Here is a 228,437-nt window from a genome sequence, read left to right as displayed (position 1 = left end):
TGTGTAGCACACATTATAGTATAGAAAAGACAAAAACACTGACTAAAAGTAAGCAAGACAGACTCAAAAAGTATTTTTCCTTAAGGAAATTGCCACAAGTAACCAAGCCTACATAGGACACGCTTAAATTAAAGGGTATTTGAATATGTGAGAGCGGGGTTAAATACGCGACCATCAAAGACCGAAAAAGAGAGCCGCGTCGGTGGGAATCGAACCCACGATCTTGAGAATGCGCGTCAATGCACTTAACCGCTGAGCTTCGACGACAACTTTTGGCCCGGGTATTATGGTTTTACGTATTTAACCTGTTAAAAGGTATTAGTTAGAGTACTGAGAGTGTTAAACATGAAACTCCTAACTGGAGTTCGCAAGGAATGGTACGGCTCATAAAATCAAGTGATGCAATCCAAGACCTAGTTAAACCACAGTAGTACCTTGGCACAGTAGGTAATAATTTATTTGGTGGAGAATTATATAACGTAAGCAATTTTATGAAAGCAGGTTTTTGGTAAGTCTATCCCTAAAAAGCAGTAAAAAGCTATAAAAAGTTTGATCCTAGCGGTGGATAAAAAGGGCTAAAGTAAGAGAGGAGTCTACATCGTTTTTTAATGCCGACAAAAACAACATCTTTAGCCTTAAAAATATAAAATTATATTCGTGTCAAAATAGTGGGCGCCTAATTTAAGTCTAATACACCCACTATCCCTTACAAAATAATTTTTACTTTAACTTTCAATTTATTATATTCAACATAAAAACCATTGTTCCCTATGAAGGGGAGGGGTGGCGAACACGAGCCGGAGTGTGTTAGACACATCATCTATGAATTTCCCACCACGCAAAAAAGTGGGCTTTACATAAAGGGGGTAAAAAAGCATTCTAAAGTGTCAATTCCCAAAAGCAGGGGATTGCTTGTTGTTCAGCAAATTTACTGACAAGCCAATTATTTGAACCAAAAAATAAATGATGACTTAAACGAGTCAAGTGTACTCCTACCACTACTTTCACATAAGTGGAAATTAGCAAGCGCAGTTTATATTAAACGAGCTGAAAAAGAGGAATAACCGGCATAAATTGTAAATGCAAATTATTATTGAGCTCTTATATATATTGTATATAACTTCCTGATATGACCAGAGTAATTGACCAATACTTAAATAGATACCTGACCTGACCCCTAGAATTACCAGGAAATTAAGTAGTGTATATTTTGAAAAACTTGCCGTAACACATCATCTAAGCCTGCGCAGTATACAAGTACTTTGCTTCCAATGTTAAATTACAGCTCCTTAAGGCATTGTTCTTGTCTGTAATCATAGCGCCTCAGTAACATTGGATTATAAGGCCGGAACAGTTTCTCAGAATAGCTTGAGATCACAAGAGAGCGCAGCATTAGAAATTGCAGTTTACTAACGCCTTATGCGCTAAAAAGCAGTAATCTCCCTTCGTAAAAAGTTTGCTTACTCCTTTTTCACTACTTTGAACCCTGTTGACCGTATTTTAGATGTTTTAATAATCGGCTCCCTCTGCGTCCCATAGCTAACAGGAAAAAAAAGTGGGTATTTTTATAGCTACCGAAAAAGCTTTGATTAGTAAAATAATACTTTACAAACGTCTCGGGCTCTCTTGTAATTGCTTTTTTCTAGTTTATATTAAGTAGGAGAAAAGAATCATAGAACCACAATAACGGTTCGTTGATAGCTCTTGTTTATCGGGTGTACCACAAAGTATATAGTGTCAAAAGTTAGAATGCAGTAGTTCCCTTTGTGGTAAATATTCTAGAGAATATAAATGATAGACTTTCACGCTAACGCTCTAAAGCTAATGCTTAAAATACGTATTAAGTTCATCGTGGTTATAGTATTAAGTCCTTAACCAAGATAAAATTGTAATAATTATAATTTTTTTAAATGATATTAAAATTTGAGCCATTAGTAGCTGTGATAATAAAGTCGTTAAGAATACTCTTAGAAGATAATAGCGAAAAATTTTAATTGGGATGAAAAAATGATGGAAGGTAAAAGTTAAAGATAACATGAACGACCGTAAAACCAGGTAACAACGAACGTAGAACCAGAATCGTAGGAAAGGAAACTGAAACGAGGAAAATAAGGTCGTGGAAATAGAGTTAAGAAGACCTCTAAAAGGAAAGGAGTTTGGACCGCAGAACAACAAATGATAACAAAAAAACGTGAGGTTAACGCGTTATTATGAAATATTTAGGGCTTTCCTAATCGGATATGAGCATGTTGTCGAATAGGCTTGACTGGCCATTGCGCTGGGAGATCTCCTTTGGCCTTAGTTCTTGTATTTGTGGCAGCTTTTCCTAGTGGTAGTTTTTATCGGTAGCCACTCACACTAGCCCACATGGCAATTCCGGGCCTGGTATTTCCCTCTTTTTATTTCATTTCTCAAGAACAGTAATAATAACACCTGCGAGAGTGTACACTGATGAGCACTTCCGCTATAATCTTTCTTGAGGAGGGGTGAATAAAGTTTTAATGGTTTAATATCTCTAAAGTTTGGGCTGTAGTATACCTAGTGTCCCCAAAAAAATAGAAAATAATTCATTGCGTGCTCATTATAACCATATAGTGTTAATATATAATCATAGGTATTGCAGCGCGACATCGGGATCTAAACTTAAAGTTTTTAAGTTTTCTTCACTTTAAAAAAGTGGAAGCTCAACTTAAGGGCACACGCAATCATTTATGAAGGAATAGAGTTCTAACAATAAAGATCAATATTTAATCAATCAATTTGGTAAGAGAAATTTTTGCACTACCACAAACAGTCCTGTTATGTGTATCACTCAATCGTAGGTTGTTATTATAAGTAATAGCGAATAGGATTAATCATTGAATCAGATATAGCTTGCTATCATTTGCTTCTAAGATTATAGGCAAATTGCAGTTGTAAGTTTTAATCAAGATGTGTGGATAAACGACTCCTTGTCGTGGCAGCACGAAAAGCTGCTAGTATGCACTTAACCGTCTGGTGGGGCGAGGAAGGAGATGCATGTGTTTTGTAATAGCCAAGGTCTGGTTAGCAAGTCGCTAGGAATCCTCGGGCACAGTAGTTTGGCCACCTCTCCTAATAGTGGTTTTTAGAGGTTTTTTTACCACCCCAGACAGAACGATTAGAGTACGAAGCAAATGTCACTGCTATCCTTCAGACTCTCGAAACGTAATGCTGCTCACCTGAGATAGTAACACTACTCAACACCCGTGCTTTAACAATTTGAAGATTAAAGGAATACTACGACTTCGTTGCTAGTGTTAAATTTATGCTTCTAGAGCAATAAAAAGTAAATATTTATTATAATTATAAGATATAAAGAAGATATGTATAAAGGTCAAGACAGAATAGTTTACTTAGCCAATCAACTAGTAGATAAGGGTCCCCCTGAATAGCAAGGATTAATTACAGTTTTAAATTTAAACTGTCTTTCTTACTTCAATTTAGGATCAGACATTATCAGAAAATGGAATCTACTTCCAAGAAATACTTCCAATATTTAATATGCATTCGACCCCATGTGCCAGTATTATGTTCCATTTCTATATGGTAATCGTTATGCTGTGTCAGGTAAATCAGTTGTAATTGGGTTTATATTCTTACAACTTGTCCAAGGTAGTTATATAATTTTCTTGTGTGCAAAGGAGGATCTTATAAAATTAAATGTTGAACAAACCGGTGCAGTAACTGAAAGTAAAGATTGTATACAGGGATACAATACATTTTGAAAGGCACTTGACATGTTAAAAAAACATCAAACTTGACGAAGAATAGTTTAAGTTCAAATTTTCTGGTATATTGCCCATATTTTTTCTCTGATAGCCCCTTCATTCCCCTTGGGGAAGTAGACTAGTAATTCTTGTACAATCACACATATGCTGTCCATTTTTCCCTCTATTTACACCTTTATAGAGGTCACAAATGTAATTATTTGTATTTCATTTTATTAGTTTATAAAAGTTTTTTAATTTTTAGTTAATACTATAATAGTAAATGGCATCAATTTAATTTTTTTGTAAAAATTTTTCTTTAATTAGTCTTTTTGATTAATTTAATTGATCCTTTTTCCTGTGATGTTTTCCTGTATAAACCTTGCGGTTTCTTCATTGCCTTTCGTTTCGAATGCCTGCATGAAAGTTACTACTAGTTTCTTGTATTTAGTTAGAGTGTAATTAATCTTAGAAGGGTTTTTATTTGAAGTGACCTATTTCTTTTTAAATATTGAACTGATTTTATGATTGCAAAAGTTGATATCAATATATTTTTTTTCAGGGCTTTTTCGATGGTATCCATTTAATAAGGGTTTATTTCTTGTTCGTATGTTTTGTATGAGCTTTAGGTTTATCATTGTAAGAGTATATACCTGAGAGAGAAGCCTTCTGGCCAATATTTTCGAGATCCTCTTTAGCTTTGATAATAAATATACTTGGTTGTCTGTGTTCCTTTGGGATGAGTAGAGTATTATCTATGGTTTTTTACACTATTATTACCATCATTACTACTATTAATTTTATTATTACTATTATCATTACTATCACTGTTATATAAAAAAAAAATATATCATCAGCATTATTATTACTATTGTAATTTTCATTATAACTGTTGTTATAATTACCATTGGTTAAGTTGATGTTGCTAGAATCAAAATATAAATTGTCTGAACATTAATGTCTTCTGAAATGTTTTATCGCAAAAATACTTGTACAAGAGGTGGGGTATCTTCCCTAGCTGTAATGTTTGCTTGATGTAGCATCGTACAATCAATAGTAACACCAGAAGTTTTTCCTTAAATAAATTCTTTAAAATACTTTAAGAAAGATTGAAGGGGGTATTTAGCACTCTTATAGGAAAGGAACGTCTTCGAAACATATTTTCTTCAGATCTTACGTTTTCCCCGATGTTAAATTATGTATAGTGTATTCATCCTTAGTAGAATTTATCGGTTTGGAATGCAGAATAGGAGCCCGATATAGATATTTTTATTAAATCCAGGATCAAAAAACAGGACGTTACAACTTAGAGGTTTAGTAACATGGCCCGCTGGATCTTAATTAAAAATTTTATTAGGTGACTTTCTTTCATTCTTTCTTGGAACATTGTTTGATATGTAACCGCGTCACTTAAAGCTTCTCTCCGGAAAAGTTTTGGTAGTTTGAACTGTTTTAGTATGCTACGACTCATGTTACACAATGCCTGAATGCTTCTTAAACTCAGCATGTATTGCTGTGTATCTTTAGATTCTGCTGACTATGTAACACCTGCTTTTTGTAGTCCTTGGACAAATATTTATTGATGGATTCACAACCCTTTTCGGTTCTTATTTCCTCATTAACAGAAACTGTGCTAATTCCATTTATTCTTACATTTTTGATGTATTAGTTTTGTCTTTTAACCCAATGAAAAATTAGATTTAATATTTTCATGTATAGACTTTGTATAGATAATATGGCCTCCTTGTCCGTTGCGGTTATAACATATTTGGTCACTCGTATGACGGTTATTTGCAAAGGTAAGGTGTCAATATAGGTTAATTGTACTGTAATACGTTAGGTATTGATTTCGCTTATTTTTTTAGCTTTCTTTTTCTTTATAACTGTTGGCTTTTGAAAATAATATACAAGGAAAAATTCTTTTAAGTAAGAATAGCTACTATGCCCAAATTTAAATTGCTTTCTAATTATAATGAACCTAGGCTTCATGGCATCAAACTGAACATGTGCAGCTATAATTATAAGAAATAAGCCATTCATTTTTCTACCTTGGGCAACAACCTTTTCTTTCTAGTTAATAAAAACTCTATTATTTTTAAAACAGATATCACATTCCTTCACTTAATTTATCTACAGAGATCAAAGTATAGCTAAATAGAAAACCAGCTTGGTAAGCCTTAGTGCATCCATTTATTGTATTGATAACGTATTTATCGTATCGCATATCAGTCAACAACTCATTATGTTTGATAAAATGAGGTAGGCTCCAATGACAACAACCATCGTTATCCCTGGGTTCGAAGCTTTTGGAGAGTTATAATCTAAGTTACGCCAAAGTTTCTTATTAAAAAACGCCCCTTCAATATGTCCAATACTTTTGCAAAAATATCTCATGTTTTCTTTATGTATACACAATGAGATCTTGCATGCTGGCTCTACAGCCTTTGAAGGATGGCTCTCGACATTTTAAAAATTAGAAAGTCTGATTTCCCATGTAAGTTCGTTGACTACAGGAGGTGTTTAAGTATAGAACATTCGAGTTGTTTTCGACTTTATGCCTGTTTTCCGCTTGTATTGTCTCCTGTGCATAATGATAATCCAAGTATTTTACCCTAATGGTATAAAAACGTATATAGATTCTTCTCCAACGCTGTGCATAAGGGCTATAACTTTATGCGAATTCGTAATTTCACTAATATTAGACAACAGTCATTTAATTGTGCATTGCCCTTCTAATTAACTTGAATGTGGTCCAAACGGTTGGCCAGATGTTGTATGAACTAGTCATCCCTCTTGCATTACATTTCATGAATCTTGTTCATGGAAGTTACGAGTCTTCCAAAGGCATTTTTAACGTTTTAATTCATGTCTTCTGGAAGCAGTTACTCGTAACTTTTCATTTCTTGATTGTATCTCAGGGTGCAGGCTGTACATTATAAGTTGAGTTCCTACAACCGCTTTTTTAAGTTTTTCAAATGAAATAAGTTCAGGTTCTCCAATTTTTAAGTTAGGGAAGAATACGTCTTGGATCCCTTGAGTAGTTTGCGCTAACTTTATGTCTTTTGGCCTCTGTCTTAATGGTGAAGCGTCCCGTAGAATATGTCCACTCATGTTGCAGGTGGGAAGAATTGAGTTGGTATTTAATAATCAGAAAAAATACCAATATCTTCTATATACTGTAGCGAGTAGTAAAAGCTTAAGTTAGCGGTAAAAAATAAAAAATAAAAAAGTGAAGAACGTTATTAGGGAAACATTATCTATAATTAAAAAGAGAGGATGCACATATAATATAAAATTGAAGGAAAATATTAAAAAAGGTCCTTATGAACTTAGCTGAAGATCCTTATCCTTGTGACAACCAAGTGCTGATAACATAATAGAATGAACAAAGAACTAAAGAATAGGGGTTAATTTTATTTTAGTTTTGTATCGCTTTTATCCAAAAATTTATATGAATTTTTAGATGAGATTAAAAATGTTCGTGTTTAGCACCCTCTTTGATCGCAGCAAACTTGGAAATAGGCCTTCGGAACCCTCTTTTAATCATAGAAACTTCTCGGACTAGGCTTCCGAGCGAGTTTAGAGGTTCAAGAGTATATTTCTTTCTTAGGGCCTTGAAATTGTCAGCCTGCGGGATTCAAACTCGTGATTAGACTTAAGTTAGTAATTAACTACGGAAAACTATTCATGAGTATAAAAGCGATAGGTTAAACAACCTTTGCTCTAGTACTTTAAGGCTTCCTTGTTAATCTTTATCTGAAGTTACATTTTAAACTGTGCCTAAGTTAGGGAGTTATCATTCTAGGGAGCCTTTAAAAACTAAAAAGAATACTTCCTTCTCATAGATAATACAATTATAGCACAACCTTAGCATAATTCTAGCACAGTTTTATCTAACTCCTTCTATGCAGTACCGCTATTAAACTAACTCTACTAACGTATTGGTGCTTTATACCTAATTCCACTTGACTACTGCGTGTTAAATTACAACATAGTACTCGAAAAAGCTATAATTCAAAGCTAGAGAATTCCGAGTAGAAGCAAGCTTGAGAGCTGAAGAATTAAAATGCGAATAAGCTTAAGGGAGTATCTGTATTATTCTATATAGGTATATTAGAGCTTTAAGGGAAATCTTAAGTTCTGTCTTACAGTTTCTTGTAGGCGTCACTGGCTATAAAGGAGTAGCACTTTGGCTCTATCTACTTTTACGGAAGGTACCATAATCATTGTCTCCTTATGGCTAACTTTAATGTACCACACCTAGCAGTCTTATCTTTTCTCTAGGTAATACTTTATTCGTAGCGTGTTCGGAAGGTATCCTAATCACGATCTGCCCTCCATAAAGTTGTCATACTGTAATTTATTCTCATAGAATCTTCCGCCAACCCAGAAACTGAGTTGAGTTGACGAGTTAATGACCTCGTAAGGACCATCTCTTCGTCGACTAAGTTCCTCTCTTATGATTATTTATAATCTCTTTCTAAGTTCTTTACAGACAGTCAAGATTATTAACAAATTATAATTAAGATTTACTTCATAGTTTTTTGGATTGTTAGAAAAATCCTTACTAGTTTTACTTATCCGAGTTTCTGAATGGGTAGTTGATCAGTCTAACATGATAAAAAAGGAATGAGAAAGTTCTACCAAAGTGGACCGAAAAAAAAAGTGTAAGTAAACATAACTAAATCCATTTTGGGCGACCGCATTTAAGCCATAGCGTAGCGTGGGTTACAGCATCTCTATGACTCGAAAGATGTGGTACAAAGTAGCCCTACTAGCATTGTATCTAGATGCTAATAAACTGGTTGTAAACTGGTGGTTGTTTGTATATTTTAAGATTAATTCTGTATTATTTGCTATTCAAAGTAGTGCCCTATTCAAATGGCAAAGTTAAGCTTGATGTAGCTAAAAAAAATACTGCTTAAATCTCATTTAGCAGGATATATCGTTATAAAGTGATACTGGCACAATAGATTTACTTGTATCTACTATAATTTGACATCGCTACCTGTTAACGAACTTATTAAATAATAAAATATAATAAAATAAAAATACATTATAATACATAAAAAAAAAATTAAAAATTAAAAATTAAAAATTAATTTAATATAATATAATATAATAATCTAATAAAATAATTGAATAAAATATAATATATCATAAAACCAAATAATCTACCTATTTTAGTGCTGTTACCTAGAATAATTAAGCACTTTGAAAATAATAATTTATAATGAGCTTGGTAGTTTCCTTTTTTTTAACACGTTCTCTGCGTTTAACTTTGTATCTTTGTGTTACTTTTGCGCGGGACGTGTTAGGCATCCTTCACGGTGCTTTCATCACAGTGATGAAGGCATTCATTTTGGCTATCATTAAAAGGTTCAAGTTTGGCATTTTCCAGTTCTGCTGGATTGTGTCATCTTTCGAGTCATAGAGATGGCGTGGCTCATGCTTCGCATTGACGTTGATCCAGCGCTAACTGAGGAATAGCGAAAAGCACAATATTAGAGAATAAGGATTTCATACTAAAAGGGGAAGGCGGGGCTCCTAGTGCCACCATGTCAAATAGTTTTTATGGTCTCTTTTTAGCGCTTATTAGTTTGCCAATGAGAGAGACACCTCTGTTAAAGTATTCATAGAGTAAAACTTGGAATCTTAACAAGAGAGGATTAGTTTGACTGTAAAGAGTAACACCGACAATAAGAAGGTACATAATAAATTAATAAATAAAACAGAAAATTTTCATTAGTTACTATGTTAATGAACTTTTTCGATATTTACTAGTAAAGAACACATAATAAGGGTTATGAATCACTCGTAATGAGAGATGACAATCTTCCGCCTGGAAGCTTCTTTTCGCGCATCTTCTACTGGGCTCTGACCGCAGCAAGTTAGAGCGGTTTAAGTAATCTTTTCTGATCTAACCAGAGATTGTGCAAGTTACTCTCATAGTGGGGCGTACACGACAGTTAGCCATTTCTCGCAGCTTTCGTCCAGCAGTGTACACTCTTTATATTAGTAAGGATTCATGTTCCGTCCCCAAGGGCATATGGGTAAAAGCGGCCAAAAAAGATCGACTTTATATAAGAAATAGCGCTCTGCTCGCTTGATATTTTTCTAGGCTTCCGCATAGCCAATATAAAATTAGCTAAAATGAGCCAAACTAGTCTAACTACTGAACATGATACTACTTAATTTTAAAATTATATTCTTTATAGTACGATGTTTGAGTTGTTCTCTTAATACTAATTAAGCATCAATGCTTATTAGCTAATTTAGCTCAAAGCCAAAGAAAGTCCAATCCTATAGGGTTACTAAACATTACCAGGTTATTTCGTCAACTTTGCTATTTGCTAGGAATGCCATCTTATTCTGACAACTTGCCAATGTTCCGATGAAGGCTCCATAGCTTCTTCATTTACAACGTCTGTAGATTATTGGGAGTCATCCGGAGAAGGATTGATATCTTAAAGCAAACTATTGTATCTGGTCCTGTCACCTTCTACTATTCCTAAGAATTTGGTAAAAGCAAATTTGCTTTCGATCCTGTTTAATTAATATATATTTGGGCTTATTCTTAGTCCTTGAACTAGTCAAAAAACTTGTAATATTTTGAGTTCTTTGTCAGCGATAGTTGTAGACAGTCCCTGGCAGTAGTTACATTTTTCCAATGCCCCCCTTAATTACCCACCTCAGTATTAACCGCCCCTCTGGAAGATTGGCTATTCCGCCCAAACACGATAATGTGCTTTCCCGCAAACTGTGCTTCCCAGTATTTTTTGATCTCCTTGCAGTAGCCTCCGCCTAAATACTTGTAAGAGAATGTTTATTAAGGTAAATATTTTCATAATTAGAACGGTAGCCAATAATGAAATATATGCAAGCTAAAATGGTAATTAATGCGATTGGAAAGTTTATAAGCGTGGTGATGTAGTGTGTTGATTTAAGTTTGACAAAAAATTTAGGCAATTCACAACGCCTCTACGAATGACAGTTTATAAGCAATTGCCTCCACAATGTTTAATGAAGTTTTTTGGGCCTAGTATTTCTTCTCTGACCTTCAGTCCTTTTAAATATCCTCTTACTCCACTTGGGAAAATGCACTGCTGAGTGATGGAACCTGTCTCGAGGAAAGGTTAAAGTAAGCTATTTTTTAGAAATAGACGAACCGTAGTGTGAGAGAGCTAAAAAAAGATTTATTCATCATCTCTTTTTCTTTTCCTATGTTTAGTTTACCCGTAATATTGAGGTGAAGTGGAATTATGGTGGTTTAGTTAGACTTAATGGTTTCCACAATTGTTTAAAACAGCTCTTCGTCCAATTTTTTTACTCCGACCAAAACTTTTGTAAGTGGTGGTGTGGACATGTAAAATTAGTAACTTTCCCGGCAGGATTTCTTTCTTTTGCATTTCCACATTACTAGGAAAGAGTGTTCCTCGATAGCTATTTAATTAGAAAGTAAAGTATAAATTATCAAGCATAAAATTAAGTAAACAAAAAGCGTTTCACTTATTTTGTACTCTAAAGTTTTGTCTCTTACCTGTTTGTTCGTGTACAGGACTTAAAGTTCTGTTAATGGAAAATTTAAAGTAAACAAGAAATTAAGTAATTAATAATAAAATAAGCATTTAAAAGTTTGCTGGGGCTAAGCTATACGGGTTGAGTTTAACTGAGAACGAGTTAGAAACAAAACTGGAACTGGTAGATGAGAAATTTAGCATTAATTAGAATTTTAAGAAAAGAATACTATATGTGGATTCTTTAAATGGTACAAGTGCATATAAAGCTTTGTACTACTCACTTAAAGCAAGAAGCAATAGCATGTTTATTGTTTGACTAAGTTTATTTTATGTTATAAAGGGAATTTCTAAAATAAAAAAACTAAGGGAATGTGAGGACAAACTTAGAAGTGGACCAGGTATATATAAAAAAATCTGTAGGGGCCATGTAATAAATTTTCATTGCCCGTAGGCTAAGGTTTTCAAAAGCCTTATTTTTACTAAGCAATTGTTAACTATTTCACCAAAACATCACCATCATCATTAGTAAATATTGGTGTGGGGTTTGTCATGCTAGAATAAGGGTTAGACTACAAGCATCTGTAATACTACTTCACGCATCGGGTTAAGTGCGGAAGTTATGTTGTGCCAAGAAATATGGAATCCCCTCCATAGATTGGCGAGAACAGTACCACAAACTAGTGTGGTTAAATTTTTTTGTCGATTTGCTAATTTAATATATAAACCCATTAATAACGAGCGAAATCCAAGCAGTGGCTACAACATTCTCTAAACGTTAGCAAAATTCTCACTTACAGGAGCGCCCACTATTCCACCGCAGATGGATAACCTTTGGTGCCGTTGGCTATTATCTTCGAAAGAAGCCCCAAAACGATAAAACAGATGGTAACTGCAAGTGATTATTAGGCCCAGCATATTTTTACCCATTGGACTTTTGCAGTAGAATTCCATTAGCGAGAATTGCACGAGCGACGGGCTTCTAAACTTGTTGTAGTATAAAGAGGAAAATGAAGCGCTGTTAATTGAAGGCGCATCTAAAGATGGGATCGACTTGTGCTCTTCAACTACGTATAGCTCACCTTCTTGATAACATGAACGAATGCGACGACCGCATTACATAATATCTTTTTTCGCAAAACTAAAGGGCGTAGAGAATACGGAGGAGCGTTTTTGTTTGGATGGCAGTCTCTTGCAGCGTACAAACTCCTGACAACCCTCCAACCCTTTGGACGCGTCGTTGCTACGCCACTTATAGTTAATTCTGTAGCCATTACAATTGTAACACGCTGCTGTTATAACATTATTTTTATGTTCGTTTTATAAGACAGTACCCACAGTAACATTTGTTATAAAAGGTAAATCGTAGTTGTTAAAAACATATTTTTAATGGCTTAAAATAACATTGTTACCCTTAGATAGTTATATTGCAAAATTTATCCCAACAATCTTATTAAATTTAGTTTTATAACCATCCACTGATGGGTTAATGCAACCATTTCACCCAACAAAATAATTTACCACGGTGAGAGTTAATCTTACATGCGAGCGCTCTTTAAGGAAGAAACCTCGACAGTTTTCTTTCTCATCATAATTATTAAAGTTTTATTCAGGGAGTTAATTATGCGATTAAGTAGGTAGCGGAGGGATGCTTTGAAAACTACTGTGGAGAAGAAGGGATGGACTTACTAGTAATGTTAAGTAGTCCTTATATGAGAAGGTGATTACAGCTATCACTAATTACAAAGATAATAAAGTTTATTTGATAAGTTATCAATTATTTTACAATAAAATTAATAAACTTATTTAGAATAAACTCGATTAACTTCACTGGTTAATAGCCAATTAGAAAGTAGTTTATTTTTTTTTAAAATGTTGCCCACAACTAAAATAACAATTTTCCTGTTTATTAAAAAAATTATGCAAGGTGCTAATTTTTAGCGAACGTAAATTATGATAATAATTTCACAGTAATTGCAACTACTGGCGAGTCAAGTCTAATGAGGCTACTAGAAGCGAATACATTAAGGTCACGTAGAAGACAGCCTTTTTTTTATATCTGTCTCTAAGTCTTTAGCCGTTGTGTGCTGATTGGGTCCTTCCAGTGAATAATATATCACAGAAAAGTTTAATAAATATTTATATAAAAATCTTAATGTTAAATAATTTAAATTATACTTTAGTAAGCCACTTGATAGGTAGTGTTAACACTAAAGTTTAGCTATTAACTTGATCCGGGTAATGACCCACATACAGAGAGTAAAAAAGGTTAGAAACATAAAGTCAATCAAACCGAGATCAAGGATAGTCGTCGCGGCCTACCGCGGTTAAGAGCATAGTATTAAGAAATACACAAACACTAACCTCTACACATATAACATGTACATACACATAAACAGACTACACAAAAAAAATTATCTGAAGATGAAGCAATTAAAAACATTTCAACTAATTTTTTAAAGGAAAACAATATAAAACAATTTTGCAGGTGCAGTGAGGGTATTTAGTATCAAGGTCGTAAATGGCCGATATACCAGATAATGTCAAGTGCACTTCCCAAACTAAGTAAGATCATCTTGTAAATGTCTTTAAACCCCTCTCATAGGTCAAGGAGATGCAATTGAAAGCGGGCGATTAGCCGACGGTGGAGTAACTATTCTGGTCTCACGAAATCTACCGCACCGCCCGATCTACTCTAGCACAATAACACAGTATACACAACACCTAAGATACAATTTAAAACACACGATACAAAAAAACGGTATACGGAAAACACAAATAGAACAACAAAAAAAAATAAACATAGATTACAAAAACATGTTGTATTAAGTATTAAAGTACACAACCATAAAACGTATATAAACATAAAAATACAAACACAACACAACACAAAACCGAAAAACAGAAAACATTAACCCTTTAAATTTTCACAGGAAAGTGATCTGTGATTAATCCAATAAGAAACCTGAGAAAATTTAGAGGGTTAGTATTTGTGTTTCTGTTTTGTGTGTATCTTTGTGTGTATGTATATGTGTATTATGGTTGTGTACTTTATACTTAATATATTATACGGTATTTTATTTGTAATCTATGTTTATTTTTGTTTTTCTATATTTTTTTTGTGTTTTGAATTGGGTCTTAGGTGTTGTATGTACTGTGTTATTGTGTTACACTCCCAAACCTAAAGGGCGTGGAGGCAGTGGGGATTCTTCTCAACTTGGTTGACATGAGACATACTGACGTGATATCCGTCTATAAACCCCCTGACATGGTGCTGCTTACAAGTGATTCGGCTAAGCTGCTACCACGCGGCTTGGAGCAGTCGAGTTAAAAATTCGGAAATACGCGGACTTATACTGCATTCGCTTGCTGGCACCTTAACGTCCTGAAGTACATGGCAAAAACGGACGATTCACATGTCCTCAACCTACCCATTTTAAAGGCTTACATTCACTCGATATCAATCGCAGAGCTGCATGAGCTCTCATCGGGCCGCCTGCCCGTCTTATTGGAGTTAAGCGAAGGCATGGCTCTGACTTACTCTCTGTTAGAGGAGGAAGTTGATAGTTTTAGTGCGCACTGACAGTTACCCATGCTACCGCGAAGTCGCATACCGCCCTGGCCATCTACCGGGTTATTTGATGAGCTTATTCATAAATGTCGCCAGTTAATATATGCCTGGCTCCTGCTACACAAAACCCCGGCGACAAACTGATTATAGACCGTTCTTCACGGACACATTAGAAAAGAGCTGGCCACTTTTCAAAATAATCTCCGGGAAGCGAAACTGCAGGTCCTGTTTGTAGTGGTCGCGGGAGTACGGCCATCTTTTTGACGCTTCGTCAAACGTATTAAAAATCGTTGCCACGCGCCACCTCCACCACTTAATAATGGCGTGATAGTGGTGAAAAGCGACGTAGACAAGGCGAGACTCGTTGCCGACCATCTAGTGCCTCACGGTATATCTCTAACTTCAGCAACCTTTGAAGACGAAGGCTAAACCCGCAAGTTCCCCAGATTATTGTAGATGGGCTTATTAAACCGAGATCGCCTGATTAATCATTGATATAGTTACTACACTTTCACGAAGGAAAGTATTCGGCCTCACAGTATTACTAACGAAACGCTAAAAGACTGCCGCCGGTGGCGATTAATCATCTCTCCTGTCTTGCAACTTCTTCAATGTCGCTTGACTTTTTCCCAACGCGATGGAAAATGGTCACTGTCGTGATGTTACCTAAAACTCCGAGGGCTTTAGTGGAATTCAGCAGATATTGCCCCATTAGCCTTCTTTCAGCGGCGGGCAAAACTGTGGAGGCAGTTCCCCTACAGAGACTGAAAGAGTTTGTAGAAACACAAAGCGCTCTCTGAATTTTAGCCACTCGACACTACAACTTTTGCGCTGTGTTGAGTGGGCAACTCGGAACTTCGACTTTAAGTAATCCACGAAGCTCGTATTTCTCGGTGTTGAAAAACCCTTTGACCGCGTATGGCACGAGGGTTTCCTGCGCAAACTACGCACATTAGGTACTCCGTTGGCCCTCTACAGCAATTTTGCGTCGTTTTTACGGGGACACACCTTTCATATGAGAGAGGTGGCCGCGCTGCCACCGTATCGTCTGCTCATCGCTAGTGTTTCGCAAGGCTCTCCGCTCTCGCTCTACTCTTCGCGATATATATGCGAGAGATTCCACTTCCCGCGAACCCTTAAACCCGTGTTGCATTTTATACTGTTGACACTGCAGTTTAAACGTCCCCAATGAGTCACTCATTGTTACGCAATACCTACAGAGTTATTTAGGAACATTTGCTAACTGGTGTCGGTAGTGGAGAGTAAATACTAATAGATCGAAGTGCACAGCAATCCTCATCTATAAAAGATGCATCAAGCTACCCCCGCCTCCAACCCTGAAAATGTTAAGATCTGATGGGGCTGTCAGGTCAAATGCTTGGGCGTCATCATCGGTAAGCGACTAACTTGGAAGTAATACGTAGAGTTCGTTACGGCTAAGGCCAAAGCAGCAATTCACGCACTCTACCCGCTGCTGTGTGCTAAAAGCGCTATTTCCCTGCGCTATAAACTGCGCCTTTAAAAAGTATGCGATGCGCCCTGTTATGGCCTACTCATCTGTTGCTTAGGCATACGTAAATCGCCGATGATTGCACCCCTCTAGACGCAGCAAAACAAGCTCCTGCGAGTAATGACCGGCGCACTTACTTCTTGCGAAACGATACGTTACATGATGACCAGGTTTGAAACGACTTGAAGACTTTTTTCCGAAATGCGACTTCAGTTTCTTATGATATTTTGTAGGCATCCAAACCACCGTTGGATTCAAGACGAACACTGGAAAGGCTCACTCTTTCGAGGCCCCGCGTTGGCCTTAAGAGCACATTACAGTTTTTGTTATACCTTTTACACAAATGTAGGAAGTTTTGTGAGATGACCCGCCAAAATTATTTGTAAGGTTAAGCGGTCTATGCCCGATATTACGACATCTGCACAATTCATTTGTAAATAAAAAGGAAAGAGGAAAAGCTTTCTTGGTTCGGTCCCCAGAGTGGGCGTGGACGGCTGTTCCACCTTTAATAAAGCATTTTTTGTTTTAAACCTTTTATTTTTCAGTTTAATTTATAGCACGTGTGTGAGTAAACAGGTTAATTTAACTACTATCGTTTTTACAAATATGGCAAGTACTGGCTTTTACTTCTTACATGGAACAGCCAATAAAAATACATTTAAACCGGTATTTTGTAAAGGTTTTTTATATGGCTTTAATGCCATGGCAAAAGTAATTCCTGTTTTCTTCGTTCTCGATTTTGAAGCGCGAACTCAATGTCGTGGTTCGATTCCACCAACACGACCCTCTTTTCTGGTTTTAACGGTCGTGTAAAGAACCTTGCCCTCTCAAGCTTTACTAAAGAAAAATTAAAAAGGGTTTGCTCCTCCACGTGACTTTTATATAATCTCATCTTTTAGTCTTCCTTAAATCGCCAGTAGTTACGTAAGGGACAGAATTTGCAAAATCAAACTATAAAGTGAAACAGGCAAAAATGATTTTTATAATTTGGGACAGATATTCTCAATGCAACAGCAAAAAAGTCGGATATGTGCGCAATTTCTCTTCCAGGACCCTTTTTTCTTCTCGTTTTCGGTCACGTGACTGGCGCTTAAAAAGATAGCATGGGGGTGTGCTTTCTACTCTCCTGCTTGGCACAGGTTTTTGCTGTCAGTGGAGAGGGTGTTTTTCTCTTGTTTTTGATTTACTTGTCTTTTACCATTATTATTCGTAATCTATAACTTTTTTTTTCTTTGAAAAAATTAGTTATTTGTCTTCTTGCCACCTATACACTCTCATAAAATTAAAGCCACTCTTTTTTATATACTATTCAGCTAAAAAGCCTCAATCTATTTTAAGTTTTCAGAATTCTCGAAATAATTTTTGTAAGGTATTTTTTATAATTTTTGGTGGATTATAATAATTAACTATTATGAGTTGGAAATTAAGATAATTTTTTTTTGCTTTCAACTTTGTATTTTTTTCTAATTTTACAAATATTAGCTACGGATAAAGCATTATATTAGTTTTGAGCTCAAGCTATTCTAATTAGCATGTGCTTATACCCTAAAGTTTATACACAGTCTAATATTAATATAAATGATATAAATGGGCACATACACTCTGATGAAGGGACTTTTATACCCAACGGCACTACTTCGGATCGTAAAGATTTTTTTGCTCATCATTATAATTCTAAAGATTTTATGCTGAAATTTATTTCGGAAAAACACGTAAAAAAGGATGTAAATGCTTTTTTTGTTGTTGATATAAGTGAGATTTATAATAAGGTTTTTTTGTGGTTTGAAAAGCTGCCACGTGTTAAGCCATACTATGCCGTGAAGTGCAATTCTGACTCTTTCATATTAAAAACAATGATAAGCCTCGGTTGTGGTTTTGATTGTGCTTCGAAAAATGAAATTAAGAAGGTATTAGAGCTGGGAGTCAAACCGGAGAATATTATATATGCCAACCCCTGCAAACAAGACTCCTATATTCGATATGCCCGGGAGGTAAATGTGAAGATTATAACTTTTGATAATGCCCATGAACTTATAAAAATTAGTCGATTATTTCCTGATGCTGACTTGGTTATTAGAATACTTACAAACGACGAGCATTCCCTATGCCAGCTTGGCTCTAAGTTTGGAACTCCCCCGTCTGCCTTGTCTCCACTTTTTAAACTTGCAAAGCAGCTGAAATTAAGAATTATAGGTGTAAGTTTTCACGTAGGAAGCGGTTGCTTTAGTGCAAAAGCATTTGGCGACGCAATCTCACGAGCAAGGCTAGTCTTTGACCTAGCCGAAAAACTTAGTATGCCTTTACGCGTTCTGGATCTTGGGGGCGGTTTTCCTGGAATAGACGAAGTTATTACTTTCTCTCAAGTTGCCTTAGTTATAAACCGGGCTTTAAACAAGTACTTTCCCTTTGTTAAGTTCAAAGATTTATCTGTAATCGCCGAGCCCGGTCGATTCTTCGTTACCACTTCACACTCTCTGGCTGTTAACGTGATTGCTAAGAGAACTTGCTTGTATCCAGTACAACGTAAGACTTGTTTAAACCACCCTCATCACTTGTTTAATAAGGATATACTTCTTTTTTAGGCAGGGTAAGCGATTCTTTGGAAGTAGATTCCTTAGAACTTGATAACGAAGACAGCCACGTTCAAACTTTAGAGAAGACTAAGTTGGCGCCCCCCTCATGTATGTACTACGTAAATGGTTGTCTTTCTAAAATCAAAAGTATGTTATGTGCTAACTGTGCATATACAGATGGGGTATATGGTTCGTTCAATTGCATAATATTCGATCACGCCTCTGTCAAGGCCGTGCCGCTTTGCAACCAATATGGTTCTGAGTTTCCAGAACACTCTGAGCTTCGGTCATGCAGCATCTGGGGGCCCACTTGCGATGCGATGGACTGCATATTGAAAGATGCGCTGTTGCCAGAAATGGAAGTTGGAGATTGGATCCTTTTCCCTAACATGGGGGCCTACACCACCGCCGCGGCTTCCACTTTTAACGGCATGGAGGCTCCCGACGTAGTATACGTCGATTCCCGCTTTGCTGTTGAATACGCTTGATCCTTAACTCTACTTATACACGTAATCATGACTCCACACTGGAGTATAACTTACGTAAAAAAGTTTAAATTTTAAATTGTAGACCGAGGAAAGCTAAAGGACCTTTTATTACGCATAAGGGTGTTAAAGAGCGGTTAGCCGAAAACATCATTTTCATTGGATCGAAGGCACAGTATCTGAAGGATCCCAGCTCCTTTAGTTGCTGTCCGAAGACAAATTTCCACTTTTCTCCACATTCCTGGCTCGATTAAGCATATCTTTATAAAAAAGGCTAATAATATTGTATGACGGCTCACGACTTTATACAAAATTATAAGTTATGCACACACTCCTACGTCCGCCGTCGCCGTTACTCTTGACAATTAAAATAATAGCGGGCTTAGTATATCGTATCCAAATGCTTTAGATAGAAAATCACTAAAGTATATTGTAAACTTGCCATTTCCACCTCCGAGTTGACTTCGAGATGCTCGGTTAAAACTACTAGAGCTTCAAGCTGATCTTTAACTAACTTAAATTGGACAGGAAAATTTATTTGTATCCTTATCTTGATTATATATAACGTACCAATTATAAATAAGACAAAGAAAAGTCAAAAAATTGTAACTGTGTAAAAAGAATTATCAGCTTAATATGGACACACCTGAGCACGTTCAATGGGCATCGACTCTTTTAAGAGTTTAATGACTTCCAAAGCCTATAAATCAAATACCGGTGACCAAGAAATCTAAAGATTTTAAAGATTAAAAAAGCCTGTAATTTAGCAGGCCTCTGCGGTTTCACAGAGAAGTGCGCTTGTTTCATGGCATTTTCTATAACTGTCACAGGGTAAGGCTTTTTTGAACCAGGATCCACAGTTTGGTTAGAAACCAACTTAAGACAATAACAATAAGGTTATGAATTAAAGTGCTAGATCTAATAATACACTAGCTATTTCCTTAAAAGACGATTCTAATGCAGCTTGGCGCTCCTTTTCAGAGACTTGCAAAACTCCCTTCCTTAAAATCTGTAGCGGCGAAATGTTAGCACTGAAAAAAGGCATAAATAAGAAATAACCTTTATAAATATAAAAAACAAGTGTCAAAAATCACCTCTTCTATTATCCTCTGTTCTTCGAAGGTCTTAAAACATTTTTCCAGATCAACCTTTTTTGCCACTTCTCCTTTTTTAAATGAGTGAATTCTTGCTTGAAATAATGTAGAAAAGATAAAATATTTAAACCTTTACTAACGTTTGTAAATATTGTACGCGTTTGTAGTACCTCGTCCAAGTCTGTTTCACTTTTGTAAATGATAGTAGAGGTAATTACATTAAAGTAACCGGCATATATAGAATTCCAAAATATTGACTAAAAAGTAAAGTTAATAACACTTTATTTCTCCAAGATATAACTTTGTTTTTGTAACAAGCCAATTCAAAACGTTTGCCACCCTTCTTCAGCCTCACTACCGCAACGTTGGTCAATCTTACCTGGTTAACGGGCGTAAAGACTGCAGCTGACATAATATAAAATTTAACTAAGTCGATAATTTATCTTCAACCAGATGAGTTGATTGTCATTTTAGCTCATTGGATAGAGCGTTCACGCGCTATACCAATGTGTTCTATTTTTTTTTCTAGCACTGGGATACTAGGCTGGCCTTTTTAAGACCTTAAGCCGCTGAACCTAAATCCCCCTCTTCTGCAGGGGTTGGGTCACGAGTGCCCACCAGTGTACGCTCTTTAGAGAGCTATAATGACTGCCCCGAAGGACAAAAAAAGCGGAAAATATCGAGCCCGGACTTCCGCGATTCGGTCTAGTGTGTTGGAAAACCGCGCTAAAAATCACCACTGAGAGAGGCGGCCTTAGGCACAAGATTCGAGACCGCCTGGACATACTCGCCAGCACCACTGCCAGCCAGGTCTCCTCGGTTATGAGCTCCTCATTAAGAAGGGAGGAACCCTGTTAATGTGTTCTATTTTTTCTATTATTGTTATTTATGGGACTGAATTATAGGAAACTAAAGGGTAGCACCAAAATAGCAAACACTTTTTTTCCCTTTTTTTCTTTAACTCGAAAGTTTTAGTGATGCTAGTTTTCTCCGGAAAAGGTTTTCACTATGATTAAACTATTGGTGTTTTAAGTCCTTCAATTTATTGATATTACACACACTTAGTTTCATAATAATTATAGTGCATTGTAATCTATACTTATTTTACTTAACTTTTATTTTTTTAACTTCAGACTTGTAAAATTAAAAATTTACATTTTCTTGACTATCGGTTTTGCTAACAGTTACGTTTCTAAGTTTAGCAAGTTTGTTATTGGGTTTTGGTATGATACAGTTCTTATTTTTGTTAGAAATGATCCGCTCATAAAGCCAATTATACTTGTCTTTTTTTCAACGTTATTGCTCTTAGTGAGATAAAGCCTATTCTCCGACGTAACAATAAAGGTACCTCAGTAAATTACATTTAAATCACCCTAAATTTTTATATATTTACTTTAGGCTTAGTTAAAACGGTTCATGCAGCACTATTTCTTTTTTTATGTTTTTATTTGCTAAATAGGTAGCTTAAGAGCCATCAAATAAACTAATACAGAATTTTTAGACTTTAACTGAATCTAGATTGTATATTTTTTGTACTTCATCTATATTATTTGACATTTCTGGATACATTTCTTGATACCTCAGCCTAGCCTATTATAGAGCATTCTTAACAACCCCTCTTCTCATAATTTAAGTTTTGACTTATTTTTAAAGGGAATAGCTTAATTTATTTAGAAAATTAGACTTTTAAGACTGTCATTAAATTAAATAATATGTAACAGTATTGACTTTTATTACAGCTGGTCCGATGTTTTATAAATACATATATTATCATCAATTATTGATTGATGTATTCATGCTTTCTAATTGAGTATGCCCGTATTGGCTAACCTACCATAGCTATTTCACGCTTAAAAAATATTTAAGTATTTGTTTAACGACCCCGCAGTCGCCTTTCCATTAGGTAACAAGATCTTCTCCCCTCGTTTAATACCCTTGCCAATTTTGAGTGTCTAATTCTTTTTACTTATTAATTAATTACTTTGTTGACATACACATATTACTAGAGCTAATATTATTTTTTCTATCTTTAAGTATTACTTCGAGTTTCAGGCGATGATAACTAGGTTATTAGCTGAAATAAATATCTAAAGCCTACATTAGGCTAGGCCAGTAAAATTAATGCAATATATAAGCAGAATTCAGGTATTAACTAAGGCCCTTAAAGAAAAAGGTATAACACCGAGCTATAAAAACCTTATCAATAATAGACTTTTAGCTCTTATCAACACCGATCGAGGTAATAATAGTATAAGTAGAAAAATCAAATACAAAAAAGCAAATTTTTAATATTTTGTAAAAACTGTCCTTTTAATAAAAAGAAAGGAAGGACTGCATGGCTTCCTCTTTGTTAGACTGCTACCAAGTGTAGTAAACCAGCAAGCCTAGAGAGAATTGCTTTTTTGACCAGATCATATTCTACGAGTACAATATAATTTCGGCGTTACACGCTCTCTCCTTGCTTGCGTACTTGGTTTGCATATTTGTGATTTACATTTCTTAATATCTGAGGTGGCCCTATCCAATTTAGGACTTTTGGGTTTGCACTTAAAAAATAAAATACTTTATACCTTGCTAAAGTTTCTGGTTCCGGTGTCATTTTTTTAACGTCTTAAGTTTTGTTGTCCTTCTGTAGAGCTTTAGTTCCAAATTTAGTTCTAACATTTAGTTCTTTCATATAATTTCATTGTTTCTTTTTTGATTTAGTTGATCTATAGTCAGACTTTAAACTATTTGTAAATTTTTACGGTATCTAACCGTGACACATAGCTGATACATGAAGTTTTGGTCTACAAACCTCGGCCCTGCAACGCATTTCTCTCACGAGCTATAGGTCGACTTCATTAGTAAATATTCTGCTTATAACATTCACCTCCACCGCCCGAGTTGGATGGAATACTTTAGATAGAGTAACACAAACCGGGTAATGGGAATTGAACCTACGACTTTGAGTTTGTGCGCCATTGCTCTAAACTGCTCAGCTTCGACGACAACCCTCAATCCCACTATGATGGGATTAAAGTGTTAAACCTATTTTATCATGCTTCTGCCTCTCTTTCTTCTTAAAGGCGGAAATCCTATGGAACTTTAAGAAAAAATACTTAGTTATCGCCGACAATGGTCGTTGCGAGAATATGGCGCATGATTTTAGCATAGACTAAGACACTTAGTACTTTAACCCCTTCTTTGGCAAAGAATGTGCTTCTTGCCAATAAGTGCGCTTAAACTTGCTGTGATGTGTTAAAGTACGCTATTTCCGCTTGGACATGTAACTTGTCGTCTACTGTTGTGGTACATACTGTGATGCTGTCGCTACATGTGCGCTTATACTTTAGGCGTAACAGCATTCTTCACGATTACCTGTGTATCCTATAAGTTGAAAAAAAATATCTTTAAAGGCAGCAGTTTCTGCGCATGAATAAATAGAGAACGCCTTAAAAATGCCATGGAGAACAAGAAGTTACGCTCTCTTAGCTCTTTATCGCGAACAATTTTTTTTTGGAATCCTTTTATTTTATTAGACATATGAGCTTTCAGAGTCAAAAGACAGCTGTGAGCGGGAGTGAATTTTAACGTTTTTTATCTGTCGGGCCTAATTTGTTATTCTAGTCCTTGTCTTGCTTAAACTATGTTCTTGTTTTTAACAATAAGTAGTATATAAATTCTTTAGACACTAAAAATAACGATTGCCATCCCTTTGCGCTGACTGACATGACTTATGCTTCGAAATTATGTTGGAGTTGATAAATAAAGAAATTATTTTTGTAAAGAAATTCTACAGAACCACTTTTTACTATTAGCCCAAAAAGAACTCCTCTCTGACCCAAATTAAGCAAGATAGCTCATTCTTTCACTAATTAAATCACTTAAAGAAGAAACTCTAACAACCCCTTCCTCTTGTACGAACTCTGTCGTCATTAACAATAACATTTTTAAGCCAAAAATTACACGCGATGGTAGAGCAATGCCTATAAAGCAAATAAGTATAAGTATTTGGCTATATTCCTAAAATGTACATCGAGTTTATCAACTAACATTAATGCTTTTGTCACTTTAGTTTTACGAGCTCTCTGTTGAATTAAAAGTCAAATCAACTTTCCGCATCTATGCCAAACTTATACTCAAACTAGGTTTTATAAGTTTCATTCCGAGGTTGCCCCGTTAGATACACCTTTTTCGAGTTAGCGTGAAGATGGCAAAGAATTTGCCGTTACTATCAGTCTTTTACTTAATATAGTCCTTCTTTGTGCCTCGTGTACATGTAGTGATCCTGGGCAATCTACTTCTTTTTATCTATCTTTTGTAAAAGTAAAAATTCGGATGTGTTTTGCTTTGTTACGTTGTGCTAACTCTAGAATTTACCATATGCATGTGTATCTATATTTCTTTATTTACTTAATTTGAGCATTATATCTTTGTTAATAAATATGACTTTCTGTTTGGAAATTTGCAATATTATTCGATAGTCCAATTTGCCAAGTGTTGCAAGGTAACGTTTAAAATCAGGAACTATCGTCAGCCATTTTAAAAAGGAACCGGCCTGCCAAGTCCGTAAACCACGTGTTAATTACAGGACTATAGGTACTGGTAGGTAAATATTTATTTACGTAGTATAGTCATATACTTAATAATATTTATAAACCTGGATAGAGGGATACAATAATTAGAATAATATTAAAAATTTCCTGTAGCTTTATCTTTAATTTATCAGAGGTGTTAGCCTACTTCAGGGGTTACATAATTACGTGCTTTGCAACTAGTTAGTAAACACTATGTATATAAGCTAGCTAAGGGCCCAGTTAAAAAAAGAAAAATTAATCAAGTGGTTGTGCGTTGGCCTTTCTTCTTGCGTTTAATATTTATTATACTTTGGTCACTAAGTTAAATAGTGGAAGTGCACGAAGAATATATGACGAAATATACACAAACGACCTACAGATACACCAAACAAAACTAAACCAATTAAAACATCAAAACTAGTATCTTCAAAATAAACGCGATTTTAAACTTTTTGGCAGGGACTATGTAAACCAAATATTTATTTTATGGGAAAAAAAATATGACAATTATCGACTCTGACACCTCTTTTAAACAAAACCGAATTAAACATGTTATTCAAATACATTTAGTCTAAATGAATAACATAAATGGTAATATTCCTTCAACCTCGTGTAAAGGTCTATAAACGGCTTGATTGCCGTAATAAAACTCCTTCCGTTCTCTTTTTTCCTTTTTTGTCCGTGTTACTAGAAGTTGTGAAGTTAACTCTGATTAACCACGAGACTCCGCACGTCTTCGCACGTGTTGTTTCCTGTCCCAGATTGTATATTACTTCTTTTACTTTCCTAAAAATATAATACCCTTCCTTTATAAGACACTAGATACACTAGATTAGAATGCTCTTCCTTTTTTTCTCCGTCCCAAATAAATTAGTTATATCCTTAATACCTATGTTTAGAGGTAATTTAAATTACATAACCCTCATGAACTTGAATGTAAACTATAATTGAGTTTATAAATACCAAAGTCGTAGAAATTTTACATAACTTCAGAATAGAATAAAAGCGTTTGTGTACAGCATAGTTAAAGCATTAGTTGTTAAAGCGAAAAAGTTGTGCGGTTTACAATAAATATAACCAGGGGGGGGGGGGGGGGGGTAAACTACCTAACTATTTTTAAAATGCTTTGATGGATAATTGAGTAGTAAATTAGGCATCCCCACTATCGCTCCCCTTAAACTTCAAAAATAATAAAAAAAAAGATATATTATGTACTATACAAGGAAACAGCCTGTTTGGGAAACGAAGTTTTAAAGTAATTAAAAAGTCCTTAATTGGTGCAGTATAAATAATGGGGCTCTCAATTTGGGGTGTTTTCCAGATTATGGGAAACCGCCATGGTAGCGCTGCTTCTTAAATGTACTCCTCAGATTCCATGCAATTTGTCATCCGTTAGTCTGTTGTCATACTAGGGCAAAATTTATGAAAAAGTTATTTTGCTGAGACTTAGAATTTGTACTTCAAAAAAAATGTGCTAACTCCTTGGCAGTATGTGTTTAGGGACATACGACACTGCAAATACTACGTATAGTTGGTGAAGTTACTAAAAGCTTCAACCTAAAAAAGCATCGGGCCACGTATTTCTTGACCTTGAGAAGACCCTGGCTATAATAAAGCTTATTGAAAGTTTTCCAATTTATTATCAAATAAAACGAGTATCTATGTAGCGCGCATAAAATGAATAGAGTACTTCAACGCTCCTTGCTGTCTCCTTTATGTTTTTTAATTTAAATGAAAGGCCTTTTAGCCATCAAAGACAAGCGCTGCACTTTTTGCAAATGATATGACCTTGTTGTCCATTTTTAAATCTCCGTTACTTTGCGCACGCCTTAATACTTAAGTCAATTAGGTCAATGAGTGGTATGATAGTAGAAACTTATTTTCATCTCTAAAAGAAATAAAACCACCTGTCAATTTTGTTGACACATGGTTCTGATCTTTCTTGGTATTCTGAGGCAAAATATCTTGGAGTGAATATAACAAAAGTTTTATATGCAACTTATCGACCGAAGATGCGAGATGTCACCGTAGCTCAGTGGTTAGAGCATTATCGCGCCTTCTCAGAGTCGCGGGTTCGAATCCCTACGGTGCCAACTTCCGTTTTCTTGGTTGTACAAACGTCCCTACAAAAAATTCCTGGTGGAATGTACAACAAAGTGGTACAACAAAATGATATGGGCGGCAACATTAAGATTACATGCTATACAAGGAGAAAAGGCTAACCGCGGGAGTAACATCTATAAATTGTGGATAAGGGTAGCGAGTCAAAGTGAAAAGCTCCAAAGATTTTTCCTACAATAAAATTACGTTCTCCGATTACTATTTAATGATACTCTCCAAAGATAAATATTTATAATAGGAAAATTTTGTATAAACTACTCTATTAATCAAAGTTTTCATTATTAACAGTTGGATAAAAATCCACCTTACTTGTAACAAACTTGGAACAAAAATTTTTTTTTATTAATGTTAAAAAAAAATACGCAAATAATAAGGGGGACCACACTGGTAGGCAATTTTATAAAATACAATTTTAATGGCGTGTTCGGGCTCTGCTTTCATCAAATACTCGTACCTATTCTAGTGCTAACCCTTATCAGACTTAAATAACTATATTTAACCTGTGCGTAAATCGGCATACCTTCAATTCAGTGTGTCGTTAAACTAAACCTAGAAAGCTCTTAAACTATATAGCTTTTAAAAAAATATGGATAAACACAAAGTTTCTTTAAGCTAAATTAAAAATTTCCATATTATAGCAGTGGAGGCCGTAGAATGCAATTTCGCACTACCCAACCTCTATTTTCTTTTCGAATATTTGTGCACATTTGCCTAACAGTATTGCTTAAAGAATCAGAAAGCTTAATCATAAAGTTTGAGTATAGGTAAACCAAACCATTTAGCATATTTTGCAAAATAAAAACCTAAAAGAAAGCCAACTTTATTAAAGTAACATTTTAATTGCTTATCTCAAGACCTTTTTTCATTTTAACTATATAACAAAAATAAGGTAATAGTCTATTTACTATTTAATGGTTTTTAAAATTTCAAGGATTACTTGCCGAACAATATTACTCAAAAATATATATTACTTGCACTGAGGGGAAGAACGTACATAATAGTAAAGATAAATATATATAACTTTAGTTTTCAAAGCAATTAATATATATCATTGTATTATTATTATAGTTTACTTAGTGCCAACTTTAGTCAGTAGTATAATAATACCAGCAAGGAGTCGATAGCTAAGTTTTAAAGTATACAAATATTCAATTTTATTTCATAAATAATCATAAAATATTGACCAATATAAAAAAAAAAATTAAACTTAAACAACAATTAACAATGTATTCCATATAAAAGTGTGAAAGATAAAAAACATTAAAGATAAGTAGCAAGAAAGTATCGTCGTCTTCCTAGCGCTATTTCTTATAATTCATACCCGCACTTACAAATGGGTTTGCAGTCTCGTGCTTAGCAAAAAGGGACTATTTATTTTAAAGCTGTGGCGAGCGGCACATCCTTTTTTTTGCAGACTATCTCAAGAAGTATGGGGTATGCTTTGGTAAGTTAAATACATCTTCAGTTCGTTTTTTCTAAGTTATGTTTTACTTTTAGCGCCCTCCTATCATTCTTTTGAAAGAGGGAACAGACACTTCACAAGGAAAAGCGCAGCTTATATCAAACATAAATGCTTGTGAAGCACTTGTAGACACCATTAGAACCACTTTAGGCCCTAGGGGGATGGATAAGCTCATTGTGGATGGAAAAGGTTTTTTATATATGACTAAATATTTTTTCCTTTTTATTCTTGTAACGCTATGACTAGGTAAGGTAACTATCTCAAATGACGGGGCTACCATCATGAAGTTACTAGATGTTGTCCATCCGGCGGGTCATGTCCTCGTTGACATCGCAAAATCTCAGGATGCTGGTTTTTTTATTATTAAAGTTTAAATTTTAATTTTTTTTAACATGAAAAGTTTATAATATGTACTATTTACTTCTTTTTCTTGCTTCCGTGAAATTTTTTAACAGAAATTGGAGATGGGACCACCAGTGTTGTACTGCTAGCAGGAGCTTTTTTGAAAGAATGTAAACCATTTATCGAGGAAGCTGTACATCCTCAAGTCATTGTGCGCTCTTTTCGGCTTGCCACTCAGTTGGTTAGTCTTGTTACTTTTTTTTAGTGTGTGCTTGTTATTACAATTCCAGTATGATGTGTCCGTAATGGGAATCTCTCCTAAATAATTTTTTTAATTGATAAATTTGAGGAGAAATTGTTAATAAGTTCTGAGGTTTAAGGAGCTTAAGATAGCCGATTTTTTGCTGAGTACAATGATTAACTTTTTTTACGATTATAGGCTTTAAATCGGATCGACGAAGTTGCTGTAAAACACTCTTTCAAGGATCCCACGTAATTTTTTATATATATATTTTTTGGATACCCATATTTTTTTCAGAGAAAAAAGAGCGCTTCTTGAGAAGGTGGCCTTTACGTCCATGTCCTCCAAACTTATTAGTACGCACAAAGAATTCTTTTCAAAGCTTGTCGTGAATGCCGTCTCTGTTCTGAATGCTGATCTTCCCCTGGATATGATCGGCATCAAGAAAGTTCCCGGTGGTTCTTTCGAGGTTCGCCTCTATTTTTTACTTGAATAAAATTATATTTTGTTTTTTCTGTTGTAGAGTTCTTTTCTGGTTCGAGGGGTCGCCTTCAAAAAAGCTTTTTCCTATGCAGGTTTTTCTACTTACTCGCCTGCTTTGTATAAGTTGTAAGTGCGAGGCCCTAGACTTCCCCTAACCCGCGCTCTCCTCTAGGATTCGAAATGGCTCCCAAAAAGTATGACAATCCGTTGGTTTGCTTGTTGAACATCGAGCTTGAATTAAAAGCCGAGCGCGATAATGCCGAAATTCGTGTAGACAATGTGGAGGTTGGGGTTCTTTCCTTGTTCTGTGCGTCTGTAGTCTCACCTTCTTTCAAAGGAATATCAAAGAATTGTCGATGCCGAGTGGACCATTCTTTACCAGAAGCTTCAAAGAATTGTTGAATCCGGTTTTCTATACTTGCTTTTCTTTATCCATTAGGTGCTACTGTTACTCTTTATTTTTATAATTAGGTGCCAAAGTTGTTCTTTCAAAGTTACCTATCGGAGACGTAGCTACTCAGTTCTTTGCCGATCGCGACGTTTTCTGCGCCGGTCGAATCCCCGACGACGATATGAGGCGAACGGCGAAGGCTTGCAGCGGTATTACTGACTGCAAAGGATTATTGGTGCCTCGTCACAGGTGCTGTTGCAGGCTCTGTCCAGACATCTGTGGGTAATCTCGGTCCTAGTCTCGGCCGTTGTGGATTGTTTGAAGAAATTCAGGTCCTATTACTTCTTTCCCTTTTACACTGCATAACTTTGAGATCCGCTTCTTCCGGGGTTAAAGATTGGTGGTGAGCGGTTCAATATATTTAGTGACTGCCCCCAGACGCAAACATGCACGCTCATTCTGAGAGGCGGGGCAGACCAATTTATTGCGGAGACAGAGCGGTCCCTGCACGACGCCATCATGGTAGTGAGGAGAACCCTAAAGAACGAGGCGGTGGTGGCTGGCGGCGGCGCAATCGAGGTGACCCGCCTCTCCACTCCTCTCATTGGGCTTCTCTTAAACTGACTAACTGATATTCCGGTGCAGATGGAGCTGAGCCGGTACCTTCGAGAGTATTCGAGAACAGTTGCAGGAAAATCGCAGATGTTGATTGCAGCATATGCGAAGGCCCTTGAAGCCATTCCGCGACAACTTTGCGAGAACGCCGGCTTTGATAGCACTAATATCCTTAACTTACTGAGGAACAAGCATCACAACGGTATATTATTTTGTTTAACGTGGCTTTACTTTGCACACTTCCCACCAGGCGGCCTTTGGTACGGCATCGATATTACTACTGAGGGAATCGCTGACAACTATCAACGTTTCGTTTGGGAGCCCGCCGTTATGAAGATAAACGTTTTAAAAGCTGCTGCTGAAGCGGCCTGCGTGGTCTTGACGGTGGACGAAACGGTCAAAAATCCGAAGTGCCAAGACGACGTCTCGCAGCAGGCAGCACGAAAGGGCCGTGCGGGCGGAGTGCCACGGTAGTAGCGAAAGTACAGTTTATTAACTGTTTATATTAAAACTTACTCATGATTCCATACTAAATAATTAAAAATAAGATGCTTTGCTTTATTATATCCCAAATTTTCATGCAATATTGAAAAACTTTTTAGCATTGGCGGTGGTGTGCGCCATGACTTCTTTAACCGGAAGATCTTTGTGTTAAAGTTAAGACAACCGATAAGTAAGCGGACAACAGGTATACTTAGGCTTTCTGCGAGGGCGCTCACCACTTTCAACAGTGCGGCAGGGACGTTAGGATATTGCTTTTCAGCACCTATGCCTTCCAGATAACGTAAATCACTTCGGCAGCCAGCAAAGCCTTAAAAGGAATCAACGAGAATATTCAAGTAAGAGCGGTGGGCTTCTTACCCATATAGGGAGCGTCGGTTTCGATCATCAGTTTATCGAGAGGAACAAGCCCCTTTTTCAAGGCTCGGCGTAGCTCTTCGCCTGTTTAATAATCGATTATCTTAGTTGGGCTAGATATTTTTAAAAGTAGTACGCTTACTTAACACAAATACAAAGCTACTGCCACGGAAAGATAGTTTTACTTTGTCTACGTTTAGAATTATATGGCGTAAAGAATAAGCGGTGCAGGTCAAGCAACATCTCAACTCCCTGCTTGATATTAGGTCCGACAGGTTTTTAACTAAGCAAGATGTGCAGGGCGCCCACCCACGAAGTTTTTCATAACCAACAACTGAATTAAAGGGCTTTGGACAACGTTTCACCCCCTTTCCTTTATTTCCTTTATTGTCTTTTTAACTGAAAAGTTCTGAAATAACTTTATAGCCGTGCAGTAGTCTTTCCACTGGTAATTTTTTAAAAAGGGCGATGAATACCAATAACTTCTTCGCATAATTAAACATGGATACCACTATGAACCGAAAACCATAAGAGCAACAGTAAATCAGTTTTCTTACTAACCTGCACCGACTTTTCACAAGGGAAGTAAAATCGAAGTTAGTGTCACTGAGCACTTTGCTATGACCCCAAAGCACAAAGTTTTTAGTAGTGTGTGTTTATAAAAAAGCGTGTTAGCAATAGTTCTCAAATCATGCTTGTTAACTACTAAGAGATAGCAGTAAAATATACCTACAAGTAGAAGTACCGTTCTAAACTAGTTTAGAAATCAAGAAAAAATATGAATAGACAAAAATTGATAAAAATAGTCTTTTTACTATAAAGCTTAGGTCGAATAAGGATGGGTGAGTTCTTACGAAGAAGCTATAAAATTATTAATTTATATAACTAGACAAGCAAAATCAACAGCCTACCTGAAAGTCTTAAAGATTTTGATAATAATAATATACCCGCTTTAGTTCTTTTAATGAAACCAGAAATACTGACATAAAATCCGTATGATATATACTGCTTCAATTCTTCGCTCGTCCCCGTAAAACAGTGAATTAAAGTAGGAGGGAGGCAAAGTGTCTCGTCATTAAAAGCCCTTCTTAACTTTTTCAAGCAAGAAAAAAGCGTTTTTGCGCAATCGGTGAAAGCAAGGCGTTCGTGGATGAAGAGGGGCAACTTGTGTTTTATCGCTATAAAAAAGTATTACCTATTTTCATGCTGCAAAATTCTATAAAACCTTGGGTTATATGGAGTTCAAAAAGAGGGAGTTGAAACTTTTTATCGGGAAACCCCGAAGAATAATCTAAGCCTGTTAAGGATGACGTAAAATTCCTTGTGCTTAATTATTAATGAAGCTATTGCAATGTAAAAACCTGTTTCTCCGATCCCTTTGACCGGTTCAGTAAGAATTATGTTATTTAATTGTAATTCGGTCTCTCGCATTAGGGTCACAAATGGTTTATTATAACAGCTGGGAATAGTTAAATTTCAAATGAAAAAAATATGTTAGTTGCAGTGAAATAATGACTTGTAGGCTATATACTTAAGATCGGTGGATAATAATTTAGGATCCGCATTAAACGGGTGAATGCCAACAGTAGGAAAGACTGTGCCAACGTACCGTTTTGAAAGCTTTATGGATCGACGACTAGAACAGATATCATAACCTAACTTTTTAGATAAAAGTTTAAATAAAAAATAACACCCTGGTATCAACTGAATAAAATTAAAAAAAGCTTAAAAAGTAATAGACCAGGTACTATAAAATGTAAAACGCCTAATAACTTGGCTTCTCTAACATGTTCTTCTAAACTTTCGAAAAGATCTCCATGCAACAAATTCGCATCTACGTCAATCATTAAGGATCTCACAAACCTCAGTGCGCAACAGCCACGAATTTAACTGTAAAAACCACTACCATACAGCATCTACAGCGTGACTTCAGGAACTTTTTCTACTGCTACGCTGTTAGGGTTCCCCTGTTTGCCACCAACTTATCTGCTTATAAGTTTTGCAGATGCTCGCTATTTTCGAGTGGCGATTTCTTAATTTTAATTGTAGTAAACAGTAATTTACTTTATTATGTATATCTCTGACCTACAGTGTGTCCTTACTATGTATAGTTACAGGTTTCTTAAGAACAGCTCGTCTTGAGTAAACCTACGCCCTGAATAAGGTCCGCTTTCTGAAGTGGCAGCTAACAAAATAAATTTATAATATCCTAACGTGCGCTTTATCACATGGTAGTTAAGAGGGTTTAGTAATTTTTTACTCAGCAAAGCAGTTTTTAAGTATTTAATGGTATACTGGCACATATGCAATAGCCAACGCAATGATTTCGATCTGATATATACGACAGCGTCGCAGTATACATAGCTAAGAAAACCTTGTGGGGAAGAGAGGGAACATCACATGTATGTAAGAAAAATAATAGAGGTGGTAAGGAAGAGCCAAAGGCACTTCAACTTCAAGAATCTTAAGGGCGGACAAACCTTTTTATACCATACAACTAATGGCCTATCGTTAAGAAACTTAATACAACTTAGAGTATAAGAGGTTCTGGCATTTTGCATTTAATCAATATGTCCTTTTTTGCCTTTTAATATCTAAGAAAATTATAACTGTTAATACCTTGTACTTAAAAGCTTCTGTTTGATGTGGAGCGTCCTAAATAGTGTGGAGAAACTAGATTTACAGAACTGCCAATTTTGGAAGTTGGAGAATTACGGCTTTAGAACTACTTGGTTAGTAGACTTTAGCATAGCTGCTGGAATGGTTTATTTTTGGTACAGAAAGAACTGATTTTTTCCATCTTGTAGAAAAGTTACCCTAATAGACAATAGAATTTTTTAATTTTAAGAGGCCCCATAAATGCCACCGGAAAAAATTGTTAGCACCAGATTCGATACATTATCAGGTTCCTTACTTTTTCAAATATTAAATATAATGACAGGGTAAACCTACTTTTTATTCGTAGTCACTCGAGAAGCAGGGGGTAGCTCATCTTTTCGAAATTAAGATAACATTTGGTTACGAACGTACTATTCCTTTGTAGTACTAAAAAAATAGTGGGGTATGCAGTTAGGAGATGAAGTTTCTGTAAAAATATTTATTTTTTTTTGATAGGAATAAGAAATTTCTCTCAAGGATAACATAAGTCATTTTTGCGTGATTTTCAATATTTTTATCATTTCCCATTTCAAATTATTGGACGAGTTGAAAGCTCGTAGCTACATTTCTAAATATTGTGTTGTAAAAAGCAATTTAATTCACGTTTCGCATAACCTGTTTTGTTAAAGGCTAACTTATCACATTGGAGTCCGTTTTTATCTTTTCTTTTCAGTTGTCTACGTTTAGTAATTAGTTCCTTAAGGTGAGAGGTAGTAAATACACTTGAAGTTGTTATCATTATATGAGTTTTGAAGAGTTTAACAAGCTACTTAGCGTGGTTTCCATAGAAAAAGGCATCGACATTAACTTAAAATTTTAAAAGGATTTGAAATCGATGAAAAATAATTAACTATGCTGTTTTGAAAAAATTATTATTGGAAATCCCTAAGCTTGTAAGTCATTAACTAGTAATCATGTCGGGATATTTAAACCTTTAAGCCTTTAAAAATTAATTTAAAAAAAATGTATATGTACAGTGGAGACTTACAGACTTGAACTAAAATAAAAAAAGCACTGAAAAAAAATTAATACGACTGCCGTTTATTGAACCTTTATTATACACTAACAACTAAGCAATGACATAATCTAAATAATAATCATAAAAATTTCCTAAAAATGGCTCTCTGCGTTATAACTTATGGACTGGGATCTTTTCCTCAACAAACCAGACCATGTTTATACTTTTACAAATAATAATACCCTTCCTGTGCATGTATATTTGGTTATATTTTAATAAATTAATAAAAAATAAAATGTGGATAAGCAGAGAACAAATATAAATTAAATTTAATTATAAATAAAATGTTAAATTAAAATAAAAAAAAAGAAGAAATAACGCAGAGTTATTTTTATTAATTTTTTTTTCTAAAGTTAACATTCTACATGAGTGATCACAAAACCCTCAGCTGTTTAAAATCTATCTTCCCTCCGAATTAATAGGTGGGTGGTTTATAAATTACCAAAAAAAACAAAAGAAAGTCACGGATATATCTTTATTATTTAGTATATTATCTGGGACCGTAGTTTAGCGCTTCAACCAGCAATTTCCGATTAATGTGCGCGGCTTATTAAAAGGGTGTCTTGTACGTTCCAGTGGACAGTCTCTATGTAGCTAACTATTGCTAAAGAACCAAGGAGCATTTATAATTATTCGCAAGCAACCATTTTAGAATAATGTACTTTTCAAGTTTTTCCACTGAGAATAAACCCAGGATATTAAAGCATAGTTAGTTAGTAAGTGCATATAACTGGTGAGGTCTAAGTTGTGAGATTATGAATATAAGCTAGCCAGGGATGCTGTTCAAGAGATCTCTTTTTACTATCGCGTTGCGAGGTGACCTGCGTTGAGGAGCCTCTCTGGGCTAGTGAAATTAATCAATCATGATATATAGTTTTTGTACTTAATAAGCTTCATCATACCTCGGTCACTTAGGTTAGATGAGGTCCTCGTATACAAGCCATTTAAAGGAGAAGTTTGTTAGGTAATGAAAGCCTGCTTGAGCAGCAGAGAAGGTAATACAAACTTGTCTTAGCGTCATTTGCTTATTTTGTGCCATAGCCCACATAAACTTTCAAATTTAATTATCTACTTATAACAGACAGGTACTTGGTAGGAATCTTCCACGGTATAATTGGCCAAATAAAGTTAGTTTCCAAATGCGGAGTTTCTTTGTAGCCTTTAGAAAAGGCGCTGCTTTTGATGGGTTTATATATTTTTTTAATTGTTGAAATTAAGCTTCAAGGATGGGTAAATTATTTTGATTCCGCCGGGTGGCTAAAGGTTCGACATAGAATTGCAATAAAAAATGACGAGGTCGTCGGCATATTAAGCAATAGAAACTGTGCTTACTTTGGGTATATCGAATTTACCTTATAAGAAGTAAAGGGACAATTACGAAATTTGTGGGACTCCGGCAGTTTGTCTTAATGGAATGAGTTTGGCTATAAAACTTCCGATGGAGGGGAAACGGGTACAAAAGATTTCTTAACGAAATAAGAATATTTAATTGGATCAATTTGTACAACTACCCATACCTTATCAAAAGCCTTTTCAACATTAAGAAATACGGCTACTGTTTAATTTTTATCATAAAAGGCTTCAGTTACGTGCACATGAAACTTTAAAAGCTTTTGATTAGTAAAGTGTTTCTGTCGGAAGCTGAATTGATTATCGTTAATTATTTCTATTTCAAAAACGATTTTCTGTGATCTCTGTGGATTCTGCCACTTTCCGCAGGCACGACTAAAGACTGATAGGGCAATATTCATCAACTAATTGGCATTTTTTGCTATACTTTGGGAAACAACTTCTACAAGTTTTTAGCGGTCCGGAAAAGAAGAATTGTACCAAAGAGAGTTATTGATGTTGGTAATTTTCCCAAGTCACTTTGTTGTAAGCGTATAAAGTAGAGGTGGTGCTGAAATGGGGTTCCTTAGCCTTTTTTAAATAAAGCGACACCCTCGTGAACCATTCCTACTTGCTCCAAGTCAAGCTTATAAAAGTTAACTGTCATAATTTTTCTTTGCAGCAAAAAGAGGCTTTCCATCCGTTTTTAAAAACAGGATGGCGGACTTATAATTTGTTGGCGAACTTCAGTTGTATCTCCTTTATTAGAGGGAATAAACAGAGGTATTTAATGAGCTTATTGAAGGATCCCATAGATCATTATAAAAATCTGAGAATCTTTTTTAATGTATTGCTGCATTTGTTAAAACTACTCTACCTGGGGGAGGAGGGGGGGTATAAATTAAGCATGTATTTTTTCTCGACAATTTTCTTCTTTTCAGGAGATATTTTATGCTATTTGAAATAGTTATATGGAAAGCGAGAAACGCTTCTCTGTTGTAAAATTTGACAGTGAGGTAACTATTACTTCCTCAAGATGTAAAATAGTAGAATTTATTTGTCTCTGAAATTGGGATATCTACATGTCGGTAAATTATCATTTTTAAAGAAATTCCAGTTGGTAAATTTCTTAGGCAAACGATATGAATATTTAAAAACCGTTTTTATACGAGCAAAATAGGTTGTGGTCGATAGAAAGTTCGTGCAGAACGGAGAGTCAAACATGAAAAGTGTTTTTTTGAGTATCGCTATGCTAAGGGCATCTCTTGTAAATTAAAGTCGGTAAGTGTTAGGTTCTTTGACCTCAAAACGTTGGTTTTATTATGTGCGGTTCAGTCATCAAGCGATTTGGATCATATCGTTTACTATTTTAATGTGACTGCGTACAGCTAAGGTTCACCTTCAGTATATCCAGATCTATCTGATGTAGAGTGATATCTGGAGGTTATAAGCTGCGACAATTTTAATTCGGCCATTATTCTGCAGGTGTAGCCGTATACCATTAGCTTCAGGAGGTCTTTGTTTTAAAATTCGATTAATAAATGGGGGAAGTGTCTGCTAAAGGGTATTGGTACGACCTTCCATCTGCCATTTTTACGACCGCTCCTGAACTATATTGAATATAAAATATGTGTTACCATCCTTGAGACAAGTTTTTGAGATTAATAGTATATCAAACTTTATTCGTGTTATTAACTCGCATAGTCCATCTTTCTATTCTTAAACTCCGTTGATATCCTAAGATAATAATCTAAGATTTTTTAATGACTTTTTCAATCATTGGTGGCAGTTATGGGTAGTGAAAAGATCAATACTGGCTTTAACGACTTGAGTGCTAATAGCTTCTGATAGTGAAGACAAAACTTGACTAACAACATAGTTTTGTAAATTATCGTTAGAAGTATGCTTTATATTAAATTTGTCGGAGAGTACATGCGCGTATAAGCACCCTGGTGAGGTTGGTTCTTCCACTACCTAGTCATTTTACTATGTTGTATCAATAGTTGTCTAAGTATGGAAATAGATACTAAACGACACAGGCTCGGTCTCTGAAACAATCTCTGGTAAGTTTGAGTACCTATTCTAACGGATTAGGCACAGTTATGTTAGAGAAGCACGGCTGGGAACAGTTGCTCTTAAAACTGACAAAAACTCTTAGCAGGCCCAAGTCTTGCAGCAGGTTCTATCTTAACTACTAAAATTTACGTTGAGTAGCAAAGACAAAAGCCGCTTTAGCAAGAGCTTGTAATCAGTGAGGTTTACTATACTATAGTCTTCCAACAAAACATAAAAAAGTGGTAAATTTAGTTACTAGTGAAAGTTAAGTTGAGCGCGTATGGCGCAATTTTTTTATGGGACAAGAAAATTGTTTATTCTGGATGTTAATAGTTCATTTTGGTTAGATAGGCAAGTTATAAACATTTTTTTTATTGTTTTATTTTTAAGTATTGAATGGGATATAAAAATTTTGATCAACTTATCTTTTTATTGAGATTTGGCAAAAGTGAGGTTATAATACACACTTTGCACACCTCAACTTTTGATTATTCTTCATTTTTGCCCTAAAGCTTATGAAAATTTTGTGTATATTATTTGAGTCTTTGCGTTTTTAGGTATATTCTTCTCATGTTTCATTAGGAATTCGGCAAAGATGTTATTTATATTTGCACAATTATACCGGCATCACCAACTATAATGCTATGCTTTAATATTTGTTTGTTGTTTTCAGCAAATATTTTTCTTTTAGAAATGGACAAAAAGCAACATTTTAATTTGGAAAACTCGAAAGATGTAGAGTATCTCCTAAACTATATAACTGACGATATGGTAGAAAATTCAGAAACTGAGGGCGATGAAGATGCTGGAGATCCTTTGCCTGTTCCTGAAAACACGTCACGGCGTTTTCAAGAAATTCTCTAGCTAATATTGGGGAAGATAACATCTTATCTGATGCATCGTCCCGGTCATCGCCCTCAAATTATTTCAATTATATAGATCCCGCAACGAATAATGTACTAAATGAAGAACTTGAACAGAAAGCAAAAAGGCAATCAGAGAAGAGGCGACGATCCTAATGGAAGTTCCAAAGAAGAATCTGACTCTCAAAAAAACCCCGATAGGGGCCAGGTTCGGAAAAGACACCACCGTCCACCACAAACTTTTACAAACAAAATTTAATTAACTGTTTGGCTTTTCGGGACAATCGATGCCTATATAGTAAGCAAAAAAACGCAGTTTTCAATTTATCGATACCAGAACTTAGTGCATTTATTGGGATAGTGGCTATCATGGGTCTCCTTGTTCTACCAAGTATGGGAAGGTATTGGAACAACAATCGTAACTTCCAAGTTGATCGAATCAAATGGTAATGCCTTTGAAACGATTCCTGAAAATTCTTCAAGTAAATCTCAAAAACCAATAAACTAGGCCAAAAAGGGACCTCCAATTAATAATAAATGCAACAAAATAAAGCCTTCTATAGAGTTACTAAGTAAAAGATTCAAATTATTATTTCGTCCTTCAAGATACTTAGCGGTTGACGAGTCTCTAGTCAAGTGCAAAGATCGCAGTTCCCTCAAGCAGTATGTGGGTTATTGCTTGCGCGGTGGCAGGTTATTGCTTGGGAAGGTCTATCTATGAAGGAGCTGAATCGAAAGACAACCAAGGCATACCACTAGGAGAAGGGCTGTGGAAAAAAATTGTCTCCATTTTTAGAAGTGCTTGGTTATTGCCGGTTTCTGGTAATTTTTTCACATTAATACCCAAGACTGGTAGACTACTATGCAAATAAAATTTTGTATGTGTCACTATTCGCCAAACAAGATAATGTTAAGGTTTTCCCAAAACTGTTCTGAAATCAGATTCGAAACTACGATTGTCAGAAAGCGATGGTGTCTAAAAAGACGAAGAGGTATTTTCATATAGATAGATGGAGGCAAAAAATCTTTGCGCGTTTGCAACAATAGTGTGCAATCCTCTAGAAAAGACGCAGGTTTTGAGAACTCAGAAGGTGGAGGAAGAATTATGATTCCATGCCCCGTGGCTTTAGCTGAATCAATAAGTATATGGGCGAAGTTGACCACTTCTATCTGTCCCACTCTGTTTACAATATATCATGGAAAAGTCGTCGCTGGTGGCTGAAAATTTTTTATTATTGTTTAGATGCGGCAATAGTAAACAGTTTATCTTGTACCAAAATTGTGTTGGTAAAGAGCAACCAAACATCTAAGCATCTACGCCATTTACAGTTCCGATCTTTTTTGGCAGATGAATTGACTAGGAACTACTGCTCAAGAACAAAGAGGTGATCTATTATACAGTTTGGAAGAGGCAAGAAAAGGAACAACCCTGATGGGACACCCGGTTTTATCTAATTCTACAAGATTGCGCAAGGTTGGTGATCATTTGCTTATAGGGGTCACGTCGAGAAGGTGCGCTTATTGCATTACTGCAAAAAATCAAAAAAGAAGTACAATTGTTTGTATTAAGGTAAAGAGGCTCAATGTTTAGAAGGTTTTGTGCTCTTCCACAAAAATTAGACGCCTTAATTGAGCTAGTATTACAGAAAATTAGTAATGTTTCTTTGGAAGACAGAAATGAGGCTGATAATTTTTGAAAACAATACATTATTTTACGTTAGTCATTAGTAAGAAATAGAGCTTTTTTTTTTCTTTTTATTTTGAACGAGAATATAAACCTATATTTTTGGAAAAATAAATGTTCTTATTTTTTGCAGTTGTATGTTTTATTTATAGAATACAAATTAAGACTTTTGTGATATTATGCACAACAGTAAGTGTGGTAGGTATTCTTAGCAGTAAACATTAAAAATACTATCATCTAAACGGTCACGGGTGAACATAGTAAATATCCTTTTCAAAAATATAGAATAAAATTTTGAAAACAAGTATTAAACTTTGAAGTATAGTCTCAGTATAGGAAGCGGTTTGTAGGAAAAAACAAATCTATTTTGAAGGGATGGTGGGCTTATATATAGTACTAGTAACTAACACTCTTCTAAGAACCCACCCAAACGGCACACAAAACCATCCTACTATGTGATTTCCTAGTCCTGTTACATTTCTATAGTTAGCTAAACTTTTATGGTAATTTACTGATTCTACAGATCTCAGAAATAGTCATAGTGTTATCTATCATTACTCATTACTACACCATTCCTGATGTTTTCTTTCGATCATACTTAATTGCACTGAACATAAGCTTAGAGTAATAACTGCATATTACAATCCAAGATTTCACCAAGGGGTTCACATGTCTTCCTCGGCATATTAGATTTAAAACTGCTCCGGAAGGCAATGCTAGTATTCAGTGCTATGCTTTATTTAGTTGAGTTTAATGTTAATTATCCTCTTGTTAACATTTTTATAGCAACTAAGCCAACCTTTGAATAAAATCAATAAAATCATGTCTAATAAGTGAACGCAAATGCATGTAGCACAAGGTACGTTAATAACCATAATGTTTCATCCGAAGATACAAGGAAGATAACGCCTCTTGCAGTACTTAGTCTACAGACGACTTTTTGTCAAGTTTAGTTGTTTTTAACCGTGCGTCCCCAACATAAATTTAAGTTATCTAGTTATTGCAACTCTTGAGCTTTCCGTAGCACATGTTCACCCTGAGCTTAATAGGATCCAAAGGAAGTTACCATAATCACGTTTCACAGGTTCACAGTTAATTAGCTATTTTGTCAAAATCGTGTTAAAGTTGTACTGGTTTAAGTTTACAGTAACAGCAAAGTTGACCCGTTGGAAAGTTAAGGGTGAAATGACCAAATGGGAGTGAGTCGACATTGAGCATGTGTTCCGCCTACGGATAACAACCCATTCAGCTCCATAGACCGATACCATCTGGAGCCCACCGAGACTAAGCGGCCTGCTGGCGAAAATTTTATATATAGGACCAATCTTTTTTGGCCACTTTACGATGACAGCCTAGGTACAAAAGCAATCCTCGCACCGTCAAGGAGTGTACAACATGGTACGAAATTCTCAAGGTATGAAGAACAGTCCAATGCCAAGAATAATCGGCATAGTCTCACTAAGAACCCGACCTACACAGCTAAGGTATAATGTACCTAATTTTAAGTTATGCCCGTTGAAATAGCCTAGATCGCTGTGAGCAAGGTACGATGTTGACTGCGACCCAAGCGTCCGCCAAGGAAAAGGGCAAAGCGCACGAGAGAGAGCGCGCGGCGAGATTAAGTTACTTAGCTCATATATCTTATACGAGGTTTTCATGTTATTAACTATGCAAAAATTGCACACAAAGGTGTAAAAGAGTATTAATACCCCTAAATGTTAATTATTTTATGTCACTTTTTTTGTTAAATGAATCAAGATTATACTAAGTTTTTGTGAATGACTCGTGACTATAGTACCTTTCTTCAAAGCCAAATGTATTATTACTTTGAGTACCAGGGTACCAGTTTTTTTATAATACGATTTAATTTATTGATTGATGTTTGTTACAGAAGAAAGGTCATTTTGGTGATTTCGGTTAAAAAAGCTTCTACATGTTAATTTATATTAGTTTTAATTCAATTTGCTTGTATGACCCAGAGTTTTACCCGTTAAAGGGTGAAACACATTGATATTCATTTTAGAAAATGCATTTCAAAGTTTTTAACTATAATGATTTATCCATTAAACAATATTATAATAGATCACTTATAGAGGTTGTTATTTTAAAAATTTTAGGAATCCATTAGAGGTAATATATTTGTCTCCACAGTGCAAGTTAGATTATCCATGCAAATAGCCTGTAATAGACGGTAATGGCTATAATTGTCTATGCAAATATCTGGTAAATAATTTCCTGCCAAAATGTTTAATTGCCGTTAATCTACAAGAGATAGACCGCGTGAAAGTTATTTGCACGCAATTAAAGATATAAAGTAAGGAATAATGTCTTTCTTTTTCTTTAGTGTTAATTACTTGGTGGTCGGTGTTGTGCTCCCAAGGAGGCTGTAAAGTAATCAAAGAAAAAAGCTATTTTGCAATCCTTCAAGCTGTTGATAAACTTCATACTACATATCATTGTTATTTTCAATACATATAGTTAAACAATAGGTTTATATTACATACGATATTGTCTTTTGTATAATAGTCCTCAAACATTTGAAACTGTAAGAACATGTTAAAATTTTAGTTTTTATCAGAAATTTTTTTTTTGTGAGCTGTTGTTTTTATTTGTGTACATGTTTTGTGTTTTGTGTATATTTCTTAATAAATTACCAGTCCTTCTAAACAGCAATATGCTATTTTTGAATGGAATTCAGTGGGCATTTGTGGTCAAATTCCACATGAAGTGGCGTATTAAGTGATTTACGGGAGCGGTGGCACTATTTTTATGATTAATTTTCGATTAGCTTAATTTTAACTTTCTAAAACAACCAACAATGATAGCCGGTTCTTCGAAAGCTAAACTTGCCTAAAGAACCTATAACTAACAAGAAAATATAAAAAATGAACACAGCTTCAGCTATTTTAATAGTACATGAAAAAAGACTTATAGGACTTTGTAGTTTAGGTTTTGAAAGACACTTTAATTTAGGACAACTGCCGCCGTTTTCAATCGTTCAGGAAGAAGCCTAGGACTAATTAATAAGTTAAATTAAGGCCTTTACTGTTGTCTCAGGCATGTATTTAAACACCGCCATTGGTGAAGCCGTCATGAACTGATGCTTTTTTAGTTTGCAGAAGGTTTATAATTGAACTTACTTCTTTCGTAGCATTATATCCGCAAATTTTATTTCGAGGACTGTGACTGTTAATAGCACTATTTCCAATCGCATAAACTACTTCTTTTTTGGTTAAGCAGTGACTAAACAAATTTCGCACGAAAACATCATCCTTAACTCTGAAGTCATAGGCATAACCAGTTTCTATCTTAAGGAACGAAGGAATGAGGTTTCTTACAATTCTTATGGACTTGACAATTCGCCAGTGGAATGAAAAAATTTCTCAAATTTTTAAGCTCGGCAAGTTTTTCAAGTTTCATTGCCCTAATTAATGAAGCATTTTTTGGCTTTCTAGTCAGGTTTATTAAAAATTCGTTTATCTTTGGGATCTCTGGAAGTTACTTATTACGTTTTTTCCGTTTTTCAAAGTTGATGTATTTAATTTCCTAAGGTAAGCGTGCCTTACGCAGAGAAGTCGTTTGTAACGGAAGCCATTTTATGCTTGATTAATTGCAGTGCTCATAAAGGGCCTCCATATTATTAAGGGCAACTCAAGGGGACAAAATAAAAGGGTTGTTTTCAATTATTTCCGTTATCACTTTCGTTGAATGTGTTTCACCACATACCTTCCTATATATTTCAAAGGGCTAGACTCATGACACCAATTTCGTTGAGCACGAGGAAGTAATTCGAAAAGAGATCTACGAGCGTAATTAAGTTTGAGTCAATTCCCATGTTCTTTGTAATGGGTTAAGTACATTTGAGGCCCCTTTCGAGATATATGTGTGGGTTCTAATGGTCTGGAAACAAGGAGAACTCTTTTTTCAGCGTAGTTTTAAAGTTCAAGTTAATCAGGATTCCCCACTTTACTCTCCCATAATAGATCTTTGCAGTTCGAATCACCGCAAAGAATTACAGTTTTAGGACGGAGTTTTATAGTTAAAAAAGGCAGTCCTGGGACTTATATGCGGAATCAATAATTACGTCTCCTTGGGAGTAATTGCTGTTAACAGTCACTGCTTTTATATATTGTAAATTAACAAGAGATACAAATGAGTGAGGTATCTGCCTTTTAATAATAATGGCTGCTCCTCCTTTGCTCGAGTAGGCCCTACCAAGCCGGTAATGTACGTAATTGGGGAAATTTATTAGACGTCAGATTTAAAATGGGTCTCACTATTTAAGGCAGTATCAACTTCTGACTATTAGGAAAGTGGAAAACACTTCTCTTTTGCAGAAAAAGGTGTCTGTGTTTCAAAGTAATCGCGAGGAAGGTATTATAACGGCTTAAGAAGCTCGTTTAACATCCTTGCCATTGCTGAAATTGTCGATAGGATGTAATTTAAATTATGTCAACCTCCATAGTTAGCGGGGAGAGAGGATTAGCTCATTTCGGAAAGACATTGGTGTCCTCGTGTAGCTGGCAGTTTCATGGTTGATTCCACATTCTCACCTAAAGGCGGAGGTACAGAAGGTAGAATTATGGCCAAAGTTGACAGCGGTGACATGGGCCATTACGTTCGAATTCTTGAGCTCTTCCACCGAAGTTAAAAGATGACAAACTAAAGTTAATTTGTATACTGAGATCTCAGATTATGGCAACTGTACAAACACTAAAGGAAGAGCTCTTTTTTCTTGCCAATAACTTCTTTTTCAATCGTGGTAAAACTTGTAATTACTTTTCAATAATAATTTTGTGGATATTCAAAAATAACAGAAAACGACGCCCCCCTCCCTCCCTACTCTAATACCATTACGAATATTTTAAAATGAACGAAATAGGGAAAATATAGCCGGCCATAGTTGCTTTTCACATATAATTACCGGTGGAATATTTTCTTTATCTCCAGAAAGGTTCCCGCTGTTGGTAGGTTGTGCTTTCCGTTCTGTGGGGCGTTTTTGATTGGAAAACTGATTGTTTTACGGTTTTGAGAAGTTAAATCATTCAATAAAGCGGATTTACGTTTATATTAGTGCTTTCGTCTTGTAAAGGTAGAACAGAGAAAGAAATATATCAGCAGATAATGGGTAAAGCTTCAGGTTTGCAAGAGATTGAGATAGCCTTTCGCTTGAACAAATTCTAGCTCGTTAATTCTATTTAAACTTTTTCTAAGTCTTTTAAAGCTTTTCAAATGAAGCCAGTATCTTAGCGATGTAGGCTGGAAGACCTTTATCAGAGGAACAAGAGACAATGTTAAGCGAATATATAAAGGAAACAAAGTAATAAAAATAAATATAAGTTAGATGAGCAAATGAAATAAATGTACATATAAAGAGGTATTAGTTTAGGCTTAGTATATACTACAGAATAGGGGTAAAGCCCCAACAAACACACCATAAGAAAAAAGAACCTACCTGATTTTCGTGTCTTTGTGTGTTACAACCCTACTTATTGAGATCGTTCTGGAATCCTAATTAAAGGTCACCTAATTTCTATATTTAAAAATGGTTTCTTTTGTTTGGTAACTCAGTGGTTTTTGACCCTCGTGAACCAACTCAGCTGTCACGGACTAACCTTTGGAAATATATCTTTAGATTACTCGCTTACCGCTTAGACCCAACTCTATCAACTTTACGACCATATATAGAAAGGAATCGTCAATATGAAGCGGCTCGGGGTTTTGAACGCTTTAACCATGAACAAAGCAACTTGCCTCGTGTCCCACTACATAAATAGAAGACTTCTTATCGAAAATTGAAGAACTCAAAGCTACTAGTGCTCATCTTCAAGTTATCCTCACAATCTCTTTTAATGCTATTGTTAACAATTTAAGCAAAGTTTATAGCAGTCTTTGTCAAGAAATCACCAACTAAAACTATTCTATTCATTTTTTATTTGAACTGAGACAAAGAGAAAACAGATGCAAAAACCGAAGAAACTTAAAAAAAAAACGTCTAGTACAGCCATCAAAACCAAGTAATGTTGAGGTGATGCCTCCTGTTTTCATCGACAAGGCGAAGTAGTCTATGCTTGTGGAATTGATTACCGCTCGCGGTGTGGTGCTCTTCTAAACTATTAACCTTTCGCAAAATTGTAGCGCTGCTGCGAGAGAACTCGGGGCAAACAACAGCTACCTTCTTGGACAAGCCTCTTAATGCCTTCCTCAGAGATCTCTAGGTTCGGCCTTTGGACCAAAGATTCTCATCCCTTTCCCATAGCGCGTCTCACAATGTCCCCGTTGTTAAAGATACGTTAAGCATAGCCCAGAATGAGACCTTTAGCGACTTCGCATGGCATCCAGTGTGCCACCTGCCTGTAAGCATAAAACTACGATTGTATAGGGCAGTCTACCGCTGCCAGAGCTTCGGTCAAAGCGCACAGAACCGCACCATCACTTCACACTACGTCAGCGATGGCCATCGGACCTTGCATGCATTGTTTTAAAATCCCGTCAGTCACTCGCTATATGCGTTAAGACCATACAGCTGATACAACGACCAAAAAAAAGGCAGTAACAACAACATTTGTAACTCCAACAAAACTAAGGGGGTTTCTAAGTTTGGTTACAGGTTTTTTCCTTAAAACTGTACCCCCGATACCCATTCTAGAGATCAAAAAAGTTTGTTAGGTAGAACCCACTACGCAGCTCGCATTGTCAACGAAGCGCTTAATAAGATAGGCGAGCTTCCGGCCTTAAGGATTCTGTAAGGTTAATAAAGCGCGCTAAAGTTATAAAGCATATAGAATTGAAAAAATAAGAAACATAAAAACAGACTAGTAACTATAATATTTAATATTACTAAATAATAATGAAAGAAACAGGAAAAGGCTAAAAAAGTAAGAACCAAGCTAAGAAGACAAGAAGATCAAAACCATAATTAAAATTATTAATGGAGTGGCTTAGAATGCGCTTCACTACAAAGAATATAACAAGAACTGAGGAGCTTCCCACCGAGCACAAACCTTTTAATTAAGAGAATAATGATAATTAGGTGCTTGAGGTAATAATATGTGCTCAAAATGTAATGGTGACTGCCGCGCTGTTAAGAAAAACGCACCCTAAAGCGGGCGATCGACTGATCCTTTGCCACCACATCACGTCTTGCCTTCTCCGTATAGCTATTCCGGTGTTAAATGTGTGATTTGATAAGTTTTACGATTAAAAATTTGTAATATATAGTGTAACGCTTTATCAGAGTTGCGTGAACCCTTTGAAACTCTAAGAAGGCCGATCCTTTAACGATAACAAACTACAACATTATCTGCATGCACATGCACAAAGCCAATAAATTGGGATTAATTTACTAAAGAATTCTATAATCTATAGGTAAGCTATATATACAGCTTGGATTTATATACATTGTTTTTGTCGTTCACAGTTTTCTTGAGAAGAGAATGCTCATTTATCAATTTGGTATTGGTTTAATATGGTCGATAATTAAATTCATATGATAAAGATTCGTCTCAGTTACATTTAAAAATAATTCTACATATATTATTATTATCTATATAAGTTTTAATTTACTTTTATGGATAAGATAGCAAAAATTTATTTCTGCTATCAATATTTATTCATGGAAGTAGTTAAATACGCTATATTGGGCTTTTTGCTGCCAGCGATAATTTTAAAAGAACTTACAAAGCTGTAGTGTTCATTGATTAATATAGTCAATTATTGGTTGTTTAAGTCTCACGTTCTTAGAAGGAGAGCAATTGTTGTTAGTATTTATGCTATATACCTGTTAAATCATAGAACACAGGTTTAGCTTTGACTTTATATGTCAACCCAAGACTTATATTCATTCTTCTTATAATCTAGGGATTTTTGAGCGTCTCTTAAAATCATGCAGTCATTGTGCATTTTCCAATAATTAGCGATTTTCCAGTTTTTTATTGGATAATGATCAATAAGTAGTTGCTTTTTGTTCAGTAGATAATCTCTTTTTTTAACTAAATAAATACCCCGAGAATTATATACATAAAATGGTATTTCTAATTGTTTGTAAAAATACTGTAGCAATAGCTGGAAGGTGTGATAACAATACATAGGACTACTTTGTAAAGAACAGAAGAGTTTACAAGAATGAAAACAAAATGACGAACGAGGGAGATGAATAACTTGCAGAGAGAAACTGAGAGAAGACATGTTTTCTTTTAAACCGGTAAGTCTGGCTATATTTATATTTTAAAGTCTTCTTTCTTTTTAGTTTTTTATTACATTAGTTAAAAGATCATATCCATTTCATTGGCGTTGTTCAACGCAGCGTTTTTTACTGATTTGGGTATTGCTTAGAGGCGTAGATTTATTATTGTGATTTAATTAAAGGTTAGTGGTTTAATTTTGTTAATTATATTTATTTGTTTGTTATTTCTTTTGTTAGTACCCACTATCTGTTAGCATTGTTTTATTGATATATTTATTTTTTTTTGATGTAGATAAATTTTATCTTTGTTCCTTTAACTTGCGTATTTTTGCTTGTGGTTGGTAAAATTGTGAATGCTTTTACTTTTTTTTCATCTTTTGCTTTAATGATGAATAGGAAAAATATTTTGCAAATTTCGAATTTAGTAAGTTTTTCTTCATTACTTGCCCCGTCAGACTTTAAAAAGCTCCTTCAAATAGTTTATTGTTAGGTGAATAGGGTTTAGAGTTTGGTAGCCTTATAAATTTTTAATTGTAGTATCTGCTATATCATAAACTCTCCTTATATATATTCTATATTTAAGTAAGCTGTGCAAATGGGAGCATAAAAGTTTTTTTTTTTGGCCTCTTGATATAAAGCTGACTAGGGTAAGAACGTTGTCACCCTTGAAAATGTCGTTCTACTTTATCTTTGCCGGAGACAGGATTTTAGGTAGATCGGTAACCGCGTGATGTAAGGGCCTAAATTCTTTAAAGTTGTAATACTTAGACATTTCTTAAGCGGAGTGATTAAGTATTTCTAGCATATTCTTGTATGAACTTCTTCTTCTTTTGTAGTAGATTTTGCTTTAATACCATTAAAATGGCAAGTTATCTACGATTAAAACTAATTATTATTGACACTTTAATCGTTTTAAGCTGTGTGATATGAGTATTGCCTAATATACTCCCCATGTGGGCTACTCTTAAATATTTAACACAAATTTTACGAGCTTTTTATTTGAAATATATCTCTATTTTCCAATTTTTTATTATTAAGAAAATGAGCCGAATTTGCCATATCACGTTAGTCAAGTTTACTACTCATTAACCATAAGAATTAAAATTTAGCGCGTTTTAAATTGTAAAATCTGCTATTTAGTTTTGCATTCTTGTTTTACCAAAACTTAGAGCAAAAATAGATTATAATACATGAGTAAGATGCTGAAAAAGTTAGGAGAATGACATTTTTCTTAGTAGTAAGTAACGTTGAAAGTATATAGGAAATTAAGTAATTTTCTGAATTTTTCGAAAAGTAAAAATAAAAATTATTAAGACAGTGGTATTAGGTAAAAGATTATGAACATAAAAACTGAAAGAAGAAAATAAGTGAGAAAGAACGAAAAATTAAGAGCAAATCTGTGCTTTTAACGTATCGCAAAAATAAAAAGGACAGGAGAAACAGGAAAAAAAACAAAAACTAGTTGCGTTTAACTAACTACCCCGTCAACTTAAGGTAAATATTTTTTTGACTGATTAAATTATGAACGGAAATTTTAGAGAAAATTAACCCGGGTTCTAAGAGTGCTTTGCTCTCTTTCGCAATTGATCGTCGTTTTGCCGATTATAGATCTAAAGTCTTTAGTAGAGCATTGTAGGTAATTACGTACTTAAGATTTCTTGTCGTGGGCAAAGAGGGTGTAGCGCGGGTGCCGGTTCGCAGGAGTTTTAATGGCGTGTACATAGAGCACTCGTTGCGGTGGCAGAGGAGGGTTAACGAACAGAATGGCTCGAGAACAAAGAAAAGAATGAGCGTGTTATCTACAGTCCGCGCAATCTACATAAAAGAGGCCTTGGTGTTAGACGTGACCAAAGTCTTTCTCGATGTCTAAAAAGACAGCCTTTATAACTTTTGTAGTAAAAGTCACGGTGTTAATCAAGAAGACGTGAGAGCTGCTCTGCCGGGAGGGGGGGACGCACTACCACCTAAATCCAAACTGGAGTTCCGGCAATTAATCGCGCGCTCCTCCTAACGCTTTCCAGTCCACCGAGCGTAGCAGTCTCGACAACTTTTCCTCTCCTAAGAGTAAGTTGATATAGTCGAATTTAACCGTAACTTCAAAGAGGATGAACCCAGTTGGATGCGATTAATCCGTTTTATGGATTAATAAGTTTGACACTTCCCCCTCCTTATGACGGGTTAAGTTGCTTAGGACTTTTTAGATCACTAAACTAGGGTAGCTTGGGGTCGTGCCCTTTTTCTTTCTCTGAGATCCTCTTGGACTTGGCTTTTAGGCAAACACAGAGGCTCACAAGTTTATCTCTTTTCTAAGGCCCTTCAAATCTTAGAAACTCCAATCTATCGAAATTAGCCGAAATTAATCACAACTTCAAGAAAAGGTATTCTCAGTTAAGTGCGATTTATCCGTTATAAGGGTAATCAATTCCGTTATAAAACCTTGGAGTTAGTTCTTTTAGAAAACCTCATGATCGTTGCATTATAAACAAAATCTGGATAATTTTTTTTTCAAGGTAGTTTATAAAAAAGTCGTATACAGTTAACACATATTCATTAAGAACAATACTTAATAAAGACTTATAGTGCTGTGATCTAGCATGCGCCCCTATCATTTTTTCATTAATATTATAAAATTGCGACCAATGCATTGTAGTTTTATGAATTGCGTTATTAGCGTTTAAACAGGTATAGAAGGCTTCCAATTTTAGGGTTAGGGAGCAGTTTTGCTACCTTCTCTATCTAAAGCGCCTATCGCATGCTTTCTTTTAAAGTTACTATTGCTTCTACATCCAATTCCTAACTTCTGTTCTTATACACTCTTTCCTTAAGTTTTATTTCCGCTGCTCTGTGATCTTAGTTCAGTTAACTATTTTTGCTCAAGGCTAATTCGTTTACATTTTGTTTTATTCATATATATTTAAACTCTCATAAGTTCATCGTTGGACGCTTAGTATCGTCTGAAAACCTTAGGATCTCCAGGATCGTAGCATATGGTGCTTCCACTGGACAAGAGTAATTGAATACCGAATAAAAATTTTGGTATAAAGTTTAGATGTCTGATATAATTTTACCCAACCCGTGGGCGTACTCTCAGCTGTATAGGTTTGCTCTTTGAGTTGCTAGTAAAGGCGAACCTGCCTTTTATAACAATGCAGCTATACAAATTGTACAGTTTTGTAATCGAGATTTTATAATTAGTTTTACCCTACTTTACTTTTTTTCTATAAACCAAGAAATTTTATTTTTAAATCACCATAACTTACGTAAACAGCTTACCCTGAGTAACAGGTTGAATACGTAAAATCATCATACCGGGATCGAGAGTTGTTCTCTATCTTATCATAATTTGGATAGCTATGGCAACCTGCGCCTTTCCTCAGTGGCGTAGCTCAATGGTTAAGGGCATTGACGCGCATCAAGGTCGTGGATACGCTTCCCGCCGACGCCATTCTCTTTTTCGGTCTTTAATGGTCACGTATTTAACCTCGCCCTTATGAATAATACCGAACATTAGTGAGGTTTAAGTGCATGTGAAACTCAGTGTGCAGGATAGTCATCGGTTAATGTTAAGTTACAAGTCCAAAACTTCAAAAACTAAATATAGCCCAATTAAAAAATGTATTACAGTTGTATATGTATTAAAAATATAATAATGTGATTTAATTTAGTATTTGATCAAAACATGAGAGCACAGTTATAGTGTATTTGATAGCTTTAAGCACGCTAGTGCGACTTAGTAAACCAGGCTGCTCTGGCCACCTTAATACGATTTTGCGATGCCCCTCGGGCTAGCAACACCAAGCGGCTTTTGAGAAACAGTCATTTTCTGAGCTTGTCCTACGATGAACTGTTATGTGCGAGCTTTTAAACTATTGAACCTTCGAAAGTATGTAAGAAACACCTGCCTTTTTACAAAAAAATAGCTATTTCTTTTCTTACTCGAGTATATCTAATTATTAGAATAAGATTTCTATTTGAGAGTTTTCTACTAGTTATAATTTTCGCCATTGCTTAAGTTAGTAAATATACCAGCTATTCAGTCAACTTTACTTAAATTATAGTATTCTAGGCTCTAACGTTGATACTTATAATATTTTGAAAATTTTTGATAGACGTATCACTACATTTCAGCGTTCTTTTATCCGTTCCTATTCTTTATGTGGAGAAACTACAACAACTTTGTTTTCAAGGCAGTATAACGAAAAACGCAACTTAACCTTTGAATCTCAAACTTTTGTTAAAGAGGATCAAGTAAAGTTTATTATCTATGACCTTTTTATATTTTATTTTTAACTTTCAGGTCACTGTTTTAAGCGCTGGTTAAAGGAAACTTTTAAAAAGGGTGAAATACCTCGCCTACTTGAGGAATTTGATAAGTTACCTGTAAAATACCAGGAGGGTCTATTGGATTTATGCTGTCGTAAAGGAGACAGGTTAGGAGGCTATAACCTTTTTTAGAATATTTTTTTTTTATTTTTTTTTATCATATAGGCTGACAATAGCTCATAATTATGTTGTATGTATATTTAGTAATAAATAATTTTTTTTTGTGCATTTTGTTGACTTGTACCTAAACGTTAGCGCACACCTCAAGGTGGTTTTCTCAGTAACAGTAAAATTTTTGAGTAAAAGCAGTTAAAACGAGTATAATTTTTTTTACTGCCCTTTTTATATAAAAGTGCTTCTATATCTTTTTTATCCGTTTCTGTTTATTTTTTTTTTTATACTTTAGGGAAAATGCACTCTACGTCTTTCGGCGCCTTTTAGAAAGCCAGGGCAACGAAGAGCGGTTTTTTTCTCGTTATGCCTCTTTTCTGGCTTCATATGAAACACACGTTCCCATACCTTCCTGATATATTTTGTTACTTGTCCTGATTTAATGGCACCTCTGTTTCCTTATAGGAAAATCTTTACAAATTCTTCACTTCTATTCCTCCGGAGGTTAAGCTTCGCCCACGTTTTCTAATTGGCATCCTTGAGCGTGTGTCTCTTATTTTTTGTTCCCACTCTTCGTTATATATTTTACGTGGACATAGAATATGCATCCCGGAATTGGGCCGAGGAGGGATTCCAGTTTTATCGCGCTTTAATAACACCGAACATGCTTACTGCGGATCTTCTGGCATCTTTGTTCAACTTTTTTAGTACATTCGGTTTTGGGTTATAATTAAACTTTTGAAGCGCCATAACTTTTACGCACAAACTTTTCAATAGAAGGCTCTCTGGTTGATGAATATGCTGATAAAATACTAAGGATTACTATGAGTGACGCTCACTACAACGAGCTTTTTACCCGCGTCGTCGCTACCGCCTTGTCCAAGTTTTTTTCTAGCGGGTAACCATTTTACTTTATTACTAAGAAGGTGTTTTTTAATATTTGCACCACGTCCAGAGCCCACTTTGGTCATAGTTGGTCTGTAGAGCATTCAGTTCCTGACTTAGGTAAACAGTAATCCTTTTCTATGCATCGATCTACCTTCAACGAAAGTTCGAGGAGTAATACAGCTAAGACAGTTTGGATCAAAGCGAGTTTATTGACTTGTGGCGCTTTAATTCATATCTACTAATTGTAAGCAGGTAAGTGCACGCGTTGCGGAATTTTATTGAAACCAAACCATTTCAAAGACGCAGACCGCGAAATACTTTACTCTTACGTTAGGAATGTTCTCCTCAAGTGCATAGGTAAAAGCTTCTGACCTTCCTTCCGTACACAGCCCAATCTGGCCTCTGCGTATCCATAGGATCCTCAGCTCTAACATTATTTGATGATTTTCTGAATGGAATCAGTCCGGACACTGTGGTAGACGGCCCGAACGTTGGCTACCTTTTTGGTAGGCAGTTAAGCAGGGCCACCCAGCATTCCTACTTTTCCAAGGCCGGGGTCTTCCAACTATTTGACTTGGCTGTTTTTAATATTAAAAATATGCATGTGCTTCAGTTAAACTGGGTTGTGAAGCATTTGCAGTGGACAGGCCGCCGGCCGGTAGTACTCCTCCGTTCCCACTTAGCTAAGTCCTACTGCAAGACAAGCGATCCACTACCGAACGTTTACGTGGTTCCGAATTCGGTCCACGACGATCTCTTCTGGTACACAAGTGATCGCAGTCAACCCCCCTCCCTTCCCTCCTCTCTGTAGGCTCTACGCCAGTTTGAAGCGGCCTTGCGATGTAGTTACGCATGATCTGATGAGGGATGTCCGCATGAAGCTGCCAGTCACCTATAGAAGTCTCTTTTTGAAGTGGCAACGAGCTCACACGGTATTTTCCGACTCGTACCTCAATCCGCTTCTTGGTAATACTCTTACTTAGATCTGTGTCCAATTGAAAGGAACCTCCTTTACGTTTAAGCATCCTCCCAATTATGAACTCTCGCCCCAGCACCACGAGGAGATGGGTTGCTACCACTTTCCCGTGGCGCCCTTCGAACTCGGTATATAGTATACCGCAGTAGGATTTAGCAACACCATTCGTTTAAGTTTCTGCCTCAATAGGCGTAGAATACAGCACGCCGGTTCCGAGGGTCTGGCTCTGTGTGGTGCCCAAGTAGCAACGCGTACACTCATTATGCGCTCTTTACCCCTCAAACCGATTAAAAAATGTAACGAATACAATAAAAACTTGACGCTCTTCGTTAATCGACGGAATTGTCACACCCCCAAATGCGCGACCTTATCTTAAGCAACGAATGCACATTTAAACCCGTAAACTTTATTAATTTATATACTTTTAGGGAAAAGATGGTTTTGTTAGCAAAGTAATTTAGTATTAAACGCATTGCGTTTAAATAAGAAATCCGCTCCAATAGCAAGTAAAATGTGGTCGCCTTCAATACCCGTAGCCGCCTGTGTGATGCTCCTGAGAAGATAAACTCGGAAGCTACTGCGCATGGCACTGGGCCCCTTGGTGACGGCCCCGTTGCTCGCTCTCGTCGTCATCTACGAGTTATTGCTACAGTTATACACTACCGACCAGCCAGGCACGTACACAATACATGCCTTCATAAGAGTTGCTCCTCTGGGATTGTCGGTAATCAGAGAGATGAACACGCTGGGCGGCATCCATAACGGTTTTGTTCACGTCGGATTCTCGAGGGCCGAGGGTGGACTCAATGGCAGCGACACTGCGTGGGTGACAGGTCGGCATTTCTTCGAGGGCAGTTGAGGAGCTAAAAAGGGGAACCTGGCGAGGGGTAAATACTCGGGAAACTTGACCTTAAAGAGGATGACGATCTGGCCTCTGTTGCTCCTATATCGGGGATGCGGCATGCCCTCATCCGGGATGCACTTGTAAGAACCGGGGGCAATGACCTCGCCTTCAAAGCAGTGGTCAACGACGAGTGCCCGCTAGGTACCGAGTAACGTACGCACCCGGATTCGTTCCGAAGCAAAGTTTCCGACCGTCCAGGTGGACAAGTAATTTGGAAAACCCACAGAGAGACTCTAAGAGAAGAAGTTCCACCTCCATAAGCAAGTCCAGGTCTTGTCGTTGAAAGACGGGGTGCTGGAGGAGTAATGAGGGGGTTAAGCGGGCTGAGGAGAAAAACAAGCTCGGAGGGCTGCCTTTCTTTGGCGCAGCACAATCACGATGTCGCCGGGTTCGCAATCGGGCTGCTGGTCGCCGTCCCCCTCAAAAACTATTTTTTCTTTGTCCCGCATGCCCGGAGTCACCACAACCTCAAATACCTTCCGCTCTTGGGTGATCTTCATGCCTAGAGGGAGGCGCAATGAGGGACACACGCACGCATCTCTCCATAACGTAACTTACCGTTACAAACTTTACACCTATCCTTGGGAGAAACAGACTCTCCAGAGCCCTCACATTTAGTACAGGCGGTCGTGACTTGCTGTAAGAACGGACCCATCTGGCGATGCATAGTAACCTACGCAAGTGTAAACACTTCAGGCTCAATCCGCAGACAACTCAGCGCGTAAACATCAAAAAAACCTGACCACGTCCGTTACACTGCGAACATTCCCGCACGTTTTTACCCCCTTTTGAAAATTATTTAAACGGCGTACAAAGAAATCATTGATTGATACCTTTCCCATCACAAGAAGAACATATAACATTTTTCTTTATAGCTAGTTTCTTAGTGCAGCCGGTATAAAATTGTTCTAAAGTTAGTTCCAACTGATGCACAGCATCAGCACATCGCTGGGGGCCTCTTGCGTCTATAGTATATATTAATCGAGTATTACAAACATTGAAGATCTTTAAATAATTGAAACCGTCAAATACTCCTCCAAAAAAATGACTAAATATGTCTGTGGCGCTAAAACCCGCACGATCTGCACCTCCTTCCTTTATACCTGTGAGACAACCTAGTTATAAAAATAGACAATAATAAAAACGTAAGCATTATAACCCTGTTCCCCAAATTTATCATAAAGCGCTCGTTTCTTGTCATCTTCAAGAACAGAAAATTGATATGAAATTTCCTTAAACTTAGCTGCAGCCTCGGCATTGCCTTAATCGCAGAAAACAGTTGAAGCATGGTTAAAGCGCTATAATCACTAGTACTAAACCTGGATTCTTATCAGGATGATACTTAAGAGCCAACTTTTTATATGCCCTTTTAATTTCGTCCTTAGAAGCGTTAGGCGAAACACCAAAAGTTTCGTAAAATTTTGTTTCTCTAACCATAAGGATAAATTATACAACTTAAATAATGTAAGGTTAAGGCCTAGCGCAAAACTGTTAAATGGAAGAGCAAGCAATTATATGCTTTAAAAGTCTGCAACACAAGAAAACGCTGGAGAGACAAAATGAGTATACACGGGAGAGGGCAATTGCTTATGGTGGAAACATTTATATGCGATCACGCATGCATATTAAATTCGGGAACTTTCGAAATTATTACCTTAAAACAATTTGTGTCAGTTAAAAAGTTAATTTGCACGAGCGACCTGAAAAGGCGGTATGTCACGTGGAGCGAAATTTTATGGTTTACAGCAGAGAATTAAGTATGGAATCATTCGAACAAAGTATGACTTTTAAAGTAAGACGTGCTTTCCTTCGATTTATAAAGTAATCCAGGTTTCGAAGAATCCTAATGAGGTTCTTATTAGACAGGGTTTAAATAGTCAGTAAGAATTTATTACTTAGGAGGGGCCCCGGAAGTTCTAGACCTCAGGGTTAGAAGACAATTTAATTAATATATAAGTATTTCCCAAGTTCGTATTTCTTTTAAGGTCTGATCGAGCGAGTTATAATATTAAAGGGTAGTTTTTCGTTTAATTCTTGTAAGAAAGAGCGAAGACTAGAGACTTCAATACATTTTCATTCTGCCTCGCTTTAAAATTTTTTAGTGTACTTCGTGGTGACTCAGTGCTAGTTAACACGCTGCTGTTAGTATATTTTTTCTAACGTTGCTTGTCTCTCGCCCTGTCTTTTGTAGGCTGGTTAATATTTTTTAGTACTTTTCGAATATGTTTAGTAAATTTTTTACTTATATTTTTGTCACTAACAGTTAATTTTTTGTGTTAAACGAGCTTGCTAGACTTTTTGTTTTTTGTGGCTTTTCCAACATATACAGTAATATTTTAAAATGTCTATTAATTTTGTTTTGGCCAAAGACCTGTTTAATCTTTATTCTTTTAGAGCTACAGTTCCCTTATAACATATATTTTTGTTTATACAAAGTATGTTGTACTACAAAAAGAGTAGAATAGATTCTTGGGGACAAAGAAATTTGCGTTACAATTCACACCTCCCTTTAGTTATACACTGTTTAACCTAACACTTTAATCACAATGTTTTTTGAATTTAATGAAAACTACCAATACAGTCGTTTATAACGTTCATATAGTAAACCATCGTTTTTCTTGTTAACCGAACCTCTTATTTTTTTGGGAAGAGGATCTTACTTAAGCTAGCAAAAAATGTTATAACTAACGAGCTGAACGACTTTACATTGCGTTCGACTTGTCCGTTCACTGCCAGTATAGTGCGATCGGTTTCAAACGATTGAACGCAAGCTTGAGTGATAGATAGTAACTAAGCTACTAGCTTGGAAAAGCACGCAGCAGATCGCAGAGATTATATGTATTGCTTTAAGGGTGGTTCGCGCTATTAAGTATGTAGAAATTTTACTAATGTTTTGAATTTTTTAATAAGCATTTTGACGACTGAAAAGGTTTCAAGTTTTTTATAAAAAATGGAATAGTAATATTAAAATATAAATCAAAAAAACCTTTAGTAATAGATAGACGCTGCAGTAATCGATTAATAACCTCTATTTAAAGTAAGTTAGAGTATCTCCATAAGCCTTATATAAGTTGACTTAATTTTGGACTTAGAAAAAATTTAGCTGTTGTAGTAATTTTTTAGAATAAAAAAATTGATAAACCGTAGAAAAGGCTGATTGCCTTTAGTTTAGAGGGATTAAGTATGAAGAATCGCAGACTGTGGTAGAAGTCTATCTTCTCAAAGTTAAAAATTATAACTTTTGAATATATGGCTTACCGTATGTTACGTGGTTTTAACGCCACTATAAAAGTCTAACGTCACAGCCCAAATTTTCTTAAAAAAAAAAAAATTGCCTAAAATGGTCGTAAGTGAAAAAAGATATTAACTGTGTGAATTTCATAAAGATCGATCGCCTTTGTAAAACAACACTCAAGTGACGTTGATATTTTAATACGCTACTTCTAGTAAAATCCGAATTATTTTAAATAAGTACGAGCTGAAAAGAGTTAAAGCTTCTATTTCTTCACTAGTAGTTAATCGTTGTCATTAAGTTTAAAGTTTGTGCTTCAATAGAAATAGTGAATTTTTTGTTTTACTGTACAACTTGGGTGTATATAAGGCTTAAGAAATTTTATAAGTTTCATCCCATACTACAAAAGAAATAACAGTCAGCATTTAATTACCACCTGCTAAAGTAAAACGAGGTTCAATAAAGTCTAAAGAGGACCGTTATTAGCTAAACATCATTCTATTGGGTGCAGCCTTACTCCAACTCCATTTTGGTAGCGCATTCGCTTAAAAAAGGAAAAATCGTTTCTGTTAGAGGGGAACGGGTGCTGTTTCTAGGAATGTTTTTTTCCCTGCTCCTTGCATATGTTGTAAGTGGGCTTGCAGTTATGATAGATTTTGAGCAAAGACATACAAAAGTACTTGTAATTAAAATTTAGTTTGCAAATGATGGTCCATATTTTAATAGATATCTGAAACAGAGTTAATGCAAGTAATTTCCAAACTTGTGAACCTTGGCGTTTTTGTTTCAGATTATTTGCAGCAAATTTTAATGACTAGAGTTGTGGGTTCCGAAAATCATGAAAGAGTGAAGAACGTAATGTTTGCTTCAATTCCCAATTTGCTATTAGGGTTAACGTTTTAACTTAAAAAAAAATAAAGTTTAATATAAACTCCATATCGTAATAAACTCTTTAAATTTATATATATAATATAAATGCTGTATAGTTTATAGTTGACAAATTGGAAGAGCTAAAGTGGACTGTAGAAGTGGACGCTTTTACTGCACTTACGCCTTTGGGTCGAAGAAACTTTAGTAACGTGATAGCCTCAGAAAACATATACAGGTCAGACTGCCGTCCTTTTACAGTTTTTGCGTTATTATATGATTTCTCTTCTATTGGGCCAGCCCTCGAAAACTCGTGTTGGCTGCTCATTATGACACTATTAGTGTGAAAGGAGGTTTTTTACTACATACAGAGCTTTTAACTGGCGCACCACCGCTCTTCATAGGAGAATATATTGGAGCCACGGATGCTGCCGTTTCCGTGGCAATGCTGTTGTACGTGGCTTCAGTTATAAACAAAATTTCAAGAGGTCCAAAGGAGTCAGTTAGCTGTGCAAAAACCTAATTGCTTCAATTATAAACTTATTTAAAAAAAGTGAATTGTCTCTGCAGCTTATATTTTTTGATGGTGAAGAGGCATTTTTGAGCTGGTCCAGTACCGATAGTCTTTACGGCTCAAGGCATCTGGCTGGAGAACTGGAAAAAAAACGCGTTCCTTGCAGAAATAGCAAGTGACTTTAAATATACTATTTTTATCTTAAAGCAAGCATTTACTTTCCTTGAAAGGGCTTGTACCCATCTGAAACCGACTCAGCTTCAGGCAATAGAACTTTTTGTCCTCCTGGACTTGCTCGGCGCCGCTGATCCTCAGTTCTTCTGTACCGACCGTACTTCCTTGCGTTCTTTTATTGAGTTCTCTAGAATCGGTATCTAACTTTCTTTTTTTCGCTGTTTCTTTAGCAAACCTTTCATAAAAAAAATTGCAGAATCCGTCCTAAAGACTAACGGGCTACTGGATAAGCATACAACATCTTATTTTCAGTAAGTACTACTGCGAAAGTAGAATTCCTTACAGCTTATTTTTATCCCCTATAGAAATCCCCACATCACCTATTATGACAATAAAATTCAGGATGATCATATACCTTTTAAAGTGAGAAATGTTTCGGTGGTTCACTTAATTCCCGTTCCTTTTCCTCAAGTTTGGCACACACTTGTAACTATTCTACTTGTAAAAGATAGTATCCTAATAACAACTAATTATCTAGTCTGACAATTTTGAAGCACTAGACCTCCCGACCATCTCCAATCTTCTTAAAATTCTGATTGGCTATGTGGCAGAGTACACTCATTGTTATAATGTACCAAAGGGACAAGTTAACCACCAGACAACATCTCCTCTTCTCAGTTAATATTTTTTTTAAGGTAGAGAAGCTTGAATTGTAGTTTTTCGAGAGGTTGAACTAAGCCAGCATTATAGTTGTATCGACTTCCCTAATTTTTTCCGCCATGCGAGTCTTTTTCCAATAAAGTTTCTTCTCAATATACACCGCTTATTGAAAGTCTAGACTCTTCTATAGCAGCATTGAGTGAACAGATATTACAAGAGTATGTGTCTTCGCTTCATCACCAGCGTCGTTGTTTTGGGTTTTTTTTGCTTTCAAGTAAACTGTTTCAGGTTTCTGCATTTTTTGTTATCGGGTATCGCTGGTATTTTTAAAGATCTATTCAATTAGTAACTTACAGAGTAGAGAGCTAGTGTTATAAAATAGATATCTTAGTAGAGTACATGAAAATTTATCAACGCAATAAATAAAAAGGTCGCAACATGTTTTTAGTTGTCCCGTCATAAATGAGATTTGTCGCTGTAGTCCAACCATCGAAGCAGGGCTGGTTTAAATTCTATGAATATAATGCTACAGGAAAAGAAAATTTTCAGAAGCTATACGGTTTGAAATATTCCTAGAATGAATGAAGGCGAGACTAAATACGCAACCTTCAAAAACCGGAAAAGAGTCGCGTCGGTGGGAAGCGAGCCCGCGATACTCTTAACCGATGAGCTACGACGACTAGACTTTAAAATATACATTTCTGTTCGGTTATAGTGTACCAACGCTTTATTCTTTTGCCGCCAAAGTACTCTCATAATTTGGTCTGCAAAACTGCACTCTTTATGTTGGTAGTATTAGCGGTGGCGATATTTTCATTTGCCTTGGGTCGATTTTGGCCAAATTGTCGATCGTTTCTGATAACTCTAAAGAAGCCAAAATTTTCGTCTATTATCAATGAAGATATGAAGATGGTTTTTTTTTTTGCCGTATCTTTCTCTGCCTATATGTTGTATATTTATATATATGTTAATTTATAGATATACATTTTTTTCTTATGTAAAAAATTTCGTTGTTAGTTTGAATGTGAACCCTTTTTTAGCGCGCAACATAGTGATGGCTTATTTAGTATCTTTTTTAGTACAGTTTATGAGTTTTAAGATCAAATTTTTTGTTTTGTAGCGCTTGTGATACTTTCACTTTGCTACCATAGGCTCTAGTAGTACGTACTGATCTGAACATGAAGAGCGGAAAAATTGCTGCACAGTGTTGTCATGCCGCTGTCGGGGTTTATTGTAAACTCCAAAAATCCAATCCCAAAGTATTTTATTCTTGCATTTGTCACTCTTTTAATAATTTGGATTTCAGCTTTTAAATTTTTGGAAGTTGAATGCTCAACCCAAAATTGTCTTGAAAATTCCAGACGAAAGATCTTTGTATTACATATTACTATTTAAACTACCTAAATTAACGACTCTTTCATGAAGTTTTATGGTATTTATTGTTCTTTTAACTTAGAGTAGATATAATGCATAAAGCCAAAAGCTTAGGTCTTTGCACCGTTCTTATTACGGATGCTGGCAGGACTCAAGTGCCCAGCGGTTCTAAAACGGTGCTAGCCGTCGGTCCGGGTCCCTCCCAAATTATTAATGAGTGCACGGGACATCTAAAACTTCTTTAGCCCCCTCGTAATATTCTTTTACTAAATTTAAGCTTTTTTATTTAATTCCTCAGTATTATTTGTTACCCTCTTTAGGTTGAATCAAAAAAAAAATTTAACGTGTTGATCTTTTTAATAGTTTTCTCACTTTTAAAGTTTCTTTTTAAATTCATTGGTCGGTTATAACCTGCTCCCAATATACTAGTAATAACACTATCTGGTTTCTGTTCCTGGCCAGAAGTTAGCTACACCTAGCGAAGTAAATTTACTAACATCAGCTCCCTTTTATTACCTAATGTCAATCAAACGTTATTATTTATTAGTTTTATATGGTAAGCAAGGTTAATCAGCACTCATGGCCAGGAAAAGCCTTAGCGTTATCAGTCGTCACTCATTAGTATAACAGTTCTCTCGTCTACTTGCACGGAACGACAGCTGGTCATACTAACTTAGCAAGTTTCGCCTTGCTTAACTAGAGGCTCCACAAGCTCTCCTTAAGCTGCGTGCATGAATGAATAGCTTCGGTAGGCAATGCTAGTATACAGAGCGCAAGCTAATTCATACTAAAGCTCAGGAATAATGAGCCTATTCGCTAATAGTTACAAAGCTACAAGAGCCACCCACTAGAGCAACAAGTTTCTAGCTAACGGACACAAAGGCAGAAGCGCAAGGTATGCTGTTAACCTTAATCTGCGCCATAAAAGGTGGTGAAGATAGCACCTACCAAAAGGCTCAGCTCACCTGCAGGTTTTACCATTTTTAATATCAAGTCTTTCGACTCGAACCGGAGTCTATGAAACCATCCCTAGTAAATGCTCACTCTGTAACAGAGATCGACTGAGGAAAATACCATAATTACGCTTCACTTTGTCAAAAATGAGTTCAATCATTAAACTGGACACTAGCCATAACTTTTGCAAGTCAGAGAACACTCTCTGAAGGACTACAGTTGACGACCCCGAAGAGTGGACGGTGACAAGACCCCGGTCCAGATATTAGTGGTAAACATCAATTTCCAAAAGAGAGGCGACCACTTGGCAGCCATAGATCGAAACCAGCAGGAAACCGCATAGTCGCGATCTTTTTCGTGCTCTTTACGATGCCAGCTTAGGGGCATATAGCAATCCTTGCTCTGACAAAGGATGTACTTGACCCTGCGAAAGCATCGATAATTACTAACGGGCCAAGCGCTAAAATAATCGGCATAGCACTCCCATTGCGAGTCCAACCTGCACAGTTGCCTAAACAGATCTTTAAAGCAAGATAACAAGTTTATATATCTCCCACCAGCTCTCAGCCCGTATATCAGAATCTTGATACAATGTCAATAATGTTGCTTAGGGTTACTCGTGGAAGGAGACCTCTTAGCTTTGTGAGATAGGGTATAGTAGCCCTAAAACTACCGTTAGCATTGTGTTATATGTTATAACTAGCTTCTCATTTCAGGCTTGAACAAACTTTAAACACTAAGAAAGTTACCTAGTTAAATTTTTAGTACTTTTCTATAATGCTTTGTTTAAGTTTTATACGGAGTAACACTCTTCTGTAGTTTTTTAGAGTTGTTTTTGAAGGCTAATTTACTTCCATGCTTTTGTTTAACGTGGTGGGGGCAGAATGCCGTTATAACAGGAGACTTCGGTTTAACACGTACCAATGTTAGACAATTTTCTAAATAATCTTCCCTACCTCAACACCTTAAAAAATAGCCCAGTCGTTACTCTTCCCATAGATGAGCTCAAAAAAGCGCTAGGGAAGGGACCACTAGGAGAGGACTTAGCATCAGAACCAGTGTAAAGTCAGTCATTCTTTAACAAGTGCTATAAACTCTAACTCCATTACAATATTATTCCCTAGATCGATCCTTAATTTAGCTTGAAGAAAAACCAGCATAAACTGCTCTAGAGGATGGTAAAGCTATCTTTAGCAGGATTTTTTTATAAGCTTGAAAGGTTTTAAGCTTCCAAGTGTTTTATTGCTTTAATATTAGTAAACTCAGTAAGATCTTAAATAGGATAAACTCGTGGTAACATAGCAATAATTCCTCATTAGTACTTATTTAACGCCTGAGTTGAGAAACAACGCCTCTTGTTTTAGTTTTATATTACTAGTACCCTGATAGGATTGAGAGGGTTTTGTTTTATCAATCGATTAATAAAATAAAGTTAAAGCAAGGGAGACTCTTATTTAGTACCTAAGTGATTTCTCTCTTCATAAGTGGCTAACCAAGAAGTCCCCTAAGGAACTGCCGCGCTTCACTTTTACCCTGTAGTGCAAAGATTATTGCGCCTTTAGCTCCGTTGAATAGTTGTGGTTGACCAAAGCTTATTGAAGCAGGAAACCCTATAACACGTGGGCTCATTATTTAACTACAGAGAAGAATTTGACCTTAACACAAAAGATGACAATATAGAAGCGATCTCCGTTAGCTGGCCTTGCTTAATTTAGAAAGTTCATACATAGTAATAGATAAATAGAACAATTCAAGTTATACCGGTAATGATTGCCGGCTTCAGAAGTAAATCCTTAACACTCAAAGTATAAGTAACTAACCATTGTAGGCTAAGGACTAACCAAAATAAACCCTTTCAAACATTCAAACCATGGTGGAGAACACTAAGGAACCGAAGTCGGAGTCGCACAGAGTAAATTTAGCACCATAGTACTCAGATACTTGAGTTAAGAAGAACAAAACTCCTAGAAGTAGAGTTAAGTCTATTTCCTGCTAATAAAAAATTGTAATTCAAGTTAAAGTAACAGCTTCGCTTAGAAGGACCAGAGTATTGAATAAGGGCATTTAAGGGAATATACCAGAGATTCCAGAAGGACAAATTCCACCAATTTGAACCGAATGATTTAAAGAAATGTAAAAGTAAAATCAGATGAAAGACACAAAGAAAAAGGTTGTAGAGATCATATAGGTAATGAAAGTAGTACTTAATACTTTTTTAGTGTGAAAAGAAACGTAACCTAGTTGCACGCTTTCACTATAAAGGCCCTTACCCCACAGTTGTAGGAGTAAAGAGAACCCTAGAAAGCCAAGCAGAGTAGTAAAATCACCGACAAAATGATGGTTTCACGAAATAAAACCGCGAATATCAAAGGCAGATCATGAGATTGTAAAAGGTCGAAGAGATGATTTTACCAACTGAAAGTTAGTTCTATTCATTTAAAACCTATAAAAGGACTCAAACTTCTCTTTATTGCTTCGTAGAAGGCAACATAACTAACACTTACTGGAGCTAGATAATTTTTTTTTTTCACAACAAACAGTTGAAAAAATAAATGATCGTAAAAAGAGAACTTGAGTACTTTATAGGTTTTTTATGAATAGAAATAACTCTTAGTTGGTAAAACCATCTCTTTGACCTTTTACAATCTCTTGATCTGCTTTGATATTCGCGACATACACCGACTAATAACACTATTTACTACTATGTTTCTTGCCAGAAAGTAGCTAATTCCCTAGCATAATAAACAATACTACACCAATGCCGAATCTATACATGTAAGATGTATCCCAACACAAATGACCCAGGAACGAGGAATAGTGCTATCATTCATCACCACTAGTATAACATTTCTTTCGTTTGCTATTATATTCATTACTCGCAATGAACAACAGCTTCTTATGCTAACTTGGCCAATCTTGCCAACTTTCACTAACGGCTCCAAAGGCTCCCTATTTAGATATAAATATAGCTAACATCAGGAGGTAATGAGAGTGTTTTGCGAAGAAATCTTTTACTGGATAAATTTATAGGTTAGTTAGTCCGATCGCTAAACTTGTTTTAAAGCAACAAAAGTCAGCCAATAGAGCAACAGATATCTAGCTAATGAACATGAAGGCACCAGGCATGCTGATAGCCATAACCTGCACCATAAGGCATAGGTACTGCAGTAACTACCACAGAACTGATGCAACCGTCGCCTTTTTACCATTTTTAAGAGCATGTCTTTCGTCACGGCTCAAAAGGAACCTAGAACTCTCCGCAGTACAACGCAGACGAGAATTGTAAGAAATAACTCCTTCAAATCGTAGAGGGTGTCATGATCCAAGTCAGTTGCATCCCGTCCGCAGTGTGCCAACCTTTCGCCAACATTAGATCGAAATCATTGTGAAGTTTCCAGGAATAAGGCGCCGGAAGACGCTTATTGTGATATAGGCTCGATCTTTTTCGTGCGCTGCGCTTTACGATAGTTACCTGGACGCAAAAAGCAACCTTTACTTTACTATAGAGAGCACATTATTTGGACGAAAGCGTCGGTAATTGCTAATGGTCAAATGCCAAACATATTTCTTACCCTCCCCCCAACTAGCAAAACTGCACAGCTGTAGTCTAAAAGCTTAACTTTAAATCATGACCTTTAAATAGCCTAGACGCTGGGTTCAAAGTCAGTAATAGTTCCTTATGACTTCTGCACAAAGTTAAATATATAAATGTATAAAGGTATTAAGGAATTATGGTAATATGTTATAATTAGCACGCAGGGACTTGAGTGAAAAACGAAAAATAATTAAGTTCCATTCTCTTATAACGGGTTTTTGAAACCTTTAATTAACAAAAATGACTCTTAAAAGGATTAAGATAATGTTATTTCCAAGAAATTTAGCAAATAACTAAGGTGTTGGCTAGGGTTGAACTAGCCTCTTCGCTAAGATTTTTATGTTAAACTAAAACACCTAGAAAAAGAAGAGCAAGAAGAGTGAGGCAAGAAGAGTTCTCGTGCTCAGGGTGGAAACAAAACATGCATCCTTACTTTGAGCCTCAGTGTATCAGCTTGTTTACAAAGATAGAAAGTTTCTCTTCTTGACCTTAGCTACAAAGCTTCTAGAATTTAAACTAGTCAACAATACTATTCTATTAGCACTAAAACGCATGTTCAAACGAAGGATAATTCTGATAACGCTAAGGCTGAATGCTAATTATACAAATTAATTTACAACTAGCAGGTATGTACCTGGAATCGACGCAAATAGTAAAATTAAATGCCACTAAATACTAAAAATGTTAGCGCTAATCGCCTTACGAGGTTTAGCAATTTTTCCACTCAGATCAATTTGTCATTAGTTGAATAGATCTACCCTGTCACTTATAATTATAATTAATAATAATAATAATAATAATAAATGACTCAAGCAGGCAGTATAGCTAGTCTGCTCACAATAATAGCAGGGACGGTATTAATCATGCTGTAAACTTAGAGTTTTGTAATTTTTAAGAGCAGCTCTCTCGAACAGGTCGTAAATTACCACTTAGAGCTCTCCGCGGTTTCCATAATCCCTCCGGGTTTTTTATAAAAGCACGATAACATAGTCACACTACTTATTTTGTAAGCAATCCTTTGAAAGACAGGACTAAATACTACTGAAGCTTACTCTACTTGCTTTCAGCTAAAGCCATAGGAGGACAAGTAAAGAAGAGGGTTATAAACTAGCACAGTAATGCTTACAACTTAGCTAAATTAGGGAATTTTTCCATTGCAAGGCACTAGCGCCAACAGGCAAGGTTAGTTAGCGAGGACTACTCGAAGTCGAGCTACTGAAGTTGACTTTATAAATTTGTACTAGTATGATTGTTAACTAATATAGCTATTTGATTGTATCAAGTCTTTAAATGACAATTAACGCTTACATCACTATGTTATTAACGCATGATACTAGTTCCGCTGCGACCCTGGGCCATGATTGCTTTAATTGAAGACGTTCAAGCCCAAATGGCGCAGGTCTTAGCGAAGACCGCGGTTAAATTCGATAGACCGCTACATTACTTCCTAGTTGAAGAGATTGTTACTATTGCCTACCTGTTAGGGTAGAAGCTGTTTGGATTGTTTCACTTTGGAAAGAGATTTACTTAGTAGAATCACACTAACAAAGATAGTTAAGGTGTTTCGCGACCCAAAAAGACCTGTTAGAGACGTAGCATAAGTGCCATTATCGCTCCAGTGGAGTGTGAAACTCAAAACCATCGTCCAAGTCTCTAGTCTACTATGATCGTTAGGTTAATATAATAAAAAGGGCTAAGCTCAAAGTGACTAGTTAAGTTCATAATTAGCCCCAGTTGAATGCTGATCAGACACTAACCACTACAGGGGATTTGACCTTTCCAGGATAACCGAAGCCACCTTGCTGTGTTAAAGTGTGGAAACGCATAGAAGTGTGTTAGTTAAAAAAAGCTAAGTCTGACAGTTTCTTCCTTGCTAATCCCTTGTGACTTTCGTAAATTGTCAATTCATCTCCATTGCAGTTCAGTTGATGGCCTTCATTTGAGTATTTCTGGCCTTTAAGTTAGTACTGGTTGGTTTCCTTTCCTACGTTTATGTAAGAAAATAAACAGGCAGATCTCAAGGTTATTTTGAAGGCAGTTAGCTCGTTACTTACACAATAATACTGACTAGATTTGTTGTTTCTCCAGAGCTGATGGAGGGCTTTAGTAAAACAAAACTAATACACTACCACTTTTGAAATGATAGCTAACTAGTTTATTCTACTAAAGTAGAAGGGAAAAAAAGGAGAAGAGTTATGTTTCTCCTTTTAGATTATTTTTCAACTACCCGTTAGTTGTTGAAAAATGATCCAGCTCGAGTAGGAAACATAATCAGGTTATATCTACTACGAAGCAGGTTATCCTATTATTTGGGAGAAATTTTATAAAGCTCAGGGCTGCTTTATTGGTGAAATTACTTTTTATATTGCAATATGTACTACATCTACTCTAATTTTTTTTAACCACGAACTGTATAGCTAAGATACTTTATTATAATTAGCTGTTATCAAAACTTTTTAATTAAAGTTAAGATTTTTGGACCAACTTCCTTGGATTCAATGTTTATTACACGTGGATTTTACAGATTTCAAACTCTTAAAAACTTAACTTTAGTTTTACAGTATAAAATAAGTTAATTACTTACTAGCCTCCTAAAGAAATAATCATGACGCACCATAACACATAACACAAGTTTTTAGCGACGCGTAAGCCAATCCGATTTTATAATATAGACCTGAGTTATAGGCTTGCTTTTTTCCCAAACCACATTCTGACTATATCTCATCTGTAGTTGAAATTACTTTTAAGTTAGCTTAAAGAGAAGTATACCTTACGAAGCTGTCTATCGTTCAAAGTTAAAAAATATTAACTTTATAAACTTAATTTAAGTTAACTCTCCTTCCACACTCTCGCCCACGTCACAGCGCTCCTTCTGTGTAGCTCTTTTTATTACACACGTCGGTTGCGCATTACACAATTTAAATTGAAAAGGTTCGTTCTTGTATATTGATTTTAACCTATAGCTGAAGTCTTACTACAATCAAGTATACCCTCTTCGCCGTCCTAATAACTCTGTACTTGTTTATACACCCTACACAAACTTTCTGTCTGTTAATCAACTATAAACTTTGAGTAAAAATATAAAAAGGTTTTGACACCAAAAAGACCAAGACCCTATAAAGTAAAAAAAGAAGTTTGGGAAAAACTATATAAAATGCAAGTGTTGCACTAGTTGAAACTATTGGAATTTCGAAGAATACATTTTTAAATTACTCTCTTCTGTAATAGTAACAGTAATATTAGATGTTATTTAATGGTAATAATAACAATAATACATATAACAATTATGTTAATAACAGTAGTACTAGACAACATTGGTAATGGTGCTAATATTAAATGCATTAGCATTACAGAAAAGTAGTACTAGTAATATTAATAGTAATATTGTTGTAAGCATTGTTAGTTCATCGTAGCTATAATGACAAGCTAAAAATTTCATACATTACTATTAAAAACAAAAATAAATGGCAATCAATATCCACTCTTTCCTTGAAAATCACAGGTAGTTCAGTTAGTATTAGCCCTTAAAATAGGGAAGTGGGGAAGGGGGTTTCAGTTTCATTCGTTAGACCTCTCCTAGTAGGAAATACTGTCTCCTGTACTTGCAAAGAATCTTTTGTAGTCGGCACTAACATAATCTTTCCTCCATATAAACAGTTCTTCTCCGTTACTTTATGATTTTTAAATAAAATAGAAGAACTTGTAAGTGTTTTTGGTGAGAATTCTATAAATATGCTTACTTGGCATTAAACTTGGTTCGTAAGGAAGAGTCTTCACCCTCTAATTTAGCCAATTTCTTAACAACGCACCGCAATTCATTTGCTCATACGCGCATATACTATTTTTTAAAACTAAACACAATTATCGAGAGTTTACAGGTCTATAATCATCCAGTTCATACCTACACGCTCTTAGACAGATTTCGAGCAAGAATACATAGATTTCGTGTAGGAGAACTTAAAGAAAATTAAAAGTATTAAGTCTTAAAAAATATCCATGACATTATAAAACGTACACCTAAACTAGCTCCCATGAAACTAAAAAAAAAATACAGAGCAGGAAACGCACCGGAAATAAAACAAGGCACCTTTTATGAGTAATATAGGGAAAATGTTTCCTTTATAAATCAATCAGCTCTCCAATCAAATTGTAGAACATCTTAAAATGCGAAAGGACTAATGAGGCCTTCGTTGAAGTCCACATCACAATCGCGCACATGAAAATATCTGTAGACAATTGAAAATACGATAGAAAATCACTCTGGCAACAAATACAGGGAGGTGGAATCCAATAGCTCAACTTTAAACAAGATTGACATTTTTAAGGATAACAAAATTTAAAATAACTTGATAAGAAAACAATTAAGAATTGTTAAAGCGACACCAATGGTCTAGAAAAAGTCAATTTTTTTTTATTTAACATAAAAATTTAGAACTAAAATAATAAGAACAAGAATGCCCACCTTTTGTTAGACTGGCTTTTCATTGGGAGTTATCAAATTATAAGCTTGAATACTCAAACTAATACACAACTTGACCGTAACTAAAGATAAATAATATGGCTACTCGAACTTCTGCTAAAAGAAGTCTCTAAAAAAAACATTAATAAAAACTTAGTCGCAGGGAACATACTCTTTATATATGATCCCATAGGAGGGAAGTCGATATAACTAAGGTGAGCTACTGAAAAGTATCCTACTGGTATAGAATTTTAACGAAATAGCTTCATAAGAGTATCAAATCAAAATACAAGAACTTGACATAACCAAATAAGAACTAACCATATAAACGCGGAAGGCCGTTTCAGAAAGAAATCCCTTGCTACACTTATGGGCAAGCTAAAAGAACTATAAAACCCCACCAAAAATAGGAACAAAAAGCATTAAATCGTGCCTATTCAGGTGGTCCATTATACAGACAGATGGCTTTTCATCTGCCAAATTCATTGACTACTTAAAAAGAATGTTTTAATAGATCGAACTGATGAGGAGTACAAGCATGATACAAACCCTTTTAACACCAACAAACAAAAACGATTTAGACTAAATACGCGCCAAACCCTTTGTTACACGCTTAATAGGAAAACTATGCGCGACGGCTTCCCTGACTTCAGGCAGGAGAATTAGGGTCCTATCTGCTACCACTTCAACAATAAAAATTAACACCTAACGCTAATGACTACAGATTTAAAGCATTCACGAGCGCCAAATTTGCAAGCACAGAAATTTATAATGCTACTGCCGCAAACTGGGGCAACCTAAAAAAAAATGTGTAAAAGCAAAAGAGGAGAGAACAACTAAAGCAGCACCTATGAAAGTATATAATATAACAGTTGGCTTAAGAAACTAAAGGTAACCTTAAAACTATTGAGAGAATCCACCAATCCGCTTCAGGAATCCAAGCAGGTCAACATCAGCATTCGAACTGACTAAAAACCATTAGACCCCTCTCCACGATGGTTGGTACAGCCGTCTACCGACGCATTAACGAAAATAATTCTATCAAGGCGGCGAAAGGAAAAAATTTGCACAAAAAATTTTGGGAAATAAACCATCTTAAGTATTGAAACTCTACGACTAATCATAAACATAACCTTAGCTTTGGGAGAAAATTAAATGAAAGCGGGTACACAACTACTTTTAACAATCGAACAGTAACAATCACACATTTAACGGAGATTATAATAAAGGATGACTAAAATGGTCTTTATTTAATCAAAGATAGATGTATCCCTCATTTATGACAAAATATGAAATGCATGGAATATTAGCATAATGCTCTGAGCACAATTGACAATGCAAATTACAGACAACTCAAAACATATTACCTAACATCCGAATTTTCTAAATATAGAATGCAAAATAATTGTTTTACTAACTAAAACAGAAGTAAGCAAGCTCAATGAGATTATAAACAAAAAATTCTGGATGGACTACTAATACATAGACACACCGCAATGGCACACGGTATCCATATTAAGAACAAATATGTAACATCATAACAGCTGCGAAAGCTAAGAAGAAACTATAATTATAATTATCAGAGCAAAAAGAGCGAGTAGAGCATCAAATAACCAAATTAGTCATTACGCATAATAGGTTTATTCTGAAAAGATGTCTTAACCACAAACAGATACCAGGGTTTACCGAAGAGACTAAGACAACAACGGCGCAGAGGCCGTTAACTTTAATTTACATCGGTCTTTTTAACAATTCGCGTTCTTACAGTACCGTTCGAAATTGTCTCCATATTTTAATTTTTTTTCGTAAAAATTTTATGCTTTAATTATTAATCAGTTATACTAATCCCTTATATATATATAAGTTTAGATTGTAATCTATTTAATTTAGTTAGTATTAGAGGAATTGCTTTCTTAAGTCTTTATCGCTTTTTAAGTATTGATTGAAACGTGTTTCGCACGTGACCCCCCTTCGGGCAAAATTGTTTGTCTTTATACGAAATTTTTATGATCACTCCATAGGGTGGTTTTTTTTGTCTTTGAGCGGCTATAAAGGATAGCTTATTTAGAGGACCTTGATTTAACAATGCGTAAACTTTCAATCGATAAAGAAAAAGATGTAAAATATCTTTTAGGTCAGGCCAGCCTTATACTGAGATCGCTCGTGAATGAGGTGTCAGTAAGGCCACAATATTCTAGATCAAAGCTCAATATGATCCAAATCGTCATTGCAATGAATATGGGCGTCCAAAGATCTTGAAAAACCTGTATGTAGCTCGACTTGTGCGACAAGTGATTTTGGTGCAATCGACACTGCATGGAAAGCTTATCAAATCATTAAAACAACATTAGATAGATAGTTCCATGACAGATCGTATAGAGAGCACTGCATTCTGCTGGTCTGCATGCGAAAAAAATTTAATTAAACCCACTTTGACAAACCGTCACAAGCGACTAAGATTTGTGTTTGCGAAGTAGGAAAATTGGGCCATTTCTGACTGGGAAAAAAGTAATTTTCCAGACGAGACCAAGATCAATCGATATGGTTCAGATGGTATTAGTTGGTGTTGGTTGCGATACGGTGATAATCGAATACTTGACCACCAGGTAGTGCAAACGTATAAACATAGGGGAGGATCGACTAATGATTTGATCCCGTATAAATTCTGAGCTCGGATATTTGGGAAAAGTGACAGGGTGCATCACCGCAAGCACGTATTTACACATTATTAAGAATGACCTACCCAGAACATGCGTTTGGTATGGTCTTGGCCTTTTGGTGAAATGGTTTTTCAGCGGGGTGATGCCCCATGTCACACTGCACTATCGGTGCGATCATGGCTCCAAGTTCAGTCGTTCCAAGTGCTAGACTGGCAGCCACAATCTCTTAATCTCATTCCCATTGAGCAAGCATGGGAATCTTGAAGAGAAAATTGGGATCATACGAACCAGGTTCTGCTTATCATCTAAGGTTACACATGCTCTGCTTGAGTACCTGTAAGAAGAGATAACTTCTACGGGCGATACTAATATTCATCGCGTAACATTTAATAACTAAAGTCGTCAGAGAATGAACCAGGTTTAGTCAGCGATTTAATAGGTTAGTTTGCGAACGCCACGAGTTTTGCATCCAAAGATACAGGGAAGATTTCACTTGCCCATAGACATTAGCCAGCCTCGGAGTTTTTACCAAGTTTTTGAAGATCTTTCAACCCGCGCTGAAGCACTTGCAGCCTTCCGAAATACAGCGCAACTCTTACAACAGAGCCGAACTCAGGAAGGTTACCATAATCACAGGGAAAAGGTTTGGTAAATAATTACAATGATCAATATGTAGCTGCAGGTAACACCTGTTTCGACGTAGAGGGTGAATGGCCCGAGAAAGTTGTTATTGCATTCACGCTGCATTCCCCCTCCGAAAGGCAATTTTTCTACTACCGTAGACCGTAGCCCGCGGGTAGCGGACAGGAATAACGCTAAGGCTGGATGCGAATTTTATATGTAGGCTTGTCTGTTACAAGCACTTGTACGACGCTGAGCCTAGGGACAGAAAGGAATCCTCGCACCCAGGAAGAATATACAGAATTATCGCGATAGCTCATCTAGTGGTTTCAAGCCACCTGTCCAAGGCAGGAAAATGAACCTAGCCCTGCCATTAACAGGCCAAACTACACAGCTGCCCAAACGGAATCTTTAAATGATGGCAGCCGCCTACATCGCTGTGGTCGCAGCGATAAAAAGGCTATTTGCGAGTCCTCGCAAAAAGGGTAAGATAGAGATGTTAAAGTAACTTGCAAAGAGAGCCACCAGCAACGGGAGCCAAAAAAAATGTATCTCCCATGTTACTGTTCAATCAAGGTGCTAAATTATTGTAGATTAATAGCACTGTTTGAACAAAAGTTCAATAAAGTTAAATGAGTGCTACAACCTATAGAGAGGTAAAAGACTGCAACAAGGTGAATGGGCGAAGCGCCAAGGTGTTGGTCAGGTTTGAACTGGTTTTATCCGAGCGTGATAGTTTAGCAGTTAAACTACAACACAGAATAAACGGAACAATTTCATTCAGGCGGTAGCCATCTAATTGAGTTAGACTTTATAATAGCCAAGATAATTTAGCCAAGTTAGCATACATGTACGATTGAGCATAGATCTCTGAATGCGACTACAGAAAATACATATATTTTGAGAGGGTTTAGCTAGTACGAAAGCATTTATCCAGTGGAAGAGGAGTTAGCCTTTAGTGGGTTATTTTAAAAGTGTTTCCATATTAGATTATCTTTATTAGGGCTTCGTTTATCTTTTTAAAGTTAATGACTGTACCAACTTTAATTATTGCAATAGATCAGTTAGAGTTAGCTGCAAATATATATATACAAATATAAAGCTAAGTCACCTTAATGAACTTGAATAAAGTTTGAGATAACTGTCAAGATCTATAGATCACTCGTTAATGCTAGGAAAGAAGCTCCAGATTACTACAAAAGACTGAGGAAGTTGCTAAAAAGAGTAGCAGAGTCTAGATGTTAACTATGATTAATATGATGAAAAAGTTCTAATTTAGTAGAAATAACTAACTAACAGTCTAGAAATTCTAGATAATTAATTGTTCTACTAAAGTAGAACGAAAAAACAATAAATTAAAATAATTCCTTTAATCGCTAGGATAAGGTTAAGGCAGGCAAGGAACCTGGGACGACTGTAGTTAAGTCCCCCTGTAGGGTCTAACAGCATAACTAGGATTTAATTTAATTTATTGCTTTTTCGTTCTACTTTAGTAGAACATTTAATTTGCTAGCATTTCAAGATTGTTAGTTAGTTATTTTGTTCTACTAAAGTAGAACTTTTTCATCATTTTAATCATAGTTAACATCACTCATGCCTTTAAACATAACAATAAAACACAAATAGAACTGACTATTTACTTGTGAAAGCTCCGCTTTGAAAAATGGGACAAAAATTAATCCTCGCGCCCAGGAAGAGTGTATTAAACAGTGATTCTGGCAAAAGGGAGCTATAATAATTATTAAAACCTCGTTTATTAAATTAATTTTTCTACGTGCAAAATTGTTTCTATAATCTTTCAACCTTACAAGCTCATATCTTTTCGAATATTAAACCAATTGAAGATCAAGTATTAACAAAATGTAGCTAGAACATAGAAGTTTAATGTGTATAAATTTTAAAGTAATCCATTTGAAACAATTTTGCACGATAACGTGTTTCTCCACTTCATATACTGTACAATACATGTTTACGAAACGAAGTAATTAATCCTGAGTAACATGACAAGAAGCAATTTTAAATAAGCAGGGTTGAACAATGACAAATACTGGCTTTCCCAGAACTAGGAAAATCTTACCACCAATAAAATATTTGGAATTAAAGAGACATATCCTCTATAAACCTTTTAAATGCAAGTATTAGTCGACAATCCAGAAAATAAAACCAAATTCATGAACTGCTACTCTCCTTTACAATGCGGTAGACAAATACAGAATCCATAACATTAAGACAAAATATTATTAAGTCAAAAAACACAGTATGCTTTGAACGTTTATATCTTTTATAACACTGTAAGGCGAAGAAGTAAAACTAACATTAAAAACACTAAACAACATGCGTAATTTAAACAAATCAGCATACACCTACCATTTATGATCTTACCAGGAACCCAGCAACGCAGCCTACAAACTCTGACGAAGGAGAACGCTGCAATGACGAAAATAACAAGGAGAGCATGGAAAACCAAAACGAGCAATGGAAATTGTAACTCTGAATAAAATGCAAGATGGTAACCGGCACCGTGATTATAACTAGTGCTATTCAATCAGTTGAATTATGTTTATATTATGTTATTTGATTTATATTATGTTAGATTTTAATTCAACTATATATTTAATTTTAAATTTCATTTATTCTTATTATAGATTATTCGATAAGATCGTTACCTGATTGTCAGTTTGATTTGATTAGTAGTAACGAATGTAAACACAGTACAAAATAAGTTATTTTCTTCCAAGGCTCGTAAGGATAACCTTGATTCAAATAGAGATCTGTTAGAGGTAGTTAGTAAGATAAAAGTTAATAAGATAAAAAGTTACAAATAATAAGATAGAAAGTTAAATAATTTACTACCTCTAACAGATCTCTAGACCAATGGTCAATGCTAAAGCACGAGATTACTCCAAGTCAGTAGCATAGATTTTAATTATGGAAATACTTCGTTAGAACAAACTAATTTGGTACCACGCTATAAATGATAGTTAGCTTGTTCTACCAAAGTAGAACGAAAAAAAAGATTGTAAAATTTTTTTCTCATATATATCATTACAAAATATTAGACACACTCACAAAGAGAACTAAAAAAAAAAAGAAAAAAAAGAATTAATCGCCTACTACACACAACACCAACACCCTAGGCCCAGCAGATCCGAATTTAAAAACAAGCAAATCGAACTTTGGCTATCGAATATACAAATTAAATTAGAGATTTAGAACCAAGGAAAGGAGCCTAAAACTAACTTAATATGACATAGAACCTCTCTCTTCACCAACCTATAACGAATCTATAAAATAGCTGACACGGAACACCAAAAAGCGGCTATCTATGAACCGAACTTGACAAATAAACACGATGGATTTACAATCATCAGACTGCCTGAATTAACAGAAGGCATTAATATATTGTCAACTACATGAAAATCATCCATAAAGCATGACAAGGATATAAAGAAAGACAACGCAAGGGATACAGAAGCATTTTCCTCTCCGCGACAAACGCTAATAACCATGGCCCACCAATTGAAGAGCTTGGATTTTACCAAAATTTATATAAAAAAGTATATTAAATCAAGGGTGCTTTTATTGACCAGTTTCGGTTTGTATTTATACCTTTACAAAAGGTCGAAGTGTTCTTCAGTATGTATTTAATAAATTTAAATTGAACCAGACAAAATTTTAGTGTTTAGTTTGTATCCAATTAATAAAGTAGGTTAAATTAAATTTTTTTTTGTGCTAAAATATTAATTGCTCTTTTTATGTATTTTTATTGGTTATTTCTCAGGTTTCTGATTGGATTAACCACTGATCATTTTTCCTGTGAAAATTAAGAGGGTTAGTGTTTTGTGTTGGCGCTTGTTTCTTTTTTTGTGTTTATGCATGTTTTATGGTTATGTACTTTAGACTTAAAGTCTTATACAATATATTTTTGTTATCTATGTTTACTTTTGTCCTTTCTATTTTTGTTTATTGTTTTCTTGTTTTTGTGTTTCCCGTATATTGTGTTTTAAATTTTGTCAGGTGTTCTGTATACCGTGTTATTGGGTTAGATATACACACAGCTGATATAAAAAGGGACTTAAATTGGAATTATAATTGCGTTGAAGGGGTATTAGGAATTGGTATGACATTAAAAAAAACGTTGAAAATAAAGTAAAGACGCTCATCCAAATATTTATTAAACTAAAACTTGCATTAACAAACGACACAAACAAAGAGTATGTCTGTTAATTACCTCCTTCAGAACATATCATTTCCAACCAGCAACTGTAAGATAACTACAGAACACTGAAGTTTCACATTTATAATCAACTCTTCGCGTACTCATCTCTCTACTTATTACAAAAAACTAACTAATTTACAAAAAGTGGGATAACCACTACAGTCCCTTGGGACTAAGATGCTGTTCGGAGTCCTCTAAGACTGATAAGGGAATTATGATTACAGTTAGTAACATCGTAGTTCATGAAAATGCCGACAGATGCAAAATACGCAAGTCAGCGTGCGAAATTGGAATACATAGCATTGGGCAAATTTAAGACTTAAAGCACTAGTAAAATTTACAAAGGAATTATATCTTCATCGGAAACATCCATATACGCTGATGAAAAACCAGTGCGGGCGGTGCTCACAAGAGACTGAGACACTTGCATATGAGTTATTGCTAAGCTTAAGAAAAATTAACAAAACTTTAGCTATAAGGTTTTATCCACCCAGTCATGAAATGCTTTCGCATTTGAAGCTTTAACACCATCTTATTCAACCCTTAACAACCCACAGCAAGAAGGTATGGCCAAATTAAATATTAACTCGACACCAAAAAAAATCAGGAATTGTTAAATTTACGTAACGGCAAGCGACATCATCGGCCTAGAAAAAGTAAATTTTCATTTAAACCTAAAATTCTTAGTACCCAGCATGGTCCTTACGGTTAATTAAAAAAAGGGATAGAGAACATCACAGATATTATCTAGATAAGTCTAGTAAGAAGGGTTACATATGCTGTTGGCAAGAGATTGTCGCCAAGGGCTAATAATAACCCGGAGTACAAACTTATATTTTAGATCAAATTATATGTATCTCCAAGGCTGCGACAGCTAGTGGTTTTAGTCCATTAATGATTGGCGCAAACTAATCCATAAACTTTATCTTTTTCTTTTACCTATTTTACCCTGTAAGGACTATGCGTCTGTGTGCTGGGAATGACAAAGCAAAAACTATTACAAAAACAATGAAGCTCATTGGCTGGCAGAATCCGAGAGATAAGTATATAGAGAGGAATAATCAATAAGCAATTTTTTTTAACCACTTGTTTTACAATTCTTTTTTAAAGATGACAAGTCACCTACATGACTAAAGTATTATGTAAAAATACTAAAAAAGTAAAGGATGGTTAAATTGTATGCATAATATGCAACAAAAAATATGGCTATATCTTATTCTATTACTTTAATGAACCATGCACAATTTGCAAAAAAACTGGTCACGTCGAGGGCGCCTATCTAAAGAAAACACAATCTCGTTTTTTGCCGAAAAAAATGATATAATCGTTCACAGTAGGGTGGAATGTTTTTTTAACCTCTACTAATTTTAAATAACCATTGGAAAAACACAATGAATTGCATGACCTACCTTTTTACGTGCATAACCCGACGTCAAAATAATATTCAAATATGCCTTTTAAAACTGTTTTTATTTAGGTAAGATTAAATCCATATTTTCTGAAAGGCTGCTTTTTGTTATAATTTGTATTATAATAAAACAAAAAATTTTACTCTAGTAATGTCCCCAGTTTCTTTCTAAATTTTTGGCCACTTCTTATTTTTTTCTACTCGAAGGTTAATGACTGGTAGAATAAAATTATGCATTTTCCGTATATTACTTCGAAATGGGCCACTAGAACAATTAAACCCATTAACAGCTCTAGAGAGTTTCTTATTCTAGAATTACGTGGCTAATAATTGCAATTCGCTACTAAAGTTTTAGGACTTCTTGGCTCAAGAAGCGGACGCTAAATTTATCAAAAATCACATCTCCTACAGGACTCGTTAAGATGTCCACTGAAAGATGTTACAGCAAAAGTATTATACCTTTTTCTTTACACAAAAACTGGATAACTAATTAATCGGGTTATTTAAACTAACGAAAAAGATAATCTCTTTGCCTGACAATTTGCTGAAATTCCACGATGTGTTTAATGTTAGTTTATTGGATATATTTAACTGCCCACCGCATAAAAAACAGTGGCATCGCAGATGTTACACTACTTTTTTTAGCGAGTTCTAGACACTCACCTAAACTAACGTTTGCTATTTTTAGGTGAATGACCTATTTAGATGGCGAGGGAACATTTTTTCATAAAGAAGAGAATTTAAAATAGGGCACTAGAATTTATTACAAGGAACCGATATATCAGAGTAATACACTTATCAAGCTGCTTCACGATTATGGCACGCCGGAATAACCAGAAAAAATAGCCAAGCACTCCCCTTTTGTTCCGCTCTGTCTTTTATTATTGACGACTATGTTTTGTTCTTTATTATTTTTAATTAATAATACTTCTTTCTAGTTTTGCGACACTACCCACCTTCATAGAAGCAAGGTTACTTTTTTGGTTACAGTATATCAGGTTTCATATTAAAAAAAGTAATATAGCTAAATAAATAAAAAGTGAATGAATAATGAGAAATAATAAGTAAAATAAACACATAAGCTTAAAGTAACAAAAAAAAAACAAAATGAAGAAATAAAACGCAAAGACGCATTTTTAAAGAAAAGAAAGTAAAGAGATCTAGAATTTCCAGTTGATTTTTATTTAATAAAGTTTAATATACACATACATATATAGTAAAAGTTTCTGTAAGCTAGAATTGCAACTCTAATAATTTATAGCTTACTTTTAACCGGATGTAATTTTAAATATTGACTATATAAAATTATGGAATAGTATTGGTCGGTAAGTTAGATTCTCTTCCTAAAGAAATTTTTATGATTATAGAGCTATAATTCTCATTGATTCTGACTTATATAAGTGATTTATAGACCGAAAATGTGTGTTGTCACCGTAGCTTAGCGGGTAGAGCATTTCCGCGAAATTGCCTGATCGCGAATTCGATTCTTATATTATTTTTAGTCGTAATATTTTTTCATTTCAGTATTCAAATAAAAATTTACACAACGTAGTTTCTGTGCTTACAGTAATTTGTTACGTTGTAAGTAAAAATTCTTTAATTTTAGTCTAAACATACTTTAAAAATTCAACTGCAGTTACCAAAAATTCTCTCATATTCTGCTTCGATAATCCCAAACATTCATTAATAAGCGGCAAAAAGGTAAAATAAATCAGTTAGTTATATGCATACGTTCTCACTTAAGTTTTATTACATTAGTAAACTTTTGACCAACAATAAAGCTGGCTACTACTTTCTTCAGCTTCATTATAGGGCTTCACGCCTTAGCAAATGATTAGTTACCCCTTAAGGTTGTGTTTCGTTTTTAGTTTTGCGATACGCTAAGCCATCGTCGTTATTAACACAGGGGCTCCTATATCAACTGTTACTAGGTTCAGTTTATAAAAGCAGTAACATGTCAAGAAGATGCGAGTCCTAATACAGTGAATGCAATTATTTACTGGCTTATTAACTATATAATGACTGTTACATCCTATCATATTGATTAATCCCTCCTTGGTGGTGGTAAACTAATTGACGTTGCTTTCAAGCCTTTCCTAACCAAGCAACATGCGCATAAACAGGGTCAATATTTCCATAGAGAACTAGAACTATATTTTATTGCCAAATTCATTTACTTCTAAAATTTTTTTCTCTTTACTTATAGTCTCTTTGTTCAGTAACTATATCTTAATATTATAAAAAATTTCGAACTATGTAACCAGCAATGTGAGTTCTTTAGACTTTTTTAAAGTAGTGGACTATCCATATCTTTAGTAGAACCACGTATGGTAACGACAACAATTTTTATAACCTATACATTAATTTTCTTATCTTCTCTTATCAATTTTGGACATTCTTTAGCATTAGCTATATTGACTAAATTACAACGTCGAACAAACCTTGGGCATTTTTAGAACTTGATAAAATGAATATTAATACAATAAATGAGGAGTAAATCGAACCCGATGTTATCTTTTACCATTGCACACTGCTATGTCTATAACATCAGCTCTCATCAGGATATCAACAGTTACAAAACTGAAGAGGTTTGCTTTACTTTAGATGAACTGAGTTTTAAATTTTAAAGTACATCTATTATTTTTATCATCTAAATGAAACGCAACGCTTTTAATAGTTTTTTTGAGTTACTTAGGATATTTAAATAATGAATTATTGAACCTATTCCCACTTAAATTTTTTTCTATATTTTTCTAAGAACAGTTTTCACAAGAAAAAAAGTTTTTAATTTCCTTTTTTTGATTTCAAAGTGCGTCCCAAAAAGCACAAATTGTAGATCACACAAAATATATATCTTTGAAAACTAAAATATTATGACTACAAAATATTATAATTTCTGAAAATATTTGAGGAACAATATAAACTATAACAAAATTAATATAAAAATATTTTAAGCTTTTGGGACCGTAAAAATTTATGTCTGAGAAGCAAGAGTTTTTACTATATTTTCCCTAAATATTTTAATTAAAAAGATCTAAACTTTAGCTTATGCCAGTACAATACAAAACCTTTTAAAACTGGCTTTAAACGTTTTTTGGTTAAAAAAAAAAGTTATCTATTTCATTAGTGGAACAGGAGAAAAAAGATATCAAGTATAATAAAAGTTTTAGTTGTAATTTTCCTCCTCGATACACTGCTATAACTTGTATAGGAAATAATATATACTTGAATAAAAAATAGAGATTTAAGTTGTATAGGGGCCTAAATAAGTATCACTTTTTTATAACTACTAAGTAGAATAAAAAAATTAAGAAGCTATGTAAAAAGTTAAGTATCCTAAATATTTACCAGCTACAAGGTTCGTAAAAGTAATTGCCAATTACTATGTAGCTAAATTTGTTATAAAAAATAACGAAATATAAAGTTTAAAAAGACCAAAAAAAAAAATTTCTTGCTTAAAAACTAACTAAATTTCGTGCAGAGAAAAATATTGTAACTATTCAGTACCAAGAGCTGAATAATAACCGTAATTATCCTTTGAATTTTTAATTAGGCTTAACGCTATTGGTATTAATAGTAATGTAAAAATCAATTTGGAAGGTAAACTATAATGAAGCAGGAAAAACAATTTAGTTGGCTGCGCAGTGCTAAGGAGATAAATGAATTTTAAACGTACGGTTTAGTCTGCACGTTAGAAGTTATTAGGTGCATACGAATTGGTGAGGACTGAAAACTAAAATGTATATATAAACTAGCCATTGAAGAGAGACTAAGCCTCACTCCCGCATATTTCATACGTCTTTAATAAAACGCAGAAAAGGTTAACTGCATTTCAAAAACAAGCTTCTGTTATACAAATTGGTAATACGACCGGTAATGGTCTATGCCTCTATCGCCAGAGCAATTCTTCAAGGAAACATTCATCGACTACTATTACTACAAAACTGCGCTGTAAAAATGGTAGTGGAACGCTCCTTGGTTAGTGCGCAACAATTAACTTCATAGAGAGTAACTTCGAGCCTACTAAAGAATATCTTTTTAAATTTCAGACACCACAACGTACTAATTAGGCAGGCTCATCAAGTACCACAGGCCGAATAATTCCTAGCTCTATAAGAGGGGAAATATGGTTAAAATTGTATATTTTCTGTTAAATTAACACAATTTTTTTTAATAAAATAAAGGTATTGAAACTTAAATATTCAATTACATGGAATATTGTTACCATTTGTTATTACGTCTTTTCTGATATATATTATATAGCTGTAATGATAAAACGCATTCGTTCCAGTTGAAGGCGTTAATTTGTTAAGGAAGTCTAACACCGCGCCCCTAATTAGTAGAGGGAAAGTAGATTAAGCAGCAATGGATTTAAAATTACGCTAGTAGTAAGCAAGTGCTATAAATAAAAAAAAGTTTTGTAATAATTTTCTTTTGTGACGTGGTTGTGCGGAGGCCTGCAACTTGCTTAGTAGCTTTGCTAGGCTAGGGAAATTAATAAAATGTAATATATATTTACTGTACTAAATTTTTTTATTATATTTTGTCTACGTAATTAGATAGTGTGTGTGTACAAACCTTGCACCTAAAAGAAGGCCTATAAATACTATTGAAATCATTATTAACTTAAAAAAAAGATAATCGACTATGCTTGGTATCACAAGGAATTAACACAAGAAAGAAATGAACAACTTTTAGTTATCTTGTCCTTATGTTTAAAATTTGTAAATTTGATGGTGGGGCTCGCGTTAAAAGGTTTTTGAAATTAACCTTAACCTCACAAATCCAATATGTATATATTTTTTGTTATATATTAAACTGCGAACGCGAAATAAAGAACACCTGTTACGACTGAACGCGGACGAAATTATATGACGATGGAGATATAACCATAGACAGTGACAAATAGTAACAAAGTTAGAATAGATAAAATTTTAAAACTAAGGAAACTAAGTTTTAAATAAGTACTCCAGTGAGATTATTGAAGTTGGTGAAAAAGATTAACCCTAGTAAAGGGCTGTAGACAAAAGCTGAACTCAGAATAGACTAGAATACTATTATAAGCTAAAAGAAGTTAATTTATAAAAGGTAAGAAGAAAGTAATAGTAAAGTGTATAAGAGAATGATTATATTTTCTCAACGAAAATTGGCTTCAGTTACCTATATAGATGGAAATAATTACCGTTTAAAATATAGTAGTTATCGGATTGGTAGGAAAGAATGGAGTTAAGAGCGTTTCAGGAATGTTGTGTAATTTTTAAAAGCCTAGCGTTCGTCTGTAATAGCAAACGTAAATATTGAATTCCTCCTTTTTGGTGTATACTGTACCAACATAGGACTCTATCGCTATTTACCAGCATAAATTAGTTAGTAATAAAGATTTAACATATTATAAAGGTTACTAATTAAATATTAATTTTTTTTTTATAATAAAATAATAAAAACCAATTGGTTTTCAAACATAAACCTATAGAAAGCAGAAGAGAGAATTATTGCACTTACTTAACTAAACTTTTTATTTTTATTGAAAAACTTAAATTAAATGGCGTCATTAAACCAAGAACAGGGTAGCTTCCCTCTCAACTCCTTTCTGAGTAAGTTGTCTCGTCTATACAATTAGCTCGCAGAGCCTTTTCGTATTACCTCAATTACTCGGAATCGCTATTTACTCTAAGGATAAAACTGAACAGGGTCTTTTCGTTCTTTGTTAATTTTTATGTATTTTTACATAAATTACTATTTTTATAAGCCAAGTGTTGAGACAGTGGTATCCGCAAATGCAAATGACTCGTGTAACTTTCGGAGAGTGGGACTTAGGCATAACGGAAAAATTTAAAGATCACATGGAGGACGCAGAATTTCGCTTTTCTCCTCTAATCTTGTCACCCGTTGTGTGCGGAACTGTGCCTACTGGGGTGGTTTAGTAAATAATATATACATTTTTTCTCAATGTCAAAACATTTTTATCGTACTTTTATTAGTCACTTATCTTTTGTCTACACTATGACCTGACATAAAACCGAAAAGAACATGGTGAATAGCAAATGCTCCGTTTGAGCTGCGGCTTAGGAGTATAAGCTGTTGCTCGGCTTAGTCGTTTAATATAATCATTATATTATAAAAAACAAGGGCCCCTGTAGCCTTCACCTTTCCATTACTTTTATTTCTCATTTTAATTCATTTTGTTTAGTCATTAAATCTAGCCGTAATACAATTTAATTAATCACAAAAGCAAAAAAGGATATATGGTCAAACACTACTAATTAAAGCTTCATGGACTTATTATAAAAACACGCATACCTCAATCTCCCGCTACTGTTCTCCTTTTAAACTAAGAAATAAAATCAAAATTGGTTCTAATCTTTTTACACAATTTTTGTGGTATTTTGTTATGTTCTTAGTGATAGCACTGTACAGCAAGTGACCTATATAATTATACTATATATTGCTTAACACAATGAAAAATATATATTGTTTATTAAACTGGTATATTACTATATACACAAAAGATGCAGTCCGCACACAATGGATAACTCGTTCCCAGAAGGAAAGGGAAGAAGACAAAAATAAACCGCATATTCTATGTGACCTTTAAACCATTCACGCTAACCCATAACTCTCACCCCCTGTACTCGGATATTTCCAAAATATATCATGCTTGTTTCGTTATCATTTTTCAAGGTTGTAATAGTAAGCTGGAGGTATCTTTGGTTACATAAAGTTTTTATTAAGTTGGTGTGCTACTTGAACAAACTCAAAAATTAGCTTAAAGAAAACGTATACATGGTTAATATAACGTTATAAGGCAACTGAAGTTCGGCATATCTTATTCTCATAATTAGCTTTTCCATTATTTCGAAAAATGGACGGCCGCTTAAAAAGAGCAGAATTCATTTATTAAGACATAGAAACCCTGCTGTCTTATTACGTGATTCACTTTAACATTTATTTCAGTAAAATATCATTGTAGCATATAAATTAAATTAACAGAGGTAGCTGGCCTCGAACTGGAGTAATTAGCTCCTACATCTTTTAGTTTCCCAGCAGCCTCAAAGTGGACGACCTCTATAAAAAGGATTAGGTATCATATATTATTTGAGTTGGACACTTACATAGAGAGGGTAAAGACAATGTGCTATTATATTAATATATAACAAGCCATTATACTACTGGATTAATGAATATATTAACCGAAGTTAATATATGGGTAATCGTCAAGAAGAATTTTTTTTTAAAAAATAGTGATATTTGCTCGTATATATGTATATGCGGCAATACAAAGTTTAGTTAATAAAGTTTAACTTTCTCCTTAAACAAGTCTTTTTTATAGGTTATTTTTCTACTTAGGTAATGGTGTTGCTTATATTAGAAATGTTTAATCAGGAAAATTAATTTAGTCTAGGAACACAACAATGGTTGTTTAAATTAAAATAATTATTACTTTAATAACACCACATGCTTATGACGGCTAGGGGGTTGGAGCTCAAGAATTTGAGTGCAAGAAAGGGTAAATTTTACTATAAAAGAAGAGTTTATATATATATATATATATATATATATATATAGTTAGCTATTTATTGCAACTTTAGAACTCTCCTAAGTACACGTTCAGCTCACAACACAGAGCTTCAACAGGTACCATATTCACTACGTAAAGGTTTGTAAATAATTAAAGTAACCGTATATACATATAATTGTTTAGTTTGGGTTCCTTTCTTTTAGCCCACTTAGAAACAAAAGGGTTTTTGTACGCAAAAACCGATTTTACATTTCAAATGAAACGAAATTTTGCCACTATGTTAAAAGTCGGATTCGTTTCTATACATTGTAAGTGAAATGAACAATTTAAAAATGTGTAAAGTTTACCCGCCTCCTTAAAAATAATGACATTAGTTCAAGCGATAGTACTACATAAAACTTTAGAAGGTGAAGGCTGGTTAAATACAAAGCCAAGGAAGACTATATAAAGTGCTGTTCCTTGGGTGATGTTAAAAGTACAAATAGGTTATCATTAGTTTCTAAAGTTTGCCCTTGTATATTCACAAGGAGTAATTTTATAAATGTTTAGGTACGCCAATAGGATATATATTGTTTTAACACTACAGCAAGAGTTGTTAGTATCCTAGAGGGATTTATGTTATAAGGTAGCCTCAATACTGTTTTTTAGGTTATATTGCATATAATAAATCCTTAAATTACTTTAATAATATGCGTCATATTATTATTTATTCGATAGCGAAATGAAATGTGAGAAAAAAAATCCCCAAAGCTGTGTAAAGTTTAAGAATTATCCCAAACCCTGCTGAATAGTATTATCAATGTTTCAGCTGAGTAGTATTTATTAATATTTAGTTATCCCTTAAAAGCTATGCTTGTAGTTTAATATAATTAAATTATATAACCGCTTATTTAACTTTCTGTAATCAAGTTAATTTCTAGCAGTTTATAACTAAGATTGTTCTTCTACATACTTCGTATTATATAAAATGCGTTAAAAAAAATAATAAAAGAAGTACTTTTCCAGAATAAAGTACTTTAAAATTCTAAATGGTTATCTATTTTTTATATATCTACTTCAATAAAAAAAATATTATTTAAATCAACAGCCTTAATAATATAATTGCAAGAATAGTAAATAACAAGTTAAAACAAATAGTTAAAATGTTTAACTGTTAAAAAGATTTTACGTTAGGTGTGGCTAAAAATTATTATATCACCGAGCCCCTTTAAGCAACATATTATTTCACGATTATCTCACCAAGTAGGGAATGATATGTATGTAGAAATAATAATTATATTAAATAGTTTCTTGGTTGGTTTTTCTGCAATACAAAATATTTATAAGTATGTATTTTTAAGCTAATTAGTGGGTTTCTTAAATTTTTTCTGAAAATTTCCATCCTCTACTGTTTAATTTTTGCTGATGGCTATAAAAATTGCATTCCCCTTAGGAATACCAGTCGGGTGTGCTTTTTTGTCGATAGCAACCGCCTTTTTTGTCCCTCTGCTCTTTTCTTTCGTCTTGTTCGCTCTTTTTCGGCCTATATATGACTCTGGCGATGAGCTATCAAGATGACGATAGTGTCTGGTCGAAAGACATTGAAGACGCTTTTGAAGTATATATAAATATCATCATTAAACGATTTCCACCTGTGCTTCTAACTTACCTTTAAGAGCTGCTATATATAATTAGTAATCATAAGGGCGTGACGCCTTTTTATTAATACAGTTTATTATATAAACTAGGAAGCTTTAAGGATATATCCGCCTTGTGGAAGAAGAAAAATTATTTTATCGGAGGAGGGGAAAATGTATGGTGAGAAAATTCGGCCGAGCTTTTCCGTCATGTTTCTTGTTATTTGATTAAAAATTTTAATAATTTAATTTTATTTTTTTAATTAGTTATGGTGTCACATATCTTAGTTTTTGCGTATTTACTTTTTTTTGACTACTTTTTTAATGCAAAGGACGAAACGAGTTAATTGCTCGATACATTAAACTAAGAACTGGAAAACACAGAACTAGAAAGCAGGTTTTTCAATTTTGATTTTTTGTGTTAGCCGCTCTACTAAGTGCTTCATTTAACGTCGTATGCGTCCGTCAGTTTTAATCTTTGCTTTAACAATATCAGGTGTCTAGCCACATACAAGTTTTAGCCCGCAAAAAGCAGAGGGAGTTGTCCTCAAAACTAAAAAGTTGTGATGAAGGTTTTTTAATTCTAAAATAGTTAACTATGCGCTCTGTAATACGGAAGCAGAAACCAGGAAGAATGCTCTGGAAAGCCTAGCAAGCATGTCATCTGCTCAAATAGTCAGCGCCACCATGAACTTTTCGACGCCCACTCACCAGAATGCACAGCATCTAAATCTCGACGCCCGCACGGGTGCGGCGTATACCTTTCCACTGTCGAAGCCAAAGCCTTCCCAACGCTTTGAGGAAAGGTTTTCTGTGTCTACTGGCCTGCAGGCAATCTGGTCTGACATATTCATCCAGGACGCCGACTCCTGCTTTTCCGGGGGACTACATAGAGCCGAACAGCGGCTATCAGTACCCGCTTAAAGGCGGCGGTCTTCGCCAGTTTTACATGACCAACCTGCTTGCCTTTAAAGAAAGCTACTGGGACGGCAATAGGGTGCCGCTTTCCATTTTTCTTGCACATGACGGGTTGTGACTGCGCGCTTTTTCAGAACATTTTCCCGATAGTTCATATTTCCGGATTCCAGTCCTTCGAGCAGCCGGAATCGGAGCGCATTGACATTTGGCAGATCCTTGATAAATTTCCTGGGCTTGGTAAGGCGCTCTCCACGTGTCCCCTTTGGGCTCGTACTTATACGGTATCGTATAAATAGTCGAGTTGTTCAATTACGGGCCACGAGAGTCCTTCTTTCTAGTGAAGGTGTGGGCCGACCTTCCACTCGCTGATGCTCCAGACAACTACTTCATAAGTTACCAATTTGAGGTCTCCTCTGCCTGCTCCTCCTTTTTTAATAAAAAAAGTCCTATTGTGCTGGAAGGGCCCAGAACTCGTAGAACTGAGGTGCGTTAACAAAGTATATTCATTTGGTAAAGATATCGCAGAAACAATAACGGTAACTCGTTTACTATAACTCACTTTTCAACTAATTCATTGCCTGTCCGTAGCATCCGGAGCGACCGTACTATAACAATCTTGCGCATACCTATATCTACAACTTCCCCACACAGCCACTGTGCACTTACTTGGTGAACTTTATTAATAAACTGAAGACGCTACCAAACCTGGAGATGATGAACTCTGTCCTTGAAAATCTTTCCCTGCTGCAGGTGTCCCACTTCCACTTGTGTCTTTCTCTATCGTGTTCTATATATTATGCACAGTTGGTGACGGAAGTTAATACCAATAAGATCATGTTTTGCTGCGCCTACATCTTCGAAGTCCACCACCGTAATGTGGGCTCTCAGTACCACGTGTACGCACTGACTGACGGGAGGATGCAGTAGCCACTCGAGAGTGCAAGTGGAATAACAAAATAACTGTACAACCAACGAATCTCCCTTAAATAGTCGTGTTGGCCACATGTTTCGATCCCTCAGGCGGACGACCCAAAGCGTTTCATATCTATAATGTATAAACTGTTACCCCGCACGCTCCACCTTGCCTAACAAGAATTATGTATATCAATAAAGCTACTGGTATCCTAATTCTCTTAGGACCTCTTCCGGCTAGCATAGAACTTTACGTAGTGTATAGCCTGCGATAATCTTTGCTAATTTCAGCATTTATAAATATTCTTGAAGTGCTACTTATCAACCTCGCTAACATTTGGTGAAGTTTTGCCTCATCCATTTAACGACTTATTGCTGTATGTTAGAATTAATTATTTTTATGCCTTTATATATTCTTTTGGGCAACTGTAATTATCACTAAAAAAATTGGCTCACTATTATAACTGTAATGAACGGCTGAGGTTCATGTAACTTCAAATTTAAATAGAAATCCAATTTTAAGTGTAAGAAAACAGCAAAAGAAAGTCATCTTTCTCCTTTACAGTTTGTGCTTAAACACTACGTTAGACCCTTAACCCCTTTTCAAGTTAATAATTAGTATATATTGCTTCTCTCGGTAATGACACATACCAGATTTCCCTTTCCACCTTTATCATACTTTTTTTTTTGTATAAGGCGTGATTATGTTATTATGCCACCAATAAAACATCCTTTCTTTGAGCTCTCTCGCCAGGGATATTTCGAAGTTATCAATGCTATTAACAAAGCTATTTATAGTTACTTATATTTATTTAAGCATTTTAGTTAATTAAATAACCCAAGGTGGAATTAGAAACTGAGTATTACTTAAATCCTAATCTTAATCTCAACCCTAAGCTAAGGGGGTGAAGGCGGGGGGGGGGGTGCTCTTGGAAAGTTTTTCTCGTATTTCGTTAATCAGACCTATCAGCTCGCTAAGGTAAAGTAAACCTGCTATTTTAAAAGTCTATAGTTACTTTAAAATATATGGTAAACATAACTACTAGACTTCGGATTTTATTAAAAATTCACGCTGTTTTTAGAAACCAGAAGTGGTTTCGATACCCTAGCCTAATTATGACCACCTAAAATTGTTCTTCCTTTACAAACTTTTACAAAAAACATAAATTCTTTTTTTTTTAGGTGTTTGATATAGGGAGTACGCGAAGCATCATGGTATATAAGCTACTGTACATACTTAGAAAGTTCTCAAAACTTTGGTTGCTTTCAAAGAGCTTAGAAAGAGAAGACACGACAGGAAGATCTACTTTTAATTCACAAACATAATTTAAAAATAACTACTAAATTTGAAAGAAAAATCCCTTTAATAATCTATATACATACATATTCGTGTAATAAGAAACCTACAGTAAAGTTGCCCTTACTTCCTGTCTGCCTTTCGTTGTTTTGGCTAAAGTTACTATATACTCTTGCTACCTTACTTTATTAAAATTATATTTCAGAACTAAGAAAATAACTGTTACATATATATATAGTCTTACTCAAGGGGATTAAGGGACAAGCACTAAAACACCATGGTATTTCAGAAACATTTAAAGGAAAACGCTCTTTTATATAAAGCAACTACATTAAACAGAGATAAAAACAATGCTTAATTATGGTTTGTTGCATAAAAAATTGTAAAAACGTTCAATTCGGCAAACTTATGTAAAATTATATAATAATACTCACCATGTTATTCATTACTACAAACTCCTCGGTTGCTTAAGAAGATGAGGCGTATTACAAAGCTAAGGCCATTAGAGCAGCTGACACCGTTATATAGTGACTTTTATGAAATTGGCGCTCGTCATAACGACAAAATTCTTTGAAGCAAAACTCGCTAACACAACGTGTACTCCTATGCTTAATTATACTGTAATACTTTTATTTTAGTTATCTAAATAATGGAACGTAATTAACATGCTTCCTCTGATGTTGAAAGTCGAACCAAATTTGAGGCTAACATGTCGTAACTCCGTTAGTTGTTGTTAGGAAAAATTAAGTCATTGGCCATTTAGCAAAATCAGAAAGGAGGAAACTGACCTTTTATCCTGGAGATTTTTATGTAATTCCATTTTTAAAAAATATATTCGCCTAATAGTCTATAACTTTTTGGATGTTTTGGACTTCAAGCCCTGTGCCGTTGAGCCGCACTACTGAACCCCAGAGGGTTAGTAAACGCAGTAACATGAAGTAGATTTCTCCATAAGTTCGAGGAAATTGTCTGGTGCCTTCTTCCTGCTAAGAAACCTTTTCACTTAGCCACAAAATTTAACTTTAACTTTTTATGCCATTCGGCTACCTCGAAAAAGAAGAAATAAGACGTGAATGTACTAAAGCAGAAGCCTTAATAAAGGAATTTCCCAAAATTGATATTTTTTATTAAGATTATTGTTTTAGGTAAGTCTGCCATTTGGAGTGAAAAAAACACTGAAGAAAAACACAATCTAAGTGCTCTTCCCTGTACGACCCGAAACATAAACGTCAAACGTTGCCATATGCCTTCTTTTTTAAAATCGAGTAGGATACAATCTGCGACTATTTTACAATTTACTTCTCTAGTTACGTATAGAACGTTTTTGTTTAAAACCGTACTCTTCTGCTTGGTAGTGGATTGCAATAAATGACTTGTACTCTTCTTAATGGCCCCGTGAACCTTGATTTTGTATACTATACGGCTTACCCCTTCTTAAATGTGCTGGAAGATAAAGGCTCTATTTTCTTTGTTGGGTATTTTGCAAATATTTTTCTCAATCTTGTGAAATAAGTTTTCGACCTGAACCAGGAAAACAGGGACTCCACGCTATTAGGGACGGCGTTATTAGTGAACGAAGGGATCAAGGCAGGGGTCTCATGCCGTCAAACTAACGAAAGGTGGGAAAAAAAAAGATTGGCGTAAATCCGTACCAGTGGAGGCTTAAAAAAATTAGTGAGAAGGTGCCAATCAAAAGGGCTTATTAGTTTGGCGTGCAGACTGACTCAAGAAGCAGAAAAATAACTTATGTAATTTAAGAAATACGTCACTCTAGTCCAGTGTTTAAGAATCACTCAATAACATACTTTTATTTATTATCACGAAAAACCTATTTGTACTTAGAAAGATGATATATAAAGGCAGTTCCGTATAAGCAAGAAATAAAATTTAAATAATCAACTTTAAATCCCTCCTTGAATGGAATAGCCCTTAATAGGAAAAGTAAAAAAAATAATAAATTTATTTTTTCAATGATAATATTTTCCGCGCCAAGATTGAGTTAACTTGATAAGATTCTCTAAAAGAAAAAGTTCACGTAGCACGTCGAATTACATTCTACCATAGTGTGAATAATAATAAAAAGCGCGAAGTATTGCTAAAGATACCAAGACTATGGGCTTATCACTGGGATGCCTTGGCAAACACGATATTCACGTGGGGAACGGTGGGAGTGTACTGCCTGTGAAGGCCGGCGAGGGGCTCGAGCAAAGCAGAAACTTAGCGCGATAAGAAAAAGACCTGTAGGAGACACCGGCCAGTTCAAGCAGACGCCTGGCAGCGACGTACGGTGGATGCTTCGGTGATGTGTCCTTATTGTAGACGACTTCCACTAAGCCCGCTTGGATGATCAACTTGCAGCACTCTTTCTCGTTAGAGAATTAACAACCGCTATTTAAGCTACTTTAAATTAACAGACCGTTGCAAGGAAAGTCCCCCACGTACATGCGACAGCCTTTCACACTAGCGCTGTTCTTGTTGAGTATGGCGTTCAGTTCTGCGTGACACACGTAGGGATATCTATAGAAAGTATAAGGGTTGTAGTACTAATTAACAGTATGTGTGGACGAGAGCTTTTTCAGATAGGATACTGCACCAACTAACTCAGTCAAACGGGCAACTATGTTTCTACTCAAAACGAAATTTATTATGGCACTTCCCTTGGCCTCACTAATATGGCTGAAATAGTTCAGAAGCAGCCGCGTAGGCCAACCCAATAACAATGTTGCAAAACAACTATTATAACCTTCAAGGATAGGATTCAGGTTACTTTTACTCAGAGTGTTTGGTTATTTTCTAACTTTTATATATACACAACTTTACTTTGTTTCTAAAAAAGGACCTTCTTGGCTCCAGGGGAGTACATCGTCGCTGCACCTGTTATTCACAATTTCGCGTTTATAAAAAAAATAAGAAAAACTAAGGGTGCCATATTTTTTTTTCATACCTGTTAAGTATTAAACATTATATTTCTAACTTATAACTTATATATATTTGATAAATTCAGCAATATCTAATCCTATAGTTTCTGGGGCCCAGTAGTAAAATTACAGAATTATTAAACATATTACTATACAATACGGTATCAATAAATTAGCTTAAAAAAGTTGTGAATAATAAGTTTTGTTACCCATTCGGCATTCCGTTATAGCCAATACCCACAATTTTATTTTCAGGATTCACAATACAGGCGCCCACTTTAAATTATAAATTTAGCTCAAGTAAACTTTACTGGAAAAAAAATTAGCTAAAATGAGTTAAGTATTGTACGAGATTTGGCTCGGCGTATAAAAACTAAGCTTTAGCTATATTTTGAAAAACTGTGGCAACAACAAAGCTTATCCTAAAACCTTGGGTATGTGGATCCTTCGATCGCATTGAGGAGAGAAATGCGACACTTATAAAATAATCATCCCAAGAAAGGTAGTCTTCAATTTCAGTAAGCAACGAAATAACATAAATAAAAATTATAAGAAGACTTCATTGTTGCTGTATAACCTTTACGCTTGCAGGCACTGGTCATTTGTTTAAGGGGACTAGTACATAACAGTTTAGGTAGGCACAAGAGCAAATAAACACTACAGCCACTCTTGCTACAATTCCCAAGGTCGTTATGATTATGGACGTATTTAACTTGTTGACAGGCCGGCAACTCTTTAAGCAAAATTGTCTAGTTTTTTATATTGGCGACAAAAAGCTTTATAGTTTCTTGGCCTCTAATTTTTAACTTACTTTGAGACAGCATTTAAATCTTTAAGTATTGCCTTTTTCACCCAAGAGAATTACTCTAGTAAGTGGATGTCTTGTGGTTAATTAATTTACGAATTATCTACCGAAAGGGTCTACGCCCTTAATAACGGTTACGAAAGCTTGGGTGATGTCCGTCCGGTCTGTTTCAAGTGATGCAGAATTCTCTGCTTTAGTGGGCTCGGCAGGCAACAAACTTGTGAGACTCAACTTCATTAGTTTTTTAAAATGTTTTTCTATTTTTCGGATCTGATATCCTAAAATATTTATTCAATTAATTAATAACGCTTTTGTACGACTTTACTGACTTTCTTAAATATCCGCACAGAGCACACATAATACTATATATATCACTAATAGTATAGCTGCGTAGACTTAAACTTTTTTTTTATGCATTATTTAACTTCTGAGATATCTACGCGATAATACCTTTTTTATTATTAATTTTTACAATGTTTATAAAAAATTTTTAACCTTCTTTTTATAGGTTGTTGTAGATTTTTATGCCACTTGGTAAGTTTTATATTATATATATTTTCTAAAAGATAATAATAGTTTTTTTACTTTTCAAATTTAAATGGAGGTGTGGGCCATGCAGATCTTTTTCTCCTGTTTTTTTGGAGCTTTCATCTAAATTTTATAGCTCTTGCTTATTTTTAAAAGTTGATATCGACATGTGCAAGGTTCTTACCATTATCTGAGTCTTTAATATATAAGATAAGTAAGTATATAGAACGTGTATCAATAACTTCATTTTATTTTAAATTAGTTAATGAATGAGTAATTTTTTAAGTACTTATTTATTTGACATATTTTTCCTAGGAAACTACTCGTTGTTACAGTGTTAGCAGCGTACCAACATTTATTTTTATAAAAAATGGAAAGAAGGTTGATTTTTTTTCGGGTTAGTTTTGTAAGCCGTTTTAGCATTTAACTATTAAATAAAACTGGAATTTTATATATAACTTTATTATTATTTAGGAGCCGACAAAAATCGCTTAATTAAAAGTATAACCACATTTCAGGACGACGTTGTTGATGTTGTGCCAGGCTATGTTTGTTTTGTTATTCTGCTCTCTTCTAGGATATTTTGCTATTAACAAGACATGTCCAATACAGTTTGTAATTTTTTTTTTTGTTAAGGGCGACTTGTTAGACTTTATTGATAAAAAGAACATGGAGTGTTTGAATCAACGGGAAGGACATCCCGTTTCCGGTTGATTCTAAAAGTTATATGACTATTCTAGTTGATTTCATGAGCTCTTTTAAGAACTCTGCTAGACTTTTTTAAGTTTTTATTCAATATAAATTGTGTTTTAAATTTATATTATAACAAATTTTTATATAAGAAAGTTGTTTCAATCACAAAAGGAACTTTTAATATACTTGTTTAATATCTATTGCTCTTTTACATTTAGCTTTATTAAAAGATGACGGGTCTTATTTGGAAAGCGACGCCGACGAGCAGGTTAATATATGTTCAAAGTCTTCTTTATTATTATTATACCACGAAATGGGTTTTAAGAGATTTTTTGTTAAAATTAATATTTTTAGCAAATTATTTATTTGTATATTGAAAGTTGTTTGATTCAGTGGTTGCTTGCTCCATGTTTTATTTTACGTAATTTTTCAACTTAAAAGCTGCTGTTACTTAGCTGGCCAACGTAGACTAGTATTTGTTAACTGTTCTTCGCTATGTCACGTGTATAAATTTCATGTTGTATTCTTGTTATTAATGGAAAAGTTCACCGTTTTTTTTCCAGCTGATCCTCTCCATTCCTTTCGTGCAGCCCGTCAAACTCCACTCTATCGATGTGCGTGCGCCGGCCAACGGTGGGTCTTTATTGTTGCTCTCCTTGACTTACTTTCCTTGCGCTCTCTGAACCACGTGGATGTCCAGGCCAAGCGCCGTCATTGGTCAGAGTGTTTGTCAATCCGCCTTTTGTTCCCGACTTTGACGAGTGCGAGGTTCCCTTTCTACTCTTCCGGCGTTGCATGCTAGTGTTCATAGCTGCTGCTAAGACGGCGCAAGCCACGCAGGAGTTGTCCTTGAAGGTTTCCGATTCGTCCGTCTCTCTTGTGCAGCTCCAGTTTGTCAAATATCAGAACGTTAACAAGATTGTCGTAAGTTTTTAATGTTTCTCTTTACTTCTTCGTGTCTCTTTTATTTCCGTTTTATTAATTTTTATTTTTAGTTACTATTTCCTTGTTTTAACATCTTTTTTTCTTTACTTTCTACCATTTCCACGTGAACAATTTAGTTTTTTATTCAAAGCAACGAAGGAGACTGCGAGACAACTGTCATTCGTTATCTTCGTCTGATTGGCTCTCCCGTTTCTGCCACAAACATGAAAGCCTTCAGAAGAGTATATAATTCTAATTCTCTTATTTATTTCTGGTGTAGATTATTATTTTAGATTATTTTTTTAGTTCAAAGGTAACTACTTTTGTATTTATTAAGTTTTTTAAAGCTCTATATGAATTGCTTACTTGCTTGTACCTTTTTTATTATGAGTGCTTTTTATATTAGTTTTGGGTTGCTTCAACTCAGTTTGTATTTTTTAAAATTATAATAACGCTTTATTTTTTAACAAACTTTTCTTGTAGATCTCTGGAGAACCTGGTGAAGCTCACGAGTAATCAAAAACTATAATTTTTTAATAAAGCACTGTTAAGTACTGTTCAAGATGTTATATATTAACTTTATTGTGTATAATGAAGTTTTTTTTCTGTTTCACTGCTACCGAGAGAAATTAAGATAAAAAAATTAAGATAAAAACACTCGATGTTAATCTATTTTGCAGAGCTGAAATATGTAAATTTAAATTTATTAACATTTGGGTCCCGCTCAAAAAGAAATTTTCCTTTTTCCAAAACTCTAAGTCCTTAATTTACAAATAGTCTAAACGGTGCCACACACTTTTTAACGCAATCCTTATTTCGAAACCGTGGGTAGACATATTTTGTACTCATAGAAGTTCTGACTCCAGTCAAAGTATTTGTAAATCGGAGTAGCGTGAACTCAAGCGTCCTATTAATAGCCGTTCAAAAAGCTATTTATATATATTGTCTGTATATTATAAACGAATCAAGGAAGCTACGTAGCTCAAGATCGATTCGTGTTCAGTACCTTCAAGCTATTTTCTTCGCACTCAGATTAAAAGAGATTTAATAAAATTCGCATAAATTATTTTATTTGTTTTCCAAAAGGTGTTAATTAAAATAGTTCTTATATTAAACGAAGTATTTATAAAACTTTTATGAGCTTTAGTTGAAAGCGATTATTTGCTTCATTGTGATAAAATATGTATTAATAGGTTTTTCTTTTCTTACAAAAAAAAAAAATTAATTTTCGAAATAAGGGTGCCCATCTAGTTATTTATTTTGAAGTAACCTCTTTCTATATATTGTAAGAAATACTTATTAAGTGCAAATTATTATATGTTAATTTATATAATCAATTAGTTTACTTTTTGCTATTTGTTGATGTAGAATTAACAGTAAACACTAACAAAAAAGAAATAGTCGTTAACTGCCTTCGAGGAAATAGTTTTTAAAAAAGTCTAACCTTAATTTTTGTGTATTATTGTGTGGTTTAAATATTTTTTTACTTTGTCTTTTTTGCCTTTGTATAAGGAAACTCATTTCTTCTTTCATTTCTTCCAAAAGAAAGTTTTCCCACTAATTTTCAATATATTACTCATCACTATTATCGGCATCAACACTGTTGGCAACCGGAAAAATCGTACCCTATCACTATATCCTTGAAAGTCAACCTGCTTTTTCTCTATCTCTAACCGTCACCGCAAGAATCATCAACAAATTTAGAATTGTATATAAAAATGTTTGGTAGCAAATATTTAATTAATATGAGACCCTTTCTTAAATTAACAAAAGTGGCGCTAAAGAGCGGGTGCAATTAAGATTTTTTTTATGGACTATCTACAGATCCCCTATACCTCCGCCGCAGTCAACTTTAAAAATTATATTCAAGGTATGGCTGGGCGGAAAAGAATTATAGATAAATTTCTTCCCTGGCGTCCTCAATCTAGGATTAAACATACAAAATAATACGCCTGGCGCTTATATGTACTATCAGGCTAATCTTCAAGTCAAAAGGCCTGATATGTACTTTTACCTTTTTCTTTCTGTTTTAATAAGTTTTAAATTGATGAACCACGAATTTTAAGAAGAAAAAAAAAATTAGCTCAAAATCAAGATTTTCCAATTTTTTTAAATATTTAATCTTTAGAAATTTAACTAAGCTTTTTTTTACTTATTTTGACTTAAACACTCACAGGGCCTTTTGGTTATATAAGATCTAGCCCTCAGACTAAAACTATCACATAAATAATATCTCTGGCCCTTTAGACCAAAACATCAAACTACAACAAAAAAAGCGCAAAGCCCTGCCCAGCATTAAGAGAGAATTAAAAACGCTAGAGTAAAATAATGGACAGACCACAATATTTATTTTGGCACTAGCATTAAACGACCGGTCTTTAAAAGAACTTATCCCGCTTTATATGCAGCCCCCACTTCAAGAGGGGTCAGGGCACAAGTGCACACGGTGTGCCCTTTTGAAGTTGTAATGGCTGTTCCAGGGAACCAGAGAAAAGCGGAAAATATTGGGCCGGGCTTTCGCCATTTAACTTCATGTATGATAAACTGCTAAAAACCACCACCAGAAGAGAAGACCGCAGTTACGAGACACCAATCTACCTGAAGACCGGTTAGAAATTGGCCAGTTAACCCAAACCATAGGAAGGAGCGCTTACCACACATGTTTTATACTAGCTCTAGAATTTAAAAATTTTAACAAATTGTAAAGTTTACGGGAATTTTGGTTCATTTTATCTTTAAAAATATGGTTTAAAGCAAAAAGAACGGTATTAACCTCTTGATCATCATATATTACATTCATTACAACAAGAAAATAACTACAAAACTAAATTAAAAACTAATTCAGTTAACAGAAAAAGGATTTTCATCGGTTGGGATACCGATATTGATTGGTTCTTCGAATCCGTTTTTATTTAGTATTATCTTACAGCCTTGATAACTTTAAGAACTAATAAATTATATACAGGTTGAGAGTAATGTTCTCAATAATATAACAAAGAAAATCAAACAGAGTTAGTAGAAAGTAAAAAGAGCTGTATAATTTATTTGATTGCTCTTGAACCACATGAGTAGCACAACGCTTCCCACCTTACAAACTGAGCACCACAACGGAAAAAAAAAAAAATAAAGAGCACAAAGCTCAGAAATTCCTTAAATCATTAATTAGGTTCGTGCCCTCGGACGGCTACTCTCAACTACGTATAACAGTTTGCAAAAAAAGAATTACTAAAAAAGGTTTTTTTTATAACTAATCTAATGGAAAGGGGAACTTAGTTGGTGATGAAAACTAATTTTGATTGGTTATTCGAATCCAATTTTTTATTATAAATACCACAAAGCTGTTACCACAAAAGCAGAAGCCCCTCAAGGCTGAATCTTATCACTGCTTTTATTAGCAATTTATACGGTAAACGCCCCCAGCTCAACTACCATATCACTACCCCATGTGCGGACGACACAGCTATATCCTGCGGCTTTAAATCGACGGCTCTCCTGACTCTTAAACACTTACAACTTTATTTGTACACTCTGGAAACCCAGTTTAATCATGGAAGATAAGCTTCTAGGGGCGAAAGCAATGATAATTTCAAGAGTAGAAAGTTAATATTTAAAAACTCCAAACTCTATATATATTTAAAACTGCTATTCCGTGGAGCTCTCGTGTTAAGTACTTAGGAGTCATTATAGATCATAAATTAACGTGGTACGCTCATGTAGTATGTCAGGAAATTGAACGCTGATAAGAATGCCCTATACCCATTCATATGTAGGCGCCGCAATAACACCTAAACAAGGTGCTTCTATATAAATCCATTATTCGCCCAATTATGGTGTATGCTTCCGTTTGTTGGTCTACTCTGAGCGTTCAAATAAATAGACTGCAGATTTATCAAAACAAACTCCTCAAAATAATTACTTATGCTCCATGGTTCATACGTAATGCTCAGTTACATTGTGGCCGCCAAATGAAAACAATCAAAACTTTGTTCTTACAATTTGCAACTAAATGTTATAAAGAATAGAGTGGACAAACCAATATTTCATTAGCCACTGCAGTTAGTTATAACCCAGACCAGTATAAAAGGTTCGAAAGACCTAAACACATATTACGATCGCTTCCTTTGAGCATTGGTTTACCTCCCTAACTATTTGTCGTTTACTCATTTGTAATATAGGTTAATTTACACTTTACTATTATTATTATTATTTAATGATAAATTATCCCTATATAATAGGGGCAGAATACATATAAACTGCTATTCCTAATATGCTTGATAGACTTAAGTATTATTTTAATTCAATTAATACATATAAGAATAAAAGCGTACCGTAGTATATTATATATTATCACTTAAATTATTTTATTATTATAATTATAGTTATTATTTACCGATCTTATTTCTTAACGTATTTTATTCTAATAATTTTTGATAATAAAATCTATTTTTTTTGTTTGGTTGTTTCTGTGTACTTCTTTCTTCTTATAATTTGCCCATGGGCTGGTAAGCAACATTGAAGGGGGAGTATATCCTTCTTTACTTCTCTTAGAGTTTAAGAGGGGGATAAGGATTAAGCAACAAAGATGTGCTATGCATATAGACTGGAGTATTTCAATAAATAATAAATAAATAAAAGCAGCAGACAAGCCTTATTATATTATTTGTTATCATACCATTTTTTGGCATATTTTTTATATACAAATTTTGTTTATATACTTTTGTTTTACTTTTTTATAACTCCTAATACATTACATGATATGTTTTAATTAATAATAGGAAGTTAATCTCATAAACTTTTTATAAGTATAGATTAAAGACATAAGTAAGCTTAAGCTGGGCACAAGCGGGATAAAAACTTATGCCAAGACCTTTAAATAGAAAGAGAAACCAGAAACCGAGAGCAATAGAAGTGAAAAAAAGAAAATTAAAGTACATAAAGCCAAAGACGATTAACACCTAAAGAAGGTAACAGAACCAGACTCTTAACTTAGTAGTATGCCTTAAAAATTATTTAAGTGCTGAAAAGCAAGTACGATCAAGGACAGTTTAGAAAATGCATGGTCGCCACAACTAATAATACGTTTAAAGAAACTAAGGCGAGGGGGGCTAGATCATTTGCAGTATGCAAGCAACCTACAAAGCTATGAGATGGGTACGTACAGCTATTATATAAAAGCTACTTTGATAAATTTTATTATTAACCACATAAGCGGAGCTGGTAACTTACGAAAAAGGACATATAAAGTAAACTGAAAGATAGAGCTTCGTTTAATTTTTTATTAAAGTCTACGGGCTCACTTTATCTGAGGGTTAATATGTAAGTGCTCTTTTTCTTAACCATGCTGTATTTTAATATATAAATTCAACAGGCTTATTTGTAAAACTGTAAAGGGCACTATATTATCTTATTCATAGACTTTATAAGAACCCAAAACAAACTGTACAGAAAAAAGTAACGAAGCCAGCGCTTAGCTATATTTTAAAAGTACGTGGATTGCACATTTATGCATGTGTCATTGTTGTCTCTTTCATTTAACTTTTTTAATAATCTGTATGTGTGCTGTTTATTATCAAGTAATTTAAAAAAAATTTACTTCCTAAAAATTTAACAAGTTTTCTAGAAATACAATGTTAGGAGCCTAAGGGAGTAAACAAGGCAACAACCCACTTGAACATCCTAGGAAACCATTTATTTGTCAATGAAATAAAAATCTAAAAAATTTGTGCTTAAAAAAATTAGTATTGCAAAGATTTTTTATTATATATCATATAATTACAAAGATCTTAATGAACGCTTTGAGGAAAAGGATACTTTAGAGATACTTTAATCTGAATAAGAGATAAAAGAAGGCACACCCCTTTAAATGATTGAAGTACGCCAACTATAAGCAACAGATAAGCACATAAACCAAACTTATATTCGTTAGGGAGTTGGCGACATAGGTAGACAGTTGTTGTTACAAAGAGTAATAGCCCGGAAAGGAAAGAAAGCAACGATATAACAATTAAAAGTATAAACCTAAAAACTTTTATGTTTCGTTGGTTAAAAATAATGACTGTGTTAGCGGAAAATTTTGAAAACCAATATATCATTATTTCCACAAAAAAAGGTAAATTAAAAGGGTCAGTGTTTTCTAAATATTGCAGAAGTAGTAATCCTATACAGGACACTAAAGTGATAGCGTGTGAAATGATTGAAAGTGCTATTATTAAATAAGTAAAAGGATTAGTTATGCTTATGAAGACTTTATACAATTTTTCCTTGACATTTGCCACGTGTATTTTTGAGGGAGGTACAGTAATTTCTATGATATTAGGATAAAGAACAGAGCTCAAAAATTTTTTTCGTGGATTGTGTCTTGCTTTTGCAAATATAGTTAAATCTCCAGTAAGATTGCTATCGTTATTAATTTGAAAACTATACTGCTTATCTAAAATTTCTTTTTGTATATACGAAGGAATACCGGCGTATTTACCTAGTGCTTCAGGGATCCATTTTTTGAATAAAGGCTCATAATGGTACTTGACCACATAAGTGATGTTATATTCATATAAACCAAAATCTATTCCTGTTACCGGATTTACGATCCAGTACGGCCATGTAAAACTGATTTGCAGCAACCACAGAGATAGTAGGGCCAGTAATATGGAGGTCGTGATCCAGAAGTCCTAATCATTGTGGTGTGAATGAAAATATTAAGGTTACAACAAATACTTAACCTTCAAATAGAAATAATCAATGTTAATGGGTGAAGTCGTAAATAATATGGCACTGTCATCTTTTTTAAGACAAAATGAACAACATTCGCCCTTGAACTGGTGACAATTACAAGTTCCTTTTGACACACATATATCAGCAACATCTTCATAATTCGGAAGATCAACTATTTTGCTCATTGAAATTTAATAATTTTAGCCAATGAAACTTTTTTTTAAATTTTAGTTCGTTATTGCTAACTAGTTATTAGAGTGCATATCATGGTTAAGGTTAAGGTCTAGTTAGAAATAAGTAAATACTTAACTAATTAATATGTTCAATTAAAAAGGAAAAACGTTTCAGAGGTAATTGGTTGCGGGTTTTAATAAATTACATAAATGTAGTGCATATAAAACTTTTAAGCTAAATTTATATATATTTTTTATCTTAGTTTGATGGTGTAAAACCTTATGAGATAAGTAAACCTTAAACTTTTTTATACTTTCTATTCGCTTAATATATAAATTTAAAGCGAAAGATAGTGTAACGAGATTTATTAATTTTTGTACGTACTCTTTTGCTACTCTCAAGCATGAGGGCTCATAGTTTATGCATTTTTGATATCTGTAATAACAAAAAAAAATTCTCTTAAAACTTTTTCTGCTCGGTATTTAACGATACCATAAATAAATAAATTAAAAAAAATTAGACAACAAGACCGTATAAATTATAGACTTTTTTAATCAAGAAATGTTGTAATACTGCTTTTTCTTAATAACCCTTTGCCCATTTCATACTTTGAAGGTGCTTAAGTTACCTCACGTTACTTATGACCATATAATATCTTTCAAGAGAGTGTAAATTAAGTAGTGATGGGCGAGTTTTTATTTAATGGTGTAGGATAATTTTTAAGTAGATGAATATTTTTTTTATTAATGGTAGGGCTATATCTGAAAGCATGTAAGAGCACATTTTGGTTTTGTTGAGTAAATGCAGACTTTAAAACCTTTTTTAAATATACATTAATAATTAAAAGCTCTATAAATATCACAGTTTTTAATTATAGCGTGTTTCACTTAACGCCTTTAGTAAGGCAAGCCAAAGTTCAACATACCCAAGAAAAATGATAGCCAACAGGTATATAATCTAATTGTATTCACAAACTACATGCCAAAAACGCAGGTGTAAGAAAGTTAGGAGCCCACATTTATTAATAACTAGTTACTTTTTTAAGTGTTTCTTGCAGCCCTATAGCCTATTATCTTTTTTTTTTATCGGTTTCTTTTGGTTTTTAGGATGTAGTTATAATTGATGTTAAGCCTTGCAGACTAAAATAAACAACTACAAGCCGAAGAGTCACTAGGAGAATACCCCTAATCTTTGAAAAGTAATTTTATTACTCATATATATATAACCAGTCAGTGTCATTAATCATAAAGCTTATTGCTTTTCGTCTTTAAAATTGCATCTTAGAAAGTTGCAAGCAATTTGAGTCCTTATGATTAATTCCCTAGGAACACAATTTAAAGTAAAAAAAAATTAATTTTTAGTTTAAGGTAATATTGGATATAACCTATTTTCTTTTATTAGTTAAACTTAGGGTGCAAATAACATTTTAATATAATTTATTATCGTTCATGTTAATATTTAACTGCGTGCAGTATTTGACATTCTTCGGGAAAGGTCTGCCATTATATTTTTCTTTCCAAGTTATGAAGGTAACATTTATTGTTTAGAATTTAAATAGTTTACAGCACCGATTTGAAATAATAATAATTAAGGATAACTATTTATTGTTTATTAGATAGTTTTTGAATTATTTGCATTAATTTTGCATTAATATGTATGGTCTCTATATATGTTTAATCAAATATTTGTGACTCTTCCCATTTGTTTTTTGATTCCTCTCTATCTTTCTATTTCGGTGTTCACCATGTCTTTTTTGTTGTAGTTTTACGTTGGTCTAGAGGCCCAAAAAAAGGTAATAATTTTAGTCTAGAAATCTAGAACAAAGACTAAACGTCTAGAGGGCGTTTTAGTCGAGGTGGATTAATTACTTAGTAGCCTTAAGGACAACTAAGTAAGTAAACACTAAGTTAACTAGCTCCTATATATTTTAAGCAAATTAAGAAAACTTTAAAGTTCTTTGCTTTACCAATTACGAGTTGTTTTAAATTAGTAATAGTTAATAATACTTTTTAATAAAATTTAGTAGTAACTTAGCTAACAATATAGTAACAATTTATTTAAGTAATAGATAATAATAATATCTTTTTGCAGTAAGATTGATGCAATAGATAATGATTACTTAATTTTTTATGGTCGTTTAATAATAAAATAGTAAGATGGGTCTCACAGTAAATGAAAAGCTTAAAATTTGTGACCAGTTATTAAACCGGAAGATTGAAAGTAAGTAGTTTCTTTAATAGATGGGAAGCTTCTGACGGCTTCCACAAAAGTTCTTTCCTGATGCGAAGAAGACAGCAATCTCTCGAAACGCCATGATTTCGAGAATTAAACTAACCCCTTCTATTATCAGAAATATGAAGCCACACTATTAGTCAATAAATTTATATTAACTTGGGATGAATTAGAAAAATAAGCCGGATATTGAAATACCGGCAATCAGTTGACTTACGTTGGAAAATTACTGGTAGTAAAGTTAAAAGTTGGCAAAGCTGTTACTTATGACAAACCATTCTTCGTGTTGTTAGTTAACCCTTAGGACCACCAATTAAGTTCATTTTATTTGGTTTGGTTTTAAGCTTTGATCAATTACTGGCCCTGCAGACGAAAATAAACAACCACAAGACAGAGAAGCGCAAAATAGGAGAAAAATTCCTGAATCTTTCATTTATTTAATTATTTTTTACTGAAATACTCCAGTCTATATGCATAGCACATCTTTGTTGCTTAATCCTTATCCCCCTCTTAAACTCTAAGAGAAGTAAAGAAGGATATACTCCCCCTTCAATGTTGCTTACCAGCCCATGGGCAAATTATAAGAAGAAAGAAGTACACAGAAACAACCAAACAAAAAAAATAGATTTTATTATCAAAAATTATTAGAATAAAATACGTTAAGGAAATAAGATCGGTAAATAATAACTATAATTATAATAATAAAATAATTTAAGTGATAATATATAATATACTACGGTACGCTTTTATTCTTATATGTATTAATTGAATTAAAATAATACTTAAGTCTATCAAGCATATTAGGAATAGCAGTTTATATGTATTCTGCCCCTATTATATAAGGATAATATATCATTAAATAATAATAATAATAGTAAAGTGTAAATTAACTTATATTACAAATGAGTAAACGACAAATAGTTAGGGAGGTAAACCAAGGCCCAAAGGAAGCGAACTTAAGATGTGTAAATTTTTATTAAGTATATATATATGGTGGTAGCCAGTTCAAATATAGCCAGTAATACCCATCGTAGCAAGTTACTAGAGTTTTAAGCCTTTAAAATTGGTTACCGAGGGAAATCTTCAAAACAGTACAATTTCAATAAGAGAATAAATGGTTGGCTAAAAGGATAGAGGCTCTTTCCAATATCGTTTTAATCACAGACGTGAAATTTGACAAATTTGTTATTGCTTTTACGAATGATGACATATGAAGTTTATTTAAAAGCAGTTTGCTGATGCAAAAGAAAATTTTTGGAAAGATAACTTTTAGTTCTGTCAATGAAATAGCGTAGGCCTGGCAAGTCAGTAACTTCGAGGTTGACGGTTCCCTTAAAGCTTCGAAGCATGTGATAAAGGCTAACTAAACATCCAAAGAAATATTATAAAAGGTATAGTTCTAATAATAATGTTTTGAGAAAAATCATCTTCTCTGGTAATTTTTTATGCTCGAATATAAGCTTGTGCAAGATGCGAAAAAATCTGGTTCCTTGAAGGTCGAATGTTGCGCAAAGCAAAATCTAATTAAAAGTATATAACGTACTTATACCAGATAAATCCGCATTTCATACCACTTTCCACCTTCGTCAACAAGATAAATATTTCTTCTACAAATTCTTATTTACATAACAGGAATATATTAGATTCTGGCTACAGCTGCCATATATTTAACGATGCAAATCTGATTAAAAATTGCAGGCCTATTGTCGAGCCTGTACAAAGCATTCCGAAAAAAAAACCGTTCAGACCACTAGAAAAGATGTATCCAATAACTGGAGACTTTACTTATCCCCTAATCGACTCTAATTTAATAAGCGTCGGTAAATATGTAACAAGCATTACTTTTGAATTATAATACTGCAAAATGGATCAGTGACTATGAAAAAAGTTTACTGATTATTTACTTATTGTCGAGCATCAGAAGAGAACCCAAAGACGTTACGACGGGATTTATTACATTAGATCGAAACTGGAAGGGCATAAAATATTGGATCACATTGGACCCATTAGAGTTATGAAAGCTTTAAAAGAAATGATATCAAAATATAAAGATATAAGATAATCTATATTGTATTATTTGTAACAAAGTCAATAAAAAGAAAGAAAAGGTCGAAAGTCCGGTCAGTAATAATTATTCCTCTCTTAGTATATGTAAAGAACTGGATATTGATTAACACGGGTCTTAACAGTTATCATTGAACGAAGCTAAATGGGCTGTTAATATTAAATTTAAACGGCCGAGGTATGTATTGGTAGTATTCAAGAGCTATAACGCTGGTTTTTCAGTTGTTGTGGCAATTTTCTAGATATTATACTGGATAATAGGTATGACGTAAGGAAAATTCGCTCGGAACTCGGACGATAGTACGGGGTTTACCTCCAGCGCATGGCTTTCAATGTGAAAAATCAGAGGTTTAACTCCTACCTTCTCAGCGCCGAACACATCTTCACACAACATTATTGAGGAGCGATAAAATGGTTTATTAAGATCCATGACCAAAGGCCATACTTCTAGTTACGAATCTTACCTATAGTAACTTTTGGGCTGAATCCAGGATTACGCTGCTCTTGTTTTAAATCAACACCAAATTCCTGGGAAAAGTTTTACCATGTTGATCCCGACTTTAGAAAAATTAGAAAATTTTGGTACGCAAGTAATCTTTAATGATGTTAAGTGTGGGAATCTTTTAACCCTTTAACAGCCAAAACTCTGGGGCTTAAAATAGATTTGTTTTACTTTTACTGGTAACTAAATTTATCACTTTTTTATGTTTTGTTAGTTACTGCCTAATCCCTTAAACATGGTACTTAAACCTACTAGAGATTTTTTCAGAGACCGAGTCTGTTGTTTAGGGTAAAGTCCCATAGACCTACTTTTGCAAATTGAACCTAGGCGACAAGTGGTAAACCTAGTAGCCAGTAATCTATAAGGTGTTAAAAATGGCAGCAAAGAAATTCAATGGGATCATACTTAAATTCCTGCAGAAAATGTTACCGAATCAGTAGTACCGCCACCAATAAACTAATCCAAAGTAGAATTTTTAGGGAAATCCTCTCTGCGACTTATACCAAAGAATCACATTTTAACTCACTTATTAATGATAAGTAGTGAGTTCCTATAACAAAGGTCTAAAACAAGCAGCCCCTCTGAAAGTAGTAATGAGGAAGAAGAACAGAACCTGAAGATAAAGAGGATATAGAGTACCTCACCTTAACCAATAAAGCTCGATTTTGACACTAATAACCCGAGCTTGCCATTTGCACCTGGTCAGCGAGTTAAAGTAGAATTTAAAACAATGAAAAATTGTTATGGTACAGTGTTAGAAGTTTGAAGAAATAGATATAAGGCAACTTTAGTGATGAGGGAGCAATTTATAATTAGATTTTTTTATTGAATTCAAACCTCTAACTTTAACGAAAAGTATGTACCAAATAGCGCCCAAGGAGCCTTATTAGATGGGAAAAAAAGTGCCATTCGTCTATGTTCGAAGAAGAATGGAAATAGGGCAGCTGCTAATCAACAGAAACTTATTTTAAAGGCATCAAATGACATTACAAAATTAAAGAAGACAAGACTTATAGATCAGGACTCCGTTTGAAAGGTTTTTTCTCAGGTTCACCGCATTACTCATTATGACCCTAAGGGCCCAGTAATTTTATGTAAAAACGATTCGTTTACCCTAGTACTTGCTCATCAGTATGCTTTTGGACAACCACAAGTTGATTTTAATATTGCTTAAATTTACTCCAACTTGGATGTAAATATGCTGGTAAAGTTACTTATTAGGTTTGAGCTTATTTTTATAGGCGAAACTTACAATAAGTGTCTATCCCATCACAAAGCTTTATATGTAATAAAACAAGTTGGATACTAATTGCATGAGTTAATTAAATTTGAACTGAAGGGCATAGGTTTTAACCAATGGCATCATGCGTCTTTTACAGCAATGAAAGTGGATTCCTTTGCTTATATATGTGGATGATCCAAGTGTTTTACTAACAATGCTGTAAAGACACGAATATATTTTTTAAATTAATAGGCTTTAATCTAAAGGAAGTGTCAAATGAAAACTTTGGTATCTTAATAATTAATACTTTGGTCCCTAAATCTTTAATTTGGAACCAATAGTTATAATTAAATCTTACAAGAGTGTGGAATAGCTACAGCAAAGTCTTCGATAAGTCCTTTGAGAAATGAATCCCTTAAAAATTTGGGCTACACTACACGTAATTGCCCTTATAAAGAATTATTAAAAGTCTTGCACAATCTCACAAGCTTCCCTAGGCCAGATATTGCTATCTCGGAATTAAGCTGGCACAAACCTTGAAGCTTATGGAAACCCACACTAGCAGCTAAACAAGTTTCCGGATGCCTGGACACATGGATTTAAATCTTGAGTTACGAAAGAATTATAAACTCTAACAATTGTCCAAAACTAGATTTTCTGACTTATGTGTAGCAAATGAATGTCGCATAAATTAATGAGAGTTCATATACAAAAAACATATATATAAGCCAGCCAATGACGCAGCTTAAGAGATGAGGGAGAGCGCACTCGCGAAGAGCACTTCAACCCTTCCGATCTGAAAAGTCAAATCTCCAGGAACTTGGTAAGTACTGTGATGGGCGACCAGGAGGCTAGAAAATCAGAATAGTCATGATATTCCTCATGGGAGATATTATGGTCACTAACGTGCGCTTGAAAGTAAGTGATAATAGTAAATACCTGTTAATAAAAAATACTTACAATCTTCGCTAGCTCTCTGTATGGGATATTGTCGAACACTATGCGAGAAGAGTTTAAGAGTATATATATATATGAGACGACTTGACATAAGCTTAAAGCTATTGTGTATGCTAACACCCTGTTGAGAGCTTTCCAAGCGCGCGTCAATGTAGCACAACTGTTTTGAATAAGGTCACGAGCACTCTTGAAACAGAAAAAAGTGCCTTTTTTCTTTTCAAATTCTTATGTTTTTGGACTTACTCCATTGGGAACAATAACTAAACGCAAAGTTGTAAGAAAACCTACATGAGGTTTACTCTTCCTTTAATTTTAATTTTTCGAGTTATAAGCTCTTCTTTCGGTGTGTAAAAATTACTTAATAAGATTTTTGATAATAAAAAAGCGATACTGGCCATACTTTGTAGCCATAATCTAAATTTTATTTATTAGCTCGAACTATAGTTTGTCTGTACTACCAGAGAAATTGACTATTTACAAAAATGCTGCTCAGTTATCGTATGAAAGTCACTTTGAAAATAATTCACTTTTTTAGATTCATTACAGCCTTTCTTAACTTATCTTGTTTAGTTATATAAGAGGACGTAGGATTATTATGTTAACTAATATTACTTCAACGTTAGTGTTAAAACGTATTACGCAGTTTGCTATCGAAGTTATTCATATGTTTTTAACTGCACCTGTAAGAATGCCAACCCATAGTACTAAATTTTCCTAGTAAATTAATATTTTAAGTTGCTAAATAAATACACTTAACAGCCAACATAAAACAAGTAGAAAATTTATTCTAACACCAAACAACTGTAGCAATTATTTCCTCTCTACTCATGTGTTTTCGTTAGTGCCAAGAAGAACTCTTTGGAACAAAGAAGGAGTGATCCTCTCCTCTTGGGGCTGAACACTTGTTCTCTCCGAAACATAAAAAAGTTCATCGCTGCGTTGTTGTATTGTTAAGGCATAAGCCGTTGTGGAGAGCAAACTTTTTTCAACGGAACTGTCAATGATCTGATAAACATTAATTAATAGTATTGATAAATATAATATCTGAAGGTTACCCAATTTGCGTTAATAACAATAGGAATTTCCTTCATAGAAAGAAGATAGCGCATGTCACTGAAGTTGAGGCCGCCCACCGCCACGTGTGTGACGTGGTCATTAAGGCGAGGGAGACATACGCCTGAGTAGCCGTAGCAATTACAATAATCAGAAGACTTTTTGAGAAAACAACCTCCACCGGCCCGCAAAGTTTTACGAAAGAGCATGAGCAGCTCTTTTTCTTTAAAACCGCTGAAATAAACAAAACAGCCGTAAAAGTGCGTCAACTTATCACGAAGTATTGAAGAAAGCAGTTTTTCATGCAACAATGGAAATTCTGCAATGCAACAAAATAATAATAATATAGACAGAGTCTTAAGAAATTACCAAATCGACACTCTTGCAGGCCCTCGTTGGTAAGATTTTCACAAGTTGGTTGGACGACATAATCCGCTTCATCCAATAAACTGAAGGCAAAAATATTTATAATTAATAACATAAATTAATAGATGTATACAAACTTAGAGGCCGCAGCGGAATCGAAGATCCACTGGGGCAGAACAACTCTGATGTTGTTTTTGAGGGCAAAAGCAAACTTCAAACCAGTGGTCCCCGTGGTTACCAGGTGTGTGCACTCGCTACTGCACGGGACTTGCGCGCAGCGGTAAGGAAATAAACAACGCTCACTACATGGAAATGAGGCAATTACCCAATTCTCCAGAATAGTTCGTGATCACTTCTTCTAAACGTTTCCGTTGCATCTCTAACAGTTTTGAAAGTAACAATAAAGTAAAGCCCTGAAATTAAAAAAGCCAACGAGAGAGTCCCGACGTGCAAACTTTGGCTCCTGAAAATAAAGGCAAAGAATACGAGTTATAGAGCTCCTCACTCCCTCCAAAGGCGAGAAGCCATGACTCGTTATAAACGGGAATTTTATACTTTCTTGCCATCTGAAGTTTAGTAATTACTATTGCAAATTACTGCAAACAATTTTTTTTATTTTCTAATTGAAAATAAAAAGTAGTGCTTGCAAACTTTTGCTTTCTGAGAAAAGTTCGTGTTGCTGACGAGATGAGTGCAGCTTTTCATCAACACCCGCGAAAATTTTCCGCCCTTTCGCACAACGATATCATGAAGGCGCTCCTAATTAAAAAAAAAAAGTTTTAAATATTAATAAAGATAATCGATAATAAATTAAAAATCTCTCTATATTAATTAGACAAAAAAAATCTTGCGGGGTAAAACTGTGCCCAAAAGGCTGTAATGCATAGGGGAGAGCAACGTAATTGCGGAAACCCCGGTATTGTGCAGTTTTTTAGGCAATAACGTTTAAAAAAAATTAAAAATTTAAATAAAAACAATTAAAAATGTTTTAATTGTTAAAAATTGTAAACAAATATTAAAATTATATAAAAGTAAAATTAAAATTTTCTTAGATTTCTGAGATTTTGATCTACAATATACTGAAAAGTGCTAACAATAGTTCCCATTAACTTGTTAACAGCGTATGAACAAAGTTTATAAACCTTTTTTCGATAATCAAATCCAGAGCAACACACAAGAAATCCATGAAAATCCACACTAAATAGAAATTCTATTTTCTTAAAAACAAAAAATAAATTATAACCCAAAATAAGTATTTTTCCTTTATAAAATTTATAAACTTATTAGCAAAAATTAAACACTTGAGAATTAATCTGTAAAACTTTTATCGTCAATAAAAATTAATCATTTACTGATAAACTTTTTAACTGATTCGTTGAAAGGTATGTTTTTTCTAAAAAACTCTAAAATGAACTTTGGCCCCGTAATTGGAATTTTAAGTCGACGCAAGATATTGTACAGTGGATCTAAAAAAAAATAACTTAAAACTAAATTATAAATTTACAAAAATTTAAGATCTACTAGTATATACCCGTTAAACTTTTAAGTATGTAAACATGAAGAGCTGTGTTTTTAGTTTTTTCAATCGATTTTATAACCTTCTCCCGTGTGACAAAGTTAATTGAGAAACCTTTGCTTTTTAAAAGCTTCAAAGAAGCATAAATTAGCTAAGTTTTGTGTTTTCTATTTAATTATAATAATAATTGTATTATACTCTAAGGGCTTGCTTAAAAGTACTTTCGGAAGCATCCTCTTTGACATAAACAAAAGAGCAATACATCATGTCTTTATTGACATTGTTGAGAACATAATAGTTTATATTAAAGCAAGCTTTCTTGACAAGAGAAAAATTTATTCGAAGGGTTATTAGCTTCAAGACGGACTGCTAACGCCTCTACCTTAAGTTATAAATATTCGATTGCGTTCTGACTCCATTCATTTGTATATTTGCAAGTGGCTTTTTCTTGGTGCTCGCTCGTGTCAACAAACTTTAAGGTACTTCGAGCAACAAAGAGCGCAAAACGTAATGGTCCCCGTAGTTTGCAGTACTACGCATTAACTTTATGTAGCAAGTCAAAAACTTTAGCTACTTGAGCTTTCCTACAGGTCAGGTTGTGTAACAAAATAGAGTGATTAAATTAGATATATATGAAATTATAGAAGTATAAAAAGAACAAAAAGAAAATCAATAAAACAAAAATGTAGACTGAATGTAGACTAATAATTTTTATTTATTTACTATTATCTGTAAACCATTAACCCTTTAAAAGATAATCTATCGTGTTATAAGAGTTAATTGCTGCTAAAAAGATTTCTAAGTTATAGCAATGGTAAACACATTAGCAACGTAAATTTCAAGTGCCCTTTTTTGCATCACGAGTGGGAAAATGCAACTGACCGTTTAGAATCCCCTGACCTTCCATTTAGTCGACCTAACAAACTTATAAAAATGAGAAAAATTTAGGAAATATACCAACCTAAGATCTCTAATTAAGTAAGATTCCTAAATGTATTCCATATTATAGAAGAATAGCGCCTAATCAAGCAGGTTTCTTTAGTTGATCATTTTAGAACATATTTCTATTTGTCCATTGTCGACTTCTCCTTTGGTGCTATCCTTTTGGAGACCGTAAATTACCTAAATGGAAGCAGTGTATAAGTATTATGCTATTAATATATAGCAGAAACCTATCTACTTTTCAAACTTCTCTCTAACTATACCGAATGTCTTATCTCTGATATTAATTGACTTTCGTATCACTCATTAAGCAAGCTTTTTAGTTTAGTTAATCTTCTCGAGGTCGACACTGCTAATTTAAACCAAGAAGAACTCTCCAATGAAGTTTTAAGGTTCTCCCCTTGGGAAGCATCTACACAGCAAAGTGTTCACTTTTATAAAATAGTCAAGAAAAATGTAAAAGTTAGTAAATAATTTCGTAATAGGTTTCACTACCATAAGACACTCCTTTGGGGGAAAAATATTATAATTAGGTTCATTTTTCACAGTTAATCTAGGTTCATCTAGTTATCGGAAGTTTAAATTGCTACGATGCTCTTATCATTATAACATTAATCTCTAAATAAAGGCTCTAGAAAATTACCTAAAAAATGTATGTATTAAGCATTCAAATTTTTTAATTAAAGTTTATAATTCTTTTTAAATACCCCTTTATTAGTTTTTAAAGGTTTTTAACGTTACTTTGGGTTATAAAAGAGCTCACTTTCCTACAAACTAGAGTGTTACCATTTGTTTAAATGTTAGGGAGAAAATATAAATTTTATGCTTGTTCTACAGCTGAGGTAAAAAAATTTTTAATAAGAAAATAGAAATAATTCTAAAATTTTCAATAAAAAAACCTACAAATTCTACACAAAATATTCATACATTGTTTACCTTTATTTAAGTATGATTACTTAATCTATGCAGAAGCGGAAGGTTTAAATATAATTATCTCCATAGTTAAAGGTAAAGATTTATCCTACAAACTGAACTTTCATAATATATCGTCTAAGTTCATATGGGTTTTTTACTTCTAATAGTGTCTCATTGTCAAGTTAGCGGTATCAATGAAAATCCCTTAAATAGCAGTACCCGACTTATGCTTCGCTTTAAATCAAAATCGGGTGGGGCACGAAGAACTTTAACCATATAAGGATCTGGCTAGCTGAATACCAAAAGACTGCCCTTGGCTCGGCGTGGAGGATGTACTCCGCATTTTTTTCGCTGTTGCAAAAACTATTGTCCCGGGGGGGGACTTTAAAAGCTTTTGAAATCGTTTTATTGCCCCTTACTTTGACGATTGGTTTCATAGGTTATAAGTTAGAAGGCCTCATTTCTCAGGAAAAGGACTTGGACTCTAGGAAATCTGTGATTGAAACAAGAGAAGAGAAAGAGTATCATAAACTTACTTCAAAGTAGAACATATCTTATTAAAGGTATCACTTGTTTTAGTGTATATTTTGTATTGATTTGCTATATTGTTAATTAAATATCAAATATTAACGCATTTAGGGTTGTAAAAGTTTGAGCCCCTCTTCAGTCGCTAAAACATCCCAATCCAAATTTTATAATTTTTTTAACTAGCTGTCTTTATGTACGCCCCACTTTGAACACTATTATGAGTAATTATTAATATTATTTTCTAGTAGTTATTTTGTATTCGTCGACAAATAAAGTTTGCTGTCATATAATTCATTGAATTATTCCAGACATAATATACAACATTGCAAGCTAATTTTGACTTTTAACTTATAAGAGGGAGGTAATAAAGTCAAATTATTTTATAAAAATTATTAAGAGTAAAGATTAGGCCTCCTCGCCATCTCCTTGTGGCGACAAGAACCGCGAGGTGTGTAATCCTATTTTAAGTCGTCCCAAAACGCTTTAAAAATATTATAGTTTATATTTGGTCTCTATAAGAAAAAAAAAGACTAAAGCGCGCTAATATAAAGTTAAACTAAAAACGCTAAAGAAAAGTTTAAATTTCTTTAAGTTGTTTAACCTGTTTAAATTTCTTTAACAAGGGTGCCACCTACTTAACACGAAATACAAAACTTTAAATACATGACACAAGTCTCCAGTTTATAGGGGTATGAGGTATACGTATTATAGCAAATTATTATATTTTTCTAAACTTTAAACTATTTAAACTTAAAACGTAGGATAATGAGTTTCCTTAATATTAAGACACGATATGTATAAACTAAATAGTTGATAACGAAACAAAAGATAAATCAAAAAAAGAGGTTTTACCAAAAGATTTCAAACAAAGAATCGAGTTTAGCACAACTAAGATGGAACGAGACGAGGGTTAAACAGAACTAAATACTAGAACTTTAAAAAATCAGAAAATACTTCGCTATGAGAAAAAAGTAAGGTTCTGAGGCGACCACTTTTCTATTTAGCGACTAAGGTATAATAAATTACTTAGTTCAATGCCGTCCACGTTATATAATAAATTTCACTAGCTCAGCAAACTCTTTATTATTAATTTATGCAGATGCCCGGTAAGTATGAACTCAGATCGCTTAGTTTTGCCAATAACTTAGATTATTCGGCGCAGTTTGTTATTTTCCAAACTACAATTCCTCATTTTATACGTACATACGTACGTGCGTACAATTATATAATTATATGTGCGTAAATTATATTTGCGTTGTTAGCGTGCGTCTATCCAGGGTTTATATATAAGTTCTTGACCTCTGGTGTTTTGAATAGCTACTAATACGTTTAAAAGAAACAGTAGTTTCATTTTGCAACGTGTCATTATACGAAAAAAGGTGCGCCTGACAATAGTCACAAGAGGGCAATGGTCGATGGTTTTCCGTATGTCCAACCAGCAGATGCGTAAGCCACTATAGGGTCACGTACACCGTAGAGACGCAGTTTATTGCCCAGGAAAATTGTGCTTTTTCCTTTTTTTTTTTTTTTGCAAACAGCAGTGGGTAGAGCGCGTGGGCTTTACTGCTTTTAAGGAACAACTCTTGAGGCTTCTCACAATGAATTATGTGTTTTAATATTTTACCCACAATTGACGTGCGTAAACTGATAGTACAGTGCGCTGTGACCAAAGCGCCGGAAGCGATGACACTAACCTATACAGTCACTCCTCTGCATCGGTTTTACTCTTCTTCGGAAGTGAGGTAATAATTTAAGTGCGCAGGCTGCAGGCCCTTTTATTCTTAGGCAAATGTACAAGAACCAGTGGCAGTGGTTGCTTAGTACGGTTCCCGTCAATAGGGCGGGTAGAAGTAATGCTACTATTATGCAATATTTTTTAGGCAGTTGAAGGCAACAGGCTGATACGGTCGCCGAGGGAAACCTCGTTGCGCAACTGTGGCTAACTTTTTAGACTGTTAGATTATCTTTTTATGTCTATGCACGCGAATTTTTTAAACCCCTTACCTTCGGCTTCATTGTTGCCTTCTATATTGTATGTTATCAATTTATATATATATTACTTACATAATACAGTCGATTTGCTTAGCGTATTGATATTGCTTGCTCTTTATTCCCCCTTCAACTGGAAGGGGAGGTTAAAAAGGAGTAACACCCTCTAGTAAACAAGGACAAGTATAAATAAAATTATTTTACGATATATATGAATAAATTAAATTAATAAAATAAAATTATGATAATATAAAACATAAATATACTGACCCCCTACGTTATATTTTTAAATATCTATAAATATAGTATTATGATAGTTGTATGTTTAGATAATAATAAAACATGTAATCTATCATTGTTTTATGGATTATTTATAATTATTAAAAAAGTAAAGTATTATATTAAATATCAGTTTACAACAGAAAATCGAGGTAATAAGTAAATCCTCATGGGAAGCGTCTTTGAACGTGTTTGAGTTTTTATAAATATTCCAATCTGTATTATAACCAATAGCAGCAGTTTATTAACTACTGGTGTATTTACAGTATACTATTATAGTCTTTACTAGCTATTTTTAAAACTCAATTACTGCTCACGGTGTAACTTGACACCACGTACGAACTTTATAGGACCCAACCCGATAGTTAATTAAAACTGCACCTACGGGGCTTATCTTTCAGCTCTAACTTTACAAACCAAAATGATCGCGAACTTATAGGGGCAAACGCACCTGTAACCTAATCTTATACCTCTTAAGCATCCTTTGTAAGAAGGCTGAGTGAGTCGGTGAGTTTACGCTTTTTACGTACTGTGCAGTTAGAGTGGATATTGGACTCGTTATAGAAAAAAAGGCACGTGCGCATCTAAAATTAAATACTATTTTGTAAATGTAATTAAGCCCTCTCAAGGATCAGGAACGGCCTTTTGGTTTGGTCCACATGGTGGTCATGTGAACACTTGTTCCACTTTTGATAAAGCATCTTGTGTTATATCTTTTTATGATCATAAGGTTTAATTGATACCAGGAGTGAGGGCAAACAAACAGTACTTAAAAAATTCAACATTTTTAATGCCTCTCCTAGCCGAAGGCGCCTTCTTCGTTTCAATAAAGATTCTCCAAGAGTTTTTTTCCCAAGTCGCTATATTATAAAGTTAACAACTACTTGCATAATTTATAGCACTCCATATAATTTTAGAAGTTTCCTCTGTAACAGAAGAGTAGGTGAAGTTATATGGAAATTGTCTTCTTGTCGTAGTTTACCATATTGAAACTATCACATAACAAACAGACAAAAGGTTTATAACAGACCACAGAATATATTTAATGTTTTTGAAATTCTTTTCGCCTTATTTAGTTAACCTGTTACAAAAAATAATGTAAAATATCTTTTCTTCTAAAATATTTAGATCCTTTGACGCAACCGTTGGACTACAGTCTTATAAGTAAAATATTGTGTGATTACAATGTTTCGAAGTTTTATTCAAAGGTCTTATTAAAAAGCTAAACAAAGTCTTACTTAGGGATACGGTTTAAATCCACAAAAGTTTTAAAGGGCATCGTGGTCTAATTATTTTAATTGGAAATTAAAAAATTGTAGTCGAAAAACTTAATTACATTTAGTAATAACCTAGCGCCTAGTGCCAATGAAAAAAATTATAGACAATTGTTAAGATTGCTATTCGTAAAAGAATGAGAGTGTGTCCATAGCTTAGCAAACTAATAATAATAATAAAAAATGATAATACCTGTGCTGTTTAACTAATTAAGCATTTTCAACTAAAATCCCCTTTACCATCTTGGCCTAACTGAAAATTTATAAGAGACTAAAAAAAAGTAAGTTCAGAACAAAATAACTTTTTTTAACTCTGTTCTGCTCGGTAACCTGGATAGCCGAGGAAGTTCCATAATATAAAAACTTAAGTTGGCAACAAATTTGGAATTCTTGGAAAGAAGAATTTACAAGTACTGCACTTTAATGAAATAAACAGAACTAAATTTTTTTTCGGTATCCAAAAGTTGGGCCCTGAACTGCTCATTTATAAGCTCCTGCAGAATATAAATGGGGAATAAGCGTAAAGACTAATTTGGGGAATTTTTTTAAGCTGATAAACTTTTGGTTAGAAGGCAGGCATACAGCGTGCTCGCCAGTCTTTGGCGCTCATATTAGGTACTCACATGCTCATATCTGCAGGTGGTAGTTTTAGTGGTTTGTTCTCCTCTAGTTCAAATGGTTAAAGTTCCGCAAGCCAATATTTTGACTATTTTTCAGCCCCGTGGAACGTTCATGCTTGATTGAGAGCTATAATTTGAATCTAAGTTAAGACAAAAAATAACTTGATATCAATATTTCATTAGCTTTAATTACTAATACACTGTTTTTTAATAGGAAAAATACAATCTAAGCTAACTTTATTAAAGTCAAAACAAACACAATTTTAAAACTTTTTTTTATTGGGTTACGAAAGAGTTTTTAAGGCAACGACTTGTTTAAGTTTGTACCTAAAGCTGAGAATGTAACTTTTAGCAAAAAAAAAATCACTAAGATCTTTTTAAAGAAATGCAAGGTATGGTATTTAATAAAAACTACCTTAAAAAATTAACGCTTCCAAAATAAATTTTTAGGTCATTATATAACTAACCATGCATTAACTTTAGGTTTGTATGTAACCGTAGTAGATAAAATTTTAAAAGGTTACGTAATACTTATTAAGGAATGGTTCTATAAAATTAAAAATAATCGTAGACATCATACCAAAGGAAAAACAATAATAGATACAAAGTAATAATTTTTGCCTATTACTATGTAGGTTGATATTATTTTGTTGTTTAAAATTGAGCAAACTTACTAGAAGCTATATAAATTAGTTTTTCTTTTAAGCTATTTAAGGCCTTTTTATAATACATTTGAGGGTCTCGAATATAAAAATGAACGAAATATGATGGCTATGACTAAAAATTTACGTTGGGTATTTCTAAGTTTATTATTAGTGTACGGCAAGATTCAATCCAGGATTTGTTACCGATTAAGTTGGTTTGATTAAACTGTGGAATTTAAATAGTTTTATAACCTTCGTTAACTTTTGAGGCTCCACGCTTAACAGATTTCTTCAAGCTATTTATACCGATACTGGGTTGTTTAGGTCTTCCTATTTTAAGAACGAGATTTAAGGTAGGAAAAAAGAAAGCGAGGCAACATTTTATTCTTATATTACGTGTTTATGGATATACTTATCTGAAAAGGAGAAGATATTATATGCAAAATTAAGTTTTGTTAGTAACGCTTAAAAATTAATTAGTTAAAACCTTATCGTAGCATTTTAGAAAATAAAGTGACACTTTTAATAATGGTGATAGTGTTATTAACGCGAAATCCTTATACTCTATAAGCTAAATTTATAGAAGTATATTTGACTTATCATTGCCATCGTTTCTAAATTAGAGTCGCGTAAGTCTCTTTTACTCTAGCTACATTAATTAGTAAAATCACCCACTCTTTTAGAGTTTACTTACTTAATTTCTTTTTTACTAGTAGTATTCTCTTTACACATTTATAAAATTAATCTCATTTGAGTATTGTTGCTGCAAACGCATAGATTCACTTTCATCCGATAAACTGCGTTATTAAAAAAGATCTGTAGCATATCTTGAACACATGCCGATCTAGCAGAGCATTTGAGGGTATATTTTAGCAGAGTGCACCCAAGAAACTGTTATAACAAGTGAAATTATATATGTTATATAGTAGCATATAGTACTCGTTCTTCCGACGTTCCATTAACCACAAAAAGTTGTGAAGCACCCCACTGCATCTTTGTACAATATTGGTACGTAAAACGCTAATACCACTTAATAATGCATAGAGAAAAAATTACAATTATGAACGGATTTGATAATCTATAAGAGCGTTTAATGAAAAAAACGGAGATGCAAAATTGATCTCACAAAGAAGTCCGTGCAACAATAGAACAAGTGTAATTAAAGCTCAAAGATGTTAAATAACTAGGATGCCATATAACGTATTTTGGTTTTAATAATTCTTTTATAACTTATCTTTTAAAAAAGGATCCGGGCCAATTATACTGTGCATCACACCCCTTCCCCTTTCGATTATTGAGTCTCTCAACATTGACATCTTTTTAGCTGTCACTTTGTGGATCACCATTAAAAAATTTACTTTTAAAAACTGATACTGCTGGTTTGAAAGGGGGATTGCTTACATTTTCGTAATACCCGAAAACTTCAAATTTATAGCTGGAAAGATGGTTGAGATAGTAGCTAGTAGAAAATTTGGTGTTAATAACTTCAACAGTTATTAATAGATAATAATATTTGGTATTAGACGAGATATACCGGTAACATTAATTACTATATATATTTAGTGTAAGTATTTAAGTAATATTAGTGAAAATAACAAGAAATTATATTAAACTTATAATAAAGTTTGGGCAACTTAAATAACAAACAGGATCTGTCTAGCGATATATTATAAGACGTTGTGGTCACCAACTCTGCTCACTCTCCAAATGGTAATTTATTTTTATATATAAGCTTTGAAAAAACAATTTTTAACATTAACAATTTAAATTTTAATACCAAGAACGTAATAAAAAGCAGAATAAGTATCATTTTACGGGGATAAAATAAAGCATATCCAAAATAGGTCGGATAAATAAATGTTACCGGAGTAGTAATAGAGAGCTTATGGCTGATGCAGTAAAAAAAAAGGTTTAAAGAGGTAATATGTAAGCTATTAATAAATTTATATTACTAATGTGGTATTATCTTTAAAAAACTATTTATACAATGCTATATGTATATATATATAAAATAATTCTTAGATGCTTGGGTGGAGTTTTGCACTTCCATGAGCTCCTCAGACTTGCATTTTGCATTTTAAATTTACTGTATAATAAGAGAGATTAAACTTGGTGAATCGCAAAGTTTTGCCTCACAGGGAAGATGCGTTGATGGATAAGAAGCACTAAAGGAGAGTTTCGTACTAAATTTTGAGCGTGAACTCAAAAAATGAGTTGTAAAAAAGGAAATAGTGTGACTAAAAAAATCAAATGCTTGCGGTGCAGTCTGACAAGAAGGCAGCTAATTTAATTGCTCCCAACTTAATCGAGGTTGAAATAGCAAGGAGTGATGCTAAATTATAATTATAGTTAATAGAAGCTGGAAATTTAAGAAAATATGTGACCTTCCCCCTCCCCGCGAAAGGCCTAGACCGGCAAGTTTAAATTATTTTTTAGTACAGTGGATATTTCCAAGGGTTTAGTATATTTAAATAACACGCACCAGTAAGTAATAACCAGAAACCAGAAGAATACAATGGACGGCTATGCCTTTGACTATGTTAACGTTCCATTCCAGTATTAAAAAGGTATGAACTACATAATTTTTAAACTTGAGATACATACATCAATATTGATGATTGCCTTAGGTTTAGCGGCCCTAAGGAGTTCATTTGAATAGCTTATGCAAACTTATTAGAAGGAAAGAAATTTAAAAAGCAATTTATTAAGAATTTTTTTTTACAAATGTGCTTGTGTTTCGAACAAATATAGATATGATTTACTTATAAAAACAAACTTTAATACTTAAGAATATGTGATATGTTTTTTTAAAAGTAGAGAATCGTTTAGATTTTATTATATTTGCGGGTTTAGACGACAACAGCATAGTGTACTAATTAATGGTATTCATACGGCTTACCAATAAGCTTCTGTGAATGGATACCGACCTAAAAAACTAGCCTCGATTTACTTCGCAACGAACATGAAACTGTGATGGTCAAGGTTTAGTTAACAACTAGCAATTTGCGTTGCATTTATACTAAATTTCTGATAAACACAAAGTTCAAGCAGACTTTATCTTTTGAGTGCAAGAGTAATATGTTCGATTTCAGTAAACATGGTTGCTAATTCAAAACAAACATTAAGAAATAAAATCTCGAGAAACCTTTTTTTTTAATAAAGAAATTGGAATCACCGAAGAAAACCAAGTTGAAACGGGTGCTAGAAAATAATCGTGTATATTGCTGAGTGGATAAGGTAACTAATGTAGCTACCTAGGAGGAATAAACAACCTGTCGAAGCTCATGTTAGTTGTTAGGACCATCATTCCAGTTGGGTACTTTTTAGACGTTTAATGGTAATAAAGATAAACTCCTGAAGTACTTATTAAGGCAATGATTCCTACAGAGATGGATAAATACTGGCGGAATGTATGGGTAGAAGTCGAACGAAGTGTTAACGCGAAGTCTGACTGCTTTTTACGACATACTAATTTAACAAACAATAGATAGAGTGTCTCTAGACACTCAGTGAATCTATTAAAGTTAAGAATTTGTAAATGCTTAAACAATAAAATATTTAGCTGCACTTAATTACTGCCAACCGCCACCAGTCTATTAAAATTCATAGGACAATGCAAACAGTTTAAAAGACCTTACTAAAGTCATCCTGTGACAAAAATTTATAGTGATATCATTTATCAAAGGACTATATTTGAAGCACAACTGGATGTTTTGGGAGAGACCTCATATATGTGTTTATAAAATTAAGCTGCGGAACGAATGTAATTGCTAACAGCCTAGGCGTAGAGAAGGTGAAAAATTTTAAGAGAATAAATACAAGGGTCTTAGAGGGTATTAGCATTACTTAAGGAACTAGGTTGTTTTAAAAAAAAGGTCGCAAAATTAAGGGGGACTGCAAGCTTAGTAAAAACTTTATTGTACGAGCTCTTTTTATTATATTTGCAGGAAAGCGACAAACGCGTCGTGGAAATTATATTCAGCGAACATACGCGCAAACTAGATCCGTCTAAAACTTATGCTGATAAATTGTTTAGTAAACAAAAAAAAAATTTAACGCGCAGGAAGAAGACTATTTATATTCGTTAAAACGATATAAAAACTACGGCAAGGTCGATGTGTAGCTTTAAAGAACAAATAAATTTTTTAAAAAAGGGTTCCTTTTTTGGTTCTACCAACAATAACAACCTGAATTGGAATCTTAAAATAATTTTTAGACAAGGAAGTTAATAATGGATGGTTCTTTATATACTATACCCACAAGATGTTAAACCATCATTAACCAAGTAAATGTTTTTTTTCGTTTAAAGAAATAATACTAAACTGTTTTACTTTTTTTAATTTTAGGTCATTTTATTAATATATTATTAGTGTTTTGAATCAAATAACTGCGTACACACTATGATGCAAGAATTTATTCTTTTTTGTGTTTTGTAAACTGCTCTATTGGCCTACTATTAATTTAAGTATGATTTACTCAAACAAAGATTAATTTGGATAGTGTAAGGTAAATAGTCATTTTCGTAGGATTTAACACTAATAAAGGTATATATACAGTGGCTTTATTAGCTTATATATACACCGGGTAGTCTTTCAAAATAATTATTTAAAGCTTCTTAAAATAGTTTATATTGAAGTGTACTTTTTATGCATTGTATAATTTAAAAGTTTAGTATTTGTACTTATAATTTATATATTTACTCTAAAATTTAAATAATTTAATTATAATTTTAACGTTTGTTTTCAAAGCTAAAAAAACACGGAAGACCTATCGTTGCATGTTAATTTTCATAATTATTAAAAAAAAAAATAATAGTTTAAGATTTTAAGTCAACCTTCGCATTATTATAATAACCAGTGACTTGACACAAGTATAACTGCTCCGCCTTTTAGGCCCGACCCTAACCAATGCTTTCACTCCCACTTTTAGTAAAAGTTATGAAAATGTAAATTTAGTTTTCACAGCACAGTCTTACCCATTATAGCTACGTAAAAAATATTTATAAAAACCACAAATATTTTTTCAAATTCCGCGGTTTTTTGTTAATTATAGTAACTTTTTCATTTTTAAAAAGCCCAGTTCAATGCACTGCTCCGTCTTTTTTGATATTAAGAGACCATTACATATAGCATCTGCAGTTATCAATTAATTACATTAAAAAGTCTTTATAGAGAATATATACATATTAACTTTTAAACATGGACAGTAATATATGAAGGAAGAAAAAAAAAAACCTCTATAAATGGAAATTCCCTGATTGTCATAACAATCATTAAATCCCACTTATTTGTCTGCTAAATGTGTCATTATTTATGTGCAACCTGCAGTTTTACCCTCTGGTTCCCAATGTGATATGCTTTGCCAAGTTAAACCGTAACCTGTTTCTCTTTATTTTTAACTTCGAGTTAAAAAAAGAAAAAGATACAGTAATAAGTTGTAACAGAACAAGAAGGCGCACATATTAAGAAACTTATAAAATTTAAGTTTTCCGTTAATCAATGAACGAGATCTTGGAATTTTTTTGATGTTAACAGTTTAATGCATAAATTATATTTAATACAAAATAAGATCTTAAAGCGTTATTCAGACAAGGGCTTTTTATGTTTAAAAGCTAAAGGAAGAGAGAAAAGTCATCTTAGTCGATTGCTACTGTGATGCGAAGGTTGATTCTGTTAACAAGGGCTCTTATAAAAGCAACTCGAAAAATTACTTTAGCCTGACCTTGTACGAAACATACTTCTAGGTTAAAAATTATTTGAGACACGATCATTATTGAAGGGGCATATTACTGTTGTAACAGCTCTCTTTAATGGAGATTTAAATTGTAACAAAATTTTTTCGTTATTCTACTAGACTAGGCTCTCCCTTATTAATACACTCGCCCCCGTGATCTCACACGATCTAATTATTTTTGCCATATTAATTGCTCTGAGATTCAATTAATAATTATATAAAAAGGTGTAGATTTTTGTTTAAAACTAATAATTTTTTTTAAAGCTACTGCTTAGCTACATTTATTCATTTTATTAAAAATCGGTTTTGCTTAAGAATTATAAACTGACCATATTACATAATATTTTTTTTAAAAAAAGTAGGGGTGCATGTTATTCTTAAATTTATTACATTATACACCCATGATTTTAAAATTAATGTAATTTACTATAGTCATGACAGATAATACTATTCTTTCCCCTTCGAATCCATCGATTCATAGCAAGTTTAATTTTATTTTAGTATATTATCTTATTTTTCTATATTTTAGGGCACATCAATCGGACTACAAGAATGTGTAATTTTCACATGTTTCGAAAAGAAGGTATATATATATTGGTAAATAACTTGGAATGCTTATAACGTATTAAGTTGACGCTTGGCCCCTAGATTGTGGGCTATGGTATTTCTTTTATATGCATATATTTATTTCGTATATAAAAGTTGTTGCAGTTAAAGTCTTCCATTGAACTTTTTGTGACCAGTTTTTAACTTAATTGTTAGATCTTTAAATACTTTCTAATCTCCCCCTCTTATTGTATTGTAGAAATGATTTACAGTTACTAACTGTAAAACAGCAAAAGCATAACTGCGTATGTTAAATATAACCCATAAATTATTCCTCTCAATGTTAGATATTAATAACAAATAAAATTTTAAAAAAAAGGAATGTCTACTCTTTTTTATTACTTCGCATACCTTAAGTTCCTCAAAGCAATTTCTTATTGTGCTTTACCCATAGTAATTACCCTCTTATCCATTTGAGCTCTGAGTATACACCACACAACTCATCAAGTTTTAAACAACCAAAGCAGCAATCTTATAGGCTAAAGGCAGAATTACTTTTGCTTTACTCGTTTACTTCTTTGTTAGAGATGCAGCAGGAATCCTGAGTTGTCTATTATTATACTCAGTATTATTATATAAACATAGTGCTATATCATTTTTTTTTTATAATTTAGTTCATTTATATATTGTTAAATCGTAAAACCATTAAATTGATTATAAATAACACTGAGGAACTCATTAATTACCCTTCTTCCTCGTTAGTTATATCTCTTTGGTTCTATGTAACTTCTTTCCTTTTTTTTTCATGGCCTCTACTGTTATTTTACCTTCTTATTACTTTTTTAGTCTTTTTTCCAGTAAGATTATTATAATTTTAGTGGTAGTTTTGTTTTTTGTATTTCGTTCATTTTGTATCTGAATCAAAACCAGTTAAAAATCACATTTCGTAAAATACAGTTATGAAGGTATAAGTACATTTTAATAAGAATTAATGTTACATAAGAAACTGTAGTTTTCTTTATAATTTAGGGACTTATTGATACCTAAATTTTCTTTTTTTTAGCTATTTTATTAATTCCGCAAATTTCATTAAATTAATTTATGTTTAAACGTTATTAAGTATGTCTAGAATAAGAGTAGATGAAAAATGTTCACAGGAATTGAACGTAAAAAACTCAACTTTAACTAGACATTTTGTTAAGGTGTGTTAGCATATAATTACAGTTATCTTTTAAATAAAACTGTTATAATTCAAGTTTTTAAATTCAACCAATGTACTAGAAAAACGTCAAGTACAACACACGCATTTGTAAACCCAACCTTTAAGTGGTAATATATTAATAATAAATATTATAATAATTTTAAATTTGTAGTTTAATGATATTTACGTTAAATAGGTTAGCAATTATAATGCAGAGGAAGTAAAAACGTACTACCTTTATAATGCGAATCGGATAGAGAAAATGTTCGTACAAGTACGTGGCAGAGTTAAAGAGAGGTTTCACTCTTGTACTGTAAGAATCACGAGCATTGTTAAGACTTGTTAGTCTACTTCTGGAAATTTTAATAATTAACTCTTATTCGATGTTAATTACATGGTTAAAGTTTTCTTCTTCATTTGTAAGCCTTATCATATAATTTTAAAAGGAATAGACACTAGCAAACAGACCAAATTCAGAGACTAAAACTCCAAAACGAGTTAAATGATAAATGAATGTTGTTAAATTTTTTACGACCAATTTTAATATTTTTATTATTAAATAGTTTTATATCCAAAACATTTTTTTATTAACATAGTGAGAAGTCGAACCAAAATTGTAAAATACTCATATTATGCATGAAAGTTTAAATTAGTCAGTCTCTTTAATAATACGGGAAGGATAGGTTTTTAACTTCATACACATTCATTTAACCCAAGTTCTACTTCTTGTTCGTTATTAAACCTGACTTATAAATAATTCTAATTATTATGAACTATTAAACATTAAAAAAACACTAATTTTACGTTGGTCTAAAAAGTTAATTAGCTCATGTAATTCAGCTAACCCGTTTAATCTTCACAATAATTATTAAAGAAACTTCTAACCCAATTATTATATTTTCTTAAGGAAAACAAACATTAAACGCGCCATTCACTTAAATTTCCTCTTAAAAGTAGAAGTAAAAAATCTAAAGTTACTACATAAGTTCATATAATAATTTTTATATAAGTACAACAAATAAAAGCTATATAAACTTCGTATAAAACGGGAGTTATGTACTTTAATATCTGAGAATAGTACTTCCTCAAACCCCTTAAAATAACCTTAAACAAACAGGGAGGAAACAAGTCTACATCAATTTAATTCTTTTTTTAAAGTTCCTCTCGCATTATTATAATGTTAACATAAAAAAAATAGGAAAAATAAAAATAGAAGGTAATTAAAACTTTTACTTATAAGGATAACATGATTATATTATTTTGACATCGATATACGTTGGCAATATTATTTTATTTTAGTAAACTATTTCATAACGCAATAAGTTAAACATCATTGTCACAATAATTTAATAACGCTTACATTAATCCAATAAATTTAAAATTTGTCGTGTTGCGTATAATAAATGCATTAAGGTAAATATAAATGTAAATCTTTTGTCTTTTTAGGCGACTGTAAAGAATTATTGTACGTTTAATAAAATTATATATGGATATCTCATACAGCTTGCACATGTTTGGTCGAAGTTTTCACTATAATAAAGCTGACACGGCCACCCTCTCAGTATTTCCTCTGGTAAATAACCACTAAATGCACTAAACTTGGATGGTCTCAAATATTAACTTGTGCGTGTGACAAGCCAAACTTTTTAAGTATTAAAAACTTTAAGGGACATTAATACTGGATTACTACGAATTATACGCTTTATAAAAACAGTTACATGTGATATTTATTTAGTATTGCAAATAGAAAAATTATCAATTTTTTTAAATGTGTGTTCCGGTTTAGTTAAAAGTTATAAATTAGGTAGTAGTTTGCTTTATGACGACGAAATACATGTAATTTTAAGATAATAATAATTGTGACTAAGACCCTACTGATAATAACAACTTTTAGTAATTAAGTTTAAGTAAGAATATATACAAGGAAAAGATAGAGTTGACCCTTGTATAATTAAAAAGTGCAGTTCTTCTACAAAGAAAAAAAAATAAATACTTACCTATTTTCTTGCGAAAATGAATGCGAGCATTTTTAAACACGAAATCTATGATTACTTCATATTATTAATACTTAATGATGTATAGAATTAATACGTGCTTAGGGAACAATGAAAACAGAACAATACTCCTATTACCCTTATTATTAAACTAGTATTAAAAAGTATAATGTTAAAAAAAATGGAATGAGTTCAGGCGGCTATGAATTACGAACTTATCGCACCAATGAGGAATTGCAAGCGTATAGAAGATGTTGCACTTAAAAATTTTATAATTTATTTAATAAGACTACCTTAATAGATATGAAACATGCATTTCTAAAGTGTATCAGATTCGGTTCCGCTGTCTACTCAAATTTATATTTTTTTTATGAAAAATTGTTACTAGCAACGATAATCAAAATTACATTTATATGGCCCTCTTGTTTTCTTAGATAAATAAAGCTCCTAAACTAAGGTTTAAGTAATAATTCATTGGACTAAATTTAATAGGCAAAACAGTTGTTACTAGTATATTTGATTTTTTATATTTTAATACTTTTATCTAATATATATAACTAATTAATTTAAAAGAGCACAGTATATGCCTAAACAAAATAAAAAAATCATAAAATTTATGCAATAATTGGTTACTTATCATGTTTAGAATTCATAAAATTAAAGTTCTAGCTTGCACTACAGACTTACTGCAAACCTTAGAAATTAAGTTTTTATGATTATGATTAATTAATTGAAATATATTAATAATGTAACCCTAAATCCTCTTGAAGCTAACTTCATAATTCTTTTTTAAAAAATTCGAGGCGCTAACTTGTCAACATTTTAAAAAGTATCGTAACCGGACCAAAGGAATTTAAAAAAATGGTGGGAAACATTTTAAGCTCGAACTCTCGATGTCTTGCCCACAGCAGTAATAAACCGCAAAACCAGGGCTGCCACGAAAACGAGACCGAAGCCTTTAAGAAATCGGCCAGGCGTTACTAGCTTGACTTTCCCGGATAAACAATTTGATAATTAGCTAAATACGTATATAAATAACAGCACTGGTTTTTAGATAACATATAATTCATTTATTAATGGTATTAGTAAGTAAGGTCGCTAGCTCACTCCTTGCTTGAGAAACTCTTAAAGTAAACTAAATGTTTAAATTAACGAATTTAAAAAGGCAAACGTTACACCTTTAACTTTATTATATATTTTTGTTATAAAGAATAATAGCGGAGTAAAAATTATTCTTTTCTAGACCTTATCTAGGCTAATACAATTTTATTATTGCATATTTTCATGAGAGGTAATTCCTTTACTGTAGGCGTTCAAATCTTTTAAAAGTTGCTTAATTCGAAATTAGTTTTTTTAAAACCTCTTAACAACAGTTAATGACTGTATATGTTTACGTTTTATTAAAAAAAATCATGTTTTAAACAAATCTGATCATGCTTGCCAACTGACTTAGAATTAAGAAAGTTCTCTAGTAATTTGATATATTTAATTATCTAAATCTCCTAAGCAGCGAACTCATGGATACCTACAACGTATAATAAATAATCTTAAAGCAATTTTTATGGAATAGAAATTACATAAACTAAATGAAATATACTGCAGTTTTAAATTATTGCCAACTATTAAGAGAAAATACAAACCAAAAAAATATTATAATTTTCTAGCTTCTTTTCCCTTTTCAACTAAGGCTTAATTATTATACTTAAATTCGAAGTTAAACTTTCTATCGTTGTGGTGAAAAAGCTCTACTAGACATACTTTAATCCTTAATAAATAAGGTGATTTAAGGTAACTGATTTTATAGTACTAAAACTTGTCATTTATAACAATAAAATATACATATAAACTACAAATGCAAGCTAGGCCTTTTCAACTTTTAAACAGTAAGTATGTTAATTTCATTTAGTTGCTATTTATACTTAACTTTACCCAGTTTAAAAATAACTATAAGTGCGTGAGACTATGACTATAATATTTCGAGTTCATTATTTAGATGCAACTTTGACAATTTTTCATTTTAAAATTACAAAATGTTATTCTCTTTTTTTGTTATTAAAATCTGGTTAACTTGAGTATGCTCGTGGTTACGAAGGTTTAAAAGGTTATGAACGCGAAAAGTTAAAGCTATGGCTTCTGCTTAAAATATTTCATCAGCAAACATTTTAAAAATAATTGAAATGGTTTCATAATTTTTTTTTTAAGTATATTAAAAAAAGGATGATCCATGAACCAGTTGGTTGTCTGGAAGTTAGTATTTTTTTAATAAAAGGAGCAACCTTAAAAAGATTAATTTGATTTGCCTTCATTTTATAAATGGTTACAACTTGTGGACTCATATATTTGACGACTAACTGGTAGAGAGTGAGGGACAAGCTTTGGGAAATTTACTATATCAATATTGATAGAGAGGAGGCTTTCATAGATCCATAATAGAAATATTCAAGTATCTAAATAAAACTTTTCTTAAAAAATCTGGGGGACAAAAAGAATAGTGTACACTAAATTTACTGAAATTTTTGAAACTAAAAATAGTCTAATAAAAATCATAATAGCCACAATATAAAAGGGCGAAGAACTTAACATGTAATTATAAGATATTTCAACGCTTTGTTTTTAGCTTGGACCTTTAATGCATGGAAAACAAAAAAAAGTAGTTTAGCACATACAAAGATAAATTACATGTATCTGCATCTTTATATAACTGCTTTCTGATTATTTGTCCTCTCAATAAATTTTTTTATAACGAAAAGAACGCTAAACCAGCTATTGGATTCGACCCAATTTTATATAAATGATGCCTTCCTGCTGCCATGAATTATTTGAACGTTTGCCAGCGTAGGGTTTGAACAGGTTCCTTTTTGAGCTCAACTTTGCCTCTGTGGTTTCGCTCATGGATGAATCGGTGGTTTTCCTTATTAACTTTTTTTGCTCACTTTATGATTTTAGTATTTTCTAGTGAAATATATAATGTCTTAGAATTTTTAAATTTCCGCCTCTTAATAATAAATTCTAGGCGCCTGAAAAGGAGCAATTTCAGCTTCAAAATAGTATTTATTATAACTCATTAAGAAGGAAACATATAAACAATGCAAGTGCACTTGTGACTTGTAATGGCTTACAGAGTTATAACAATTGTAAGTATCTAAATCCTTGGAACTTGTTCTAATTTAAAATAGTTAAATTTCCCAGTGAATGGCACTCTGAGCAAAACTACCAATTTTTCTAAGAACTTTCATTCTACTTCGATTCCGAGAAGAGTTCAAATGGTGATTACCTTTAATTATGAACTGAAACTGTGGTCATAGTGGGATTGCTATTTGTATGTTTAATATATTTTTAAAGGGGCAAAGAACCATAACAGAGATGCTTAGTTATCCTCTCGACAAGAAGACGAGATGTCCTAATAAATTTTCCTCGGAAATAGTTTCTGGCACTGCACCGGTACTCTCGCCAATTAATGCTACAAGTGATTGCGGAAATTTTAACGGCTATTCAAAAAAAGCCGATATATTGCTTAACGGTAAATTACTTAAAAAAAAAAAATTAAATATTGGAGGGATCTCCTTAGCTTAAATAATTTAATTTGTTCGAGGTTCTCGTGTGAAGAGCAATCTTAAAAATAACACAAGGGCGGTTTCAGAGGGCTCCTACTCCAAACACAAGGGCAATATATATTTTAAAAAAGCCTCCGCAGAGCCGGTTCTTTCTGCAATTCAAAAAACTTTTGCTTTCAATACCCAAATATCTCAAGATTATAACCTATACGCTTTATTCGACATCGTTCTTTCCCGGTTAAAGGGGTAACTCACTTCTATTATCTACTATAACTTTTATTTCATCCAGATTTGCTTAAAATTAATTTTATTTTTAGTTTATAAATTTGATACTATTCTGATTGTTTATATTTATAATCCAATTAATTTTATTTTTAGTTTATAAATTTAATACTGTTCTGATTGTTTATATTTATAATTCAAGGCAAATTTTTTTCCTCTTTGTTCATACTAATTTTTTTTTAGCCTGTAATGCATTTTATAACACATGTTTGAGTGCAGCTATAAGCCGTGGCCTGCTCTCATCTGTCCCGAGGAATCTACGCAGTTATACAAAAGACTCAAGAAAGCCTCGTCGCACAGCCAAAAGCAGTTTTTTTTTTACCATGTGTGCTACTTCGGGCCCCGCCGTGGGACTGGTTCTGCCGAGAAGCGCTTCTTTAGATTTTTTATAACTTTTGTATTGTGTGAAGGTTGGGTCCGTCTTGATCGTCTCTCTCTGTTTAACAAGGATAGCGAGGTTTTTGAAGAAGTATACCACGCTGCAGGTAAGGAGGATTCTTAAGAATTATTTCTAAAAGTAACAAAATTGAGTAACAGACTTAGTTTGGTTGTGATTAACGGTAACTGTTATGCTAAATAATAAAATTTATAGCGAATGCTTACTAACCTTATAAAAAAATAACTATATAATACTGAATTTCGCACGAGCAGGCGGTAAGCAGTACGTTGATGCGGTCCATGAAGCCCACTTTGCTATGAACTTGGCTGCCCACGAAAGGTTTGCAGCGGCTCCTGTAGCGAAATGGTTGGATTAGATTAGCTCAATATTACACGGCAGATACTCCTTTTTACTGGACGCTCTGTATTATTCGCCTAAAGACCTCCAGACGAGCTATCGAGCTGAAGATATTTCTGCCTCGCCGACTGTTTCTGTTGAGAAAATGGAGAATGCAGATCTTGTAGAAGAAAACGAAGACCACCTTGAAAAGGAAAAAAAAAAATTGGTGGTAGTAATATACAGCATTTCACAATTCTATTCTCTTAACGTTAAAAGAAGGTCAGCAATCTAAAGCACCAGCAGCAAAGTCGGAGCTGCGCCCTCTGCTCTCGACCCGGTTCGTATTTCTTCTCTATCATGCTCTACTTCTCTATTTACCGTCCAACCACGTGGCTCTCCAGGTGCTTGTCTTCCCTGTGGCGGTGCCTCCACCACAAACTTTATTTGTCCCAATTGCCTTGGTGGCGCACTTTTATGTTTTATTTGCAAGCAACTGGACGACCGCCCTTTATATCGGTGCGCTGTCAAAAAGTGCATCCGGAGCTATCACATGCAAGTACTGCTCTTATTACGGCTGCGCGCCCCACAAAATAACGACTGCCTTTCTATAGTGTTTACAGCAACACGTGTCTTTCGAGTACGACTCGAAGACGGGTGCTCTCGCTTGCCCGTTGCACAAGTGTTCTAACTGTAGCGGTCCTATCAAAACCGGTTGGTCTTTTCATTAAAAACCCTACTTATTCTCCTCGTGAAATAGTTTGTGATAGGGTTGCTTGCTTGTCTGGAATGCACCAACTCTTATCATCGAGAATGTTTGCCTGCAGCATGCGAGCTGTATGCTTCAGTGATTCGCTGTCCGGCCCATTTGGGTTACTTTACTTCCAATGAATATGTGGTCGTCATGATATTATTTTCACAAAAAAAAGAAAGCAAGAAGCAGCTGAACATTATTTTCTGCATGTTGTGCTTTGAAGGAGGCAACCTCGTACTCTGCGACAGCTGTCCAGCCGCCATATGCGATCACTGCTCTCTAAAGACAGGCGTCCCCGTCGAGAAGGATCATTGGATCTGCCACGTATCTTTTTAACATTCGCTGTTATTATTATTTTAAACTTATTCCGGCGCAGGATTGCGTCTCTGGAAAATTTGTTAAAGGTTGATTTCTTTTTTGTATAGATTTCGCTGCATTAACCTTACCGTTCCAGCGGGAGACGTTGTTTGGGCGCGACTCGGTTCGCATCGGTGGTGGCCCGCCAGGGTACTCGCCCAGGAGGAGGTCCGAATGCCTCTTTTGGCTCCTGCATGTGTTTACGATATATCTGTAGTGTCTCCGTCGCCTTAACCCAGCAAGGAGAAGAGCCTTTGACCTCGGTAGTCTCCCTTTAGTATTTTTCATTATCGCTGTGTTATGTAGTGTTATTATATATATAAAGGAGTCTACTTTTTCGGCTCGAGAGACTACGCATGGATCCCTAATAACCGAGTCTTTCCATACTGCGGCGTGGTATTTTTTTTTTTGGTGCCAACCTCATGACCACCACCAACTCTGATCTGCTGCTTTCAGGTGGAGGAGGCAAAGGCAAACACGAAGGCTTCGAAAGCCCTATTCAAGTAGGAAAAAAGAATATTTGTATATATAAAACACTCGCTCACATGGTGGCATGCTAGTCGGGCTGTGGTGGAGGCCAACGCGTTCTACAAGGAAGAGTCCCTCCAGCGAGCTTTACAGTGGGTTGTCACACGCTTCTTTCAGCCCAACGCGTTTCTTAGCCATTCTCTTCTCCTGGCAGGAACTTGTCGAGGGCAGCCGGCCGCCGCCGTACCGCAAAATCCGAAAGAACGTCTACTCCAGGAACCTTAAGAAAATGATCCCTTTCCTCTACGGCCGCTGTGATTGGTGCCCTCCGCTTCTCGTATCCTTAATGACTCTCTGCACAATTCATGGCGTATTTCTTTTCTTGCCAGGCAGCGTGTTGGCCCTCGATGAACACAAGAAGTGCCTTGAGGATTGCGTGAACAGGATCATGTGTGTGGAATGTAGCCCTAAGCAATGCGATCCTCTCATTTGCCAGAACCAGGCACGTATTTCACGCCTTTTGAGAAGCCTCATGGTTACCTGCAGCGCATGTAGCGACTACGTAAGCGGCAGTATGGGGACGTCTATACTTTTTTGACCACCAATGGAAAACGCTGGGGTCTAAAATGCCGGAACGCATTAGCTCCTGGTTTTCTCTATTGGTTGTTTTAAATGGCTGGGCTTTGAGCTTATTAATAGTTTGGCTGTAGGTGATCTTGTGATAGAATATGTTGGGAAGCTTATTCATCTGGACGACGCGAGGGTGCTTATGCAGAAGATGGTGGAAGAAAACAAACAGAATTTCTACTTTCTGACTTTAGAGCAGGTAAGCAACAATTATTCTTGTTTATATTCTTATTATTCTTAATTTTATTAGGACATTGTGATTGATGCGCTTGAGATGGGGAACGAAGCGCGATTTATCAACCACAGTTGCGATCCGAACTGCCAGACGCAGAAGTGGATGGTGGGCGGCCGGCCACGCGTGGGCATCTTTGCCATCAAGCACATTTCTCCCGATACGGGTCGGCCCCTTTACTTTTTCTAAGGGCTTTCTATTAAGTGCTTTCCTATAAAGAAATCACGTTTGACTACAAGTTCGACACGCACTTCTTTCAGAACACTCCAGACGCACAAGCCACTGTGTGTCTCTGCGGCACTGCCAGTTGCAGAGGTCTATTTGCTTTATAGTCTTCACAGTTTGAACCAACTTTCCCACTTTTTCAGGCGTCCTCGGCGGGACGAAGAGCAGGGATCCCCCCAAAAGAAGTATTGTTGCTCCGCCCGCCAGAAAGAAGGCGAAGCGCAAGACTTCCGCTGTGAAGAACAAAAAAAACTACTCTGAGGACTTTTGTTTCATTTGCGATTTGGGTCCTTCACTTTTGGTGATTTTCTTATTTTCTAAGTCACATACTGCTCATATCAGGCGGGAGCGTTATCATGTGCGACTTTCCTCATTGTCCAAAAGTGTACCATCTGAAGTGCATAGAAAAGTAAAATGCTCCATTAGAGAATCTACTGCTGCTTAAAAAAAATTAAATTCAGGAGCAAGGCCCCTTACGGCACGTGGCACTGTCCGTGGCACTTCTGTGTGGTCTGCGGCAAATACGCGGTGAGTCGCAGTTGTGCAAAATGTGAGAGCCTCTTTATGCTAACGGTTCGGCGCTGGTCAGACCAACTTGTGCTCCACGTGCCCCCAATCGTCCTGCGAAGCCCATTCTTCCGATCCGGCTATACGCTTCATAAAAGGTTTTTCTACCGCCATCTTCGCGGCTCGTAGCTTTTTTTTTCCGGTTTTTTTACCTAACAGAGAAAAACTCGGCATACGATTTGCTGCAGAAAAGGCTGAAGGGCGTCCAAATCGGCCAATGCAGGGGTTGTGCTTCTGGTGAGGACGAGGAGATTTTCTCGCCAGACATTGACAGCGAGGATAAAACTTCAGTCGTTACCCTCCGAGTTCTTCCTTAAACTCACTACTTTTTCAGAAAACGGCAGTTTAGAATTTTTTATAGTTCGTGTTAATGCTTTTTTCAATGGCAATAGTAGAGATCTTGCTAGACACTTAATTGTATGTACCTAAAAATAATATAACTCGATTGTTAGAATAAAAAGGGGTTTTACATACCAAATGTCTTTGTTAAAGGTTTAATTTTGTATTTAATTTTGCCAGAGTAGTGAACATGTTAGTTGGTAAACGTGGTTGCAAACACTTAAATTATTACAGAAAGTAAAGTTGGAGAGTATGCTCTGCAAAGCTGCAAAAAAGGTAATCTAGTAGTATTGTGACTTGCAATTTTATGGTCGAAGGAGAATTTGAGAACGTTGTTTTATTTCAATTTAATAAGAAAAATTACCGGAAAAATAAACAAAATTAATGAGTTGGCTAATTCATATTTACTTCACTTTACTCCAGAGTGTGCTTCATCCCCAGGAAAATATCCCATGACACTATTGGCTTACAACACATAATTTGCTAAGGCTTCTCACTGCTTAAAAAGAGTTGAAAGAAATTCTTCTTAACCCATGGTTTAATAAAGATTATAAAGTGTAATAAGTATAAATTTTACAAAAAATATTGTAGGGATATAGTTTAACATAGTTTCTAAACTTTAATAAATTCTTATTTCGTTCGCCATAAGCATTTTTATTATTACTTATACCTTTGCTTGTTTATAAATATAAGTAATCGACTCGAAAGTACACGTAGAAGTTGTTCTTTTTAAAAATTTTTAACTGAATTTTTAAGTAACGACTACGTACAGCCCCCTTTTTAAGTCGGCCACTAAGTTATTAGCTACTACCGTTGACCTAACTACGAAACTAGATTTTGCAAACATTAAGATTTTCGAACTAGAAAGTACTGCCAAAAAAAGGGCTGCCCTTGGGATCTAGGACAGCCAAATACATATAAATTTTCTGCTTTCATGTCTGTGGATGAGATAAAAGTTCCTTTTAGCAATTATAGAAAAGGTATCCCTGCTAATAATTATTAACAACGATCCCATTACCAATAATAGCAACAGTAGTATTCACACATTGTAATACTAAAACCGCTACTAGCAATACACTAGTTGCATATCCGTAAATATAGATATCTCCCTCTGAGGTTATACTTAGCAAAAATATCCAAAAAACTTAATTCTCTTAATAACATGGAAACATCAACAACTTTACATAAGAAACGCCCGAAATGACATAAGATTCTACTTAATTTCTAACGATTTTTAAAAGTCACAAAGATTCGAAATAACTTATTAACTATTAAAAGAGCGAGCACTTAAGGTAGTCCTAAGAATTTATCTCCGAAAATCAATGCAAGGGGATCCAGGATGTTCAACAACAACATGGGTTCCACCCTTGAAAACTCGCTCGAATGAAAAGCTTTAGAGGCAAAAAAAAAAAGCTCTTTTTGTTTTTGTGCATCTACCAAGTTCAAAAGTAAAATATAATTTACATCTGTTTTTCACCATGGATTAATCCCAGTGTAGCGGAGACTTAGGTACAAAGATTTTAAAACCTTTTACGTTTTCCTTTAGTAAACCCGCTTCGTTCTATACTCGAAAGAGCTTTCACAAGCTACTGGACGACTACAAAAGAATTTATTTCCAAGTTCTTGCTACTACTTTTACTTTGTTTTTCCAATATGCAACCTTTTCGAACACCCTCCTCTTAACTACTGGCTTAGGACCAAGTTGCCGACCATATGGTATCTGAGCTTGTTAAGAAGTGGATTTTTTCGGCAAACATGGACTCACTAGTTTGAGTTAGCTAGTAATCCTATTAAAAGTTAAAGTTTAGGTTGTTGGAGTCTTATAACATGGTGAACTTAAATATGATAAAAATTAGTATATTGACCATAATTTTAAGACTCTTTTGTTGTGTGAACTACTTTTAAGTTCCAAGGTGAAATAACCTAAAAAGGTACAACACCCTAGTGAGAAACTAGTGACACTTAACTAGAAGGTAATCTTTGTTTTACTACAACATTAATAAGTTACTTGGTTACAAAACTGACTTTTATATTCAAATTTAGGCCACATTAGTAGAAGAAACCAGCTTAGGCTTAACTTTTATCAAATTCCTTTTCATTATTAGGGACATTTGGGCAAGACACTGTTCCCAATGATTAGCTCTTTACGTCAATACTCGGTCGTCTACAGCACGAGGAATCGGTCAACGCCACCTCGCTGCCAGTTTTTGGGTCTTAATTTAAATTAATGCACCTCAGCCTACAGCTAAGTCAAGTGTGCTAAAAATCATAAAGTCATACAAAAAACATTTGAAATATGCTTACTAACATGGTAGTCATACTACAAACGTTAGAGGACGTAATTACTACTTTAAAAACCCATATGAAGTTTGCAATTTATGCCTACTGCTATCGTCACAGAACCAGTAGCACCCCATAACTATATCCACTTCCCTAGCAAAGGAAGGAACTAATGCATGTGCAAGGTGAATAAATATTCTTCATTATAAGCAATTTGCTCAATGAACATCTCAAATAATTATGATTGCCCTGCAAATCACAACGGAGTACAGCAGTGTGCAATTCTGGCCTGCGATGCAAAGGAGAGGGGGTTACATGAGCTACTTTTATGAAAAAAATCGCATGGTATTTGTAAACAGAAGAACACGCCTAAAGTTTAAAGTTTATCTTTTTAACCTGCCTAACTACACAGTGCATCTGAAAGACAGTTGACTCTAGGAAAGGTGTAGTAGGAGTGAGCAACGCTTAGTCCACTCAGAGATTTAAAGTAATTAGTTAACTTTCGTCGAGGCAATTGCATGAAAATTTTCTTGAAAACCCTTAGTAAGTAACGAAATGGAATTCGTTATTATCTGTCAAAACTCCGTAACCCTATGTGACTACTCGAACTGCAGAAAATTGTTTCTTAAGAGTGAAAAGTTTTATATTTAAAAACTTTAGTAGTAGAATTTTTGAAGTTTTGTAAATTCTGCTGCTTTCTTCTAACTTTATCTGAATTGACTATGGAAACTCTTACTCTTCTTATTAACGCCACCCATTATTTTTTACAATTTCCGTCTCGAGGGGAAAAGTAGTCACTTGTTATTTATTTCACCAATATCAAAAAACCCTTCCTCGGGACATGAGGGCTATCGACAGATAAATTTCTATCCTGTACTAAACAAAAGTAGCAAAGGCAGTCATTATCAGTACAGAAATTTGTAAAGCAGAACCATATCATTCCTAAAAACCAAATTGGGTTTTACAAAAAACCACTCCTCTACCCTATGACTCTTGAGGTCCTTGAGCACAAAAATCAAAATGTGCGTTGTTTTAAAATATTACATATAATGTGGAATTGAGCGCATGAGGGCACACCACTAATTGGTGTTAATAAAGGATTGGCATACACAGACACTCTTTTTTTATTTTAGGTGTGTGGGTCGTACTCCTTAGGCAGCTTGAAAATTATCAAAAAAATTATTACAGTTTCGTTAGTAATTACTATATACCTATATTATACTTTTTATTTATAATATATAATTCTCGGATACATTAGACCTGTAAAATCGACAATATTGAAAATGCTATTAGTATAGTTTAACACGCGAGTCTCATGACTAAACTGACCGACTTGAGAATACTAAATATCATCTATTCCTTCGATACTTTAGTGTCTCGGTGCGCTGAAACATAACAGTGGAATACCCATAAACAACTAACTCTCTGGGAGCAACCTTTTGTGATATGTCGTCATATAGGCTAAAACAGCGAAACAAGAGTTAATTTTATCTCACAAGTTTCAGAGTAAAATGGTTTACGCGTCTGTAGCGTGGTCTTATTGCCCTCTGTCCATTATTCGGTCACTTAGGATCATCAAAAACTATAGTGAGAACTATTTTAGAAGTGCCATGGCCTGTTTTAAAATTTATCCTAAATCACGCCTTGAACATTGAAAGCATACAGTGAAAATTATCAAAAAAAAATTTCGCTCACCCGAATCCGTTATCAATTCAAGAGGTTACTTATTAAATTCAAGTTTATACAAGAATCGCTATAGATCTCGTCATCAACTTGTTTGTGTCTGATGCTCCAGTAAGCACTGTACTTAACTATTTAATTACCTTGTCATCTTTTGTAACATAGAAAAAACTCGAATTAGGAAGTATTTAAGGCTTTATAGAGAGAGGTCTGGCCGTAGATTAGAGCATAAATAAGAAATATTGTGATGCGCTCGGCTAGAAGCTAAGAATACGATTGGTCAGATAGTAAAATGTATAAGTGGTGCCCACTGCTTACAATTTTGCATATGCTCGTGTTTTTATTTAATTTAAAAGGTGACTCGAAAGAAGTATTATCGAAATGGCGGGAGGTTACAAACGTAAAAAGGTTTATAAAAGGAATAAAGTAAATAAATGCCACAACCGGTTAAGTAGTAAACTTAAAGATTTAGACCAAATTTACGAAGAGGTTAACAACCCGAAAATGTTTGATTCTTTAGTACAACAACCTGTTGATCCAGATCTACCAGGATTTGGACAATTTTACTGCGTGCCTTGCGCGTAGGTTTCATTTATTTAAAAAAATAAAGTATTAACAGAAACTTCAATTTTTTTGGGGCAGCCGATACTTTGTTGCAGAAAATGTGCTTTCTTCTCATGCCAAAAGTAAAGTACATAAGAGAAGGCATGTCTTCTATGCTATATCAGTATTTATTAATACTTTATTTGCTTAATAGTTTTTATTTGCATTTTAAAAATATTCCCTACCTGCAGAATTAAGCAACTGAAGGACAAACCATATACACAACAAGAAGCCGAGTTTGCCGCTGGGATGACTTTAGAAAATAACTCAAGGGAACACTGATTAAGAAACTTGACCTAGTTTTGTGTTTTTAGTAGAAATCATACACTACAGTCCTAAATGTGCATAAAATAAACAGGCATCAACTATTGATCCACTAGAAAATTGTCTATTTAAAGTATGTGAACCACTTCAGTTATTTATAGCAAAGGCCATAAACGTAACTGACGGTTGACGCAATATAGTTTTTAAAAGGGAGTTACTATGCAGGCACCATTTTCAACTGTGCCCGAAGTCGTCCATATCACGATGGGGTAGGGGGGATCTTTAGAACTTTGCTTGGGCTGAAGCGCTGGAAGCAATAACACTAAATTCGCCTCCATGTTTCTACGTTTAGCAACTTAAGCTTGAAAATCCAAGAGTAATAGGAGAGATCTACCCCAGGCTATGTTGGTAGTATCGGTTTGGGAGACTTCTCTTTGGCTTGCAATTAAAAAAAGTACACCTTTTGGTGATAAGCGTAAAGAGTGCATTATATAAGACTATATTGCTTTTTCAATTAGTCTACATTGTTATATTAAAACTAATAATCAATAGTAAGTAGTTAGAACTGCCAACATTTATTTCATTTTAAGAAAAATTAATAATAAAAAAAGAGGACCAGTCCAATTTTACATAATTTTCAGCCAAAAGTTAGTTTTTTTTTAAAAAATCATAAGGAGGGCAATTATTTCTTTGAAAACTACGAAAGAGCCTGCTGCTTGGGAGCCTTCCGGGTTGCATCCTTTAAAAAGCAATTTATTATTATACTCAAAACTTTAAGTTGTAAAAGAGTTTGACGGCAAACCTGCAATAAATCGGTATCCACTTTATCAGGAGGAACTTGGACGTATCTTATAACAGAACCTCGTATAAAGCAATTTTTTACGGAGAACTGTTATAAAGATTAAGTAGTAAATAAAAAAGCTTATAAATTAAAAACCATGTGCGGGTGCTTACTACTTTCTAAAACTTGAATATCCATAAGCTTAATGTTTAAAAACTGATCCACAGAATGTAGTTTACCTTGCACATAGTATTTTTAGCTTTTAAAATTAGGTTCTAAGTAAACAAGGAGGCAGATCCAACCTTTAATTTTTAACTCATTTTTTAACTCGACCACTACCACAGCCCCGACAAGGGTTTTAAAAAAAGAAAAAAATAAAGAGGCCTGTTTATAATATAGTTAAAAATAATATTTATGGTAAAAAAAAAAATTAAAGACCATTGTGGGTAGCTAGTAAAAGTCTCCGCTAATACACGTGCAGATTTTTTTAATAATATACAAAATTTTTTTTAAATTTTTTAAATTGTTAACGTTTCCTTTATTGTTCGCTGGTTTTGAGGGGACTGAAAGAAATAACTGCAAAATAAAACACGCATCTGCCCCATAAATATTACATAATTTTTTTAACGTGTGTTACAATATAAAGGAATGTAATGTAGTACTTTTTAAATTAATAAAGAAATGTTACCTGATTAGTTTTTAAAATTGTAACTATTTTTTAAATTTTATAAAAGTTGTCTCAGCACAAAACCGTTGAAATTTATTTTTATAAAACAAGTTTGCGGATAAAACTAATTTCAGGGTAATATAGAAAGACTCGCCATTTTGAAGTTTTAGATCTTATTATCTGGATTTCGTATTCGGTAACTCAGTTGTAATCCTTTAGATATTAAATAAAGTGTAAGATGTACAACCATTAAGAGCTTAATCCAAAATAGTAAAGATTAGTCATCCCCCTGGCAGCTCCCGGTTCTCGATATATACACCATGTTTTTAACGATTTTTTAATGGCAGCACTTCCCTTCACATTCCACAAGTGTTCTCTTGTTCACATAAGAAAATAAAGGGATCTAAAAACTCTTTTTTCGTTGAAAAATATATTAACACCCCTGTTAATCCTTAATCTACGTCTCACAGGCAGCTAACACTTTTATAATTTTCAATTACTGCTATATTCTATTACGCCCTTTGTAGAGCATCAAAGAGGTTTCAAGTTAGATGTTGCGTTCGGCCCTAGAGCCTTTCAACTGTTCTTTTCTGTTTTACTCTTGTGTTCGTTCTGGTGTTTAATACTTATAAAGTCAGATTATTTACTATACTTCACCATTTAGAAGTTACTCTTTTTACACGGCCCGTTACAGTTTAAAAAACTTTTTTGTGTAAAAGCGAGAAAGCGATTATAAGTTAACTGGTGCAGTATAAGGAAAAATACATAATGATTGTCTTATATAATAGTAAATAACTTAAGGCCATAAAAATTGTAAGGTTAGAAGAAGTGTTCCAAAAACTTATTTTTAAATACTAATTACACCACCAAATTATAATAAAAACATTCGCGAAGAGAGACTTTGTACATAACCTCGACTTTTGGCTCTAAAACTATAGTATATCCACACTAAAATTTAGCAGCCAACTAAAAGTTAAGCTAACTTAGTGTATACATGCTTGTAAGCTTTCGAGGGCATCGCATATCATTGTAAAATTAGAGTGGCGGGTGCACCAGGCGTTTTTTTTTTGGATCTTAATATGTAATTTGTTCAGTAAAATAATTTATGGTGCTTCTTGAAGTAAAACAAGAATTAATCATCCTGTAACCTATATTATAAAATTTATTATTAATGATATACTAATATATATAAATAAAATCTTAAAAAATCCATTAGTTGATTATAATATTATTAAAATAGAGAAAAACTATAAATAATTGAAATTTTTACCAACTAATGAACAACTTGCACACCTACAACTTAAATTGTTCATCCGTTATCTTCGGTTTAATTTACGTACATGAACCTGTGACATGACGTAAACAGTATTAACGAGTTTCCCTTAAACGCTTCAATATGTGACACCAACTAACAAAATGTTATCTCGTCAGTCAAAACTTTAGATATAAAATTACGTAGAACCGGCTAGAGTGACAACTATATAACAGTAATTAAACACGAGACCAGCATTCTTATTTTATATGTTCATAGTTCATTGTACCTTCTTAGTATTGATGATAACATTGCCCTTACAAATTTTAACTTAGCGTTCTTGTAACTGGGCGATCTTGTAGTTAACTTGGTTGGTCAATTACGAATGCTCACCCTTGTACTTTTTAACAAGGTCATAGATGTTTCATACTACTTCTACTAGTCGGCAGTTCCTTCATTTCTTATATGAAGGGCTTTTTTAGCTAAAACTGTTTTAGTATTATCTTGCGATAATTTTCTTCTTACAGTTCAAACAATTTAAGTACGAGTTACTATTTTTTTTTTGTATTGGATATAATCTTCCAACCCCTAAAAAGTTTATATCCTTTTGGGAGTAAAATCTAGTGCTTAAAAGAACCCTTAAATTATTTTTTGGAGGAAAAACAAATGTAAGGTTTCACGTATAGAGTAGAGAAGTATGTAAAAAATTGATAAGATATACAGGCTGAACTAAGTTTAGAAGACCCATTAATCGCCCATAGTGAAGATTAATTCATTAGACTATAATACTTTTTTTTTCCTGTAAGTGCGTTTTGCTATGAAACTTCGAAGTATTTTCACCTCTCCCGTAGATTTCTTAGTTTCCAGAAACGAGTCAACATCAAATTAATGAGTTAAGAACTCTGTCTTTCTGTAATATCAAAAACACTTACGCAAAACTGTTTTTAGTATGAACCAATAATAAAATATAGCGATGACAAAACTACTTTATTGATTAACTCGCTTTAGGAGGTAAACTTGAAGTTGGTGTAAATTTTTTACCCTCAAAATTTGGGATCCTATATTACCCAGGGTAGATATTAAATTTTTCAGCTTTGCAGTTATAGCTACAGTCAAAATTATAATTTAGGCACTCTCCTCTCTTAGTTGCAATTGAGTTAAAAAGTTCTTATAACTATTCACTTCGTTAACACGGGTTTCATGGTTTAAGAGTTATAGAGGAGTATACACTTGTTTTACAGTAAACTAGAGTAATTTTGACTTCATTTCTAAAATTTTAATAATCAATATAGCTAAACACTCGACCTCCTTAGTAACTTTAATTTATTTTGATTAAAAAAATGTAAAGAGCATAATAAAGAGTACTAACTAAAGATTTCAAAAATTTAACATCTGACTATGCTAGCTTTAGTTAATTTTTGACCATGCGTTATTTCTAAGGCATTGCCTAGAGGGGAGAGGGAACTAGCAGCTTAGTTTATTAAATAGAAAGAGAAATATATCAGGATTAACCGGTTGGTGGAAATACTTTAATTAAAAAAAGACAGTAATTGTAGCGTAGCTAATTTGCACACTCTGCTTAAAGAAAAAATTGTCCAATTGAGGAGGTTCCTCGACTTGAAATATTTTAAAATTTTGTTATTTAAGTAGCATAGTTAAATAGAGTTCCCGGCAAAATAGTCTTTGAAACTTAAATTACCTTATAACAACAAAGTTCATCCAAATGTCCATTAGAAGTCATGTTAACCTAGATATGTATGAATAAAAAATATCTACATAATATGGATAAGTAATAAATGGCATAAAATGTGAACATCAAATTTACTTTTAGAACCAAGGTTCGTATACGAAAAATACAGATTTGCGAAATTAATCTAAGTTAGTAATGCTGTTTATCAAATTTATATTATCTAAAACTAACTAAATAAATTTTTTTTAAAAAAATACTTTTTATAGTAATAGTTTTGTATAACCACAATTTTCTTTTTTGTTAATATATTTTTTACTGACAGCTTCATCTCCTTTCCAAGTATATGAAATATCTTTTCGAAGTCCAATAACTACTGCGATTTTATTATTTAAGATGTAATAAGGTTACCTGAGTCGAAGTTGATAAAGCTTTCCACCTGTATTGGCTCATTTTAGCTAACTTTGTCTTATAGTGCTTTGCGCTGAAAGTTACTTAGAACCTAGTTATACTATCTTTGTTGAATCATTTACAACTATGGTTAATTATAACTATTGAAGTAACACACGAAAGACTCACTCCCTTTCCACTTTGATAGGACGCTATTTCGAGTGCATTAGTAAGCGCATCATGCTAGAAAGCTAACTTCCCTTCTAAGTTGTGGTGCTTTATCTTCCTAAGAAAAACCTAAAAAAAAGTATTCTGCCAGTCATATTTATATATTATAATTTTATTAATAGTTAAAAAAAGATTTTATGAACTATTTGCATTAGTTCCGCTCAGGTTACATATGAGCTTTTTACAAAACATTTGTAATTTATATTGTGCTATTAAAACTATATGCTTACCGGACAAAGAATGACTAATTTCTTTAGTAACGTTCAGCGTCTATAAAAAAAAAACAAAAAACTACTATATAAAACGTTTTATAATCGCTGATATAAAATTGTTCATTCTTTAATAGGTTATTACGCCCCAGAGTAGCAGAGAGGTTTCTGATAAAAGCTTAATTGAAAAGGGCTTTAAAGTTAGCTCACTGAAAACACCGAGTGAAAACTCGACTGAGAGGTCGTACATATTCCCCCTTATCTATTAAATTCTACCCGAGTTTATTCTTTGCATAAGAGAGCTTAAGCTTTATGGCGCTTTTACACAAAATCTTAAATCCTTTCCTTTGAAATCACGCGCTGGTGTAGCATTGCTCGTTGTTATTAAAAAGATTTTTTACTATATAAAATTGAATGAGGTTATGACTCTCTAGACTTTTTTGTTTTTAACTTATTTAATGTAAATGTTCCAATTCTATATATTCCAATTGGCGCATCATCACTTTAATACTTGAATCTATAATTTTTATAATTCTCCAGTAGATTTCTCACCACGCCAAAAAGTGAACGCCCGCCTAAAGAGGGCAGGAAATCATTTTTTAAGGCACAAGATCCTAACAGTTATAAATACCTAAAGTGATCCCGTTTCTCATGCACTAATAGTCAACATACCATACTAGTTTTGATGAGCTACGTCTCTCGTTTTATGTGAAGCTTATGGTTTTATGAAGGCAAAGAACACAACAAATTAATTACCTTGTTTTTACATAGCCCTAGTTACCTTTTTACGAATTCAAGTCAAGCTCTTTTTTGTGCGGCTTCCAAAAGTTCCCTTGTAGCATCCCTTACATTATTCAAATTGCTTTTGCTATGCCCTTAGGTTGAACAAGGAACATTTGTGTAACGTCTCGACATGCATTAGTATGCTATTCTTATGAAAACCTTCTATTGGAATTTTTGGAAATGAGTTTTGAAAATACGTAAATCTATGATAGATGAAAAATGTTTATTAAATAAAAATGAAATCTAACTTTAGTTGTTAGAACCTTAAGATAATTAAAAAACAGAAAAGCTGCCCCTTAGATGTTCTGTTTTTTAATTGATTTAATTTAAAAATGTTTTCTATAGTAATACTTCTATTATTTACCAGGTAGGACAGAAAGACAAAATCGTTCGTAAAACTATTGTGATGGAAATCAACTTGTCGCTTTACCTAATTTGTAAAAGTGCACATCCTCCTAGTAACTTAAATAACCTTATTGCGACTTTCTCTCGCAGAATAAAATTTTAAGAGGATTTTTTTGACTTCTCACAGAAAAAAAATATATTAGACTTTTGAAAAGATGCTAGGATAAATTTTTCTTTTTAGAAAATTTTATACTACTTCCTTAAATGTTCAAGAAGCAAGCAATTGTAATGATAACATAAAAGACCTTATCCTAAAATTCACATAAAAATTATATGGTATTAAAGAAAGATTTCTTCATTGTGTTATTTATGCTGGTAAACTCGAAGAAATATCTAACTCTAGCTCATAACAGCTTACAAACAACCTCCCAAGTGGAAAAGCATGTTTTTAAAAACTGGGAATTAGTTGACAAGTTTTTATAGTTTATCTGATTGGTAAAAAGTTGTTTACATACATTCCTTTAGGTTACATTCCTTGAACAAGAGGGAAAAATAATTAGATATCTGCAGTATTTGCGATTTTTTCAAACCCTCCTAAATAGGATTTAAAATTGAGCCAAATTTTACTAAGTTCGGGAAATAGGCTTAATTTATTTAGCAAAGTTATTTGTTTTTTTTTTTCACTATGTTGATGAACAAAAATACGGTAACCCTTTAAAAAAAATTTAGATCTTCGTTTAGTCAAACCCCTTAGTTAACACAAATAAGTTTATTAAAAGCATAATATTTCAATTTTTTATATATTTAGCTCGGTTAGTACCAATGTTTTAGCAAAGGGTTGACAAAGCTGCCTTCATATTTAAGATTATAAAGGTCCAGGGATGAACAAAATGGGCCAGTGGTTATCCCTTCTGTTTGTGGTTTTAAGTAAACTCCCGACACACTAGACAAAAATGGCGCGAATTCCCTTCGCTATTTTTTAAAAATGCACTAAAAAAAGCTTCGTGCCCCAACTCCTCTTGAGAGGCGTACAAATAAAACTCTTTAACCCTTCCGAAAAGGATAGTACTATTCCACGCTACAGAAGGTTTCGCCCAAATAATCTTTTTAGATTCAAATAAAAAGTAATTATTGTCCTAGTGCCTAATGTTTAAGTTTTATTAAAAGTAGACAAAAATTATCAGAATTGTAGCTATACTATGATTGGGTAAAAATAAATTTCAAGCTAACTGTGGATGTTATACTTATGATTACCTATAGAATAGGATTTTAAATTTTTTATACTCAAACCATTATTATCCCAGTAAAACATTTGCTAAATATTAGCTTTTTTTAAGGCGACTACAGTACGTACATGTCAAGTCACAAACTGTTAATTAATGTTTGCTATAAGATTTATATGGAAACTAACTTCTTCCAAATTCTGCATAACATTAAAGTGTATATATTAATTCTGTTACGTAGTGCAGTTGCTTTAAACTAAAGATTAAAACTCTACGTTATCCAAAATATTAAGTATTTTAGATCTTAAAATTTCACTATATAACCTAAACATATAACATAAAAGTAGAGTTCTTAAAACGTTTACAATATTTTTATTATCCGCTTAGAGCATTTTAATTTATCTCACTGTATAAAAATAAAATTAACGTAAGTAATACCTTTCTGAATAAAGTTTATTTTAAGATTAATTAAAATAATTCCTAGCCGTTTGCGTGGGAAATTAAAGAAATTCTTTACATCCGATGGAATTGAATTCAGTAAGCTATAATAAAAAATAGGTTATATATTATAAACTCTTATATAAGCTAGCTAAACTTTTAATTAAATCAAAACAATTTTTTTAAAAAACCTCCTTATTCCACATCCTTTATTGCAGTTATCCTTAAAAGTGGAGTGAAAATTCCTTTCAAGCCTCCAGCCACCAAAGAATCGGCAGCTGTTAGTAATATGGAGTGAACATCTCTGGTGCCCCGCGGTAACAAGCCAAGTTTTTCTCCAATAGTTGCAACAAAGTGAGTTAACCTTCTACCAGAAGCCGTGTGGCGGAATTGAGCAAAAGAAAAGCGGCCTTGAAGCGAGTAATACCAAGGAAAGACAAACCTCTCGTCAGTATTATAAGCTACATCCTCATACTCTAAAACTTTAAAGCCGGCAACTTTAACACTCTTTATGACTGCATCAACCGAATGCAAATTGGGAACACCATTCCCAATTTCTATGTCCCTTTTAATTCGAACGTGTTCCAAAACCGACGAACTAAATTTATCAGTCAAAGCCCATTCATAGAACACGAACTTGGCCCCAGGTTTTAGAACTCTGTAGATCTCAGAGTAAACATTTTCAAGGTTCTTAGCATGACAAGTAGCTTCAATTGCGTAGGCACCATCAAAAGAGCAATCTTCGAAGGGCAAATTGTGAAAATCCCCTTTTAAAAAAGAACATTTGGACTGCAGATTTTCAAAAGCCGTGTATTTTATGGCCCGATAAATTTGGTGTTCATTATTATTAAGGCCCACAATATGAGCTCCTGTTAACCTTGATATTGCTCTTGCAGGGCCGCCGACACCACAACCCACATCAAGGTATTTAAAATCTTTTTCTTTCCTCATCTCGAGCTTAAATGCCAAATAATGTTCATGTCTCATCATAGCTTCTTTAAAAGTTTCCGATTTTGCTTGGGGTGCAAAATGGAAACATTTACCCCACCCATACTCATAAAAATCCGTGCACATATTGTAATAAGTATTAACAATTTCCTCATAGTTTGAGACTCTACTTTCTTCCGTTTCTTGTGATAAATTTATATAATATTTCAGGTTATATCGTTGTTGAAAATCATACTCTTTTTCCTTGGAAGTACTGCCATCTTTTGGAGGAAGCATTACCATGTACAATTATAAACTTCTCTTCGAATAATTTAAAACTAAGTAGATACCAAGATCCACACCGCTAACGCCGGCCATTTCGTTCAGAATGCTCATGGTCTTTCGAATTGTTGTAAAATTAACAACTTCGATTTTTTTTTGGCACCTTGAAGCAAATCGAGCGGTGACAGTGACAAAATTAAACTTAAAAACAGCTTTGCCGGTCGCATTATAATAAATATTAGTGGGTTGAGAAATCTTAAATTTTAAGATCTAATCTTCGGTGAGGGGACACAAGAAAATTTGCGTATTTCTACCGTCCGGGGCGAAATTTAAACTTTAAACGTTGAAACTGTTGTCACCCCTGATACATTTCTCTGCTCTTAAAGGTTTCATACTCTTAAAACCGAGCCTACATAAAAAGCTTAGTAACTCTTACTTTACCAATTTTTTTAATAAAAGAGGTTCTTATCACTTTTTCTGGCACAGTTTAGAAAAAATAGATGTTAGAACCTAAATAAGTCGGCTTTATTCGGTGTTTTTTTCAACTGCAAGGTTAATACTGTGAAAAGTATTAATAAATCATCCTAAACTAGAGATTTTAAAATATTTATCTATGTTTTAGCTGCTAGCTTTATATATGCTTTATTAAAGTTGTTATAAACATTTTTGAATAGTGGTATTATCTGGTTGCAAAAAATAGTATTAAAAAAAGAAATTGGTTTATTTTTTCTAGTTTTCTATATAATCGTATCTGTTTAAAATAATTTTTAAAACAATCCCTCTTACTTTAAATATTTTGTTTGTGGCCTATGTAATTGAAAATACAACTGTACTTTAAGAAATTTTATTCTTGTTCAAACGTTATATTTATATAAAGATTGTTAAGAAAAAATTTATTTTTTTTAACTCACAATAGTTGCCTTATGTTTTTTATAGAGACAGATTCTTAGAGGCGAATAGCTAAATTGTTAGCTACTATCAATCATCTAGAGTCAGAACTAGATTCGGCACGCAAACTTTTAGCGAATTTTATAACAAAATAATCTGTGCTCCGATCAAGACCTTAAGAAAAAGAGAGAGGGGTTAGCCAGCTTATGATGTCTCTACCGGAAATAATATGTTAGACTTTATGACGACGACTGAGATAACAACAGTAACATTTTATAATATAAATAGGTTATTAATGGTAGATAAAGTATTCCTTTGGTAGCTGTGCTACCGATAAAAAGGAGGAAGCAGTAACAAACTTAAAATTATTGCTCGTTCAAGTCCTCTCCTTTAGTCTTACGTCGAGAACGGCTGAGCATAAATACTTGGCAGCAGTGTATTCAGTAAGTGCATACAATTTAGTAAGGATTGTTGTAAAATTATGTATATAAGCTAGCCAGTGAAGCTGTGCTAGAGATCTTTATTACTACTGCGTGGTTGTGGGGTGGCCAGCTCCTTGCGTTGGGTAGCGTCACTGAGTTAGTGAATTAATGGGTTGTGTACTGAATAATCTTTAATATAATTCGGTCACTAAATTAAATAGTGTCATTTAATAAAACCACAGTAGTGACACTACCCTACAAGGTTACTTTTTCTTAAGTCCTTGTATTGATTTGGAAATATGCAGCCTTCAGAAACAATATCCTTTTTTTATCGCATTTTTTGAGCTTACGCACTAGTACCTACGATAATGGTTAATGTGTATACAGAACCAAGAGGCGTAAATCTATATATACTAGGTATTAACACTATTCATAGCAATACTATCACACACAAGTCCTGTACAACTGCACTATTTATACTAGTGAGGTTCATAACAAAAGACAAGATTCTAATATTCAACCACACAAGAAGCTCACGAACGGAGCAATAGTTTTTAGGCCATCATCTTTATATCGCTATTGCAACCGAGGGCTTTAGCATTTTTGAGTAGGACTTTCCTTTATTAGTCTCTTTGACGGCTTTTAAAGTGGTTGGTGGTGGATAGCATTAAATTAATAGTACTTACTCCTCGTTTGTGGTAGGATTCTGGTACAGTTCTCATAGAAACAAACTAATGTAATAGTGCTATATACTAAAATATACTAAATTTGAACATCGTTACTGGGTGACAACCCTACCGAAGGATCAAGGGTTCTAAGTACGAGCTCTCTTTCGTATACTTTTGAAGTTCAATTTTGCGAAATAAGGTCGCTGACAATCCTGTATAAGAGATATGCCTCAACGGCGTAACTGGTTTTTCCCATGTGCTACGTGAACTTTTATTTTTATCTTTTATCTTGCACCTTCGAGTGCGTACTGCATGTGAAAAGACTCCTTGGCTGGAGTTGAGAATCCAAGTGATGTAAGTGTTAGCTATCAGTTGAAGACCTTTGGTAAGCCCTGTGTAGGTGCTTAAAATCTGTGGAAGTGCTGATGGTTCTAATCTTGGGAGTCTCGCTTTAGTTATATATGCTCTTCATGAAGATAAGGATTGCTTTTTGTTCCCAGGTCCACGTCGTAAAGCAGTTAAAAAAGATCGACAGACGTCCGACCTTAGCATTAGCCCAGGCGGCCTTCCGTAGGTAGCAATACCAAAGGAGGAGGATAGTTTTGCCAGCCGTAGGTGGATTGCATGTCCAATATAGTCCTCTTCTTTTGGTCATGTCAACCTTTACTGTCGGGAGGCTTCCTTTTTAATCTTGGGGTTAATGCTGCTTATAGAGGTCACTGTAATTAAGAAACCCTGAGAACTTAATTATGGTACCTTCCTTTATGAATTAATGAGCTAAAGGTGGGTATGCAATGTGGAAAGTTACAAGGTGGCTTTAACGCCCTGTTCGAAGGGACTACTTTCATAAGTGGTAAAAAACCCTTTTTTTGGTTGGCTTGAGTTCTGTGCCAGTTTCTAGCATACCTCTATCATGATGGCTAACTAACCGTCTCAAGCCTACTTGGGCTAATCCCCCCTAGGCTTAGGAAATGATTGGTGACTTTTGTTGTATAATTTTTTTCTTAAGGCTTACGCCGTATGCAAGGCATCGCTTTTAAAAGTCGTATATTCTAATACTTTACTAGGGAATTCTTTCGGCCCATCGGTGAAACCTTGGTGAGATTGACTAACTTCTGTTTGCAGGTCCTCTAGCAAGCAGGCACTACCTTAAGCTTTCGGTGCTGCTTGCCTTTAGAGAGGACTCAGACATTTTCGCCTTATTCTAGGGGAATAGTGTGGTATATAATCTAAGTTGATTATGAGTCGCTCTAATGTGTGCTAGCACTAACAGGTAGGTACCGTTAAGTTAACTATGTATTAGTACCGTTATGAATAGTGTTGGCACCCGCAATCCCTTGCGCGGACGGGTCTGCCTTCACACTTAACGACTTTCAATCTGCTAACTTAGTAAAATATGGTAGAGATTGGTTAGAATCGTGTCGGCGTCATAAACAATTTTTTTTGCCGAAAATACCAAGATTATAGGACGTATCTGCAGACCTCGAAATCTACGAAACTTCTGACTTGCTGAGGTTTTACGTTTTTGTTTTAACCATAAAAGCAATGACAAACGAAAGATATTTTAGGCAATGCCAGCGGTAGTACGACAAACAGGTAGCCCTTTCTTTAGGGTGTCTTCGCGATTTATTAAGAAAATAGCTAAAATTTCCAGAAATTGTATAGTTGTTGATAATATTATATTATATTCAAAGCGTGTAAGCTTATTACTATCAAATATTTTTATACTGTCGTATAATTATTTTTATTGCTGCGATCTATGGATTTATTTTTCACGTTACTACTGCTTTAATGTAGCTCAAGCAATCCAGCATTTGCTCTCTAATAGCAATTTTCAGGTTTCTTTTATTACTAACGACTTTACGACGAAGTGTGATACATTAATGGTAAAGTCGCCAGTTGACTTACAATAAGAGGGTACCTTTAAAGCGACTATATTGATTTGTGTCAAAGTAGAAGGTAAAAAACAAGAGTATATAACTTTAAAGGTTCTAGTAAAGTTTACAAAATAATTTAAAATAACTAATTTAATATATTTTTAAGTGAGAATATCTTTACTAGCTTTTAAAAAAGACGAGACTCGTAATACATCTATATATAATTAGGTGATTGCATAATTGATAAGCTGATATAAACCATTTTTTTTTAATGTATTATAATTTGAATCTGAATAAATAGTTATAAAATATATACAAATTGACTTAAGTTAAAACTTAGTCTAATATATTATAAGCTAATTTTGAGGGTGCCAAAGTCTGAGAGATCAATGCACTGAAGAGTGGATGCCATTTTTCTTAGGATCTCTGGCATTCTAAAAAGTTATGAAGTGTCTCGAACATTCAAAACCCTCAGTATATCAAGTATGTTTTGGAATAATAGGAAATATATAAATAGAAATATTAATCTAAATAAAGCAGCCATCATTCCTTATGTTCTTTTGTTATCTCCTAATTGTTTCTTTTTAAGTGGGGCAGCTCATTACCTTTTAAAATCTATTATAGTGTGGGCTGTTCTAGTAACGGAGTGCGGCGTCATCCAGCTAAAAAATTAATAACCTAAAATCTGTGAAGCCCGGCTTTAATTCAGGCTACCCGTTAAAAAGTGTTTTACTTTTGCTGGTAAGTTAATTAGTTTTAAATTATTTTATCAATTTAAAGCTTTACCTAGGTAGGATGCCATAGCTCTAAGTTACTAAACTATTTTTAGTCAAAAACGTATATTAATAACCAGCTTTTCTCACAAAAATATCTTACTACTTGGAACATAATAACCGTCTATGTGGGAAGGGTTGAGCTTAGCTAAGAACCTATTGAAGAGAAAGAACAACCACGTTATTTTTTCTGCAAGCATTGCTTAAAAAAAATTATTTGTGAAGTTATGCAGAAAAATTTGTATGTCTGCCTCATAGCGTAAGTTGGTGCCCGTCATCATTCAAAGAGCTTTAATATTTGCTTATCACATGAAGTTTTTGAATTTTGAAGTGCTTTAAATTCCTTGCGTAATTTTATAATGTAAAAAAGATTTCGTAGACTTCATTAAAAATTATAAAAAAGTTTAATATGCTTTTTATAATAAAAACTTTGTTTTAAAACACCCTTCCACTGCCAATCAAAAAATAATATTAACGAAGTTCATTTATACCCTTAGCCCTAATCTTAACCCTAACCTGTGGCCGATATATCAAGTTATGTTAGATAAAAGACTGATTTAATAAAACTATAATTATAGGAAAAAAGTGCGTTTAAAAACTGCGTTAAACAAGCCTTCTATCAAAAATACCATTAAAGAAAATTTAAAGTGAATAAATGCCTGGCACAAAAGTAAGCCCTACTTAAAAACCAATACTACAGAACTAATTTATTAGTTTAAACCTATTGAGCCATAACTTTTAGTAGTTAAAAAAAAGGACGTAACCTTTTTTAATAAGACCGTTAAATACACAACAAAAACTATTTTAAATAATTTTTTTTCGTAAAAAGGTCGCGAAAATTAAAAGAAATTTATTATAATTTTTTTTGAGTTTAAAACAAACGTACAACGAAGAATATTATCTGCTAACTCTAGATTCAAGGAATTATTGAAAACTTTTAAAAAAAATTTTATTGTTTTGAAAAACGAGAAATAACTAGTGAAACAATAAAATGACGGCAAAATTTTCATTTATGTTGCCAGAAGGACTAAGAAATTTAACAAAACGGTAAACCACTAGAATACAATATTGTGAAAAAGATATAGCCCAGACACGCATAAAATCTATACAAGTTCACTTACCTCTAATAGTTATTGAGAAATATGTAATCAACTACTTTTTCTATATAGTTATAGATAAACTACCAAACTTTCAATAAAAACTGCAAGCATTAAAAAAATAAATAAAAAAAAAAGTAATTTGCAATGCTTCACTTTTGCTAGAAAGGCGGATAACAGTAGAATGTCTTAAAGCTACACACTTTACCGCAGATATACCGTGAATATATTTTTTAAAAAAGAAGCATCATAAAAAAACTTATAATTTCAATATTAGGCGTTAAGGAGGCTCTAAGAAATTTATGGATTTCTTCATATATTTATCGGCTCTTATTAATAGTTTAATAATTTTTTTTTGTTCATGTTTATGGTTTTTTTAACTTCCCTTAGTAACATCGCTTTTCATAAGTTTAAACGATTTTTTAACTTCAGATAATAATTTAGCACCTCGCCAGTTCAAGTTATTAATCTTAGTAACCTATAAAAAAGGCATAAATAGACAAAATTTGAACATTATTGCAATCTACAATATGTGCACGTCAGTGTTTCTAGGTTGCTTTAAAAGTTATACAATAACAAGAGTACAAACTGACAGTCTTGTATCGCCTCATACACGAAATTAGGGATAAAAAAAAATTTATGAAAGAAGACTACCAATAAGTTAACAATTACTTAAAAAACATAAATCTCCGCAAAAATAGTATGTGTAAAAGGTACATTACACTTTTTTATAAAGCAAACTTAGTTTATGGGATTACACCCTCAAGTAGCTACACTAATAGTCTTAGTTAACCTATTACAATTAATTATTTTGAGTTCTTAGGCTTTGTAACTTGATAAATTTTTTAACCTAAATGACTGTAGTTGAGAAGATACTGACTTTTATAACTCTCTTTTATTTAAAAAGGCTATGAAATTAATAAAATTGGTGCAAGCTTGCCTTTTGTATAATTATCTAATTAAAACAACAAGGAAAATAACCCGAACTATTCTTTATCGAAACTAGTAAATCTAACTGCAGAAGCTATTGCCGATACTTCTGGTATTATTAGTGGGATGGTCAAAGTTGGAATAATTGACCCTACCAACTTAGTGTTGCCCACAGGTGAGCAACGTAAACATGTGATGCAATAAATATTTTTTTGGACGAAGATATGAAACAGTAAGCATAAATTACGAAGTTAACGATGTATTACAGTCTAAGTTCTTTCCACTTAAAAAGTGGCAATATCGCCTCCTTTTCTTATTGATTTAAAAAGTTCGATTTTCATGAGATACTTGTACTAGACTGTAAAAAACCTACATGAAAAGACTTTATTTATTGATAAAAAGTTTTAATTAAGTTAAGTACTGAATTTCTTGAACTTCAGTAAACAATCCTGAAAGTTGGTGATGGTACAATAACTCTTTTCTCGCAAAAGTTTAAACGAACCGTGGACCAACAACGCTAGCTTTAAAAGGATAATGACCATGATTTAATATAAATTAACAGCTGAAATAATTTAGAAACTAGTAACTAAAAAAGGCGGACGGGAAGATTTTTATACTGCAGGACGGGCCACAATATGATTTCCTATTAAGTTTATAAAAAGAAAAGATAGAACAAAAAATACTAAACGGAGCTTTAAAAAAAAATAGCTTGTTACTACAACTTCAAAAAGAAATAAAAGGCCTAAAAACATGTATTATAGTTTTTTTTTTACCTTTTTAGTACCAATTTAACTATTTTTATTCAAAGTTAGATGTAAATTTTCAGGAAAAACAGCGTTCTTAATTTTACTATAATCATTATAATTAATAAACAACAATTTATGTAATGGTATGACTTCTAAAGTTTTCTTAAAGTAAAAATTTTTTTAACTTTTAGTTATTAAGTGACTATTCTATTAAAAAAAAATTGTTGCCATATAACTTTTATGTTGTACTTTAGACTACTGAATGATCAAGATGAAATTAAATTCCTCTAATAACTTGTTTTAAAAGCCAAAGAAGACTTACACACTTTTAAACTGTAATATAAAGAAATAAAGTTATAAATAGCGGGAAAAAAGGATAGTTATCTGTATAACTTTATTTTTGACGAAAACTTTTACAGATTTTAGAGGTTATAAAAAGAGTATCATCCTTAGATATACTACATAATTAAAAAAAAACACAAGAGACCTGGTCTTCCCCTTTAATATTCTTCCCTTAAAGGAGTTTAACATGGAATCATATGCTTAAACATGTACCTAAATATATGACAAAATATCTTGAAAAGACCGTGATATTATTAAAAAATTTTTTTTACACAAAATCGTTATATTCGGAAGTCAAATATATTTTTTCTTTGCTTTCTTTTTCATATAGTAGTTTATAATTTTATCGTATGGGTCTTCTCCAGGCTCCTATGTATATCATTATAACGACAACTATACACAATTTTGTTACAGCTAAATCATCTTCACCTTATTTAATTGATCAAAATCAGGTTTTTTAAATTTAGAATTAGTGACTATTACAGTCAGTGCGACTGGATACGAAGTTTTCCCGAATAATTCAGCCCTGCGAAGGTGCATAACGACTTAATGTTCAAACTGGATAGAGCCCAGTATCATTGTGACATGAAAAATTAAGCTTATAATTTGTTTTTAAATACATGTCGTATTACTAGGATCTATAGAACTTTTTCTCATTGGTTTATATAAGATATGAAACGCGACATAAGTAATTAAAAATAACCTAAATAAGGCAAAAGCGAGGGATTAATTATTTGAAAGCGTTCAGCTAAGCTCCTAAATCCAATAACTTGCAGAACTAACTTTTTTCCATACTAAAAATTGAAAGGCAATGACACCAATTGGATATTTAAGACGCTAGCGGAGAATTACGTACATTTTAGCGTCACATCTTTAAAGAAAAAAATTGCCTGTGAAATCGTGATAAAATTCTTAAAATAAACAAATTATTTAATTGAATAGAATTCAAAAAAATATTATATATAAATTTTTAATGTAATTTTTAGTATAAATAAATAATACTAGATTAAAAACGACTTAGACTGCGAAAAAACCAATTTTTTTAAATCAAATAAATATAAAATGCTCCCTTTTTTGGAATTGAGTTTTTAAGCAGTGTTAATAAGACTATCAATGAAAACTTGAATTTTAGCATTAAACCACTTAGCTTGTTAGTGGACGATATATACCTCAATATAACGTTAACACTCACCATTTATTGACTTTTTGCAATTATATAAAATTGCAATTACCTTTAAATATTAGGTTTTAGCCTAACCTTTATCCCAAATTAAGGCATTAAGACAAACTGTGAACTGCAAGACACAAAGCATGAAGTAAAATATTATCCTTGGGGTGAATTTTTTGACTATTAAGTTTCCTGGTCGAAAGGTGGTTGATCTCTCTTCGTTATTAGCCTAATAGTTTCTTGCTATTAGAGAATAATATGTGCAGCATCTTCCCTTTTTAGTTTTGACGTGCTTTACATTTTTTTAACAGCTGTTATAATCAAATACGTTTTGTAATTGAACTTAATTTTTATTTTATAATGATAGAGTATTAAAGGGCAGTACTAATGTCATTTATATAAAAGCTACTAAGTTTTACCCTTTATATGATAAAGTTGCAATTTTAATACTTGCTACTGATACTAAAGCGAGATATAGGAAAAATGCAGTTAAAGTTTACCTTTTAGCTGCTGCGTAATAAATATTTATGATGTCAAAGGAGACGTCATCTTTGGTAAAAAGTAAAATTTCGCGCGTTGCTTTAATTACATTAATATTAAAGAAAAATTGTATATAAGTAATATATATATGCACAAAAAATATGATAATTAGTTTTTACATAGGGCTCTTTTACTAAAAAAAATTTCAAAATTTTTAAATATGACAGCTGAATTTTTTTAAGTTTTATTTTTGATACTTTTACTTCATGACATAAAAAAGCAGGTTGCTGACCTACATCTATTTTATGGCGCGCTTAAAAAAACTTGTTGCAAGACAACAACGAAGTTAGATGTAATAATTTTGTGCTAGTGTACGAACGTACAGTTTACATTAAAGCAATAGATAGCATAATTTTTTGCGATTATTCATTTGGAAGTAGTGCGATACCTGATATCCGTCGAGATGACCCACTTGCCAGCACTCACTTGCGCATTCAGTTTACAAAAATTTAAAATTTCTAACCACGAAATATAATTCCGAGCAAAGTAACTTAAAAGTTTTGTCGTATTAACCACCGCAAGATTATTTTAAAATATTGTTATATAATTATTATTATTAGTGATTTATGCAGATGCTCAGTAATTCTAGCGCATACCCCTTATTTTGCTAATAACTTAAGTTATTGGGCCTAGTCCGAATTCAATTTCCACTGGTCACTCATTATTTCTGATTTATTTCTATATAACAAATAGTTATATATACAAACCTAGAAGTTATTAATCGCAATTTTTTTTTTACTTTGTGCTCTTATTCATCTCTTTCGTTTAATGTGGTTTTGGAGGCTTCAGTCTATAAAGCTGCAAAGGTCGAATAGTCAAGAGACAGAAGGAACATGTAGACAGATGAGGGCTTACGTAAATAGTTATATTAAGGATTAAAGCTAACATCAGTAATCAGTAAAAGTTGGTTTCGCTATTAAAAGACGATAAAGAATAACGTAATTTGTTAATCCGTGTCAAGGCTAACTAACCTGGAAAGAGGCGGTGGCTGCCTCATACACTCCTTCATTTAACGGTAAAAGGAAAAAAGTGTTAGTTTGGGGTGAAAACCTCTTTTACTTAAGGCAGTTAGCAAGAAAAAGGAGTGTGAAAATAGATTTTGACACCATAATGCTAACGCATATTTCTAAAGTGAAAAATTTTTGTGATATATATATAATAAAAGGAATTTAAACAATGCTGGATAATCTTAAATGCATAGTTAAAGCAAATACTGGTTTTTGAATAAACTATTTTTTCTTTGCTATCTTGTTTTTGTTATTAGTGTTCTTGTGTACATTTTTATTCTTTAAATATTCTCCCTCTTATTTTAACAAGGAGCAAATGATAAGACTGACTTTCCCGAACGAAGTGAAGCTCTTCTGAGAAAAAGCCCTTAACACAAAATTACCGCTTTATACTAACACTAGTAAGGGAATTCCTGGAGAACAAAACCCAATCATGGTTAATGTGAAAAGAGATTTGGACAATTTAATGCAAACGCATGTTTCTAAAATGGACATTTTCTTATTTATTTACGATGTAAAAGAATTAAAACTAATGCCGAATAATATGGAATGTATATCTATAAAGCAAATACTTTTTGAGCAAAACAGCTCTTTACTCTTTTTCATCCTTCCTTTGTTTCTCCCTTTTTTTTTTATCATTTGTGTTTGTGTGCCTATTTTATATTTATATACACTTTATTTTAACGGTTAATGTCGAAATTAACTGCAACTCCAAAAGAGACGCCCCTCTCCCCTTGAGTGCGATTAACCCGATTTAAAGACACACATGTTTGATAGTGATTCTACTATATAGTCCGAGGATGGAATTAACAATAAAGTTGCTCCCTTAGGAGTCTATCAGAAAAAAAAAATTGCGTTTTTTTCGTAGTCTGCAAATTGACGAGCAATAGAGGACTTAAAATTAATACGTAAAAGGTGTATTAAGTCAAACTTTAAAGTTTAAGTCCTTATTTAAACTCGCTGTGAATTAGCAGAGACCACGAACAAGTTTTAGGAAGCCGAAGCGCGTGTTTTACAAGAACCACTGAATGTACTTCTCATGAGGAGCGAAAGTAATGTCCAAACATATAGAGGTCCACGCACCGGGCGATTATCGCTTTACGGAGTTCCTAGCACCAAAGTTCGCTGAAGAGGTTGCGGACGATGCAGAAGACTAGCCATATGAAAATTGTTTGTTAACTTAAAGACCAAAATTGTTTTGAAAACAGTAAAAATGGACACGCCGAAAAACATTACCACAATAGAGCAATTGATCCTCGTACATAAGTTTACCACAAATGAAGGAAGAGTTTTTTTCCCGTACATCTTGCAGGCAAAGTAGTATTGATAGCAAAAAGATATCTTATCGTAATCAGGGCCACTGGTCATTTTTTCCTCATGAAAAAGCTTTGTGTAAGATTTTCAATCAGCCACGGAGTTAGTAAGAAAGCTGCTTAAAAACTGGTTTCACCAGAGCAGGTGCTTTTTCGCAAGGAGAAAGCTCAAATTAAAAGCTCTTACTATTTTATACGTGTTGGAAGAGTTTGCGCTAAGGGTAAAACTTTGTTTTTCATCGAAGAAAAGCTCGATAATACCAAACAGCTTTGACCTAGGCGAGCATTTATTAAACCTTTAATTAAAAGCTATAGCGAAGAGAATTGATACAGAACGTGCAAAACTGTCACGAACCAGTAAATATGTATGAAACCAAAATAGCATGGCTTAAAATTTTGGAGCGTTTAAGTGCGAATAAACTCTTAAGTTCTCAAGAAAAATGAAAGAAAGAGCTTCGACTTTGAGCATTAACTAAAATACCAAGATTTGCATCTAAGCAAGTATAAGCAAAGCCAAAGTTGGGGGAAAATGCAATTTTGATCTTTCTCCTGGGGTTTGTGAAGAAGGCGATAGGGACATGTGTAATTTTATATCCTTTCTCGCTCAGCGTTCATTATGGGTTTTTGCCGATCGTGTGTATAGAACTCAATAGGTAGATGCTATTTGGGAGGTTATTAACGCCTACGCAAGAATGAGAATCGGTTCGAAGTTTAGGAGAATACATTTTTGTGAATTTAGAGTAATTAACTTTTTAAAACGTGGAAAGAAAGAGTTATAACCTCCGCTGATACAGCCTTCAGCACCGCTTCATATCTCGATATTGGGATGTTATATCATCTTGCTGAAAAACATGGTGGGGGGTAAAGTTAAAAGAGCAATTTATATAAAGCCTTCTTAATAGAAACACTGGACGACCGTATGCTTAAAAGATATTTACGGAGTTAAGCTTGACTTAAAATTTAAAGAGGGGGTATTAGAATCTTTTTGTTTCGGTTCAGGTCCGGCTTGCCAACAGTGAAAATTTTGGGTATTTAAAAGTATGACGATTTTCCAAATAGTAATGATTGAAAACGAACTAGAAGACTAAGGAAGTATTGAATTCCATAAAAAAAGGGAACACACAAAATCTTAGGAGCAGTGTCAGTGAAAGAAAATGGACAAAAATTTATACTTATCACTTCTGATAACTGTCGTTATATTAAAACGTGAATCTTAACGATAACACCACTGAAATGAGAGGAAGCGCTTTGGGGTAACTTTTGACTAGGGAGGATTTTATAATGAAGTTGAAGAGGAAGGTATGTGATCTGTAGCCTTGGAAAAAAAAAACCATCGAGTGTGCGTAGTATAGTAAAGATTGGAGTGGTCTTAAAGTAAGAATGTTAAGGGTACGAGCTTTGAGGGATACTGCTTGGTCCTTTCAAGTTAAAGAAGACAGCACTTGTAAAGCTAGAATATGTTACAAAGGATCTATTTATATTTACGGCCTGGATTACTCTAAGTTAACAAAACCTTATAGAGGCAAAGAAACTTAAGGCTTATAATTGTTTTGACTCATAAGAAGAATTTGATTATATAAACGCCTATGTGAATGAGTAAAAATCTTGTGGTAATATATACTCCAAGATGTTCCTTTTAAAGTGTGATTTGCATCCTTTATTTTTACTACAAGCAAGACGAAGTTATACTTAGTTCTATCATGAATTTATTAGTTTTAACTTAAATCTGCCTGATGTTTTATGTTCACTATCTTTCCGACTTGGGTAATGTAGTTATTAATTTATAACCATCCACTTACTGGACGGATGAATTATCAGGTTATTTTCTAAAATTTTAACACAGGTTTGAAAAGTAGGTACCTGCTGTTAAGTAAGCTCTTTTTATAAGGCATTAGTAAATCCCTACTTCTATACTAAGATGCTTAAAGAAGTTTGGTCTTAAACAATTTTACATTTACCTCGTAACTCTTCAGTTTACTTGTACAGTTACTTTCTGTGTTAGAGCACTTAATATTGCTATTTAAAGAACAAATGAACTAAAAATTTATTTGGCCTAGCTTTCAAGAGGTTATTAATGAAAGTTTTCCCACTTTCACAATAGTGCTAACGCAGACAATCTAGCTTGAGATTTACAATCACTAACTGGGCAAATTATTACTTCCTCTTTTAGACGTATTAATGCGATAAGATAAAGTTGCCAACTCGTGCAAAAAGTTAAAAAGTTTGTGTTATAAAATTTTATTTAAAATTTTTTTTAACTGCTTTGTTTATCTTTGCGTTAACGCATTAATTTTAGGATTAATGTTAGGCTTTATATTATTTTATATAATAAAACGCTTAAAGATCGCGCCATGGATAACAAAAAAAAAAGAATTAATATAAAGGAGAAAGTAAAGTTCAAATATAAACTACTTCACAAAAGTGGATCCAGCCAAATAAGAGAAGAGGACTAGAGAAATCTTTTATATAATGGATAACGAAGCAATATTATTTTTTATTTACTAATTATAAGTCTGTTGGGACTTAATAAAAGTCGCAATTAAATTCTTTCAGTATTTAAGTGGCCTTTGGCTTTTTTATAACTTAAAAAGTTACACGGAAAAAAAAGATTATTTTTAATAAAACCGTTAAAACGCGAAAATTTAATATATATAAGGTCCACGAAAGGTCCTCTTTTGGATAGATGCATATTTTTACCTAGAGCTTGGTACATTTAAGTTTGGCCTATCTTTTAAAAAAAAAATTTGTAAAATTGTTAATATCTAGCGTTTAAAATAATAAATATGGTATCATACAGCGTTAAGCCCCTTGCCCCGTAAGCCATTTTGCAGCCTTTCGCCATCTTTTGAACTTGAGTTTTTAATAAGTTATAAACTTCAGACATTAAAAATCCCATTAACTGAATCCCGCTATTGAAAATATTAGTTTGTATATTATTTTATATAACGTTCGTTCTGACTGAAATGTTTTGTAGGCTACTAACAAGTTCCAACGAGTTTGCTGACTAAACTCAGTAAAGTAATAAGAAAATTATTATAATAAATTTAACTATTAGAGAACTTCAGAATAAAGTTTGAATGACCTAACTTGGAGAGAAACATAAGCTTCAAGTTGTTTAAAAATTTAAAAGGCTGATCTAATTTCAATTTTCATAATTTAATTAGACGTAACTATGTGACGTTTTACTTACCAAAACTTTAATAACTTAAGTTTAGATGGATGTAAGACAAACTTAAAAAATAAGCAGTTTATTAATTAGTTTATTATCTGCAAGAGCGGAAAACAGTTTGTATATTTTCATTTAAGCTAATAGTAAGTCCTCTTTATTCTTTCAAAACATTTTCATAGATTTTAATCAATCCATTATGAGTGCAAAGATTATCGCCGAACTGAATTTTATCTTAGTAATAAACAAGGGAAGCATAAAGGAAGGAATAATCTAGTAGCTGTCCTCTATCGGGAAAAGCAAACTGTTTGCAATTTAACAAACAGTACTATAATTTTTGAAATTACAAGTTTTTGAATCTAAAGGAATCTCTAAAAGCAGGAAAACCAATGACTGTGATGGAAATATCACCTAAGCTTTTGGAAAAAATATTAGAGTTTAATCGAAGTTGTTTTTTAAAAAAACCTAACAATAATTCACTCTTTAACGCTGCGAAAAAATACAAATATTATAACATCTGTTTTTCACTATATGGTATAAGTTATAATTAGAGTTCAAAAAAAATATAGTTGTTATTATTACTTTTAGTTACTACTTTAATATTTACAAGTAGATTAAAGCAGTTAAATAATTAAAAGTTTCAGCTTCCATTGTTCTCATTTAACTACAGTATAAAGATCTATTATATAAATAAGTATAAACTTAAAAAAGGATTGAAACTTTAAAGATATGTTTATTAAAGATTACTTTTATGTTACTGGGTAACAAAGCTTAAATTGCAGTTGTTCACCCCAATAAGTCCTTGGAACATTTTCTTTTCGAAAATAGTTAGATGGTTAAAATTTAATTCTTTAACAATGCAGTAAAACAAAATTATAATTGCGCTTTTAAAAAAACTATATAATTACAAATAAGTTCGTTGTACTAGCTCTAAAAATAAACCTTTTCCCATAAATTTGTTCTTTCCCGTCAAGTTATCTGTATCAAGTACTATTAGAAACCAGATAGGGTTTTCATATTCATATATAATTATTCATAGCTAAGTAACCTCGAAGACCTTGTCCCAGCAAAACCAGGATCCGAGGTAAAAACGGAATTATATATATATTCTTCTCGCTCTTACTATAACTAGATGACTTGGTAATTATTTCAAGTAAAAAGTTTATTACCATAGTTAGGCTAAAAGAGTTTTATTTTGTTTTAACTAAATATAAGGAATATAGTATCTTTATTAAAACCAAGTAAAAATATAAGCTTACAAATCTTATTAAGCTGGTTAGACCCTCCAAATGTACCATTATTAATAGAAATAAGCTTTCTTTGAAGACCCCTCTAAATTGTATTATAGAAAAATTAACTAAACGCTTTTCCTATAAATAAAATATTAAATACGGTTACAAAGTTAATACGAAGTCAAACAGAATTAACTTACAGCATAGTTAACGATTTTGTTCAAGTAATTCCTATATCCATTCAAATTACTTAAAGTCAAGATAACCTTTGAAATTTACTATTAGGTTATATTAGTGTACATAAAAGTTGGCGCTTCATGACCAATTATTATTTTTGTTACTGGATGCGTATAAAGTAAAAAATAAAACAGTAGTTATTTATGTATCCCAATCTACAAATAGGTCTATTCATGAACTTACAACTCATCAAAGGCCTGTAAAAATCCTTGGGCTAACTCCAAGTTTGTTTATAAATAGTGTACTAGGTACGAAAATATAACCTTCATTTATGATAATATTTTGTTATTTGTTTATAATACACAGGATGAAAACTCAAGAAGATATTTTTTTAGGTCCGGATACAAAAAAAGTCAAAAGACGTTTTGATAGATCTCATAATATATTATAGCCCCAAATTACAATTTTTTTTAATATTTTGTTTAAATCCTTCTTTATCAGGAACATAAATATATTAATAATTACTTTTAAAAAATTTTTATAGTCTAATCTGTTAACATAATTATAAATATCGCTTATGAAAGTTTTCTTATTTATAAAATATTATTAAAACCTATTAAGAGTTAATTATTGTTTACAAGACTGGGGCACTACTAAAATCTTAACAACGTTCTACAGTCCTAGCCACATCCTTTAAAAAAAATTAAAAAATAAAAGACAAAATTAATGTGTATTTATTATATTTAAAAAGCAGGTGACTTATTTTAAATAGGTATGTAACGATTTCTCTGATATACCAGTATTAAAGGTTTAAGTAACAAATTTATGATAACACAACAAACTAACCTCCCTCTCTGATAAATATTAAAATTTTTTTTTACTATTTTATAAAGATAAACACAGCATATATAAACATCATAGTCATTGTTTACTCAAATGTTTTTTTATAAATATATACTATAAAAAACTCTCATGCTTTAGTATTATAATATTAGAAAAGTCATAAAGTAATATAACGAGAAATGGTTGCTTTTAGATTACTTATTACTTCTAAATTGGAGTTTACACCTGGTTTAAGCGGTTCCCTCTCCTCTTCTCTCCTCTTCAAGTGATACAAAACTTTCTCCTGTGCCTTATAAGGCGGTGGTATGTTCGAGAAAATGCTTTACCTCAGGGCCTCCAGCTTAGGTCCCTGGCTATCGTTTTCCATCGCAGTTTGATAACCGGCAGAGAAGCTCAGTGCAGTGCACGTTACGTCGACAGTGCAATGCGCTATAAGTTAATACTGTTTTTATAATAGGGAAGGGTTTGAGGTTACACGACATTACTTTGACACAAGCTTAAATCTAATTTTCACGCCAGAATCTACCATTAGTGACCGCTCTTCTGTTCCCTAAAGGAGGGTGTCCCACTCAGGCGTGTGGTGACTCTTACAAAAACAATGGTTTCTTTTAATATTGCACTGTTCTTGCCTATACTTATTTTTATATTATCACTTTGTACTCTGAATACAGTAGGTCTGTGGAAAAACTATTTTTTTTTAGCATAATAGATAAATCATAGACTTCATGGCTACAGGCTTAGTGGGTCATCGTTAAGTGTACTTATTAAAAGTTTATAGTTAACGCAAATGCTTGTTTCTACAAAAAAGTTTCATACTTTCTATTTGAATATATAATGCTCCCTGGTAAAAGCAGACTCTAGAATTTTCTAAGGTCTATTGAGTCTTAACTATAACAACATGTTTTATAAGTTAAAACTAGGTCACGTTAGACTCATTTTTGTTAGTGTGATATAAAACATCTATATGGAGGTCTGTTTTTTTTAAATGCCATACAGTTTTTTAAAGTTTTACTATTAATAGTTTTAAAAAGTAATTAAATTTGTAATCTCATAAAATTTAACTTGCGCATATATTGAGCTACCAAGGGTATGAACGCAGAGAAAAAAAGTTTTAATTCCCCTTCTAGTATACGGAGGCCTTTTATTTTTAAATTCTATCGCTAAAAACTTTCTTATAGGGTTACGTCATTATTTAAATTAAAAATCAATTTTAAGCAAAGCTTCTCTTTTAAAGTTATAAACCACATGGCGTTTAGCTAGCATAAAACAGATGAGATTTAATATGTTTATAAGCCAGTTACGCGATTTAAAAAGAGAAGAGTATTTAAGATACACAATATATATTTCTAAGAACTACAATATATCTAATAGGCGATAACAAGAATAAGAAAACATAGATAATACTTAGAATATGTATGAACAGTTTTAAGCCACATATAAGGGGTAAGGTGTTTTCTCCTTAACAGCTTGAGGTATAAGAAAAGAAAATAGAAAATTAACATGGCATTAAAGGTATAATTATAGCAGCAGCAATTAGAAACTTTACAAAAAATTGTCATCACTACTCGCGTAAGCTTTAATCAAGTAACTTCCTATTTTTGGGTTTAAAACCTAAGGCTGCAGCCATTAAAGGTAAATAAGGATATTAATAGATTTTTTATTACAGTAGTAATACAATGAAAACAAGGGTCACTCAACTTTCAATTTTTTTTTTAGCAGTTTACAATTAGCTGTTAAGGTAATGTATTCTGTTTCAAATTAAACATTTAATTTCCTTCTAGTGTCAACTAAGCCCTAGGAGTAAACCTTAATTAAAAATTTTAGTTCTTACAAACACCGCCACTTTAGTTAACTATGGATAGAACACTTCTAAATTTTTTAAAAGGCGTCATTAGCTAAAATAAACCAACTTAATACTTTAATGTTACTTAACGTTTTTATTATGTAACGGATAATAACGAGTAAAAACAGAGTATTTCTTTTTAGTGCTGCAAAAATGTATGAAATAAATCGATGAAGCACGGAATGAGTAAGCCTGGTGAATAATTTCATATGTTGACAAACTAGCTTTTTCAAATGCAATTTATAAAGTTATACAGTATATAGATGCTTTATACCCCGTTAAAAGGGGTTTTTAATTATTATAAAAAACCTGAACATTTATTAGTAACTATCGAGATTTTCGCAACTCTTAACGGTTAGGCCTCCAACTGGTTGCGGTTAAATCCTTGTAAAGGCGCTAAAATTATTCTAGTATATTACGTCACTTTCGTTATAAAAATTAACTTTTTTTTTGAGCTTTAAAAATTTAGTTTAATTTTTCTAAGGTGTTACCAGAACTTTACGAGCTTAAAAACGATTTTTATGATTAATTTAAGACGAAGATGAATAACTTACGAAGACATACCAAGTTGTACCTGAAATTATAGTTAACAGGAACTGGTTTCTAATCTTTATTTTTCTTGGCCATTACTACTATAGAGACGATTTTAGTACCGTTCTCTTTCCTGCTGCCGCTTCCTATTTTTTCATTTAAACCTGGAATGTTCATCTGGTAGCTTACATGCTGTAAGACCAGATCCCAGCGCCATCCCTTGTAGCACTCAAAGTAGTGCACGCGATTAGTCAGTCATTTTTGGTCAAAACATTTACAAGAATATACATCGTTTGTACGCTTGGAAAACCTCGGTTGCATTTATTTTCTTCAGTGTGGTGACTCTTCCTTGCTGTGGGGTTCTGTTATCTACCTATGCTCTGTTTAATTCTGTTCTAGTGATTTGCTTGTTTTATTGTGTTAATTCTGGTTTGTCCGTTTTGTTTATTCCTGTTATTCTCTCATATTTAATAAAGTTGTATACGTTCATTTATCTATTAAATAATATTCTCATACACAACGCCCCAGCCATCATTAAAGTAACGTTACCTTTGGTGCATTACACATGCTTTGTAAGTTATTGGTAGAGCCTTAGATATCATAAAAATTAATCTTTCTTTTAGCAAAATTTAGTTTACTCGGTGCAATCCCCACTTTACTTTGAACAACCTATACCTCGCAGAAAAATATTGTGGAACCAGAAACCTTGAAAGTACACTCTTCTAATTTCATATTAGATTTCAATTACCTATGCACACTTTAATTTCATCATAACTATTAATTTATTATGCTTCTGCTTTCTCTCTATCTGAAACTTACTTTGTTTTAGCGAATAAAATTTTTTTCAGTGTCTCATACGTTTAGACAGTAAAGTGAAAAAAGAAAAATCGTCTCCATTCGACTACGAACATTGAAGCAACTCACACCTATTGTCTTATTGGTTAGTCGTAAACATACCCAAAAGTATGCGATACCTTAAAGGAAGGAAAATAGAGATAAGTAGTCTAAATATACACCCTTACTTTTGATAAATAGAATACTAACTAAAATTTTACGTATTTAATAGCCTAACGCCAATTCCCATACTACTATAACGTTTTAATAATTCCTCTACGCTTTTTGTCTAAAACTGGATAGACCTGATCTTCTTACCGCATCTCTGAGCCAAGTTTAAATAATTAAGAAAAATAGGGAAGAAAAATCGGTTTCCTATAAAACGGGCACCCTTTCAGCAACTTTTTTCCCTACCACCACCTACCCTAACCTCGCGGATGACCAAAAAAGTGATTAACTTTAAGAATTTGCTTTGCTACTCCTGAGAAGCAGCGACCAGAGACGACCAAGTGCTTAGGCAAACCTGGTAACTCCGAATATTTGTGCTGCAATGAGCTTATAAACCTTATGTCGAGCTGATCCCCGTATTAGCATCTAATACGCAGACAACACCAATTGTGGTGCGTACATAATGACATATAAAAAACGTTAAGCACGGGCTGTATAATTTCAAACGAGCTAATTGAAAACGCTGTACTTGTATATATATTATTTACTAGTAAAACAATGAGGCGCTCGCAATATCAAGTGAGGTTCCAGGCCCAAAGATGGTTTGCGGTGGTTCTTTAATCGCACCAGGTCAAACGGTGGGGGCTAAGCTCCCCTGCGCTTCTTTTCTCGGCTCTTTGAGAGAACTATGCAGTCTGCCTTAAGTTATCGGGCATCTGCGATAGCCTTTCAAAAAAGAGTTAAGGATTCAGTTTTGCTTAAAGCAATATATTTTTTTATCGATCCCTGTCCTTTTTCTTTTTACTTTTTTTTCTCCGCCAGTTTGACGTTCCAGGAACTACAGCCTATAAGGTTGTAGAGGTTGAAAGCCGAAAGTCTGACTGTTTCGGTTTATAAGACTAAAGGAGAAGTAGAGATAGTACTTTAGAAAGATCTATTCAATTAATAATTTCGTTGTTTCATCGCCTTTTTGTAAGGAATTTTAATTTTTAAAAGGAATAAGTCTTGATATTTGATTTTTCTTTTTTGAAAGTAGCTAGCACGCCTTAAAAAAAATTTCGGTGGGGCACTTAGAAAGGAATAAGAGAAAATGAATAGCTTCTGTCTTTACCTACACTTCCAGGACTCAGAACACTACTAAACTCTACTGTATGTACTCCAAAAAATATCTATGCTTTTTGCTAAGAAAAATTTTCTTTCTAATAATAAATGAACCTTAAAAGTAAAGGGATATCCGTTAGTATTTGTTTTCTACTTCCTAGCTTGTTCGCTGCTGCTATCTTTGTAATGAACTAACATAGCTCAAGGCTAATTTTTATAATGTTACATAAACACAAGTAGTGTAAGGTAGTGTTTTAAGGCTAAGACACCAAGACGCCAAATATTAATTCACAAGCGTAACTATATAACCCTAAAGTAGTAAATGTTTATATTTTTTTTCTTATTGCTATTATAGCAGAGGAGAAAAATTTACAAACACGTTTACAACATTCTATCCCTTGCCCTTGCTTTAAAAAAAATATTAAAGTTTACAAAATAATAGCTAAATCTTTAAACTTTGCATGTGAGATTCGATCCCAAAGAACTTGTGAGTTTTCATGCTATGCCTAAAATACTGAGTTACAATGTCAACAATTAATACTAGTAATATAAAAATATACTTATTCAAACCTTGAACACCTTTCGTAAACCATGAGCTTAGACAGACTTTTCTCAGCTGGGTTTTTATATAATTCAAATAATTTCTTTGAGTATAGTAGAGCTTCAAAAAAAGGTTCATACAAAGATTTACGATTACAGTCGCTACAGAAAAACGGGTACGTTCATACCCGTTTAAGCTCACAGTTTTACAAAATAAACGTTAATACCAGTCGAAGGGTTGACCTGTTAAAAACCTCTAAACTTAAAAATAGGTTAGACCGATGTACATGCGACTTTCTCGTTGATAAACTTCTGCATTATGATGCGCTACGCAGCGTTACCCAGTTCTATTAAATTTAGCACTATTCCTATGCAGTGATATTGTAATGAATACATTGAAGCCCCACTGTTCTGTATATCACATATATTTGTTATTAGGACAAGGTAAAAGTAGAGATGCTCTGACTTTTGTGGACAATGCTGCGGGAAGGTTCAACCAAAACTTACTAAGGGATAGTTCTTTTACTCGTACTTCTGACACAACCATAAATCCTACCGAAAAATATAGTCTTTATAAAAAAAAGAGCAGTTTATATGCAAAGCTTAATTCTTTCCCTAGAGAAAAATTGTTTGCTGAAGAATTATTCAACAGTTATTTGACTTGTTTTTTAAAATGTAACAAAGTTTATGAGGCTATATTAGTTTGGAAGAAGATATATTGCCTAAATCTTGAGTTAGGTCAAGGTGCATATTTGTATTTAAAGAGATCTTTTAAGTCTATTATAAATGCTTATAATACTCCCTCAATAATAAAAAGATCGAACAACATAAACTTTACGAAAACACTTAATAGTACTCTTTTTACTGACTACACCCCCAACACTGATCTGGTTACCCTAATTAATAAAGAATTAGACGAGCTTCGGTTTATGAGTCTTCAAGGCTTTAATAATAGCACGACGTTTATCAACAGGCTCTATCTTTTTAATTTTTTAGTTGAGATAAACTATATACTAAAGGATTTTGAAAGTTGTAGAAAGCTGTTTGAGGAAGTTAGTCAAGACCCTTTTACCACAGCGATCGGCTCTACTGATAACAATACGACGAACTCAGAAACCGCTTCGGATGGTTCTTATTTTTTTTTTTAATTGTATATTTTATGTATTGTTTTTTTCTTAGAAAGGCAAGACCGAATAAGTAAAGAATTACAGCGAGGAAAAAAAAAACCCCAATTTTTAAAAATTTTATACTATGAAACTTTTTTAATAGCTGTAGAAAGCGTACTTAAAAGCGATTTTAACCACAGTAATAACTCAGTAAAAGACTTAAGCAATAACAAAGATATGGCTGTCGATCCCAAAGCTTTTGCTAACTATAATAACAATTGTTTTAATGTGGATAAATCAGCTACTAAAGTTAAAATATTGGCAAATTATTTCGAAAAGTTGCAAACAAACAAGATTTTTATAACAATTAAAGCGTACTCACTGCTTTTTAGTAACCTGGATTTTAATTTATTAAAGAAAGTTACCACCTTTCAAGCGGATCCACACTTTCATTTAGCCCTTATTAAATTTTTATTTTCAAGTAAACAATCATCTTTGGCTATAGCACATTTTGATGAATTATTAATCTCTTTTCGTGGTCGTTGGCCTCCTCTTTGGTGCAAGTCCTATTCTTTTACTTTCAATAAAGATAATTCTCATCCTGCAAGTTCTTGGATCACAGCGATATTTAACGTTCTCCTAGTAAACTGTTTAAAAAGTGGCTTGCTTACCATAACATTTAAGTACTATAAACTTTTACTTTGAATCTTTATATTATTCTGTACTTATATAAATAACATTTATAAGGATTTTAAAAGTTTACCTTTAACAATAGGTATTTAGGCCAAATGGAAAAGACAGGGGTCCCTATAGATTCTTACACTTATGCGAGTCTTATAAAGGGTTGTCTGAAAATAAAATCTTACGATACATGCCATTTTTTTATAAAAAATGTTCAGGAACAGAATATTCCACTTATTCCGTCTTTAAGTACGGCAGTACTTGAAGGTACTCTAGCCCTTATTTTTACTTCTCAGATTAGCTTTTAAATGTCTATTTTAAGGGTATGTAAAAACTGGTTCATTACACAGTGCTCTTAAATATTTTGAGTCAATTAAGATGGAGAAGACCAGCGTAGATACTGGAACCTATAAAATGATAATAATATCATGCATTCGTAGCAGGTACCGCTTTGTGCCCATTTAGTTACTACTTTTTATTATATCATCTCTATTATAAGAAAATTAATAATTCCTTTTATATACAAGAAATATTGAGTTAGCAGAATATTACTACGAAGAGCTTGTAAGCAGAAATCTAGAAGTAAATTACAATCTACTGGCTACCATGGTCTACAGCTTTTTTATGGAAGGAAGACTACGGCTATGCTTGAAGTATTTGGATATACTTGAAAAACGTAATGAATTAAAAGTTAACAGAAAGGAAGATTCTGAACTCGTTTTCTTTGCAAAAGAAAACCTGAAAAAGAGGGAAAAGTTACTTTTCCAAATAGCAAAATGTATATAAATTATAATTTATGATCCTGTTCGGTGTACAAGATTCTTATAAATCCTGAGCATTCTTAAAAATTAGCAAATAAAGAGTAATTATTTTTTCATTGTAAAATTATATTTCAAGTTTTTTTTTAATGTAAAAGCTCTGTAATCCCTGAGCGTTATTATAAAAATAACCTATAAGTATTTTTGTTTAATAAGTTAACTATTAATATAAAATAAATGCTGCGTAAGCCATAACTTAGAAATTCAACAGCAGCTGAAAAGTTTGCAGGGTTACTACGAGATAGTCGTATGAAAAGCTATAACAAATTTTTAAGTTTTTCTCCATTTCCTTAAACTTCGCTATAATTATGCAGTGGAATATAATTCCCAAGAAAATATTAAACCATTTTTCTTTTATTTTATAATTTGCTCAATTCTATTCGCTCAACACTTTTTTATCTTAACACCTTCACGAGCTTTCATTGGCCGTAACAAACTCCGCTCGCATTATTTATTCGATTGGAGATCATACTGGATTTTACTTGGCAACTTTTAGTAAAAAAACAAAAACAAAAAAGGAGGCACAAAAAAGGAAGCCAGATTGGCTGTATTTACCTTAAGATCCTTACAATTACAATTTTGTTTGTTTTTTTATTGCGCAATAGAGTAAAAATCATGTTTATTTCATTGGTGTAGTTATTTTTATATCTACCACTTATTGATGACGATTTGTATGTTTCAATTAAAGGATATAAAAATTTAAGTTCTTCTTATAGGTGTTTACTTTAGCACAATATAAAAAAAAACCAGAAAAGGAAGAAAACAAAAACTTCGAGATTACTGAAAAAGGCGAAAATTAAACCAATTACAGACAAAAATGTTAATTAATGAACATCACTTGTTCGGTCTCAATTTAATATTAAAATAAACCAAATAAAGAAACAATCTAACATTTGAAATACAAATTACCAATATATTTCGTTATTGTGTTTTTATATAAATAAAAAAATTAATAGAGCTAATAAAAATATAAAAAAGTAAGAAAATAAAATTTTCATATATAATAAACAAATAAAAAAAGTTTAAGATTTAAAAAAAGAAAAATGAAAATTTTTTTGTATATAAAAAAAAATATGGATTAAATAAAATTTTATTAAAAACATTAAAAAGGTTTTGTAGTTTAAAAATAAATAAATGTTATTTAAAAGAAAAAACTTGTTTGTGTATATAATAAAAAAATTATAGAATTAACATAAAATAAAATTTTCATATATAACAAAAATATTAAAAAAAAAAAGTTCTAAGTTTAATAATGAATAATTGTAATAACTTATAGAAACTTTTTTGGTATATAAAATAAAAAATTATAAATTAAATAATATAAATTAAATTTTCATAAGCAATAAAAATTAAAAAAAAAATTGTAGTTACAAAATAACTAATATTACAGAAAAACCTTTTTGTGTATAGAACGTAAAAGTATCGGAGTTACAAATTAATAAAGAGAATAAAAAGTAAGTAAATTGAATTTTTTTTTTCATTAATAATGAAGATAATATTAAAAGTTTTAGCGTTAAAAAAATAATTAAATGTTATATTTTGAAAAAACTTTTGTTTGTTGTATATGCAGTAAAAAAATTGATAGAATTGATATTTAATAAAAGAAATAAAAAATAATAATAAAAATTTTTATATACTTAGTTATTTCGATAAATGTAATATTATATAAAATAATATAATATAATATTAAATCAAATAATAATAAATACTGAAACATTAAAAATGTTTTGGTTTGTCCAAATAACGTAATAAGTAAAGAAATAATTATAATTATTATAATAAATATTTAAAAAAAAAACTAAATAAAATGAAAATAATAAAACAATCAAAACAAAATTTAATTATAAAACAATTATAAAAATTAAAAAATATAAAATTTATAGAAAAATAATAAATCTTCATTATAAAAAAATAAAATAAAGCAAAAAAAAGTGATATATATAATATAATTGAGAAGTAAAATTAATAAATATATAAATATAAATATAATATATTTAATTGGTGCGTTCCATTTAAATCAAAAGAAATAATGAAATTAATGAATATAATAAATATAAAAAAAAATTATTAAATGGAGATAAACATAAATAATATAATAAAAATTTAGAGAAAATATATACTAAAATTTATATATATATAAAAAATATAAAACATATAAAAAAATTAGTATATTATTAAAAAAGAAAAGTTATATAATATATAAAGAATTAATTCAACATAAAATAAAAATAACTTTTTTAATTGGTTTTCCATTTAAATCAAGATAAATAATAATAAAATAATATATTTTTCTTAATATCAATACAAAATTAACAGATGTAAAAATAAAAATGTTAATATAATAGGAATGCATTGGAAATTTTAAATAAAATAATAAAATTAAAAATATTATTTATAAGCAAGTAAAATAAATTAAAAGAAATTAAAAAAAATATATAAAAATTATAAAATTTATAGCAAATTTAGTAGATAGAATAATTACTAAACTTTATTAATATATTATTAATTTTAAATATAAAACTGAATAAGAAAAAGAAATATTAATTAATACTATAATATAAAAATATAAAACCAACAAAAATAGGATATTAGAAAATTATAAAAATATATATATAATAAAATGCGGTAAAAATAATTGAAAAATGTATAAAAGTTAAACATAAATTATAATAAAAATAAAAAATTATCAAAAAAAAGAGAAAATAAATGTAAACAACTTAAAAATTAAACAAAATACAATAAAATTTTTATAAAAATAAAAATTATTTAAACAATTTAGAAAATAAATGTAAACAAAATAAAAATAAAAAAAAACAAATAAAATTATAATAAATAAAAATTAGTTAAATACCAAAAATAAATATAAAAGAAATCATAATAAAACAAATAAAATAAAATTTAATATAACAAAATAAGTTATACAACAATAAATCTATTTATTCTTCGTTTGATTGGTGCCATATTCATCAACAGTAAATTCCGCCATCACGTCGTTAAGAGGATTATGCGGAGCGGGTGCGGGAATAGTGTCCAACTGCCTTCTTTCGCCTTTCGAGCGCGCCGGAAAAGTCGGAAAAAGTGCTTAAAAATAATAGTAAGGAAGTATAATACAAACAGAATAAAAGTTTTAAATATAAATAAATAAAAATTATTAATATTAAAATTTAAAAATATAAAAAAATATTAATCACTAATAAAATAATAAAAAATTGATAAAGCTATAAACATGAGAGTAATGAAAGTGATGAAAATATCAAATAAAAGAAAAAAATCTAAAACTAATTTATAATTTAAAAAAAAAATAAAAAGTTTTATGAAGAACTATTATTATAAAATTTTTTATAAATATAAGTAGTAAATAACTGAATGATGTAAACAAAAAATTTTTAAAAATAATAAAAAACTTAAAGAAGTGACGGAAGTAAAAAAATAATAAACTTATTAATATAATAAAAAAAGCATTAAACTTTAAAGGAAATATTTATGAAAAAAGTTTAATAAAAGAAAACGCTTGAAATAAATAAGAAAAATTTTATTATTATAAAAAAAGGAAATTCAAAAGTAAATATATATATATATGTTATATGATAATTTTTATTTTAAAAATATAAATATAAATGAATATTTAAAAAAATAAATAAGTTGTACTACTGTAAAAGTATACTACAAAAAAAATATTATATGTTTAAATAAAAATAAAAACTCAAATTCAAAGTAAAAATTATTATTCTATATACAAATTTTAATTAAAAAAATTAAATATAAAAAATAAAAAATCTTGTACTACAGTTAAAAAATATTATAAAGAGAATATTAAAAAAAAACGTTAATAAATAAAAAAAATAAAAAAAAATTCATTATATAAATTTAAAAACTCAAAAGTAAAAATTATTACATTAAATAAGAAAAATAATAAAATATTTAAAAAAATAAAAAGTGGTTATAATATAACATAAAACAAAACATTCTCTACTGCAAATAAAAATATTATAAAGACAATAAAAAACATAAAAAAAATAAAAAATTTATTCTAAGAAAATAATATTAATAAGAAATTAAGTATATTTATTAAAAATAAATATAAATAATAAAATATTAATAATAAAAATAATAAAAGTTTGAATATATTCTAATAAAACTATTATAAAATATTTAAATAATTTTGTTTCAAGTAAAAAGTAGTTATAAAAAATTAAGTATATTTACTATAAAGACATATAAATAAAAAAATATTAATAAAAAATACTAAATAAAAAAATTAAGTAAAGTTTACATACATTTTAATAAAACTTCTACAAAATATATTAATTATATAAACTTTATTTAGAAATAATTTTAGAGACAAAAAAAATTAAACAAGTTACATAATTCACTTCTTTTATTATATTATAAAAAACTAAAATAAACTTTTTAATAATATAAACCAATTTTTAAAATTAATTTTATTAATAATAAAAAAAATTTTCAAAATATAAACATAAAAAATATAAAAAAAAATAAATTTAAAAAGTTAGCAAAACTATTAATCAATTAAAATATAATAAAATTTAAAAAAAAAATAACTTTTTTATACCATTTCTAAATAATAATTAAACAACCTATAGAAAAATAATAAAATAATAATTATAAAAAAATTATATAATATAAAGAAATATTCAGCACTTAATTAATAAACATAAAGAAGTTTTATACTACTTTAAAAATTGTATAATAAAAATTATTGTAATAAGGGTTTATAAAAAAATTAATATTAAAATCACGTAAAGTCTGTTCCCTTTGTACTATTATTAGTTATAATGACTAATTACTAATATAATAAAAATAATAATATATACTACTTTTAATATATATATAAATAAAGTTTTTAATAAAATTAATAAAAAATATTTAATTATTAAGTACAAATAAAAATTTTTTAAAGTTTAAAAAAAAAAATTAATATAAAAATAAAATAATATTAAAGACTTTTACAAGAATATAAAAAAATTTAGCGTAAATTTAAAACTACTTTAGAAGTCAATCTAATAATTAAATTTTTAAATAAAATTTATTAAATTCAATATTAATTCTATACGTTAAAAATAAATATATAAAAAACTTATTAAGAAAAAATTTATGTCAATAAAAATAATAAATAAAAATTATAAATCTTTAGATTTAAATAAAAATGAAAAGAAATTTTAGCAAAAATTGGATACTACTATAAAAGTAAATCTTATAATAATATTTATTTAGTATTAATTTTATACTTTAAAAAAAATACTAAATATAATTTTACTTACCATAATAAAATTTATAAACTAACAAAAATAATAAATAAAATTTATGATACAAATAATAATAATAAAAAGCATAAACTTTATACTACTTTTACATATGTCTTGAAAAAAACTAATCAAAGTATTAATAATATTAATAAATTTAATATTAATTTTGAGTTAAATAATTTCTTTACATAAAATTAGAAAATTAAAAATTACATAAAGCCTGTTATTCTCTATTACTGTTATTATTTTATAATTATCGTTAAAATTAATTAAATTAAGCATAAAAATTTCATATTACTTCAATAGTATATTTAATGAAAATATTTTAACATAAAAATATAAAAAAAAATTGTTTAGCACCTAAAAATAAATTAGATAATTAGAAAAACTATTGAGATGTCTAATAAAGAAAAATTATATAGTTAAAAATATTAAATAAATAAAAAAAATATATATACAAAAAAGAAACTACTTAATACTAATATTAAAAAAAATATTATAATACCAGATATGTTTATATATATGCCATAAATAAAAAGTTATATATAAAAAATTAATAAATAAAAAAAATAAAATAATAATATCAGTAAAAAAAAAATTAATATAAACAAAAAATACTTTAAATATTAAAAAAGTTTTATAATATTATCATAGAAATAAAAAAATTATATTGTACGGTCCATTATTTTTATTAACTGAATATTAAAAATTTAAAAAATTTAAAAGAAACAAGAAATTTACTGCATTAAGAACAAATATTAATGAAATAATTATTTCAATATAAAAAAAATATTTTACCGCTATATATAAATTTTTATAACTAAAAAAAAATAAAGTTTATAAAAAGTTAATTTATTGCTTTAAGCAATAATGTTATATAAATATTCTAGTATAGTTTAAAAAATTTTTTTTTATTAACTATAAAAAATAAAAATTTAAAAAATTAAAAGAAAAAACATTTAATGCTTTAAGGAAAAAATTTTAATTAATAAAATATTTTAAATAAAAAAAGGAACACAATACAGTTAAAATTTTTTATTAACAAAAAAAAAGTTTACTGCTTTAAATATTATAAGTAAATATTTTAATAAAAAAATATAATAAAATAATAATAATATTTTTTGTATATAAAAATAACCAGAACTTGAGGGTTTTGGATGTTGTTTAAAAAAAAAGTGCCCTAACGCTTCGCTTGCGGATATGCGAGTTTTCGGGTTGTAGCATAAAAAACTTTTAAGAAGATTTATGCCAGACTCTAACAAAATAAATAAAAATAAAAAAGTAATTATAAAAATATAAATTTAATAATAAATAAAAAAAATTTAATCATATATAAAATAGAAATTATCTTCTATAATAAATTTTTTTTGAATAAAAATTTTAATATTATTTTTTCTATAATATTAGTAATTAAAAAAATCTTGTTTATTATTGTTAAGTAACAATTATTATAAAAAAACTTAAAAATAATATAAACTAAAAAAATTAATCATAAAAAAATAAAAAATAAAATAAGCAAAAGTATAAATGAATAAATAAAATTGACAACAACTTTTATATTAACATCAATTCGTTAGAAAAAGAAATATAAAAATAAAAATATAAAAAAATTCTAAATCAAATTTTATTATTATTATATATATTATATAAAATAAAGATTTTATTATTATTATTTTCTCAATAATATTAATAACAAAAATTTTATGTTTATTATTAGTACTTTATTTTTTAAAAAAAACTTATATTAATATTAATTCGTTAGTAAAATTAATATAAAAAAATAAATATTATATTTTTGTTATTACTATTTATATCATTATCAATCAAAAATCATCACGAATCTTTTGTATTATTATTTTCTTGCTGAAAATATATAAACAACTAAAATAAGAAAGTGATAATAAAGTTTTTGTAAATTTACTAATAATATATTTTAATAAATATAGAAAACTTTTAGACTATAATTATTTTATAAATAATTATCATAATACAAATTTATAAGATACAGAAGTTTATTAAATTAAAAATAACGAAAACTTTTTTGCGTTATCCTCATAAACTTTCAGTGGATATAAAAAATTTTATAGTGATAATTTTCCAGTAACAAAACTAATAATAAATAAAAAATAATTTGTATTTACTAGATAATTTCTGTATAAACTTCTTTTATTAATAGTAGTATAATAAATATAATTAATTTGTATTATAAGTAAAAATAAAATAAATTATGTTATATTTTTTATAGTTTACTATTTTATAACTAATAAAATAAATAATAATGATTATTATATTCAGAACTTCGTTTAAAAAAGTTTATAAAAATTTTTATTAATTAAAAATATATTAATATATATAACAAAAATTTTATAGCTTTTGCATGTTTTATTATTATTATAAACTTATTTTATGTATATAAAAAATTATTTTATTAATTTATTAAAAAAGTCATCATGAAAATAATTAGTTTCTTAAAAAATAGTAATGATAACCATTTGTTTATTATTAAATCATTCATTATAACCATAATAAAAGTACACAATAAGTATATAAATATTTCTATAAACTTGAAAAAGTAAAAAACTTATAAACTACAAAGTTTTCTTTTTGTAAAGTTTACTAATAAGAAAACTCGAAACTATACAATACATTGAGCACGTATCTAACGGGAAAAAATCGGCTGTGTAATGCCACGTGTCTACTCATAATATTCAATAAAGCATAAATACTTATAAAGCAAGCAAGAAAGTTGAAAAAATATACTTGAAAAAAAATAAATGCATATTTAAATAAGATAATATTAATAGTTCATTACTTATAAATAATATCTTTTTTTAAAAGTCTTAAAAGGTATATTAATACTTATACATAAGTGAAATACTAAATTAGTAATGAAGTTGTAATATTATTAGTAATAATAAAAAATTAATACTTTTCAAAATTTTTAATTCCGTAACTATTTACGATCCAAAAAAATAAAATAATAGAAATTATTTAAAAAAACTTGAAAGAAAGTGGTCATAAAAAATCATATAAAAAGCAAACCGGACATGAAGTGGAACTTCTCTTTTAATAAAGCATAACGATCCAATGAATACCGCCCAAATTTGATCATTTTCGCATTCGGAAGTTCTTAATAAAAATAATAAAAATAAATAATAGATTTTAATTTGTACAATGAAATATATAAGCAATTAGACCCGTTAAGACCGATACTAAATTAACTAGGATATTCTAAAAATAGTAATAAAACTAGTTATAACAGTATTTGGAGTCAACATGCGGCTACACGGGTAGCTTAAAAACAGAAATCGGTGTGTACGCGCCGAGTGTTTTTTTTATACGTAAAAAATCATGAGAGTCTAAAGAAGTTAATGGAGTTAAAATATACCAAAAGCTTCATAAAAGGTACCCGATAACAGGTGTTATAAAAATATCAGAATTCATAAACAAAAAACTACCAAAGCATTCATACGTGGATAAATACAGAAAGCAAAAAGATGGCAAATTGGATCCAAAAAAAACATTAAACCTCATAATTGTGTGCAATTCCGACGAAAGGATGCAAATAAACAAAAAGCTATACATAATTACACATTTAAGCATACAGAATGACAACATTAAAAAGATAACTAATTAGAGCAAGTTTAATAAAATGGCAACAAAAGGTACGAAATTAACCAAAAACCACCAAAGGCTAGAAGTTGCAGCAATTAAGCACTTGGAATAATGATAATAAAAGACACAAGAAAGCTTCTAAGCACTAACTAAATATATTACTATAGTAAAATTGTAAGTTGGCGAGTATAAATTACCAAAAGTAATAAATCTACCAATATTATAAAGAAAGCTTATATTGACCCAAAGAAACAAACTGAAACAAATACATATACAATGAAGCAAATTAGGATACAAAGCGGCAAGTAAACGTTTAATGCGATAATTAACGAACTGTCATAATCTGGCCAATCTCTTTGCGACGGTCGGCCAAGAAGAGTGAAGATATGATCAAGCTGAGCCACTTCAGAAGTTCCTGTTTAGCAAAAAAAATAAAGGTATGCCAAAAAAAAACTTGGAGAAGAAACCTTTTAAAAGAACTTTATTTAACAAAAGTTCACTAAATATACAACCAACAGACCACAAATCAACGGCCGTTGAATACATTTTTTCCCCTACAATAGTAGTAATAATAATATAATCAATAAGAATAATAAGAATGTAGTTAAAGTCAGTAGATGATAAAGTTTTAAAACGAACACGAATATATGAAATTATAAATTTATTATTAATATCTTATATATCCAAAAAAATAAGGAAATATGAAAACAGAACATTTGGAGATTTAAAAGCAAATACTTATAAACAAAAGCCAACCAATGTATTTCAATTTATCTATATTTTTATTGTTCATATAACTCTCTCAATACCAATAAAAATTATGTAGGAATAGACGCCAACAATTTAAACTTCAATATTAAATAAGAAAAAAAAGTGTCACTTCCATTGCTTAATAATATTTTTTAGCAAAAATGTAAGAAGGAAAAACAATATCCAACATTTGCTGTAGCAAGGAGAAGTATGAATAGAAAAAAAGGTATTCAATATTATCATGTATATTTCTTATTTATTAAATTAGATGATTTTATTTGTTTATTACATACATAACAAATTTTTTATTATCATTTTCAAAAAAACATTCAGCTTCACTAAAAAAACTTTAGTAGAATAAATAAAAAGTTATTTATAATTTATTAAGTAAATTTTTTTTATAAGGTTACAATACGTTTGCGAGGGAAAAGCATATAAATATAGCAAACCCAATAAAAGTTCAGGGCAGCGATACCAGAGCGTAACAACCAATGGTGTGTACGGTTTTAACGGATCGCCGTACTCCCGAGCTAATCCAAAGTCGCCGATCTGATTATAGTAATAGTAATAATAATAATAATAATAATAATAATAATAATAATAATAATAATAATAATAATAATAATAATAATAATAATAATAATAATAATAATAATAATAATAATAATAATAATAATAATAATAATAATAATAATAATAATAATAAACCTTAAGAACGCCGTTATTGCTCAGTAAAAGATTTGAAGGTTTTAAGTCTCGATGAAGAATCCAATTTTTGTGCATGTGCTCGACTCCTCTAAGCAGCTAAAGTTACCATTATTATTATTGTAAGAGTTAATTTTTTTAATTATATAAGTATTATTATTATAATTATTAATATAAATAAAATTATCTTTACTATTGTTATTAGTTTATTATTATTATTACTATTGTAAGTATATAAATAATTTTCTTTACTATTGCAATTATCATTATTATTAGTATAAATGTAATTTAATGGTTTATTATAATTATTATTATTTGCAAGTTCGCAAAAACCAACAAGATTACGTAAAGTATCTGTTAATAATAATTAAAATATACGTGCATAAGTAGCATTTTTGTTTCGGACAACTTAAAGGGTTCCTTCATGGAACTCATTAAAGCTAAAGTTTAAAATGAAATAATAATAATAATAATAGTAATAAACTACAAAATAATAGAATAACACGTAAAAATAATTATAATAACTAATAGAAGTATAGAATAGCATTAAGTAAGAAAAAATTTGTTTTAGTATTTTATATAAAATAGTAACTAAAAAATTATAAAAAAATTGATAAAAAATTAAATTAAAAGTAATAATAATAATAATAATAATAAAGTAGACAAAAATAGATAAGTAAAAACTAAATAATGTAATTATAAAAGTTGACAAATATTATATTATAGGAAATATTTTTATTAAGCACAATTATAAATTTTATTTTCAGGAAAAAAGACACAATACTTATTAAGATAAAAAAAGTTAGAAAAACTTTATTAAGGCGCTATTAACATAATTCTGCAATGTAGAGAAATGATAATTATATTAAAATCTAATTCCCTAATATAAAAATGTTGGTGTGAAAAAGCCAATCATAGTATTTACTAAAATTCACAAAACTGAGCATTCCATGTGATTAAAAAATCGTTAAAAAAAATTTAAATAGACATAAAACTTTTCATATAAAAGCATTTTTTATTATAATATTCACTACTAAAAAATCGTTGTAAATAATGAAATAAAATCCTTAAAATACTTTTTATACAAAAATTATAAATCTTCACTAAAAACAATTTTTTAAAACCAATCATATATCAATACCTTTAAGGTCATGCTCAACATAATCCATAACAATATAAATATCGTCCATACCGCTAAGCGAAGTTCATATAAGTAATATTCTGGTCTACTAATAATAGTTTATGTTTTCTTTATAAACCTGCCGACTACAATTTCTCTAACATTAACAATATTCGGATGTTTGCATCTCAATAAACAGTTAATCTCTCGAAGAGAAGTTATAGGAAAACCTTCAAATAATAATTAATATATTAATAGTGTATGATAATACAATTATTTACATGTATATATTAAAAATTTGTATGTTTCTTATTTATTTCAATAACAGTAAAGCGCCTATATTAATAATTATAAAACAGTCAACTCGGCTATAACAAAGCCCACTCAAAAAAGTGAAGTCAGCCCAATAGTGAGTTGCTAGCGAAAAAAAAAAGAAGGACGACTGTTAACAAATAAATACTCCACCTTCTTTTTCTTTTTCCATTTTCAACCTTTTCAAGGCCACAATCGCACTAGTAAGTTTATCTTTTGCGCGGTAAACTACTCCGTATTGGCCTTCGTCAATGCGATTCAGGCGCTCGTAATTGTGTACATCCCGGCAGCCCTCAGTAGCTGGAAAGTACCTTCAAATGATTATTACTATAAAAAATAAAAAATGTATAATTTATTTAATAATTTAACTTAGTAAAAAATAATTCTTTGAAACTTAAAAAAATTTCTAGTTTTCTACTCGTATAAATATAACCACAACTTTACAATGAATTCTTTAAAACATTTCTTAATGTTATAATTCTACCTACTTTTGAAAAGGTTACAACTTCAAATCAATTATATTGATTTTTATAAAACCACATGTGGAGTTTTTTAAATACCAACAGCGAGAAAAAAATAAATTAATAGTAATTGAAAACTAATTATTATTTACCGACAGCTCTTCAAATAATATGCAATAACAATTTGCGTATAGTTACCGAAAACGTCAAGTATATAATAGTACACACGGCAGCTCATTTCTTTTTTCTGCAATTACGAAACAAAGCGCGCCCTGGCTAGTCAACAAAGTACATGCTTGAAAAATAGTGAACGATCATTACTATAATTACTTTTTCCCAACGTATTGCCCTTATTATAGTTCTGAAAGCATGAAAAGAACCGCGCTCTGGCTAGTCAAGAAAGTATGTGCTTAAAGAATATTGTATGACTAATACTATAAACTACATTTTTACAAAGTGTTGCTCTTAATACCTTTTCCATGCAAACGCAAAGAGAGCACTGCCCACGGGCTGGTATACAAACCACGTGCAGCTTCGTGCTTAAAAAAATAGTGAATAATTATTGTATGTTACATTTTTATAACGTTTTCCTTTTGTTCAGTGCCGTTTGGCGTTTTAGTTTCAATGTTTGGAGTTTTTGAATCTTCTTCATCTTCAGGTGAAAGAGCAGTCACAGCCTCTTCGAAGATATCAATAACATCCTTTTCTTGAAAAACTAAACTTTCTTTTTTTTCAAGCTCTAATAATAATATTAAGAGTTGTATAGTTAAACAAAATTATTTAATATAAATTTATAAATAATTTAATTTCTTCACAAATATTTTTATTTAAAAAGAATAACGTTTTTTTGCTGTTAAAAGACGATAACATTATATTATAATGGATGAGAAATTTATAATAAAGAAGTTTGTATAAAGAACTTCTCACAAGAAAATAAAGAAACGACGTAAATCACACAAACGTTTGCTCTTTACTGTGCTACTAAGAAAAATTACATTTCAAACTTTCTGAGTTCGTGTGTGTTAAGGATATTTATTGTGATTTATAAAATATAATTAATATATTTTAGGCATATTATTACCAGCGTGGGAGTGCTTAAAAAAATGCTAATTGAAAAGTTGTTTGCTTATTCCAAAGCGTATTATTAATAATGTAATGGTAATAATAAAAGTAATAAATAGTAATAACATATATTTATTTTAATGCCAATAACAAGTAATATGTATGCGTCCCCATAAAGCTATGTTAACTTGATTTAGACAATTATTAATCTTTAGATCTATAAATAAAAAAGGTAACGCTTTAAACTATTTTTCTACTACATCTACAGACAACGCAAACAAACTTCTTTTAGAAGTTATAAAATAATAAGTTAAATATTAATATTTGAAAAAAAATTTATTAATAAAAAAAAATCAGAGCTGTAAAAAATGCTAAACTAAAACATTAAGAATATAATTTTAAAGATGAAAAGTAATACAAAAGTAAATTTACTAACCTTGAATATTTAATAATTATAAGTCCAATATAATTATTAAAAAAATTAATTTTATAATAAATTTAAAAATTGTTTAAAACAAACTTCATATTAGTAATATGAGTTGTCGTATTATTTAATAAATTGGAAAAGTAATAGGAAAATATTAAAGTAAAAAACCAATATAATTAGAAATTAAATTTTTTTTTAATTATAGGCAATTTTAATAACTGTACAAGTTATTATACTACTTTTCAACATATAATTGAACATATAATATATTAAACAATATTTATAAAACTAAAACTTTACTAAGTGTAACTGAGAATAAAAGAATTCCTAAGACTATTATATTAAAGTTATAATGAAAAGTTATTTAAACAATATCGGACAATTTAATAGATAGTAGCAGAAGTTATATCTTAAAAAAAGCTTATTATTATAATAAAAACGAAAATTTCAAATTTAGTTATGAAATTTAACCAATATTAATAACTATAATAGCTATATAAAATATTTAGTATTATACAACATAATATTATAATAAATAATCTTCTAACAAACAAACTTAAGTAAATTTTTATAGAAATTTAAAAAGATATTTAAATAAGATGTCATCTATAATTAGTATTACTTATAATTTTAAATATTCCGAGCTGAGAAAAAGTTAGTCACGAATCACATATTATATTAACAAAACTACTCTCTTCCAAGTCCTCCTCGTCAGAAACTTCGGCCCATTTGGGTTTCTTTATGGTAGCATTCTCTTCTATTGATAGATGCAAAGAGCAATCCTTCAAACTACTATCCACAGTTTCATCTTTGTTCTTTGTCCTTTCAAAAAGGGTAGATTTTTCTAAATTTCCTTCAAGTTTTTGGAATAGAATATCTGGAGAAACAGGTAACTCTTTGGAATTAAGATTAGATTCTTCGTTGCTAACGTTTAATAAAAATCCACAAGAGCTAGTACAAGAGTCTTGAGATTGAACTTCGAGAGGAGAAAGTTCAATTTTTTTTTCTATTTTTTCAGTAGCCTCTTCTTGGTCCGAACTTTTTAATTCTTTAACTTCAGTATTATTAGAAACAACCACCTCGGTATGGTTATTTTTGGTTTTTGTAGCCTCTTTTAAACTCCCCGGAGGAAGTGTAGTAAGCTGCTCCGACTTTGAAATAAGTTGAGCTTTATGAAATTTTTCTTGTAATAGACGCTCCTCTTCTTTCTTTTCTTTAAGTAACAGCGCTAACGGCTTTGGATCTGGAATTTTATCAAGTTCATCTTGATACTTTTTCATAGTCCATAATGTAATAGGCGAAATCCTGCTTTTTATGAAACAGGTATTAATGGAGAATATAATTACAAATTCTCCAGTTTTTAAATGGGATAAAACGGTACACCCATGCACGATTTAAACCCTCGCTCTGAGCTAATACTTTTTTTTTTCCATTGGTGCAAGTAAAAATATATAAAAAACTTTTTTATCTTCAATGTTTTCAATTTTAACTTAATAGTTCTGTAATAGCTTTAATAGTTATCCACAATTTTATAGAAAACCGAATTATATGCTGTTATTTATAGTTGATAAGTAAAAACTCTATACTCGCGGGCCCCTTTTGGTCGCATAAAAAAGTATTAATAATATCCTTTACGTTCATAAATTTTTTTTCTAATTTGTGGTGAAAAATGTTATTAGATGCAATAAAAAATCTGCTTAGAGTATGCTAAAAAAAATAATAAATTTAATTTAATATAGCATATAGTTTGAAGTCTTATACTTAGGTTTACGTTTATAATTTTTTTTTTTAATGACGGTAGAAAAAATATTGGAGAAAAATAAAAATCTTAAGAAATGATAAGATAAATTTAGTTTTACATAAAGTTTAATAATTACAAGAACTATATATAATAACTTTTTTTATTCTCAATTAAGGTAGAAAAATGTATTAGATGCAACATAAAAAGCTTTACAGTGAATGCTAAAAAGATGTAAATTAACAAATTTATTTAGGATAAAATTTAAGGACTTCGAACGAACTATACGCTAGAAATTTTTTTCTTTCCCAAATCGTTCAGCAAGAATGCACGTGGAAAGCTAGTCACCCACATAACCATATTTAATTAATTATCTATTATACGAACGCACTAAGCGTCCGGCCCCCCTTTTTCTTCCTTCTTTGTGCGCAGTTGTGGAATAGTTTAATAAACTTGCTTCCTCTATTTATACCAATTTGATTATTATAAGCCCCTACAGGCAACCCTAGAGAGTACGCGAGTGGGTGTCTCTTGCCTATATACTCTACTTAAAAAGTAACATTAACGTTGATATTTCTTGGAATTTCTGTAGAGTTAGCTAACACTGAAACATTACTGCTAGCTTTGTGTGAGCAGCAGCGCGAATTGAGGCAACTACTTAATGACCAGAAATAGGAAATACCGGACTTCTTGAAGGGAGGAGTTGAAGCTTTTAAAGAAGAGTTACGATATAAAACGGGTGACTTAATAAAGTACTAGAAGCCTTTATTCGCGAACGATAAACTTAAAATATTTTTTTGAAGTACGCGATGTGAAGAACATTATAAGAGGTGGATGTCTCTAATAAAGTTGGGCCAACTTTTCCCGTAAAGAATTCGTAGGCCCCTCTTTTTACGGATAAAAAGTGCAAAAGGTCTCAAATCTGGAATATTAGTAGAACATAATACCAGTAATAGTAATAGAAGAGTTAATTGTAAAGGTAAAACTTGTAAGCATTAAAGTGGCGGTAATGACACTTATTTTAACAAACGATTGTAGGAAAAAAAAATATAATTAGATGCAATATAATATTCTATTTAGAGAATGCTTAATCTCATTGTATATAATTTAAAATTTATGACTTCTAACGAACTAGACGTTTGTAATATTTTTTAATCTCATTTGTTTAATTAAAATTATTATTAGACGCAATGTAAAAATCTTTTCAGAGAATTTCAAGATTATATTAAAATTAATTTATTTAAAATTGACTGATTTCTAATGAACTACCTATCAACTTCCAACTGCATTAAAGTTACGTTTAATAGAACTTTAAGCTTTAAGATAAGATTTTTTGCAATTACCAGTTGGTGTTATCATTGAACTGATACACACAAAAATCGAGTTTTAAAAACCTGAACAATCTAAGTAATTTTATTGCCTCTATACAACCCTTAATTTCATATAAACGCTTAAGCAACTTTTTTGAATGTTAAAAGTAGAAGTTTTACCTTACACCACCAATTAAATTGTTACTATGTTTTATAATTTTTCGTAAAAATTCTGTAACGAATTAATTGGTTACAATATCCCCCATACATATATATAAGTTTAGATTGAGATCTATTTTATGTAGATTGTTTTGGTGGAGGAATTGCTTTTTTACGTCTTCTCTTTTCAAATTTAAGTATCAATTTAAACGATTTTGCACGTGATTCCTACGTGCAAGATTGTTTCAATCTTCATACGAAATTTTCATGATCACTCATTAGGGGGGTTTTCTTTAAAGCCTTTGAGTGACTATAAAGGATAGCTTATTTAGAGACCTTAATTTAATAATGCGCAAACTTTCAATCGATAAAGATAAAGATGTAAAATGTCTTTTAGATCAAGGCAGGCCTTATACTGGGATCGCTCGTGAACGAAGTGTCAGTAGGCCATAATACCCCAGATCAAAGCTCAATATGATCCAAATCCTTGCAAGGAGCCTGGGCTCCCAAAGATCTTGGAAAACCTGCATGTAGCTCGACTTGTGCGACCAATGATTTTGGTGCAATTGAACCTGCATAGAAAGCTAGAGAGATCATTAAAACAACATTAGATAGATCAGCTTCAAGGCCGAAACGTATCGAGAGCATTACATTCTTCTGGTCTTCATGCGAAAAAAAAGTTGATTAAACCTACTTTGACAGGCCGTTACATGCAACTAAAATTTGAGTTTGCGAAGAAGTAGAAAAATGGGCCTTTTCTGACTGGGAAAAAGTAAATTTCCCGGACGAGACCAAGATCAATTGATAGGCTTCAGAAGGTATTATTAGTATTGGAAGCGATCCGGCGATAATCGAATAATACTTGATCACCAGGTGGTGCAAACGTATAAACGTGGGGGATCGATTATGATTTGGTCCTGTATAAATTCTGAGGGGTCGAGGTTTGGGCGCTTGAACAATCAGAATGGTGAGATATAACACCGGATTAATGCTACTATCCAATTGCCAGTATGCCAAAGAAGAAACAAGTAGTGATTCTGGCGAAAGCGAGCTATACTTAATTATTTAAAAAACTCGTTTATTAAATTAAATTTTTTCTGCGTGCAAAATTCTTTTTATATTCTTTCAATTTCACAAGCTCATATCTTTTTTTCGAATATTAAACCATTTAAAGATCAAGTATTAACAAAATGTAGCTATAACATAGAAGTTTACTGTGTATAAATTTTAAAGGAACACATTACGTTATTGAAAAGTTATTCTATATTAAATTAAAAACTGAAAAACATTGAAAACAATTTGGCAAGATAGTGTATATATTCGATAACTGCCTTAGCATAGCAGACTTTAGAGCTTTTACATAAGAACTTAATAGAAAATTTTTTTTATGTATTTTCTTTTGTGCACTGTAGCAGTAACGCAATAATGCGGACAGCAAACTTTAAAGTCTTAAATATTTGCTTAGCTGTTACCTACCAGGTAGTGTAACCAATTAAAAATATTGAAAATAATTTAAAGTCATGATGAGAATGCTTGTTTATAAATTATATTTTTTCAGTGTCTATGTAGGGTCTCAATCCTTTATATTTGTCGCAACAGCGGAAAGAAGAGTTTTATAATATAAAAATTCGCCAAGAAAAGAATGCTAACATGAAATGCTTTTAGATAGAAGAAAATTATTTTCAAAGAATCAGATATTAATAGGATAAACATTAGCTTAATTGATTGCACGTGCCCAGTAAAAAGATTTCTTCCTTAATAATGGGTTTTCGTAATAAAAACTTTTTTGTATAATTGGGCTTGCAATCAGTAAGCTACCACAATAAAAAATTGAAAGTTTTTGCAACTTAAAAATTATTAATCGTTTCTCTAAAGAAATTTTTACTATTAAATATTATATATTTTTTAATTTACTAAACAATGGTTTAATTGGCTTGAGGTTTTGATAACCTTCGAGTAAATCTTTCTCAAGCTATTTAGACCGTTGAAAATTTTATAATATAAAATTATAAGCACACAAATAGCAATAATACTATACAAGCAAGAAAAAGAAATATTTGCTTCTATTAGGTAACCTATATTTTATAAAAATGATTCAATATAATTATATATGCCAACTCAAGGCAGGGCTTATGAGTTTGTTAACGTATGCTAAAGAAAAATATATAAAACATAACCCATAAATAAAAAGCACTTAATAAATATAGTAACCCGAAAGAATGATATTTAATAGGAGTCACTTATATATGTTTACAAAAAAGAAAAGTTTTTCTCTATGTAAATGGTATAAAATCAGACCAGGCGGTAGTTATTTAGTGTCTTTTGGCAATTATCTTTATTTATACGCGCTCGTAGCATAACTTTATAACTTCATTTCTTGTATATAAAATATTCATTTTAGTATATATTTTAGATTACTTTATAAAATATCTTTGGCCCCCTCAAGGAAGGCGATGGTTCTAAACTAACTTAATAAACTGTTTTTTTCAAATTTTTTTCGACATTGAAGACTTAAGTAAACTTATCTTTTGACATAACGTTACTACAACAGCATTAAGTGCTTATTTTTCACTAATTAAACTCTCTCAAACATATTAAATTTTAAAATAAACATAGAAAGTTCGCGGAATTCAGTGAGCTGTTAAATTATTATATATTAAAGGAATATATAAATTCATTTTTGTAACAAGAATGAAGAACTAAAACTCCGGTTCAGTTAAAAGAGGCAATACTCTGTTACTTAACTATTAAAGTTTCTTAGAAAAAGTTGTATGTTTTTTTTTCTTTCCCTGGTAAATAAGGATAAAAAAGAAACTTAACATTTAGATTATTACATTAAGCAATGTTACAACTTCAAAATATTGTATATTTAAAACTAAAGCACTAAAACAACTAAAACTAAAAGATAAGTTTGCTAAAATAATTAAAATTATTAGACTGCTAGTTTTAACTAAGCAACCGAACAAGTTCTCCGTGCATAAATAAATAGAAATCCAAAAGGTTAGTAAAAGTACTTTGACGAGGCTGTTTATTGATTCTTCTCTAACTAAAATAATCCTAAACCCGTCAACTTAATAAATTTCACTAAAAGAAATAATTTTAGCTTCTTTAAAGTGACTACCGTTTTAATAGTTTCAAGAAAGTTCCGAAATGGTTTATCTTTGTCATCTCTGCCTCTAAATATCCTAAAAATTTTTATAGCGTCCTTAAGTGCTAACCTATATAGTTGGATATTTTTGGTAAATCCTGCTTTAGTATAAATTACTTTTTATTTCAACGTTTAAGCTTTTTACTGCCTTACAAGCATCTTTTTTTTCTTGGTCGTTGTATAATCTAAAATGCAAATCTGTGCATATATATAAACAGAGTTCAGCCTTGCAGACTCTCCTTATTTTCCGCCTAAAAAGTTATCCCTCTTCACATATAGTTGCCTTCAAAAGTTTTGTATCCTTTTTCTTCGCTTTTCTGTTGTTTATTATAGCCTGGAGGAAATTTAGTGTGACCGGAGAACATATTTGTATGAAGTTTTAAAGGTCTTTAAGCCTTAAAATTGTGTAAATTGTTTGTACTAATACCATATTATTTATTGTAAAACAGTATATTCTTCTGTAATTATCTATTTTACCTTTACTTTTAGGTCCTGATCTTTCTTTAAATAGTAGCTTTAATCAACTCAAAGAGAAAATAAAGATAATTTAACCTACCTTAAAGCTTTTTATAAACAATTACAAAGTTTAATAAAGTTATATTTAAGTTAAAGTATTTTATAAAAGCAAACTGGCAGCTCTACTGATATATGCATAGCTGTTTAATAAGTGTTCGCGCTTACATTATTAAATAGTATTTAACAATTCTTGGTATATGCAAATAAGCAATTTTTAAATAAAGATAAGTAAATCTACAATTATTACAAAATATATATACTAATAAATTAAAAAAATATAAAGAGCATACGCCGGATTTTGTTGACTAAAAGTATTCACTAAAAACATGGCGCGTAGAACCAATCAAAATTAGTAGTGCAACAAACCAAAGGTCCTCCAGTGTTTTAATTGGAATCCGCTTTACAGAAACAGCTTTACTGGGTGACCTCAGTCAATTAGAAGGTTTATTTAAGATTAGAAGCGCACAGTAATGTTACTTATGGTTTGCGCATTGCTTTTAGTTTAAAAAAAAGTATGTGTACAGGCGACTTCACTCGCCCCGGGTCGTCCTTAGGTGCGGTGTAAAGCATTTTAATAAACCAGTTTTCCACTCTCTTGTATGACATCTTATTAATGGGTGCTACAGTTTAACTTTAAGACTATGAGCAAAGAGAGCTAGAATTAAAAGTAATAAAAAAGTTTTAGTGTTGTTTTCTTGTTAGTGCGGCTTCAGGTCATATAGTTATTATTATCCCTTAGTTTATAATCCTTACTATCGTTTATAGCAATGCAAAGATAATAAAATTCTGTATTTTAAAGTTTAAGTTTAACATTACTAATAACTACCTAGTAATTAATATGATTTTTTTTGTTAATTTGGTTTTTTTAAGTTTACTTTCTATCTAATATAATTTCTTAAACTACTTTATTACCAATAAAAAATAAATTACTATAATAATATTATATATTAGCGTAATAACTTCACTGCTTGAATGGTGTTATTTTTTTTTGTGTAATGCATTTTTGTTTATAGTAAAGTGGAATAACCAAATTACTTGAAATAAACAAGTTTATTTTTAATTAGATTAATTTCTATTATATTACTTAATAATCGATTGATTTTTTTAATAATATTTTATTTAAAATAGATTGAAGATAGTTAAATTGCATACAAAAATATTTAAATATAATTTTTGGTAATTATTTTTCCTATACAACTTTATAGCCACCTGAAATTTATTTTAGCGATAAATTTAGGTGTTAAAAATTCTTGATCTCGTATTTATTTGGGCGAAGTTTATATAATTTCTCCTTATTACTTTTCTATTTACTATTTTGTAGTTATACTAAAATGTTCGCCTCAACAACGAGTCCGTTGATTTTTGTAAACATAAAACCATCCGCTAATTTCAAATATTAATTTTCAAATGATTTGAAAAAAGTATAAAGTAGTTTAATATTATTAAAAAAATTAATTTTGTTCAAAAAAAATGGTCGGTAAGCGAAGTGACGCGTTAATTGTTGTTTATAATTAGAAAGATGCAATTTTTAAAACAAAGTTACTGCAAGGTACTTCTATGTTATTATTATTATAATTATAATGATTATTTTTATTAACAGGAGATATGCTGGTGATTAATATAGCGAAATCCTATATAATTTATATACTCTAGAATTATAAAAATTAATCGATGTTCAATAATTTTAACTTATAATTTTATATTCAACAAAAATATTATAAAAAACTTCATATTAATAGAAAAACAGTTTTGTACAAAAATATTATAAAATTATTTTAATTACTAAAAAAATCTGTATAATATTAATTAAATTTAGATTTAGGTGGTTGCTTTTTAATGCCATTTAAATTTTAAATTAGTCTAATTGATAATAAATCTTCCAAAATAGATTTTTATAAGAACCGTTAGAGTTTTAAAAAATTTTATTATTATTAAAAATTTAATTAATAAATTTTATAGTAATAAGAATAAGTACATTAGATATAAGCAATTAAAATTAATCAATTACTAGAATTTGTTATATTAGTATAATTTCGAACTTAATGTTTAAAAATTATTCCTATCAAGTTAAATAAAAGTTTCATTTAGACTAAATTTCTAAATTAATTATTTAATATTTTATTATTACTAGTATTATCTAAAATTAACTTTAAACTTAATTTTTCTAAATTTTTATTATTATTTATGTAAATTCAAAAAAAGATATAGTTGGTTGCTATAATTCCCGTTAAAATTTTTATTAGTATTCTTGTAACAACAGAAACTTTTTATAAATATAATTGTTATTGTTTTATTTAAAATTTTTTTTTTAAATTGATTTATTATTAAATTTTTTACTTATTATTAAAAAATTAATTTATAAAATTTACAATAGTATAAAGAATTAATTTTTACAAAAGCAATAAAATTTTAATTTTAATTCCTGAAAAAAGTTGATAAATTTAACAAAATTCAGATTTAGTTGGTTGTAATATATTTTCGTTAAAATTTTTAATTAAAATTCTCGAACGGCAAAAACTTTATACTAAATTTTAAAAATTTGTATTTATTTAAATTTTTTAATTGCTATCGAAATTAATTTGAGAATGCAAGAATTAAATTCTTTTATTATTTATTTATAATTCTTTATAAACTTTGCTTAATTAAAAAATTAATAAAAAAGTTATACCATTTTTAAATTATATAATACTGAAAACTAATACAATACATAATATATAACAGCATCCTAAAGATTTTTAAAAACTTTCAATATATACTTGTTATAAATATTTATAAATTTGAGTTAAATAAGATTTCGTTACTTTGAATTTGTTAAAAATAAATATAAATTTATAGAAAAATTACTATTTAAAAAAAGCTACTTCCAAAAAACCGTACAGTTACCAAAATCGAGATTTATATAAAATACTAATTAAATTAATTATAAATAAAAATTAAAAAGATTTAAAACTAAAATTATCAATAAGTAAAATTAGAGAAGACTATTATTATTTTCATGGCTATAACAAACATTAATTTATTTAAAGTAAATTCAATACTATTAAATAAAGTTCATTTAAAAAATTATATAATAATAAATAAATAAATTTACATAAATAATATATATTATATTAATAGAAATAATAAATAAACTAATTAAATAAGAATAATATTATGAAAAATAGTGAATAATAATTTAAGTAATCACAAAATATTTATATTAGAATAATTATTAAAAAAAATTTAAAAAGACAGATATAATTATATATATTAATTAATTAATAATTTAAATTAAATTAGTTATTAATAAGAAAATATTAGATAATCGACGAATATTTATATATCAACAATTATTATATAATTTTATTAATTAGTAAATTTAAGCGAACGAATAATATGGATATATCGGAACAATCATATAATTTAATTGAAATTATTAATTCATTAATAATAATTTAAAGACTATTATTATTACGATTATAATATACTTTAAAAATATATTAATTCGGAAGTCAAAACTTAAGGACTATTATTATTTTTACGATAACTATTTAATTAATTTTAAGTAATTAATTCATAAGTAAAAATTTCTAAATATTACTATTATTATTACTATTATTACTTATATAATTAAAATTATTAAGTAAAAGCAGAAGTTTAATTTGTATTATTATTGCGATTATTATTTTAATTTAAATTAAAACTATTAATAAATAAAATTGGAAGTCTATTATAATTATTATTATGAGTATTTAATTTAAATTAAAACCAAAATTATATAGGAAAAAATTTTAAAAAAATATATTTATATTACTACATTTGTTAATTAATAAGAAGAAAAAATTTATTATTACTATCGAATATTTTTTTAATTATTCATAAATATTAATTTAAAATTTTTTAAATAGAACTTAAGTTATTTAAAGTATAAAAAGTTTTAGCTTATAAATATTTTTGCATACAAGGTGCGTAATAAAAATTATTTATTATCTTTTAACTTGTAGATGTAAGAAATTTTTAAAAATTTAAAGTTAATAAAACATAAATGTAAACAAAAAGTATAAGAAAAGAATAACATAAATATAATTTATAAATTTTCAAAAAAAAATTTCCTAACGAAATTAATTTAATGAATTACATTTTAAAAAAATTAGTTTGTCACAAAAAAAAAATTAAAGTATAAATTTACCTTATAATTTAAAAAAAAAATTGAGTCTACAAAATTTAAATATTGATAAGAAAATTAAAAAAATATAAATTTTAATATAAGAAAAGTAATTTATAATTTTTTTAAAAAAATTTAATCAAATTTGTAAATTTAAAAATTAAAAAATTGAAGTTTTAAAATTTTTTAAAGAGATTCACTACAAAATTAAAATTATAAAATATTTTAAAAATTATTTTTTTTTAGATATATATTATTATACAAATTAGAAATTTCAGAAAAATTATTAATATTATAGTTTTATTATAAATTTTATGGGGCAAGTAAATTTTTTATCAAAAAATTAAAATTTATAAAAAGAAATAAATAATAGATTTAAACTTTTGAATAAGATTCACTAACAAATTTAAAGTTATAAATTGAAATATGAAATTTAATTTTTTTGAGGTTAAATTATATAAATTAAAAAATTTCAATAAAATTACTAAAATTAAAGTTTTATAATAAATTCAGTAAAATATTTAATTTTCACAAAAAAAAGAAAAAAAGTTTATACATTAATAAGGTTTCAGTAACAAACTTAAAATCCTAAATTTAAAAATATAAAATTTTGTATAAAGAAATAAATAAAATTTTTTTAGAAACATTTTACTAACAAAATTAAAATAATGAATTATATTTTCAAAAATTTAACTTTTACTAAAAAAGCTGATTAAAATATTTTATACAATTGAAAAAAATTTTAAAAAAAAATTACGTTAAGTTTTATAATAAATTTAACAAACCATTTAAATTTTAACGAAATTTTAACGAAATATATGATTTAATAAAAAAATAAATTTTTAATTTTTAAAAACGATTTTTACTAAACAAATTAAAGTTATAAACTACATTTTAAAAAATTTCGTTTCAACAAGAAAAAAATTGTGATTAAAATTAATTATACAACAGAAGAAAAGTTTCAATTAAAAAAAAATTCAAAAAAATTAAGTTTTATATAAATTTAATAAAACAATTAAATATTAACAAAAAAAAAGAAATTGAGGAATAAATTTATTATAATAATTTAATTTATACACTAATAACTTTAAAATATCCCGCCGGCAACAATGATTTAAAGATCCCGCCAAAAAATATGAAAAAAGGTTCAAGCTTTTATAAATTTTCGAGAGCGACTGCGAAACCTCCCATTTGCTCGGAAAGTACATCTATAGCATCTCCATCTTCAAGAGAAAGCTTATAAAAAATAGAAAGTAAAAAATATATTTATTGATTAAAGGAAAATACTTTATGTAACTTTATAAAAAATTATTAAAAAAAGTTTAATAATAATTAAAAAAAACAATAATTTAATTTAATTATATATGATTAGAGAAAGCTTTTAAAAAATAAAGAAAGTAAAAAATATATAATAATCTAGAAAAATATTTTGTATAAATATATATAAAATAATTAAAGTATAATAATTATTAAGTAATATATTTTTTTGATTTATAAAAAAAAATTAGAGAAAGCTTATAAAAAAGGAAAATAAAATATACAATCATCTGGAGGAAATATTTTCTATACAATTAAAAAATATAATCGAAAAGTATAATTATAACTTTCAAAAAAAAACATTGCTAAAACTTAATTAACAAATAATAAAAGAAAACTTATTAAAAAAATAGAAAGTAAAAAATTATAATTTAAAAAAAATATTTCAATTAATTTATAAAAAAAATTAATATTTAATTTTATACTTAATAAAAAAATAGTTAGAAAAAGCAAATAAATAATAATCTAAAGAAAATATCTATAAAATTATAAAAAATAATTAAAAAGTATAATAATAATTTTAAAAATATAGTTATTAATTAATATATGAAAAAATAATTAGAGAAAGTTTATAAAAATATATATATTAATTAAGAAAATATTTTCAATAAATTCAAAAAATAAATATATTTTTTTAATTAATTTATAAAAAATAGTTAAAAATTGAATTATAATAAAATTCATGATTATTTATTAAAATTAAAGCCATAATTAAAAATAATTATGAACTCAATAAAATTTAATTTTTAACTTTTGATATAAAAAGATTAAGAAAAAGTGTTAAAATTATTTAAATTATTCAATAATGTATGAAAATTTACACAAAATTATAATTACTAAATAAACTAAAAATTTTATTAAAAAGATTAAAAATTATAAAAGTTAAACAAATTTTAAAAATTTAAATATTTGTATATAATATTTTACTCAAAATTATAAAAACTAACTAATTTAATAAAAGAAATTTTTATTAAATTTTTAAAAATGAGAATTAAAAAAGTGAAAAAGGTAACATTTACAATTCCTAAGTTAATCAAAAAAAAGATTTTTGAAGAATAATTAGTATAAAAGTTAAACCAAAAATAAAAAATTTGAATAATTGTGTATAAAATTTTACTCATAATTATAAAAAATAATTAATGGGCATAAAAAATTAACGGAAAATAATTTTCATAATAACTTGGATATGTTTAAAAATTTACAAATTATATAAACTAATTTACTTAATAAAAGAAATTTTTATATATTTTATTAAATATGATAATTAGAAAAAAGTTAATAAAATTAAAATCTATAAGTTTGATGTTTTCAATTATGTAAATAAAAATATATATAAAAGTTAAAACAGTCAAAAAACAATTATTATTCATTAAACAGAAAAGCAAAAAAAAAAGAAAATCAATTTCTTTTACAAAAATTTTTTAATATTTTTAAGAATTAAAACTGTGATTACAATCTCAAATAAAAAATTTTGAAAAGTAAACTTAAAGTTAATAAAAAGTAAAACATAAACTTGAAAAGTTTTCAATTAATTTATATAAATTAAGAGTCCGTAAAACTTAAAAAATTATAAATTTATTTTTTTTATAAACTTTTACACCATCTAAGAAAAAAATTTCTAATTTATTTTTTTTATATTTAAAAGTATTAACTACTTTTAATAAAAATCCAAAAATAATCAACAATTTTGTTAGAAAGTACAAATTTTGTGGTATTGCAACAAAAGTAAAAACAAAATAAAAAAAACGAAAAAAAGATAAAAAAATTAGAAAAAGGATTTAAATAAACAAATTCTTTGTAACTAATTAAATATAATCATTCTTAACTATTTATTTCCTTTTGTCAAGTATTATTAATATAAACTCCTTTAAAAAATACGAACAATTTATATATTAAATAAAATCGAAAAATTATCGTTACTATAAATTAATGTAATAAAAATTAAATAATTGTAAAAAATTTATAGTTTTAAATATTTACTAAATAAATTCTTTTTCGTATACAGAATAGATAAAAATAAAAAAAAGTTAAGAAAACCAATATATTGGTATAATAAATATAAATCCCTTACAAAAAACAATTTTTATTAAAAATGGAGTGAAAAGAAAAATATTATAATAAACTATATTGTATAAAATAATAATCTAAAAAAATTTTAATTAAAAAAAAGGAAAATTTAGTAAAATAATTAAATATTTTAAAAAAAATTAGAAAATTTCTTTATTAATAGTTTTTAATCATAATAAAAGAAAGGAAGGCACTTCTTTGGGGGTTTGGCCTGGAAGAATTCGCATTCCATCTACAACAAAACGAACGTCTGTCAGTGCGATTCCTTGTTTCTGACAATAAGCTTCCATTAACTTTTTAAAGGGAGTAGTGCGGCGAATTTTAAAATGTATTTCAGTATTGTCCTTAAAGAAATTTAAGTAAATATAAATATTTTATATAAAAAGTACTCAATTATTAATTAAGTTGAATGGTAAAAGTTAAAACCTGAGCGAGAACTTTGAGTTTAATATGTTCAGAATCGTTATCTTTTGTAGTATTATCAATTTCCTCCTTTAAAATATTTTATAATTGGTAATAAAAAGTAATAAAAAAAGTTTTAGTCGTTATATAATACTAAAACAATAAAAGTTAATACAAAAAAAACTAAATTCAAATATAGTAAACCTTCTGTTCCATTCTTTTTACACTTTACTAATTTTTTTCAAACTGTATTTACCAAAAGTAATAAAGTGAATAAATATAAAAAGAAAAAAAGAATGATAAAAAGATAAAAAAAACCATTATATAATAAAAAAAGTTACATAAAAAAAGGAAAACAAGCAAAAGAGTGCCAAGCAAGCGAAGCAAAACTTTCGAAAAAAAAATGTTCTTGCGGTTAAAAGTTAGTTAGTCTAAAATGAGGGCTATTTTCGCATGCTAATGCTTTTTAAAATTACTTTACTAAATAGTTTTTTTTAAAACTTATTAAAAAAATAAAAATATTGATATTATAAATTAAATTTTGAAATAACCCTAATGATTTAATTAGTTTGTAACATATTCCCGAAAAATACTCCCATCTATTTTTACAAAAACAACGTATCATTTAGTTTTTATTTTTAGAGGTATTATTTGTACAAAAAAATACTAATATAGTAAGTAGAACCTAACTTTGTAACAACTTAAGATACAAATTTATAAGCATTGTATATTAAAAACTTTCTTACACCTATAAAAAGATTTTCTTTACAGGTCTTATTAGAAAATGCTTTGGATGAAGTGAATAAAGTAGCTACTACACTTAATATCGTTAAATTACAAAGGACTTGTAAGGAAACAGTAGAAAAGTGTAGCAAGGTTAAAAATCTGATTATACACGCTAAGTTAAAAAAATAAAAAGTAAAAATAACTTCCACCTACCCATAAATTTTAACTAAAAGGTCTTGAAAATGAGAATCTTTACTTAACTTGAGTGAAATAAAAAGTAGCATTTACATGTAAAATACGATTTAAAAAGGCAAAGTAAAAAGTATAAAGGCTATAAATACACGCATGGGCGTAAAGATTATTAAAAAAACTCAGAAACGTCACGTTATATAAGAATAACTTACACCAATTAAAAAAAGTTTTTTTTTAAGTTTTGAAATTGAGAAGCTAGCTTTAAGTAAAGTTACATAAAAAATAACTATTACACTCAAAAGAGGTTATCTTATGAAAGAAGCTTGCAACGAAATAGACAAAATGTATTAAAACTAAGAAATACTTTTAATTATAAAAGGATTGAAAATAAAAATTAATGAGTTATGATATAAAAAACTAATTTACACTTACCAAATATAATATTTTTTACAAGTTTTAAAAATAAAAGTATATATTTAACTATTACACTTTCAATTTGTTAATTCACGTAAAGGCTAACAAAGTGATAAAGAATATTTTTAGATATACCATTAAAATTTGTTAGTCGTCGAGTGTAAATAGTTAACACGAGTACATATTTATATATAAAATAGAGCGAATACTAAATCTGATAACTGCCTTGTTTAAAAGCAGAATATAACTTCTAAGGAAAAAGCTTCTGCCCACCTCATTTAGTTCTAGGGAGTGGTCGGCATTGTGAGCTTTGCAATACTTTTGTTTCAAAGTGAAAAGTACCATAGTTTTTTTAAAAGTTGTGTCTAATAAAAATAATAATTATTTGTTTTTAATTAAAATATAAATCCCATGGAAATTTTTTAAGCAAACACTATTCGAAGCCAGTGCTTTCTGTTACGAAAACCTCTTCGATTTTTACTTTGGAGGTTACTAATTTGCTTGGTTTAAAATGTGTACAACTTTTTAATTTCGCAAAGTTTCTAAGTTTTTCCTGAATTGCAACTTTTATAAAGAAAGTGAGATTTTGGCGGGTGTTTTTTTTAACCTTATATAAGTCTCCTTAATTTAATAGATGTAAGCGAAGCAGCATTCGTTAATACTTTTTTGCACAGACTTTTTCTTGTTTTTAGAATTAATTGCACTTCAATACTCAAACGAAGATTTTCAAATACAATAGTTTAAAAAAAATAATGCAAACACGAAGAATGAAAAAAATTTCCTCCATGAACGCTCTAGATAAGCAGCCTTTAAAACAAAAAGATGTTAATGCCATTGAAGGTGTTTGGAGTTTATTACAATGTCAACTTTAATTTAATAAATTTATTTACAATAATTGATAACTTCAAAATTTTGGTAAAAAGGATCTGCACGTAAAATAAATTGTTTGCAGTAGATAATAAAGCACTATTTATATTTAAATTATATAAAAACTAATAATTTTTAATTTAGATGAACAGAAGAAGTTAAAAGAAAAAAAAGGTGGACTTAATTTTAAACTTTTAAAATTTATTTATTTAATTATTATTATTGTAGTTAATTTTAAAGGGAAGGAAAACTCTTTTGCGGGAGGTTAATCGGAATTTATTGTTATTTGTTTTTATATTCTAAGCACGAAACATTTTTTACAATAAAGTTGATCCCAATAAAAGCGGAATTACAAGTCTCTCTGAATGTATGTTTTTTAAAAATAATTATACACACAACTTATTTATTAAATAATTATAGTAATTGATACTCTATGAGAGCGAGTTTTATAAATTATTTCTCATAAAATAATTAAAATTACTAAAATTATAAGGCAGTAAAGAAAGCTTTAAGCTTGCCAAGAACGACTCTGTGAGTTTTAATAATCTACGAGATTTAAATTTTTCGCCCATAGTAAAAAGTGGCAGTGAAAGTAAGCCACATTGCTCCACGCCTGCTCCTAATAAGTTTAAAAATGTATCTTTATAATAATAAGTAATTATACATTTTATTATCAATCAAATTAAATTTTAATTTAATTTTTTTAATTATGAATAAATTTGATTACTCTTTTATTAGAATTCCGGCGAAGATTTTAAATTGAAAGATATCAAAAAAAAGTCTCCTTTTTTATGTTGTGAAAAAAATGAAAAACTACTTGAAAGTAAAATTACAAAAAATAAAGTACCTCTCTCTTTACCAGAAAAAGTAATTTTCATTTTTTAGGTTTACATCGTTACTTATAAATCTTTTAATCTTAGAAATTTTTTAATTATTTAAATTTTTTATTTATGTGTATTATTTTTATTATTGTAAAAAATAAAAAAGTGAAACTGTTTTGCGCAAATCTAAATGTGTACGAAAACAAAAGTTGCAGATTATAAACTGGCAAAATATATTCTTTTCTTTTCTTAATAACTTTTTTAATTTTTTTTTTATGTAAATATTAAAAAGTAGTTTGACTTAGCGCGAATCTAAATGATTACGAAAACAAAAATTTTGCAAATTTATAACTTTAGCAAAAATATTTGATTTCTTTATTAAATTTTTTTATTTATTTTAAAAATTCATATAATTTTTTTTTGTAAACATTAAAAAGTAAACCGTTTGTAAGCAATTCCAAATGTTTACGAAAACAAATAAATCTTGTAAAATTAAATATTATATTAACTTTTCTTTATTATTAATTTATATTATTTTAATTGTAAACATTAAAAAGTAAACCGTTTTTATGCAAATCTTAATGTTTACGAAAACATTATTGCAAACTTTTAAATTAGATTTAATTTCTTTAAATACCATTTTTTAATTATATTATTAATTTATATAAAATTTTTTATTGTAAACATTGAAAAGCAGCTGTTTTTGTGCTAAATTTCGAAAACAAATGCAAATTTTCAAGTTTGCCCAAAACATTTAATTATTAATAAAAGGGTGTTAACACTTTTTGTAAATTTACTATAATAATTTTATTATTGTCTTTTATTCTAAACATAAAAAGTCAAATGTTTTATGCAAAAATGGTTAGTTAAAATAAATTTCGCTAATTTTTAATTTCCATATAAAAATTTATTCTTCTTACAGAGAAACATTGAAGAAGTCTTATCTTTACAAAATTATTTTATCAATTTATATTATATTAATAATTTTAACTCTATGAAAAAAACTGTTTAAGCGCAAACCTAATGTTTGTTAAAACAAATAAAATTTTAATTTTTTAGTATTAAAACTTAAACTTTTTTGAAATAATATAATTTTGTCTAAACTTAAAAATTGATAAAAAAATTAATTTTTATTTTTATATAAGTATTAAAAGTTTGTAACTTTTTAAAAATTGTATTAGTGGTACATTTTATTAAAAATTTTGCAAGATTTTAAAAGTTGAGATAAAAATTTATTTCTTGTTTTTATATAAGTATTAAAACTTTATAACTTTTATATTAATAGTATATTATCATTAAATATAATTATGAAAAATTTTAATTTGAATAAAAAAAAATTAATGTTCATTTTTATGTAAATAATAGAATTTTTAAACTTTTTTAAATTGTTTTAATTATATTAAATTTTGAAATTAAAACTTTTAAGCTAATATGAATAACTAATGGTTTCATTGTATTGTTAAACTTTTCAAAATTGCAGTATAACTAATTTTATTTTTTTCTAAAAATAATTCATGCTCTAATCTTATAAAGTAGAAATTACTTATCAACATTCTTGCTCCATTTTACAAATCCTATAAAATTTGTTAAACATTTATTTATTTTTAACGTAAAAAGAAATTGCAGTTTTATAGTTTATTATTGATTTATTATCTTTTATGTAAGCTGTTTATTTTATTTTTTTTTTAAAAAAATTTAATTTTAATAAAAATTTACAGTAAAAATCAATTTCATCGCTTTCTTTTAAGTATTAAAAGTTTACAAATTTAATATTCTCTCAATGAAGGATTTATATAAATTTTTAATAAAGTTTACTTCAACGTAACTTTTTCCGCAAAATTTTTTTTAGTTGTACCAAACGTTATTTTTTTTTTTTCTTACTTTTAAAAATATTATAATCGGTTCCATTATTAATTATTTTTCTCTTCATTTAGTGATTTAATATGTTATAATAACTTTATCAAAAACTTTTTAATAAAGTTCACCATAACTCAAAGAATTATTTTTTCTACTAAAATTATATAATTATATTTATTTTGATATAATTATTTATACTACAATTTTTTTTTAATATTCAGATTGAATAATAATTTGGTACAAAAACTTTTCAATGCTTGAAAAATAATTTGAAAAGTAGTTATAGTCGATTATATAATAAATTTTCTTCCTTTAAAATTTAAATGTTTGAAAAAACTTTTTATACAAGTTAATCATAACTTATAAAGTTTTATTAAAATTTTTTTTTAATTTGTATTATTTTTTATTGTACATTTTTATTTTTTTGAGTATTCGGATTTAATAATCATATACCCAACCTTTTCGATGCTTAAAAATAATTATTATTTTTATAAATATTTGAAAAATTTTTACAGTCGATTATATTATTTAAAAACTTGTTTATATTTAATTAATAAAATTTGTTATTTTTTATACTTTTTTATCGTAAAAGTTTTTTTTTGCATAAATTAAAAGTCGTTATTATTCCCTTTTTATTTTATAAAAATTAAAAAAAAGTTTTATATTTTTCTGAATATTATGCATATCGTTTATATCACAAATAAACGGATTATATACTTTTTATAAATTTATCTCTACAGTAATTTTGTGGTTTACTTTTATAATAAATTTTTTTGACTTTTTAATTATTTAACTTTGAAGAGGTCTTTTTAAATTGAAGAGATCTGAAAAAATATTTTATTATATTTTTAACTTTTCTTTTTATAGAAATTTTCTTATAAAGATATTTATTAATTTTTTCAATACTTTTCTGTTTAACAATGAAGTTTTAAACTTTTTAATAAAATGATTCGTATTTATACTTAAATAGTTACTGTTGTAATAAATTTTTTTAAAAAACTTTTACAATTTATTATTTTTATTTGATTTCTTATCCATGTTATTATAAATTATTATTATTCTATCTATTAATGTACACTTTATAACTAATTTTACTTTCCTGATTCTTAGTTTTCTAGAATAATAAATTTTAATAAATTTATATGTAGAAATATCAAAATTATGGCTATTATTATTGTTGTATATATTTTTATTATTATAGTTAAGACTAGCTCGAGAAGAAAAGAAAAAAATTGAACAAGCCGCTAAAGAGGCTTCACAAAAAGCTCGCGAAGAATTTTCTAGAATTGATCGAGTACAGCTCAACGTTATGAGCGCTGAAGTATTATTTACTCTTATTAATTTTATTATAAAATTAATTATAATTATAATTAAAATTCTTGAAAAGCAATTTAAACAAAAACCGTTTTCCATTAACTTTCTCTTTAAATAATTCAAAAAAATTAATATTTTAAATTTTATTATATAAACAAAAGGAATGGAGAAAAAAGAAGGAGGAAGAAAGAATTCGCTTATTAGACTTAGAAAGAAAAAAATTTTTATAATAAAAACAATATATTTATATTTTTTAATAATAGCTTTCAAAAGAATCTAGTTCCATACACTTCCCATTTGGTTTTGAAATTTTTAAAAAGTTTTTAAAAATATAAAATTTATAATTTATTTAAAATTAAATAATAATTATAATAAATGAAAAGAATGTTAAATTTTTATAATTACAAAGATTTAACTAGCAAAGTATTAAGCTTTAAATTTACTAATTTTTAGCGCGTCAATTGGCAAATATGACCATATTAAATACGTTTGACCGGATTTAATATTCTTAAATAATATCATAACTTTATTAACATCAAAAAATATATTTTCTAAGAAAATTTATTTTTTGCAAGGAAATGCTAAAGAAAAAATTTGGTATTCATTTAAAAAAATTGAATTTGATTTATAAATAATTTCTGGAGTATACTGCGGCATAAAAGCGGATCTAAATTTACTAGAAATATTCGCTGAACTTCGATGCCAAACTTCCGGAGAAATAAGAACGGCAGAGCCAGCATTTAAGTAAATTGGCAAACCTGTTGATGTCGAGGATTTATAAGAAAACTTCTTCGGTAAAAAGTAAAGCGTCCCATTTTCTTCGTTGACATTGTCTAAAGGAATCCATACCGACTTGAAGGAAATTAAGAAAGAAAAAGAATCTTTAATATTTTCTAATTACTATATAGTTATTTGATGGGACGCGCTCTCCATCCATGTGCCAAGGAAATTCTGAATGTGGGGTATTCGGGGCTTTAATTATAAATTGTTCATTGAATAAATTTATGTCTTTTTCTTCAGTGTCAAGAACTTTGGAGACGAGATTAAGTATATTTTTTCCAAAAACAAATTCTTTAATAATATAAATTTAAAAAAAAATTGGATAAAACTTATAAATATATAAATATAAACTTTCTAAGTCCTGAAATAGCTCCTTGTATGTATCAATACTTTTTCTCTCTTCGTTTCTACTAAAATAACAGCAGGCATCATAAACGCAGTTGGCGCTTTGGGCTTTGAAGGTTTCAAAATGCTTTTTTAGACGAATTTTGGATTGAATGCGAAGAAATTTCAAGTCATTAACAAAATAATTTTGAATAATAGCAAAACCTTTTATTTAAACAGTATAAATATACTGTAAGATAAACATATTTATTTAAATTCTCTTTTTTGAATAAAATAAAGTAAAATTAAAACGCAAGTTAGCAATTACTGTAAAATATTAGTACATTGTTATTTTTTTATGTAACTACTATTTATTTGTTTCTAACCATTCAAATTGTAAATCTCTTTAACGTTATCTAAGGATCCTATACATTGGTCCATTTAAAAACTTCCAAAAATCTCGTATAATAAAAGTATACGGTATTTTTGCCAAATATATTAACTTAATTAATATGTATACCTATAAGTTACTACGAGGTTAAGCGACTTTTTAAATATTTTATATAAATATATATATTGAGTTTAATTTAGTCTCTAAGGTCATAAAAAAAGAGTAGAGTATCTCAGTTTCAAATAAAAATTGGTAAAGTTAGAAAATGCCCTTTTTGCACACTAACGTGTATTCTTAGTTAGCTATGCACAAGTTTTATGTGCACGAATTAATTATTTACAAAGTTTTAACTCATGTCTGACTATTTTTGGTACGCTTATTAGTTATGCAACGAATCTTATCTTAATAACTGAAAATTTTGTTTGTTTAAAAGCGGTTTGCTTGTAATTGTTTTTATTTTATGTGAAATATCAAAAATTTTTTCACTTGCTATTTCTGGCCGTCTTTCTGCATAGTTTTCCGTTTAAACTTCAGCGCCTCAAGAAATGGAATAGTGTCATTATTTTGCTTCACCATACGCAGAGAAATAATTATCTTAGTGCTCTTTTCATATTTGAACATTCTACGTCACATTCCACGTGACTTCAGGACTGTTAAAATAGTACCTAAAAATACATAACACTAAACGGCACTAAAAACGCGTAGGCAACAGGATAAAAAAAGCCTTTGAGATTTTATTGTGCTTCAGGAGAATATATATTAGTGTTGCCCTTCCTTTGGTATGTAGCAAAAATTTTTATCTATGATTAATGCTGTAAAATTTAAACTGAGCTATCTACGGATATAGAATTCAACAATTAACAGCATATCTGTTCAGAGGCCGTTATGCAAAGCCTTCCTCAACAAAATATACAATTAAGTTTTATTATCACTATACACTTATTTATTATACATCTGTTAATTTATATTTATTTCAAAGGGAGTCCCGCAACTTAATTGTTAACTCTGGTTAAATTACAGTTTATTTTTTTGTAAGAATGTTATTGCTGTATTACTGTAAATGTTATCATTATATATATTGTAGTTGGTAAAACTATTTAGTCTTCAGCTCTATTATTAAAGGACTACTCTTTATATATACAAAGATTATAATTATTTAAATCCTTATCACTTTCTTTTTGTAAAACCTTTGAGTCTAATTACCCAAGTTTCTAATAATTACCATTTAGAATATTTTATATAAGCGGTTTACTAATGCACTATAGGTGGGCTTAGTTTAACCAAGACACCGTTGATTGGTGGTTATTTTAACAAACCACTATCGGATCATTTTTAGAGGGTTTTTGCGCCTATGTATTTAGTATTGTGTTTTGTTTGTTCTTGCATTTTATGTATTTGTTTCATTATGATAAACGTTACGTAACATGTTAACAAAGTTCTAGAAACTTTGGATTTTTTTAAAAAATCGATGCTGTATGTGTAAAGTATGGGGTTATAAGCAGAAAAACCAATCCAAAGCTGTAAAAGACACTATATTGTGCTAGGCTAAAAAAAGATGGAACCCTTAAGGTCCTACTAGGAAGTTATTTATACTCCTCAATTAGGGTATATTTTAAAAAACGGTTCTCTACGTAGATAATAAAGAATATTATAGCCTACAAATTAACTTGTTTAACAGGAAGTAAATTATATAGCAAAATGGCACAGAGCTAAACTAGTTGGTCAGTAGGGTAAATTTAAAGTGCTTTGGTGTTGTTCCTTTTTATAAAAATATCTTAAACAGTTAATTAAAAAATATATATTATGCCTAGATTAAGTTTTATTACGATTATACGTTACCTTGCATAATATTCTACAAGTTTTGCTTTCAGTATAATTAGTCAAATTGAAACAAATCCTTGCGGATATCAAATTTTGCACCGCAAATTAATTTAAAAATCAAAAAGTATTTTTGGTTATTAGCTGAAAGTGTATCTGAACCATAAATTGTATTTTGAATCATTAAACAGTCTCGCTTAACGAAAATTTTATTTAATAGGCTTAAAATTTGCAGGATGAACCACTTGCTACATATATCATAAAGTTCACTTTCTGCCGGGCTTAATTACCCCGTACAACTATAATTAACCTGTACTTACAAGAAATAACTAGTAAATACTGTAAGAATATTTTAAAATAAAAGTAAATATCATTTTATTACTGTACTTGCACATTACAAATTAACTCAATGATGTATTTATAAGAATCTTCTTTTTTAAAAGAAACATTTACTTTAATATTTAAACTAAAAATGAAAGATAAAGCTTATAAAATAACTTACATCCCATTATTAAATTTAGTAAAATATGATACGGTACTGATTTAAATTTAAGGCAGAAATCTCATTTATAACCGCTTCGAAGTTGTTATTGTTACGTTCTAAATAGGTAAGGCTCCATGATGCTAACAAAGCGCTCTAAAGTCACAAAAGAAAAAAAAAGAATAATTAAAAAAATCAAAATTAATGAATACTAATTTATTATATAACAACGCGATAGTATAAGAAACTAAAAAAACAAGTACTAACAAAACTAAAAAGACAAGAAAGTTAAAATCGAGAAGCTCTCCGCCGGGCGCAAATCTTTTATCTAAGATGAAAATTTATATGGTTTATATATGTGCATAAACGCAACAGTTACTATGGAATTTTTATAAAATGGGTTACCGTTATTCAATAAAAAACCTTTTTTTTTACTAATTTTTTTTAAAAAAGTATATCCCGTTATTTAATAAAGAAAATGACGGTTTATAACCGGTATAATTTTTGTTTGCTTGCGTACTTTGTGGCATAAAAACGGGCTAATTGTAGCTTACCCTCAAGAAAGAACCCATAATATTCTCTAAAAATATAAAAAAATGTTTAGCACTAAAATTTCATAGTTGGCATAAGATAATTAGTAATTTAAACAATGAGGTATTAATGTTAATGAAACTTAATCGTTTAATGAAAAAAAAGGATAAGATAACTTTATTAGATATTATAAAATAAGGTGGTCATGTTCTGCTCTTGTGACTGGCTTCCTGTTGCACCTTCATACAAGTGTATCCGTCGCTAACTATAAAGCAAATAAACTTTTAACAATATTCATAGTATCTGCCAGGCTCTTTACAAAAGTATTTGCCCCAATAAAGTATGCTGAAGCAACTAAGATGCATTCAAAAAGGTCATTCCCGAAAAGAATAATAAATTGCTTTTAAAAAGCGTGCCAAAAAATGAAGGGGCCATCACTTCCAGCTTTCTTCAAAATTTTGTTATTTTTATAGCATGTAAAAAGTATGCTAACCGAAAAAAACAACATCGCTCACGCAGATAAATAGGCTGTATAGACTCATCATTTCCGAGAATTTTGATGATATCTTTTTAGGCTGAAGCGAAATCTAGCATCGGAAAAGGCTAGTGTGACTAGAATCAACGGATAATTGAGGAATTTCAGTGTTTTTGAGTCTTATATAGAAATATTTATTAATAATCCGAAATAATGTTAGTAGTAAAGAAGAAAAAAAGAAATTATAGCCTGGTACTAGCACAGCACGCAATTTGAGATAATTGCAATAGAATTGTAAATTCGAAAAAACCAAAAGGACTCCATTGTAAAAAATAACATAAATGTAGCTGCTGTAGATGAGTGATGGGCCATAGGGTAACATGTTAAAAGTAGCAGTAAGCCAAACCCCAATAAAACCTCAAAAAAATTAAGAAAACTTTCACTATGGGTTTTATTTATGTTAAAAGTGCTTTATAGTTTTTTATTAAAGATAAGTCAAGTTATTATTATAAACCCTTCCTGGTAGAACATATAACTTTATGGGTTTTTATTTTTAGTACAAGACGTTATGTTTATGCTTACGTCCTAAAATTCGCTTTTAATATTTGTGTGCATTATACAAAGATATATTCTAAGTTATATAGTATTAGCAATATTATTTTTAAAATTGTGAAAGTCTGGGTTAATCTGTGCTTCTTTTACGTAATGATAGGCGATGTTCACACGACGCGATATTAAAGAAAATTTTCCTCATAATTTGTATTAAAAGCGCCTTGCCTGTATTTTAGCTTTTTATTCTGAAAATATTTTAGTAATAAAGTTTATAAATACTTTTACTTCCGTGATAGCTTTCCTTAGAGAAATATATGGCTCCTTCAAAGTATCACGAAAATATTTATCAATTAGCATATTTTAAAAACATGCCGTAGGATCTCGTTACTGAGATGTACCGAATAAATTGTAATCTTACTAAAAAAAATTACCTTTCTTTTTCAGTAAAAAGAACCTATAATGATAGAATTTTTCTGCTTGTGAGGTAAAAGTTTTCAATAAGTATCGAAGAATCACTGATCTTTTTATTTAAAATTAGCTTTAGTAGAGTTTTACATTTCTTTAATGAGGTTTATTTCTAAAGGCTTCAACTAGTTGTATTATAAAGGTTGTCGGATCTTTATCATAAGCTGTATACATATTCCGAGAGTTAGAAAGGAGAGTTGTCATCAATGCTAAGTACTAAAAGCACGACACGTAAAATTAATATTAATTCTTAGAATCTCTTCGGCATCTAAGTTTTAAGCGCTTTTCGTTTCTATGCTGGACAATGTTTTGGTGTGCCTTAACTTTCCTTATTATAAACATTTGTCCTTTAAATATAAGCCATCGACGTAGGTTCCAACAATTATTTCACGTCCTCAAAGCAGAAGACAAATTTTCGATAAGGATTTTTCGTAGGTATTTTATTTTGTATTCAGGGATTTCTAGTCTTGCTGATATCTATGTCTATATATACTATTGAGTTAGTATTAACTACGCTTTATTTTTTCTTTGCGTAATGCTGGTTAAGTAAATAGGCTTGTGGTGACTATTTTTAATCTCAAGTAGCTATTTCCTTGGGAGATATAAAAGTAGAAGCTATTTTTAATTTTCGTATGTGAAAAGAATAAGCTTACCACCTCAGTTGAGAGAAGGGGGATATCTTTATCTTTAGTTTTGATAATTATATAAGTCTGAAGCGCAATACTGTCCAGAACTGAAAAATAAATTCTATGAGACTCAAGACAACTATCTTACTGTTAGTCATGGCTCATAGTAACATCCTTGCGGTTGAAAGTACTTCGATTTCTGAAAATATCCAGAATTCCCGATTAAGATTGTGTTTTATTCTTTCTTCTAGTTTTAGAATAACGGTTAATTTGTAGTTTTCTTAGGTTTTTTAATAGTTTTTGCATTGGAAAAAGTTTTGTCTGTTAAAATATTTTAAAGATTATCTAAATGTTTTGTTCTGATGTAGTTTTAACTAGTGTTATAGAAGAGATCACTAAGTTTAATGTTAGAAAGTGGATAAATAAATCCATTAATGGAGATATGTTAAATTTTAACTTTATCCTAGAACACGGAATCTCTCAAATAAACTTGTAGATATTACTACGAATGACCATTAGGGGATAATCTACACGAATATTTGGATCATGGAAGTTTAACAGGTTAAATACGTAAAATCATCATACCGGTATCGAGAGTGTCGTTTACGATGCCTTCTATGTGTTAATTTAAAGTTCAATTGTTTTACGGTTTAACTTGTCTTTCCTGAAACCTGTTTATTGCAAAGTTCCGTAAAAACTTGGACCTTATCTTGTTTTAGAGTTTCGTTGAAATTACAGCCTTCATTTTCTTCGGTGTATTTCTGTACCATGGCCCCATCACGTTGGTATTAAGAAATATTGGAATGTTGTTCCTTGTCCTTATTTCTGTTAAGATTGTCTCCAAGGACCGTTTCGTGTGGTTTAAAGTAAAGAGGATCGCCTACAATATCAGTTCGTTCTGTATTTGTAGACTCTCTTTCGAGTAGAATAAAGTTTGGTTCGTGTAAAAGAGTACGTTGGATTATTAACAGAGTAGTTCTGGGTTTAACGTTGATTCTTCTTTTACAGAATGGAATTATGTTTTCAAAGAATGTAAGGCTTCTTAAATTAATTATACTGTTTGTGTCAGTATTTAGTATCAGAGATTCATCATCGGTTGAATCAGATGGCTTAGATAAGAGGACACCTTCAATCGTTCTCTCCTCCGATTCTCTTTTAAATTTATTGTTGTATACAAACCCCTTACGCCCTTGAGGTTTGTATAACATGATATTTCTATATCTAAATCCGTAGATTTGATTTGGCGATAATCTTTCTAGGCCCTTGGGTAAATTGTGCTCTACGAGAACCGCGTCATTCATAGCTTCCGGTCCAGTATTAAGGGTAATTCTGATTGTTTCAGTATATGAGTCATGCTGCATATTGTTTGAATGTCTAGCTCGCTTAGCATGTACTGATGCATATCCTTGGGGGTAGTGTTAGTTTGCTAAGTACTAGTTTGCAAAGTTTTTCTCTTTAAAATTCATTATAGAAATCCCCCCTTTATCTATTTTTATTTTTTCAATGAAGGCAGTACTGGTGTTTCCGTTTATTTTCAAGTTTTTAATATTATGATTTTTAGCCCAGGTGAGTATATTTTCTTTTATTTTTTTTCTTTATTTTAACTAAAAATTATGGTACGTATTTTGATTTTGTAGCTGTGCCAATAGTGACATATTGGTAATTATCATGTGATCAAAGATCTCATTCTAGTGTATCGGCGTATAGTAATTGTCCAGGTTTATTGAGTACGTAATGTTTGCTGTATTTATTTTTTTATTTTTTTTTTATTTTACACTTTATACCAACTTCGCATTTTTTTAAAGTAAAAGGTTTCAGTGGCAAATATTTTTTTTGGGTTTTTTCTAGCTTATAGTCCAAACATATAATGTTGGTAAGGTATATTCGATGGTTTAATGTGTTCAGCGCTTTATTATTAACAAGTCTAACGTTAATAGTATATATCCCATTCAAAATTTAGCTGTGCAGATTATTTTGGAACTCAGTTTTTAATACCGCTTCATCGTTACTAAATGTAATGGCGTACCCGTATTCATCCATTTTGGCCAGAGATATTGGGCTGTGGTTAAACTTAGAATTGTATATAGCCTACCCTGATCAAATAATTTATAGCTACCAGAGCTGTAACATTCAAAATTGCTGTTTATGGTGTTTAGTAATGCCGTGGTGTCTAAAACCAGTGTACATATTTCGTTTTGAAATTTTCTGTGATCACTCCATTCTAAGAGATCAGTGTAGTTGTTTCTACACTGTATGAAAGTTGTATATATTTTGGTTAGAGGATCCTGTTTATACCATATCAAATTTTGTAGAAAATGTAAATTATAAAATATATTAAATGTAAGAGTCAATTAACTACATGTATTATAATGAGTATAATTAAGTGAAATAATGTAGCGTAATATATATATATATATACAAACCAAAGAAATAAAACGAGAGCAAGGACTTTACTGACTGGTTTTTGGTCTATCTGTATCTACCTTTACAAAGACCCAAAAAGGCTTCCATATTTGTATAATAAATTTAATAGACCCAGGTTACTTTTTATAAAATTTTCAGTTTAGTTTGTGCCTAATTGATAAAATTGGTCACATTATTTTGTATGTATTTGAAAAATTAATTTCCTTGTATTTTTTATGGCTGTTTCCCAAATATTGATTTGGTTATTCACGGATCATATTTTGTGAAAATCCAGGGGTTTTGTGTTTTGTGTTTTTAATTTTTGTTTTTTGAGCTGTGTTTTATATGTTTTTGTACTGTGATATTTCTTATTTTTTCTTGTTATAACTGTACCTTATAGGATTGTTTGTTTGTAAATTTGTTCTGTTTTTTCTACCCGGCAAGTGTTTTTGTAAAAATGTCTGTTAGCTCGTTTTTGAGGGAACATGGTTTTTCACATGTCTCTCCTTATTTCTTGTTTAGCATGGTGGTAGGATAAATTCTACATGCCAAAGTCTTTTGTTTATCGCAGCTCCCCTGCACTTATTTTTTACTGTTTTCATTATCCGCTTAGCAAATTACTGTTATACTTTTTTCTGGTTATAATTCGTTTAGCAAGTTTTCTATTGTTCGTGGGTAGGTTATTGCCTTACTTAAAGCCATGTATCCCGCTTCACAGGATGATTTTTGAATTTTACTTTTGTTAATGTTAGACTTCCTATGTACAGGTGCCCCCTTTACTAAAATTATATGCCGAATGGTGGTGCGGACGTAAATGTCTGCCCAAGAAGCATCTGTATAACACTCACTTAGTATATTGGCATCTTTGTTTTCGTTATATTTAAAGTTAGGTTTACATTTTTCTTTTTATATAAGTATCCTAGAACTTTTTAGACCATCATCAAGTGTATCTCGTGGTTATTGTGCACGACTCTTCCAAATAATGTGGTAGCGTAGGCGATATCAGGTCTTGTAGAATCAGTTATATCCCTAAGGTGTTTAACAAGTTATAAGTGCTCAGAGTTAATTTCAGCTTTTTCTGTAGAGGAGGTATAGTATATTTGGGCTAGTTGTTCGATTTTAAATTTTATTTACGACCTTTGCAGATCTCGATTGTCGTATATCGACACCCAATATTGTTTCAGTACTACAATCACCTTCCAGCTTATATTCTTTCATAAGGTTGTCCAAAAATGTTTTATAGTTTCCTAGTATAATACAATCGCCAAAGTAAACAGCCGATTACTGTATCCAGATTTATGGAGTAAAAAATTCATTCATCCATCTTACTCTGTATCTATCCATATTTGCTAGTTTTTGGGTGAGATCTTTATGGAAAAGACGAGTAGAGACTTTCAAGTCATATAAGGCGACATTCAGTTGAAGTACACATTTCCGTTTTGAGGAGGGTAGTTAATAGCTGCCGCCGTTGTGTTTCAAATGATCTTTAATTAGGTATGGACCGTGCGGTATATGGGTATAAATCGGTTTTGAAAGCTTTGTATGTAGAAAACGCAGTAGTAATGTCGGCTGTTCTTACAGGCTTTCGTTCAAAGTTCGCAATTAACAACAGGAACCTGATACTTTCTCTAGGTAATACTGCCGAACATGTTTCCGGGTAGTCTACACCCTTGGTCTGCTGAAAGCCTCTCGCTGTAAGTCCAGCTTTGTATAAATTGTTCTTCATAGAACGAAACTCCAAGTAGTTGTAATGATACTGTCGTGTGCGGGAATTATGCTAGTTTTCTGATAATAAACATTGATGTTGAATTATAGATAGTAGTTCCTTTTTAGGTGCCGCCATGTACTGCATTCTGCCGTTGGTGTGTTTCATTTCGTTGAATATTAAGTGAGTGCAGGTAGATGTTCATTTATTGTCAGTTTTTCTGTCAGAGTGGGGTGTTTTTTAAATTGTTTCTTTGTTTAATACTGTCCTTGGAATTTATAAACTGATCATTCTTTTCTCTTATAATCGTTCTCACTTGATGGGGCGTTAGTCTCTGTATGACTCTCATTGCATCTTCTTTCGATCATTTTATGTTATGGTATCTGAACCAGTGTAAGGGTTAACTGTTTCTTTTTCCCAATGTTTTATTATCTTCAAAGTTTTCTCTGGATGTCCCGTTTAGGTTGTTTTTATAAATTTTTATTTGTGTATGGCTTATACGTTCTACTATGTCTTCGAGGTCGTCAATTGTATATTGATTGCTTAAACCAAGGTCTTCCGCTGTTTTATATTCGGTATTGGGTTTTTGCTGTTGTGGTTGTTCGCATAAGGGTTCGTTGTTGACCGTTAATTTTTTTAAAAAAGTTGTAATCTGATGTTTTCTTAGTTTGAAATGGTTCAATGTCAGTTTTCTTTTTGTCATTGTTTTCAATGATCTCTGAACTGTATTTACAATTAGTCTGTGTTCTATGTATATATTTTTTTCACTTAGTTTAATGTTATTTAAAATATTTCATGTTTCGTTATTGATGTTCTTTTGATTTGCTATGTTTCCGTTTATAGTTCACGAGGTGTTATTAAAGATACCTTATATCGAAAAATATTTCTCTTTGAAGTCTTAATGCGTAAAATGCGGAACGAGACCATGAATCCAAAGCTTGCACCGAGAAGGTTAAAGAAAAACCCACCTGCGCTAATTATCAGGAAGACCATCCTGCAAGTTATAGAGGATGTATTTAATATCCTAAAAAGTCCCGTTTAAAAGAGCAATTTTCTAATCGAATCCCTCTCAACAAACAAGATAACCTCACTCACCCAAATGTAACCTACGTCCGAGCAGCAAGCTCAATCAAAAAAGATAATATTACACAAACTAACCTAGATGAAGTTATAATTAAACACGTTACTCATTATCAGAGGTTATTAGAAACCAAATAGCCAAATCTATCGGAGATCTATTCCACAAACTGATCCATCGCCATTGACTTCCCTCCCACCTCTAGGATATAAGATTAAAATTCTTATTTCGAAAGCAGATGGAATTAGAAATAAAAAACAAGAATTACAGTAACTCAGCTTACGTTTAAAATCTGGCCTTTTCCTCATTTCCGAACCACAAAAGTAGGTAATAAGTATATCATACCTAACTACATTCTATATAGAAAAGACCGCAATAACACAAAAGGGGGAGTGGTAGCAGCATATCACCCATTTTTGCGTAGAATACCCTGAGCTTCGAAGAGCTTAGGAACTGTTGAAATAACATTCGATTTCAGTTAACCGGTCCAATAAATATTATTGCCACGTATAAAGTCCCAGATAAAGTATTATACACTAATGATTTAATTAACATCTTTCACGATGAAACCTCAACCATTTGTGCGGCGACCTTACTCCAAACATACATCTTGGAACTGTAGAAAGTCAAATCCCACTGGCATGTTTCTTGAACAGTGGACTGAACAAAATGACTGTGTAGTCTTAGCCCCGTCGGAGCCCATTCATTATTCAACACAAGGGCTTTTTAGATATTCTGGACATTTCAATATTACAGAATATTTCAATGCCAACCTCGATCACAATCCTACAGGAGCTTTCATCAAATCAAGATCCCACACTAATGAAATAATTGTTAGAACCTCTCACCCCCGTAACCTACTACATAACTACAGATAGGGAGATGTTTTTTTTGAGAAATTCTTGAGACGACCAAATTTCAATGGCTTGGTAAATGGGAAACCCTTCAGAGATCGACGACGCTGTCTCCCGTATCGTAAACGCCTTTATCTATTCATATGACGAAGCCTCGATTACCAACCAAATGGCGTTTTTATTCTCTATCTCTCCGTTAATATAAGAAAATTAAGCCAACGTTTAAAAATGGAAAATAAAGCGAACCTATATCCTGCCTATAAAAGAACTGTAAACAAATTGAAAAAGAACTAAAAAGGAACCAATGAAATTTTTTAACAAAGTGTGGGAAAACGAACGTAACTTCTTAACTCCCTCCGTTAAATCCATTTGGAGATGTTTAATTTATTATTAGGTAAAAGAAAATATCCATGATACCCCATATTTACAAAAACAAAAAGATTGCTTACTCTGCATCTTAAAAAGTCTCTATATTTGCAGAAAATTAACTCTTCTAATCTAATGCCTAACCAAAAAAATTCATAGCGAGCATGTAGACCACTTAAAAAAAATGCATAGACACTGCGCTCAATGGAGAAAATTCTGGTTTACAAAACCCTTGTACAGAAAAAATTGGAGCGATAATCCAACCTCTTCATATTAGGAAGGTAATAACAGGTCTTGTCAATGTCTCTAATAAAGATGCTCAAACTTCTAACACCAACATGACTCCACCTTATCACTAATCTCTTCAATTCAATTTTACTCAACTCTTATTTCCCGAAAACGGTGAAAAAATTTATGTGGATGTGATTTTCTTCTCCAAACAAGCAAACCTAGTACTTTTGTAGGCTACTTCCCAACTGGTCTACTCTAGTGCCTAGGCAAAGTACTGGAAACAGTAATAATAAAAAAACTACAAACCTTTGCTGAAGATAAACATATATACCAGATGATCGTCAGTTTGGGTTTAGACATAAACTTTCAACAACTCAACAGATTTTATTTCGGAAAACGTATCAAAAGCTTTTAATGCAAGAAAGCCAACAGCAGCAGTATTCTTAGATGTCGAGAAAGCATTTGAGAGGGTTTGGAAAGTCATATTTTTAAATAGATTTTATGTTGCTTTCCTAAAATCTCACACTTATAATCAAATCCTTTCTGCGTAAGAGAACTTTTCTTACTAAAATTAGCTCAAAGAAATCTTTCAAAAGAAAACTTAAAGTAGGAGTCTCTCTAAAATCCCCTTTCTACCACTTCTTTTTTCCATCTACTTTTATGATATGTCCACGTTTACTCATGTCTTTTTGGCTTAATATGCGGAATTAGTCTCCTTAGTAATGAGACACCTTAAGCTCTTAATACTTGAAAATGGTTCGACACACAAAATTACAATTAATGCTGGAAAAAGTAAGGCATTT

At 31.5% G+C, this 228,437-nt stretch overlaps 14 protein-coding genes and 10 long non-coding RNA genes across 35 annotated transcripts; 12 read left to right on the top strand and 12 right to left on the bottom strand.

The window, feature by feature from the left end:
- The first annotated feature begins 18,182 nt into the window (after nucleotides 1–18,182).
- Nucleotides 18,183–19,551, top strand: LOC135119648 (ornithine decarboxylase-like). Its single transcript, XM_064044041.1, has 5 exons — nucleotides 18,183–18,317; nucleotides 18,404–18,849; nucleotides 18,909–19,025; nucleotides 19,077–19,408; nucleotides 19,470–19,551. Exons 1-4 carry the CDS (start codon nucleotides 18,271–18,273, stop codon nucleotides 19,385–19,387), a joined length of 921 nt encoding a protein of 306 aa, XP_063900111.1. The 5' UTR covers nucleotides 18,183–18,270; the 3' UTR covers nucleotides 19,388–19,408; nucleotides 19,470–19,551.
- On the bottom strand, nucleotides 19,478–20,951 carry LOC135119649 (ribosome maturation protein SBDS-like). The gene is made up of 8 exons (XM_064044043.1): nucleotides 20,757–20,951; nucleotides 20,609–20,667; nucleotides 20,479–20,549; nucleotides 20,313–20,393; nucleotides 20,141–20,260; nucleotides 20,031–20,084; nucleotides 19,827–19,934; nucleotides 19,478–19,644 (listed from the first exon to the last, which is right to left on the bottom strand). The coding sequence occupies exons 1-8, from the start codon at nucleotides 20,888–20,890 to the stop codon at nucleotides 19,522–19,524; spliced, it is 750 nt and encodes a 249-aa protein (XP_063900113.1). The 5' UTR covers nucleotides 20,891–20,951; the 3' UTR covers nucleotides 19,478–19,521.
- Nucleotides 20,952–28,555: 7,604 nt separating this feature from the next.
- LOC135119633 (T-complex protein 1 subunit eta-like) lies at nucleotides 28,556–31,220 on the top strand. 2 transcript variants are annotated; one of them, XM_064044027.1, is made up of 15 exons: nucleotides 28,556–28,602; nucleotides 28,656–28,809; nucleotides 28,867–28,971; nucleotides 29,076–29,203; nucleotides 29,402–29,454; nucleotides 29,501–29,525; nucleotides 29,586–29,672; nucleotides 29,727–29,778; nucleotides 29,859–29,971; nucleotides 30,024–30,093; nucleotides 30,158–30,286; nucleotides 30,339–30,409; nucleotides 30,474–30,656; nucleotides 30,723–30,894; nucleotides 30,943–31,220. In XM_064044027.1, the coding sequence occupies exons 1-15, from the start codon at nucleotides 28,588–28,590 to the stop codon at nucleotides 31,164–31,166; spliced, it is 1,581 nt and encodes a 526-aa protein (XP_063900097.1). In that variant the 5' UTR covers nucleotides 28,556–28,587; the 3' UTR covers nucleotides 31,167–31,220. The 2 variants fall into 2 exon arrangements, with proteins under 2 accessions (XP_063900097.1, XP_063900096.1); XM_064044026.1 differs by having other exon boundaries at nucleotides 29,501–29,672.
- Nucleotides 31,221–31,258: 38 nt separating this feature from the next.
- Nucleotides 31,259–33,361, bottom strand: LOC135119681 (3'-5' ssDNA/RNA exonuclease TatD-like). The gene is made up of 8 exons (XM_064044083.1): nucleotides 33,324–33,361; nucleotides 33,082–33,205; nucleotides 32,912–33,009; nucleotides 32,776–32,847; nucleotides 32,498–32,728; nucleotides 31,554–31,634; nucleotides 31,387–31,503; nucleotides 31,259–31,336 (listed from the first exon to the last, which is right to left on the bottom strand). Exons 1-8 carry the CDS (start codon nucleotides 33,337–33,339, stop codon nucleotides 31,269–31,271), a joined length of 807 nt encoding a protein of 268 aa, XP_063900153.1. The 5' UTR covers nucleotides 33,340–33,361; the 3' UTR covers nucleotides 31,259–31,268.
- Nucleotides 33,362–47,087: 13,726 nt separating this feature from the next.
- LOC135119637 (uncharacterized) lies at nucleotides 47,088–48,460 on the bottom strand. Of its 2 annotated transcripts, none has more exons than XR_010278310.1 (5): nucleotides 48,385–48,460; nucleotides 48,257–48,317; nucleotides 48,044–48,161; nucleotides 47,333–47,900; nucleotides 47,088–47,278 (listed from the first exon to the last, which is right to left on the bottom strand). It is a non-coding gene; the product is annotated as an uncharacterized LOC135119637 (long non-coding RNA). The 2 variants fall into 2 exon arrangements; XR_010278311.1 differs by having other exon boundaries at nucleotides 48,072–48,161.
- A 4,689-nt stretch (nucleotides 48,461–53,149) lies between these two features.
- On the top strand, nucleotides 53,150–55,939 carry LOC135119662 (uncharacterized). Of its 2 annotated transcripts, none has more exons than XM_064044071.1 (14): nucleotides 53,150–53,225; nucleotides 53,452–53,590; nucleotides 53,654–53,772; nucleotides 54,072–54,174; nucleotides 54,242–54,320; nucleotides 54,376–54,483; nucleotides 54,554–54,674; nucleotides 54,732–54,781; nucleotides 54,917–55,021; nucleotides 55,081–55,220; nucleotides 55,278–55,426; nucleotides 55,476–55,596; nucleotides 55,648–55,768; nucleotides 55,830–55,939. In XM_064044071.1, exons 1-14 carry the CDS (start codon nucleotides 53,182–53,184, stop codon nucleotides 55,883–55,885), a joined length of 1,455 nt encoding a protein of 484 aa, XP_063900141.1. In that variant the 5' UTR covers nucleotides 53,150–53,181; the 3' UTR covers nucleotides 55,886–55,939. The 2 variants fall into 2 exon arrangements, with proteins under 2 accessions (XP_063900141.1, XP_063900140.1); XM_064044070.1 differs by having other exon boundaries at nucleotides 54,376–54,492.
- A 106-nt stretch (nucleotides 55,940–56,045) lies between these two features.
- Nucleotides 56,046–58,072, bottom strand: LOC135119661 (dnaJ homolog subfamily A member 4-like). The gene is made up of 11 exons (XM_064044069.1): nucleotides 57,864–58,072; nucleotides 57,704–57,805; nucleotides 57,567–57,647; nucleotides 57,378–57,509; nucleotides 57,283–57,329; nucleotides 57,103–57,217; nucleotides 56,898–57,046; nucleotides 56,706–56,838; nucleotides 56,518–56,650; nucleotides 56,334–56,458; nucleotides 56,046–56,273 (listed from the first exon to the last, which is right to left on the bottom strand). Exons 1-11 carry the CDS (start codon nucleotides 57,979–57,981, stop codon nucleotides 56,215–56,217), a joined length of 1,194 nt encoding a protein of 397 aa, XP_063900139.1. The 5' UTR covers nucleotides 57,982–58,072; the 3' UTR covers nucleotides 56,046–56,214.
- Nucleotides 58,073–60,345: 2,273 nt separating this feature from the next.
- Nucleotides 60,346–62,323, top strand: LOC135119658 (glutaminyl-peptide cyclotransferase-like). Of its 3 annotated transcripts, none has more exons than XM_064044067.1 (10): nucleotides 60,346–60,452; nucleotides 60,503–60,631; nucleotides 60,763–60,881; nucleotides 60,944–60,996; nucleotides 61,048–61,141; nucleotides 61,198–61,332; nucleotides 61,388–61,527; nucleotides 61,588–61,642; nucleotides 61,697–61,817; nucleotides 61,870–62,323. In XM_064044067.1, exons 1-10 carry the CDS (start codon nucleotides 60,375–60,377, stop codon nucleotides 62,011–62,013), a joined length of 1,068 nt encoding a protein of 355 aa, XP_063900137.1. In that variant the 5' UTR covers nucleotides 60,346–60,374; the 3' UTR covers nucleotides 62,014–62,323. The 3 variants fall into 3 exon arrangements, with proteins under 3 accessions (XP_063900137.1, XP_063900136.1, XP_063900135.1); XM_064044066.1 differs by having other exon boundaries at nucleotides 60,944–61,141; nucleotides 61,870–61,977; nucleotides 62,027–62,323; XM_064044065.1 differs by having other exon boundaries at nucleotides 60,944–61,141.
- A 389-nt stretch (nucleotides 62,324–62,712) lies between these two features.
- On the top strand, nucleotides 62,713–63,610 carry LOC135119677 (peptidyl-tRNA hydrolase 2, mitochondrial-like). 2 transcript variants are annotated; one of them, XM_064044080.1, is made up of 4 exons: nucleotides 62,713–62,903; nucleotides 63,143–63,250; nucleotides 63,316–63,365; nucleotides 63,448–63,610. In XM_064044080.1, exons 1-4 carry the CDS (start codon nucleotides 62,775–62,777, stop codon nucleotides 63,608–63,610), a joined length of 450 nt encoding a protein of 149 aa, XP_063900150.1. In that variant the 5' UTR covers nucleotides 62,713–62,774. The 2 variants fall into 2 exon arrangements, with proteins under 2 accessions (XP_063900150.1, XP_063900149.1); XM_064044079.1 differs by having other exon boundaries at nucleotides 63,298–63,365.
- A 12,699-nt stretch (nucleotides 63,611–76,309) lies between these two features.
- On the bottom strand, nucleotides 76,310–77,388 carry LOC135119668 (uncharacterized). 2 transcript variants are annotated; one of them, XR_010278322.1, is made up of 4 exons: nucleotides 77,295–77,388; nucleotides 76,766–76,805; nucleotides 76,503–76,607; nucleotides 76,310–76,449 (listed from the first exon to the last, which is right to left on the bottom strand). It is a non-coding gene; the product is annotated as an uncharacterized LOC135119668 (long non-coding RNA). The 2 variants fall into 2 exon arrangements; XR_010278321.1 differs by lacking the exon at nucleotides 77,295–77,388 and having other exon boundaries at nucleotides 76,766–76,881.
- Nucleotides 77,389–90,310: 12,922 nt separating this feature from the next.
- Nucleotides 90,311–92,492, top strand: LOC135119674 (transcriptional enhancer factor TEF-3-like). The gene is made up of 12 exons (XM_064044077.1): nucleotides 90,311–90,397; nucleotides 90,528–90,597; nucleotides 90,749–90,813; nucleotides 90,913–90,988; nucleotides 91,039–91,222; nucleotides 91,275–91,413; nucleotides 91,469–91,571; nucleotides 91,631–91,740; nucleotides 91,796–91,870; nucleotides 91,923–92,084; nucleotides 92,139–92,386; nucleotides 92,448–92,492. The coding sequence occupies exons 1-11, from the start codon at nucleotides 90,329–90,331 to the stop codon at nucleotides 92,259–92,261; spliced, it is 1,176 nt and encodes a 391-aa protein (XP_063900147.1). The 5' UTR covers nucleotides 90,311–90,328; the 3' UTR covers nucleotides 92,262–92,386; nucleotides 92,448–92,492.
- Nucleotides 92,493–95,522: 3,030 nt separating this feature from the next.
- LOC135119652 (deoxycytidylate deaminase-like) lies at nucleotides 95,523–97,122 on the bottom strand. Of its 2 annotated transcripts, none has more exons than XM_064044047.1 (8): nucleotides 97,039–97,122; nucleotides 96,891–96,968; nucleotides 96,671–96,737; nucleotides 96,364–96,417; nucleotides 95,960–96,060; nucleotides 95,782–95,905; nucleotides 95,649–95,722; nucleotides 95,523–95,598 (listed from the first exon to the last, which is right to left on the bottom strand). In XM_064044047.1, the coding sequence occupies exons 1-7, from the start codon at nucleotides 97,061–97,063 to the stop codon at nucleotides 95,665–95,667; spliced, it is 507 nt and encodes a 168-aa protein (XP_063900117.1). In that variant the 5' UTR covers nucleotides 97,064–97,122; the 3' UTR covers nucleotides 95,523–95,598; nucleotides 95,649–95,664. The 2 variants fall into 2 exon arrangements, with proteins under 2 accessions (XP_063900117.1, XP_063900118.1); XM_064044048.1 differs by having other exon boundaries at nucleotides 95,546–95,560.
- Nucleotides 97,123–97,403: 281 nt separating this feature from the next.
- LOC135119651 (thioredoxin-like protein 1) lies at nucleotides 97,404–99,964 on the top strand. 2 transcript variants are annotated; one of them, XM_064044046.1, is made up of 12 exons: nucleotides 97,404–97,486; nucleotides 97,775–97,800; nucleotides 97,871–97,970; nucleotides 98,110–98,191; nucleotides 98,269–98,342; nucleotides 98,431–98,503; nucleotides 98,706–98,755; nucleotides 99,078–99,120; nucleotides 99,188–99,255; nucleotides 99,310–99,411; nucleotides 99,549–99,653; nucleotides 99,895–99,964. In XM_064044046.1, exons 1-12 carry the CDS (start codon nucleotides 97,418–97,420, stop codon nucleotides 99,925–99,927), a joined length of 825 nt encoding a protein of 274 aa, XP_063900116.1. In that variant the 5' UTR covers nucleotides 97,404–97,417; the 3' UTR covers nucleotides 99,928–99,964. The 2 variants fall into 2 exon arrangements, with proteins under 2 accessions (XP_063900116.1, XP_063900115.1); XM_064044045.1 differs by having other exon boundaries at nucleotides 99,051–99,120.
- A 14,134-nt stretch (nucleotides 99,965–114,098) lies between these two features.
- LOC135119678 (DNA topoisomerase 2-binding protein 1-like) lies at nucleotides 114,099–115,899 on the bottom strand. The gene is made up of 9 exons (XM_064044081.1): nucleotides 115,835–115,899; nucleotides 115,344–115,451; nucleotides 115,126–115,258; nucleotides 115,018–115,071; nucleotides 114,830–114,959; nucleotides 114,696–114,775; nucleotides 114,502–114,645; nucleotides 114,329–114,450; nucleotides 114,099–114,278 (listed from the first exon to the last, which is right to left on the bottom strand). Exons 2-9 carry the CDS (start codon nucleotides 115,395–115,397, stop codon nucleotides 114,099–114,101), a joined length of 897 nt encoding a protein of 298 aa, XP_063900151.1. The 5' UTR covers nucleotides 115,398–115,451; nucleotides 115,835–115,899.
- A 2,515-nt stretch (nucleotides 115,900–118,414) lies between these two features.
- LOC135119629 (uncharacterized) lies at nucleotides 118,415–118,892 on the top strand. Its single transcript, XR_010278304.1, has 2 exons — nucleotides 118,415–118,628; nucleotides 118,705–118,892. It is a non-coding gene; the product is annotated as an uncharacterized LOC135119629 (long non-coding RNA).
- A 10,169-nt stretch (nucleotides 118,893–129,061) lies between these two features.
- On the top strand, nucleotides 129,062–129,999 carry LOC135119669 (uncharacterized). Its single transcript, XR_010278323.1, has 3 exons — nucleotides 129,062–129,142; nucleotides 129,662–129,715; nucleotides 129,938–129,999. It is a non-coding gene; the product is annotated as an uncharacterized LOC135119669 (long non-coding RNA).
- Nucleotides 130,000–135,722: 5,723 nt separating this feature from the next.
- Nucleotides 135,723–141,132, top strand: LOC135119647 (histone-lysine N-methyltransferase NSD2-like). 3 transcript variants are annotated; one of them, XM_064044040.1, is made up of 31 exons: nucleotides 135,723–135,775; nucleotides 135,887–136,007; nucleotides 136,063–136,139; nucleotides 136,216–136,393; nucleotides 136,466–136,673; nucleotides 136,929–137,065; nucleotides 137,120–137,194; nucleotides 137,361–137,427; nucleotides 137,488–137,656; nucleotides 137,707–137,764; nucleotides 137,829–137,983; nucleotides 138,039–138,138; nucleotides 138,195–138,296; nucleotides 138,354–138,502; nucleotides 138,555–138,582; nucleotides 138,633–138,703; nucleotides 138,753–138,798; nucleotides 138,861–138,931; nucleotides 138,992–139,038; nucleotides 139,096–139,159; nucleotides 139,218–139,324; nucleotides 139,397–139,505; nucleotides 139,559–139,652; nucleotides 139,714–139,829; nucleotides 139,881–140,028; nucleotides 140,082–140,177; nucleotides 140,231–140,374; nucleotides 140,430–140,496; nucleotides 140,549–140,615; nucleotides 140,677–140,752; nucleotides 140,814–141,132. In XM_064044040.1, the coding sequence occupies exons 1-31, from the start codon at nucleotides 135,764–135,766 to the stop codon at nucleotides 140,969–140,971; spliced, it is 3,117 nt and encodes a 1,038-aa protein (XP_063900110.1). In that variant the 5' UTR covers nucleotides 135,723–135,763; the 3' UTR covers nucleotides 140,972–141,132. The 3 variants fall into 3 exon arrangements, with proteins under 3 accessions (XP_063900110.1, XP_063900109.1, XP_063900108.1); XM_064044039.1 differs by having other exon boundaries at nucleotides 136,929–137,194; nucleotides 137,488–137,653; XM_064044038.1 differs by having other exon boundaries at nucleotides 136,929–137,194.
- Nucleotides 141,133–145,349: 4,217 nt separating this feature from the next.
- Nucleotides 145,350–145,910, top strand: LOC135119628 (uncharacterized). Its single transcript, XR_010278303.1, has 3 exons — nucleotides 145,350–145,534; nucleotides 145,596–145,658; nucleotides 145,748–145,910. It is a non-coding gene; the product is annotated as an uncharacterized LOC135119628 (long non-coding RNA).
- A 548-nt stretch (nucleotides 145,911–146,458) lies between these two features.
- Nucleotides 146,459–146,979, bottom strand: LOC135119630 (uncharacterized). Its single transcript, XR_010278305.1, has 4 exons — nucleotides 146,904–146,979; nucleotides 146,758–146,840; nucleotides 146,623–146,709; nucleotides 146,459–146,559 (listed from the first exon to the last, which is right to left on the bottom strand). It is a non-coding gene; the product is annotated as an uncharacterized LOC135119630 (long non-coding RNA).
- A 3,601-nt stretch (nucleotides 146,980–150,580) lies between these two features.
- Nucleotides 150,581–151,301, bottom strand: LOC135119627 (uncharacterized). Its single transcript, XR_010278302.1, has 3 exons — nucleotides 151,056–151,301; nucleotides 150,787–150,894; nucleotides 150,581–150,718 (listed from the first exon to the last, which is right to left on the bottom strand). It is a non-coding gene; the product is annotated as an uncharacterized LOC135119627 (long non-coding RNA).
- Nucleotides 151,302–159,059: 7,758 nt separating this feature from the next.
- On the top strand, nucleotides 159,060–159,622 carry LOC135119680 (uncharacterized). The gene is made up of 3 exons (XR_010278326.1): nucleotides 159,060–159,115; nucleotides 159,244–159,370; nucleotides 159,512–159,622. It is a non-coding gene; the product is annotated as an uncharacterized LOC135119680 (long non-coding RNA).
- A 2,528-nt stretch (nucleotides 159,623–162,150) lies between these two features.
- LOC135119631 (uncharacterized) lies at nucleotides 162,151–163,318 on the bottom strand. The gene is made up of 5 exons (XR_010278306.1): nucleotides 163,205–163,318; nucleotides 163,048–163,144; nucleotides 162,921–162,988; nucleotides 162,275–162,330; nucleotides 162,151–162,208 (listed from the first exon to the last, which is right to left on the bottom strand). It is a non-coding gene; the product is annotated as an uncharacterized LOC135119631 (long non-coding RNA).
- Nucleotides 163,319–182,775: 19,457 nt separating this feature from the next.
- LOC135119641 (cyclin-dependent kinase 11B-like) lies at nucleotides 182,776–194,347 on the bottom strand. Its single transcript, XM_064044032.1, has 13 exons — nucleotides 194,254–194,347; nucleotides 192,647–192,812; nucleotides 191,766–191,923; nucleotides 191,440–191,530; nucleotides 191,322–191,374; nucleotides 190,559–190,620; nucleotides 190,184–190,279; nucleotides 189,925–190,024; nucleotides 189,193–189,279; nucleotides 189,060–189,140; nucleotides 188,153–188,239; nucleotides 186,249–186,365; nucleotides 182,776–182,924 (listed from the first exon to the last, which is right to left on the bottom strand). Coding segments are annotated over exons 2-13 (1,083 nt in total). The 5' UTR covers nucleotides 192,649–192,812; nucleotides 194,254–194,347.
- Nucleotides 194,348–205,695: 11,348 nt separating this feature from the next.
- Nucleotides 205,696–208,767, bottom strand: LOC135119684 (uncharacterized). Its single transcript, XR_010278327.1, has 5 exons — nucleotides 208,705–208,767; nucleotides 208,568–208,609; nucleotides 208,388–208,453; nucleotides 208,156–208,305; nucleotides 205,696–205,813 (listed from the first exon to the last, which is right to left on the bottom strand). It is a non-coding gene; the product is annotated as an uncharacterized LOC135119684 (long non-coding RNA).
- Nucleotides 208,768–228,437: the final 19,670 nt, after the last annotated feature.

This window comes from Zophobas morio, unplaced genomic scaffold, assembly GCF_036711695.1.
Source record: "Zophobas morio isolate AGI-343-1 ecotype UQ-CSIRO unplaced genomic scaffold, CSIRO_AGI_Zmor_V1 ptg000277l, whole genome shotgun sequence".
Classification (NCBI taxonomy): domain Eukaryota; kingdom Metazoa; phylum Arthropoda; class Insecta; order Coleoptera; family Tenebrionidae; genus Zophobas; species Zophobas morio.
Note: the sequence above shows the minus strand (reverse complement) of the source record. Positions and strands in the feature narration are given on the sequence as shown.

Coding starts and splice junctions, on each gene's coding strand:
- LOC135119648 (XM_064044041.1), top strand. CDS start 18,271: ATGCCAACCCCTGCAAACAAGACTCCTATATTCGATATGCCCGGGAG. Junction 18,850..18,908: donor TTGCTTGTATCCAGTACAAC/GTAAGACTTGTT, acceptor CTTCTTTTTTAG/GCAGGGTAAGCGATTCTTTG. Junction 19,026..19,076: donor ATGTATGTACTACGTAAATG/GTTGTCTTTCTA, acceptor GTGCATATACAG/ATGGGGTATATGGTTCGTTC.
- LOC135119649 (XM_064044043.1), bottom strand. CDS start 20,890: ATGTCAGCTGCAGTCTTTACGCCCGTTAACCAGGTAAGATTGACCAAC. Junction 19,935..20,030: donor TGCCCATTGAACGTGCTCAG/GTGTGTCCATAT, acceptor TATATAATCAAG/ATAAGGATACAAATAAATTT. Junction 19,645..19,826: donor TCAACTCGGAGGTGGAAATG/GCAAGTTTACAA, acceptor TTTTTTATAAAG/ATATGCTTAATCGAGCCAGG.
- LOC135119633 (XM_064044026.1), top strand. Junction 29,204..29,401: donor TTCGGCTTGCCACTCAGTTG/GTTAGTCTTGTT, acceptor TTACGATTATAG/GCTTTAAATCGGATCGACGA. Junction 30,895..30,942: donor GAGGAACAAGCATCACAACG/GTATATTATTTT, acceptor ACTTCCCACCAG/GCGGCCTTTGGTACGGCATC.
- LOC135119681 (XM_064044083.1), bottom strand. Junction 31,504..31,553: donor AACCGACGCTCCCTATATGG/GTAAGAAGCCCA, acceptor ATTCCTTTTAAG/GCTTTGCTGGCTGCCGAAGT. Junction 31,337..31,386: donor CGCCCTCGCAGAAAGCCTAA/GTATACCTGTTG, acceptor TTTAACACAAAG/ATCTTCCGGTTAAAGAAGTC.
- LOC135119662 (XM_064044070.1), top strand. CDS start 53,182: ATGAACTGTTATGTGCGAGCTTTTAAACTATTGAACCTTCGAAA. Junction 54,175..54,241: donor TGGCTTCATATGAAACACAC/GTTCCCATACCT, acceptor GTTTCCTTATAG/GAAAATCTTTACAAATTCTT. Junction 55,427..55,475: donor GTCCACGACGATCTCTTCTG/GTACACAAGTGA, acceptor TCCTCTCTGTAG/GCTCTACGCCAGTTTGAAGC.
- LOC135119661 (XM_064044069.1), bottom strand. CDS start 57,981: ATGGTTAGAGAAACAAAATTTTACGAAACTTTTGGTGTTTCGCCTAAC. Junction 56,839..56,897: donor TTGTGCTGCGCCAAAGAAAG/GCAGCCCTCCGA, acceptor TTACTCCTCCAG/CACCCCGTCTTTCAACGACA. Junction 56,651..56,705: donor TTGCTTCGGAACGAATCCGG/GTGCGTACGTTA, acceptor ACTGCTTTGAAG/GCGAGGTCATTGCCCCCGGT.
- LOC135119658 (XM_064044065.1), top strand. CDS start 60,375: ATGTTTTTTTCCCTGCTCCTTGCATATGTTGTAAGTGGGCTTGCAGTT. Junction 61,333..61,387: donor GTTCCTTGCAGAAATAGCAA/GTGACTTTAAAT, acceptor TTTCCTTGAAAG/GGCTTGTACCCATCTGAAAC. Junction 61,643..61,696: donor CATACAACATCTTATTTTCA/GTAAGTACTACT, acceptor TATCCCCTATAG/AAATCCCCACATCACCTATT.
- LOC135119677 (XM_064044079.1), top strand. CDS start 62,775: ATGTTGGTAGTATTAGCGGTGGCGATATTTTCATTTGCCTTGGGTCGA. Junction 62,904..63,142: donor TCAATGAAGATATGAAGATG/GTTTTTTTTTTT, acceptor TTGCTACCATAG/GCTCTAGTAGTACGTACTGA. Junction 63,366..63,447: donor ATTCCAGACGAAAGATCTTT/GTATTACATATT, acceptor CTTTTAACTTAG/AGTAGATATAATGCATAAAG.
- LOC135119674 (XM_064044077.1), top strand. CDS start 90,329: ATGACTCTGGCGATGAGCTATCAAGATGACGATAGTGTCTGGTCGAAA. Junction 91,223..91,274: donor TCCCAACGCTTTGAGGAAAG/GTTTTCTGTGTC, acceptor ATATTCATCCAG/GACGCCGACTCCTGCTTTTC. Junction 91,871..91,922: donor ATATCGCAGAAACAATAACG/GTAACTCGTTTA, acceptor GCCTGTCCGTAG/CATCCGGAGCGACCGTACTA.
- LOC135119652 (XM_064044047.1), bottom strand. CDS start 97,063: ATGACCAGTGCCTGCAAGCGTAAAG. Junction 96,969..97,038: donor CAGTGCCTGCAAGCGTAAAG/GTTATACAGCAA, acceptor CTGAAATTGAAG/ACTACCTTTCTTGGGATGAT. Junction 96,061..96,363: donor GGTCCTTTTTTAGAAACAAA/GTAAAGTTGTGT, acceptor TACTTTCTATAG/ATATCCCTACGTGTGTCACG.
- LOC135119651 (XM_064044045.1), top strand. CDS start 97,418: ATGTCCGTCCGGTCTGTTTCAAGTGATGCAGAATTCTCTGCTTTAGTG. Junction 97,801..97,870: donor GTAGATTTTTATGCCACTTG/GTAAGTTTTATA, acceptor ATTTAAATGGAG/GTGTGGGCCATGCAGATCTT. Junction 98,504..98,705: donor GGAAGGACATCCCGTTTCCG/GTTGATTCTAAA, acceptor TTTTACATTTAG/CTTTATTAAAAGATGACGGG.
- LOC135119678 (XM_064044081.1), bottom strand. CDS start 115,397: ATGAAAAGCTGCACTCATCTCGTCAGCAACACGAACTTTTCTCAGAAA. Junction 115,259..115,343: donor ACTTTTCTCAGAAAGCAAAA/GTTTGCAAGCAC, acceptor ACTAAACTTCAG/ATGGCAAGAAAGTATAAAAT. Junction 114,451..114,501: donor AACTTTGCGGGCCGGTGGAG/GTTGTTTTCTCA, acceptor ACGGCTACTCAG/GCGTATGTCTCCCTCGCCTT.
- LOC135119647 (XM_064044038.1), top strand. Junction 137,428..137,487: donor AACTTGGCTGCCCACGAAAG/GTTTGCAGCGGC, acceptor ATTACACGGCAG/ATACTCCTTTTTACTGGACG. Junction 140,753..140,813: donor GGCTATACGCTTCATAAAAG/GTTTTTCTACCG, acceptor TTTACCTAACAG/AGAAAAACTCGGCATACGAT.
- LOC135119641 (XM_064044032.1), bottom strand. Junction 190,025..190,183: donor GCAATAACGGCGTTCTTAAG/GTTTATTATTAT, acceptor TACTATAATCAG/ATCGGCGACTTTGGATTAGC. Junction 186,366..188,152: donor GAAGTTCCACTTCATGTCCG/GTTTGCTTTTTA, acceptor TTATTTTGTTAG/AGTCTGGCATAAATCTTCTT.